At 47.5% G+C, this 244,461-nt stretch overlaps 2 protein-coding genes and 1 long non-coding RNA gene across 12 annotated transcripts; 2 read left to right on the top strand and 1 right to left on the bottom strand.

Annotated features, from left to right (window-relative positions):
* Positions 1-21,411: 21,411 nt before the first annotated feature.
* On the bottom strand, positions 21,412-181,620 carry WIZ (WIZ zinc finger). 10 transcript variants are annotated; one of them, XM_050925737.1, is made up of 13 exons: positions 181,547-181,620; positions 166,302-166,769; positions 88,045-88,105; positions 81,852-84,406; positions 81,168-81,533; positions 36,170-36,334; positions 33,553-34,059; positions 29,834-30,313; positions 27,454-27,990; positions 26,384-26,914; positions 24,660-25,103; positions 23,608-23,800; positions 21,412-23,002 (listed from the first exon to the last, which is right to left on the bottom strand). In XM_050925737.1, exons 2-13 carry the CDS (start codon positions 166,684-166,686, stop codon positions 22,846-22,848), a joined length of 6,381 nt encoding a protein of 2,126 aa, XP_050781694.1. In that variant the 5' UTR covers positions 166,687-166,769; positions 181,547-181,620; the 3' UTR covers positions 21,412-22,845. The 10 variants fall into 10 exon arrangements, with proteins under 10 accessions (XP_050781694.1, XP_050781693.1, XP_050781695.1 ...); XM_050925736.1 differs by having other exon boundaries at positions 81,849-84,406; XM_050925738.1 differs by lacking the exon at positions 181,547-181,620 and adding an exon at positions 135,526-135,703 and having other exon boundaries at positions 81,849-84,406; positions 166,302-166,386.
* On the top strand, positions 180,369-183,429 carry LOC127035569 (translation initiation factor IF-2-like). Its single transcript, XM_050925588.1, has 3 exons — positions 180,369-180,384; positions 181,416-182,193; positions 182,866-183,429. The coding sequence occupies exons 1-3, from the start codon at positions 180,369-180,371 to the stop codon at positions 182,960-182,962; spliced, it is 891 nt and encodes a 296-aa protein (XP_050781545.1). The 3' UTR covers positions 182,963-183,429.
* Positions 183,430-218,463: 35,034 nt separating this feature from the next.
* LOC127035765 (uncharacterized) lies at positions 218,464-220,620 on the top strand. The gene is made up of 2 exons (XR_007769932.1): positions 218,464-218,618; positions 220,302-220,620. It is a non-coding gene; the product is annotated as an uncharacterized LOC127035765 (long non-coding RNA).
* The last annotated feature ends 23,841 nt before the right edge of the window (positions 220,621-244,461 follow it).

A 244,461-nucleotide genomic window follows, 5' to 3' on the forward strand; every position in this document is an offset into this window, starting at 1 on the left:
CAGGCTGGTCTGCTGTCTCAGGCCCCGCCCCCGTTCTAAGCATGTTTACACAGGACAAGCCTGTTGGGCACCGTTCTCTCCTCAAGACCTCACTAGGGCCTTGCCTTTTGTGTGACAGCAGCATAGGTGGCTCTGGGATCAACTCCCGTGCCTGTGTACCATGCTATATCCCTCCACTCCTGAGGTGGTTCCTCTTGTCCGCCAACTGGTGTTTCCCTTGGAGTGTGTAACTAGCACATCCCTCCCCGACTACAAGCATTTTTCTAGCTGGCCATAAAGAAGCTCAACCAGCAAGACTCCTCCCCCTGTAGGTCAGGCTGAGGCCTATTGTTAGAGGCAAAGAATGGAAATGGCAGTTGTTTTGTTTCCCATGGGTTACATTTTCATGACATGGATTTCAGAGTCCAGCTGAATTGCTAGACCAGGCTAGGAGTTAATGGTTGGCAGACTTAAAGAAATTTAACTCTGATATGACCAGAGCATCACCTTGCAAATGTAAATCAGACACCATCAGTTGCACTTTGCTTGGGTGCCCCTGCCCTGGAGATGGACTGAACCAAAGCTTTTTCTACCCTTCTCTTTGGCCCAAGCAGTTCCCCAGTATTCAGTGCCTTGCAAAACTGTTTCTATGAGGAGAAGAAATGCTGCTCCAAGTTCTATATTTCTCTGTCTGTAAATAAACAGGATTGCAACTAAGACCTGTCTCCATAGATGCAGCAGGAACAAACAGAAACAGCCAATTTTCTTGCTCATGATTTCCTAGCTGGCCTCACCAGCCAGTCCTGTGCCTAAAGAGCTCTGGCTCTGCGTCCTCTCAGGGCAGCTCTCACCCCTGCTTCTCCCACTTTCCCAACCCTTTCCACCTTATGCACAGTTGCAACCAGTCACTGTCCAACCCCTGCATTTGCAACAAGTCCTCAGACCCACATGGCTGGCCAGTGCCTTGAGCGATGGCTTCCATTTCCAGCTATCACTACACAAAGGGGCATTTAATTGCTCCTTCATTTAGCCTGAATGAAAGGTGCTTAGTATATGCATCGGCTTAATGCAGCACTGTCACTGATGGCAGCCATTAATGCTTTCCAGTACTGCTATTCTTACAGAGAAAAGCTGGCAGATACTAGGCAGCACAGCTGTTCCTTCTCCAACGACAGTGACTTTCAAGGTAATTTTGCTCCAAGGGACTCAGTCATTTCTATTGCAGCACCAGTCTGGATCAAGGCTCTGTCATAAGCCTCACACCAGGGGTCCCCAACGCGCTGCCCACGGGTGCCATGGCACCCAATGGGGCACCTAAGTGTGTCTGTGTAGTGGCCAGCAGACGAGCATCCACCGAAATGCCGCCAACAAGCATCATCATCCAGAGGCGTCGCCACCAAAATGCCACTGATTTTCTGTGGCATTTTGGCGGCGACACCTTTGGATGACGCTGCATTTTGGAGGCAACACCTAGTGACATTGCTGCTTGTTGCCAGCATTTCAGTGGATGCTTGTCTGCCGCCATGGTCCTCTGTGGCTCATCGTCTGGCACCCGCCAGATGAAAAAGTTTGGGGACCACTGTCCTACACCATATATGACAGTCCCTGCCCTCAAGAGGAAGGAAGAATCCCATGCACTGCTACAGGCTGGGGACTGACTGACTAAGCAGCAGTTCTGCAGAAAAGGACCTGGGGATCACAGTTGACGAGAAGCTGGATGTGAGTCAACAGTGTGCCCTTGTTGCCAAGAAGGCCAATGGCATATTGGGCTGTATTAGTAGGAGCATTGCCAGCAGATAGAGGGAAGTGATTATTTCCCTCTGTTCAGGCATTGGTGAGGCCACACCTGGAGTCCTTTGTCCCGTTTTGATCCCCTCACTACAGAAGGGATGTGAACGAATTGGAGAGTCCAGCGGAGGGCAATGAAAATGATTAGAGGGCTGGGGCACATGACTTACAAGGAGATGCTGAGGGAACTGGGGTTATTTAGTCTGCAGAAGAGAAGAGTGACGGAGGAATTGATAGCAGCCTTCAACTGCTTGAAGTGGGGGTTGCAAAGAGGATGGAGCTCAGCTGTTCTCAGTGCTGGCAGATGACAGAACAAGCAGCAATGGTCTCAAGCTGCAGTGGGGGAGGTCTAGGTTGAATATTAGGAAACACTGTTTCATGAATCTGTGATGGCATGTTAGATGGGGTAGGATCTGAGTTACTACAAAGAATTCTTTCCTTGTTATCTGGCTGGTGAATCTTGCCCACATGCTCAGAGTTTAACTGATTGCTATATTTGGGGTCGGGAAGGAATTTTCCTCCAGGACAGATTTGCAGAGGCCCTGGGGGTTTATCGCCTTCCTCTACAGCATAGGGCACGGGTCACTTGCTGGAGGATTCTCTGCACCTTAAAGTCTTTAAACCATGATTTGAGGACTTCAGTCATTCAGACATAGGTTAGGGGTTTGTTACAGGAGTGGGTGGGTGGGATTCTGTGGCCTGCGTTGTGCAGGAGGTCAGACTAGATCATAATGGTCCCTTCTGACCTTAAAGTCTATAAAGTCTATGAGGAGGGTGGTGAAGCACTGGAATGGGTTACCTAGGGAGGTGGTGGAATCTCCATCCTTAGAGGTTTTTAAGGCCCAGCTTGACAAAGCCCTGGCAGGGATGATTTAGTTGGTGTTGGTCCTGCTTTGAGCAGGGAATTGGACTAGATGACCTCCTGAGGTCTCTTCCAGCCCTAATATTCTATAATTCTAAGAGTGCAGTTGCTGATAGCACTGTTAGGATATAGATATTCAGGCCTGTCTGCAAAGGCCTATACTTTAAGAATGTAGGTGTATTCTTATCACTTAGCTAGTTATAGAAATATAAAAGAAAGAATCAAAATCACTGTCTGTTTATGTAATGACCTTCTCTTACTGTGACAGGCTAAGGCCTTCAGCTAAGATGTAGTTAGGCAGCCATAAGCTGGGAAGTGTATGGTCACATCCTCACATCCCAAACTAGTCACATTGAAATAAGGTGCTATTGCGCTGTTAGGAATACAGTCCTGTCCTGATATTCCTATCACCTCCAGAGAAAGGGAAGAGCCTAGAAGATGTAAAAGGAAACTTAGTTTGATAGTATCCTGTCTGGCAAGAACTCACTTATCAACAGACAGCTGGAAAACCCTTATGTCTGTATAGATGCAGTTGTGAAATCCTCACTTCTGTATTGTTTCGTATGTTTATTTGCATGGTCTCTGTCTGGTTCTGTGATTGTTTCTGTCTGCCTTATAATTAATTTTGTTGGGTGTAAACCAACTAAGGTGGTGGGATATAATTGGTTAAATAACCATGTTACAATATGTTAGGATTGGTTAGTTAAATTTCAGTAAAATGATTGGTTAAGGTATAGCTAAGCCGAACTCAGCTTTTACTATATAGTCTGCAGTCAGTTAGGAAGGGGGCAGGGGGAGGGGGTTGGGAACAGGACTGGGGATGGGGAAATTGGGATCATGTTTTGCTAAAGGGGGAAGTGGGAACAGGGGATGGGAACAGAAACAGGGACACAGGCAAGGCTCTGTGGTGTCAGAGCTGGGAAGAGGGACACTAAGGAAGGAAACTGGAATCATGGTTGCTGGAAGTTCACCCCAATAAACATCAAATTGTTTGTGCCTTTGGACTTCAGGTATTGTTGCTGTCTGTTCATGCGAGAAGGACCAGGGAAGTGAGAGGGTGAAGGAAGAAGCCCCCTAACAAGCACCATGCCCACAGATGTTTGAGAGATTGGAACATAGAACACAAAGAGGTGGGGCAGGCGATCTCCTGGCATGCGGAACAGGCTGAGCCACTCCATGGCAGTGGAGTCTTCTACTGTTCCTCTCTCCACTATCTGCTGCCCCCAAAGAGAGTGGGGCCTGTGCTCAGATCCTTTCCTTCAACCCTTTGGAATACGTGCCTCTGTGTTCCCCCTCCCCACACAGAGTGAGTCCTCCTCTAGCATCGCGTCTCATTTGGGTCCATCTCAGGTTGTTATTACACTCTCTGTGGGTCCCCCAGTATTGTTCACCATTCCCAGGAGTGGGCAGGAGGGAATTGGCAGAGTTGAGGGGGCCCATGGTCAGTGGTAGATTCCACAACCTCCTTCCCCAGCCTTTGAGTCTCCCACACTCAAAACTTTGCCTCCCTTCTCTGTTTGCCCCAGTTCCTGAGAGAGCTCCTGGTGCAGCTCAAAAGGGGACTGATCTGGTCACCAGGGAATCCTGGCCCAGTAGCAGAGGGTGGGGAATTTCCCATTACTCACCTGCATACAAGACACTGCTGCACTCCTTCTGTTGAGACCCAGCTCTAGAGCAGGATAAACCCTCTGGTCCCATGGACACAACCTACTTAGTAGCAGTCAGTTGGGTTGAGGCTTTCATGATGAGCCATCTGCTACAGCCAAGGGGCCAAGAGCTTCTCCCCTTCTGTAGCATGAGGCCAAGCACTGGTTAGTAACATTCCCCAGGCAGCAGTGCACGGCTCCCCCCAGGTACCACAATGATGCTGACCCTTTGCTCTCCTAATAGCACAGGCCCCAGCTCCAAGCCCTGTATCATCACAATAGTATCAGGGAGATGGAGTGATTGAAGGTACTTAGCCCCATTACTGTAGAGTCACAATGCTCTGGGAGGCAGGGATGGTATCACAGAAAGACCTAATGACGGGCACAGGGTGTCTGGTAGACGGAATTGAACTCAGACCTCCCCACGCCCAGGCTACCATCTAACCCTCTGTCCTGGCCAGTGGAGTTGTCCCTCTCACTCCCTGGCATACCACCCTTCACGTCAGCAGAGTCCTGGACAGTCTTTGGTGGCTCTCTGCCAGCCTCACCATTCTGCAATGGTCAGTGGCTAGTGCTTGAGGCGCCAGGTACCAGCTTCCTTCCCAGCACAACCAGGGACATGAGGGACCCTCCAGACTGCAGCCAGTGCAAGTTGCCCATACTGGCTTCTGGGTAGTGGCGTCACCAGGTGGCAACTCGGAAGCTATCAATGCATTTGTTCACTAGTCCAGTGCCATGGCAGGGCAACTTCCACCCCATCTGCAGAAGATGTTGTTACTCCCTCCCTTTCTTGTTAAATAATGTGTAATACAAACACACTGCAGCCACTGACACGCCTGGCCCAGCAAAGACAGCCAGGAGTCAGCTCAAATGCATAAGGATTCCCTTTCTGTCACTGGAGACCTGCTGCCGGGATGGAGCTGCCTTCTGGAGCCTGCGTTTGCTGCACCTACTGCGCCAGTGACTTGGGAGAGGAGTGTTGTGCTGGCAGCAGCATTCTTGGTGTCCTCAAGAAGCAGGTCGCCAGGGTCTTCCCTGGGCCTGTTCCATATCGTCTCTACCTCCGGCAAGGCTGGCACACAGGGTGGTTGTGACATGCGACTTCAGGGCAGCTGGCAGAGAGCTGCTACTTTGATCAATTGCAGGACACTTACTTGGAGTCCAACATTCTTTTTCACTTGCAATGGAGGCAACTGTTTGTCATAGTTTCATAGAGTGTCAGGACCAAAGGAACCCTTAGAGCATCTAGTCTGACCTCCTGCCTAGCACAGGCCATTCATTTTCACCCATTTACCCTCTAGCTTGGGTTAGAATGAAGTGTTGCAGCCCTCAGGAGACTAAACTGCTGTATGCCCCCAGCAGGGACCAGGAGAGCCTGAGTGGCTTAGTTGATGCTACAAAGTTACGTTGACGTAAGTCACTGTGCATCGACTGATTTGTACTTGTGTCTACACTCACATTTGTCTTCAGCTAACATGAGTGTCCCATTACGGTGATGCAGTAAAACAGCTCCCCAAATGGCACCGAGCCATGGACAACCTATTGAGGTTGATGCAGCGCAAATGTAGACACTGCATGACGAATATCACCCTAACAGGCCTCCAGCTGCTGTTCCAAAATGTCCAGCAATGACTGTTCTGATTGTGAGCCCACTGCCCGGGGTCACAAAGAACAGAAGGACCCCTCCCCCTGCACTTTAAATACCCCATGTATTTTGGAAATACCCACCTCAGTGAGCACATCGAGCAGTTCTCCATTGTTGTGCACAGCTGCCCAATCAACCATGCTGGCTCCACACACTAGACATGTTCCTGCCTGGAGTAGACAGGAGGTATTGCAACAACTGGGCCAGTGGGGAGAAGAGACCATGCAAGCACAGCTACAGCCAGCCATAGAAACAGGGATATCTAAGAAAAAATTGCATGGGGGATGCTGGCAAAGGGGCATGACAAGGCTCAGTAACAGTGCCATGTGACAATGCAGGAACTGCAGCAGGCATACCACAAGGCCTGGAGGCCAACAGTTGATCTAGTGACTAGCCACAGACCTGCCACTTTTACAATGAGCTGCATGCCACATTTGCCTGAGACCAGTGTTCCCGCTAATTTTTCCCACCCATGTGTGGAATGAATTTTGTTATGTGCAGCAATATGGAGGTGATGTGTGACATATCACCTCCACACTGGTGCACATAACAAAATTCATGTGGTGAGAGCGGAGCCGAGGGATTCGGAGTGTGGGAGCAGGCACAGGGCTGGGGCAGAGGGCTGGGTGCAGGGGGTAAGGGCTCCAGTCAGGGAGGGCGGGGGGGGGGGGGTGAGGATGAGGAACTCAGGGTGCAGGAGGGGGTCAGGGCTCCTGGCCCCTCCTGCTGTCCCCAGGTGATTTAAAAGGGCCCGGGGGCCCCCAGCCACTGCCACCACCAGCAGTGCAGCAGGATTGCCCACGTTACAGTGCAGCTGCAGCCGTGTTGTGACATGAGCAGTGTAGTCACGCTTTATCGCTGGGGATGGGCTCTAGCAGCAAATGAGGGGTAGTAGCATGGGTCCCTGTTTTCAGTACTAAAACTTTTGTCCCTCAGGGGGGTGTTTTTTCACACCTCTGAACAACTGAAGTTTTAGCACTTAAAGTGGCAGTGTAGCCTCACCCTATAATGGCTTCCTGCCTGCCCGCTCTGCGCTGCTCCAGGAAGCAGCTGGAACTTCCCTGCAGCCCTTAACATTACACGTGCATCATGGGCCACATCCTTACCCTACCACTTCATACGAGGAGACAGCAAGGAAAGCCACAGCTTCACATACGCTGACCTGTGAGAACCACAGCTGGTGTATGCATAGCCAAATCAGACTATATTAATGCACTAAAGTGACCAGCAATGATTACTGCCTTTTCAGTTTCAAAGTTCTATTCATTTATGTTGAAAGTTAGTGTTGAACTGCCTTTTTCTTTTCACATTGTTTTTCTGCACTGTATTTGCCACTCAGTAAATTTCTATTTTTTAAAAATATCATTATCTTTATAAGTTCACAACACATATTGCAGAATGTATAGCAGGGGTTGGCAACCTTTCAGAAGTGGTGCACCGAGTCTTCATTTATTCACTCTAATTTAAGGTTTCGTCTGCCAGTAACACATTTAAATATTTTTAGAAGGTCTCTTTCTATGTCTATAATATATAACTAAACTATTGTTGTTTGTAAAGTAAATAAGGTTTTTAAAATGTTTGTCTGAAAATGGGGAGACAGAATCAGACTCTGGTTTAGCAAATTCCCCAGAGGGCTCTTTAAACGGCGTATCCATCAACGGCTCTTTAGATGGGTCCCGTTCTACTCCCAATGACCCTCATGGAGGCACTTCAGAGTCTGACTCTCAAATAGCATCTGATGTAGAAGATGCCGCTAATGATTCCATAGAGGAACCCCCAAGTAACCCCGAAAATGCATAGGTGTATATGGAGAGAGTGAGAGGTAGGCAATGTGAATTACTTAGATTTGGGGGGTCGCTGTATTGTGAGGAATTTCGTTTTGTCAATCTTGAGCAAATAAATTCAGCTCAGCAGGTTGTTGAAGCCATACACAGGGGAATACAGTTAGTGCTTGATGACGTTAATGGTAGGGTAGGCCCTGATGACTATGTTCAGGTGCATTTAGAGAGCCATAACTAACTAACCCTTTGTTTTTGGTCAGAAGAACTAGAGATGAGCTGTCTGCTGAAGATTTCTTAAATCAGACCTCAGAGCTGCTACAAAGCAACAGAGAGTTGCATGTCAATGGGACATTGCGCCTCATTGTGACAGTTATAAAAAACGGGTGGGGGTGCTTGCAGAGTTTTAAATTCTATCCTCAGTAGTCAAATTATTTATAAAAAGAGACAATGTTTAGTAGACCTGATTTAAAATGGTACCAATCTATGTTTTGAGGGTGGGCTCTTGGCCATCATGCCCGAACATAAACCTACGGACGCGGAATTGTTAGCAGAGGCGAGAAAGCTGCATGAGAAACTGGGGTGGTCAGATCAAAAAAAGGTTCCACTCAGTGACGTAGCAATATTTGAACAGCATTTAGGAGTTAACATACAGGTGGTGCTGTATACAGCGAAAGGTGGCTGGGGCTTTTTTAAAACGGGGGCGCCCAGTGTACTTCAAGACTTATTTCACCCTGTTGCAAGATGAGCATTACTGTGGGGTTCTGGTTGTGAAAAAGTTGTTTGGAGCAAAAAATTGTGAGTTTTGCCAGACGGTGTACAGTCAGGACCACTCTTGCAGGTATTGTTGCCGCCTCTGCTTGAGAGTAACATACTCAGAGGGCGTGGGCATGCAGCTGAGGTGTCCTAGCTGTAGACTATATTGTCAGTCCAAAGGGTGTTTGATGAACTCTTTTCAGACTACATAAAATTACACCTCCGCCAGAAACAAGAGGCTTCAGGGTATCCCAGCTGGTGCACCGACGAAGAAAAACAAAATAAGTACGTTAGCAATTTCTACCAGAAAGGCGGCATGCATTTGCACCAACATGAGATCAGATCAAACCCTGCTAAACGCTAAATCGCTAAACTGTTTTTAAATTCTCTCTGGGGTAAATTTGGCCAAAGAACCAACTACCCAACACCAGCATTGTGAGAGACCCTGACGAACTCTTGCAGTACCTGTTTTCCTCCAATTACGAGGTTATCAATGATGAAACAGCATGTGTGTCTTGGAAGCACGCAAAAGAATGGTACTCTGTCTCTGGTAATACCAATGTTTTCATAGCCTGTTTCTCCACCACTTATGCCCGCTTAGAACTGTACAACCTCCTAGACGGTTTGCAAGAGCGATGCCTGTACCATGACACTGACTCAGTGATATTTGTGAAAAGGGAGGGTGCCTGGAATCCCCCTCTAGGGGATTATTTAGGGGACCTCACAAGTCACATCCTGCCAGATCAACACATCAGCGAGTTTGTGTCAGCAGGCCCGAAAACATATGGGTATAAACTGTCGGGAGGAAAGGCCTGTATGAAAGTCAAAAGTATTACCCTAAACGTAGCAAACTGCGAAAAGATCAACTGTGACAGTCTGAAAGATCTAGTCCTGGACTATTGCATGGGCCTGTGAGAAAACACCTCAAAAAGATAAAGCTGCAGCAGCCCTCTATCATAAGAAACAAAAATCAGTGGCAAATAGACAAAAACCCTTTAAAAAACACACAAAGTTGGGCAGTGCTGCCAACAGAGATCTTTTGGAACGCCTCAAGGCCTCGACTGCCGATACCGGGGTGGATCGAGAAACTGTGACCCCTTTTTTGCCATCTAAAAAATGAAAATTGGCTAAAAGAGCCAAATGACTGAGTGTGTAATGTTTTTCACATTCTAAAATTTTTAAAACTGGTAATGTTTTATTTAAAGCAAAAAAAAACCATTTCTATGCTTTACTTTAAAAAAATAATCTGTGTACTTTTTCACAATTGGTCATTGGTGGTTTGTTTTGTTTTGTTTTTTTTTTAAATCAATTGTCTTTAAACCCCTCACCTGGGGTGCTTTATTGGGTAACATGGCTATGAAAATCATTGCAAGATACACATGTCTGGGATTGCTGAAACATGTTTTGAGCAAGGTTAGGCATGCCCAAGAATTTAAATTTATTTTTTCCAAAATTCATCACCATCCGGTCGTTTTGCACTAAGTCGTTAGAATACAATTTTAAAATCCTATCAAAAGATAAACCCTTGCCACGATGATGTAAGAAAAACATGCAGTGATAGCGGCAGGTGACGGAGCAGGGGTCTTGTAATTGTCTATTGTGAAACACCATGTCTGTGGCATTTTTGTTTAAAAAATTCATAATGCTTTTAGGAAACAACACACTGTTCGGGGGGGTGCCCATATGAGTCAAAAAACTCTCCACGGTTATGCTCCGCCAGATACAAGGGAGCCAGTGTTCACTCGGTTGGTTGTGTGGATGCGTGTTCACCACCAAACCTAGGGGTCTCTGAGACAGCTTGCCTCCAGGAAGCCAGTCACAAGGGAACACATCTAAGAAATTCTTTTTCATGTAAGGGTCCCTTGATAAGACATGTGAAAGCTGCATGGTGTCCATGTTCACATGTAGTCAAACAGAACGTTTCTCTTCAAATTTATCTCTGACGTTGTCAAGAACCGCATACATAATCATATTGACGGTGACCGTTAAAGCCTTCCCAAAACGTATTTCTGCTCTCAGGTTCCCAGTTTTAATCTGGGAATAGTGATCAGGAGACAGATCAAAGGCAAACAAAGTGTAACTTTGTGCAAACTCCTCAAGGTCGATTTAACAGAGCACGATCTTTCCTGTGTTTATCAGCCGTCTGTACCAAATTCATGTATTCTCTCATGCAGTGTCCTGCCTCGAAGTCTGGTTGCAGAGGCTCCGAAGAAGTGAGCTGTAGCTCACGAAAGCTCATGCTGAAATAAATTTGTTAGTCTCTAAGGTGCCACAAGTACTCCTGTTCTTTTCTTGGTTGGTATCTGTTCACCATCCACATACAAGGCCACAAAATTAATATCGTAATGTTTAAAATGAAAGGGATTTTTGCGTAACTTCCACTAAAGGCATCATTATCCACAAACCCTAGGACAAGCATTTTGGGTAACTGTTCCAAAAACAGGTTCTCCTGGTTATTGACCCTGCTGTCTACAGGGATGCTAAACACTTTCATTCCCCCACGGTCCACGGGGTATTTAGAATTAGCGGTAAGCAGGGCCTCCGCGTGCCCCAGACAGACACCCGGGGCCACCTGTACTTTCTTCACAAAAAGGGACGCTGATACAATGTGCAGTTTAATGGGCAGTGCGGCTGAAGGCTTTAAACAGAAAGCGTCTTTACTGTGCGTCAGTTTAATTTTCACATCCACTCCGTTCAACAAAGGTTTTTCTTGAAAAAACAGGTCGCTGTGTAGATGGCCCAGCAGCCTCACAAACCCCAGATTCCCGACATCCAATTCTGTTTTTTCATGTTGTCCAGCAGTGTCTTTGTAAAACAGGATGGCGGAAAATTGCATGGCGAGGGTGTCGTCACTGTAATTGAGCACCAAATCTATAAAGGCCCTGTAAGGGGAACAGTTGTTGCTTTGGCTTATGAGGCGGTCTCCCAGCGTGACATCCAACTGACTGAAAATAGAGGCCACAGGGTAATTCACCAGGCCCAATTCGGCGTCCACGGCAAGTTCAGTTCCGTCTCCTTTTACAATCTTGAAACACAGGTACAGCAGCGTGTTGTTTAAATCCATATAATCTATGCCATTCACTGCTATAAAAAAGTCAATGGGGGTAGACGCTGTAACGGCTGACAGAGGCGGCACCTCGATATAGATGCTTTTCTCAATGCTGGTCTGCATAGGGGCTATTTGAAACAAGTCTAGTTCGGATTTGGTGCACACTTCAGACCCGCAGTGAACAAAAGCCATGTTGATTAAAATATCTCTTTTACCAGGCAGAGCGCGTCTCCTGTTTCGCCCAGGCTTCCTCTTGGACTTTTGCTTATGGCCGGCCCTGCACATCAAAGCCCCTCATTTAAAGGGTTTTGGGGGACCTGTGCATTGTGGGTATGACGTATTTCTCTTTCTCTTCCTCCTTTTAATGTACATCAGCCCTGATCCTTCCTGAGAAGCTGTATTCCCCACCTTCTCCAGAATGGCGCGGGAGACATGACCTACCACGTCTTTAGCTATGTTTTGAGCGGTGGTGTTTACGTGGGGTTTAATAATCTCTAGCCCCCTCCTCAAAAGCGGTACAGCTTTTTGAAAGAGGCTATGAAATATTCCATCCACACCAGCCCTGTACATCACCGGGGGAGGGGGGCGGGCCATGATATCCGGGAAGGGTGTATCCAGCCTGGGCTTTGTAATAGTTCCTGTAGGTGGTGGAGTTGCCATAATTTTTTAGGATTGCTATAATAGTGTTTTGCTCTTTAGAAACCTCACTCTCTTCACGGCGCAGATGCAGCTTGACGATCATCTTGCCAAAGTGAAATGAGACGCTTCTGTTCTGATCTGTTTTTATTTCAATGGTGATGGTGTCGATTGTGGTGTTTACTGACAGGGACGTAATGAGGTTTATAGTAGGTGATGGTAACAAACTCGTTGTTCCTTCCTCGGACAGGGACGCAGCATAACTGAAAAGTCTCCCACAAACTGGTGTTCTACGATATCCGTGTACAGATACAAGGAGTTAAAACCCCCTGTGATGTCTGTCGAGAAGGGGAATTTTTGGACGTTGCGTTTGAGGCCCAAACCCAGAATGTTAGCTAGCTCCCTGCCAGTAGAAAACATATACATAAAATCGGTAGATTTAAGTCTAACTTTTCTACCCACACGTTCATAGTTCATGACCACCTCAGGTGGTCCGGGATGATAAGCCACAGTGCTGTTCATATGATCCAGTAATTCGGGTATGGTCAAGTAATAACCTTGTCGTAGGATGAAATTCCACGTCGTATCTCCAAAGATGATTTTGAAAGGGATGTCTTCATTGGTAGTATTCCAGCTGTGTGTATTGTATTTCCACTAATCCCACCTCCCAGGCACCCGGGAGATCCAAGGGCTTGCTTAGCCGTATTGTAAAGTTCAAGACGGTGTTTTGGGGAAAAACTGCAGGGCAAAGTAATGTAAAACCCGCCATTGCTTTTTTTCTTCTTCTCTCTCTCTCTTTGTAGGAGGAATTTTTTTGTTTGTTTGTGTCTAAATGTCAGAGTTGAGAAGCTTCCACCCAGCTGTTAAACTTATCGGGCCACCCCAACCATTTCACCAGTAGCTGCTTTTTTCTCCCTTTTCCTTTCTCCGCTAGAACTTTTTCAATCCTATAAATCCTGTCTCGTTTGGGGTTTACTTTTTGTAATTCTTCAGGGTAAAAAGATCCAGTAACTGCCTCACCCTCGTAATCTTTTAATTGGTATACAGGTCTCTGGCCCTTGGTTAATGCTTCATCCACTATGAATCTCTCATGGGTAAACGTCTGTTCATAATCTTTTTCAAAAGCACCTCTGGTTTTAGATAGTCTCACGTGGTCACCTTTGCTAAAAGGGGCAACAACTGGTTTTATTTTAAAACCATCTCCGTAAACCACTTTCCATACCTTCTGAGAATGTGAAGGGTTAACATCAGCGGGTCTGGTATGTATAGTTCTGTGAAAGCTCTGGTTGAAACTCTTTATAAAGTCCGGTAAGACATCAACATAGCGAAAGGTGTTATGGGCTGTAAAATATCTCCACATCCTAGTTTTTAAAGTTCTGTTAAATCACTCCACAACCTCTGCTTTGACTTCATTATTAGTAACAAAATGGTGAACCCCATGCCTCTTTAACAATCTGTTTAAAGGTTTGTTTAAAAATTCTTTCCCCCGATCAGTTTGTAATTTTTGAGGCACGCAACCTTTTCTGAAAATAGCTTTAAAGGCCTTGGATACCTCACCACTCATCTTGTCTTTTAAGCCTAAGACCCAGGCATATTTGGACAGAATGTCTATCACTGTTAAGATGGACTTAAAACCGCTGTTGTGTTTGGAGAACCAGTGCATATCCACCAAATCTGCCTGCCATTGCACATCCACATCTGAAACAATGGTCTTGTTTCTTTTAAAACGTATTCGAGCTGGTTTATGTAAAGTGTAAGCATCCTGGTCTGAAAGCCAAGCTGTTACCTGTCTTCTATTTAAAGTTTTATTATGCTTTCTGGCCACTTGAAAAAGAGGATTTCCCCCCCCGCCAAAGCTCCCAACTTTCCCGGGGGTGTAATATATTTTCTTTAACAGAGCCGTCTGTGTAGACATGACTCTTACTGGTAATGTCTTTTACTACCACAAGTATGAAAGGGGATACATTCATATTGACACATTTAAATAAGTTTTATTAATCGTCTGGTTTAACATGACCTTTTACAGCCGCCTGTAAAAATGGACGCCATAACCCCTACCATAAGGGAGTCTGAGCTGGTTCATTCTTCCATTTTGTCCTTTTCTTCTTGAGATCTGTGTCTCAGACATGAGCAAAAACAGCTGACACACAATATATTTACTCCCATAGGGCTACCGATGTGTAAGTTCTCAAAGGCCTCTAGAAAGGCATCGTCGAGCTGTTGAGAGATTTTCAGAAAAGAAACCGTGTAAGCACCCCACTGCTTGTTTTTAATTTACACAAGCCCCGGTTCCTAACCCATTACACCCTCTCCTCAGCTGTTGCTTCATTCATTTACCTGTGGAACATCTTTTCCGTTCTCCTTGTCTGCTGGTGACTCCCCTGAGCTGCAACTGCCTTGCACCTCTAAGGGGGCCATCATGCTCATCGGAGTGCATCATAAGGGTTTCAGGGTCAGGTTCCGGCGTATCCATCAATGGCTGGGTCAAAGGGTCCTCCTCGGAACTGTCGCTGATGTAGTGCTTTCTCCACCCAAGTCCAAAGGTGCTGAGGGGCTAAAACAAAGTCAGAAGTTCTCGCAGGGGAGGTGAAGGAGTCCATGTTTCCTCTCAGCAGCCTTTCCACGATTTCTAAAACACGTGTCCTTGGTAAGAGATGGCCTCCTCTGTCTGGCACTGGGACTTATAGGGTAATAGTGCTGCACTCTGATTGGCAGAAGGCCTTGGGAGGAGTTCTTAGAGGGGTCACACAACCCACTCCGGATGGGTCATCCTGCCCCGGAACTCACCCTGATTGGTCAATATCTCCTCTCAGGGTGGTCCTGTCGGGGCAAAACCCATCTTGATTGGTAGAGGGCTGTGGGGGGAGTTCTTAGAGGGATCACATGACACATCTTGCTTCTGGTCATGTGGCCATCTTGACCCTGGAAGTAATACCCCCATAGGGTGGGACTTCTGGTGACAGATGGAGAGCGATCAAGGGGCAGGGCTTAAGGGGTCAAGGGGCAAGGTTAGGGTTTGATTGATGGTGGGGCCCTTATACTACTATCATTGGATTTACAGTCACAACGGAAATTGGGAGTTTCTGAACTCCCTTCCTTTATTCCCATTTTTTAAAAATAAGACATGCTTATTGACACTTCGCCTCTGCACAACATAGGCTCCAGCCCCAGGGAGTATGGCCCATGAAGAGGGGGTGGGGGTGGGAAAGGAGAAAGGCACTAAGAGTTTTGATTGTATTAAACAATAACATTTTGGGTCCTGTTTCCATGGATATGAGCATAGGGCACTGGCACTGAATATCGGCACTATTGTCCACAGGTGGTGGTGATGTTAGCTGCTCTCTCACTCCTGAGGGTATCAAAGGCACAAGAAAGCAAGGCTGTTGCTGGCAACTTGAAGCTGCCCAGGCCCACATGCCACTAGCCTGTTAACTGCAATGGAGCCAGCTGAATTCATGTCTGAGTGGCATGGGATAGAATCCTACTATGGGGTAGGAAATAAGGCTGCCATCCCATGCAACCTTCAGGAGAAGACTGCAAGAGGATTGCAGAGTACCTCAATGGATGTTTCATTGAGCTCTCTCAGGAGGATGCAAAGAACATCCCTAAGTATATAAACAAACTGCTCCATCTCCCTGCCTAACCCTATAGAAGAATGAACTGCACACGCCAACTACTCCTCTGTCTGTTGCACTGCCACCGCTCTCGTATAAATAAAACAATGAAAAGTCGATACCTTTGTCTTCTTAATGTGGGGGCTGGACTGGGTGCCACCTTTACATTTAAACACTGCAAGAGAACATGCATACGCACACGTACCCAAGGTGGTTCTCCCCTCACGGGGCTTGTCCATGTCCAGTTGGAGGGACTGGCTAGACTGCAGTGGAGTCTTGAACAGGTTCTGGCTCATGGCATAGCTGGACCACCAGCTGCCATGTCTCCCCTGCTCACAGGAATGGTTTCTGTTTTGGTGTCCTTGGAGGTATCCACTATGGCCTGTCGGGTGCTGGAGAGATCTCTGCCAAGTACAGCATGCAGCTTGTAGTAAAACTGGCAGCTCTGGGGATCAGCGCCAGATTGATTGTTGGCCTCCCTAGCCATGGTATGCCTACTGCTGTTCTTCCACTTTCATGTGGCACTGCTGCTGATCCTTGTCATATGCTGTCACCTGCATCCTCTGTGCAATCTGGTCATAGATGGCCACATTTCTACAGCTATTCTGTAGTTCTACCCGCACAGCCTCTGCTCATCGGAAGGCCAGGTGATCCCGTCTCCTGCAGGCAGAAATGTGTCTAGTGCATGGAGCTGGCCTGGTCCATTGGAGAGTGGTGCCAGGCATGCACACCATGCTGGGCATCAAGGCATTTCAAAAACACGCAGGAGGCTTTAAAGTTGGGGGCAGGGTTGTCAGTCTCCATGACCCAGGTAGTGGAGTTTGCAATTGTGACCAAAGCAGTCACTGTCACTGGGAATGGGGCATTGTGGGCCAGCTGCTGGAGGACTGTTGGGGGTTGACATAGGCTAGGCAGTGTCTAGATTTGCAAAGCATCACATGTTGATCATGGCTCATGGTGGTTCAGGGAGGTGGTTTTACTGTGTGGCTGCAGACACATATACAAATAGGATGAACAAGGTGCTTACAATGACCTAACAGTGTAGTGTAGTCCACGCTTCAGACTGAGGGTAAAGACAAAGTACCCTATCTGCATGTGCCTGGGGCAGTGAATCAGGTACTACCTCTTCCCCAGGAGCTGGAGGAGCACTGTGCACTGGTCACCCCGCATTGCCCATAGTTGTTTGCTTGCCTGCTGTCTGGCCTCTGGCAGGCTGGCCATACTCCGAAGCCGAACACACATGTGGTCCGTGAGATGTAAATCCTGTGGACGAGGTGTTTAGTGCCTCCTGGAGGGACCAGCTGGAAAACCTTCCATGCAGATACAGCCAACAGGTCCAGAAACCAGGTTAGCAAGAAACCCCGGCCTGTGCGTGGACCAGGAGGAGATTAGGGAGCCAGGGGGCATGTGCAGTGCAGGTCTTATGGGGCCTCCAGTGGCAAAAAGGGCAGCAAGGACAGAAGCAAAAGGCACAGGTCTTAAGCCACACCTTGGCATTTAGCTGGGAGGAACAAGTGCCTCGTTGGCCACGTTCTAGTCCTAGCAATACCCCTGCCTGATAACAAATATGCTAAGGGTGGTAGAGGGGCAGCATATCACCTGGCCCTTGGCCACCCTGTGCATCAGCTGAAACCCATGGCTCCAAGTGGCCATCTCCGCAGTCGGCTGGGGAGCAGCTTCACTGCAAGAGAAGGAAGGACTGTGCTACCCAGCCAGAATGACACACACAGGAGATGCTGTATTCTTGAGTCCCCACAAAGCATCACGGTGGCTGCAGAGCCTGAAGGGTCCCAGCCCTTGGATACAGAGGTGGGGCTGTGGCCATATGACTTGGGGAGCAGGGGAAAGAATCACAACAAGGACAAGCCAATTCTGAACAATAAGATTGACTTGTCATCTCTATTAGTGCCCAGTGACTGGAATGGTTAGAGAACAGTGCATCGTGACTCATGGGGACTCATAGTGGATGGGTGGGGGTCACCCTCTCCCCCCAGATTTCTGCCAGGGTGAGAGCTGAGCTGAGCATGGCTGAGGGGGATGTGCCTGGGAAAGGCATCGGCCTCTAGTGCTCCCTCTGGGGCCTGCTAGGAGGTGCCTGAAGGCAAGAGTGATGGGGTGGCAGCACAGCTTGGCTAGAGGGAAGCCCTCTGATTCCCATCCCTTCCTCGCCCACAGCTGCTCAGGTGGTAGGTGTCTGGAACTCAACCCAGCCTGCGCTGTGCCTGCAACACGGAGGCAATGGGAGAGGTAAGTGTGGCAGGTGCTGAGATGATTGGGGGCAAGGTGGTGCCAGCTTGGAGAGTGTGTGGGGGGCATCGGAGGATTGGGAAAAGACCAGAGGCAACATGTAGGGTGTAATGTGCCATCCCCCAACCTTTAAATTGTGACACTCCCCATCAAGAGTTACAGGTCATCTCTGCTTCCACTATACATCCCCTGCCACAGCTGCTCCCTTCAGCCTTTGCACCCAACCCCCTTCCCAGATGGATGGTTGTCTTGGGCTTCTCCTACCAAACACCAGTGGATTTGCTGTGGCCCCGTTGGATCCCCTATGACCTTGCTGCAGCAATGCAGTAAGATTCAGTCTTCTCTGATTTTTTATCATCTCCACCCCTGCAGGAGCTGGAGTCTGTCACATATTCCAGCCAGCGTGTGCAGCTGAACAGTGGGCTGTGTTGTGCAAGAGGCCTGGATTTTAATTGCTGAAAGCAAGTGAAGGGTAATCAGAGCACAGCATGGTCTCTAACACTAAGCAGAAGCTGGCAATACAAAGCCTGCATCAGCTGGCTGTGTTTAAAGGTAAAACACTCCCCCCCACCACACCAGTTTGGGATTGCTAACACCTGTCCCCCCATGCCCAAGGCCACAGGTGGCACAATGGTGTGCTGAGCGATTCTATAAAGGTGATCTGGCTGGAATCCCTGGAGGAGTGTTTTGTTGGGTAGCTCTGAGGAGATGAGGCTATTGCCTCCTTCCTGGATTCCTTAGTGACTGGAGGTTGCAAACTGAAGAGCTCAACTCTACTGAAGAACAGGGAAGCGAGCGAGCAGTGCTATCAGGGTGCAGCTCTGCAACCCCAACCTATCTCTTCTGCTCCCAAAAGATGCCCTGATCTGCCTGGGCCAGCACAAGCAGCAGCTCTCCTCCTATCTGATTTGGTGGAGTCCTGCCCACCATAGACTCACAGACTTTAAGGACAGAAGGGACCATTATGATCATCTAGTCTGACCTCCTGCACAATGCAGGCCACAGAATCTCACCCACCTACTCCTGTAACAAACCCCTAACCTGTGTCTGAGTTACTGAAGTCCTCAAATTGTGGTTTAAAGACCTCAGGCTGCAGAGAATCCTCCAACTGACCCATGCCCCATGCTGCAGAGGAAGGCGAAAAACCTCCAGGGCCTCTGCCAATCTGCCCTGGAGGAAAATTCCTTCCTGACCCCAAATATGGCAATTAGTTAAACCCTGAGCATGTGGGCAAGACTCAACAGCCAGCACCCAGGAAAGGATTCTCTGTAGTAACTCAGATCCCAACCCATCTAACATCCCATCACAGACCACTGGGCATACTTACCTGATGATAATCAAAGATCAATTGCCAAATTAATTGCCAAAATTAGGCTAGCCCATCATACCATCCCCTCAATAAACTTATCAAGCTTAGTCTTAAAGCCAGATATGTCTTTTGCCCCCACTACTCCCCTTGGAAGGTTGTTCCAGAACTTCATTCCTCTAATGGTTAGAAGCCTTCGTCTAATTTCAAGTCTAAACCTCCTAGTGTCCAGTTTATATCCATTTGTTCTTGTGTCCACACTGGTACTAAGCTTAAATAATTCCTCTCCCTCCCTAATATTTATCCCTCTGATATATTTATAAAGACCAATCTAGTTCTGGTGGCCACACTCTCCCTGGCATGTCACTCTCGTCCTTTCCTTGTCACCTGAAGAGAGACTCAGCCATCACATCAACTCCACACTGAGCCTGCCTTTATCATAGCAGCATGGGATGTGGTGGTGCTTCAAAGAGCCCAATGCTGGTAACAGCTGGCCAGCTCTCAGGGGCACTACTAAAGTTGCTTACCACACTGGTAACCTCCCAGCAAGAAGAGATGCTGCCTTGTCCAGCCTTATGACTTTTCTTTGTGTTTTGTCAAAGGGAAAAGGAGATTTGGACAAGACCCCAAACTACAAGCAATGCCACGGAATCTTTCCCTTGGACAGCTACAGGGAATAAGAAAAGCTCAAAGCGCAGAGTTTCAGAGGCTTTCACTGTACTTCCTGGTGTGTGTTTAACAAAAGTCCGGGGGAGTTCTGAGAATGGGACTTAGCAGGGAGAATTATGCAACCCCCCCAAAACACAACTGACTGGTCAATGTAATAGTAACCAAAGAGTTTATTCAAATCCAAACTCCTGCTGGGCCCAAAGTCACCCCTCTCCAAAGAGAGCAGCTGGACCAGTCCTGTGGAACACCGGGAGCAGGGAGAGAGGTACGCTGCAATGCTTTCTGGGGTTATGTGCTCAAGGGTTCACTTTGACCAGCTGCTCCCAGGCAACACTCTACCTTTGCCCTGGCTCTGTGAGGATATTACACCTATTTTCCAAGCATACACATGGCTTGGAGGTGGGAAATGCCTTAGGAGGCTGGCTCAGTTCACTTCAACTCAGAGCTTCCGCAGGGGATCAGAGAAATCAGACCTGACTTTTTTCTGCCCCTCCCATTCCCACGGAGCAGGAGGCAGCAGCAGAGAAAACAGACATGGTTTCCTATAGTAGGTGAGATTAATCGACAATCCCAGCTCTCAGCAAAATACAAGCTCCAGCTCAACTACAAGATACAGGAGTCACTGGGTGAAATTCTCTGGCCTATTCCGTATGACTGGAGGGAGGCCTTGACCTTGATGAGATGTACAGAGGCTGAAGCTAGCATTCCTAGGGGCCCTTCTATAAGTTTCTGAGCTCCTTGCAACGTGGACAGGCCTTAGCTTTGTGTTGCATGAACCTGTGGAGAGCCTCCATGGATGGATCCTCATTGCTGGCTGCCTTCAGACACCTGCACTAGGCAGAGGCACTGCTACACCTTCCCTTCTGGGCAGCTCGGTTACCATGTGAGTGGAAAGATTCACTTTAAACTGGTGTTTAATGATTGATTTTTATGAGATTAGCTCTGTCTAGACAACCTGCTGTTATCTAGCTCCTACAAAAAATTCTAGTCTCTGGATACAGCTGGTCAGATCAGTCATAGCGATCACTTCTAGGATCAGAGTTTGTGAACTGAAATTGGTGCCCGTCACTGCAGTGAATAAATGTGAATTACAGTTACATGGTTTTGCTGACTCTGGTTTGAGTTGCCTTCTGCAGCCATTCTATTCTGAACCAGTAATGGGAGCGGTGGGGGAGATTTCCTGCTAGTGAAAAAATCTAAAGATACTTGGAAAAACATCTGCAGAAATTCCTAAAAGCGAATCTTCCCAAGCTGACTTTTGGTCAGTAAATAAAGAGGTAACAATTCATAGAAAACTCCCAACTGGGTTTATCTATCAAAGCATCACAAAAGGAATTTTGCCTCTTAAATTGTGATGGTCCCCTGTGCAAACAACATCCGATTCCCTCTCCTTTCTGTCTGGATAATATAAATTCACACACTGTAGGATGCTTGGCTTAGTTTCCAGAAGAGAAGTTTAATCTAATTTACATATTCCTAGGTACATTAATAACCAGAATATGCCCAATGAAAAAAGTTAAAAGGTAAATTCCCTCCAAGCTCTGCTCAGCTTGGGATTCCAAATAAAAATGAATGCTCGTTATTTCTACACAAAACTAGAGTTAAAAAAGTTGAGGTTCTATGCAGCTACACATAAAAAGCAACAGCGAGCAGGGCTGTGTGCAGAACGTCCAGGTTCTCCTGGAGAGAGCTGGCGACCGCCACTGTTGCTCTTTTGGAGTCTGAATTGGCAGGAAAAGTGTTAGTAGCACTCAGCACTTCCCCAAAGAACCCTGGAAGCCCATGCCTGCTGTCATGCCTCTTGGGATAGACTTAGCTGGTATTTACACACCTGAACTCAGTCAGGAGTTTACACACCCACCCTTCAGACAGGTGGGGCGAGAGGTCGCACTGCAGAGACCTTAAGACATTCTACAAATCGAAGGCTAAGAAAGGAAAGGAAGGCAGCGTGCAGCCTAAAGCTCCCCCCTCTGGTAGTGTTGGGTCACCGCCTCGGGAAGCTAACAGCAACAGAAACCCGTGGGGCACTGCACAATCTCAAGTGAAATGGTTAGGACGACAACTGGACAGCAAGAAGTTGTGGGGAGGGGAAGAATGAATGCAGACATTACGAGACAGGTGGAGGATCAGTAAATCCATGACTTGCCATTTAATGTGTGGGATGAAGTTGACCAATGATGTATTGTCTGGGGGAGGGGGATGGGTAACATGCAGCGCAACCCAGTAAGAATGGACTCTGACATCTACGTGAACTAAATTAATCATCGTCTAAGGAATCGAATATACATTAACTCTAGGGCCATATACATAATTAACAACATTCACCGTCACAGACAGAGTTGCTTTCTCCTCTCTCCCTATCTTGTTACAGATGGCCTGATGGACTGTCATGTTCGCAATTCTCATAGAAACCTGAATCGCAACAGAGCAAACACGCACTCCCCTCCCTGGACCAAAGTCTCTGGACTAATCTGCATTCATTAGCAGGAAAGAGGGATCCCCACATTCATCTCCTTTTGCAGGGAGCTCCTGTTCCCAGCTGGGAAAATGAGTCTCATTTCACACCCATCAGGATTCCGTGCAGCAGCCTCCTTGCCTGCTTCATGGGAGCCCCATGGGGTCCCATCTCCAGTCTGTAATGGTTGTCTCCCCCAGAAGAATGTCTTATGTCACGTAGTGCTCAATGCGGGCACTCCCATGCAATGTGAGTCAGCATAGGGGAAGTTGGGCTCTGGGAGGCTGCAGAGCCCAGCAGTAAGAATTTAGCTACCTCCCTTTGGTAACCGTCTGCAGCAGAGTCCTTCAGCGTGCTCCTTTGGAAACGTGCTCGTACAAGAGAGGGGCAGAGGGACGCTGGCCAGCGGGCTCCGTTACTGAGCCTCAGCTACGGCCTGCACCTCAGGGGCCTCTGGCTCGCTGTGCAGGGGGTCGGCTTTGGAGAAATTCATTTCCAGGATGTGTCGCTGGAGATGTCGCACCCACTCCTCCTGGATGGAGAGAGGGCCCTGGAACTCCACCTCGCAGAACCTGCACCCATGGGAGGGAAAGGGGGAACAATGTCAGACCCTGGACGAGATGCTCATTCAATATTTCTATTATGGCTCCAGTTGGGACCAACCCCATTGTTCTGGGCACTGCCGTCCAACTCTAAGGAGCAAACAAATGGGGGGAGAGGATGCAGACATGCGCAGTGCATTGGAGGAGGTTGTTTAATTAACTGTCAAGACTTTGCATTGACTGTCAGGCATCCAGAGAAGCCAGTCTCGGGGAAGCAGCTACCACTGATCTCAGCACCAGACAGACAGACATGGCCCTTTCTGGAAACCAAACGTTACCTTAAACTCCAAGCAGGCAAATACTGGGAAAGACCTTAAAGGAAGAGGGGTGTCATAGCTAGGACTGGCTAGCGTCACACAGTACGAAAGGGCTCTAAGACTAAAGGCACTGATGGCAGGCTGATGGACAGCTGCTGGCATTAGGAATCACTGTGAAAGGCTACACATAGGTGGGGGTCTCTCTGCACGTACTGCAGTCACTGCCAGGAGTCCATGCCTTCAAGGAGACAGTGCTGTGGACTGGGTGCCATCCAGCACTCCGGATGGGGGAGCAGGGAGCCCTCTCTGTAGACATACCTGCACTTCAGGGTGTAGATGTTACCCACAAATTTCACCAAGGATGTCTGTGGAGGCCTGGGGACCAGTGAGGGCACTGGTCTCATCCTGGGTGCTGGCTGGCGAGCTTCCTCCATTTTCTGCTGGAAGTCGCTGGCCTCCTCCTCTCGGGAGAGGGAGGCCTCTGGGGGTTTGGCTTGTCTTCGTTCAAACTCTAGGACAGAAGAGGCATCTTCAGAACACAGCACCATTGGCAGGCACGTCACCCAGGCTACAAGCTTGATGCTGAGCTGCAAGGGCCCACTATGCCCCCCTTCCCCTCACCCTGCTTCCCATCCCAGGGGACTGGCCGTATAATCCCACCATGGGCAGTGAGTAATGGTTGGGGGGTATGGGGGAGAGAAAAGGCAGTGGTGGATTATTGCACTCGCCCATGGGGCCTGTGCCCAGGGGCCTCTGGCAATTTGGAGTCCCTGGAAAAATCTCCCCCCACCACGGCCTCAGGGCGGAATGGCATGGGCCACGATGGACAGAACAGGGGAGGGTCTCCAAACTCAGAGCTCTGCCATTGTGCGGGGAGGAAGAGGCTACAGGCTTTGAATTCTCTTCATCATGGTCCCAGCTGACTGAGGTCTGGTCCTGCTTTGAGCAAGGGGCTGGTCCCTTCCAACCCTGATATTCTATGATTAGCTCTCAGGCCCCCCCCACCCAGGAGCCACAGGAGGGCTGAGAGCAGCAAGTGGAGGTGTGGCCTTGGCAGGAAGAGGCAGGGCAGGGGGCTAGCATGCCCAAGGGGAAGCTTCATTTGCTGCCCATGGATCCCACCACCTGTCACCAACAGGAACTGTGTCATCATGTGGTGCATTGGCTGGGAAGAGAGGACAGGAAACACAGGATGCTGACTGCCCACCTGTGGGCTCATCCTTCCCTCCCTCCGGGGGCAGTGCTCTGGACAAGGGTCTCCCAAGCTTTGCCAGCCCACAGCATCCCCAGAGACACCCCAGGGTAAAGGTGTTTGCATGCTCCTGCTTGGCAGTGAGTTCAGGAGCAATAAGAGGTGGTTCCCAACTCACTGTTGATGTTCTGGCGATGCTCCTCCACCTTCACCAGTGACAGGGGAGAGGTGACCATGGGCCGCTCACCGCCCCCACCACTGCCCCTATCCAGAAGTTTGCTGGGCTCACTGTGCCCCATCTCGCCCACCAGGCTCTTGCTCATGAGGGGCATGGTGCCTGGCTGCAGGCCCAGGGGCAGCCTCTTCCCTGTGCTGTCCTGCTCCCGTGAGTGGGACGAGTTGCGGAACTTCTTGGTGAAGGGTCGGCCCCCCTGGATGTAGCTGCGATAGGCCCCGGCCTTCTGGGGCCTGTGTTTGATCCACTCGCTCAGCGTCTCTATGGGTGAGCCATTCACGCACCACTCAGTCACACCAAACTGCCGCAGATGAGCCCGGGCATGGCTGGCCAGTGCCTTGCGGTTCTCGAAGTAGAGGCCACAGAGCTCACAGCAGGCTTCACTGGCTGGAGACAGAGAGAGCAGGGAGTGAAAGCTTGCAGAGGGCCTGGGAAGTAGCTGGCAGCCAGCAGGGAACCTCCCAGCAGCTGGAAAGCAAAGAAACACTGGGGTGCTAGGATTCTACAGGAAGGAGCTGCTTGCTCCCTGGCCCTCTCCCCAGTCCTCCTCCTCCACGGGGTCGGTCTGGGGTGGTGGGGGTGTGTGTGTGAGGGAGCAGCATTTCCATAGGCTGTGGAATCTGCCCCTTACTGTCTGTAACCTACAAAATGGCTGGAACTGTCTTGTGACCCAACTCCCCACAATCCTTTGCATCTGCAGGGGGCTGTGGGATGGAGTGGGCTGCATGATGATTGCTGGCCATTCTGTGGGTCACAGGCCACTAGCCCAGGCTACCCAGTAGCGAATTGCGCTACTTTGGCTATACGGTGTCCAGAGACCACTGGCAAAGGTCTTTGTAGTCCACTGAGTGCTGCAGGGGGCTTTCCAGGCCAAGCTCGGTAGGGAGGTGGTAAACTAAATCCTGCTGCCTGTGCCCTGAGGTCTTCTCACTGCTTGTTCAGCCAGCTCCCACGGGATGTTGGTCTGCTCTGCAGCTGGGAGGCTACTTCCCAGCATGGGTAGACAGACAGCTGCTAGCTCTGCTGAGGCTAGTTCTTACAGCAGCGTAGCCAGGAATAGCATAGGCGGGCAACTCTGACTAGCCACCTGGATGCATACCAGGTGGTCTGGGCAGGTTTGTATCCAGGTGCTAGTGCGAACCATCGCCCATGCTACCCCAGCTACACTGCTATTGTTAGCATGCTAGCTTCAGCAGAGCGAGTGCATCTACCTGTGCTGGGAAGCAGCCTCCCAGCTGTAGTATAGATGTACCTGGGCTAAGGGCTCAGAACATCCTCTGGTACCAGACAAGTTGCTCTTGTGACGTGGCAGGTTTGTGGCACCAGATCTGGGACCCAGAGCAGTGGACTCCCCCGTCCCTTTATGCTCTCTTGGTTTCTGGGGATGGGGCAGCAATAGAGGAGACAACAAAGCAGGGCGTCTCTCTGCTGGGAAGTGGGAAGGAAAGCGCTAACACCCCAGCAGAGTGCTACCTATCCCCTTCTCCTTGGGATACAGCAAAGCAGGGCTCTCCACCCACCCATCCCTCTCTATAGGATGGGGCCCTGGCATGGCACTCCACTGGACCCTCTGTGAAGGGACACAGTACCTGCAGGGCTCTTTGCCTGTCTCCCCCACCACAATGGAGCCCTGGCACAGCTCTCTGCCTGCCCCCGCCCCCACTTACATGTGTGTGCCGGCTTGTCATGAGCCGCCTTGGCTTTGAAGGGCAGCTCGGTCTGGATGTAGGTCTTCTGCTTCACTTCGCCATGGCCCCCAAGACGATCTTCCTGCAGTGGCCGCTTGGCGGAGAGTGGAGTCAGGAAGCCCCCGTGGGGTTTGTTGGTGAGTGGCGAGAGTGAGATCTCCCGGCTCATGCTGGAACCACTGGGGCTGGGCTTCCCCGTCCTTCCACCCAGTGGGGAGAGGGACATGGCCTGCAGCATTTTCCCAGGGGACTTGAGGGCTGCACCTTCCTCTGCCATCGGCTTGGGGGGCTCAATGCTGGAAGTATGGGGCTCCTTCTTGATCATACAGGGCTTAGACTTCTTCTTGAGGATCTCCCGCAGCGTGTCGATGGGTGAGCCATTGACAGACCACTCGGTCACCCCCATCTGGCGCAGGTGGGACCGGGCATGGCTGGACAGCCCCTTCCGGTTCTCGAAGTACTCCCCACAGAACTCACATCGGATATCCCTCACGGGGTCAGCACGGGAGGCTGCAGGGAGCAGAGACAGAGAAGGGAGTGCCTACAATCCGCAGGCAGCATCCAGCCCCACGCCACTGGAAGGCTCACCAGGCATTGCAGACTGGCGCACCCTCACCCCGTCAACCTGCACGCCACAGAAGATCTAACAGCAAAGGCTGGTGAGCCATACCTATGCTACTGCAGCCCTCTATCTCTGTAGCAAGGAGGCACCGGGACATCATGTTAAATATGATTAAACATAGCTGCTAATATTCTGCCGCATCTATAATGTGGCACCTAAGGATCTCAAACCACGCTACCAACATTGTCACCCGCCCTACGAGAGATAAGTGTGATCTCCAATTAACAGATCGGGAAACAACATGCCCGAAGTGGCCAGTGGCAGAGCTGGGAACAGAACCCAGGAGTCCTGACTCTCAGTCCCATGCTGTGGCCAAACACTGATTTGATCTCCCCATCCTCCCTAAACTCTTGCCTACTATGGCAGGTGATCACTAAAGTCAAAGTCACCCCTCCATGCTAGCAGGAGTGCCGCTGCTCACACTTACAGAGGTTCAGGGGGGACATCTCCTCCCGTGGAGACCAGGTCCTGTTGGATGGATGGGGCTCACCGTGGAGGCTCCCAGACATCATCTCTCGCTTGATCTCCATTCTCATTTGGTCTTGTTTCAGTTTCTTCTGAAAAGAGGAAGGGGCCATCCCTGGAAACATCTTCCTTGCTGTTGGGGGAGGGGAGGAGGTAGGAGAGTGTCCCATGGGACTTCCTGGCTGCTGGACCTTTTTGGGCATGGAGGGCACATGAATCTCTCCTGGGCTGTGAGGCTCCAGCGATCCCATGCTGCCGATGACGGTCTTGGTCATGGCTTTCTGCCCTGGGGTTGGTGGGTTTGTGGTGCCACCCCGGGGCTGAGCTCTGCGCTTGAGGATCTCCCGCAACGTGTCGATTGGGGAGCCATTGACATACCACTCGGTCACCCCCATCTGGCGCAGGTGGGACCTGGCATGGCTGGACAGCCCCTTCCGGTTCTCGAAGTATTCCCCACAGAACTCGCATCTGATATCCCTCACGGGCTCCGATCCAGAGGCTGAAACAAGGAGGGGAGACGTGCATTTACTGTAGCACGTGGCAGGCACAGCCCTATGCCACTGGGACACTAGGAATTTCATTCCCCCCAACCAGACAGCACAAAGCAAACACTCCACGTGCCAGAAGTCAAGACAATGGCAAAGCTGATCCAGGAACAAACTCAATGAAAGGAATCAAACCACTGAACGATCCCTGGGAAATGCGATAGGCAGGGGCAGTGCAGGGAGGACAGAGCAGGCTTTGATGGTAGGGAAGAGAGCAGGCCCTCTTGGTGAGCCTAGACACAGCAACCGCAATGGCTGGAGGCCTTGGTAGGAGCTGTGATCCAGGAGACCTGGGAGAATAGTCATTTCAGTGTCTTCCTTTGTGTGCATGTCCTGCTTGCCCAAGGCTTTAGAGGTGGGTGTCTATGTGTGTTGGGTGCTGAGTAAAGGAAGGGGACCTGCAGGCATGCTAGAGCCCAGATGAAGACATACATTCCACGTTTGTTTGAATCTCCTTCCCACAGACACTGGAATGATCTCACCAGGAAGCCCGGCAACCCAGGCTTGTATCACGCACTGGTTTGCTGTCCAACCAAGCAGCTAAACCAAATGTGGGCGTCCTTGTCATTTTTGGCTAATCAAAGTGCTGAGCACTCTTCCTTCAAATGCAATGTATCCTTAACCCCATCCCCTCTTGGTTTCTGTAGATCTGCCTGCCTGCAGCATGATCCAGGAAACCCTGATTTCTCAGTGTGTGCTTGGAAGGAGCAAGAGGAGTAACACGATGCAGTATAATTTTTTGCCACCATAAGCAAGCTGCAGTCTGAGCCATGCAATCTCCTGGAGGTAAATGCTTAGCGGTGAGTGGGTGCAACTTACACATCGTCTTACAGGCTGCTTGAAAGGGAGAAAGCTTAGCAGCCAGTCAGCATTAAATCACCAGTTTATGGAGAAGAGAACGCACAAACTAGCCACAGTCACTGATCACTCCTCCCCATCTGAAGGCGAAAGCAGAACCTGCCTCCTTCTCTGCACCAAGGTAAGGGGAGAATGGAAACAGACACCCCCCTCCCAGAATGGGGACCAGACTCAGGCCAAAGGCCTGATGAATGCTGGCCTGAAATGAAAGGACAAGAGAGGTTGATTCCCCCTCTGCCAAGGACAGACAGGGCAATTTCAACCCAAGATGAAAACACCCAGCATTGCGTTTTCTAGCAGGGTCCAGGCACTGAGTCACCATGACATAACTGTACAGGTTAGGCCACCGAGTACCCTAGAAAGTGCAGCAGTCCCTGTCTATCGAGCAGCAGAGAGAGAGCTCAGCCTGTACAAGGCGACAGGCTTTCTGCAACGTGAGAGCACCAAACAGCCTGGCCTCCCCTCCCTGATCTGGGTGGTCAAGCAGTCAGAACCCGTTTGACTCAAGGATTCATTCCTGAATGGATGGTGCCCAAGCAGGTGCCTGGTGTTACCTTGGAAGGGAAGGGGCTGGGCTCTTTATCTACTCAGAACTGAGGTAGAAACATGGTGTGTGTGCCTGGCTGAGGAAGGACACAGAAGCTGGCTCAGAAAGTGGTGAGAGAGAACACTTTATGGGGAAAAGGAAAAAGGTGTGCGACCAAGAGCCATTTATTCTCTGTCATTGCCCTGACACAGAACCCAGGAGTCCTGACTTCCAGTCCCCTGGGCCATACTCCATCCCAGCACTGGGAACAAAACCCAGGAGTTTTGATGCCCAGTTCCCTGCTTTAGCCAAACAATGGTGAAGGCTTGATAGGGAGTGGCATCAGGCCTTGCTTAATGTAAACAAGGGGGAGAGGAGGAGGGAAGAGGAGGCAGTGATGAGAGAGAACCTACAGAGGTTGAGTGGAGACATCCCAGCATCTGAAGCCCAGTACGCGCTGGAGGAAAGACCCTGTTTTCTTTGCAGACTGGCCTCAGCTGACAACCTGTGGGTTTGTGGCTTCAGTTTCTTGGATGGTGGAAGGGAGTGAGGTGAGAGGATCGCTGGCTGTTTGCCCAAAGGCCTTGGTGGAGGTGGTTGTTTCATGCCTGTTGCAGGTGCTGCTGCTGTGCTCTTTGGGCTGGGTCTGTCCGAGCTCCCAGCCTCCACTAATGATTTTCTCTCACTAGGGAGGAGAGAGGAAAGACGGCTTTTGAAGTCTTCACTTTGGATGAGGTCATTTAAAACATCAATTGGAGAGCCTTTAGCATCTGGATCATTCACTCCCAGGTGTCTCAGGTGGGCTCTAGCATGACTCGATAACCCCTTTCTGGTTTCAAACCAGGCACCACATAACTGGCAGTCAATTTCTTTGCCCGAGTCACTATCTACAGCTGCGGAAAGAAAACACATCGATCATAATACATACGGTCACTGAGGAGAATGTCTTTCAAGCACCAGTTACAACCCAAAAGGGACTTGGTTCAAGTGGCCTGGGTTGTCTCTCCAGTGAAGAGGTTATATGCTGCGTTCTCTAGAGGTTTTAAACAGGCAGCCCTAAAGGAAAGATAAATTACCACGCTGGCCCAGGCAGCATTGCTGCTGCTCCCTCATGGTTATGCTGGAATTCCATCAGAAACCTTGACTTTCAGGACTTCTCCATCATTTCTGGGTCTCCATTTACATGTGCCAAACAGCTTTAAAAAGTGGTAGCCAAAGGCTGTGCATAGTAATCAGGGATCAACATTTTATTTTGTGTTCGCTGGCCCAGGAGCAGCCTCTGGAGAATGTTACTGTTCCTGAAAACCTGTGTGTTGCTCCTCCGGCTAAGCAGTCCTTCCTACATTACTTCAATAGCCAATATCCCATGAATCGCTAAATTTAGAGATTAACGCTTTACACCATTTGAAAGCTGGAACGCCAAAGTGTCAGACGGCATAAGGCTCTAGTTTCAGCTTTGGCTGACCCCAGTGGTACCAGCTGCTACAGTCAGGTCAGATTTAACATTGGAAAAAGCAAGAAGATAAATCATAATGGAGTGATTTTAACGTCCAATATTTTGTGACAGGATGGGATGAAAACCAAAGCTTTGGTGTAAGTTCTAAATGCCTGGTGTTCCCTAGCCCCAGTTCTTTGCAATACCAACCCTTAAAACCATACTGGGCACGCAGGCTCCTCACGCTAGCTGTGCTCCTTTGACACTGGAACAGAACTGAATACAGTCAGCTCCAGAGCATTCTCTTTCCCCATCCCTGCTAAGTAGCAAGGAAAATCTCAGACCTAGTTTTAAGCATGATCTGATTTTCAAAGGGATTTCATTTTATGAAGTTGGTGACTTTCCCAAGGGCATGCATGGCAAGGCTATCCCACAGGTGGCACCAAGAGATTAACGAGGGCTGGGACTTTCTGAGGGAAAGAGCCCTCACTTGAACAACTAAGAGTGAAGACTGGAACATTGTTACTGAGCACATGCAGAACTGGTGCATTGATCATTACAAGCTCACAAAGTTCATGCACATTTCTGCAGAAAAACTGCCATATGTGCTTATAGCGGCTGTCTCTTCCATGCAAGTCTATGAATGTCAAGCAGGCACATAAGATGTCAAGGTAATGGCAAGCCTCTTGATTTGAAATCTGCACTCAGGTATATGGCTATTCCCCAAATTGCCCAGCCAGACCCCAGCAGCCTAGGTGAAGGTTAACACAAGGGCCCCAATATCAATGGGAGCACTGCCCACTGCTGTCTCAGTAGCTTGGATAACGGAAGTCTAGGTCTGGTTGTCATAACTGGGCTAAGGAAGATTGGGACATGAGGATGCCAGGGCATGAGACAGTCAAACATGTCAAGCGGACAGTCACTTTCCCAACTGTTCAGCAGAATCACCCACATCTAATCCACATCTGGATTCAGGGCTTTAGTGCTCAGGCAAACTAGGCTGTGGAAGAGTTAACAGTGATACATAAAGGTCAGTCACCCATTTGGAATGACAAACCTTGATGAATAATAGAAAGGGGGACTGGGGCATGGAACTGTTCGTCTGCAGGGGCCTGGGTAGGATGGCTGGTCTGTGAAAGTCCAGATCCAAATGGACAATAGACAAGACACATTAGCACAAGCAGGACTGATTGCCACCTTGCTGCAGAAGGTGAGGACTAGATGTGCCACAGAGGCCAAACTCCATTTAGTGCTAGAGAAGGTCGCTGCAGGTCATACCCGGGACCCTGGGGAAAGGGGAGTATGCAACAGTTTGTGCTGCTGTGGTCCACCTCCATAGAGAGAGAAGTTGAGTCTAATCCTGTCAGATCAAAACTAACGTTACTTGAAAAGTAACAGAAGTTAGCAGAGTATGGTTTGGAGCCTGAGCTTAGATATGGCAGCATTTACAGTGTGTAAAACCATGGGCTGCCCTGACGCAGGAGATCTAGCAAGGAGTGGAGTGCATGTGCTGGAGGAGAGTGGGTAATTCGTTGTGTGTATTTAGGACTATTTCCAGTTGCCAATTCCACAAGCAGTCAGCACCCGACACCTCACCTCTCGTTCAGGGTTACCAGACACTGAACTGCTACAGCCCAGTTTGGACAAGAGCTGCTGAGAAAAATCCACCTGTGCTTTCTATGCAGAACTGAAGAGTCTTCTCAGAACTCAACCACGCCGTGTTGGAACAGTTGCTGCACTGACTCAGTCTGGTTTATGGGGTGTCTCAGCTCAGATGTTGTAGAAAAGGAAAGCTAGTTGGTTGGCAAACTAGTTCAGACTAGGATTCCTCCCGACTGGCTGTTGTATCCCAGAATGCCCTTTGCTTCCCAACAGACACAGGGCACTGCAGGGAAGAGTTATACAGAGTCTAGGAACAAAGTTCGAAAGCAGCAAGTGGCATCTTACAGGAGGGTGCCTCTAGGAACTCCCCCAGGACTCCCCTCCAGGAATAAGTGGGGTCGGGTGCACAGCTGATAGACTTGCTTAGCCCCCAGAACAGGCCTGGGGAGATGGCTGCTGCACACATGGAGAGAAACAGCAAGATGGACGACCAATTTGGCTGCCCTGGTACAAATACACAGCAAAAGCAGCAGGGCCTCTGAGGAGGCAGCCTGCTCCACTTATCTGGCTGGAGAGAAATCTGGTAGGAGCTGGGGGAGCAGTGGAAAGCTGCACGTGTAGCAGGGGCACTTACTTTATCCAGATATGTTCGGGCGGGGGAGGAGAGAAGGAGCAAGGAAACCCTCACCAGCTAAATCAGAAACAGATGACAATCACCTCCCACAATGAGCTATGATTAGCACTCATCCTCCACAGACAGGAAAGGAGCTGCACGCTTGTCAGCGAGCCACACAGAATGCAGTCCAGGACGAAGCTGGGACTCACTGCCCTGTGGATGTTTGCAAGGCGTATCCAGATTAGACAGCAGCAGCCCCTATGGGACCTCGTTGGAAACCTGCGGACAGCTACAGAGTCCCACCCACGGCTGAAAGACAGGAAAGCCCCGCACCCATTCTCCCCACATGACAGCGAAGGGATGCCTTGTAGCAGGTTACCCAACAAGCCAGCAGCATCGAGTTTTGGTCAGCAAGTTCCCACACACTCAGCTCTCCTGCCACATATCTAGTGGGAAACACCAAAGGTAAAGAGACTCACTTAGATTTAAGGGCCCTTCCTCCTCAGGCTGCGGCCACTGTGCTTTTGGAGAACTCTGCAGAGGGCTCAGGGGCAACTTGGGGGTCTTGTCCTCCGGGTGTTTTGGAGGGGGAGATCCTGAGAGTGTGGGTGGCACTTTTTTGAGGAGGGGGGATCCTGGTTGCGAAAGGCTCTTTGAGGAGAAGCCTGGTGGGGACTTGATCGCTTTGTTCACAGGGGGATCTGGCAAGCGGTCGCTTGTCTTGCTGAGAGACAGCAGTGCTGGCCGTGGGGAGCTGCCTGTCCCTTCTTTGGGGGAGCTGGATTTTTTGCTGAGTGTTGGGGACATTGGGCTGCTGTCAGGTTTGCCCTTCTGCTTCATCAGTTCATAGAGCAAGTCGATGGGAGCTCCACTGCTCTCGGACTCTGCCACGCCCAGCTGCCGAAGGTGAGAGCGAGCGTGGCTGGACAAGCCTTTGCGGGTTTCAAAGCAGGCGCCACAGACCTCGCATGTTGTGAGGTTTTGAGCTGAAAAAGAAAAGCAGCTGTTAGCAAGTCACAGAGCTTCACAAGATGCAGTGCACAATCCCTGCATAGCTCATGTCGGGTGCCCTTGTCCTCAGCACCCGGAAGCAGCCCCCCCATCCCAAAGTGCAATTCTAAACTACTCTAACTCCCAAGACTACTTATGCAAATGTAGCTATCTTTCCTGTTGCCTTGTCACCTCCTATCAGAACCCTGCACTGTGAGCACTTGGGGACAGGGACTACCTTTGGTTCACTTGTCTGTAGAGTGCCTAGCACATTAAGGCCCTGACCAAGGCCTCTGGGTATCAATGCAACCACCAGCAATAAACTGGGAGAAGCTGGAGATGAGGGGGAAGCAGACAAGTCAGGCAGTGTGATACGGCAGAAAAAGGACAACAGATCTGGGCCATCCCATTACAGCTGTTAACTTTGCTGCTCACCTTGCCCTCCCGTCCCCCTTGCAGTGTGTTATTCTTTCATTGTATGGCTTCTAAGTTATACTATAAATCTCAGGCCAGGGACCATGGGTAATGTTTTCAGAAGCACCCATATTCCTTTTCAAAATGGTACCCAGGGGGACCTACAATAAGAGATATGGTGCAAACTGAGCTGGCACATTGTGTACATTTCTAGGCATCTCATTATCAGCAAACCCAGAAACTGGAAGAAACCAAGGAGAAGAAACTGGAAAGACTCAGTTATGAGGTCAGACTGAGATTGAGACTGTTTAAGTTGGCCCTAACAAGGACAGAAAAGGGACATACCTGCCTAAAGACATCTGAAAGGTGCCAACACCCAGGACAGAGAGGAATCATTTACACAGCTATTTGGGAGTGTAACTAAACCACTCTCTTCCAGTAAGGGCAGAATTCAGGACAGACACCAGGAAAAGCTTCCTTATCATGTAACCTTCTACTTATGCTGAATCATCTGCTATGGAAGGTACTGGACGAACCCACATTTGGGGTACTGAAGGTATCATGGGAACCATCTTGCGTGGCAGCAGAGTGGAGCAGATAGTCTAAGAGGCCATGCAATGCTCTGTCACAACGCGTGTTGTTTGGCAAATTGTCCATGACTGCTCTAATCACAATAAGGTGCTGTAGTCTGGGTCCTCTAGCCTCTAGAGCCACACTAGAGTACTAAGAACAGGGGTGCAGTAGTCCCCTCCAATTTATTCATATTAGAGGCAGCCCTTCAGCTCATGGCAAGTTGCCAACATGACTCCTCCACACAGCAACATGCGAGTATTGCCCTGCTCCAACAGGACCAACTTTCATTCTATCACCCCACGCACTGAATAGGCAGGCACAGAGACCTGGCCTGCCTGCCAGCTCCATTCCTTTCTCAGCGTTCCATTCCTTTCTCAGTTTTGAGTGAAGAGGGATTGCAATAGAAGAGCCCAATGGTGCTAATCCAAGAGAGATTACTTGAAAACTCCATCTGTTGCCCAAGGCAGACTAACACCACAGAATCTCTTTCTGCCAAGTTATAAGGATGGAAAAAGTTTGAACTGCAAGTACCTTCCTACATCAACGACAATTCTCCGTAATTCTGGGCAACAGGGAAACAGCCAAGAGCAAGGAGTTTTTATTTATTTTTAACATGACTTGCTGTCTATTAAATCACAAACAGGTAGAAATAAAAGCAGGCATGTGGGGTCTGGATAATCAGGAACAGAAGCCAATAAAGACCTTGTCTGGTTCTTAAACCTTGGAGCAGAGACCATCCTTCTTAAAGTTTTGGAAAGTGACTGGTGTGGATGTGATCACTAATAAATCATCATAATCGAGTTCTTCCTTTATAGATATCTTCCCATTTTGTCACACCCATTGACTTGCTATTGTACGGCCATTCTTGTGTGCTTGTTCATAACTGCAAGATGCCTTGTAAGTGATGGACTTGGGCAATAATTTGTTCATGTAGGGGGGAAAAAAAAAAAGCTTATTTTTTTCCCAGTGATAATTACACGCAACAAAGAACAACAAAACAAGGCTCCCAGGATTCCTCTGAAATAGCTGAGGAAAGTGCCACCCCATAAACAGGAGATGCCAACTGCTACAGAGCCAAATTACAGAATGAAGTTGAGCCCTAATCTGAAAAGTACTCACTTTTGGAATCCTGGGAGTCTGGCTTGTTTCCAGGAGGTTCAGGAGACAGTTTGGTCCCTATTCTGTTTGGAGTTTGATCCAATTGTCCGACCGGAGTACTCTTCTTTGGGATGGGTGGTGACCCGACTTCCATGACAACCATTTCTTCCTCCTCAGAGGCCATAACTGCCAGGGAGAGAAGGAAACATTCAGTCCGAGCTGTAAACAGTAAAGTATTAATGAAACTCACTCCAGGGGAGCAGTGAATAAAGGTTAAACCATTCCACATTTGATTAAAATGCCCTACAAGTTACTCATTAGCCTCATGTTATCAGCCAGGCACCAAGAATGGAAGTGAAAAAATATCGCAGTCAATACTATCTACTAATGGAAAAACAAGTTTTTAATAGGTAGGTTTACAGTAAACAGATGCTTTTGGACCTGGGTCATTAAGAGACTAGGGACTATAACTCACGGATGCAAATAAAGGGGGTTAAGTCATCACTGCACTGGAATATACAGAAATTCTCAGTGTAAGCTTCCCATGCTATCAGTAGTGACTCAGGGAACAAAGAGTGGTATGAAATGATGGTATTTGCCACACAGCGCAAAACACATTCCATATCTTCTTGTCTCTAGACTGATAGGACCAATGAGCCTCAGCCATGGATCAGGACACCACGAGCCTGGCATAGTACAACACAAAACAAAAAGAGGGTTCCTGACCATTTCTCTGTAGCTAGTGAGTTGTTAGTTTACACAGCATCATTGATGTCCATAGAGTTTTACAGTCAAGCCAACAGGTCCTGGCCCTGAGGATATTACAATCCTGCCAACACTTCCTACCGTGTGTAGCATTTACTATCAGGACATCAATAGGACTGTTCATAGCACAAGAACTATGCTTAGTAGTGTTTACATTACCAGGTTAGATGGCTAAAGGCACAAGAAGTGACAATAGACCAAAGGGAAGAGAAAACACAACAGGATTGGTACATTGCTTCTGGGAGAGCATTAATTACGGACAGTTGGACTGTTTATATTGTGTTTGTAATGTTTGTTTTATTTTCATTGAGAGCCAGGATAGGGGAAGCACTCAGTGGCACAACTGAGATTACTGATAGCAAGCTGAATTAAAAAAGTTTTGAAGGGGTATTTGAATGGAAGGGTGCCTGGAACCATGGGACAGAGGCACAGAGATCAGTGGAATCCCAAATTGGAGCAGACAGAAAATATTAAAGATGACATGAACAGACAGGGCAACAAGAAATCTCCAAAATAAAATGTGGGAAGTTTATAAAAATCACTTTTATTTTACCTACTTCTAGAAGTCATAAAACAAAACAAAAACTTAATGGTAGTTTAGAGAAAAACTGCACTGGAACACAAAAAGGAATTCTTAGCAATGTGTCCAGCTACAGGGGAGTAAGCCACTGCTCTTTAAAATGCCTTAAATATTAAATGTGTTGTTTGGAGTCTTGTAGCCCAGGATATCAGAGAGACATGGTGGGTGAGGTAATGTTTTTATTGGACCAATTTCTGTTGGTGAAAGAGACCAGCCTTTGAGCTTAAGAAACGCCCTGTGTGTGCTCAAAAGCTGGTCTCTTTCACCAACAAAAGTTGGTCCAATAAAAGTTATTCCCTTGTCTCTTAAATATTAAACAATAGTTAAAAAAATCAAACAGGAAGCTGTCAGTTTGGAAATGCAAGGTAGGGCTTTAGCTGCTTTATTACATAGCAGGAAAAGACTAATTGTTTCAGTTATGCTAAGGTAAACTGCTACATAAGCTTGGTTTTTATAGTTAGTTTTACAGATTGAAGTGACTCAAGCATTTTCTTTTGGTTAAATTTAACTATAGAGCTGTCTCTGTAACTCTGAAAGTTTCTGAGGGTGACACCAATTTCCCCTGTTCTGTTTCATATCGTCAAACTGGGACTAGTCACTTTCTGCAGAAATATCTCACCCTCATTCATTAGCTGGAGACACAACAGGACAAGAGTTTTAAAAAATGATTCAAAAACAGTGTCTTTTAACAGGCTCTTTTTGGTAAATATTCATGTTGCTCCCTGAGATTACTGCTTGGGCATCACAGTGATACATAATATCCAACAACATGAAAGAATCATATAATATCAGGGTTGGATAGGTCCTCAGGAGGTCATCTAGTCCAACCTCCTGCTCAAAGCAGGACTAATCACCAGACAGATTTTTGCCCCAGATCTCCAAATGGCCCCCTCAAGGATTGAATTCAGAACTCTGGATTTAGCAGGACAACACAGCCTCCTAGAAGTGAAAGAGGAGGCAGAGGTGGGGGCAATGAGCTTGGCCCATCAATGTGAAGGGGGGGCAGAACTGGGCACAGCCCTTGGGGAGTGAGCCCAGCATGTCGGGGGGAGGGGGGAAGCAGGCCAGAGCCCCCAGGATGAGGACAGGGAATGCACTGAGCCTGGTTTAATAGTGTGTGTGTGACGGGGCGGGGGTGTGCAAGCCTGGTCTATCAGTCCAGGGGGAGCAAACCCAGTCTGTCACTGTGTATGTTTGTGAACTAGGCACAGCTAGGGTGAGTGCCCCTAGTCTGTCAGTGCAGGTGGGGGGGACAAAAGCAAGCCCAGGCTGTCAGTCTGGGAGAGGGGCAACAGGCTGGGCAGAGCCCTGGGGAAAGGGGGGATAACGCAGAGCCCAGGCTGTCAGCGTAGGGGGTGAGCAGAGCCCCCCCGGATGGAGGCAGGGGAGCGTGCCGAGCCTGGGCTGTCAGTGCGGGTGGGGAGGCGGTGCGGGAGGGCGCGCTAAACCCGGGCTGTCTGTGCAGGCGGAAGCGGGGGATGCTCTACGGAGTCCCGGGGGGTGCGCTAAGCCCAGGCTGTCTGAGCAGATCCCCCCCCCCCCCCGATAGGCAGCCGGGGAACACTGAGCACGGGCTGTCGGGGGGAGGACGGGACGACGGACTACAGCGAAGCGTGTCTCCTTCCCCAGCGGGAGGGGCCGAGGAGCGAGCGCAGACACCCGGCGAGACCCAGACCCGAACCAGCCACCGCCCGGAGCGGGGGGAGTCCGGCCTGCTCCACTCCGGCTCCCCCTCCCCGCTGGGTGGGGCCGCGCCCGGGGGTGGAGTGGGGGGGTCCTCACCGGTCTCGGGCACCGCCTCCGGCTCCGGCTCCCCGTCCCGCTCCCGGGGCCGCGGCGGCGCCGCCGCTTTTGTCACTTTCAGCGGCGAAGAGGTGGAGGCCGCCATCTTGGGTCCGGCACATGCAGGGCGGCCACAAGGCGGGACAGCCGAGCGCCGAGCCAGGGGCCGCGCCAGGCCAGGCGGGGCAGCCGAGCGCCGAGCCAAGGCAGGCGGCCGCCGCCGCCGCACCAGAACCCACAAAGCCAGATAGGAACAGTCACCTGCCGAGCAATCGATACTCAGCCCTCTAGGCGGGAGCCGCAGAGACTTGCCACGCACGAAGGCAGGAGCAGAGGAGCGCCGAGCTCGCGTAGGGCCTACAGGCCCAGGCTGTGGAGGCCCCCAGGGGCTTGGCAGGAGCCTTAAAGCCATGTCTGGGTGGTGCTGCCTGGGGCAGTGCGAGGCAGGGTTGCCGCCCCCAGTGCCCCCCCGCCTTTGCTAGCAGGGCAGTACCCCAGCCTTCGGCCAACAGGCACGTTGGCCTTTCTCCTACAAGGGAGTGTCTCTGAGCCTCTGCCGCAGGTTCCTTCATCTCCACCCCCCCAGTTACTGAAATCCCAGTGCTCCCTCCTGCCCCTAGGTCCTCACACCCCCTCAGCTTTTCCCTGCCCGTGCCTGTCCCTTTCCCCTCAAGCAGGGTCTGAATGGAGGCAGACGGTCCTGCTCAGCCTGTAGCAAAGCCTGGCAGCAGGAGGTTGGTAGATGGCTAATCTATCTTCCCCTGTTTGTGCCTGCATTGTCAAGAAAGGCTCAAGGAGGGAAAGGGGGAGGACAGATCCCCTCACAGCAGCCCCAAAGGACAGGCCGTCAGAAATTATTTTAAATCCCATGCCAGTCTGCTAACGTAGCACAGCAGGGATAGCCAGCACAACCCCTACTTACTACAGCTCCCGGGAAGCACTGCAGCCTTAATTGCCCCATGACACGTCAAGAAGTGGCTCATTTTGGATATGCATAAAATACAAGGAAAATAAAGTGCCCCACCCCGCAATGCCCCCTTATTAAGAGCCATAGAATAGCCTGAACATAAGGGGTGCTTTACTGGATTCTGAACCACACGGCAGCTTAAGAGCCTTAACTCCAAATCACTCATTAACTTGTGCAATGTAAAGAGTAAATGATTTGCCTTCACCAGGAGAAGAAATACATGTGATTGTGACATAGTTCATAAAGAGGAAGTTACTCACCTTGTGCAGTAACAATGGTTCTTCAAGCTGTCTCTCCCTTTGGGTGTTCCACTGTAGCTGCGTTTGCATCCCTGTGCTGCTGCTCAGAGAACTTTGGTAGCAGTATCCCTTTGGCCCGCACCTGTGCTGTCCGCAGCTAACTAGTGCTGCGCAGGCAAACCCGCCTCAGTTTCTTCTCTACTAGAGTCCTTGACAAGAACTCCAAAGCAGAGGGGAGGAGGAGGAGGGAGGGTCATGGAGCACCCATACAGACATACATCTCGAAGAATCATCGTTACTGCACCAAATGAGTAACTTCCTCTTCTTCAAGTAGCATCCCTGTGGGTGCTCCACTGTAGTTCACTCCTGAGCAGTATCCCTAATGGGCGGCTGAGGCTTTGGAGTTGAGTCAGTTATGGATGACAATACTGCAGAACTGAAGCAGTCCTCAGTAATCGCATAGTGTTCTGTGAAGATATGTGCAGATGCCCAGGTTGCTGCTCTGCAGATTTCTGAGACAAGGACATTCTTGAGGAAGGTGACAGAGGAGGAAACTGACTTAGCGGAGTGTGAGCAGATTCTGGATGGAGGTATGGTGTTGTGACCTGATTGCTGTGTTTGATACAGTTTGAAACCCATTTGGAGAGTGTCTGGGACAATACTGCTGTGCCTTTAAGACCTGCCTTTGGACCTTTCTGCAGTGGAGAGGAAAAGTTTAGGAGATTTCCTAAAGGCCTTTGTCCTGTCCAGGTAAAAGGCCAGGGCTCTTCTAATATCTAGTGTGTGCAGAGTAATCTCTCTGTTATCACAGTGAGGCTTAGGGTAAAAGGTCTAGAAGTAAATCAGCTGGTTTATGTGAAAAGACAAGGTCACCTTGGGGATGAACTTTGGGTGTGGTTTGAGAGTAACCTTATCCCCAAGAAATAACGTATGAGGGGGATGTGCCATAAATGCTGCTATCTCCCTTATTCTCCTTGTCAAGGTGATTGCCACCAAGAATGCTGTCTTCATAGACAGGTTTTTGACCTAACAAGGGGCCATGAGTTCAAAGGATGGCTTACTCAGGCTCTTCAGTATTAAGTTTAGATTCTATGTTGGGGTGGGATGTCTGGATTGGGGAAAGGTTTACTATACCCTTGAGGAATCATTTTGTAGTTGGGTGTGAGCACTGAGTATTCCTCTATATTTGTTGATGGAAGGCTGTTATGGCCAGTACGTGAAATTTGAGTGAGCTAAGAGAAAGTCTTGATTTCTTGAGAGTCAGTATATAATCTAGGACCACTGGGAGAGTAGAAGTAGTCAGGGAAATTTGTCTTGAATTACACCAAGTCTGAAACCTGGTCCACTTTTGCAGGAAAGTATGACAGGTAGCTGATTTCCTACTGTGTAGTAACACTTCCTGTACCTCCTCAGAGCAGAATCTTTCTGTGTGCTGGAACCATGAAGGACCCAGCCTCGAGTCACAGTGTCCGTAGGTTGGGGTGGAGAGTGCGTCCCTCGTTCTGCAAGGGGAGGCATGGAGTGGGTTGAAGGGAGATAGGTGGAGACATTGCCAGTTGTGACAGCTAAGGGTACCATGTTTGTCTCAGGCAGGAGGGAGCAATCAATAAGACATTTGCTCTCTCTTTTTTTATTTTTAAACAGGTCTTTTGATAATAGAGGGAACCAGATAAAGGTGTATACAAGGTCCTTGACTCATAGAAGGAGAGCATCGCTTAAGGAATGCTGTCCAAGGCCTGTTCTGGAGCAGTAGCATGGACATTCTTGGTCAGGTAAGTGGCTAACAGGTCTATAGTTGCTTTCCATCAGTGTCAGAATATGTTGTGTAGTACAGTTGAGTTCATCTCACATTTGTGGTTGTGTGGGAACTTGTGGCTGCGACTGTCCGCTATCGTGGTCAGTACTTCTGGAAGGTATGCTGCTGCTATTGTGACACTGTGGGAAATGCACCAGTTCCATAGCTTTAGTGCTTCTATGCAATCTGACATCTCCCCGACAATTTATGTAGTACATACATGCTATATTGTCTGTCAAGACTCTTGGGTGTGTACCTCTGATAATCAGAAAGAAGTGGGTGCAGGCATTCCTGACTGCTATGAGTTCAAGGAGGTTGATGTGAAGAGAGATGTCTATGGATGACTACTTACCTTGTGTCATAAGATTGTTGAGATGTGCGCCCTACCCCATGCGGGATGCAGCGGTGGTGAGAAGTAGTGATAGAGAAGGTTGTGAGAAGGAGATCCCCATGCAGACATTTGCTGGGTCTTTCCACTAGTCCAGGAAGTGTTTAACTTTGGTGGGCAGTGACAGAGGTTTGTCTAGTCTGTCACTGTTCGTCCTGTAGACCGAGCTGAACCATGTTTGGACATGTGAAGTCTGGCATGAGATATTACAGACATGCCTGCAGCCGTATGCCTAAGGAGTTGGAGGTAGTGTCTAGCTGATATTTGAGAGCTGGTTTGTACTGTCTGGACAAGCTATGGAACTAGTGCTCTGGTAGGCGTGCCCTCGCCTGTAATGAGTCTAGATCAGCTCCTATGAACTCTAGGAGCTCTACGGGGGTGTCCAACAGAGGGATAGGAAGATGGGTTTTGGAATGGATATGTGCAACACATATTGCAACTAGGACACTCACCACATAAAAAATGGTTACTAACCTTCTGTAATCATAGTTCTTCAAGATGTGTTGCTTATGTCCATTCCAATGTAGGTGTGTGCTCATCCTAGGCACCGCCGCTGGAAAATTTCCCCCTCAGTGGTATCTGTCGGATCAGCTCTAGTGCTCCCTAGAGTCATGTTCTCATAGCACTGGTATTAAGGGCACTGCTGACCAGGGGCGGCTCCAGGCCCCAGCACGCCAAGCGCATGCTTGGGGTGGCAAGCCGTGGGGGGGCGCTCTGCCAGCGCCGTGAGGGCGGCAGGCTGGCTGCCTCCAGTGGTTTGCCTGTGGAGGGTCCGCTGTTCCCGCGGCTTCGGTGGACCTCCCGCAGGCATGCCTGTGGAGGGTCCGCTGGTCCCGCGGCTTCGGTGGACCTCCCACAGACAACCACCAGAGGCAGCCTGCGTGCTGTGCTTGGGGCGGCAAGATCCCTAGCGCCGCCCCTGCTGCTGACCCAGTACCCCCAGTTCTTTCTTGTTGGCTAACTCCAACAGAGGGATAGGAGGACGGGTTTTGGAATGGATATGAGCAACACATATTGAGGAACAGTTACGGAAGGGTTGGTAACAGTTTTTTCTTCTTTAAGTGCTTGCTCATGTCCATTCCAATATATGTGACTCCCAAGCAGGTGTAGGTGGTGGGTTTGGAGTTCACTGACAAGCAGCCTATAGCACCTCTCTGTCAAATCCAACATCATCTCTGGCCTGCTGACTGATGGCACAGTGAGATGCAAAAAGTGTGGACTGAAGACCACTTTGCTGCTCTACAGATGTCCTGGATAGGGCCTATACCATGAATGCAGCTGAAGATGCCTGTGCCCTAGTGAAATGTGCCGTCAGGGCCAGAACAAGGACCTTTGCCAGGTCATAATGTGTGAATACAAGAGGTTATCCATGGTGAAATTCTCTGGGCTGAGATTGGAGAGCCTTTCATCCTATCTGCAATCGCCACAAACAGTTGAGCAGTTTTCCGAAATGATTTAGTCCTTTCTATGGAGAAAGCCAGCGCACGTCTGACATCTAATGAGTGAAGTCTCTGCTCCTGGCTCTTGGTATGTGGTTTCAGATAGCAGACCAGAAGGAACATGTCCTGGTTATTATGGAAATGTGAAACTACCCTCGGGAGGAAGCATGGATAAGGACACAGCTGGACCTTGTCCTTGAAGAATACAGTGTATGAAGGTTCTGAGGTGAGGGCCCTAATCTCCAAGAGCCTCCTAGCTGAAGTAATGGACCCCCAGAACGTCACCTTCTAGCACAAGTAGGGAAGAGAACAAGTTGCCAAGGGCTCAAATGGAGGACCCATGAACCTTGACAACACCAGGTTAAATGGAACTGGTTATTGTACCTGGGGGTACAGTCTGTCCAGCCCCTTCAGAAAACAACTCCAAATCGAGTTTGCAAAGACAGACTGGCCATTCACTCATGGATGAAATGCTGAAATAGCAGCTAGGTGGACTCTAATTGATGACACTTATAGCCCTTGCTGCTTCAGAATGAATGCTACTGATGACCACGTGGGTAAGACACCTTTCTGTGTTGACCAGATGGAGAACCTTTTCCACTTTGCCAGATATGTAGGTCTAGTGGATGGCTTTTTGCCCCCCTAGAAGAACTTCTCAAACCAGACTGGAGCATGCTAGCTCTGAGGGGTTCAGTCATGGAGCTTCCAGGCCATGAGGTGAAGCGACTTGAGATTCGGGTGACGCAGGCAGCTGTGGTCCTGGGATATCAAATCTGGAACCTGAGGTAGCCAAATTGGCGTTTCCACTGACAGGTTCATGAGCATAGTGAACCAGTGCTGTCATGGCCAGGCTGGAGTTATTGGGATGACTTGCACTCTGTCCCATCTGATCCTTAGCAAAACCTCACGTATGAGAGGAATGGGTGGAAATGCATAGAACAGATGACCTGTCCAGGCAAGAGGAAGGCGTCTGTCAGATATCCTAGACTGTGGCCCAGGAGGGAGCAGAATTTGAGACACTTCTTGTTGTACTTGGTTGCAAATAGATTTATTTGGGGAGTTCCCCACTTCCACAAGATGACTTGTAGGACCTCTGGATGAATGGACCCATTCATAATGGTTGGAGAAGACCCTACTGAGGTGCTCTGCTAGCTCGTTCTGAGAGCCCAGCAGATAGGAGGCCTTGAGGTGAATCAAATGGGCTATGCAATTTCCCATAAACGAAGTGCCTCCTGGCACAGGTGAGAGGACTGCATTACACCCTGCCTGTTGATATGGTTCATGGCTGTTGTGTTGTCTACGAGGACTGACATGCACCTGCCTGACAGGCCAGGCGAACTGCCCTGAGCTCTCTGACATTGATGTGTAACAAGAGTTCTTCCAGAGACCAGAGGCCCTGAGTTCTGAGGGACCCCAAGTGAGCTCCCCATCCCATTGCGGATGCAACTGTGATGAGGGACACTGATGGTTTGGTCTCGAGAACGGGACTCCTGCGCAAACTGCTAGCTGGTGCAACCACTATAAGCCTTTTTAATGCTTGGAAATGTGCACTTGGGAGAGAACCCCTGGCCTGTACTGAGTCCAGAATTGCCCCCGAGGATAGAATTAATCGGACCAGGAGAAGGTGGATTTCTGTGCATTTATGAGCAGACTCAAATCCTGGAAGATTGACTGAATTACTCACATCTGCCTCTATCTGACGTCTGGACCGACCTTCTACCAGCCAGTTGTCAAGATAGACCTGGACCCTCTGCTTCTGGAGAAAGGCCGCGACTACTGCCAAGCATTTTGCGAACATGTGAGGGGCCACTGAGAGACCGAACAAGCACCATAAATTGGTAGTGCATCTGGCTGACAACAAATCTGAAAAATCTTCTGTGTTTCTGAAAGATGGCAATGTGGAAATAAGCATCATTTAAGTCGAGGGTGGCATACCAGTCCCACGGATCCAAGGAGGGAATGATGGAGGCCAAGGAGAGCATGCAGAACTTCAGCTTCTTCATGAATTTGTTGAAGTTTTGCAGATCCAGAATCGGTCTGAGACCACTGTTGGCTTTCTAGATTAGGAAATAGCGGGAATAGAACCCTCGGCCCCTTAGCTCTGGTGGAACCTCCTCCACTGCGCCTACCCTTAGGAGAGACTGCACCTCCTGGGCTAGAAACTGCTCATGAGAAAGGTCCCTGAAGAAGGATGGGGAGGGAGGAGAACAACAAAACTGAAGGGTGTATCCCAGTGCTATCGTGCATAGCACCCATTGATCTGAGGTGTTACAGACCCACACCCGATAGAAGTGGGAAAACTGGTCTACAAAAATTGGGGAACCTGGATCCAAGCACTGTCCTGGCATGTCATCTCTGAGTGTACCATCAAAATTCCTGCTTTAACCCTGCCAAGTTTCTGGGGTTGCATATGCAGATGAAGACTCTGTCGGAGGTCTCATCATGTAGCCCCTGCTCCTTCCCCTACTATAATCTTGTCAAACAGGTGGGGGAAGAAGCGAACCACCAGCTGTGGCCTATAATGCTTCCTCACTGGGGCTGGAGTGTGAAGGCCCAAGGATTTAAGTGTAGCTTGAGTCCTTCAAGCTGTGTAGTTTAGAATCTGTCTGCTCAGAAAAGAGTGATGTACCCTCAAAGGGGAGGTCCTGCAGAGTTTATTGGACCTCATGTGGCAAGCCCGAGGATTGAAGCCACGAGCTCCTGCACATAGTGACTGCTGAAGCCATAGAGCAGGCTGCTGAGTCCGACGCAAAGAGAGCTGCAAACTCTCTTCTTGCTTCCTGAGGTAGCAACTCCTTAAACTTTTTCATAGAGTTCCAGGATTTGAAATCGTATCTGCTCAGGAGTCCCTGATAGTTGGCAATCCTGAGCTGGTGACTCCCTGTTGAATAGACCTTCCTGGCCTTAGGTGTCGGTCCCTGTTGGCCCTGCCTTTCCCGCTCAGCTGACACCTCCAATGAACCCGGTGGTGTGTGTATGTACAGGAACTCAAACTCTTTTGCCAGGACAAAATATTTCCTCTCAGTCCTTTTTGCCGTTGGCTGAAGGGATGCCAGGGTCTGCCACAACACCTTGATAGGGTCCATGATGGCATCATTCAGGGCCTGCGCCACTCTCATGGGGCTCGTTGCTGCCAATATGTCCACAAGAGAGTAGGAGGATTCCCTAAATTTCCTCCACCTGGATCCCCAGGTTGAGCTACCCTCCTTAGGAGCTCTTGATGTGCCTTATAATCCCCCTGTGGGGGCACAACATCAGTTCCTATGACTGCTTCATCTGGGAAAGAGAAGGAGGATGCTTGGACTGGCACTGGGCCTTGCTCTTTGCCTTTGGCACCCACCAGGTCCCACGGTGCAGTTTCCTGATACATGACAGTGGCCTCGGTACCAAGGTCTGGATCACGTTCTGGTGGTGGAGGTGATCCGGGCTCTGAACCCACCAAATATGACCTCCTGGAATGGGACCCAGGTTGCGCTGGGAATGCCCAGGGCTTCCAGAAAGGCCATTGCATGGGGAACTGCCACTGCCCTGGTGGCCACACCGCTGGTCATACCCCTTGACTCAGGTCCATAGCTGGATCGTGTCTAGACTTGCGATGTCGGCTTCTTCATGAGACGTAAGACCCCACCTCTGAGTCCATCTCTGAGGATCCCCCTGGATACCAGTGTAGAGTGGTGCTGACCGGTGCCTCTGACTGGTGCCAAGAGGGGAAGGGGACTGGGACTGCACCATCATGGCTTGTTTTCCCTTTGAAACTATCTGTGGCCTCGAGCCTGCAGTGGTCTGTCCTTCAGTGCCTCCCTTGAAAGTTCCTATAAGGCTGGAGATGACAGTACTGGTAGCACCAGTAAGTCTCTCACTGCCATGAAGGCCTCCAGTGTCAATGGCACGTGTATGATTGTGGGGCTCTGGCGCCTCTCTCGCAGTGGTGAGTCTATCAGTGCGAGACTTAATGGCTCCCTTTCTGGGACTGGAGTCAATGCCACGGCATGGAATGCCAGTGCCACAGGGTGGCCCTAGCCAGGTTGCACTCTGGTAGTATCTCCATGTCTTGCCAATCTGTGTTGGTGATTGGCCTCTGTTTCTTCCTAGGCACCGAGGATGGTGAACCATGCCTAGTGTCTCTTGTCAGCGCATCTCTCTTCGTCCCTGGAGATGCAATCAGAGTGTCTCTCCTTGGTGCTGGAGACAGAGAATAGCACTGGGTGTCTTGAAGTAAGGCCAGGGCACTCCCTCACTGAGGTAGTCAGGCACAGGTCTGAGTGTGCTGGCTCTGATGGAGGTCAGAGCACTGCCTCCATGGAGGACAGGGCAAAGTCTAGCTTCCTAATCCTTAAATTCCTTACAAATCTTGCACCACTCTCACACGTGAGCTTCCCCCAGGCACATAAGGCAGCTGGAGTAGGGGTCACTCACAGATATAGGCTTGTGACAGGAATCACAAGGCTTAAAGCCTGGAGATTGAGGCATGTCCCAATGCCGGGGGAAAACGGGGGTTAATCCCAGTTAGCGAACCCCACTAAGTAACTAACAGCTAACAACTGAAACCCCTTCTAAACTGCAATAAACTATATAGAAACAAGAGTAGAGAGATTCCACTAGGGAATACTCGCAGAACCAAGAATGTAAAGCAGTTCCAGTAACCGTTATGAGCGGTAAGAAAGAACTGTGGTGTGTGTGTGGGGGGGGTGATGGGTTGGCAGGGACCCATATCAGCACTATGAGAGCACAACTCCAAGGGGGAACCGGGGGTGACCTGATGGATACCACTGAGTGAAAAACACTTTCCAGTGGCGGCGGTGCTTGGGGTAAGCACATCCCTATATTGGAATGGACATGAGCAAGCACAAAGAAGAGCCACAGCTGTAGAGATGAACCAAGCTGCTGTGTTGGCTGCATCAAATGCTGATTAAAGTGCTGTCTTGGCCACCAGTTGTCCTTCATTAACAATGGCACGAAACTGTTTGCAGTGTGACTCTGGGAGCTGATCAATAAATGCGTTCAGCTTGGCCTAATTGATGTAGTTGTATTTTGCTGTCAGAGCTTGATAGTTTGAAATTCTGAATTATAGTGTGGTGGATTAATAGGCCTTTCTCCCAAGTAGGCTGAGGTGCTTCAAATCCCTATCAAAGGGGGTGAAATTCACCTTGTGTTGGCAACCCCGGGAGTTTACTGCATATACAATAATTGAATTGGGGGAAAATGAGAAAAAATAAATATTTCTTATTGGCCCCTTTGCCATATCTGACTGATGCCGGGTTTGCCATACAAGCTTGGCTGGGTCCAGAAGGGTCTCGTTGACGGGGAGGGGTATTCTGCAGGAAGAGGAGGAGTGCAAAAATGTCCATGAGTTTATGATGGGTGTCTTTCACCTCAAGAGATATCTGCAATGTGTTTGCAAACTGTTTTGCTAGATCTTGAAATAGCTGGAAGTTGTCGGCTAGGGATGGCGGAGGGGGCATCACTGCCTCAGCTAGAGAGGAAAAAGATGTTAGTCTGTGGTGTGACCTCCTCCTCAAATCCAACCTCCTGTTCCTCCATGATCTCTTCTGGAGATTCAGTGGCTCTGCATACCATGGCTGAGGGAGAGCACCCCAAAGGCTCACGGTGGGCCATGCTAGATGTTTTGGAAGCATGGAGCCTGTATGCCACCCAGGGATCCCAGTAGGTCCACTGGGGTGGTGGAAGGGGTCTCAGTGGTTGAGCCCATGGTTGACCATACTATGGTGGTTGAGGAGCAGACGAAGGGTATGACTGAGGGGGCCCCCCAAGTTGATAATGAGCATTATAAGAATGTGGGAGGAATAATGGGAGACAACCTTCTCCTGTTTCTGTTTGCTATCAGATTCTCCACTGGAAAACAGAGGTGCATGACACACTACTGATGGAGATTCCCATGTCCAAAGTAAAAACTCTGTACTGGAGCCCAGTGGCAAGCAGCAAGGGAGACTCTGGTATCTCAGATATTGTGAGGTCCTTAGAATGTCTGAATTCTTGTGGTGCTGTCCGACTCGGTGCCCACAGCACTGAAGGGATTGGTGATCTGGGCTGTACAGAGCACTCAAAAGTTGGATGGCTTGCTGTTGACCATGCTGATGGTAATGCTCATACTGGCAGCATCTGCTTGGTGGTGGTGTGGTCTCTGTCCTTGCCTTTGTATGTCAGTACTGTTGCGTCAGTGCCTATGCCCATCAGGTCCTTAGGCACGTTGAGGGTACCTGCCACTTCAGACCCTCATGACCTATGAGTACCATGTTTGGACTGTGTCAGTGCCGATGGTACCAATAATACCAAATGTGCCTATGATTTTCTCTGGCTCTCTCACGTCTCACTCTGGGGACTTGCGGCTGTTTTCTTTGATCCATAGTCCTTAGATGTCGAGGGCTGTCGGGAAGCATTGCGCCATCTGGGTGACTCCTAGTGTGGGTCCTGGGATGGCTGAAGGGCTGCCTCCATGAGGAGTTTTAGTCTCAGTTCTCGGTCCTTCTGAGATCTGGACCTGAGCTGTTGGCAGAGACCATACTTTTGGGAAATATGGCTTTCTTCGAGGCAACAGATGCAATGGGAATGTTTGTCTGCTACAGGGATGTCCTCCTTGCATGAGAGGCACCTCTTAAAGCTCAGTGAACCGGATGGACCCCAAAAGGGGAAAATAAGTTTTTGTTTTAGTTTTTAAAAGAGAAAATTTAAGAAAACTCTAAAACTAAGAAAGGGATTAACTATTCAAGTTCTGAGAGAGAGAGAGAGAGAGAAAATGATCTGATGAGTGGACTGCTAATAGCTCTGTCTTTTGCTAAAGGCAGTTGAGAAGGAACTGAGGGGGGTTCGCCTGCACAGCACTGGTTAGCCTTGTGGCAGAGCGGGGGGGGAGGGGCGGGAACAGCACATGTGCAGGCTGAATAGAAACTGCTACCAAAAGTTCTCTGATCAGCAGCACAAGGACACAAGCGCACTTACAGTGGAGCACCCATAGGGATAGTACTCTAAGAAGAAGAGACTGCCGAGCATTTCATTCCAAAAGGAATACAATACACTAGTGGGTATGTGCTTTTCCCAAAGGATGCGGAAACCCAGAGAAAGCAAGAAAGCCTTTATAAAAACAGGCCTGTGTGAATGCACAGAGCACTGCAACCTTGCTGTCAGCAAAGAACAGCACAAAAGAGATTGTTGAGATTTTAAACAAGGCACTTTCACTGGTCAAGAGAGACTACACTGATAGAAATACAGGCCCACTCAGTGGCACCACCTCTCATGGATGTCCCCAGGCTGATGGTTTGTCAGCAGGTCTTCAGTGATGTAGTCCTTCGGCCAAGTCATACACACTGTCCCTCTTTTGGGTATACAGTGTCTAGTTCTTTCTCACAGCCTTGGTATGGGGCTGTAGCACCAAGGCTTCCTCCCCAGAGACACTGCCTTCTTTAACAACCCAACAAGGGCTCATCTCAGTACCCTCAACTGGTGTTCTTTCAGCAGCCTTCCCTGGGCTCAGTCCTGCCTGCAGTAGCTGTCCATGGTCCTCCCTCTTTGAGTTCCAGGCAGCAACTGCCTGCTCTGCCCCTGCTGCTTCCTTTTATATGGTCCTTCTGACCCATCATTGGTTGCTACAACAGCCCCTCTGATTGGCTGCTCCCCTGCAGCCACTCTATGCTGACTGGAGGACTTCTCTGCTCTTTTCTGGGGCGGGGTGAGGAAGGGCCACGAGGCCTTCAGCAGGAGACCTCCAGGGCTAGTCCAACCAATCATACGAATCATATGTATTTCTTGTGCAGCGGGTATATAGATACATGGAAGTAAGTGTTTTGTAGATTGAGGGCCAAAACAAATCTCATTCCTCCAGTAAAGGAATTATAATTGCTAGAGTCACCATTCTGCTTTTGAGGCTTTACAAACTTGTTCAATGGTCTTAAATCTCAGATCAGCCTCCACCCTCCATCCTTCTTTGGCCCCAGGAACTATTCTGAGTAGCACCCCTTGTCCCTGTGAAAGGAAGGGACTGGTTCTATAGCTCCTAATTACAGGAGAGTTTCTCTCACTCTTGCTTCAGTAGAAGCTTGTGAGAGGGTTCCCTAGAGAGGGACATGAAAGGTGGGGTGGAAAGGAGGGAGTGACATAAAATGAATAGTATAGGCCGTTGTTATGACCTCCAAGACCCATTGGTCTGTGGTAACCTTCTCCCAAGCCTGGGGGAAATGGACAAGGCAGCCCTCAGAAGGTGGAAAGGGGAGGTGGGCTAAAGGGCCCCACTGTAAATCCAGAGGAGTGGGAGAGTTTGAACCTTTGGCCAACCCATTAAGACTACTGTTTATTTGACACCTGGGTGGTTGTGGAGGGTGCTTGGGCAACCCTCTTCCTCTAAACTTCTCTCTCTGGGAGGGGTTCCATTGGTCTATGATATCCCGAGAATTGAGCAAGGTGTGACCTCTGGACAGTCTGCATAAAATGTTCCTCATTCATAGGTGTGTAAATGCCTAGGGAACGTAGGATAGTCCCGGAGTCCTTCAGCATGTGAAGGGAATTGTTCAAGGTCTCTGAGAAAAGCGTATGACCAAAGGGGAGGTCCTCTACTGTGTTCTGAACTTCTCTCGGAAACCCCCAAAGTTGGAACCATGGTGCCCTGTGTCTAACTACCACGGTAAAGATGGATCTGGCAGCAGGGTCCACAGCATCTAGGGACACTTGGAGAACTGTACAGGCAAATAGCTGATTTGCTGTGACTACGGAATTGAATTGCTCCCTGCAGTCACACGGCAGCTGTTCAGTACAAGTCGTGGGCTTGTTGTAATTAGTAAAATTGTATTTGGCCATGACCACCTGACAGTTTGTGATCTGGAAGTGGAGGATTGCAGATGGGTGTGATTTTTGTCCAGAGAGACCGGTCGCTTTTGGTCCTTGTCATAGGGGATAGATCTTGAAAAGTTCTGCTTATTGCTGCATCCATCATTAAGGAATTAGGTGGGTGATGGGAAAATAAAAAGACTCCTTAAGGGGCTCATAATATTTCTTATTTCCCACTTCTGCATGTTGGTGCAATAGTGGCAGGTGTTGGCCACACTATCTTAGCTGGGTCCAGGAGATCCTCAATAATAGGTAGCGTCACTGTGAATTGCAAGAGATCCAGCTTGTGCTGTGAATCCTTGACCTCCTCCAGAGGGATTTGCAGACTGTCTGCTACCCTTCTAATGAGGTCCTGAAACTGCCTGAAGCTGCTGGCGGCACAACCACCTCATCCAGAGACAATAATGAGATGGGAGTCTCAGGTGGTTTCTTTATCTAGTCTAACCTCCTGCTCCTCAAATGTCTCCTCCTGTGGGGGTGGTGGATGGGGATGGGGAGGATGTGAAACCCGGGTCCCCTGAGGGATGGTACTGGTGGTCTGGGTCTCAATATGGCTATTGCAGGAGTCCATAATGAAGCAGGAGTGGCACGCAATGCTGGTTCCACCATACTTAGTGATCTGCATGGTCCTCCCTGTGACTGGTCAAAAGCAGATTCCCAAAGGGGAATGTAGGTGAACTCCTCCCTGAAATCAAGGAGACCAGTTCGGAGTCTTCTTTTCTCCACATCCTCCTATGGTGAGGCAGCTATTGAAGATGGAGGAGAATCCTGTGCCACAGGATGGCGGCGTGGAGACTGATGGCTCAGTATCAAGAGATGCTTGGTACCAGTCAGCAACGGGGACTGGTTCATCTGACACGGAGAGGTCCCTCGAGTATTGGAATTCCTGTGGTACCAGAAAGGACTCTGTTATCAATGCTGTAGCTGAAGCTGATGGTGTTGACTATGATGAATGTACTGCTGGCATTGTAGATGTCTGGCACTGTGTCTTGATCAGTACTGAGGATACTGCTTGCACAGGCACCCACATGTGAACTGCCTGCATTGGTACTGATAGCTGGGTTAAGGTACACAGTGGCACCAAGAGCTGAGTGGGATGCCTTGGTGCTGATGGCAAGACTGAATTCAATGGCACCCTGTGCTTACTTTCCTTACCAGTGGAGGGTAGCAGTGCCCTATTGCAGTGGTTCGCAAACTTATTTGATCGCACCCCTCTTTTGTGTGTCTGTAGTAGTTTACACCCCCTCCCCTGGTGCCCGGCCAGCAGCCACTTCTCTCTGGCTGTCCAGCTCTGAAGTCAGAGCGGAGAGCACCCAGCTCTGAAGGAAGCGCCACGGTCAGCGGCAGTGCATAAGGATGGCAAAACCATACCATGCCTCCCTTCTCCGCTGCTGATGGCTGCCTTCAGAGCTGGGCACCCAGCCAGCATCTGCTGCTGCTCTGGCCGCTCAGCTCTGAATGTACACAGTAAGTTTTTTTCCCCCAAAGCTTCTCATGCCTCCCCAGAATACATTCCGTGCCCTGTGATTTGAGAACCTCTGCTCTATTGGAGCTGTGCTTCTTGTGCTTGGAGCTCAGGGGTTCACAGGCCTGCCAGAACTGGGGAAAGAGTCCTTGGCCTCAACAATATCCTTTGAGCTGGAGGACCTTGATGGGGACTTGGCCTATTTTGGAGTTGGCGCCTTAGAGTGAGAGAGTGCATTCTTCTTTCTGAGATTCTTCCCAGTGGGCTCCAAAGACTTCCTTTCCTCAGGAGAAGCACGCCCCGAGGTTGAGGCAGCCAGATCAGGAGACCCCTGCCCTATCCAGTTACAGTAACTCCTCGCTTAAGGTTTTAGTTATGTTCCTGAAAAATCCAACTTTAAGTGAAATGATGTTAAGTGAATCCAATTTCCCCATAAGAATTAATGTAAATTCGGGGAAGGGGGGGTTAGGTTCCAGGGGCTTTTTTTCACCAGACAAAAAGCTATATATTACATAGATATAAACACAGTATATGTTTTAAACAAACAATTTAATACTGTTCACAGCTCTGACGACTGTGAAGCTTGGTTGAGGTGGGGAAGTTAGAGGGTAGATGAGAGAGGGATATTTCCCAGGGAATGTCTTGCTGCTAAATTATGAACTGAGCCCTCAAGGGTTAAACACATTGTTGTTAATGTAGCCTCTCATACAAGGCAGCACGAACACAAGGGAGGGGAGGCAGCATAGCAGACAGACAGACACACACCTTGTGTGTGGGAGAGAGATGCACACTGCCCCTTTAAGTAAGCTGACCCACTCTTAAGTGCATTGTCTTTTTAAGTGGATCAGGAAGTTGAGACAGCAGCTGCTGCCCCAGGCGCTCTCCGTCTCTCTCCATCCATATCCCCTCTCTGCTCTATATGGAGAAGGGGTAAGTGTGGTGCAGGAGCAAGGGGGAGAGGGACACCCTGACATTAGCCCCCGCCCCCTTTCCCCTCTGCACAGCAAGCAGGAGTGTCTGGGAGCAGCTCCAAGGCAAAGGGCAGGAGCAGCACATGGCAGTAGGGGGAGGGACAGCTGAACTGCCTTGATAGCCTGCTGGGCGGCTGCAGCACAGGGAACTTAAGGGAGCAGGGAGCGGATAGGGGGAGCTGATAGGGAGGCTGCCGGTCCACCCTGGTTACAAGCCCCCATCTGCTAGCTGCAATGGGCTGCTCTTCCTGCAAGCAGTGGACAAAGCAGGCGGCTGCCAAACGATGTTAGAAGGGAGCATAGCACAACTTTAAATGAGCATATTCCCTAATTCATCAGCACTGTAACAATGAAACAACGTTAACCAGGATGACTAAGTGAGGAGTTACTTTTTATAATCTGTTGAGGTCATTTGTTGAATTCTGTCCTCCACAATGCCTGCAACCCCTCCCAGCTTCATGTCATCTGCAAATTTTATAAACACACTCTTCACTCTATTATTCAAGTCATTAAATCATTAATAAAAATATTGATTAGTACCAGACCCACAACTGACCTCTGTGGGACACTGGTACTATTCAATATTTCCAGAGTTTACAAAGCCACAGCCATCTCAGTGGATATCAACAGCTATAGTCTCAGAGGGTGCTATTCCAGCTACACAGGAATGACTGGACACTCAGGACAAATTGCTCCAGATGGCTTTCAGGTATGTCCAAATAAATAAAAAAATACACCTAGTGAGCAGCACATAGGTTCATAAGAGATCTGGAGGATCCTGATTTCAGACTTATGACTGACCAAGAGCCACTCATAACATTAAGAAATGGCCAAAACTTGGAGAAGGTATCGCTTAGATGCCAGAGACTACTTACATATTTGAGATATACATCAGAACAGGCACCAGCAAAGTCCCTACTGGTGGCCAATATCTTACAAGCCCCTAGAAGCCTGGAATGCTATAGAAGCGCACATTGGGGTCAGTCTGAATGGCCTGCCAGCCTCAGCCCAGAAATTGGAACTGATTAATGAAGCCACTAGTGCTACTCCACGGTTATAAACTATATTCAAGTTTACAAGACATGGCTGACCCCATTATTTATCAAGGTCCCACATCCAACTGTGATGTCTATGCAATGAGAAAGGAGCTCTCTGAACCTGAAGCATGACCTATGGCAGTCACACTGTTGTCCCATTATCCCCCCAGGAAAACACTGGGCCCAGGCATCAGCTTCCTCCAGGCCCTGGGGGGTGCTCAACCCCCTGCTTCTCCCCAGGTCCTGCCCCCACCCCTTCTCTGAAGCCCCCCACCTCATCTCTTCCTGTCCCACTCCTGCCCTGCCTCTTCCTGTCCAGTTCCACCCCCCTCCCCCGAGTGCTCCCTGTCCCCACTCCTCCTCCTAAACCCAATGCCTCCTGCATGCCATGGAACAACTGATTGTGGCAGGCAAGAGGTGCTAGGAGGAAGATGCGGGTGCTGGCTGCCCTAAGCACCCACTAATTTTTTCCCATGGGTGCTCTAGATCTAGAGCACTCACACAGTGAGTGCCTATGACACTGGGAAGGATATGTGAGTTATCACAAAGTGCTGGTTGTGAGCTGAATGTCTACATTGGCTCAGGATAGGGCAGGGTCTAAAACCCAAGGTGGCATCCTAGGATTTTTTCCAAAATTCCACACACATAACTCATGCACCTCACACAGCAGAGCATTACGGTATAGGCCTTGAAGGAGAACAAAATAGTGCTACCCCTGTGGTGAACAGAAGACACAGACCTATCTGGTAGCCAGTGACAATTTTTCTAGATTTGCAGAACTACTTCTCATTACACTCACAAGGTAAGACATCATCTCTCTCTCTCTCTCTCTCTCTCTCTCATATTTTGGCATTCAGAAGAAACAGTCCTTGACTGTGGAACACCCACTTCCCATCACAGATTGCTAAGCTTTTGGGATAAGCATATTGCTTTCAACCACCACCTCCCACCAAGGCCGGTGCAAGGAAGATTCGCGCCCTAGGCGAAACTTCCGCCTTGCGCGTCCCCATCCCTGCAGCAGCTCCCTGCTCCCCCGCTCCACCTTGAGGAGCCCCCCCCCCGCCACAGCAGCTCCCCACCCCCTGGCCCAGGGAGCTCTGCAGTACCTCCCCACCCTAGCTCACCTCTGCTCCGCGTCCTCTCCGAGAACGCTGTCCTGCTCTAATTCTCCTCCCAGGCTTGCGACACCAAACAGCTGATTGGCACTGCAAGCCTGGGAGGCGGGAAAAGCGAAGCAGCGACTGCGCGGTGGAACCCCGGGGCTGCCGGTGGCGGCGTGCTGACCCAGGGGAACCCCTGGGCTGCTGGCGGCAGCTCAGACTTGCTCTCCCTCCCAGGGCAGCGGTCGCTCAAACACTTAAAAAACAAATTTGGAGGCACCACTTTTTGGTGCCCCAGGCAACCGCCTAGTTCGCCTAAATGGTAGCACCAGCCCTGCCTCCCACAAGAGAATGGATTGGCAGAGAGATTTGCTGTAGAATTCACTTAGCAAAATTCTGCTGAGCTCTAGGGCAACCTAAATCTTAATCACTGCAGTAAGCCCAGCTCAGTCAACAGATCAGAACAGCGCTGCCAACCTTAGAGTTAACATCTTTGTCCTAAGTGGCCCTACTTAAAAGGATGTGAAACAGAGGGACACCAAATCTAAGAGATCTCAGGCTTTAATTTGTCTGAATACAGCCAGAAGCTCACTCACATTTAAGCCAAGAAACCCAGTCCTAACAAAATTAGGAGAGGAAAAATACTGGACATCAGCTAATGTAATTGGAAACAGCTGCAGCCCAAGATCCTGTGTATCAGAGTGATCAAGTTATTTGATACAGGAGATGCAGGTGGTACTTTCCACTGGTTCCAAACTCAGCTGAACTGTGCGTGATCCAAATGGAAACTACACCCTTATTGCCAGAACACTGTCCTGCTAAGAAGAGTTCTAAACAAAAAGGAATCTACTCCAGTAATGCAAACCCCTGTAGCATTCAAAAATCAGGAGTCAAACCTCAAAACCGCCCTCAAAATTGGCTTAAAAATTATGAGATTATTGTAACAATATTATTGTTTTTGTCTGCCGCCTTTTGTCGATTTTAGGGCCAGAAGGGACCATGAGATTCATCTAGTCTGACTTCCAGATAACCTCATCAGTGATTCCTACATCAGGCCCATAACTTCTGGTTGAGCTACAGCAGATCTTTTAGAAAGCCCTCTCATTCTGAGATAGAGTCTGCAAATGATGGAGAATCCACCATGGTCCTAGATAAGCTATTCCAATGGTTAATCACACTCACTGTTAATATATACCTTATTTGTAATCTGAAATTGTCTAGCTTCAGCATCCAACCATTAGAGTTCATTATGCATTTGTTTGCTAGATTAGAGTTGTCTGTTATTAAAAATCTTCTCCCTGTGTAAGTCTTTAGAGACTGAAAGTCAACCCTTAACCTTCCTTTGGATAAATTAAATACATTCTATTTAAGGTACTTCTCTGGCTCCATTATCACAATATTCCAGCACATCACAATCTTCAATGTATTTATCCTGTATAACATGCCAGGAAGACAGAGCAGGGCTGTTATCCCATTGTACAGAAGGGGGAACTGAAGCAAAGACTAAGTGGCTCTCCCAAAAGTCACACAAGGAGTTGTGTGCCAGAGCAGGGAATTGAAGCCAGGCCTCCTGAATCCCAGTGTACCACTGTAACCCTTGATACCCTCCCTTCCTCTCAAAGAGCATAAATGTAATAGAAGACATGGGAAGCCACCTGCCCACAAGTTTTGAGAGAGCGCGTTTCAGGTGTAAATTCACCCTAAAAGCATCCCAAAATGCATCCTTACTGCTGGCCTCTCAGAAGGGACTTCCCTCTGCTAGCTCCTGGGGTACAAGAGCTGCCCTCATTCCTCCCACATCCTCCCCTGGTATTCTTCTGTCATCTTCCCCATCCACCTAGCCTCTCTCCATCTCCCTGCTTCCCATTCACTAGCCCCCCAGTCTACCTTCTCTGCTCCCTCCCCCCGATTCCCCACCAGTTCCCAGTTTCATTTCTTAAATATAGAGTCCAGGTGGCAGCCATCTTCTGAGGTCAGCTAGTCTTCAGTCTCATTGAAAATAATGGGAGGAGGCAGCCATGTTGACTGGGGCAGCCTCACCTCCACCTAGAGTTACCACTCTTGAAATGCGAAAAAAACAGCACACCCCTCCCGCCCGACAAGGCAAGTCTACCACAACCCCAACCACAGTAAGTCTGCCGCAACCCCAACCACAAGGCAACTCCGCAATCCCCACTTCAACAGCCACTTATTGTATCTAGAGAGAGAACACAGAGATAAGATTGATAACATTGCATACCTTTTCACTCTCATGTGACTCAAACCCTCTCTCACACATACACCAAAAGGGCACTTGTGTGTTGGTGGGCAGACAGCAGCTATATTTTCAACAGTTCTGATCTGTTATTGCTTAAACTGTGGAAGTGGGAACACTGCAGTATCTTTAGCTGGACACAAACTTTTTACATTAGATATCCCATTACTGTGATGATAATGCAAATCTTTAGACCCACATAAAAAAACCTGGCAGCTAAAATTATTTTTCTGGCAACTAGCAAATCCATACAAAACCAGCCAAGCCGGTCAAATACTAGCCAGGAGGTAACCCTACCTCCTAGACCTGCAAAGGCTATATGTAAATGGCAACCAATTTCACAGCAGGGAGCCTGTAGCTTCGGTCCCATTGCAAGAAATGGCATGTTGGCTATTTTGAGCAAGGGCAAAAATTCAAAAGATTCCTGCCAGATACCAGGAGATCTGGAGAAAGCGTTAAAAATGCACAATATTGCAAGAGCTGGCCACTGTTATACCTTTGAGACTCGATAACACAAGGGAATCAGTTCAGGACTAGGAGATGAGGAAGCTGGTGACTCATCTGGCCTCTACAATTTGTTTATAAACATTCAAGTATCAGAGGGGTAGCCGTGTTAGTCTGGATCTGTAAAAGCAGCAAAGAATCCTGTGGCACCTTATAGACTAACAGACGTTTTGGAGCATGAGTGTTCGTGGGTGCTGCTTTATAAACATTAAATCTTTTAAAAGATGTTTTTATATAGGGAAAAAAAAGTGAGTGGCTATGAGAATATGTGCACTGTTTCTTTAAACAGATAGCAGTCAGCCAAGTAGGAAGGGTCCGGGGAAGGGTGAGATGTGGATGCTCTTGCATGGAGTGGGAGTGGGGTGTGTGTTTGTGGAAGAAGAAGAATTTTCTAAACATTATAGAAAACTTTCTAACAAAAAATGTATTGGAATATATCAAGTGAGAGTAATAACTGGGAATTGTCTTACAATACTTTATTAGATGCCCTCAAACCACAATTCTGCAATCATGATAGGCTTCTTTCACTACAATAAAAAAAAATTCTGTTTGAAAGGGGGAGATGAAAGAATAATTAAAATATAACATTTGATATATTTATATATAGTACACCTGGAGGAATTCTGCGCCACTGCATGTGTGCGTAATTCATGTGCTGTGCATATTTTTAATTTTTTATGCAGAAAATAGCTTCTGCCAGGAACCTCTGCCTTTTGCCCCCCAGAGTGTGCTGTGGCATTAGAACAGAGTAGCTGCTCCCGGCCAGCCCCAGATACCATAGGGCAGAGAAAGAACCTGCAGTGCATTCTTCACAGCACTTGTCGGGTCAGGTCAGGAGACAGGATATGGGATACTGACAGCGTGGGGCACATAGAGCTGCTAGAGGTAACACACAGCGCATCATACGGGATAGTGGGGGAGGACAGACTGAATGGGAGTGGAGGTGCAGGGCCACATGAGGGAAGGGGGCTGAGTGAGGGCACAGGCACATGGGGATAGGGGGAAGAGGGTGCAGGGCTACATGGGGGAAGGGGGACAGATGAGTGGGGAAACAGAGATACATGGGAATGGGGGAGAGGAGGTGCAGAAAATGTGGAAATGGCAGACTTAATGACTTCTTTGTTTCGGTTTTCACCAAGAAGGCTGGTGGCAATTGGACCTCTAACAGTGAGTGCCAGTGAAACTAGGTAGAATCAGTCTAAAATAGGGAAAGAACAAGTCAAAAATTACTAAGGGCTGGTCTACACTGGGGGGCAAAGGGGAAATCGATCTAAGATATGCAACTTCAGCTACGCTATTTGCATAGCTAAAGTTGACGTATCTTAGTTCGACTTACCTGGCCGTCCTCACGGCGGCGAGTCGACTGCCGCGGCCTCCTCCATTGACGCTGCTTACTCCTTCTGCTGAGGTGGAGTACGGGCGTTGATTTGCAGATCAATTTATTGCGTCTAGACGAGACGCAATAAATCGATCCCTGACAGATCGATTACTACCCACCAATCCAGTGGGTAGTATAGACGTACCTTTAGACAAGTTAGTTGTCTTCAAATCAGAAGGGCCTGATTAAATGCATCCTAGAATACTCAAGGAGCTGAATGAGGAGATATCTGAGCCATTAGCCATTATCTTTGAAAAGTCATGAAAGACAGGAGACATTCCAGAAGACTGGAAAAGGGCAAATATAGTGTCCATCTATAAAAAGGGAAATAAGGACACCCTGGGGAATTACAGACCAGTCAGTTTAACTTTTGTACCCGTAAAGATAATGGAGCAAATAATTAAGCAATCAATTTGCAAACACCTAAAGATAATGAGATAAGTAACAGTCAGCATGGGTTTGTCAAGAAAAAAAAATCATGTCAAACCAACCTGATAGCTTTCTTTGACAGGATAACAAGCCCTGTGGATGAGGAGGGAAGCGGTAGATGTGGTATATCTCGACTTTAGTAAGGCTTTTGATACTGTCTCACATGATCTTCTCAAAAAACAAACTAGGAAAATACAACCTAGATGAAAAAGCAGCAAAGAGTCCTGTGGCACCTTATAGACTAACAGACATATTGGAGCATGAGCTTTCGTGGGTGAATACCCACTTCGTCGGATAAGGTGAGTGTATAACTGGTTGGAAAATCGTTCCCAGAGAGCAGTTATCAGTGGTTTACAGTTATGCTGGAAGGGCATAATGAGTGGGATCCCACAGGGATCAGGTGTGGGTCCGGTTCTGTTCAATATCTTCATCAATGATTTAGACAATAGCATAGAGAGTACACTTATAAAGTTTGTGGATGATACCAAGCTGGGAGAGGATGCAAGTGCTTTAGAGGATGGGGGAGGGATAGCTCAGTGGTTTGAGCATTGGCCTGCTAAATCCAGGGTTGTAAGTTCAATCCTTGAGGGGGCCACTTAGGGATCTGGGGCAAAAATCAGTACTTGGTCCTGCTAGTGAAGGCAGGGGGCTGGACTTGATGACCTTTCAGGGTCCCTTCCAGTTCTGAGATAAGTAAATATATGGAGATATGCTTATTAAAATTCAAAATTAACTGGAGAAATGGTCTGAAGTAAACAGGATGAAATTCAATAAGGACACATGCAAAGTACTTCACTTAGGAAGGAACAAATCAGCCACAAACATACAAAATGGGAAATGACTACCTAGGAAGGAGTACTGTGGAAAGGAATCTAGGGGTTATAGTGTATCAAACTAAATATGAGTCAGTGTATCACTGTTGCAAAAAGAGTAAACATCATTCTAGGATGTATTAGCAGGAGTATTGTAAGCAAGACACAAGAAGTAATTCTTCTGCTCTACTCCATGCTGATTAGGCCTCAACTGGAGTACTGTATCCAGTTATGGGTGCCACATTTCAGGAAAAATGTGGACAAATTGAAGAAAGTCCAGAGAAGAGCAACAAAAATGACTAAAGGTCTAGAAAACATGGCCTATGAGGGAAGATTGAAAAATTGGGTTTGTTTAGTCTGGAGAAGACTGAGAGGGGATATGATAACAGTTTTCAAGTACATAAAAAGTTGTTACATGGAGGAGGGAGAAAAATTGTTGTTCTTAACCTCTGAGGATAGGACAAGAAGCAATGGGCTTAAATTGCAGCAAGGGCAGTTTAGGTTGGACATTAGGAAAAACTTCCCAACTGTTAGGGTGATTAAGCTCTGGAATAAATTACCTAGGGAGGTTGTAGAATCTCCATCATTGGAGATTTGAAAGAGCAGGTTAGACAAACACCTGTCAGGCCTGGTCTAGAGATAATACTTGAGTGCCTGCCTTGAGTGCAGGGGACTGGACTGGACTAGATAACCTCTCGAGGTTCCTTCCAGTTCTATTATTCTATGGGAACAAGGGGAGGAGATGCAGGGGGATGCTGAGTGGGGTCACAGAGACACATAGGGATGGGGGGAGGGGGTGCAAGGACACATTGGGACAGGTGCTGATGTGCCTGACTGAATGGGAGAGGCTAGGGGTCAGCCAGAGTCTGCATGGGCGAAGCTTCTTAACAATCTCCCCCCTCCACCCCCGAAACCCAACCAAAGCAAAAACAACAACTCCTTGTTCCATACTTTTTCCACCCATATCCAACAACCTTCCAAGTTCACAGCCAGACTCCTTCCCAGCAATTATTTCCCTCTGTCTCAGCTCCTCCGTTATCTGCCAAGCCTTTGCACTGCTTCTGAGGGGTGCGGGAAATACAGTTCTGTATTGTAGTTTAAGTGAATTATTACTCAGAGTTCTGTATTAATATGCCTAGTAAGGAATCTGTGAAAAAACATTTCTTGAATCTTTTTTGGTTTTCTATATTGTTAGCGACATACTTGTTGACAGGTATTTTGAAATAAATTACCGAAATAACTGAAATTGATGTGATTATATTGTGTTATTTTGAAAAATAAAATATGCAGAATTTTGCATAGTTTTAAAATGTTGTGCACAGAAATTTAATTTTTGGTGCATAATTCACCCAGGAGTAATACAGGAAGCTGAAAGCAATGAATGCAAATCAGCAGTTAGGCAATGCAGATAGTGGATAAGGGAAGCTAAAGGTATTTATGGCTAGTAGTGTTCTTCAAAATATATCAGGAATGAATGAAATCCTAGCAGTAATACAAGTATGATACTAGACAAGAAGGGTAAAATTACCAGCATGATGCAGAAAAGGCCAAAGAATGCAATAAACATTTCTATTCTGAATTCAGAAAGAAGCTGGATTATGTATCTGACAGTAATAATGAAATACTTTGTTCCATTAGTAACTAAGGAAGATGTTAAATAGAAACTTTTAAAGTAAAACATTTTTAAAGCTGCAGGAGTGGATAACTTGCACCCAAGAGTATTAAAAGAATTGGCTAAGGAGTGCTCTGAACCATTGATGTTCATTAACACGTCATGGAACATACCGGAAGTTCCAGAGGCCTGGAAAAAAAAACTAATGTGTAAAAAGGGTAAAAACTTGGATGGATATAGAAAACTTTAGGCTTGGCAGTCTGACATCAATCTTGGACAAAATCATGGTAAGGCAGATATGGGATTAAAATGCATGGTAAGGCAGCGAAGGATTAAAAGATGCTAGCATAAATAATGCCAGTCAGTCAACTTATTTTTTTTAAACAGAACAATCTTGATTTTTGTTGTATGAGATTATAATTTTGGTTGATAAAAGGTAATTGACACAATACACTTAGTCATCTGTAAGTATTTAGTCCCATATGATATTCTGGTAAAAATTAGCACTATATAAATATAAATCAATGCTACCTACATAAAAAGGATTAAAACTAGTGAAGTGATAGGTTGCAAAAAGGAATTCTAAATGGGAAATCAAAATTCAATAAACTCTAGTGGGAGCCTACAAGGATTGGTGATTGGCCCAGTGCTATTAGATGTTTTATATCAATGATGTAGAACATTACACAAAAAACAGTGGAGTGGTAAATAATGATGGGGACAGGCAGGGCCAGCTTTAGTGTTTTTGCCACCCCAAGCAGCAAAAATAAAAATAAACGTGATTGCGATCGGCAGCAACCTGGTGGTAGCTCTACCACCGCTTCTTCTATGGTGGCAATTCGGCAGCAGGTCTTTCGCTCCAAGAGGGAGTGACAGCCCCGCCGCCGAATTGCTGCCGAATGGCCGGACGGGTCGCCCCTCTCCATTGGCCGCCCCAGGCACCTGCTTGCTAGGCTAGTGCCTGGAGCCGGCCCTGGGGACAGGTCAGTTGTACAGATTGAGCTGGATAATTTGGTAAGATGGGTTCATTTGAGCAACATGCATTTAAAAACAGCCACATCTAGGAAAAAAGAACATAAATCATACTTGTAGGATGCTACTGTATTCTGGAAAGCAGTGACTCTGAAAGAGACTCTGAAGTCATGGTGGAAACCAACTGAACATGAGCTCCCAGTGTGATGCTGTAGCTCAAAGAATGAACACCATCCTCAGATGTATAAACAGGGAAATAAACAGGACTAGCGCTATACAACATTATAAGACCATTACTGAACCCTATGTACACATCTGGTGTCCAAACCTGAGGAGAATTTGAAAAACTGGAAAGAGAATTAAGAATGATTTGTGATGTATGAAAAAACCGCCTTTGAGCATTTTCAGTCTCTCGCTCTATCTATTTAGTTTATTGAATAGAACGTTAAGAGATGACTTGAACATGGTCTACAAGTACCTACACGGAGGGGAGATTTCTGATCAGCAGAGAGCTCTTTGATCTTGCAGAAAAAAAGCACAATGAGATCCAATGGCTGGAAGTTCAAGCTAGACAAATTCAAACTAGAAAAAAAGGTTCCAATTTTTAACAGTGCGGGGAATTAACCACTGGAATAAACTTAATAATTCTCCATCACTTGTAGTCTTGAAGTCAAGACTGAATGTCTTTCTAAAAGAACCATTCTAGCTCAACCAGAAGTTATGGACTGAATACAAAAAAATTAGGTGAAGCTCTCTGACCTATGCTATGCAGGAGATCAGACCAGATGATCATAATGGTCTTTTCTGGCCTTAACATCTATGAATCTATGAGGAGAAAAAAAAAGTTGCAGTTTAAGTCAGATCTTGGGACCAGAGTCTTCTCATGCCAGTGGTGCGCAAACTAAGTCAAACAACTGAGCTCCTTCGAGTTCTTGGGATATTTTTTAGTTCATTATGCACAATTAAAAACATATCCACTTTTGTTGAGGTTGCAGCCCATTCACTCCATGCTCCCCTCCCCCCTGCAAACAGACTGAGATGTTAATGGAATGCTACTAAGCTAAGGGCCTTCTACGTGGGGCTATAAGGAGTCAAGGCCTCGCCTCTGAGACATACAGCCAAAGCCGGAAGAGTGTACTTCACTGCAAGGTTAGGTGAAAAGACGGTTACTCACCTTTGTAACTGTTGTTCTTCGAGATGTGTTGCTCACATCCATTCCAGTTAGGTGTGCGCGCCGCGCGTGCACGTTCGTCGGAAACTTTTTTACCCTAGCAACTCCAGTGGGCCGGCAGGTCGCCCCCTGGAGTGGCGCCGCCATGGCGCCCAATATATATCCCTGCCGGCCCACCCGCTCCTCAGTTCCTTCTTGCCGGCGACTCCGACAGTGGGGAAGGAGGGCGGGTGTGGAATGGATGTGAGCAACACATCTCGAAGAACAACAGTTACAAAGGTGAGTAACCGTCTTTTCTTCTTCGAGTGATTGCTCACATCCATTCCAGTTAGGTGAATCCCAAGCCATACCTAGGCGGTGGGGTCGGAGCGAGAAGTCGCGGCATGGAGCACTGCAGATCCGAAGGCCGCATCCTCTCTAGACTGCTGGACCAGGGCGTAGTGGGAAGCAAAGGTGTGGACCGATGACCAGGTCGCTGCCCGACAGATTTCCTGGATGGGCACACGGGCGAGGAAAGCCAGCGACGACGCCTGCGCCCTGGTAGAATGCGCAGTCACACGGCCCGTAGGGACGTGGGCCAAGTCATAGCAGGTCCTGATGCAGGACGTTACCCAAGAGGATAACCTCTGGGAGGAGATAGGAAGCCCTTTCATGCGGTCCGCTACTGCCACGAAAAGCTGGGGGGATTTGCGGAAGGGCTTGGTCCTCTCCACGTAGAACGCGAGAGCCCTACGGACATCAAGCGAGTGGAGCTGCTGCTCCCTGCCTGAGGAGTGAGGTTTCGGGAAAAAAACCGGGAGGAATATCTCTTGGTTGACGTGGAAGGCTGAGACCACCTTGGGGAGAAAAGCAGGGTGTGGTCTCAGCTGCACCTTGTCCTTGTGGAAGACCGTGTATGGGGGGTCTACCACAAGAGCCCGGAGTTCCGACACCCGTCTAGCTGAGGTGATAGCTACTAGAAAGGCCGTCTTCCAAGAGAGGTAAAGCAGGGAGCAAGTAGCTAACGGCTCAAAGGGGGGCCCCATGAGTCGGGACAACACCAGGTTAAGATCCCAGGTTGGAGCAGGGGGACGGACGTTAGGGTATAAACGTTCCAGCCCCTTAAGGAATCTAGACACCGTCGGGTGGGAAAAAACAGAGTTACCATCCGCACCCGGGTGAAAGGTGGAGATAGCCGCTAGGTGGACTCGTAACGACGATATGGCCAGACCTTGCCCTTTGAGGGACCAAATGTAGTCTAAGATGTTGGCTACTGAAACTTCCATAGGGCGGAGATTTCTCTCCACGCACCAATAGGAGAATCGCTTCCATTTGGCCAAATATGTCGCTCTTGTGGACAGCTTTCTGCTGCCCAAGAGCACTTCCCTCACCGGCGTGGAACAGCGCAGCTCAGAGCCAGTCAGCCACGCAGGAGCCACGCCGCTAGGTGCAGCGACTGCAGGTCCGGGTGACAGAGGGTCCCGTGCTCCTGGGTAATCAGGTCCGGATGAAGGGGCAGGGGAACTGGGTCGGCTATGGCCAGGTCCAGCAGCATGGGGTACCAGTGCTGTCTGGGCCACGCCGGGGCTACCATGATCACATGAGCCCTGTCCCTGCGCACCTTCAGAAGGACCCTGTGGACCAACGGGAATGGGGGAAATGCATAGTACAGGTGGGTCGACCACTGGATGAGGAAGGCATCCGCTATCGACCCGGGTTCCCTGCCCTGAAAGGAGCAGAACGCTTGGCACTTCCTGTTCCCCTTGGCCGCGAAGAGGTCCACCCGGGGATAACCCCACCTCCGGAAGATGGAGAGGGCGACGTCCGGGCGAAGGGACCACTCGTGTGACAGGAAGGATCTGCTCAATCGATCCGCCAGCGTGTTCCGTACTCCGGGGAGGAAGGAAGCCATGAGGTGAATGGAGTGGGCTACACAAAAGTCCCAGAGTCGTATCGCCTCGTGGCACAGGGAGGAGGATCTGGTGCCGCCCTGCTTGTTGATATAATACATGGTCGTCGTGTTGTCGGTGAACACCGCGACACAACGACCCTGGAGCTGATGACAGAACGTTTGACAAGCAAGACGGACCGCTCTCAACTCCCGCATGTTGATGTGTAGCCGCACCTCCTCCTGGGACCACAGGCCCTGCGTCCTCAGGGTCCCTGCGTGGGCCCCCCAGCCGAGATCTGAGGCATCTGTTGTTAGGGACACCGAGGGCTGAGATGGGTGGAAGGGGAGACCCGCACACAACACTGACTGGTCCAGCCACCAGCCGAGAGAATCTAAGACCCTCTGGGGGATCGTGATTAACATATCTAGTGGCTGTCTTGTCGGCCTGTAATGACTGATGAGCCACAACTGGAGTGGCCTCATGCGGAGCCGAGCGTAATTGGTCACGAAAGTACAGGCCGCCATGTGGCCTAACAGGGTTAGACACGTCCTCACTGACGTCAGGGGGGCTGTCTGTAGTCGTTGCACGATTGCCGACAAGGCCTGGAACCGCTGCAATGGCAGCAAGGCCCTGCCCACAGTGGCGTCCAGGACGGCCCCGATGAATTCCACCCTTTGTGTGGGGGCCAGGGTGGACTTGTCTGTGTTCACCAAGAGGCCCAGAGTGGCGAACATGTCGGTGATCACACGGACATGGCTGCAGACTTGTTGTTCCGACGTGCCCCGAATCAACCAATCGTCCAGATACGGGAACACGTGGATACGACTGCGCCGAAGCTGCGCCACAACAACTGCCATGCATTTCGTAAACACTCTCGGGGCCGTGGACAAGCCAAATGGGAGGACTGCAAATTGGTAATGCAGAGACCCCACAACGAAGCGAAGGAAACGTCTGTGGGGTGGCCAGATAGCAATGTGGAAATACACGTCCTGCATGTCGAGGGCGGCGTACCAGTCTCCCGGATCCAGGGATGGGATAATGGTCCCCAAGGAAACCATGCGGAACTTCAACTTCACCAGGTACTTGTTGAGCTCTCGCAGGTCGAGGATGGGCCTGAGGCCTCCCTTGGCCTTGGGGATCAGAAAGTAGCGGGAATAAAACCCCTTGCCTTTCTCGTTCTCCGGCACCGCCTCTATAGCTCCTTTGCGGAGGAGCGTCTGCACCTCCTGCCGAAGGAATTGCTCGTGAGAGGGGTCCCTGAAGAGGGACGAGGAAGGGGGGCGGGGAGGAGGAAATGAAACAAACTGCAGGCGGTATCCCGACTGCACCGTGCGTAAGACCCAGCGGTCTGATGTTATTAGGGACCACGCCGGGAGGAAAAAAGAAAGGCGGTTGGAAAACGGGGGGAAAGGATCCAATGGGGAAACTGTTACTGCGCCCTCGGGCGCACCTTCAAAATGAAGGCTTGGGACCAGGCGGGGGCTTAGAGGAGCCTTGGTTTTGGCCCCCTTGGTTCCCCGAGTGCCTGCGCCTTCCGTTTCTGCCGCGGCGCCTGTTAAGGTCCTGCCGCTGGCGGAACTGGAGATACGGCCTGCGCTGTTGTTGCTGTTGCTGCGGCCGGAAGGGTCTGCGCTGCGTCACTGGAGTGTGCATCCCCAGTGACCTCATGATGACGCGGTTGTCTTTTAGATTCTTTAGTCTAGGGTCTGTCTTATCCGAAAACAGCCCTTGGCCTTCAAAAGGAAGGTCCTGTATTGTGTGCTGGAGCTCCGGCGGAAGGCCGGAAACCTGCAGCCAGGAGAGGCGACGCATTGTTACACCCGACGCGAGGGTACGGGCAGCCGAATCCGCAGCGTCCAGAGAGGCTTGCAAGGACGTGCGTGCGACCTTCTTGCCTTCCTCTAAGATGGCCGCAAACTCCTGACGAGCATCTTGTGGCAACAGCTCCTTGAATTTGTCTGCTGCCACCCAGGAGTTAAAGGCGTATCTACTTAACAGGGCCTGTTGGTTGGAGACCCTGAGTTGCAGCGCCCCCGCCGAGTACACCTTACGGCCGAGGAGGTCCATCCGCCTAGCCTCCCTGGATTTGGGGGCTGGAGCCTCCTGACCATGACGCTCCTTATCATTGACGGATTGGACCACCAGGGAACACGGAGTCGGGTGTACGTGGAGGTACTCGTAGCCCTTAGAAGGAGCCATGTACTTCCTCTCGACGCCCTTCGCAGTGGGAGGAATGGAGGCCGGAGACTGCCAGATGGTGGTGGCGTTGGCCTGGATGGTCCGTATGAACGGCAGGGCGACCCTGGTGGGAGCGTCCGCGGAGAGGATGGTGACAATAGGGTCCTCTACCTCCGAGACCTCCTCGGCTTGTAGACTCAGGTTTTGGGCTACTCGCCGGAGGAGGTCCTGGTGCGCCCTGAGGTCCAGCGGGGGGGGGCTGTTGGAGGAGGTCCCAGCCACCGCTTCATCAGGGGAAGAAGATGAGGAGACCCCCGGCAAGAAGGTGTCTCAAGGGGGGTCTCCCTCGGCCCTCGCCTCTGCCTCAGGAGCCAAAGTGGAGTCCTGTTGCTTGGATCCTTCCTCCCCATCCGGGGAGGGAGGGGGGCGAGACAACGAGGCCTCAGGTGCCCTGCGCTCTGCAGTCGCCGGCCTAGCAGGGAGCTGTTGGGGGCCCTGGGCCTGATGATACGCCCAGGGTGTCCAGAAACCCCATTGCTGTGGGGCTGCGTCCTGCTGTGGAGGCTCGCTGAACAGCGCCGCCTGCCGGTCGGTGCCCAGCGCGTACCCACTGTCCGCCAGCGAAGACACGGACGGCTGCCTCGAGGGCCATGGCGGAGCGGACCCTGGATGGTAATGGTCCGCGCGGGCCGGCACGGGCGATCGTCTCGGTGCCGGGGACCGGTGCCGGGAGTCGTAACGGTGCCGGGAGCGGGACCGAGTTCTGCCACGGTGCCGGGATCTGGATCGGTACCGGGCGCCGCTTCGGTGCCGGGATCGGGACCTGCCACCGGTTCGGTACCGGGAGGTCGACCGGGACCGGGACCTGCCACCAGCTCGGCGCCGGGAGGTCGACCGGTGCGGCGAACGTCTGGATCGGCTCCTGGACTCGCGGTGCCGGTAACGACGGCTGGACTCTGACCGCGACCGTCTCGGTGTCGACCGGCGCCGCGAGTGCGACCGGTACCGCTGAGGGGAGCGGTGCCGGGACTGCGAGCGGCGGCGGGATCTGGAGCGACCTTGACGTCGGGACCTGGAGCGAGAACGAGAGTCCCGGGACGGTGCCGACATCATAGGCTTGCCTCTGGACACAACCCGCACCGGAGGTACCGGGGGTGGTAGCTGAGTGGGCTCGGTCATGGCTATGAGGTCCCGTGCCGAGGCGAAGGTCTCTGGTGTAGATGGCACCACTATCTCGACCCCAGATGTCATGGGGGAGCTTGGCGGCACCGGACTCGACGGACCCGCCGGGCCCGGAGTCGACGGTGCCGGCGGCGCCGCGGCCGATGCTGAGGCCGGGCGCTCCACTCGGGTGTGCCTGGCCGGAGTAGTGGACTTCGACGGCCTAGGCTCTGTCCCCGGTGCCGGAGAAGGTCGGTGCCGGGGAGTCTTCTCGGTGTCGGTGCGATCCGGTGCCGGCGCCGACATCACGGCCTGCGAAGCCGCCGGGTCAAGTGCCGCCTCCAGGAGGAGAGTCCGGAGCCTTTGATCCCTCTCCTTCTTAGTCCTTGGCTTAAAAGCCTTGCAGATGCGGCACTTGTCGGATCTATGCGATTCCCCCAGGCACTTCAGGCACGCGTCGTGGGGGTCGCTCGTGGGCATAGGCTTCTTGCAGGCCGCACACTGCTTGAAGCCCGGCGAACCAGGCATGAGCCCGGTGCCGGGTGCCGGGTGCGGCTAAGCCCCCGGCGAAAAACTATTTACAACTACTTAACACTTAACTACTACTATCTAACTAACAGTCTAATTAACAACTACAATAGAGATAACGATAGAAAAACAAGGAGAGCTAGGGACGTGGAGGACAGCTATGCCGCGCTCCACAGTTCCAACGACCGACACGGCGGTAAGAAGGAACTGAGGAGCGGGTGGGCCGGCAGGGATATATATTGGGCGCCATGGCGGCGCCACTCCAGGGGGCGACCTGCCGGCCCACTGGAGTTGCTAGGGTAAAAAAGTTTCCGACGAACGTGCACGCGCGGCGCGCACACCTAACTGGAATGGATGTGAGCAATCACTCGAAGAAGAACTGGGAGATATGGAGCCAGGAAGAAATTCTATGACATCATCATACAATCACAGAATATTAGGGTTGGAGGGGACCTCAGGAGGTCATCTAGTCCAACCCCCTGCTCAAAGCAGGACCAATCCCCAACTAAATCACCCAGCCAGGGCTTTGTCAAGCCTGACCTTAATCTTAGATTAGATTTCTTAATTTTGTAGGAGCTTTGGAAGAAGTGAATTGTCTGGGATATACTGACCATAAATTAACAGGGTCCTCGTAGTCTGAGTCCAGTTCACAGAATTGTAGGCTATATTTGGTACTTATCTGGAAATCCAAATCAGTGGAAGGAGTAAATTCCTGAGGGAAGGAGCCCAGATCAGCAGAAGTGGCAGCTTCTCACAGTTGCCAACTTGGTTTTCATGTGCACACACTTGCCGCAAAAGGTCACTGCACACCCTGTTTAAACGAAACCTGGGCAGGCAAAGCAGCTCAGGTCACTCTCTGCTCTCATGAGTAACTTTCCATTCCTCACACTGAGCAGGAGACAGAGAGAGAAACAGCGGGAAGCTGCACTCCAGCCTCTGGCGTAATGGAAACCGTGGCGGAAGAGCATGAAGTACTAACAGAAATAGGTGTGCAAGAGTTAGCACTGGGTCAGTGCTAGGTCATGAGCTACCCTCCCATGGATGCATTGCAGATCTCGTGAATGACTGTGATTCAGTATGAGTGAAACAACTAAAAAGGATCCCTTCTGATCTCACAGTGTTAGGGACAGACTACACGGCTGGATGCCTAACAGAACAGGCTTTGTAATGCACAGTAACCAAGGACAGGCTTTCTATGGCTTTAGATTGCACAGCTGTGGCCTTCCCACACAGGTTAACAGAAGCAGCAGGATAGAAGAACTTAAAATTAAGCCTGCAGGTACAGCTTGAGAGGGTGGCAAGGCTTACAAAAAGGGAGAAAAAGACCTTCAGATAGACAAGCTAGGGCTGGGCCAAAGGGAGAGTCATGACTCAAGGTGGTGGAGTCTTCCTCGTTGAGGTAGTTCAGCACGAAGCCTGCAGGAGGAGTTTGGAGAAGGGAGGTGAAAGAGTCCTGTGCATGTGCACACAGACACACAAGTGCTGAGACTTTTTTTCCCCTCAGGGGGTACCTCATAGAATGCAGGTTTGACAGGAAGACATATCATCCTTGGAATATGTAGGCTCCAAACAGATATAGTGGTCTCAGGGACAGACAGACATGAATGTGACTTTCCCTTGTCACTACAAGCAGGTAGCCACCAACAAGCCACACCTAGAAGGCTCCAGTTAGAGCAGCTGGTTGCAAGAAAGGTGAGTACTCTGCACAAATTAAAACCACAGACCCAGTGATCCATGAAAACATCAAAGAAAACCTCTAGGAAAAGCACAGCACAACCGATATTCTTTCCAAAGGGATACACATGTAGGGGCTGGCTTTGTGTAAGTGGCATTCCACTTTCAACAGGTGATGCTAAATCACAGAGGACCACTGCTGTGCACAAGAATGGGAAGCCTGGGACCATGGTTAGCTCTAAGCACCAACTGATATTTGCATGCTCTCTTATTAACCATCCAATCAATCAATCTTCGAAAAGCTTTAGTCCATCAATGCTTGGGCTGCAAACAGACATTACAAAAACAACAGGGCTGCCCCCGAGTTTAGCTATAAAGAAGATCTCTCTGCTGCATAAGATCTTCAGGTTCACTCACATTAGCTAAGTAGTGATGGGTTTATTTCTCTCTGAGCAAAATGGGGGCAGCTCCCTGTTAAACACTGGTTTGGGTTATCTTTGAACAATCCAGCAGCCAGCTGAGATTAGTTCAGACCATCCATCCCTCTGAGCGGGGATAATCTCCCTGTTCTCCACCAGGCATCTCCTCCTTAACACCCACTTCTTCCAGTTGCTTTCCAGCCATAGAGGCAAATGTCCACCTTGTTGGCTCTGTGTTGAATGTCCACAGGGCAGCAGATTAACAAATGATACAAATGCACATTTGCTTCTGCAACACTACTGCAGTTCAGTGCTGTGCCTATGGGAAATGACACATGGGTCTGGGTAAGGCAGCATAACATCTGTTTTCTGTTTCTTCATGATTAGCATTCTGCTCTTTTAAATTAAGGTGCAGATCTGTCAAACAGGCAGACATCATTGCTACTGCATCAGCTATCCCAGAGCAGGAAGAGATGAAAAGGTATAAAAAGTCTCTAGATCTATACCTAATATGTTTCCTGCATTTGGCTGTTAGATATGAGAGCAGTTCCCAGGACAGAGAAAGGCAACAGCCTAAGGGAGGAGAGCTATAGTACGTACTTGGAAGGATATAGATCGTGAAGAACCCTGAACAAGTGGAGAGGATAAATCATGGGCAACCAAACATCATCCTAGCTAAGTTTACCTCTAGCAAGGAGGAGCTCACATTTGCCTAGCACCTTCCATAGCAGAAAAATCTCAAAGTGCTTTACAAGCAATCAGCAAACATCGCTTTGCCTGCCACTTAAGCACAGCCAGGTGATGCTGGCAGTTGTTTAACCGAGCACAATAGGTTAGGGCAGGAAGTGAAGAATACAATAACCACTTGACAGTGGAGTGGGGGAAATTCAGGGAGGCAGAATAATTCCCGGTTGGAATTTGACCAAGACACTCAGGTTATCATCCTTACTCAGAAAAGGCACTGTGGGGTTTTCAGTTACCACCAGAGCCAAGACCTCTTTACATTTCACACAAATGTGACAGCTCCAACAGCACAATTCTCCCTTTGGTTCAGTCCTGACTCAGAACGCACCATTTTTTTGCACCACCCTCTTTATACCTTGCATTTTCCTATCCAAACACATGTCCTGAGTTCTTATCTTCTATTGGATCCAACTTAAAACTCTTGCCATAGGTCTGAACATCAGATGTTTCCACTCCTCCCTCCCCCCACTTTTATTTTCATTTGTTCAGATGTTTTTACAAACAATCAATCAGATTTTAAGGTCAAGAGAGACAATTATGATCAGCTGGTTTGACCTCCTACATAACCCAGGCGAGAGAACACCACCCAGTAATTCCTGCATCCAGCCCATGGTTGAGCTAGAGCAGATCTTTCAGCAAGACAACCCTCTTCCACTGATACTTTCTGGTTAGTTTTTGTTTGTGTGTCATGCAAATGGGGAGGTTTACAGGAAGAAGACAGTAAGAGAGCCTCTGCCGCAGGAAGACTAAGGCCTGGTCTACATCTAAAACTTAGGTTTACCTAGCTATGCCGCTCTGCAGTTATGAAAAATTCACACCTCTGAGATGCAGTAACTATACCTAACACTGCTAAAATGGAAGAATTCTAGCTGCCACCTCTGGAGGGGTAGATTTACTACAGCAATAGGAATAGGCCTTTCATCACGCTAGCAAATGACTACACTACAGCGCTACTGTGGCATACCTGAGGTGCTGCTTTTTAGGGCTTTATCTGGCTAATTCCTGTAACACTGGATACCATGACAACTTCAGAAAATTGACACAACTTAGAAGACAATTAATAAAATGCTAAAAGAAATTAGTGTCTTTATCTTCTCCTGAAGCTGAGCTGCAGCTCCTGACAAAGTGTATCCTGACAACAAGGGCCTTGCCACCAGAAACGCATGGTTTAAATGTAGGGTCTAACAGCGAGCTATTCCCTGCCTGGAGAGAAGCTTCTCAAATAACCAGAGTCAAATACCAGTCAGCTTTTTCCATGATCCACACCTGGAAGGGGACAGGAAGGAAACAGGAACTCTGTTCTGAGAGCCGTGAGCATAGGTGTTATACATTCTCCACTCACAATAGTCCAGGGACAGGTTTAATGCATCTCAGCTAAGCCTTATGATTCCCACAGCAACTGTAACTCACAAGAGGCAGTGTGAGTTAGTAGTTAAAAGCAGAGGAGTGGCAGACAGGAAACCTGGGTTCTATTCCTGACCCTTTTAGTAACTTTTGCAAATCAGCTTGCCTCCATGTGCCCTTAACTACCCACCTGTAAAACGGAGATTGGATGTGGGGTTGGTGTATAATACTCACCTTCATAAGGGGCTTTGAGATGAAGACTGTTACTGTGCACAGTCATAGACTTTACAAGCATAAGTTCAACAGAAGACAAAGCAAAACATAAAATACTATCTATGCACAAAGGAGCAGCTGTATGAAACTCTTCATGTGCTGGCTTTTGGGATTATCAATTGCAAACTACAGTGTCCCATTAACTTTTTTTGCAGTTACAAAAATGTGTATATTATGGAATTAGCGTTAAAAAAAACAAACCCCAGAAGTCTCTCACAAGAGAGATTTGTTAGGTAATTCCTTCTCCTGATACTAAGTGCTAGAGGTCTTGAAGGAGCCATTTTAAAATTCAGCTGGACTCAAACTAATTAAAAGATTTACTCAGGGAGGGAGTGCTGTAAATTGGAGTGGATATGCTGTGTTCTCTATGCATAATTAAGAGGCTTTGTTCCCTATTCAAATGCAAAACTCAACTCAGTCTTAACTCTGGAGTTGTGACTAGCACTTACATAATGCTGGTGTGTGTTAGTTACACTTCAAGTTTTTGAAGCCCTAAACATGGCCTTTAGCTTTCCAGATTAATCCCTTCTTCTGAGATCCCACTGCCCCAGCACACTAGTAATGAGCCTATAAAACAGAATAAAGTAAGCAATATTTAAATCCAAGAGATAGCTTTTAAAGGATTTGCCATACTCTTGCCCTGGTTTCAGAGCAACAAGGCTTAACACTGGGTTTTCCCCACAGCCATAGCACTTAACACTCACTCTCTCCTAAACACATACACTTGGGCATAAACAAGCTGATCGGGGTTTAGATGAGAAATGGAAGCAAAGGAGACTCTGTTCCACTCAGGCTCCAGTACGGTACTAATCACTGTGGGACCTCAGTGCTTTCCGAGATGGCAAGACATTTCTTTATTGTTTTTTTGACCAAACCCAGGAATCCCATTTTCTTTCTGGACTTCATGGGACAGGTTTTTAGATAGTTTTTGACGCTGTAGCAGCATCAAATGGATGAGTCCAGATTGTAAGGAATCCGTGCAGTAGCTTCAGTGTTCACATGATTGTAGCAGTAGCTTTCCCTGAGCAAAGCTGAAATGTTATGCCCTAAGTGGAGTACACTTTGGAGGTCCCACAGCACGACACAGTCAGGTTGGCTTTGTATTGGGAAGTCAAGAGAATACTGTTTTTATGGAAAGATTCACATTGGATCACACGGCTAAACAGTTTGACTATCATGGCACAAAGTGACAGGTATATTGGGGTAGGTAATTTTTTCCTGGACTTTGATAAAAGGCAAACAGTTGGCAATGCTCTGAGGCTGACAGGGGTGTGACATGTGCATTGATCAAAATTTAGCAGGAAACATTTTCAATTTAGGTACTGGGTCTACATTACTTCCTAAAGGTGACTAATGGCATAACAATTGAGATAGGAATTAACACTAATATTAGCACTACTGGCCCTAATTAAAATGCCTGAACTTAGAACACTGGATCAATCACCCTCATTTCTTGTTTGCATTTACAGTACACTCCTGTTTATTGGAATGGCCTGGGGACATCTGAAAGTTTTGGATAACTGGGTGTTTGAATAAGCAGAAGTGCTATTAACTAACATCAGGCTACTTGAGGGACACTGTTTTGGATAACTAGGACTTTTGGATAAGAGGAATTTGTAGAACTAGAATTACACTGAAAATCCAAAATGAGGGTCAGGGTCTCCCATTTTTTAAACTCCCTCTTCATTGAGAATGATTTGCTACTGAAAGGCTTTTGAAGTGACTCAACTGACTGAGGTACCTTCCCTTTCCATTCATTTAATTTATTAACAAGAACACAGGCACATTCTGGGAGTAGGGCTAATTTTTAACAAGACCAACACAGTATTCTAAGTAAGTACACTGCACGTATTAGAAAAGCATCTCTGCAGTCTTTCATGGAACCTGTGGCCTGAAGCTACTGAAGTGCCAGCCAAAGACAGCAACATTTCTAAGACACCAAAACTGCTTACGAGCATATGCAAGAGGTGCATCAAGGCACTGTGTCTATGACAAGCCCATAGCTCACAGCCAGCCAACCACAGTCACAAAGCTATATGCATCTACTCTTATTTGACTTGCCAAGTAGAGCTGTGTTTTTCAGATAATTCGTTTATATTCATCTTCAAGAATCCTTTTAGATGCACATAGGGCAGGAGGAGCATGCCAGCACACCCTACATTGCATGTTCCTTATTTTAACTAGAGTCAGCTAAGATGACTGCTAAGTTTGGAATTCCAATGACCATCCTTTATTCATCTGTTTCAAGGGCTTTGAGAAAATTGCCAGGATATTATTGCTGTGGTAGGTGTCACCAGAGAGTGCTGTCATACACAGCCTTAGAGGTTCCTTTTATCGAGTTTTTAGTCTTTGAAGAAATGTTGTATTATTGGTCATTTTGTTATCCAGTCGTTCTTGGAGAGAAGCTGTGGCAGATAGGCGAATTTCTTTGTTTTATTCTCTGCATTTGGAGTGGATTCTTGGGACAGAGAAACTTCCTGGGAACTGGGGTGGGATTTCTGGAAGAAGGGATTGCCTTCATGCTGTCTGTGACTGCCTCTGCTCCAGAACTGGTGTGCATGGTACATAAAGCAAGGCACACTTAGGATAGCCCCAGACTCTGCATCAGTAGTTTCTCTTCCACTGGGAAGCAGACTTGCAAGGTCCAGAGTTCCGTCACCATTCAGCAGAAGGGCTACCCATTGAGGGCGGTTGGAAGACTCAGACTCAGAGACTTTAAGGCCAGAAAGGACCACCACAATCATCTACTCTAGTGGTTTTCAACCTTTTTTTCATTTGTGGACCCCTAAAAATTTTCAAATAGAGGTGCAGACCCCTTTGGAAATTTTTGATATATAGTCTGTGGAACCCCAGAGGTCCATGGACCACAGGTTGAAAACCACTGATCTAGTCTGACTTGCACATTGCAGGCCACAGCACTTCCTTCACCCATTCCTGTAACAGACCCACAACCTTTGGCTGAGTTACTGAACTCTAGTTCAAACCAGCAAGTAACTTGTGCCCTAGGCAGAGGAAGGCAAACCCCCCCCCCAGGACAACAGCATTGATATACTCGGCTTCTGTATCCAGGAACCCTACAGAAGTAGGCAGGCAGGCTACCCTGCTCACTGGTCTCTGTTTAAGGCACTGGGTGGAGATTTGGGAGGTTTTGGGTTCAATTCCAGGCTTTGCCATAGACTCCATGCAAGCCCTTGGAGGAGTTAGTGCTTCTGTACCTCAATTTCCCTAATTGTAAAACAGGCATACTAATCCTTGCTGATATGAAAGGTATGTCAAAAGGATAAATTAATGTTTGCAAGGTGCTCAGACACTGCTGCAGTGGGAGCCATTTCGCTACAGAGAGTCCACTTTTTGGACTGCATTTCTGAACATAAGATTACATGTATTGAGATTTGTAGGGCTGTCACTGGTTCCCTACAGCCAGAATTCTGGAATTAAGATTGGAATATACTGCCCTAGTGAATGCTCTGTAGCCGTTTCCTATGTTAATGGGAACTGCAGTTCTAGATTTATGCACCCATAGTTTCAGACAGACATGTTTAAAAACCAGGACATTGGGTTTCTGTCACTTGCATCCACCAATCTGGGTGAGTTTACCAGCAACAAATTTTGTTTGGGGTGGCTGATAGTTACTTTGAACACATACCTGTCCCTCAGAGTTATGTTAGGCTCAGGGAGAGTGCAGCAGATGGGGCAAATGCACAACTTCTCAGGCCATGGACTCTATTCACACTTGATTGTTAGTAGAATAAATAAATAACTGGAAGCCACTGAACTGGTCCTAGTGGCTTCAACTTTGCCATTTCTCCCTCCTACCAAAGTTCTGCTGAGTGAGGAAAAAACTGGGCCAACTCTCATTCCAGGTTTATAGGTTTTAGTGACAGAAACCCAATTCAATGCAGGAGAATGGTCCTTCTAATAAAAAAAAAAAATCCTTCTCTTTCAAATACAGGTGACTGCTCCTAAGTGGTAAGACGTGGGTCTCTCCACAGGAGCTTACAAGGATGTTGTGCTGTGTGTGAAGAGAAAGGCAGGTTCTTTTGCCTATTGCTCCACCACCGCAGATCTATTTGCCTGCTCAAAAGCAGGTGTCAGGTTTCATTGGCACAGCTCAAGCTTCAGTTTATCGCAAGACAAACGGATAACAAGGTACGGATGGAGATTAATAACAAGGGGCCCAATTCTGCCACCTTTATTCATGCAGAGAAGAACTCTGCTCTGCAAATCGTCCCCTCCATCGAATTCTACTCAGTGTAAAGATGGCAGGATCTGGCCTTAGATTAGCAGTAAATACACTTTTCGGCTTGCAAGGTAAGTTCAGGACTTGCTTACCGTCTCGGAAGGACTGCATGGACTCGTCTCCCCACGCAGGTGGGAACGGGGATAAAGGAGACCGTGGAATACTGCATTCGGACATGGGGGTCATGCTTTTTCGGTGTCCAAACCCGTGCACCTCCCTTTCTCGGTTTGGGGATGAAGGCTCCGTTCCTACTGCAGACTGCAGCATAGGGTGTTGGGATGAATTGGCCAGCAGCTCCTTTAAGATGTTAATTGGGGAGATGGTGAGCTCCCAGTTGGTGATACCGAAGTCCCTCAGGTGGGCTCTGGCATGGCTGGACAGACCGGCACGTGTATCAAAACCAGCCCCACAGAACTCACATCGCATTAAACTGAAAGTACTTGGGTCAAAGTTGGCAACTGCGAAAAGAAGGACAATTTGTCAGCATCATCCAGGAGCAGCTAACCAATATTAAAAGCACCTAACCAATATTTCCAGACATGGGAAGCCCAAGGGAGGACTTTACTGCACATAATATGGTAAAAGCCCCAGCCAGGTGGTAATGCCAAAAGAGAAAAGCCAGATGAAAAAGCCATGAATGGATGTTGTATTGTGACAAGAGACTCAGAGATTCAGGCCAGCTACCATAATATACATACCCAGCGTCAGTGGGAGGAATTTAAAAAAAAAAAAGTTTAAAAAAAAAAGTAAAAAATAATAAATTGAGTACATACTACCTTTTTTCTTCTTCTTTTGGAAGGAAAATTTTTGCTCAATAGCTTTCACTTCTTCTGCTGAGATGAAATGACGGACATTGTAGCTCACACCCACCCTGTTCAAGTGTCCCCGCACGTGGTTGGCTAGGCCAATCCCATTGTGAAACCTGTCAGGACAATACGGGCATTTCCTCTCTTCGTTCTTCAGCATGGGAGAGTCTGTATCCAAGAGGTCATCTAGCTCTAGGGAACCCTCTAGAGGGGAGTCCAGCAAGAGAATATCTAAGGGGAGGGATTCGTCCATCACGAATGCCCTGGAAGGAGCTGCTATTTTCTTCTTGTACAGCTTCCCCTTCGGCCACTTTGTCTTTTGGGGATGAAGGTTCATCTCCTCTAGAAGGACAACAGGGACCATCTTCTGTAACTGATGCTGCTGTTCTTCCGATGCTATAAAAGAGTCTGTTGCTTTCAAGGTGTCTCCGAAAGTCCTCTTGAGGGCCAAAGCAGATTGAGGAATAGCAAAGGGTTTGAAGCTTCTATTCTCAGTCAAATCTATTTCCGTGGTTAAAGAAATTTCCTCTTCCATGCTCCCAACATCATTTGCCAATGCCCATTTGTGCCTGAGCTCCTCCAGCCCCTCCGGCTGACTCCTGACATCGTCTCCATCACTCTCAAGGTGGTGTATTGTGCTTTTTTTTTTCATTTGCTGCAGGGCAAACTGAGAACAAACTTTTGCTGAGGTAAGGGTGGACAGCCCTACGTTTTTGTACAGGGCACCGTATGGGGCTGCTTTCCTGGTGTAAAACTCTGATGTCTGGAAGTCCTTTTTATTAGTCCCATTGCTTTTACTGAGTCTCTGGTGACCCATGGCAAAACCATGGACAGATTCATAATGGGATTTGCTTTCTCGGTGAGGCTGGGGAAAAAGTCTCTCGGCTTTGCCAAAATAATCCATCTCTGAAAATCGGCCTGGCCTAGCAGGGCTGTAGGCATCCCTGCTAGTTCCGGGCTGATTAGAGTCCTCTTCAAAAATCTCTGTGTCCCAGGGAAGATGGGAATGGGCATATTTCATGTGTTCCTTTAGGATATTTTCATTGGGGGCGGGGAAGCTGCAGAGCATGCAAGTGCTGAGTCCTTTACTGCTGCTGTGTGGCTGCACCTGCACAGGGGTGTGTTTGTTTGGTTTTAAGTGTTTGTAGATGTTGTGCACTGGGCTGTCATGCATTTCTCCACTGCCAGTGCCGCCAAAGAGATTCACATTCTTCATGCCTTGGTCCTTCCTCTCTTTGACGTGCATCTTGGCATGCTGGACGAAGATCTTAGAGGAGTTGGTTCCAAAGACACACTTGGGGCACTGCAGCCGGGCTTCTCGACCTTCGTCTGAAAACTCATTGAGCTTCTGGATTTCTTCAATGATTTTCTCTCTGGACTCCTGATGAAGCCTCTTGTGCTGCTCCAGAGAGCCAGGGTCCCCAAATGCCCATCCGCATTCGTTACAGGAGAACTGACACGGACCTCCAACTGCATCTCTGTCTTGGTCCTGCCCTGGTCCCTGGTTATGCTGAAGCATGTGATCCATCAAGTGTTCCTTTTTCTTAAAGTAAATGCTGCATTCAATGCACGTGTACACGGTGGGATACTCCTCCTGGCCAACCTCGTCTTTTCCCTGCTCCTCTAACAAGACACTGCACACATACGGCCTCATCTCAATGTCATAGGAGCTGCAGGGAGTCGGTTCTAGAGACATCAGTGGGATTCGCTCCACAGAGTCTTCAGCGTTTACCGTCCAGGACTGTTTGCTGACAGCAAGATCTGCATTTATCTGGAGGCTTGGCTTTTGCAATGTCCACTCTGCAGCATTAAGAGAACTCAAGTCACTCAAACTGGCCTCCATTGCCAGCCCTGTCCTGTGGGAGGATACACTCTCCAGAGTTTTCGACTTGCTCAAGACAGGGTTTAGCGTTTTTCTGAATACTGGCAGAGTCAACGGACGAGGCACCTCATGCACAGCCTGTCCCCTGGTGGATAAGTTAGTTGCTCCATCTGTTGGCTTGTTTATGTCTTTATAGTGAGGACTAGAACTCTCACTGTGCCCAGAAATCCAGTCAAACCTCTGAGTGCCCTTCTTTTTTTTAACTAAGTGCTCTTTGCTGAAGGCTTCAAGTTGCTTTGGTTTGTTTTTATGATATTTTTCCTCTCCACTCACAGACTGTACTCCAGCACAAGCAATGGAAGTTTCTGCTGTAGCCTTGTGAGTGTTCACGTCCTCAGAGTTGCTCTCCAGTTGATCAGTGTCCATCTGCACAGTATTTACAATCTTGGACTCCACTGTAAACGTGGACTCCATTGAGTGTGAAGGATTTACACACTGCACTTCTTTTGAGCCTGCTGAGTCCTTCAAACCAGAAAGTCTTTCTAAAGTGCTTTCTTCTCTCAAGTCACCTCCTCTTGTCTCTAGAGTGGAACAATCCCATGATGTGCTGCCAGACACAGTCATGCTTCTTAGCTCTGCTGAACCCCTGGAATCTGCTCTGTAAAACCCTTTCTTGAGTTCTACATGTTCTTCATTCCTGGTGCTGTAAATAATTTTTGACATTTATTAGCTAGTTAAAGGATATGAACAAACATTTCTGTTTACATAAAACACATCACTTCATTTTCATAGCTTTTAAGGTCAGAAGGGACTATTAGGTCATATACTCTGAGCTCCTACATAATAAATGTCAGAGAACATCACCAGGCTTCCCCTGTATGTAGCCCATTTAAAATTAACAAGGCTGATCTGTTAATCAAATATACTAAGGATGGAAAGGACCTATTAGGATGCCTATTCCACTTTTTCCTTCCCCCTCCCAATGCCACGTGCAAGATGCATTTCTTCTACATATCCTCAAGGACTTGGTCCAGTTTCATTTCAAAGATTCCAGCAGCGTTAGCAGCTTCCCTAAAGAAGCTGACCCACATATTAGAAGTGACCCTATTAGAAAGGGTTTCCTGAAGTCCAGCTGAACGTTTCCATCATCACTTCCTGGATTACTGGTTCAACCCACCTAAACAAAATTTTCCCTTTCCCTTCTCAAAAATCCACCTCACCCTCTGCAGAGACCTTTGGGACACAGGCTCTTAGACAGTTCTATCACTCTTTCTACCAAGCTGCCCATGGATATTTGCTGTTGTGGGAGCACAGATATTTTATTATGAGGCCGAACAGGAAGCAGTGAGGCTTTCATAGAGCTTAATGGACGGTGCAGGCATGGCCCCAAGCACCCTGCCTTTTGGATCCATAAATTCCACGGTTAGAATTATGATCATCTCGTCTGATAGCCTGTGTAACATAGGCCAGATAAATGCCCCACAATAATTCCTAGAGCAGAGCTTTTAGAAAAACATCCAATCTTGATTTCAAAATGGTCAGTGATGGAGAAACCACCAAGATCCTTGGTAAGTTGCTCCAGTCATTAATTACTCTCCCTGTTAAAAATTTACATCTTATTTCCAGTCTAAAGTAGTCTAGCTTCAACAGCTAGCCATTGGATCATGCTTCTACCTTTCTCTGCTAGATTGAAGGGCCCATTATTGTTATCTTTGTATGTACTTACAGACTAATCAAATCACCCTTTAACCTTCTCTGAGTCCAGACATAGGAGCCTTGCCAGTGGCTTATTCAGAGGAAAGCTCTATCAGCTGGCAGCTCTCTAGAGGAAGTGTGAAAAATTAGGAACCATTTTGCTCCTCTATTTTTTTTTTTGTTTCTCCAGCTTCAGCATTCTGTACAGGGGCCACAAGCCAATGGGGGCAGGAGCATCCCTTCACACCTTGGCAGGGGTTCAAAGTAGAGAGAATAAGCCCTAAAAAGGTTTCTTCCCGCACCTACTCTTTCTACAGTAGGGCACAGAACAGAACAGTGCGAACCGTCTGCCAGGATGATGGCTGCATCTCATCTGCATTAAGTGGAGCAAATAGACACGAGGTCACTGCTGCTAAGGCAATTGCAGTCTTGCGGGGAAGACATTACAATCTCCATCATTCACAGATGATCCCTATGGTGTTTGCACCAGTTTTGAAAGGGCTGAAGGCTTTTTACTGCCAACATGGCTGCTGGTAGGAAGGGGAAGGAGATGGGCAGATGCCCAAAGGGACTAGGGTTCGAGAAGCAACACCCATAGGTCAGCTATGGCTAAAATTTCAACCCCATTGGGAAAGAGGTACAGCAGAAATCTAAAAAGAGGTGCCTGTGAACACCACATGCCGGCAACTGTGGATCAGATTGGGCTCCTGTTCCCCTCTCTGCCACTGACCAGCTGCTCAACTGCTCTGAACCACTCCTACTCCCTCTGCAAATACAAGGACAAAGATCTACTCACCTTTACCTTGGAGATCTATGGATGAAAAAAAGCTAGGCAAGTGTCTTTATTAAAATAGAGGTGCAGATGGTGGAGACCACAGGTCCCAGTAGGTTTTGACTGAGAAAGAGCATTGCATGCTGAGAGCGATAGTCCAATGGCAGCTATCAGAGGTACTGCTTCAAAGACGATTGGGTGTAGCACACACGGTGCAAAAGGCAGCACAGTGACAGCCATACAGACTCCAGGCCTCTGTACAGTCAGAGAGCAAGGTAAGATTCCTCCACACACCAGCTCCTGCCAATATACCTTATTTCTGGATTACAAGGACTACACTTGAATCTCCATAGCCTACTCAGTCCTCAGCTTCTCTGTTGTCAGTGACACACGTGGCAGTGATTGTGTGATGTGGATGCGGATGCTTGTCAACTAACATCTGGGTTGAGACCCCCCTCTTGTTCAGTTCGCACCAGCCACCAAATACTCATAGCTTTGGCTCATTACAAACCTGTCTCAGTGGAAACCCCCTGAACGTCTTTTATTAATCAACTGAGTCATTCAATACACCACCTCTCTCTCATTCCAAGCCTTCCTCATAGAAAAACACTAAGAATTCCACTTGCTCCTTATGATGGGCACTGGGCCAGAGAACCTAACAGACAGGAGACTCAAATGCCTCCAATTGCAGAGGTGACCAGAGGCGATAAAAACCGCAACAGCCGCTCTGCATTATCTAACCGGTCAAGTTCTACTGAACTGAGAACAAAGCACCTTTGTTGGCTAAGATCGAACAAATGCCAGCCCACAAAATTCCCACACAGCACTGCCATTTTCTGTTTTAAGAAACCTCCTCTCCTCACAAATTCACATCTATTTTTCCAGCTTTTTTACCCAAGCAAAATAACTGCTGGTTGGAAGAGAGTTTCTCCATGGTCACCAAGGAAAGGTGAAAATCCCATGTGTATTATTAAGAATAACTCATTAAGGAAACTCCTAACTCAAGAAGGATCAGACCACTGAGTAACACTGGATACAAAAATAAACCCATTAAAATGTGCTGGGCACTAGTTATGTTGCGTAAGCAGGATAAACAAGGGGGATTCTGAGCAGGTCAGTGGTCCGTATTGCCCTACAGAATTATCAGTCAATGGCACAATGTGGGGGACAGAATATCTGACATGCTTTCTCCATCATATTCCACAGCTACTCCTTGAACATCCCTCCATCAACCTTCAATCTCTGTTACCACTGCCAGCCTACTCAGAGATAATGGCTGCAGGCAAGCCCCCATTAGCTATAATGGTGGCACTGGGAGAGGAATGGTGCACTACCTGGCCTCAGACACCCCTGCAGGAGGTGATGTGCATGCAGGCAGCTGGTGGATATGGGGGAAGAGAGAAACAAGAAAAAGCAAAAGACTGAATGGCAGGACATGCACCTCCATTCCCTCCCAAAAGCCATTTTGTAGCATGTCATGATGGGAAACATAGGACACTTGAGAGGTGTAATCAGGAGAGCTGTGTTTGATTCCTCACTCTAGTCTCTTTTACTTTAAGACTGAGAATGTTGCATGGGTTGGGCTCGGAGGCCCAATGATGTCATCAAGTAGGACACCTGGGTTGGACATGCATTCAGCCCTGCCTGACAAGCGTGAGTGAGAGTAAGATGCCCAATATTGCTCAACAGCAAGGAGCGACACTGGCTGGCTCCAAACGGGAGCTCCTCTTTGGCCAGGAAGGATAATGACGGCAGGGGGAGGGGCATCCTCAGGCTTTACTACCTAGAAGCTCTGTTAAAAGTGAAAGTTCTCGGGATCGGTTCAGTGGCAGTGACACAAATGTGTGATTTATTCCAGGAGCATCAGCACTTACCAGAGTTCCTTCCTGTGAGGCGTGATCGGGACAGCACCACAGAGGGCAGGATCGGGCTCATCTGCAACAGAGAGAAGGAAAGCTTCATCGATCAGGGCCGAATCTTGGCTTCTTTACTGCCATTTGGAATAATATTTTGTGTTAAAAAGCTTTCCTGGCAGATAACTGCCCCCTCCTCTGCTTCTGCTGCGCCTCCTCCCCTCCTGCAGCCGGGTTGAGATTACTGTAGCATTTCTAACCCACACTTAAGAGGGTTTAATCCTGTGCACCAACGATTTGATCTATAATCATTCTTCCAGTAGCAGTTTAAAATTAAAATGCACATGCTTCAATGCCTGGCTCCCATCCACCCTCTCTTGAGAAGGGCACCCAGTTCATTTGAAGTCAAGCAACTGGGAGGTGGTTGATTTTTTGTAAAGAACCCTTGCAAAGGGAACCTTGTGAAAATGATGGAACCTGTGCAGGTAACACAGTAACACAGTGATGTGCCCTCTACTGCCCTTGAGCTGGACTGACCTGCCCTCAGGCTAGAGGTATCCATTCAAAATGCTGATGCAATGGATCATTGTCCTAGCCCAGTAGTTCCCCACCTATTTATTTTATTGTGGGCTGCATCAAATACTACCTCTAAGGCCCTGAGGATGTCACATGGGCCGCATCTCTGTGCTGATTGGGCCGCAGGCTAAGAAGCACGGTTCTGGCCTATTGCTTTGACCATGTCATCCCTCTCTAAGCTGCTTGTCTTCACTTCCACGGCCCTTTGTGGCCTATCCTCACACCCTACTCATCTCAGCATCGAAAGTTCTACCCCTCGCCTCTGATCAACCCATGATCCCAGCCCTCATCCACCCACTTGTTAAATTTTCAAACAAGCACCTTTGTGCGTTTTCCCATGCTGCCCCACATGCTCCCCATTAACACCCCCAAAATGAACTCATTATACTCCTTCAAATCTCTCCTTTGCCATGACGCCTACAAAAAATATCACAACAGTTAGGCCGCTGTATGCCGAGAGCCCTGCCCATCGAGCTGATCACAGCTGTCTCACTGTTTCCTTATGCTTCTCCCATCTGTCTGTATCCACCTGTTATCTCTTCTCTTACAGTTGGACTGTAAACTTGTTAGGGCAGGGACCATATTTTTGTTCTGCGTTTGCACAGTACAGTAGGGTCCTGGATCGTGATAGGGGCTCCAACATGGTCCCCTAACACAAATGATAAGAACAATTTCTGTGTTCCATCGAAAGCCAGTTCATACCCTACACAGCCTTTGAGCTTGACTTCCAGACACAGCCCGTGGGATGAACATTTATCCCAAGAACACAAAAGCCAGCAACAGGGTGGAGCTGTTCAAACTGTATGATGGGTATCCACGTTAAGTCACAGGTGTCTCAGGCCAAGGAGGCTGCACTTGGAGATATGGACAATGTGAGCAACCATTAAGGCTGGAACTTCCAAAAGCCCAAGGGAATTAGGTGCTCAAATGTCTAATTTCAATGGGTGTTGGATACTGAACTCCCATAGGCTGCTTTGCCAATCTCATCTTACCATGGCCTGGAGTGTTATCAGCGCAGTGGTCTGCTATTGTACACTGCATGTCAACTCAATATATGGATCCCATTTTACCAAACATGCCTACTGCAAGCGGGGATCCAAGTGCTGTCAGTTCAAGAGAATTCCAAATGAGCAAAAGTAACTCAGGGAAAACAACAGTAAGAAAGGCCTCACAACATGCCCTATCAATCTTTGGTACTTATCTGCCTCTCTCCCCATTACCCTCATATCTGAATGTCTCACAGTCACCTCACAAACCCCTTAGGCAGCAGGGCAGCACTGCTATCCCTATTTCAAAGAGGGGAACTGAGCACAGAGAGTGTGAATGACCTGCCCCAGGACACAATGGACATCTGTGACACAGCAGAGAATTGAACCCGTCTCTCCCAAATCCCAGGCTAGTGCCCTAATCACTGGAAAATCCTTCCCTCCAGTCAAAAAGGCTAACAGAATGTTAGGAACTATTAGGAAAGGGATAGAAAACAAGAAAAAAAACACTCCTCCCCCCCAAAAACAAACAAAAACAGTGCCACAATACACGCCCACAACTTGAAAACTGTGCAGTTCTGGTCCACCCCCCATCTCAAACAGGATATCATGGAACTGGAAAAGGTTCAGAGAAGAGCAACAAAGATTTCTGAGGCTTTCATACCAGGAGAGACTACAAAGATTAGAGCTATTCAGCTTAGAAAAGAGACAACTAAAGGGTTGGGGGAGAATATGACAGAGGTCTATAAAATCATAAATGGTGTGGAGAAAGCAAGTAGAGAAGTTTTATTTATAATACACAAATCAAGGGTCAACCAATTAAGTTAATAGGCAGTAGGTTTAATACAAACAAGAGGAAGTACTTTTTCCACAATGCACGATTAACCTCTGGTACTCATTGCCATGGGACATTGTGAAGGCCAAAAGTATAACCGGGTTCAAAATGAACTAGATGAGTTCATGGAGGATAGATCCATCAATGGCTATTAGCCAAGATGGTCAGGGATGCAACTCATGCTTGGGACAACCCTAAACCTCTGACTGCTAGAAACCAGGAGGGGAAGACGGGGTGGATCACTCCACAACGGTCCTGTTCTGTGCACTCTCCCGAAGCTCTGGCACTGGCCAGAGACATGATACAAGGCTAGATGGCCCATTGGTCTGACCCAGTCTGGTACTCTTATGATCTTAACAATGGCAGCAGAAGTCTGTCCACATTAGGACACACAACGTGGACACTGGTGATAGCAGAGCCAGTATTGGCAACAGTGGGATGTTTTAAACAATTTCCCTAGAACAGACTGGGTCTTAGACAGTGCAGACCTACATTACTGTAGAGCTCTACAGATCCTGGCTAACAGCCAGTACATTCTATGGAGCACAGGTGTGATATGCTCCATTCCTGAATCACCTCTAAAGCAAATGAGAGCCACAGCTCCATTCAGCTGAAGCTTTCAGGAAGCACAGGCTGCATTACATATAGAATGCAATGCGGAATTCCAGGACCTGCTTCTCCATGGCCCTGCTGCCACTTACACCACCACAAAGGGGGTAAATTGCCACCATTCTGAGCTGACAGCATTTGACAGCCACTTTGCCTTGGGGTAAGGGACTATACAAAATGCAGGGCAAGGGAGATTCAAGGCACCAGTGTCCAGCTCACTCCAATCTCCGCTTTGCCAGAATAGGCCTGCCATGCGGATGGCTCAAGGAGTCAGAACAGTAGTCAGTTAAACCCACCTTGCTTCTTGTTTTGTTTTAGGATCCCAGCTGGGTACCCATGTTTGATTTCTGTCACCAAATGGAAAAGATTTTTATGTCTTTGTCATGATAAATCAACATCTCATGACCCTGCTTCGGTCATCATCATCTCGGGTCACACAGTTCTCCTAGTAGCTACAGTGCTGCCTTCCTCTCCATCCCAGTATTCTGTAGCTCCCTGGCTCTAACCCAGGAAGCCAGCTATGCCTTAGGATTACCCAGTTAAACGAAGAGATGCAGCCTGCAGAGACCACAGGTCCAGTCTGAAAGTGCTCCTGCACCCTGACAGATCGGGTGAAGGGGTAGTCAACACACAGGATTCTTACACAGTAACCAGAGAATTTACTGAGCATTTCACACTGCAAGCAGAGATGAGGGGATACCCAATTAACAGGTGCAGCAGCCACCAACACTGACCGTACAAGGGAGCTAGGCCATTACTAATGAGAGATCCTTTAATAGTTAGCCTTAAGACAAGTTATGGAGAGAGGAAATGGTAAGCTGCCAGCACTGACAGAGGCACGATGGGCTCTCAGGGAATGTGGCGCTGCAGGGGAGTCAGGCTTTCCTTAGAGTACTCTGCATATGCAGGCTCAGACCTCGGAGAGCTACTTTAGACCTTTAACAGGGTGCAGTCCATTTCTTTCTCTTCCATGGAAGAGAACAATTTGGATCTTTCCAATCCTGACCTTCTCATGGGTGCTGTCTCTGTGCTTTTTAGCATCTGGGGTTTGCTTTCCTCTGTTAGGAAGACAGCAAATTCTAAGGCAGCAACCTCGTAATTTTCAAGGATCTTGCATTTGTTTCATGAAGCGCCAGTTACGTTTACTGTGCAATAAAAATGACTGAATAATAGGACACCCCCAGCAAGTGCAGAGTCCAGAATGTTGTCATAGCTACGAAGGGAAGCGAGGAGCACAGACACAGTGATCATTCAAAGAAAAGAACTTTTACTTAAAGACTCAGGCTGAGACTTAAAATCATGGAGTAGACTTGTAAACCCCATTATTCCAGAGTCCCAAATCCTCTAGACTACTTTGAAAATCTCAGCCTTAAACATTCTGTGATTCAAAAATATCCCCCAGAGTGAGTGCTGAATTCTGATCTCATTTATACCAATCTAAAACCAGAGTGACTCCAGTGAAGTCTCTGGGATTACTCTGGATTTATACCATTCTGTGATCGCGTCTGGCCTGAAAATGCTGCAGCAAAAGGACAAATGTCTCTAGGATCCAGAAAGAATGTTTCAAACACTTTTCTTTTAAAGGGGAACAATAAAAGAGTCTGGTAACAAACTGCAGAATCATGTTAAATGGGCTGTGTTCAGGAAGCTGTCACACCAGTTTGGAAAGCCAGGGGGAGGGGACAGAAGCTGCAATCTTTAAAGTCTGACACACCAAAAAAATGACAGATTTTGAAGACTTCTAATGGAGACTTCCAATCTATATGGAGAATAGATGGCATCTGGCAGATGGGCATGTAGCTAGGTGTGGAGAGCTAGAGAGCGCATATATGGAGAGAAGGACAATGGCAGAGGTGGTTCCCAAGAGTTCTTTTGTTCTTCGTAGCTCCAGCATGGCTCCTATTTTTAGAAACTGTCTCCTTTAGAGGAAAACGTGCAGTGATTTATCTTCCTCTCGATGATCACGTAGCTGCACTCCCTGCAAACCCTGGTATCTTGGGAACAGTAAGAGACAAGGGAGTTGAATGTCTTGGACTTGGTGGATTCAATTTTACTCTCTATGGTAATCCAAGGAGAACTTATCCTCTAAGTCGCAAGAGTAGGGACGGTGTATTTTTCCAGGAGAGATAGAATGCAGAATTTCCATGCTGCTCTCAACAGCAGCAGTAGCTCTCAAGCTTATGCTCTTTCCACTAATTACAGGAACATTCAAGAGGTAAAATGCCATCATTACACAGACACAGGCCTTTGCTACTCTGCCATATTGCACTAGGGAAATTCAGTCCAACTGGCTGGGACACAAAGACATTTTCAAAAGCAAAAACATCGCATGAGAGCATAGGGAAGAGGAGGCCAAAATATGCAGCCAAACAAAAAAATAAGCTTTGCATTATGTGGTTTTTCAGAGGAGGCACCACATAGACTCAGACTTTAAGGTCAGAAGGGACCATTATGATCATCTAGTCTAACCTCCTGCACAACGCAGGCCACAGAATCTCACCCACCCACTCCTTAACAAACCTCTAACCTATGTCTGAGTTATTGAAGTCCTCAAATTGTGGTTTAAAAAGACCTCAAGGTGCAGAGAATCCTCCAGCAAGTGATACGTGCCCCACGCTGCAGAGGAAGGGAAAAAACCTCCAGGGCCTCTGCCAATCTGCCCTGGAGGAAAATTCCTTCCCAACCCCAAATATGGCCATCAGTTAAACCCTGAGCATGTGGGCAAGACTCACCAGGCCAGCACCCAGGAAAGAATTCTCTGTAGTAACTCAGATCCCACCCCAGACCACTGGGCATATTTATCTGCTAATAATCAAAGATAATTAATTGCCAAAATTAGGCTATCCCATCATAACATCCCCTTCATAAACTTATCAAGCTTAGTCTTGAAGCCAGATATGTCTTTTGCCCCCACTACTCCCCTTGGAAGACTGTTTCAGAATTTCACTCCTCTAATGGTTAGAAACCTTTGTCTAATTTCAAGTCTAAACTTCCTAGTGTCCAGTTTATATCCATTTGTTCTTGTGTCCACATTGGTACTAAGCTTAAATAATTCCTATCCCTCCCTGATATTTATCCCTCTGATATATTTATAAAGAGCAATCATATCTCCCCTCAGCCTTCTTTTGGTTAGGCTAAACAAGCCGACCTCTTTCAGTCTCCTTTCATAAGACAGGTTTTCCATTCCTCGAATCATCTCTGAACCTGTTCCAGTTTGAATTCATCCTTCTTAAACATGAGAGGCCAGAACTGCACACAATATTCCTGATGAGGTCTCATCAGTACCTTGTATAATGGTACTAACGCTTCCTTATCTTTACTGGAAATACCTTGCCTGATGCATCCCAAGACCACATTAGCTTTTTTCACGGCCATATCACATTGGTGGCTCATAGTCATCCTGTGATCAACCAATACTCCGAGGTCCTTCTCCTCCTCTGTTACTTCCAACTGATGTGACCCCAATTTATAACCAAAATTCTTGTTATTAATCCCTAAATGCATGACCTTGCAATTTTCACTATTAAATTTCATCCTATTACTATTATTCCAGTTTACAAGGTTATCCAGATCTTCCTATATGATATCCCAGTCCTTCTCTGTGTTAGAATACCTCCCAGCTTTCTGTCATCCGCAAGCTTTATTAGCACATTCCCACTTTTTGTGCCAAGGTCAGTAATAAGAAGATTAAATAAGATTGGTCCCAAAACCGATCCCTGGGGAACTCCACTAATCACCTCCTTCCAGCCTGACAGTTCACCTTTCAGTACGACACATTGTAGTCTCCCCTTTAACCAGTTCCTTATCCACCTTTCAATTTTCATATTGATTCCCATCTTTTCCAATTTAGCTAATAATTCTCCATGTGGAACCGTACCAAATGCCTTACTGAAACTGAGGTAAATTAGATCCACTATGTTTCCTTTGTCTAAAAAATCTGTTACCTTCTTAAAGAAGGTGATCAGGTTGGTTTGGCACGATCTACTCTTTATAGTACTATGTTGTATTTTGTCCCACTTACCATTGACCTCAATGTCCTTAACTACTTTCTCTTTCAAAAATATTTTCCAAGACCTTGCATATTACAGATGTCAACTAACAGTCCTATAGTTACTTGGATCACTTTTTTTCCCTTTCTTAAAAATAGGAACTATGTTAGCAATTCTCCAGTCGTACGGTACAACCCCTGAGTTTATGGATTCATTAAAAATTCTTGCTAATGGACTTGCAATTTCATGTGCCAGTTCCTTTAATATTCTTGGATCAAGATTATCTGGGTCCCCCGATTTAGTCCCTTAAGATGTTTGAGTTTGACTTCTACCTCAGATGTGGTAATATCTACCTCCATATCCTCATTCCCATTTGTCATCCTACCATTATCCCTAAGCTGCTCATTAGCCTCATTAAAGACCGAAGCAAAGTATTTGTTTAGATATTAGGCCTCAGTGTTTAGCGGTCCCACTTCTTCTTTGTTTTCTTCTTATTTATATGGCTATAGAACCTTTTACTATTGGTTTTAATTCCCTTTGCAAGGTCCAACTCTACATGGCTTTTGCTAGAGCAGGAGGTAAGAGTCCTTCTCAACACGATGGACTTAGTTCTAGATAAACTCTTTGCTGAGGGCTATTTACATGCCATGTTTTAAGTTTCAGGTAATTGAGAAATACCAACCTTTTGAGACCACCACTAAAAAAAATTGTGGCTCATTTAGAAAAACTACTGCAACTTGAACTATGGTAAACAGAGGTGAATTGCATATTGAAGAGGCATCCATTGCACATCAACAGTTTGAATATTTTGCTTAGTCACCAACCTATTATCAAAAGGAATACCCTTGCTCACATGGGATAGCAGATGTGGAATAACTCTGACATGCTTCGTGTAGGTGATAAAGCTTGTAAAGCACAGAACCATCTTTCACTGCACCCACTGAACTCCTAAGGAAAAGTGTTAATAAACACTCATACAATAATAGCCCCCAGTCTGGACTGGAAAGTGATGTACAACTCTATAGCTGTGGATGGGACATACCATCCACAGCAACAGAACTCCTCTGCAATATCTGAATGCAGAGAAAAGTTCTGCAAAATAACACCAGCCTCATCACAAATGAAGGTCCCAACAAGGACTATGCTAATTTTAGAGGCAGCTCTAGAGAGAGCAACAGGGAGCATGGCCTAGAACAGAGGTTCCCAAATTGTGGGAGGCAAAGAGGAATGTCGGGGGGGGGGGACTGCAGGGCCCAGGCTAGCCCCCATGGGAGGGGGAGGAGAGAGAACCACTTAGCCCCTCCCCACCCTCAGCCGTGTCCCTAGCTTCCATCCCCAGCCTTGGTGTGGCTCTGCTCTCAGCCCCGCCCCTAGTCTTGGCCACTGGCCACAGTTCTGTTCCACACTCAAGGTTGAGGCTGGGGTCAGGGCTGGGAGCAGAGATGCACCTAGTCCCAGGCCCAGCTACAGCTCTGCTTCCACTTCTGGCCCCAGCCATGGCCCACTCCTGGCCTCAGACCCACCCCCAGCTGCATCCTTGTGCATCTCTGTGACTCAGTTTCCCCATCTATAAATTGGGGGTAATGATACTGTCCTCCTTTGTAAAGTGCTTTGAGACCTGCTGATGGAAAGTGCTATACAGGGGCTGGGGATTATTATTAATAAAATGTTTCAGACAGATTTCTGGACAAAAAAGCATGGTGCCCACAAATATTAAATTAACTTGAAGACTGTTAGAGTGGGCTTTTCAAAGGCATTTAGCATTGGTCTGACTCCCACATCAAAGTCAATGTTAGTTTTACTTAATGGGAGCAGAATTAGGCCAAAGTGGAATGTGTTGAAAATCCCACTCTTAATATGTGATTTGTATAATGCACCAATGACTAAGGGAGGCAATATGCACCCAGGAATTGGTTAGAATGATCTAAGGCAGTATAACTAGGAGGAATGGGATAAAATACAGAGAAGGAAAATTTAAGATGGATGTTAGGAAAATACTTCCTTAGGGTACAGATCTATTCAGATGTGTACAGGTCTCTTCAAGGGATACAGTGAAAGAGCCATTACTTGAGACATTCAAAACTAGACAGGGCAAAGTCCTGGAGAACATTTTGTAGCATTCACTAGCCAAGGACAGACAAACAGGATTTTTCCATCTCTAGCATCTATGGTCTTATGGACACCATATACTCAGATGGTGTGATGGTGGAAAATGCACTCCTGTCGAGGAGTTTGCTGCTGTCTTGCAGCTACAGAAAAACGTCCAGTGACCAAACTACCACCTTAACAAAGTCTTTATTGACCTGAGCAATGCCTTGGATTACGCTCAGGTGTCAGTCTTCAGAGGTTTCTGAGATAAATTTCGGCACAGGCAAGACAAACACATTTCAGCATCTCCACAGTAGCATTGTTAGAGAAGTCTGTACAGACAGATAATGTTCAGCCATGGCATTAAGCAACGGGTGACAGTCACTGCCCAATCTTCACAGTAACGTAAGATGAAGCAAATCATGGTTTAGCTCTAGAAGACTAAATTCCACTTGAGCAGTTTCTTTGAATCTATGGTATTTCATTTATGAGCAAAGGTACTGAAACTGCTCTACTGGTGACCCTGCACTAGCAGGTAAGTGCATTATCACTGTCTTGTCCCTAGCTTGGAAAGCAGTGACTCTACAGTCAGCTGTTCTAAGGCAAAGCTCTGGCACAATAACCATCAGTGCCAAAAAATATAATACGTTAATTCAAACTGCAGGGTCTGTGCTAAGCAAAGGGTAATGTGCTGACTGAGATAACCATGGCCGTGTCTGCTCTGACTATGAGGAACACATCAAGTCAGGCACCAGAATACCAGCTACTGAGTTGGCCTTTTACATGGCTGCTTGTGGAAGCAACATAGTGTTTGCCTGTGCACAAAGTAAAAATCGTATAGTAAAGATTGCTGCCCAACTGAACAGCATACAGCTACTAACCTGTTACCAGTGCAGCAACAATGCAGCTCCCATACCAGATATGTTCGGCTGCTTTTGGTTACAAGAGAACCAAGATAAAATCATACTCTCTCCCTGGTATTTATCTGGCCCCCAGCACCTTAGTGTCTGGGCACCTCACAAACTTTAATGTATTTGCCCTTGTAAAACCCTGTGATACAGAGCACTGCCATTATCTCCATTGTACAGAAGGAGGACCTGAAGGACAGAGAGGCTAAGAGACACCCCAGATCATACAGGGAGTCTATGAAAGAGCAGGGACTTGAGTCCCCCCAAGTCCTAGGCTGCTTTTCAGTGGGGCTGAGCACTTATAGACTCTCAGATTTTAAGGTCAGAAGGGATCATTATGATCTAGTCTGACCTCCTGCACAATGCAGGCCACAGAATCTCACCCATCCACTCCTGTAACAAATCCCTAACCTATGTCTGAGTTACTGAAGTCCTCAACTTGTGGTTGGAAGACTTCAAGCTGCAGAGAATCCTCCAGCAAGAGACCTGTGACCCATGCTACAGAGGAAGGCGAAAAACCTCCAGGGCCTCTGCCAATCTGCCCTAGAGGAAAATTCCTTCCCAACCCCAAATATGGCAATCAGTTAAACCCTGAGCATGTGGGCAAGACTCACCAGCCAGCACCCAGGAAAGAATTCTTTGTAGTAATTCAGATCCCACCCCATCTAACATCCCATCACAGACCACTGGGCATGCTTATCTGCTGATAATCAAAGATCAATTGCCAAATTAATTGCCAAAATTAAGCTATCCCATCATACCATCCCCTCCAGAAACGTATCAAGCTTAGTCTTAAAACCAGATATGTCTTTTGCCCCCACTACTCCCCTTGGAAGGCTATTTCAGAATTTCACTCCTCTAATGGTTAGAAACCTTTGTCTAATTTCAAGTCTAAACTTCCTAGTGTCCAGTTTATATCCATTTGTTCTTGTGTCCACTTTGGTACTAAGCTTAAATAATTCTTCTTCCTCCCCAGTATTTATCCCTCTGATATATTTATAAAGAGCAATCATATTCCCCCTCAACCTTCTTTTGGTTGGGCTAAACAAGCCAAGCTCTTTCAGTCACCTTTCCTAAGTCAGGTTTTCCATTCCTCGGATCATACTAGTAGCCCTTCTTTGTACCTGTTCCAGTTTGAATTCATCCTTCTTAAAACATGGGAGATCAGAACTGCACACAGTATTCCAGATGAGGTCTCACCAGTGCCTTGTATAACGGTACCAACACCTCCTTATCTTTGCTGGAAATACCTCGCCTGATGCATCCTAAAACCGCATTAGCTTTTTTAACAGCCATATCACATTGGAGGTTCATAGTCATCCTGTGATCAACCAATACTCCAAGGTCCTTCTCCTCCTCTGTTACTTCCAACTGATGTGTCCCCAATTTATAACTAAAATTCTTGTTATTAATCCCTAAATGCATGACCTTGCACTTTTCACTATTAAATTTCATCCTATTACTATTACTCCAGTTTACATGGTCATCCAGATCTTCCATTGAGAACAAGTAGAATCAGCATTTCTGGAAAAAAATGCAGTCTGTAGGTCCCCTCCCAGCTTGGTATGTGCAAGCGGGGAAATTGAGTCATTTATGTTTGGCATTAAAGTTATGCAGAACTGGGTGCTGTCTGCATACTGTTGGGGCACCAGCCTCCACCGCCTCACTAGCTCTCCCAAAGGCACTGTATGATTACTGAATAGGATAATAGTAGTTTCAGTTTTGTGCAAGAGGAAAGTCCTGAGCCATTTCAGGACATTCCCATCTATCTCTGCTGGAGAGGTTCAGAGCAGGGCAAGACAGCTGGGTGATCAACATGAAATGTTGCACAGATGTTTGGCAGCAAGAGCATGGACATGCTTTCCCTTCAGCCTGGAGATGACCTCATATTTCTCCTTGCCACGGCAGACACACAGATTGAGCAATACATTCAGCAGGTGCGGGAAGATGGTGGAACATATGTTCAGGAGATTGAAAGCTAGATGGATGTGTCTGCTGAGCTGGAAGGACTGTTCAGCCACTAATGTATCTGCCGGCTGCACTTTGCATAACATATGTGAAAGCAAGTGAACAGCAGAGCGCTAAGGCAGCCAGACTGACAGCAACCCATGACAGCAACTCATGAATAGCCAGACAGACAAGCAGTTCCATCTGAGGTTGTCAGCATTATGCACAAATAAGGAATGATATGTCCACACACTAGAGAATTAGATCCTGATCAAGTGAAGTGAATATAACCTCTGTTTTAAAACCAGCCTCTCTTAATTAGACAATTCCATTTATTGGCCCAGCAAAGAAGTTCTTGAAGGAATGGATTACTGTGGGATCAGAGCTATATTCTGGATGAGGTTATGTCCTTACAGCAAGTGAGTTCATGGAGGTGTGAACTGCTATTGTACTGATGCTGAAGGGCAGTATTGCTGATGTGCAAAGTATGCAAAGAATAAACTTTGTTACACACAAACAAGCTGCACTCAGTTCTAACATACAAACCAGGGTAGGGCACTGGGGCTATTCTCTTGCAAGTGCCTCTCATTTGGCCACATTTTCCTTCCCACATTCTTGCAGAGAAGTAAGATGCCCGAGAAAAGGTTAGGAAGAAGTGGGGGCGTAGGAGGACAGTCTCATAACTGCTGTTGCCCTGAATTATTGCACTACCTGTCATTATGAGGGCATGAAGGATGCAGATGCTGGGTCAAAGCAGCAGACATTTTCATATTCCTTTAAATAACTCCTACTGGATCTGTCTGTTTTCCCTGCACATCTCCCTCTCATTCTTAACACATTCCTGCATCAGTGCCTTAGCCTCTCTTTTCATAGCAACTCTCATTTGCGCTTCTACAACTGGCACATCAATTCAGAGTCCCTATTTGTGTCTCTGTGCATTTCCAGGAACAGAACCTCTCTGCTCTTCCCCATCCCTGGACCTCAAGGTTCCATCTCTGCAGATCTAGGTCCACCTACCTCCCTGCTGGCTCTGGGTCACCTGTGCTGCAGGGGTGGACGCTACAATGTAAAGCAAATGGTACAGTTAATAGCAGTCTCCCAGCCATCTTTGCTTTCCTGGCATTCCTTGGTATTGCAGAGATTCCAAGTCAGGTTTGCATTCCAGTGCCTACTTGAAAGCCACTCTCTCATTGAGGTACAAAGGCTAAGGACACATTAGAACTTAGATACAAAACTTTAGAAGGTGGGGTAGAGGTTACAACGTGATATGGGAATCAAGATCTGCCCTTTTGGAACAGTTCTCAGTGAAGAGCTGCATACCTGCTGTAGAGAACCCCTCCTCCACCTCCAAACTGGCTCAGCTGCTACCTCTGCAGCTGTGCCAAGGTGCTAGGTCGGCTCAAGAAACCTTGAGATCCCAGCAATTTACCAGGCACCACCTGCACTGCTCCTCTTTGCTCTGGTTTGTGTAGTTCTCAGAGTCTGCTTAGCACCTCCTCTAATGACTAATTTGCAAGGTGCTCCTCTGCCAGGCTGGGTGGAGTCCCTAGGATTCAGAAGTGCACTTTGTAAACAGGCACATTTCCTTTCTGAGTAGGATGAACTGCTGCCATCCTGGGCCTCATTATACTGGACCTGCAGCCTCTTTATCTTCTCATGGCACTGCTTTTGGCAATGCCCCAGTTGCTCTGCCACCCGGTCATACGCTAGAGTATGCATGCAACAGTCAGCTAGCCATGATTTTTCCTCTCCCCAGATGGGAGACCTGAACCCAAAAGGCAGCTTTAGGCTAGCTGGAAGCAAGCTCGTAGGATGGTCTCCTCTGAGCCAGGCCAATGATAGTCTCAACTGCAAGAGTCTTTCAGTGCTGACACTGACACAGTGCCATACAATGACCAGAGACCATGGGAGGAACATGTTTATAAAACAAAACTAAATTTCAGAATGGTATAATTTCAGGCAGAGTGTTATTAAATGGTTAGAGCAGAGGTCTAGGGGTCAGGATTCCTGGGTTCTGTTCTACCTTCTGCCTTTCCATCTATTACATGGGCATAGTTCCCACCTCCCAAGAGTGCTAGGAGGCTAATTATGTGCAAAATGCATTGAGATCTTTGCATGAATGGCACCAGGAGTGTGTATTTGCATTACCATATAGAGAGTCTAGGAGCTCTAGTCATGGACCAGGAGTCTCAAAACACCACCAGCCTAACTGTTGTAAAGTTTGTTATAAAGCATCATTATTTGCCTCAAATTTATAAGGACTTTGGTCTGTTCAACAACCTCACTGTTATGACCACTGGACCATTCAGAATATTCCTTGTGCCATGAATGAGTTGTTCCACTAAATTACTGTACAACAAGGATTGTCTCATCAAACCTTCGACCTACTTCAGCCTCTAGATTGTTATTTAAAGGAAAGCTTAGTTACAGAAGAGTCAAGCTCACACCCATCTCACAACTGTTTACATTAGCATGATCTCATGTTTCAACCACTCTCTCAGCCATCTCGCCTCTCAGAAAATTGGTTCGTAGGTCACTTTGCTTAATCTACAAGCCATTACTAAAATACCAACATGCCCACAGGTATTGAGCTTGGCTCCTCTGCATCCAGGGCAGAGGAGAGCTGGCAACTGCTGTACAGTACAGTACAGACCAATATTACCGTGACTTTTACAAGCCACCATAGCCCGATGCACACAAATAAATGTTGAGAGTTTCCCTTCTCAAAGCCTGCTGCACACCATGCCTAGCTTGTAGGATTTCTGCAGCAAGTTGGAAGGGTAGCAAGACAGTAGACACCTCACTGCTAGCTCTGGAGCCTAGGTAACTAGTTCCATTTGGCCTGTGGAACATCACCTCCTCCTGCATCCAGGCTGGGTGAGTGCTTGGAGACAGTTTCTGGAGCAGTACGTCAAGGCAGAGAGGGAGGGAATTAAATTAAGGTCCTTCTCAATGTTCATAGCTCCCAGATGTGCTTCACGTTTAGATCTGAGAAATATCTTAAGCTCAGAAGCATGTCTAAAGAATCTCACCAGGGGAAGCTACTGAAGCAAGAGCTGAAGATTATGAAGTTGACCCTTGTGTGCTGGCAGTCAAAGTCTTTAAGATGCTGGCAGATGTGAAGCACGCTCAGTGTGACGTCAGGGCAAAGGCTGGTCAGTTCTCTCAGTCAGCAGAGCTTGTTTCACCAGTCCTCTCTAATTCCAGCAGCTGTCCTGCATACCTCCCTCTCCATCCGCTGGTCTCCCCAGCAATCACTTTGGGAAGGCAAGAGATTAGCTGTTGCTGTCTTCAGCTTCACAGTAGCTTCATAAATGGTTTAAAATCTGGTTATGATGGCAATCCTGATGGGCCAGGGATCATCTCTCGGGGTCTGTACAGCACCCAACACCAGGGGGCCCCAGTCCCTCCACAGTAGGGATTCTCTCTGTGGGTCTGTAACAGCACCCAGCAACATGGAGTCCCAATAGAGTAGCCAATCCTCCAGGATTAGCCTGGAGTCTCCCGGAATTGGCACTGATCTGCCAGTGATTGTTGAAAGCATTCTGGGATTTTAATAGGATATTTTGAGAAAATGACATTATGTCATGTTGGGGGGGAAAACAAACCTCGAAATAACTTCAGTCAGAGTTGGCAACTCTAGGCTCTACCTTGATCTGTTTAAAGTGATCACAGGTGAGCTAACTTTTGGCCCGAGGGCCACATCAGGGAACAGAAATTGTATGGTGGGCCATGAATGCTCACAAAATTGGGGTTGAGACGCGGGAGAGAGTGCAGGCGTTTGGAGCATCAGGGGTGAGGCAAGGGTGCGGGAAGGGGGCAGGTTCTGGCTGGGGGCGCGGGCTCTGGGGTGGAGCTGAGGATGAGAGGTTTGGGGTGCAGGAGGGTGCTCTGAGCTGGGACTAAGGGGTTTGGGGCATGGGGGGAGGCTCAGGGATGCAGGCTCCTGGCCGCGCTTACCTCAAGTGGCTCCCGGAAGCAGCAGCAGCGGCATTTCTCTTCTATGGCTCCTAAGCAGAGGCGTGGCCAGGTGGCTCTGCATGCTGCCCCATCCTCAGGCATCGCCCCTGCAGCTCCCATTGGAGCACCAGAGGGGGCCCGTGGAGCACGTAGGAGGCAGAGTAGGGCCATGCTGCACCTTCTGGGAGCCACGTGGTGCGGCCCCCAACCCAGCGCCCTGGCTGGAGTGCTGGAGCAGGGCCAAGTGGCGTGGTGCGACTCGCAGGCCAGCTTAAAATACCTCGCGGGTTGTAGTTTGCCCACGCCTGGTTTCATGTTGTAAGAAAGCAAACAAATTGATAAAGGACAATAACAAATGCACTATCCAAATCTAAAGGGTAATGGAGCCAAAGTCCTGCAGTGCTGTGAAAATGCCTAGCAACACGCCTTTCCCCAGGAGCACACACTAAGGTCTCACCAGGTTTAATTAAGCCTAGCGGTAACCCTTGACTTAACTGTTCAGCACTTTGGCTGCTGAATTCAGACTTCCTGATTGGCTCTTGCCAATGGCTTGAATGATATCAGAGAGTAGCTTGCCCTGTTCTCTGCTTCCCCTAGAAATCACAGGACTCCAGCCCACAGCTTTCCTCTCCATGCAGCACACAGTATTACTGTTCAGCCAGCTACACACACAGCCCATGGCAGGAGGAACCCTTCCCGGTGCAGTCCCCAAATTACTATTCCTCTCCTCTTAGGGTTCAAATATTAAGAGTAAGGAGGTGAGTGCATCTCCACCAGGAACTGTCATGCTGGAACAGACCATCAGCCTGGGGCCTATTTCCTGCCTTGCCGGGGAGACCAACAGCTCAGTATCCCATTTTCTACTATTCTGTAAATGATGCATGTGCCCATCTAACCCTGTATTTCACCTCAGCAACCCATCTGCTGTGGGATCCTGCCTCTGATAGAGGTCTGAACCATTCACATATTCCACACTTGCTCTCCTGTGAGACATCTGAGCAGTAACAGAGGTAGAGACTTCTCATAAAGTGGTTTCAGCAACAGACGGCAGGAAGAGAAGAATATCTATGCTGAAAGGAGAGAGGAGGTGGTGCTGGATGTGCTAACTTGGTAGCAAAATAAGCACTTACTTGTCCAAGCACCTGGAGGACTCCGGTGTTTGAATATAATTTTATTTCTAATCAGAGTTTGTATAACTCACACTGACAATAGGTGGATCTGTCCCTTTCTAGTGGCCACACTACATACTGAGGTTAATGAGTCTGTACTGCCTCTGGGGCTAACAGAGCTGGACCTTTAGCTCAAGCAGGAAAGGACTCCTGCTTTTCAAATATGAGGTGCTAGGTTCAAATACCTGCAGACAATGAACGCAGGGGAAGTTGTTTTAGTGGCTCATGATCATTTAGCTACCATATATACTACTCCTAGCATTCACAGCTTCTCCCAAGCACACACAAATCCATGCAGGTTAGCAGGACTGGCTGGTCTAGATCATTGTCTTCTATCACACATCTGGTGGAATACTCAGTTATAACTATCTAGGTAGCAGAGTAGTGTTAATACCCAGCAGACTCCAACAGCAGCCACAGCAAAAAGACAGTTACCTTTTCCGTAACTGGTGCTCTTCAAGATGTTTTACTCTTGTCCATTCAACTTAGGTGTGTGGGCTCGCCACATGCACCGGTGTCGGAAGTTTTTCCCTCAGCAGTATCCGTAGGGGATTGGCTCTGGCGCCCCCTGGAGTGGTATGCACATGCTGCAGTATATAGGGCACCACTGATTCCCCCCACCCTCAGTTCCTTCTTGCCGGAAACTCCGACAGAGGGGAAGGAGGGGAGGTTGTGGAATGGACATGAGCAACACATCTCGAAGAACACCAGTTATGGAAAAGGTTTCAGAGTAGCAGCCGTGTTAGTCTGTATCCACAAAAAGAATAGGAGTATTTGTGGCACCTTAGAGACTAACGAAATCTATGAAAATTGATTTGAGCAGGACCGGCTCTACCATTTTTGCTGCCCCAAGCACAAAAAAATAAAAAAACAACCCACCGGGACTGTGCTGCCCCAAGAATGGATGGAATGCTGCCCCAGGCACATGCTTCCTCCACTGGTGCCTGGAGCCGGCCCTGTATTTGAGCATAAGCTTTTGTGGGCTACAGCCCACTTCATCAGATGCATAGAATGGCACATATTGTAAGAAGACATATATACATACAGAGAACATGAAAAGGTGGAAGTTACCATACCAACTCTAAGCGGCTAATTAATTAATTAAGATGAACTATTATCAGCAGGAGAAAAAAAAAACTTTTGTAGTGATAACCAAGATAACCAGACAGTTGACAAGAAGGTGTGAGGATACTTTACACAAATTGAATCTATTTCCCCATGTTATGACCCCACCACTCCCAGTCTCTTTTCAAGCCCAAGTTAATGGTATCTAGTTTGCAAATTCATTCTAGTTCAGCAGTTTCTTGTTGGAGTCTGTTTTTGAAGGTTTTCTGTTGCAAAATTGCCAGCTTTAAGTCTGTTACTGAGTGACCAGAGAGGTTGACGTGTTCTCCTACTGGTTTTTGAATGTTATGATTCCTGATGTCAGATTTGTGTCCATTTATTCTTTTGTGTGCAGACTGTCCCGTTTGGCCAATGTACATGGCAGAGGAGCATTGCTGGCACATATCACATTAGTATATGTGCAGATGAACGAGCCCCTGATGGCATGGCTGATGTGATTAGGTCCCATGATGGTGTCACTTGGCTAGATATGTGGACAGAATTGGCATTGAGCTTTGTTGCAAGGACAGGTTCCTCGGTTAGTGTGTGTTTTTGTTGTGTGGTTGCTGATGAGTATTTGCTTCCGGTTGTGGGGCTACCTATAAGTGAGGACTAGTCTGTCTCCCAAGATCAAAAGGTAATTGTCTTTTCTTCGAGTGATTGCTCATGTCCATTCAACTTAGGTGACTCCCAAGCAGTACCCCTCGGAGATGGGTAGGAGTTCATGGACATGTAGATTGCAATGCAGCTATGCCAAACCCAGCATCCTCCTTGGCCTGCTCAGTGCTGGCATAATGGGCCGTGAACGTGTAAACTGAGGACCACGTCACGGCTCAACAGATGTCCTGGATCGGGAAGTGTGCCAGGAAGGCTGCCGAGGATGCCTGCGCTCTGACGATCGGCAGTGGCAGGACTCCCACTAACTCATAATGGGCCCAAATGCAAGAGGTGATCCAGTCAGAAATCCTTTGTGTGGACACTGGGAGGCCCTTCATCCTATTAGTGGTAGAGATGAAAAGCTGAGTTGACTTATGGAAAGGTTTTGTCCAATCTAGGTAGAAAGCTAGAGCCCTTCTTACGTCCAAACCATGAAGGCGCCTCTTTTCACTAGTCTCATGGGCCTTAGGGGAGAAGACTGGAAGGAAGATGTCCTAGCTCATGTGGAAAGCAGACACCACCTTGGAAAGGAAGGCCGGGTGGGGCCAGAGCTGGACCATGTCCTTATAGAAGACCGTGTACGGCAGTTCTGAGGTGAGGGCTCGCAGCTTGGAGACTCACCTTGCCGACATCACCGCCACCAGGAAAGCTACCTTCCACGATAGGTGAGATAGGAAGCATGAAGCCAAAAGCTTAAAAGGTGGGCGCCCGTGAGCCTGGACAAAACCCAGTTGAGATTCCACTGAGGGCCAGGGATTGGACTTGAGGAAAGAGCCTCTCAAGGCCTCTAAGGAACCTGACCATCATGTCATGGGAGAACACCTTCTGCCCCTGGACTGGCGGATGAAAGGCCAAAATGGTCACCAGATGCACCCTGATAGAGGATTGTGCAGGCCCTGGCTCCTTAAATGAAGCAGGTAGTCCAAGATTGACTGCACTGAAGAACGTGAAGGGGAGATACCCCATTCAGCCGCCCAGTGGGAGAACCCCATCCACTTTGCCGGGTAGGTCTGCCTAGTCAAGGACTTTCTACTCTCAAGGAGAACCTTCTGGACCCCTTCTGAAAAGGCCCATTCATCTGGATTCAACCATGAAACATCCACACTATGAGGTGGAGGAACACGAGGTTGGGGTGCAAGAGTCAGCCATGATCCTGTGAGAAGCAGGTCCGGCCAGTTCAGCAGGGTCCAGGGAGGGGTCACTGACAAGCCTGATAGCATCCCAAACCAGTGCTGGTGAGGACATGCTGCGGCAATCATGATAACCTGCACCTTATCCCTCTTGATTTTCGGTAGGCCCTTGCTGATGAGCGGAATTGGAGGGAATGCATACATCAGGCTTCCCACCCACGGCAGGAGGAAGGCATCTAAGAGGGAGCCCTTGTTCAGGCCCCATCTGGAACAAAACCTGTGGCACCTCCTGTTCTGCCTGGTGGTCAACAAATCCACTTGGGGAGTTCCCCACCTCTGGAAGATCATGCCAGCCACCTCTGGTTGAGTGCCTCTTGGCAGATGGCCAAAAATCGTGATCCATCTTGCCTGTTCATGTATAACACTGTGGCCATGTTATCTGTGAGGACTCTGACCACTCTGCCCAACAGGTGAGGTAGGAAGATCACTCATGCTCTGCACACTGCCCTGAGCTCTTTGACATTTATGTGTAGCATCATTCCTCTGGGAACCACATACCCTGAGTCTGCAGAGTGCCGAGGTGCACCCTACAGCCAAGGGCCGAGGCGTCCAAAACCAACTCCTATAGATTCATAGATTCTAAGGTCAGAAGGGACCAATGTGATCATCTAGTCCGACCCCCTGCACAAAGCAGGCCACAGAACCCTACCCATCCACTTCTATAACAAACCCCTAACCTATGCCTGAGTTACTGAAGTCTTCAAATTGTGGTTTGAAGACCTCAAGCTGCAGAGAATCCACCAGCAAGTGACCCATGCCCCACGCTGCAGGGGAAGGCGAAAAACCTCCAGGACCTCTGCCAATCTGCCCTGGAGGAAAATTCCCTCCCGACCCCAAATATGGCCATCAGCTAAACCCTGAGCATATGGGCAAGACTCACCAGCCAGCACTCAGAAAAGAATTCTCTGCAGTAACTCAGATCCCATCCCATCCAACATCCCATCACCAACCACTGGGCATACTTATCTGGCGATAATCAAAAGATCAATTGCCAAAATTAGGCTCTCCCATCATACCATCCCTTCCATAAACTTATGAAGCTTAATCTTAAAGCCAGATATGTCTTTTGCCTCCACTACTCCCTTTGGAAGGCTGTTCCAGAACTTCACTCCTCTAATGGTTAGAAACCTTCGTCTAATTTCAAGTCTAAACTTCCTAGTGTCCAGTTTATACCCATTCGTTCTTGTATCTACATTGGTACTAAGCTTAAATAATTCCTCTCCCTCCCTAATATTAATCCCTCTGATATATTTATAAAGAGCAAGCATATCCCCCCTCAGCCTTCTTTTGGCTAGATTAAACAAGCCAAGCTCTTTGAGTCTCCTTTCATATGACAGGTTTTCCATTCCTTGGATCATCCTAGTAGCCCGTCTCTGAACCTGTTCCAGTTTGAATTCATCCTTCTTAGACATGGGAGACCAGAACTGCACACAGTATTCCAGGTGGGGTCTCACCAGCGCCTTATATAAAGGTACTAACACCTCCTTATCTTTGCTGGAAATACCTCGCCTGATGCATCCTAAAACCGCATTAGCATTTTTAACGGCCATATCACATTGGCGGCTCATAGTCATCCTGTGATCTACCAATACCCCAAGGTCCTTCTTCTCCTCTGTTGCTTCCAACTGATGCATCCCCAATCTATATCTAAAGTTCTTATTATTAATCCCTAAGTGCATGACCTTGCACTTTTCACTATTAAATTTCATCCTATTACTATTACTCCAGTTTACAAGGTCGCCCAGATCTTCCTGTATGATATCCCGGTCCTTCTCCGTGTTAGCAATACCCCCTAGCTTTGTGTCATCTGCGAACTTTATTAGCACATTCCCGCTTTTTGTGCCAAGGTCGGTAATAAAAAGTTTAAATAAGATTGGTCCCAGAACCGATCCTTGAGGAACTCCACTAGTAACCTCCTTCCAGCCTGACAGTTCACCCTTCAGTACGACCCATTGTAGTCTCCCCTTTAACCAGTTCCTTATCCACCTTTCAATTCTCATATTGATCCCCGTCTTTTCCAATTTGACTAATAATTCCACATGTGGAACCGTGTAAAATGCCTTACTGAAATCGAGGTAAATTAGGTCTACCGCATTTCTTTTGTCTAAATAGTCTGTCACCTTCTCAAAGAAGGAGATCAGGTTGGTTTGGCACGATCTACCTTTAGTAAAACCATGTTGTACTTTGTCCCAATTACCATTGACCTCAATGTCCTTAACTACTTTCTCCTTCAAAATTTTTTCCAAGACCTTGCATACTACAGATGTCAAACTAACAGGCCTATAGTTACTCGGATCACTCTTTCTCCCTTTCTTAAAGATAAGAACTGTGTTAGCAATTCTCCAGTCGTACAGTACAACCCCTGAGTTTACCGATTCATTAAAAATTCTCGCTAACGGGCTTGCAATTTCATGCGCCAGTTCCTTTAATATTCTCGGATGAAGATTGTCTGGGCCCTCCGATTTTGTCCCATTAAGCTGTTCAAGTATGGCTTCTACCTCAGATGTGGTAATATCCACCTCCATATCCTCATTCCCGTTTGTTATCCTTCCATTACCCCTAAGCTCCCCATTAGCCTTATTAAAGACTGAGGCAAAGTACTTATTTAGATATTGGGCCATGCCTAGGTTATCCTTAACCTCCTTTCCATCCTCAGGGTGTAGCGGTCCCACTTCTTTCTTTGTTTTCTTCTTATTTATATGGCTATAGAACCTTTTACTATTGGTTTTAATTCCCTTAACTTCTACAATCTATGAATCTATGAGTAAGGAGTACAGATGAAGGGAACTCCTTCCAGGACTTTCCTGGAGTCGCAGTGAGGTAAGCACCGTTGCAGGGATGGTGATGACCTTCTCCAGATGGTCCTTCGACCGGAAGTAGACTGTCGCCAGCCACTGCTGCAGGGGTCACATCCAGAGCCTGGCACGGCACAACACATATGTACATGCTGCCATGTGACCTAGCAGGCACAGGCAAATCCTGGCCATGGTCAGGGGAAAGGCAGACACTTCCGCTATGAGGTCCATCAGTGCCCTGAATCTCTCCAATGGCAAGAATGCTCTGGCGCAGGTCAAGTTGAGCACCGCTCCAATGAACTCAAACCTCTGTACTGGAACTAGCGTGGACTTGTCGTTCACCAACAGACCAAGACGATGGCAGGTGGCTAACAAGCATTGCGACATTCCTTTGGACCTGGCTCTTCCCCTGACTAGGCAGTCATCGAGGTATGAGTAGATGTAGACACCACAACATCTGAAGTAGGCAGCCACCTACATGCACTTGGTAAATACCCATGGTACTGTCGCTAGGCCAAAACAAGAGGACCGCACACGGATAACAGTTGGGACCTACCGTAAACCGGAGGAAGTGTCTGTGACCCTCGAAGATGGTGATGTGAAAGTATGCATCTTTCAGATCGAGGGCAGCATACCAGTCTCCTGGATCCAGGGAGCGGGATGATAGAGGCCAGGGAGACTATGCGGAAGTTCAGATTTGCTAGAAAGCGGTTCAGGTCTTGCAGGTCTAGGACAGGTCATAGACTGCCCTTGGCCTTCAGGATTAAAAAGTATCAGGAATAGAACCCTTTGTTCCTAACGATTTCCACCACACCTAGCTGCAGTGACCCCTCTACCTTCTGCACAAGGAGACTCTCGTGAGACGGGTCCCTGAAGAGGGATTGGGAGGAGGGGTGGGAAGGAGGGGTAGGAAGCAACTGAAGGGCGTAACTCCGCGCCACCGTACTGAGGACCTATCGGTCCAATGTTATAGATGCCCATGCAGGGAAGAAAGGCAGTTGGCAAAAATAAGGGAGGACCTGGGCAGGAAGGTTTAAATAGTAGGACAACTACCTTGGTTCTCCAGGGTTTCTCACCCTCCCCAACAAGATTTTGATGATGCTGGGTGGTGGAAGAAAGCATAAAAAAGAGCTTTCTGAAAAGATGGCATTTTCACCAACCAAAGACACACGTCTGCAGACCAGATTGTGTTGCTTCATGGCTCCTCACTGAGCTAGAGTGTGTCTGTAAAAAGCTCACTCATCCCACCCCAAATGGCCAGAAACCCCATTTTATTCCTGTTGATGACAATCTGGTCTTAACTCTACCCTGTATCTTCTACCCTGTGCACACATGGCTCCCCAACCTCACCACATACAGATCCCCCCCCCGAGACCCACTTCTTCTGCAAAGCCTCCTCCCCCTTAATTCAGAAGTTATAGAAGACAGCTTCTTTCTCTTGCTCTCCCAGAACAACTTACTTCTCTAGTTCTGTCTTCTAGAGAGAGCATGGCCCTCTGGAGATGGGACTGGCTCATCTGTGTATTGAACAGCACCAAGCACATTGTTAGCACATTACACGGAAATGGAGCGCACCAAGTCTCACACTGTGGTTTTCAAAAGCAGACTCAGGGAGTTTAGTATTCAAAGCGCATTGAAATCCAGGACAAAAAGTTAGATGACTCATTCCCTTCAGCTCCTTTGAAACCAAATCCCTAGCCTTAGCTTACATCTTTTAATGAATCTGGATTGGTGCCACTTCCAAATATCAGGATATGCTGGCCAAAGCGAAATATGCTAATTTCAGGAGTTTTCTTGCTAGAGTCAACGTGCAATCCTACTGCGGATACTAGACAAACTTACATGCAGAATGATCGGTTACTCCTTCAGTAGCTCCTTCCACTGGCATCTGTAATGAGGTTTGCAGTAATGAGGGATAGCTCAGTGGTTTGAGCATTGGTCTGCTAAACCCAGGGTTGAGAGTTCAATCCCTGAAGAGGCCATTTAGGGATCTGGGGCAAAAATCTGTCTGGGAATTGGTCCTGCTTTGAGCAGGGGGTTGGACTAGATGATTGCTTGAGGTCCCTTCCAACACTGATATTCTATGATACTCCATGCACATACACAATCTTTATTTTAGAGTCCACAGCCACTGAGTCTTCCGCTTACGCTCTCTCCCATTGCAAATTTTTATTTTCCTTCACCATACATCACAGGTCCTCTGAATCCATTCTTTGGTATTGGTATCTGATAATATAATACAGAGTGCAGCAACATGTCATTTTGATCTTATACCTAGCTTGCTGTTTTCTAGCAACCACATTCTTGTCCAGTTTCATCTCTGAAGTTTTCACCAGTTTTCACAGCATGGTTGTTGCTCTGCTAGAGCTGTTGCTCTGATTCTGCTGGCGCTGAATGCAGCCAATTCAGACTCCTATTCCCTTCAATTTTCATCATCTCTCTTAGCAGCTTCATCAGGAACGGGATCCTGTCAGCACAAAAGGCCTGACTGCAAAGCCTGGTGTCTTGCCAATGACTGCAGTAGAAACAGGACTGGGCCCTTGGAGGTAGCATAAGGCTGCTGGCCACTGAATTGTTGATTCGTTCAAACACATCAACTGGTGACAGACTCCATGGTTCAGCTGAGATCTCATCACCCCCGCTTGATGTGGTGTGCCTGAGGGATCCCTCTCAGGTTCCTCTTCTGATATTGCTGGCTGCTGTCAGGGCTTATAAAGCTGTCCTCTCTGCCACTGAATAATCAAGCAGTGATATGTAACTGCTTGCAAGCCACCAAGAAGTGGAGTTTACATGCATGCCATGGCACACAAGTCAAACAAAACTGAGATCTCATTAGTTCCAAGTTTTTGCTGAGCAAGGATTCGACGCTACAGATTTCACTTGACTGAACCTGTGCACTAAATTCACAGGATTATTTCCTTGAGTCTACTCTGGCCTCTTTATACCACCCCAGCAGTGCAGAAGAGCCAGAAAGCTAGTGCAGCCTTCCAGCTGCAGAGTTAGCTGGCATGGGGGAATCCCTGAGTGACAGAGTTTGCACCACCAGGGTTTACTCATGGTGTGCCAGTGGTGTGCCCAGACAGTGTTACACTGGAGCAATCCCCCTGCTGTGTAATGGCCTGTTTGGGGCTGTTGCTAGCTAGCACAGTTTACAGCCGATCTGGGACTACTCCAGGGACAGAGACACTGTAGAACTAGTCCCAAGATTGCATTGCTGCAAATGGCTCCTTTGTGATGAGAATTCAGCCCCAAAGAGTCTGAAGCTGTTCCTCTGACATCACATTACCTTTTGAAATGGCGGCTCTGTTCCATTTCAAAACCATTTTCAAATATTGTAGGAAATACAGCTGGACCAAGCAACAAGAGTCAGTGCCACTGAAATGTGCTTTTGATGGTCTCAAAACTCAATTAATGAAACTCATTAACTGTTGGAGTACAATGTACCATTGGTGTTACTGGAGTTCTTAGGACCCTACAGCAGACTTTCACTTTTGAGCATTCTCACCAGATGGGGAAGAAGGAACCTGCATTTCCATAATCTCTCAAAATTTATCTAACTAATATTTGATTCCAGTGGAGATATTAAGAAGGTGCCAGTTATTGCTCCACAGTTAAGGTTGAGCTGAGTTTAAAAGCAGAGATTCAACCTCTTATTTTATGTATGAAAAATCAGAGAATCATAGAAGATTAGGGTTGGAAGACACCTCAGGAGGTCATCTACTCCAACCCCCTCCTCAAAGCAGGACCAACACCAACTAAATCATCCCAGCCAGGGCTTTGTCAAGCCGGGCCTTAAAAACCTCTAAGGATGGAGATTCCTCCACCTCCTTAGGTAACTGATTCCAGTGCTTGACCACCCTCCTAGTGAAACAGTGTTTCCTCATATCCAACCTAGACCTCCCCCACTGCAACTTGAGACCATTGCTCCTTGTTCTGTCATCTGCCACTGAGAACAGCCGAGCTCCAACCTCTTTGGAACCCCCTTTCAGGTAGTTGAAGGCTGCTATCAAATCCCCCCTCACTCTTCTCTTCTGCAGACTAAACAAGTCCAGTTCCCTCAGTCTCTCCTTGTAAGTCATGTGCCCCAGCCCCCTAATCATTTTCAATGCTCTCCGCTGCACTGTCTCCAATTTGTCCACATCCTTTCTGTAGCGGGGGGCTTTAAACTGGATGCAATACTCCAGATGTGGTCTCACCAGTGCCGAATAGAGGGGAATAATCACTTCCCTCGATCTGCTGGCAGTGCCCCTACTTATACAGCCCAATATGCTGGCAACAAGGGCACATTGCTGACTCATATCCAGCTTCTCATACACTGTAATCCCCAAGTCCTTTTCTGCAGAACTGCTGCTTAACCAGTTGGTCCCCAGCCTGTAGCGGTGCATGGGATTCTTCCGTTCTAAATACATGGTAATCTCCCAAAAATTACTGTGCTGCCTTTCTGAGCATAGAATTTATGCTCTAATGGATTCACTTGTGAATTCTCAATTAGTTTACTGATTCACAGATTCTAAGGCCAGAAGGGAGCACTGTGACGATCTAGTCTGACCTCCTGTATAACACAGGCTGGAGAATGTCACCACAATCATTCCTATAGCAGATCTCTTAGAAAATGATCCAGCCTTGATTTAAAAATGGTCAGTGATGGAGAATCTACCATGACCCTTGGTAAATTGTTCCAATGATTAATCACTCTCACCATTAAAATTGTATACCTTATTTCCTGTCTTGATTTGTCTAACTTCAACTTCCACCCATTGGATCATGTTATACCTTTCTCTGCTAGGTTGAAGACCCCACTATTAAATAGCTGTTTCACATGTAGGTATTTATAGACTGTAACAAAGTTACTCCTGAACCTCCTCTTTTGAGTCTATCACTGTAAGGCATATTTTCTAATCCTTTAACCATTCTTGTGGCTCTTCTCTGAATCTTCTCCAATTGGGACACCAGAACAGGAAAAATAATTGCAGCAGCAGTCACATCAGTGCCAAATACCGAGGTAAAATAACCTTTCTACTCCGACTAAACGTTCCCGTTTATGCATCCCAGGATCAGATTAGTTCTTTTGGTGACAGCATCATAGAGAGTGCTCACATTCAGCGGATTATCTACCACAACCCCCAAATCTTTTCAGAGTCACTGCTTCCCAGGATAGAGTCCCCCATCCTGTCAGCATGGCCTACATTCTTTGTTCCTAGATGTATACATTTATCTGTATTAAAACACATAGTTTGCTTGAACCCAATTTACCAAGCAATCCAAATTGTTCTGAATCAGTGACCTGTCCTCTTCATTAGTTACTACTTCTCCAATTTGTGTGTCATCTGCAAACTTTACCGATGATGATTTTACATTTTCTTCCAGGTCACTGATAAAAATGTTAAATAGTGAAGGGCCAAGAACTAATGACTGTGGGAAACCCTGGAAACACACCCAATCAATGATTATTCCCTGTTTACAATTACATTCTGATACCTACTCATCCATTAGCCAATTTTTAATCCACTTAAGGTATGCAGTGTTAAGTTTACATCATTCTAGTTTTTTAATCAAAATATTGTGTGGTGCCAAAGTCAACCACCTTACAGAAATTTAAGTTATTACCTCAACATTATCTCCATCAACAAAATATCTTTTTTGATGCAATTGCAAGTTAAGTTAGACAGGATCTATTTTCCATAAACCCATGTTGATTTCCATTAATTATATTACCCTCCTTTAACTCTTTATTTGAGTCCCACATAAGTTGCTCCATTATCATTGTAGACTGACAGGCCTACAATTACCCGGATGATCTGGTTTACTCTTAAAAAACTGGCTCAACATGAGCTTTTTTCCAGTCTTCTGGAACTTCCCCAGTGCTCTAAAACTTCTTGGGGGAAAAGCAAAACAAAATACCAACATTAACAGTCCAGTGAGCTTTTCTCAGACAACTCTTAAAACTCTCAGATACAAGTTATATGGACTTGCTGATTTAAAAATGTGTTACTTTAGTCACTTCTGTTTAATATCCTCCAGAGATAAAATCATAGAATATCAGGGTTGGAAGGGATGTCAGGAGGTCATCTAGCCCAACCCCCTGCTCAAAGCAGGACCAATTCCCAACTAAATCATCCCAGCCAGGGCTTTGTCAAGCATGACCTTAAAAACCTCTAAGGAAGGAGATTCCACCACCTCCCTAGGTAACCCATTCCAGTGCTTCACCACCCTCCTACTGAAGAAGTTTTTCCTAATATCCAACCTAAACGTCCCCCACAACTTGTGACCATTACTCCTTGTTCTGTTGTCTGGTACCGCTGAGAACAGTCTAGATCCATCTTCTTTGGAAATCCTTTCAGGTAGTTGAAGGCTGCTATCAAATCCCTCCTCATTCTTCTCTTCTGCAGCCTAAACAATCCCAGTTCCCTCAGCCTCTCCTCATAAGTCATGTGCTCCAGCCCCCTAATCATTTTTGTTGTCCTCTGCTGGACTCTTGGCAATTTTTTCACATCCTTCTTGTGGTGTGGAGACCAAAACTGGACACAGTACTCCAGACGAGGCCTCACCAATGTTGAATAGAGGGGAATGATCACATCCTTCAATCTGCTGGCAATGCTCCTACCGTAACTCCTCCCTTAATGTTGTAGTCATGTACTTGAAAAAATGCACTTTAAGCAATACGATGTTAAGCGAATCCAATTTCCCCATAAGAATTAATGTAAATAGGAGGGGTTAGGTTCCAAGGAAACACACACACAGTATAAGTTTTAAACAAACAATTTAATACTGTACACAGCAATGATTGTGAAGCTTCGTTGAGGTGGTGAAGTTAGAGGGTGGGATATTTCCTGGCAAATGGCTTACTGCTAAATGATGAACTAGCATTCGGCTGATCCCTCAGGGGTTAAACACATTGTTGTTAATCTAGCCTCACACTCTATGGGTATGTCTACACTACGAGATTATTCCGATTTTACATAAACCGGTTTTGTAAAATAGATTGTATAAAGTCGAGTGCACGCAGCCACACTAAGCATATTAATTCGGTGGTGTGCGTCCATGGTCCGAGGCTAGCGTCGATTTCTGGAGCGTTGCACTATGGGTAGCTATCCCATAGCTATTCCATAGTTCCTGCAGTCTCCCCCGCCCATTGGAATTCTGGGTTGAGATCCCAATGCATGATGGTGCAAAAACAGTGTCGTGGGTGATTCTGGGTAAATGTCATCACTCATTCCTTCCTCCGTGAAAGCAACGGCAGACAATCTTTCGCGTCCTTTTTCCCTGGATTGCCCTGGCAGACGCCATAGCATGGCAACAATGGAGCCCGTTTTGCCTTTTGTCACTGTCACCGTATGTGTACTGGATGCCGCTAACAGAGGCGGTAGTGCAGCGCTACACAGCAGCATTCATTTGTCTTTGCAAGATAGCAGAGATGGTTACCAGTTGTTCTGTTCTGTCTGCTGTGCTATTGTAAATTGGTGATGAGATGATGGTCATCAGTCGTTCTGTACCGTCTGCTGCTGTCATGGGTGCCCCTGGCTGAGGTCGGCCAGGGGCGCAAAGACAAAATGGGAATGACCCCCTGGGTCATTCCCTCCTTTATGTTGTATCTAAAAATAGAGTCAGTCTTGCCTAGAATATGGGGCAAGTGTGCTAGAGAACCAGTGTACCATAGAGCACAGCCGCTCCATGTCAGATCCTGCAGAAATGATGAGCTACATGCCATTCTAGGGGGTGCCCCTGCAACAACCCCACCCGTTGCTTCCCTGCTCCCCCAACCCTCCTGGTTTACCGTTGCAGTGTCCCCTCCATTTGTGTGATGAAGTAATAAAGAATGCAGGAATAAGAAACATTGACTTTTTAGTGAGATAAAATGAGGGGGAGGCAGCTGCCAGCTGCTATGATAGTCCAGGTAGGACATTAAACAGAGAGGAGCCCAGCATCCCGCTGCTATGATAGTCCAGGCAATACAGAATCTTTTCTTTAGACATGAAAAGGTAGGGGCTGATGCAGCTCAGCCCCCAGTTGCTATGATGACAGTTACCAGCCATTCTGTACCATCTACCGGGAATGACCGAGAGTCATTCTTATTTTTACCCAGGTGACCCCGGCCGACCTCACCTGAGGCCAGCCAGGAGCACTCCTGGGATGATGACAAGGACGGCTATCAGTCCTTTTGTATGGCACCGTCTGCCACCAGGGAAGGGAGGGGAGAGGATGCTGCTGTTCACTGCCGCTGCACTGTGTCTACCAGCAGCATGAGTAGACATAGGGTAACAGATAAAAAAGTCAAGAAATGATTTTTTTCCCTTTTCTTTCACGGGGGGGGGGGGAGGGGGGAAGAGGAGGGTAAATTGACGAGATATACCCTGAACCACCCCGGACAATGTGTTTGACCCTACAGGCATTGGGAGCTCAGCCAAGAATGCAAATGATTTTCAGAGACTGCAGGGACTGTGGGATAGCTGGAGTCCTCGGTACCCCCTCCCTCCCTCCTTGAGCCATCCATTTGATTCTTTGGCTTTTTGTTACACTTGTCACACAGCACTGTGCTGTGGACTCTGTATCATAGCCTGAAGATTTTTTTCAAATGCTTTGGTATTTTGTCTTCTGTAACGGAGCTCTGATAGAACAGATTTGTCTCCCCATACTGGATCTGATCGCTGTATCTCCCGTACGATCCATGCTAGAGCTCTTTTTGGATTTGGGACTGCATCGCCACCCGTGCTGAAAAGAGCTCCACGCTGGGCAAACAGGAAACGAAATTCAAAAGTTCGCGGGGCTTTTCCTGTCTACCTGGCCAGTGCATCCGAGTTCAGATTGCTGGCCAGAGCGGTCACAATGGTGCACTGTGGGATACTGCCCGGAGTCCAATACCATCGATTTGCGGCCACACTAACCCTAATCCGATATGGTAATACCAATTTCAGTGCTACTCCTCTCATCGGGGAGGAGTACAGAAACCGGTTTAAAGAGCCCTTTATATCGATATAAAGGGCATCATTGTGCGGACGGGTGCAGCGTTAAATCAGTTTAATGCTGCTAAAATCGGTTTAAATGTGTAGTGTAGACCAGGCCTACAAGGCAGCATGAGTGGAGGGAGGGGAGACAGCATGGCAGAGACAGAGACATACACTCTGTCTGTGGGGGAGAAAGAGAGATGTGCATTGCCCCTTTAAGTATGCTGAGCCCACTCTAAGTACATTGCTTCAAAAAAACATATCAGGAAGTTGAGACAGCAGTTGCAGACAGCAAGGTTTCTCCATCCTGAGCCCTGTTGTGTCCTCACCCTGCTCTATATGGAGAAGGGGGTAAGCGGGGAGCAGGAGTAGGGGGAGGGGGACACCCTGACATTAGCACCCCTCTTCCCCCCTCCCCTGCACAGCAAGAAGGAGGAACAGCTCCAAGGCAGAAGGCAGGAGAAGCATATGGCCGTGAGGGAGGGACAGCTGAACTGCCAGCAATTGGTAGCCTGCTGGGAGGCTGCTGCACAGGAAATTTAGGGGAGTGGGGAGTTTATAGGGGGGCTGCCGGTCCACCCTGGTTCCAAGCCCCCACCAGCTAGCTGTGATGGGCTGCTCTTCCTGCAAGCAGTGGACAAAGCAGGTGGCTGCCAAACAACATTATAAGGGAGTATTGCACAACTTTTAACGAGTAAGATCCCTAATTGATCAGCAACATAACAACGTTAACCGGGACAACTTTAAGTGAGGAGTTACTGTACTTATACAGTCCAAAATGCTGTAAGCCTTCTTGGCAACAAGGGCACACTGTCGACTCATATCCAGCTTCTCATCCACGGTAACCCCAGGTCCTTTTCTGCAGAACTGCTGCCTAGCCATTCGGTCGCTAGTCTGTAGCAGTGCATGGCATTCTTCTGTCTTAAGTGCAAGACTCTGCACCTGTCCTTGTTGAACCTCAGATTTATTTTGGCCCAATCCTCTAATTTGTCTAGGTCCCTCTGTATGCTATTCCTACCACCCAGCATATTTCCATGCCTCTCAGTTTAGTGTCATCTGCAAACTTGCTGAGGGTGCAATCCACACCATCCTCCAGATCATTAATGAAGACATTGAACAAAACCGGCCCCAGGACCGACCCTTGGGTCACTCCGCTTGAAACCGGCTGCCAAGTAGACTTGGAGCCATTGATCACTACCCGTTGAGCCCGACGATCTAGCCAGCTTTCTATCCACCTTATAGTCCATTAATCCAGCCCATACTACTTTAACTTCCTGGCAAGAATACTGTGGGAGACCGTATCAAGAGCTTTGCTGAAGTTAAGGAATAACACGTCCACTGCTTTCCCCTCCTCCACAGAGCCAGTTATCTCGTTACAGAAGACAATTAGGTTAGTCAGGAATGACTTGCCCTTTGTGAATCCATGTTGATTGTTCCTGATCACTTTCCTCTCCCTCTAAGTGCTTCAAAATAGATACTATTGGAATAGAAAGAGTGTTATCACCACCAAATTATGAGACTATATAATCATTTCCCCCCAAATATAGAACATTTATTGAACACTTCTGCCTTTTCTGCATTACTATTGAGAATTCTACCATTTCCATCTGGTAATGGACCAATACCATTGTCAGGATTCTTTTTGGTCCCAATATATTTAAAACACTCCTCATTATCGTCCTTAATTCTACTGGCCATAGATTTCTCCTTGTGTTCCTTTGCTCTCCTTATCAATTTTCTACAATTCCTAACTTCTGATTTATATTCATTACTTTTTATAATTATATAGCTGCCTTCACTTTCCCTTAACAGGTGATTTTTAAAATTTTTTTTGGACCTTCTTCCTCAGCTGTAGGATTGTGGCTTTTTTGGCATCTAGTAAGGTGTTCTTAAATGATTCTCATTATGAGTTAAAATTAACAGGTCTTTCAAGAAATGTAACACTCAGTCTGCCTTTCTGTCCCTTTTGGAAGGCAAATTTAGGCTGCTAGGTAAGAGACTGAAGTCCAGGACCTTCATGGTAGCATTCCCTGAAATGCTTCCAGTTTCACACACAGGACCAGTTAGACAGGCAGAAGTGCAGAGTTTCAATGCATGGAAGAGACAATGGTGTAAGGAGAAGGGGGTTAGATTTATTAGGAACAGGAAAAACTTTTGCGAGAGGGGGAGCCTAGACAGGAAGGATGAGCTCCACCTAAACCAAAATGAAACTGATTGCTGGCATATAAAATTAAAAAGGTCATAAAACAGTTTTTAAACTAAGGGCTAGGGGAAAGCTGACAGGTGCAGAGGAGCACAAGGTTTAGACAGAGACATCCCTTAGGGGAGGATCTATTAATGGAGATTCTCTATACCCTTGTAAGGTGGAAAGGCTGGAAGATGATAAAATACAGGTAGGATCTCATGAGAAACAGTCAAATGAAAAAAAGAGCCATTCAATTACATCACATAATGTCAGATAGCTAAAAAAGGTGACAATTTAAGTGCTTATATACAAATCCTAGATATCTAAATACTAAAATGGGTGAACTAGAGTGCCTCGTATTAAAAGAAGATATTGATATAACAGGCATCCCAGAAACTTGGTGGAATGAGGATAATCAATGGGACATGGTAATACCAGGGTACAAAATACATCAGAAGGACAGAATAGGTCATGCTGGTCGGGGAATGGCACTAGATGTGAAAAAAAGCGTAGAATCAAATGAAGTAAAAATCTTAAATGAACCAAACTGTACCATAGAATCTTTATGGATAATAATTCCATGCTTGAATAATAAGACTCTAGCAGTAAGGATATACTACTATCCACCTGACCAGGATGGTGTTAGTGACTGTGAAATGCTCAGGGAGATTAGAGAAGAAATACAAATAAAAAATCCAATAATAAAGTTGGATTTCAACTATTCCCATGTTGACTGGTCCATGTCACCTCAGGACAGGATGCAGAGATAAAGTTAGTCCTGGAACGCACAAGGGGAGAGGCAATTCTTTAATAGTCCTAAGTGAAGCACAGGATCTGGTCCAAGCAATGACTGTACACCCAAACAACTTGGTAATAGTGACCATAACATTTAACATCCCTGTGCAGGGGGAAACACCACAGCAGCCTATCATGGTAGCATTTAATTTCAGAAAGGTAAATGACACCAAAAAAAAAAAAAAAAAAAAAAAAAAGAAGTAGTTTGTTAAACAGGATTTTAAGAGGTACAGTGCCAAAAGTGAAATCCCTGCAAGTTGCATGGAAACTTCTTAAAGACACCATAACAGAAGCTCAATTTAAATGTATACCCCAAATTAAAAAACTAGGTTCACAGGCCTCAGAGGCATTTGTTCCCCTGGGTACATGGCATCGCCCTTCTCGGTTTCCAAAATCTTCCACCAGACCTGACAGAGAAAGACAGGTTTTTAGCTTTGGCTCTGCATGGGCAGCCCCAGCACCATAGCTCAGAGCTCCTTGGGACCCAGGGGATAGTATACACAGTGTGACTAGCAATTGAGGCACAACCTATACTGGAAACAAAGGTTATAGTATAAAGAAGGAGAATCTGAACAGCTATTATGCCTTCCGTGGTACTAATAAAAAAACCCAAACTCTTTATGCTGAAAAGCAAATAGAAAAAAAAATGGTCTATTACTTGAGGTGAAATGAGAGAGGTGGCAGAAATAGCATGGCATACATTGCACCTTGCTCTAGTTTGGATATGTTAGTTGCAATTAATAAATAATAATTTAACTTAATTGTTTAAAAGCAGCTCTTTTTCATCAGCTTCTACTTGTTTCACATAGGCTCCAGCTAACTTTGTCATGACAAGCTGCACAATAAAGTTATTTGAAGAACTTTTCCCAGAATGCAGCACTCCAGGATCTCAGGGAGGAATGCTGCAGCTGAATTTTATGGCCAAGAACAGCTTGCAAAGCTACAAATACAGGATTAATCTGGTCTTGTGCTTCAGTCATTAAGTCTTCACTGCTGGGGTCAGAAGGAAGTTACTCCATGTCCCCCACTACCACCCCCCCCAACCCTACACAGTCACTAGCCTTGGATTGGAGAATTGTTTGCCCTTCTGGGAAGCATCTCATGTGGGTAATTATCAGAGGCAAAAAATGAGCTTGTATAGGCCAATGGTCTGATCTAGCATGGGTAAGGCCACATTCTAGCCTCACACTTTATGCCCAGCTGTAAGTGACAGGCATAGCCCCTTTCTGACCCGCAAGCACTTCCCTGCAATGGCTTTCGGAGAGGAATGGAGCAATTGTGTAACATCACTGAGTAGCCTTGTAACATGGTGCCGCTGGGACAGAGAGCTGAGAACGTCCTAGTTTGAAAGGCTCTTGAGAGGGAAAGGCGGCAAGGGGATCCAGAGCCTCTGCCCGGAATGCCCCCAGCAGCTTATTTTTAAAATGCGTCTGGTTAGCTTGAGTGACAGCATGAGGCATGCACCGGCTCTTGGGTGCTGTGGTTAGGAGGCTATTTATAGAAGTTGAAAGACTGGCATGGCAAGTGTTTTACTGAGCTTGGACAATTGCTACCAATAGCAAGATTGAAACACTTTCCTCCACATCAGGGACCATCCTGGCTGCTAATCAACAGGGAGAGAAGAGTTTGGGAAGGGATCCCCCATGAGCAAGGTCAGCTGACAAACCCTGAGCACTCACCTCACTTCCAAAATTACTTTGCCAGAGACTAGCATTGCAAAATGAATAAGCATATCAACCGCTGTATGGTTCTGCTGGTGGCGTGTTCAAGGACCACGTTGCATGCCTCCTTCCCACCCGCCTCCACAGAGAGAGAGTTCACCTAGATATAGATTTGTTTTAATGAGGGGCAATCAGGGAGCTCTGGGTCAGTAATCAGTTCTACGGAACAGTCAGTTAAACTAGTAAAACACTTGGATGAGATTTAAAATTGAGGCTCCAATCAGTCCATTATTAGAGATCCTATGGCACTTTTTGCAACAGATATTAATTCCACCCTGCATCCTGGCCAAAGCTCTATTAGGCCATGTCTACATCTAAAATTTTGCAGCGCTGGTTGTTACAGCTGTATTAGTACAGCTGTATAGGGCCAGCGCTGCAGAGTGGCCACACTTACAGCAACCAGCGCTGCAAGTGGTGTTAGATGTGGCCACACTGCAGCGCTGTTGGGCGGCTTCAAGGGGGGTTCGGGGAACGCGAGAGCAAACCGGGGAAGGAGACCAGCTTCACCGCGGTTTGCTCTCGCGTTCCCCGAACCACCCTGCAAACCGCAGGGAAGACCTGCTTGCTCGGGGGTTCGGGGAACGCGAGAGCAAACCGGGGAAGGAGACCAGCTTCGCCGCGGTTTGCTCTCGCGTTCCCGGAACCACCCAGCAAACCTCAGGGAAGGAGACCTGCTTGCTCGGGGTTCGGGGAACGCGAGAGCAAACCGGGGAAGGAGACCAGCTTCGCCGCGGTTTGCTCTCGCGTTCCCCGAACCACCCTGCAAACCGCAGGGAAGGAGACCTGCTTGCTCGGGGTTCGGGGAACGCGAGAGCAAGCCGGGGAAGGAGACCAGCTTGATTACCAGAGGCTTCCTCAGGTATGCTGGGATACCTGCTTATTCCACGGAGGTCAAGAAAAGCGCTGGTAAGTGTCTATACTTGATTACCAGCGCTGGATCACCAGCGCTGGATCCTCTACACCCGAGACAAAACGGGAGTACGGCCAGCGCTGCAAACAGGGAGTTGCAGCGCTGGTGGTGCCCTGCAGATGTGTACACCTCCTAAGTTGCAGCGCTGTAACTCCCTCACCAGCGCTGCAACTTTCTGATGTAGACAAGCCCTTAGTGATTACCTCATACCTAAATCCTGCCCTCTTGGATTTTCTACTGGACACCGTATTCTTCACTTTTTATCCAAAATTGATTGTGTAAGTGTTGCCATTAAATCAGCAAAATTAAGTATGAAGCAAAATTATACACAGGTCTGTAAAATACTTTAGGATATTCCATATGAAAGGCCCTATCTAAATGTATTCTTACTGGACTACAGATTTAAAAAAAATAATAAATTACAATCTCATTGATATGAAAGCCAAAAATACCTTTGCTCAGACAAGATGGCTCAACATAAAAAGTTACACAAATTCCATGTTAGGATAAGAGAAACGTTAATGAATGTTTTATATTTACAAGATTACCTTATTATTCATAAGAAATTGTGAACTGCAGTGTTGCTATTAGAATTAAAATTAAAATCAAATCACTAAAAGTCAGCATATTAAAATACTACTGTAAAGTTAATAAAAATCAGTGTAGGTGAAACAAAGAATACAAATATATTGACAAAGCAACATTAATCAAATGTTTCCCAAAGCACTTGTCAGTCATGCAGCCATCTCTGGGGTGGCACATCGCTGCCATTCTGTTTTGTGGATTGTTTCTTCCTCCAAATAACTGTTACATGCAAAACCCTTCATTAATGCAACAGTGATCTGAACACAGAATCAGAACAACAAAGGGAAAGTGGTTACACTGCACACACAGGTGCAAACAGATGCAGCTCCATGGGTTTCAATGAAGCTATACTGATTTACACGAGCTGAAGACCTGGCCTAGGGTATATTAAATATATTCACAAACTAACACCAGAGAGGAGCTGTGTGATTGAGAACCTGGACTAGACAAACTTCATTGCACCGCAACCCCCTTCAGCCAACAAAAATTACTACACAACCCCAGGAGGGGGGACTGAAGCATGAGTCCACCTGAGCCTGACTGCCCAGGTGGGGGGACGACACTGATCCCAAGGGCTTCAGTCCTAGTTGAGGGCCTATAACATGAGCCCTGTCACCCAGGGCCAATGGCCTTTGTCTTCGGCTTTACACTCAGGTGGTGAGGCTCAGGCTTCAGCTTCGGCCCCGGGTTACAGCAAGTCTAACACCAGCCCTGGCGACCTCATTAACAGGGCCGGCTCCATGTACTAGCTGAGCAAGCTGCTGCTTGGGGCGGCAGATTCCGTGGGGCAGCATGCCACCCAAACCTAGGGCAGCATGGCCAGTTATTTTTTTTTTTGGTTCACTGCTCCAGCCGCCCTGTAGGGGGCAGCAGCGCGGAGGAGGGGAGTGCCCTGCAACAAACTCAGCATGGCAGCCCATTTAGTTCCCTCCTCGCCGACTGGAGTGGAGCAGAGCCCTCCCAGCAGGCAGCGCAGTGGTCGGGACCGCGTGCTGAGTGCCCCGCTGAAGTGCTGACCGCCCCTCTTCTTTCTCTCTCCCCTGCTCCCTCCTGTTCCCCCTCATTAGACCAGGGGCGCACTCTGCAGCATAGGGAGTCCCCTGGCTCCGGCCGCCCTGTAGGGTTTTTTGTTTTGTTTTTCCCCTGCTTTGCCGGCCACGCTGTTGTTTCTCCTGCTGCTCTGCCCCTGCTTTGCCGCTCCAGCCGTGCTATGTTCCCACCCCCCCACTTTGCGGCACCGTTTCCCTCCCCCTGCTTTGCTGCTCCGGTGGCTCCGCGGCCCCCCCCCTTTTTTTTTGCTTGGGGTGGCAAAAAAGCCAGAGCCGGCCCTGTCCATTAAAAATGGGATTGTGACCCACTGTGGGGTCCTGACCCACAGTTTGAGAACCGCTGGTCTAGTCTGACCACCTGTATATCACAGGACTTCCCTGAATATATTCCTGTTTGAACTGGAGCATGTCTTAAGAAAAAAAAAAGTTATCAGCTTTGATTTCAAGATTTCCAGGGACAAAATCCATCACAGCCCTTGGTAAGTTGTTCCAAAGCTTAATTACCCTCACTGTTGAAAATTTGCAAATTTAGACTAGAAAAAACTATGTCCAGCTTCACCTTCCAGCCACTGGATCATATTAGACCTCTCTCTGCTAGACTGAAGAGCATCTTATCAAATATGTGTTCCCCATGCAGGTACTTATAAACCATGATCAAGTCACCCCTTAACCTTATTCTTGTTAAGCTAAATGAGAAAGCTCTCAGTCTCATTGTAAGACATGTTTTCTAATCTTTTAATCATTCTTGTAGCTAGTCTCTGAATCTTCTCCAATTTATCAACATCCTTCTTCAATTGTGGGCACCAGAACTGGTCACAGGATTCCAGCAGCAGTCTCACCAGTGCCAAATACAGAGGTACCTAATACAACCTCTCTATTTCTACTTGGAATTTCCCAGTTTATGCATCTAAGGATCTCATTAGTTTCCACTAGAAGATGATTATCCGCCATGACCACCAAATCCTTTTCAGAGTCTCTGCTTCCCAGGATACAGTCCCCCCCCCCCCCCCGCCCCAATAAGTATGGTGTACATTCTTTGTTCCAAGTTGCAGATAGATATTTACATTTGGCCATTGTCACAACTATAAAAGGGAAGGGTAACAATCCTCCTGTATATAATTCTATAAAATCCCTCCTGGACAGAGGCACCAAAATCCTTTTACCTGTAAAGGGTTAAGAAGCTCAGGTAACCTGGCTGACACCTGACCCAAAGGACCAATAAGGGGAAAAGATACTTTCAAATCTTGGGGTGGGAGGAAGGCTTTTGTTTGGGCTCTTTGTTTTGGTGGTGTTCGCTCTTGGGACTAAGAGTGACTGGACATCAATCCATGTTCTCCAACTCTTTCTGCACAAGTCTCTCATATTTCAAACTTGTAAGTAACAGCCAGGCAAGGCCTGTTAGTTTTATCTTTGTTTTCTCAACTTGTAAATGTTCCTTTGCTAGAGGGAGGTTGTGACATTATTGATATAATCTGGGGCCATATAGAACACGGTTGCAACCAAGGTCCTGTAGTGGCACCAAATCTTATGTAAAAGGGGTCATATGAGGTGTCTAAGATCAGGTTCTGGGTTGCTGGTTATGATTATGCTGTCTGGATGCATGTGTCATTTTTTAGTTGAAGTTATGAATATTGGCTCTATACTGTCTATACTTCAAACTTGTGCTGTGCTTCTGGTGACATCCCAGACAAGTTTGTGTTAGCTCTGCCTAGCCTGCCTGATGGCCCATTAAGGACCATCAGCTATACAACTGACCCATTGAGAGAAGGCAGATACACTTTGTAACTCAGCAAAGTATGCAGGGACTTGCCCATGTGATTCCAGACTCCATTTTGCTGTAATTTTCCACAGTAAGAACAAGGAGGTGTTCTTACACCTGGAAAAGCCTATGAAAGGCTGATGCCTCATCTCCATCTTGTCTTCAATCCTGCTTCTTACCTCTGGTGGGACTTTGCTACAAATTGAAGCTCTAGACAAAGAACTGAATGATCCATCCCAGCAGGGGATGTACTCCAGAGACTTGATTTGAATCTGCAGTTTACACCATCACTGCTACAAGCCTGAACTAAGAACTTTGCCATTACGGTATGTAATTGATTCCATCTAACCAATTCTAGCTCTCATCTCTATCTTCTTCCTTTTATGAATAAACCTTTAGATTCTAAAGGACTGGCAACAGAGTGATTTGTGGGTAAGATCTGATTTGTATATTAACCTGGGTCTGGGGCTTGATTCTTTGGAATTGAGAGTACCTCTCTTACTGGGGTATTGGTTTTCATAACAATTCATCCCCATGATGAGTGGCACTGGTGGTGATACTGGGAAACTGGAGAGTCTAAGGAAATTGCTTGTGTGACTTGTGGTCTCACCCCACTGGCTAACCAAAGTCCTCTTTGTCTGGCTGGTTTGGTTTGCCTTAAAGGTGGAAAAACCCTAGCCTTGGGCTGAAACTGCCCTGTTTTAAGCAATCTGTCCTGAATTGACACTCTCAGTTGGGTCCCCCCAGAACCGCATCGTTACAGAGGTTTATCCCTGTTTTGCTGTAACTTTAAAACTAAGGCTAGAGGGGGTTCCTCTGGGCTCTTTAAATCTAATTACCCTGTAAAGTTATTTCCATCCTGATTTTACAGAGATAAACTTTACCTTTACTTTTAATAAAATCCTTCTTTTAAGAACCTGACTGATTTTTCATTGTTTTAAGATCCAAGGGTTTTGGATCTGTGTTCACCAGGACTAATTGGTGAGGGTATACTCTCAAGCCTACCCAGGAAAAGGGGTGTAAGGACTTGGGGTGGGGGGAGAATTAGTCTCAAATCTGCCCAGGAAAGGAGGGGTTAGGGACTTGCGAAATATTTGGGGGAAGGCAGAGTTCCAAGTGGCTCTCCCCTAAAATTTAAAACACGCTTGGTGGTGGCAGCTTACTATTAACCTAAGCTGGTAAATAAGCTTGGGGGTCTTTCATGTAGGTGCCCACATCTGTACCCTAAAGTTCAGAGTGGGGGAGGAACCCTGACATGGTGGTATCAGTGTGATCATTTTAAACTAAAAGCCAGTGAGACTTTTTTTCTCCTTTTTAGCTACTTAGAAAGCAGAGCTGAAGGGGAGACAGATATTCTCTCTCTTTGCCTAAAGGCAGAGGTGTTAGGGTTTTTTTTTTTTTAAACAAGGATCTTTGTGAAAAGAAGGGTTCAAGCTGTGAGCAAGCAGCTAGTAAAAGGAATTTACAAGCCGAATTTTTCGCCCCCCTTCTACCTCTCAGGTATAGCTAGCTTAAAAAGGCTGAACACTATATGCTGTGAAAGTCTCTGTTAACTAAGCAGCCCCTGAGCTGAGTGCATCCCAGTTTCAGTGAACTGCAGAGGGGGTGTAACCCAGCACAAGAACGCAGGAAAATGAGTACCAGTGACGCTGCTAATAAACTAAACTAGAGCTGGCCAGACTAGAAGCACAAGAGAATGAAAAGAATCACAAAAATCTGATCAAATTAAAATAACTCAAGAAGAAAAGCTGCTAAATGAGCAGAGAAAGCCAATGAGGCTGCCCACAAGAAAGCTATGGAGAAGAAAAGAAAAAAGAGATGGAGGGAAAAAAAAAAAAAAAAGAGAGAGAAAGCATAAACTGGAGTTAGAAAGGGTAAGGGCTAGGCAAAAATATACCAGCCAACCCTAGCAACCCCTCTCCAGGTACCACTTCCCATCCCAGAAAATTCCCCACCTACAAGGCAGGCAATGATACCGAGGCCTTCTCAGAAAATTTCAAAAGGGCCTGCCTTGGGTACAGCATCTCTACAGACTAGTACATGGTACAGCTGAGGCCACAGCTCAGTGGACCCTTAGTAGAGGTAGTGGCTGAAATGCCTAAGGAAAACATGAACAGTTATAAAAATTTTAAAAACAAGGCCAGAATCAGAATGGGGCAAACACCCGAGCATGCCCGTTGGCGGTTCCGAGCCCTAAAGTGGAAACCGGACATGGCATTTTCCCGACACACCTAGCACATTGACAAAAATTGAAATGCCTGGATATCAGAAGCGAGTGTTAAATCTCTGGAAGATCTGTCTTTCCTAATGCAAATAGAGCAGTTCCTAGAGGGTATTCCTAAGGAAATAAAAAGGTACATCCTAGATGGGAAGCCCAAAACTGTAATCGAGGTGGGGGAGATTGGAGCCAAATGGGCCGAGGTGACCAAAAAAAAAAGCAGTTGGAGCGAATATCAGAAGGGGCAACCCGAAACAAAATGAAGACACAACCGTAGTGAATCCAGTCCCAGTGCCAACAGTGAGTCAGCGCTTGCAACCCCATCTACAACTCCAATGACAGAGGGCACCAGCGAGCCTGAACTGGCGAGAAGCAGCAGACAAACCCTACCCAAGAGGCTCAGCCAGAGCCTGAAATACCACATAGTGCACCAGCGAGAGCTGTACACAGTCATCGGAAAACAACCCCATCACCTGTATCGCTTCCGGAGGGACCAAAACCCAAGTCCAGAATCCAGTGAGGAATTGATGTCTCCAGCATCAAGGGAACAGTTCCAGGCCGAACAGGAAGCAGATGGCAGCCTTCAAAAAGCTTGGGCGGTCGGCACGGGGCATCCCACCGCATCTCAGCTCTTCTAATGGACCCAGTTTGTTGTAAAAAAAGGACTTTTATACAAGGAAACTCTTCCTGGTGGTTACCCAGGAAGACTAGCATCCTCAAAAAATAGTTGGTCATTCCAACTAAGTTCTGGGTAAAGCTCTTGGCTTCCCAGAGGAAAGCAGTGCATACTGACTTTCATGGATTTTGCTACCTGATGGCCGGAAGCAGTAGCTTTAAGCAACACCAGGGCTAAATAGGTATGCCAGGCACTAACAGACATTTTTGCCACAGTAAGTTGGCCCTCCGACATCCTTATGGATTCGGGAACTAATTTCCTGGCAGGAACCATGAAAAACCTGTGGAAAGCTTATGGGGTGAACCACTTGGTGGCCATCCCTTACCACCATCATACGAATGGCCTGGTGGAGAAGTTTAATGGAACTTTGGAGGCCATAATACATAAACGAGCACTCCAATGATTGGGACCTAGTGTTCCAGCAAGTGCTCTTTGCCTACTGAGCTGTACCACATCCCAATTTAGGGTTTTCAGCATTTAAACTTGTGTATGGCCACGAGACTAAGGGGCCATTACAGCTGGTGAAGCAGCAACGGGAGGGTTCTACGCCTTCTCCAGAAACTAACATTTGGGACTTTTTAAGCAACCTACAGAAACACCCTCCAAGACTCTTTCACCCTTGCTAGAGAAAAGCAAAAGGAGGCTCAAAAAGAGCAAAAAGCCTGGTATGATAAACATGCCAGGGAGCGTTCCTTCAAAGTAGGGAACCAGGTTATGGTCTTAAAAGAGCTCCAGGCCCATAAGATGGAAGCATCATGAAAAGGGCCCTTCATGGTTCAAGAGTGCCTGGGAGCTGTTAATTATCTCTTAACATTCCCCACCTCAAATTTAAAGCCTAAAGTGTACCATGTTAATTCTCTAAAGCCCTTTTATTCCAGAAAATTAAAAGTTTGTCTGTTCACAGCCCAGGAAAGAGATGATGCTAAGTGGCCTGAAGGTGTCTACTACAAAGAAAAAAGTAGCAGTGGCGTGGAAAAGGTGAACCTCTCCCTAACCCTTGGACATATGCAGCGACAGCAGATCAAGGAGCTGTGCTCTAGCTTCGCGACGATGTTCTCAGCCACCCTAGGACGGACCGAATGGGCATACCACTCCATTGACATAGGTAATGCTCACCCAATTACAGGACAACCTTACTGGGTGTCTCCTTATGCTAAAACTGCTATAGAACAAAAAAAATCAAGAATATGCTACAAATAGATATAATCTGCCCCTCTCACAGTGCATGGGCATCTCCAGTGGTCCTAGTTCCCAAACCAGATGGGGAAATACGTTTTTGTGTGGACTACCGTAAGCTACATGCTTTAACTCACCCAGACAACCATCCAATGCCACGCACAGATAAACTATTGGAGAAACTGGGACGTATCCAGTTCATCTCTACCTTAAACTTAACCAAGGGGCACTGGCAGGTACTGCTAGATAAATCCGCCAAGAAAAGGTCAGCCTTCATCACCCATGTCAGGCTGCATGAATTTAATGTGCTCCCTTTCGGACTGTGAAATGCACCTGCCACCTTCCAAAAACTTGTAGATGTCACCTAGTGGGATTGGGAGAATCTGCCGTCGCCTACCTTGATGATGTGGCCATCTTTTCTGATTCATGGGCAAAGCACCTGGAACACCTTCAGAAAGTCTTCAAGCACATAAGGGAGGCAGGACTAACTGTTAAGGCTAAAAAGTGTCAAATAGGCCTAAACAAAGTGACTTACCTTAAACACCAAGTGGATCAAGAAACTATTAGCCCCCTACAGGCCAAAGTGAATGCTATCCAAAAGTGGCCTGTCCCAAAGTCAAAAAACAGATCCAATCCTTCTTAGGCTTGGCCAGATATTACCAGCAATTTGTACCACACTACAGCCAAATCGCTGCCCCAATGACAGACCTAACCAAAAAAACCGAGCCAAATGCAGTTCAGTGGACTGAAAAAAGTGTCAAAAGGCCTTTAATCAGCTTAAAGCAACACTCATGTCTGACTCTGCGCTAAGGACCCCAGATTTTAACAAACGGTTCCTAGTAACCACAAATGCGTCCAAGTGTGGTGTGGGAGCAGTTTTAATACAGGAAGGACCGGATCAAAAATTCCATCCTGTCGTGTTTCTCAGCAAGAAACTGTCTGAGAGAAAAAGCCACTGGTCAATCAGCAAAAAGGAATGCTACGCCATGGCGTACACACTGAAAAAGCTACGCTCATATGTTTGGGGATGATGTTTCCAACTGCAAACCGACCATGCTGCGCTAAAGTGGCTTCATAACGCCAAGGAAAATAACAAAAATCATCTTCAATGGAGTTTAGCTCTCCAAAATTTTAATTTTGAAATACAACACATTTCAGAAGCTTCTAACAAAGTGGATAATGCACTCTCCTGTAAAAGTTTCCCAAAATCAACTGGTTAAAAATTGTTCTTAAAATGTGGGACATATTGTTAGTTTTTATATAATCAGTAGTATGTCTAAAGGTGCGTGTGTCTTATTAACTCTATTTTCTCCTAGAGCTCTAGGAAGAAATCACAGCCAGTGTGGAACTAGCTGTCCAACACTATCTGTGATTTGGGGTGCGTGTCATAACTATAAAGGGAAGGGTAACAACTCTCCTGTCTACAATACTATAAAATCCCTCCTGGACAGAGGCACCAAAATCCTTTTACCTGTAAAGGGTTAAGAAGCTCAGGTAACCTGGCTGACACCTGACCCAAAGGACTGATAAGGGGATAAGATACTTTCAAATCTTGGGATGGGAGGAAGGCTTTTGTTTGGGCTCTTTGTTTTGGTGGTGTTCGCTCTTGGGACTAAGAGGAACCGGACATCAATCCATGTTCTCAATCTTTCTGCACAAGTCTCTTGTATTTCAAATTTGTAAGTAACAGCCAGGCAAGGCATGTTAGCTTTATCTTTGGTTTTCTCAACTTGCAAATGTTCCTTTGCTAGAGGGAGGTTTATCCCGGTTTTGCTGTAATTTTAAAACTAAGGCTAGAGGGGGTTCCTCTAATCCTTAGATTAGATCCTCTTTAAATCTAATTACCCTGTAAAGTTATTTCCATCCTGATTTTACAGAGATAAACTTTACCTTTTCTTTTAATAAAATCCTTCTTTTAAGAACCTGATTGATTTTTCATTGTTTTAAGATCCAAGGGTTTTGGATCTGTGTTCACCAGGACTAACTGGTGAGGGTATACTCTCAAGCCTACCCAGGAAAAGGGGTGTAAGGACTTGGGGGCAGAGGGGAGGAGGAGAATTAGTCTCAAATTTGCTCAGGAAAGGGGAGGGGGTTAGGGACTTGCAAAATATTTGGAGGAAGGCAGGGTTCCAAGTGGCTCTCCCCTAAAATTTAAAACCCGCTCGGTGATGGCAGCTTACTGTTAATCTAAATTGGTAAATAAGCTTGGGCATCTTTCATGCGGGTCCCCACATCTGTACCCTGAATTTCAGAGTGGGGGAGGAACCCTGGCAGCCATATTAAAATGTATATTGCTTGCTTGTGCCCTTCTTACCAAGTGATCTGTATCTCTATTATTTACCACTCCCATAGTCTTTACGTCATCTGTACACTTTATCAGGGATTATTTTATATGGTTTTCTTCCAGATCATTGATAAAAAGATTTTAAAAAGTTATAGCAAAAGGCCAAAAACTCCTCTTTACAGGACCCCACTAGAAATATACCCACTTGATGACAATTGCCAGTTTTCAGTTACACTCAGACTTGTCAGTTAGCCAGTTTTCAAACAATTTTAAATGTTTGCCATGTTGATTTTGTGTTGTCCTGGTTTCTTAATAAAATATCATGCAGCACCATGTCAAAGGCTTTCAGGAGTCTATTACATCAGTGCTATTACCGTTATCCGTCTAACCTGTAATCTCATCAAAAAGTGGTATCTTGGTCATTTAGCCAGTAGCAGTTGGTCGTTCAAGTTTACAGCCTTAGCACTGCTTTGTAGTAGTTCCTTCATTCAATCACCTTGATTTTCCTTTTTTACTTTCTCTGGATCTGATTCTTTATTACCCAGAACCCAATGTACTTATCTCCACCTGTGCAAAGAGCATAAAGATGGTACACAATCAGAGCAGTTAGTGGCATGCTCTGGTATAAGTGACCGTACAAGCTGCAGAGCAAGAGAGATTCAGGCACATTATTTTCTTTTGGTTTTATGACAAAATATGTAAATAAATTAAACACACAGCTGCAGTAAGATAAGGCAGAAACTGGTTTTTCACAAATCTCTGAACCAAGTTCTTGCTCCCTAGCTACATGGAGTCATCTCTATGTTCCAAGCAGCTACGAATTGGAGCCATCACCATGACAGATACACTAAAAACACTGGGGCTTGTCTACATACAGGGGTGGCATCGGTTTAACTAAAGGTGCAACGTTGCAGATGTTTCATTTGTAATAAGATATACATCAGGCAGGCAGAGCTGTGGGAAAGAGATCGTTATTATGCAAGTTGAGCTGCCAGTATTACTTGATGATGCTCTCGTGTTTGAGCACGAACAGACTGTGCGCCCTAACTTGCATTCTTGAGCCCTGATGCTACAAACTGGTTCCCCCCTGAAACTTGATCCTCTTTCTCCAGTTCCCCATATCACATTACAGCATCGAGTTAAACCAGTTCAACTTTGCATGTGGACACATTACACTGATTTAAATCCAGCTAACAGGGAACAAGTAAATCAATACAAGCCAGATTTAAATGATGAACGTGTGTCCACATTAGGGCTGCCAAGTCTCCCAGTTTGGCCAAGAGTCTCTTGGAATCGAGGTGACTGAAACCAATCCAGGAGATTTTAGGCTATTAAAAGTCCAGCAGGGCTAAGGCAGGTTCCCTACCTGCCCTGGCTCTGTGCTGCTCCCAGAAGAGGCCAGCATGTCCGTAGCGCCTAGGCGGAGGCGTGGCCAGGTGTTCTCTGTGCACTGCCCCCACTCTGAGCGCCAACTCCACAGCTCCCATTAGCCAGGAATGGGGAACCACAGGCAATGGGAGCTGCAGGAGTGGTGCCTGTGTAACCCACACACCTTCTGGTTGTGGTATTCTGTGCCATCTAGTGGCACCGAGACCACTTAGAGAGAAATCTAAAATGAGTCTGCTCTACAGCCTTTGCTAACAGCTGGTGCCATAGAGGCTCATGCGCTAAGCTCCAGAAGTCCCAGGTTCAATCCTGCTCGCCGACGACCGGAGTCTCTCAGTGTTACAAGTGGGGGGTGGGATGTTGCACTCTACATGATTTTATGAAAGTAGGCTGTTGAGTGTGTATATAATGTAACTAAAATACGCTTCATGCAAAAGGTCTCTTGTAAGGTATCATTACAAAGCTTAGAATTTACTGAGTGTGGTCATCCTAGTTGTATAAATGTATCACTCTTGTATCTGAAATAAGAAATATAACTCTGAGGTACTATTGTAGTTATGCAAAGGAACCTTAACAGCTCCCATTAACCATAACGAGTGACTGTATATGGCTCTGTTTTAATTGTAAGTCTTCCTGTATACGTGTATGCTGTCAAGTGTGGGTAATGAAGTCTTACAGTGACATGTGATCATGTCACCTGAACTGGAATCCATCTTTAACTTGGTGTCTTTCCATTGAGAAGGAGGGGGTGGGAACCCAGAGGGACAAAGGATTCCCGCCTTATGCAAAAGGTATCTAAGTGGGTGGAACAGAACAAAGGGAGTGGTCATCATGTGAAATCCCCAAGCTACCACCTGAGCTGGAACAAGGGCTTTACCAGGGAAAGGATTGTGCCCAGACTAGGAAGGCTCCAGTTTGTGAAAGAAACTTACTGAAACATCTGACAGTGATATTTTATCTGTATTCAGATTTCTTACCGTACTAGGCTTAGACTTGCATGTTTTATTTTATTTAATAATTCACGTTCTGTCTGTTACTACTTGGAACCACTTAAATCCTACTTTTCGTATTTAATAAAATCACTTTTTACTTATTAATTAACCCAGAAAATGTATTAATACCTTGGGGCAAGGGGGACAGCTGTGCATCTCTTTCTATCAGTGTTATAGAGGGCAAACAATTTTTGAGTGTACCCTGTATAAGCTCTATACAGGATAAAATGGATTTTATTTGGGGTTGGACCCCATTGGGAGTTGGGCATCTGAGTGTTAAAGACAGGAACACTTCTTAAGTTGCTTTCAATTAACTCTGCAGCTTTGGGGCTCATGGTTCAGACCTTGGTTCTGTGCTGGGGCAGACTGGTGTGTCTGGCTCAACAAGACAGGGTGCTGGAGTCCCAAGCTGGCAGAGAACGCAAAGACAGAAGTAGTCTTGGCACATTAGTTGGCAGCCCCAGGGGATTTCTGTGATCTAACCCATCATAAGAGGCTCATCTGGGATTTCAACTGAGAGGACTCTGAAACTCAGGAAACACTTCCTCAGCTAGGGGAAGTATGTAACCGACGCACCTTCTGGAGGTGGTGTTCTGTCCCATCTAGTGGCACTGAGACCACTTAGAGAAAGAGAAAATGAGTGTGCTGCACAGCCTTAGCTAAGAGCCAATTGGCTTTCAGCTCACACACTAAGCTCTAGAGATCCCAGGTTTGATTCTGCCCGCTGAAGACCAGGGTCTGCTGGCATTACACCTGCAAGCAGGGGTAGCATGCACATCTGCCTGGCTGCTGCTCCTGAGCCTAAGAGCCACTGCTGGACATGCCACCACTTCCAGGAGCCACCCAAAGTAAGCGCCGCTTGGCTGGAGCCTGCACCCCAACCCCCTGCCTCAGCCCCCTCCTGAACCCAAAGCTCCCTCCCAGAGCCCATACCCAGCATTCCCATACACCCCCAGCCACCTGCCCTAGTCCAGTGAAGGTGAGTGAGGGTGGGGGAGAGCAAGCGACAGAGGGAGGGGGGCTGGAGTGAAAGGGGGATGGGGCAAGAGTGTTTAGGTTTGTGCGATTATACAGTTGGCAACCCTAGTCGACATACAATGTTGTGACAATTTCACAAAAATCACTGCAGCACCACACCTTTACGTAAACTGGGCCATCTATGTCTGGGTGAGGCCTAGATGCACTCTATTATAGGTTTTTACAAATTCACAATGCCAAGGGCAATTATGAAACAAAAGCCGCAAGCAGTAATTGCTCATGCATAAAAGTGAATTTTTAAAATCATTGCAACATGCTATATAAGACCTAGGTATTAAAAGTAATACATTTTATAATAAACAACTGTTCAGGGAGGAAGAGAAGTTTGAAAACTGGCTCCATGTGATGGGCAGCTGTAGTTCTGTGCAGTGTTTTTTTATTTTTTTAAATTAATCTCAATCTCTCTCTCACCCCCCCCCCCCCCCCCCCAAAAACAAACAAACAAGCAAAACAACCCACCTTCTTTAAGGATTATGCTCAAACTTTCTATAGAGGAAAATAAATAAATTAAAAAAGGAAAAATCGCCACCAGGTCAAGACCAAGAACAAAAAGACAAAATTGTCACATTACCACCAAGGGATGATGAGGTTTATAATGGAAACAAAAGATGCAACCTTTAAAATAAAGTTGTCACCACTGCAAACATCATCCATTTTCTTCTGTCTCATTAGGGAACAAGAAAAGGCATGAAGAAGAACTCTGACACAAGGCAAACAAAAATATTTCCATGTTAAGAGACACCATACTATCCAATGAATGTCAGTCTTCTAACAGATCAGAGAATGAGAGACCTGATTAAAATGTTCCATTTGGTGAAAGGGAGGGAGGGAGGGAAAGATGCTTTTCTTAGAGAAGAAAGAAGTCACTAGTGGCCTGTGTCCAATATAAGAGAATTAGGCAGCTCAGTAAAATTATGCAGATGATCCATTTATGATTCTGCACGTAGAAGCAAATTCACCTGCTTCTGGTGCTCCAAAAAATAACAGGTTTTAAAGGCCACAAGGCTCCATTATGTTCTAGCCAGATCTCCTGCAATACACAGGCCATAGAATTCCACCTGAAGATTCTGGCACACAGGCCAATAACTTAAGATGAAACTAGAGCCAATTTGATCCATGTTTTAAATGATGGAGAATGTTTACCATCACGGTGCTCAGTAGAAGGGACAAGACTTCAGATGTATCTGTAACAGGGTCTTTCTCTGAAGCCAGAAAGCTGAGCAGTCCTTGAGTGTGTGTGTGTGTGGGGGGGACTTTAAGGGGAAATACTAAGGTTATTCACCTGTGACTGTAGTTCAGGCATGCTGCTTCGTGTATTTAGGCTTGTAGGATATAGGGCTTTACCAAAGTACAGACACACAACATGGCTTCAGACTTCCCTAAAGCAGAGGTCCTAGAAGCCAGATTCCTGGATCCACCTGTAGCACAGAGACCCTATTCTCCCTTTGCTGTTATGCTTTCTAATTAAGGGAAGCAGAAACCCAGTGTGCTGGGGCCTACAGTTGCCTACACACGCAGCATTACAAGGGACATACCAGAAGCAGGTCTCCTCCCTCCTCCACTGAGGGAATGCATGGTTCTGTCACTTGACCTTGTAGACATAGTCAAACACAGAGGAAAGCGGCCCTGGGCAGCTTCTTCATTCTCTAACGTATAGCTGCAGGCTCAAGTAAAGCTCTTGAGTTTTACTCCACTGGCAAAGGAAAACCAGGTTTATATATTCAAGAGACTGTGGGCAGGAATCTCCCTATCGGGTAAGTGATCTCTCCAGACAGGGCTGTCCCAAGTCATTTAGGTTAGTTGTGTGGGGGCTGTGTGGGGCCCCAAGCCTCTGCCAGAGGGTGAGGGGGAGCTGGCCCCAGGCCTCTGTGTGGGGGAACCAACCCCCCAGCCCCAGCCCACTTCACTCTGCTCCCAGCCTTGGGGGCAAGAGCGAACCACCCCCAGCACTCGCCAGCAGCACGGCTGGGAGCCAGGGGAGTGGAGCAGGCTGGGGCCAGGTTACTCCACTTACCATGTGGTGAGTGCAGGCCTGTCCCCTGCAGCAGTTCTCAAAGGAGTGGTGGTGGGTCTGGGGCAGAGCAGGGGCGGAGCAGGAAGAGGCGGGGCAGAGCAGACGCTGGATCATTACACAGCTGCGCAGGGCACCAGGAAATGTGGTTCCCTGAATTCCCTGGTGCCCTATGCAGCCGCATACTTTGCGTATGGGTAAGAACAGCCCTGTCTCCAGAGCCACAGGAGAAGGGATAAACCCTTCCTAGAGAGTGCTCTTAGCTACAAGGACAAACCCCAATGGAACTCAGGAGAGATGCCTGGATGAATCATGAGATCCTCTCCCACTACTGGCAGCTCCCCTTACAAATCAGGAGAGAGTGTCAGGGGACAAAAGGAGAGATAGAGAGGGAAAGATAGATGGAGAGTGAGGGGGAAAAAAAAGGAAGATAAAGATGTGGAATACAGGCCGAATCTAATCCCAGCTCCAAGCAGTGCACCCTGGGTATTGCCTGTGGAAGAGGGGCTATAAAAATTAGACTGGAGATGCAGGGACCTCCTATTTAAAGCAACTCGCTCACCCTTTGTGAATGGGAGCAGAGGAGTTTTATAACCAGCTTTGTTTTTTTTTATTTATATATGTTTCCAAATATTTAAGGTGGCTGACCCTCTGCTAGCTTGAATTTGTCTCATCTACAAAGACTGCTGGATTCCACTGGGGTAGCGATGAGGGATGGTTATTTTTTTATTAGGTGTATTATGGTAGTGCCTAGCAGCACCAGTCATAGAGCAGGGCCTCACTGTTCTAAGCACTGTACATTTGTTAGGTGCTCAGTAGCCACAGCCATGAGCTAGATGCTGTATAAACACAACAAAAAGATGGTCCCTGCTGCATAAAGAGCTTATGTGCATACAAGCTGCATGCTTGGCATCCAACATCCTATCAATTTAATATTCTAGGTTGGCTGCCAATAAGATGTGTCATGTTTTAGGAGAGCCAGTCACCCTGTTTTCTTGAATATTCTGCAGAAACTTTTATCCAATTCTGCTCTTCCCAAATGAGCCAGGTAATATGACCAGAGATCAGAGGCAGAAACTAAAGAAGTTTAAGAATTATTATTTTTTATTAATTAGTAGTAGTACTACTACTACTACAGTATCCCCTATGAGCCCCAGTAATGGACCAGGACAAACCCGGGACAAAAGGACAGTCTTTACCCCCAAAGAACTCACAATTTTAACAGGTACAAAAATAAGCAAAATATCTCATGTTCCCCAACAATTCCAGTCAAGACCCAACAGAACAGATCGTTCTTCAAAGTTTTAAGAAATCCAATGCCCTCAGGACAGATATGAATGATGGAATGTTCCAGCCCCCCCAAAATGGATGTTGGCTAAAGTTATAAACATCTGAAAAATAGACAGAATACATTTAATATACTCATCTGCTAGGACAATCACATTCACGTAGATAAGGGGTGTAATACTCAGCCTGTGGGAAGGGCCAGATTACACTAGCAACTACAGCTCAAGTTACACTGAGGGTCTCCCACCAATAGCAGCAAACACTTGCACAGAGGCTGAGGGCACAATACGGTAATAATTAAACCTTTAGTTATTGAAGTCACATCTGTATTAGGCACCATTCTAGACAAAAGTGACCCCAAGCACTTTAAGTCCAGTGCTATTTCTGCCCTTTGCTGATCTGGCCATTTGTCTATATAGTAACCCAATTAGTACATAGCACTGCTATAATGACACACAAATTGGTTGCAAAATTGTGTACCTATATTATACAAAAATCTGGCTGAGTGACATTAGGCTTAAGAGTTAACACCTTACTATGGCTATTGTTTGTCTTTCACAATCCCAGTGCCATGTTTCAATCTGTCAGACAACACAGGAAGAGAACTCTGAACACTTGATGTTTTATTCACAATCTTAAACAAGAAACTCAGTCTTGCCAATTACAACATGCATACAGAGCCCTACTGAAGTCAAATGGGGCTCCCTGCAGCCACAGCAGTTCATCTGTTTGATGTGAATCGCAGGATCAGGGCCTCACTTGCAGAATCTGAATCTCTCATGGTGTTAGATAAATCTCTCAAGTGAGTGAGGCACTGGACACAGAGTGTCAAGACAGAGTGAATACTGCAAGATGACTAAGGCTGGAGGAAAAAGCCTGTGGCTATCATACTGTAGTATTTGGGAAATTGTATACTATTCATGTAATTAAAGAGACTATCATAATGCATAGGCTAAAAAGGAGACAAGATTAAGGTTTTGCAGGCAACTTGAGTATTAGGAAACAAAGCACAATTCTTAGCTATGTAACTTTAATGCTTCTCTGTCAAGAGATTATTATTATTATTATTAAGGTTTTCCAATACTTCCCATTATAAGATCCTGTTTTCAGTTGCTTATAATTTTGCAGACTAACTCTTTGAGTTTAAGTTTTCCATACCCGTTGTCTACCTCAGGCTGAATTGTTTTGGAAAGTTTCAACCAAAATAGTTTAGTTGTTTCTGAGCCTAGGGAAAATACATTGTTTTGCCACGTTAAAAAAATTCTTACGATCATCTCATTGAGAATCTCTAGTGCCCAGATGCTTTGGAGCAGGAACTTGAAATTTGGCAGAGGTGGGCAATGAATAATCACTTCAATTATTAGGTGTAAGCAGGGAGCCTACAAGGAACAGAAGAAGGAACTGACTGCAAAGAAAACTACATCTTGGAGGTCAGAAAGTACAGAGAATTGCAAAAGTCAAGCTGAGTTAAATCTTGTAAAGGAAATTAAAAACAAAATAGGATGCAGTATTTTAGATGCAGTATATATATATATATAAATAAAAAGAGATCAAGAAAGAAAGAAAAAGTGGGGCTGCCATGGAGCAAGGACGGATAGAGATTAAAGATAAACTAGGTATGACCCAAAAACCAAATGAATACTTTGCTTCAGTTTTCAATAGGGATGATATTGTAGAACATGGGGGCAGAGGCAGAACGGCTGATGGGAATGAGTGTCCAGATCCAAGATGGAAGCAAAACTCAGAGTTTAACGTGCTCATAATGGGGGATGGGGGTGGGGACCAGAAAATGTCCATCTCAGAATACTGAGAGATCTGGCACATGAAAGTGCAAGTCAAGTAGCAGGGATTTTTAATGAATCTATGAAATTGGGGGTGGTGCTGTATCACTGGAAAATAGCAAAAGTCAGACCTATATTTAAGAAATGGAAAAAAGTGACCTTGGCAACTGTAGACCCATTAACCTGACCTCAGTTGTATGCAAGGCTTTAGAACAAATTTTGAAGGAAAGAACAAATAAAGCTCTGGCAAATGAGAAAAATGCAAGATGGGTTTACCAAAGGTAGACCATGTTAGACTAACATGATTTTTTTTGACAGTTGATTTGTTTGACAAGGGAAATGTGGTAGATCTAATCTACCTTGATTTCAATAAAGCATTTGATATCATACCACATGGGAAATTAGTTAAACTAGAGAAGATGGAGATCAATACAAGAATTGCATGGTGAGTAAAGAACTGGCTAAAGTAGTGAAGACAACAAGTTGTGTTGAAAGAGGAACTATTGGGCTGGAGGGAGGTTACTAATGGCATTCAAGGATTTGTCTTGGGACCGATCTTATTTCCATTAAGGAGCTTTGCATAATAAGAAGCTTGCTAACGAAATTTCCTGATGACAAAGTCAGGAGGCACTGGCAATACAAAGACATCTGGAATATTACATAGGAAGAACTGGGCAACCTTGATGACTAGAGCAATAAAAATAGGATGAAATTTTATAGTACAAAGGGCAAGGTCATGGACTTAGAACTAAGAACAAGAACTTCTGCTATGAGTTGGGGGTTCATCAGCTGGAAACGACAGAGGAGGAGAATGACCTGGATGTACTAGTTGATCATGGGACAACTATAAGCCACCAGTGTGATCCAGCCACGAAAAAGGCAAAAGTAATGCTATGATGCATCAGGTGAGGTATTTCTAGTAGAGACCAGGAACTAATAATGCCATTGGCCAAGGCACTGGTAAGACCTCATCTGGAATACTTTGTACAATTCTGGTCAGCCGTGTTCAGGAAAAATGAATGCAAACTGGGCAAGTGCAGAGAAGAGCTAAGAGCATGACCAGGGGAATGGAGGGCCCATCTTATGGGAGGAAGCTAAAAGGCCTTGTTTAGCCAGCAAAACAAAGGTCGAGAGGAGGGTCTCACTGCTCTCTCTAAATACATTGAGGGTTAAGTACGAGGGAGAAGAACAAAAGGACCCTGTTGTTAGAAAACAAAGGGGATAAACTGGCTAGGAGTACACTGAGGCTGGTAATGGGAAGCGGGTTTCTAACCATCAGAGGAGGGAGGTTTTGGGACAACCCCCCACTCCCATACGAAGCATGGGGGCAAGAAGCCTAAGTGGCTTTAAGATGAAGTTTGATAAGTTTATGATATGCTGGGGTCCAGTGGACTGCATTTGACGACCCAGAAGGTCTCCTTCATGTCCCATGTTCCTGTCTTGCCTTTTCCGCTACCCCCCAGCTCTCCATCCCAGTCCTATTCACCTCACCTAACCAGTCCCAGTCTTCACTCTTCACCCCAGTCCCAGTCTCTTTGCCTAGGCAGTTCTAGTCTCCCACTTTGGCTCCCTGTCCAAATCTCAGCTCTTTTCCCCAGTAGTTCCTAGCCTAGCCAATCCCTCTCTTTTGCATCTGCTCCCTGGCTTCATTTCTCTTCCTAACCTGTTTCTCCTCATCCAGTGGTTCCCAGTCCCAATATCAGTCTCCTCTCCACACCTCCTATGCCCACCCTGGCTCCTCTTTGCCCAGCCAGTCCAAGTTCTCATTGCAAATTCAAATGAGAGGGGATCCCAGGATCAAGCCTCAAGCAAATAGAGTCCTGTCACCCACTGAGAATTGGAAACAGCTGAACAAGAGCTTATACACAGAGGTGTGACATGACCATGGCACCAACCGCCCCAGTCTCCACCTGTTGATACAGGGAAGACACTCTACATGTTTGGGGTGATATGGAAGCATGGTATATAGGGAAGAGTTATCACGGCCTGTCAGAATGCAGCTGAGAGCAGTTTTGAGACAAACTTCTACAGATCCATATCTGACAGACTAATCACATAAAGCTGGGACTACCGCATCTGAACTGGTCTATGGTTCACTGTGCTAGTGATTCTATCTTGTATTCTTGAGAGAAATGGACCTAAAAATGAAGAAAAAGCAAGAGCTAATGGGGAGGGGGAGGGAGGGAAGAGAATGAGCAAGAGCCCAGTGGCACAGGGAGAAGAGGAGGAAGAGGTAAAGGGTTAAAATGTAGAACCCCCTCCACTTCCCCTATAATGTTATTAAAATAATCTCCATAATAGCAAAGCTACCTTCATCCATGGCAGGGAGGCTAGGTTGCTTGAACTATTTTCAATCTCTGGGTCCATCTCCGTAAGCCATTTTTAAGCTGTAGACCTCTCAAACTACTCTTTAGATGGGCCCCTCCAGCAGAAAGCAGACACAGGGTAGCCCTGGGTGGAGCACCGTGAATAACATCCCAAGAAGTGTAACATGCCACTAGTTAAACTGGAGACATTTTCAGGAATGTGGCAGGAGGTAAAATGAGTGAGCAGAAAAAACAAGGAGCTAAAAGATTAAATTAAAGCTGGTATCTAACCGGTCCTGGTTCCATACTCCAGGCCCTCTCTCTTGTTCCTAGTCCCTGATAGAGACCTGTGGATTCTCGTTTGTAGGACTGTTTGCAGCACACACCACTGTGCAAACCCAGGATCTTGTACAGACTACTTTTCAAGTAAAATATTGACACTGCAGCCACAAAGGGTCACCGATCACTTAGGAACTCCAAATATACCTGAGAGCAAGTACCATGCCATGTCTGGGTTCAGAGGGCCATGAATTTCCTCAGTGGCAGCCTGACAACCAACCTTGATTCCAGAATTCCCTGCTTGTGCTGCTCAGAGTCAGAGCCAAGCAGCAGCAACCTAACAGAGACCTGCATAGCACTCCTATGGCTACAAACTTATTCACAGGATCTGCACTGAGCCTCATACAGCAAAGAGCCAGATCACGGTTCATCAAGCATGTGCAGTCACCCACTGAATCATCCATTTGTTAGCACTCTCACAGGACAGCATGCAGCACAGTATTCTACAGCATTCTTCCATTCTCCACCCCCCACTGATTTAACTTTTCCTCCCTACAAGTGCCCCCCAACCACACCCACAAAAAAAAGTTCCAAGTTGCAGCCACAATTTTTCTTGCCAAGGACTTCAGGATGGAATTTGCCAATGCCATTCATATTGTCCAAAGAGGTTGCTGTGAGCAGTGGGCGGGGGGTGGGGAGGGGAAGGGAATAACCCAACTATCCACCCCCAGTGCTCCTGCCACACCTAAGACTGCGAACTTTGCATAAACAAGTTGACAGAGCAAGAACTTTTTCAACTTCTTCCAGCCCAGATCCACATCCCTGCCTCGTTCCTAGACCAGTTACTCAACATATGTCTACACTGTAAAACGAGACCTGTCGTAGCAAGTCTGAGAGCCCAGGTAAACTGACTTGAGCTTGCAGAGCTCACGCTAGGGGGCTAAACAGGGCAGTGTAGATGTTCAGGCTTGGGCCTGAGCCCCAGCTCTGAAACCCAGAAAGGGGGGATGGATCTCAGTCTGGGCTCCCATTTGAGCTCAACAACTGCACTGCTATTTTTAGCCCTGTGCATGAACCTCGTGAGCCTGGAGTCAGTTGACCCAGGCTCTAAAACTCACTGCCACAGGAGGTCTATTTTTGCAGCGTTGATGTATCCTCAGAGCGATCCATCTCACCTGGAGAAGAGAAAACTGCCCAGAAACCACAACTGTACCCTGCTCTCACCAGAGCAAAACATTTAATGGCCTGGCACCTTCAGCATGGATTGCCTATAACAAGCAGGCTCCTGAGGAGGCACTCTGCAGTAAGGCAGGGCAAGCCACTGGGAGAAGGCCTGACCTGTGCCTAGGCCTAACCTGGCACCTTCACTGAAGGTTTGTCCTTTCAAGCATGCTGAGTGGATCTATTGGAAGCCACAGGAGGCAGGATACATGTGATCAGATGGCATGGGACACCAAGCAAGAGGAGTGAATTTGCTCGGTCACTTCCCTCTTCTGTACTGCATAGTGGCCAGGAAGGGGAGAGATATTCCAGTCTATTGCCACACAATTCCTTTGCCAAGCCATGAATACCATAGCTCTGAACTGCTCTATGGAAAGCATAACACAACCTTTGGATTGCTGCAGGTGGGGGTTGTCATTCATTTCTGGCTGTTTGGACCTTTCACAGCAGTATTTGATACAGCTGACCATGACCTTCTGTTGACTTGTCCGCAGCACTGGCTGGAGCAGCATGCACTTGGTTTTGTGCTGATCTCTCCCAGGAATTTCTGAAATTGCCTATGGCAGAGAATTTACAAGTCTGTGCTTTCAAATCTGGTTTGGGTCCTTTAACGTATGTGCATTTGTATGGTAACCACTGGGATTTCCTTTTTCATAGATATGGGCTACATTACGCCCCACTAAAATGACTTATTACCACTTGACTCTACACACTCTAGTGCTAGCCAGTTGCCAGCATGCTGTTGAAGGGTAGCTACCAGGGAATTCTATTCAATTAAAATCATAACAGGCTGAAATGTTATTAACTGGACAAGAACGCTCATTAAATCTGGTTTCTTTAGCAAGCAGTTTTGATAACACGATTATACCACCAACCAATGTAAGAGGCCTGTATGTTACACGTTAGCCACTGATAAATCTTCTCTTGCTTTATGTGAAGATAGTTAAAAGACAGTTTTAGTAAGTGGCAGTTCATTGCACAGAGAATGGATATGGCAGAGATACTAAATAGTGGTTTATTATCCCTAAAGTTAACTATTACTGGACACAAAGTTACCTGGGTCCCAGAGACTAAGATTTAATTCCCAGGATTCAATGACCAAACATAGGCTGAATCCCAGTTTGTCACCAGGAAGAGGAAGAAGCTCAAGCACTCTGTCACTGGCTGGCTGGTTAACCCTGGGCAAATCACATCACTGCTCTGTGCCTCAGTTTCCCCTTCTGTAAAATGTAGGATTCCCAGCCTACATTGCTGTAAAAAGGACAGCATCTTATCACACTATGGTTGTTTCAAACATATGACAGATATGACCAGGCTTTTAACTAGACTCAGGTTATCAGCCCATATTACCCAAATGCTACCAGTACAGTTTCACACTGATCAGAAAGTCATCATCAACTTATACTTTAACACGGGTACCAAATACCTTGTAGAGTCTCTCTCTCTCAGACACTTATCTGATAGTATCTGAGCGCCTCACAATATTTACTGTGTTTATCCTCACCACCACTCACCTGTGAGCCAAACCAGGTCGATTATCCCCATTTCACAGATAGGGAAATGAAGCAGAGAGTGTGAAGGTCACACAGGAAGTCTGACAGAGCAGGGACTTGAACCCAGCTCTCTCAAGTTTTAAAGCAGCTCCCAAACCAATGCATCATCTTTCCTCACTAGAAAGAGCCACTTTCTTTATGTGACAGGCTGTGAAGGTATGTCTGGTCAACCTGTTAACTACATTTTTGTTCTGTGAGCACCATCTATGAAGATTCGGCTTTGCACATTCATTCTGGAGCAGAAGCCTGACACCTACTGCAGAGACTATGTCTGGGAAGTTGACACAGAGCAATCAACGGTCATCAATATTGCCTAGCTCTCCCCTGCTAGAATGGTGAGGTTGCTATGGCCAGGCCACTGACTTGAACAACTCTCTGCCCAGAAGCCAGTGCAGGGGTTAGAGAATGGAAATTCCCCAGCAGAAGAGCAGGGGCAGAACAAGTGTCAGAGTCTGCTTTAAAAGAGACATGCTCTCTAAGCAACTATGCAGTTTCATTGCCAGAAACAGAAGACACAGCTAGAGAGAGTGCAGCCAGGTAGAACTTTGCCTCCCCTTTGGCTCAGGCCAAAACCAGGATTCTCAAAGAGGGGCAAGATCAGACTGAGAGGGCTACATTCAGAATTTTTTTTTTTCATAGATTTGTAACTCCCCTGTGTTTTCTAAGAGTAAAGCATGTGAATGGGAAACCCTTTAGCATAGCCCGTTCATTGCTTTACTGCCACAGTGTCTCTGAAGGGCAAAACTAGGAAACCAGAACTTTCTCAGCCAGATAGACTCTGGGGGAGCATGTCTAAGTAACTGGGGCTTGGGAGGGCTGGTTCTGGGGTCCAGGCAGCCAGACCCCACCCCCCCAACCAAGAAGGGTGTCAGATCCAGGAGGGTGCAAGACAGAACCAGAGCTAAGATCAGACTAGTCACTGCCCAGACTTAGGGTGCTGAGCATGTGGGACACCATCACAACAAACTGATAACCATTCAGAAAGAGGGACTGGACCAGGTTGTGCCACAAATTTTATCCATCAGGGCTAGATCCTGCCAGTTGCCAAGCACCCTCAGTTCTCACACCTCCCCAGATCTGGCCCTTAGGTAATGGTGTGATGGGAGGTGGTGATTAGAAGCCAATAACTGAAATTAAACAAAATCCAGGCCTGAAAATCTTTTCAGTATTAGAGTGCCTTGACTATGGAAAATACAACTGCTGTATCTCCCAAAAATGGAGTCTGTGCAAGCATTTAAACACAGATGTGACACTGCATTTGATTGTATTTATTAAAAGGCACTCAGAAGAGTTCTGTGGCACCTTAAGAAGAGTTCAATACTACCCATTGCCTCTACAGAGCATTTTCCTTTCCCAGTACTCTACTAGTTAGGATATCCAGTTCCTTCTGGCCAGCTACAAGATGCGCCTTTGTGAACTGTTCCACCTCCTTTGGGCACTTCTCTGCTCCACCAAGGTCCGTTGTACCTAGTGAGGAACCCAGATGTGGACACTGGACCCTGACTGCAGCTTTACTAGTGAAGAGGGAATGTCGTGCATGTGCGTGTCCCAAGGCAGCACCCAGGAGGCCTACACAAAGGTTTTGTACCAGTATGCATCCGACAAGTGGGTATTCACCCACGAAAGCTCATGCTCCAATATGTCTGTTAGTCTATAAGGTGCCACAGGACTCTTTGCCACTTTTACAGATCCAGACTAACACGGCTACCCCTCTGATATTTGGTCAGAAGCGTGATCCTTCTTTTCTTATAAACCAATGGTGTTATACCAATACAAACCCTAATGTGAATATTTACACTAGTATAAGAGTGCCTTATACCACATAGCTTATTACCCTTCTCATATGGAAACAGTTATACCAATAAAACCTCTTGAGCTATACTGATCAGATCATCATTATTTGTATTACCATCATGCCTAGGAACGCTAGTTGTTGTCCAGGGTCCTATTGCGCTAGATGCTGTACAAATAAAAAAGGCAGTCCTTTTGCCTAGAATCTAACTTGTTAAAATGTACTGTACTATACCAGTTATGTGCACACAATGCCTTTAATTTGGGGCTTTTCCAAGAGATCACCACATACTCATCTGATTTCTCTACTCTCCATCTAGTTCCTGCTCTATGTTGCTCGTTAGAAAGCTGTATTCCCCCAGATTTGTTTCCAATCATTCCTTGTCCCCAGCACATAATCTGGATTTAACAACATTCCATTTCACGCTGACCCTTAAACACTTCTTTAAACTTCCCAAGTCCTTGTGCCATTTCATGCTCCTCCATCCCCTAAATTTGGAATAGGCAGTTGGGTTATTTTACAAGCTTCTCCAGATCCCTGGCCCAGAGAATCTCACCCCAACATGGCACAGCAGTACTCCTAGTTACTCTGAGCAGTTCATGAGACAGCTGTGTCCTGCTGCAAGGCAGATGTCTTTCCGATAACCAGCAGATACTTTTGTGGAACTGGTTCAAAGAAATATTTAGAAATATTATGCTCATTAAGTTTCCCATTGCTATTAAATGTGGGATTTTTCAAGTCAACATAGTTAAGAGAAGGGTTTCACTCCAACTGCAAACTCCAGTCTCAGCCCAGCTGACTTCACAGAACCCTTTGCTCTAACCAGAGTGTGACACAGCCCACTAACACATTGGGTGAAGAGAAATGGTCCATGCTTGTGTGTGTGCCACTGCACAAAGGGTACACAATGCTTTCCTTCTATCCTATCCACAGAGACTTAGGGCTTGGCTACATACAAATTTATCCTGGTTTAATTAAACAATGTAAACCAATGTGGTGTAAACACATGTGGATATGCTTATATCAGTCTAGACTGTCCATACCCACCTGACAGCAGTTTAACTAAACTGTTTAAAAAAAACCACACACAATCACATTACAGTTACCCAGGTTTAACTACTGTGTTTAGACCAGGTCCTGGTGACTTCTTTCCCAGTCCCCTTTAGAGCACCAGGCTACCAGCCCAGCATATTCCTTGTGGCTTTATCAAGGGATGTAATCAGGTTTGATTGGAATCATATAGCCCTGCATCCTCCAAGCTATCAAACTGTCATCATTTACATGTTTAAAGCTTCCTCATGATCACAGAAGCTCAGCTAATGCTTCCTTTGTTCCCCAATGGCTCCTCTTGAAGGCTCAGCTATCTGCTGTTCTCCATCCTTCTGGCAAGTCCCCTGGGTTAGTGATTTATTGCAAATTATTGCTAACAAGCCCACCATTTCTTCTTCTATGGCCTTCAAAAACTTTGCATGGAAATGGTCAGGGCCAGCCCATTGAAATATGTTTATCTTATCTGATCTATGTTGTGACCAGTCTCATCCGTCATGATCTGCAGTCACGCCACCTCATTACAGTCCTGTAGGCTCCCAAACACAGCAGGGCTGGGCATGGCCAATACTTGGATGGGAGACCCCCAAAGAACAAGGAACTAGCGTTGGTGGCTCAGCAGGATGCAGGGGCCTGACCACTTGTACTCATTAGAGATCCCATGGCCCTTTTTGTTAATGAAGGAATGTTACCCATGGTATCCCCAGGCAAAAATTTTATGAGGATTTTGCCTCATAAAATTGCCCTTACTTTATTTGGATATGGCATTTCCCTTCATTTCCTGTCCTAAACAGATGTGCAGTGCCGATGTGTACATTTAAGCCTTAGACTTTTACATTTCACTGGCAGTCAAAGACAATCTCAATACATAAAGTGGATGATTCCGCCACCCTTACTCATGTGAGTAATCTCATGGATTAGACCCCAAGTTTGTAAAGCACTTGGGGTAAGACATTACGTAAATGTAAATAATCATTCAGGCTTATGCCAGTAATTTGCCAATTCAGTTCCCTGAAGCGATAGTCTTGTGGAATCCAAAATACTGTCATCCACTTTGGCCTTTAACACATTAGGTGTTTAACACAGTAAAAGCTGCCTTGGAAGTTACTAGAGATGATGCATGAGTAATAAGAGACATTTCAAGGATGCTTTTCTTTATCCCTCTCACCCCTCTCCCCCAAACAGCTAACAGAATTTCAAGCATGGAAGTCATTGGGGGCTCAACAAATGCACCACACTCTCCCAAAGCTGCACAGTTGCAGATGCCAGCTCTTATTCATGTGGTGCACTGTCTGCTCCAACAGATAAGGTTCTAATGCAACAAGTGTTTGTTTTAACAGCATAACACCATCATGGTAAATAAGCTTTAACAGACTGCTTGAACTGAAGCTAGAGATTCAATAAATACTACAGCTTTTTAAACTGTGCACCAAGCTGCCTATTCACTGAGGTCGTTAATAATACAAATAACCTACCCTTGTTAGGCAGGAGAGTCCTGGTAGTCTACTTGGTCTTCACCATGAGTTCTGGCCACCAGGAGAAGATTAGTTTTAACAAACCCAGGGGTGGGGGAGCAGAAGAGTCCCAAACACACACACTCCCCACTCCTGAGGTTTCCAGCTCAACCAAACAAAAACAAAACAAACTGTCTAGGAAACAGGAACACTGGACTGATGCTGCAAAGTGCTGATCACCTGCAACTCCCACTGAAGGCAACAGGAGTTGGGGCTCAATCCCAAAAGGTTTTGATAGATTTCAAGGCCAGAAAAGACCAGTCTGACTTTCTGTACAACACAGGCCAGGGAAACTTCCTCCAAATAATTCCTAGAGCAGGTCCTTTAGAAAACCATCCAATCCTGATTTACAAATTGCCAATGAAGGAGAATCCACCATGACCGTTGGTAAATTGTTCCAGTAGTTAATTACTCTCACTGTTGAAAATTTATGCCTTATTTCCAGTCTGAATTTGTCCAGCTTCAACTTGTTGAGCTAGAAACATGGGGATGGAGTGTGTTTTCTCCCCCAGCCCTAGGTTTGCTAAAATAAGATCTGCTCCTATTGGACAGACTTCATGGTGAAAAATCAAGGAGACTACACCAGGACTCTCTTGCCATTGGATCAAGTTATACTTTTCTCTGCTAGACCAAACAGCCCATTATTAAATATTTGTTCGCCATGCAGATACTTTTAGACTGGAATCAAGTCACCCCTTCATCTCTTTGTTAAGCTAAACAGTTAGAATCCCTTGAGTCTCCCATTATAAGGCATATTTTCTAATTCTTGAACCATTTTCATGGTTCTTCTCTAAATCCTCTCCAAGACTGACACTAATAAATTGAATTGTGGATCCCAGAATTGGACACAGAGGTAAAATAACCTCTATACTCCTACTTGAGAGAGTCCCCTGTTTGTGTATCCTAAAATTGCATTAGCTCTTTTGGCCACAGCATCATATTTGTAGCTTACATTTAGCTGATTATCCACCACAACCCCCAAATCTTTTTCAGAGCCCCTGCTTCCCAGGATAGAGTCCTCTATCCTGTGAGTATGGCCTACAGTCTTTGTTCCTAGATGCAGACATTTACATTTAGCCATATTAAAATGCACACTGTTTGCTTTCACCCAGTTTACAAAGTGATCTAGATCACTTTGAATCATGACCTGTTCCCTACTTCTCCCCCAATTTTTGCCATCTGCAAACTTTACCAGTGATGATTTCATGTTTTCTTCCAGTGAACTGATAATAAAAAAAAAGTTAAATGATGCAGAGCCAATAACCGATCCCTGCTGGACACCACTAGAAATATCAATGATTATTCCCCATTTACAATTACATTTTGAGACCTATCAGGTGCTGAGAGCCTTCAGGTTTAATGCTATTTGTTCCAAGTGGGTGGCAGTTCTTGGGTTGCTTAGACACAGTCAGGGTCAGGAGGCCCCTAATCTGACACCTTGTACTTCCTCTCTCCTCCAGCACCAGGTTTGCAATAATAATACATTCCTTATATGTCACACATACCCTTCCCCAGATACACGGTTCATGCTTTTCTGAAATAAAAGCCAGTGCCAGCAGTTATAAGTAAGGCTAAGGCTATGTCATGGAGGTCACGGATTCCGTGAATTCCAGAGACCTTCATGATATTTTCCACTTCTGTCATAAACAGATAGCTAAGGGTTAATGTCTCTTTCACCTGAAGCACCTGACCAGAGGACCAATCAGGAAACCGGATTTTTTCAACTTTGGGTGGAGGGAATTTAGGATCTGAGTCTTTTGTTTTCTGCCTGCCTGCTTTCTCTGAGCTTTGGAGAAGTAGTTCTACTTTCTAGTCTTCTGTTTCTAAGTGTAAGGACAAAGAGATCAGATAGTAAGTTCTATGGTTTTCTTTTCTTTGGTATTTGCATGAATATAAGTGCTGAAGTGCTTTGATTTGTATTCTTTTTGAATAAGGCTGTTTATTCAATATTCTTTTAAGCAATCGACCCTGTATTGTATCATCTTAATACAGAGAGATTATTTGTACTTATTTTTCTTTCTTTTTATATAAAGCTTTCTTTTAAGACCTGTTGGAGTTTTTCTTTACTTCAGGGAAATTGAGTCTGTACTCACCAGGGAATTGGTGGGAGGAAGAAAAGGGGAGATCTGTGTGTTGGATTGCTAGCCTGACTTTGCATTCCCTCTGGGGGAATAGGAAAGTACTTTTTGTTTTCAGGATTGGGAACAGAGAGGGGGAGTCTCTCTGTGTAGTTTCACAGAGCTTGTGTCTGTGTATCTCTCCAGGAGCACCTGGAGGGGGGAAGGGAAAAAGGATTATTTCCCTTGGTTGTGAGACTCAAGGGATTTGGGTCTTGGGGTCCCCAGGAAAGGTTTTTCAGAGGGACCAGAGTGCCCCAAAACACTCTAATTTTTTGGGTGGTGGCAGCAGGTACCAGGTCCAGGCTGGTGGCTAAGCTTGGAGGTTTTCATGCTAACCCCCATATTTTGGACGCTAAGGTCCAAAACTGGGACTAAGGTTATTACATGGTGTAGCAGTGGTGGGATATAGACAGAATCCGGAAGCCAGTAGGAATATTATATTTTTCTTTTCTCTGCTAAGGGCTTTTTAGCAGAGAGAGAAGCAGTTGGTTTTAAAAGGGAACCAGAGAGAATTTTTTTTTTCTGCTCTCTCTCGCAGTTTGTGGCTTGCATGTTAAGGGTCTTTTGTCATGCAATAGCCCTCCCATTAGGAGGCAAGTACCAGCACTTATAGGCATGCAAATAAAGTGGTTTTTCTGGTTTCCCTTCATTGAACATTAGCTAGAGAGAGAAAGGGAAAAAAGCACTGTTGCTAGGCAGACTTCAGGAGGCAACAGAGAACCTGCAGTTCAGAAGATAAACACCGGAGGGCACCCCAACACAAGAAAACAGGAACCATGACTTCTAAGGCAAAAATTGACGCCGAAGAACAAATCAAAGAAGCTGAACACAGGCGACAGATGGAGATGAAAGAAAAGGAAGAAAGCATGAAACTGGCAGCCTTCCAAAGAGAACAGGCAGCCCAAGAGGCAGCACACAAAAGAAAACTAGAAGAAGAAGAGGTGGCCTACCAAAGGAAACAAGCAGAAGAAGAGTTGGCCCACCGCCGAGAAATGGAAAAACAACAAAAAGAAATGGAAAAACAACAAAAAGAGAATGAAGAGAAGGAAAAACAGAGAAAACATGAACTGGAGTTGGCAAAAGCTGGGCTGCCTGTGCCAGCCAACCCTAACAACCCGGTGCCAAATATTGCTCCACAGCACAGGAAATTTCCCACCTACAAGGCAGGTGATAACACCGAGGCCTTCTTGGAAAATTTTGAAAGAGCCTGTCTTGGGTACAGCATTCCCGAAGACCAGTACATGGTAGAATTGAGGTCACAGCTCAGTGAACCTTTAGCAGAGGTGGCAGCTAAAATGCCTAAGCACCAAATAAATGACTATAAACTTTTTCAAACCAAGGCCAGATACAGGATGGGGATAACCCCAGATCATGCCCGTCGGCGCTTCAAAACCCAAAAGTGGAAACCCGAGGTGTCATTTCCCAAACACGCCTACTACATTGCAAAAAACTATGAGGCCTGGATAACAGGAAACAACATTCAAACCTTGGAAGAACTAAACCTCCTCATACAAATGGAACAGTTCTTGGATGGTGTTCCTAAAGACATCACACGGTACATACAAGATGGAAATCCCAAAGATATCGCTGAGGCGGGGGAAATTAAAGCCAAATGGATGGAACTGGCAAAAAGCAAAAAAGCTACTGTCAAGGGGAACGATTACCCCAGGGGGCACACAGACCATAAACCCTACAACCGAGGACAGCCAAAGACCCCACATACCACCCAAGTAAAGCCACAGATACCCTACCCTTCAACCTCACCAGTCTCCAGTAACTCACCTCGGCCCAGTGACCCATCAGATGGAAGATGCTTTAAGTGTAATGAACTGGGACATATCAAGGCCAACTGTCCCAAGAACACCATGCGAGTGCAATTCATTACACCACCATCACACCAAAGATCCCCAGGCCCGGATGCCTCTCAAATACCCTTGGAGCGAAGGGAAAATTTGAGAGTGGGCGGAAAAAAGGTTACTGCGTGGAGAGACACGGGGGCACAAGTGTCAGCTATCCACCAATCCTTCGTTGACCCCAAATTCATCAACCCAAAGGCGAAAGTTACAATTTACCCCTTCATGTCACAAGCTGTAGACTTGCCTACAGCTCAACTGCCTGTCCAGTACAAAGGCTGGTCAGGAATGTGGACTTTTGCAGTCTATGACAATTATCCTATCCCCATGCTACTGGGGGAAGACTTGGCCAACCAGGTAAGGCGGGCCAAGAGAGTGGGAATGGTTACACGTAGCCAAACCAGGCAAGCTTCCAGACCCATTCCTGTTCCTGAGCCGTCCACAGAGGCCCCGTCTGTGTTACCAGAGACCCAGACAGAGGTAGTGGACCCGAATTCCATGCCAACCACTGAAACAGCCACAGCACCTCCAGTCCCAGGCCCGGAACTGGAACAGCAACCAGCACCAGCAAGTGCAACCCCATCTTCAAACTCAACGCCAGAGGGCGCCAGCGAGCCAAAACTGGCAGAAGCAACAGACAGCCATACCCAAAAGGCTCAGCCGGAGCCTGAAATACCCTCAGGTGCACCAGCGGAGAGCGGTTCACCAGCAACGGAAACAACCCCATCACCTACATCGCTTCCAGAGGGACCAAGCCCAAGTCCACAGTCTGAGGAAGAACTGGTGACCCCAGCCTCAAGAAAACAGTTCCAAACTGAGCAGGAAGCAGATGACAGCCTTCAGAAAGCATGGGCGGCGGCACGGAGCACCCCACCGCCTCTCAGCTCTTCTAATCGATCCCGGTTTGTTATAGACCAAGGACTTTTATACAAGGAAATTCTTTCTGGTGGACACCGGGAAGAATGGCAGCCGCAAAAACAGTTGGTGGTTCCAACTAAGTACCGGGGGAAGCTCTTAAGCTTAGCCCATGATCATCCCAGTGGCCATGCTGGGGTGAACAGAACCAAGGACCGGTTGGGGAAGTCCTTCCACTGGGAGGGGATGGGCAAGGATGTTGCCAAGTATGTCCGGTCTTGTGAGGTATGCCAAAGAGTGGGAAAGCCTCAAGACCAGGTCAAGGCCCCTCTCCAGCCACTCCCCATAATTAAGGTCCCATTTCAGCGAGTAGCTGTGGATATTCTGGGCCCTTTCCCAAAAAAGACGCCCAGAGGAAAGCAGTACGTACTGACTTTAGTGGACTTTGCTACCCGATGGCCGGAAGCAGTAGCTCTAGGCAACACCAGGGCTAACACTGTGTGCCTGGCCCTAACAGACATCTTTGCCAGGGTAGGTTGGCCCTCCGACATCCTTACAGATTCAGGGTCTAATTTCCTGGCAGGGACCATGGAAAAACTGTGGGAAACTCATGGGGTGAATCACTTGGTTGCCACCCCATACCACCATCAAACCAATGGCCTGGTGGAAAGGTTCAATGGAACTTTGGGGGCCATGATACGAAAATTCATCAACGAATTCTCCAATAATTGGGACCTAGTGTTGCAGCAGTTGCTGTTTGCCTACAGGGCTGTACCACATCCCAGTTTAGGGTTTTCACCATTTGAACTTGTGTATGGTCACGAGGTTAAGGGGCCATTACAGTTGGTGAAGCAGCAATGGGAGGGGTTTACGCCTTCTCCAGAAACAAACATTCTGGACTTTGTAAGCAACCTACAAAGCACCCTCCGACACTCTTTAGCCCTTGCTAGAGAGAACCTAAAGGATGCTCAAGAAGAGCAAAAGGCCTGGTATTACAGACATGCCAGAGATCGGTCCTTCAAGGTAGGAGACCAGGTTATGGTCTTGAAGGCGCAACAGGCCCATAAGATGGAAGCATCATGGGAAGGGCCATTCACGGTCCAAGAGCGCCTGGCAGCTGTAAACTACCTCATAGCATTTCCCAATTCCTCACTAAAGCCTAAAGTGTACCATGTTAATTCTCTCAAGCCTTTCTATTCCAGAGACTTACAGGTTTGTCAGTTTACAGTCCAGGCAGATGATGCTGAGTGGCCTGACGGTGTCTACTACGACGGGAAAAAAGACGGTGGCGTGGAAGAGGTGAACCTCTCAACCACCCTGGAACGTCTGCAGCGGCAACAAATCAAGGAGCTGTGCACTAGCTTCGCCCCATTGTTCTCAGCCACCCCAGGACGGACTGAACGGGCATACCACTCCATTGATACAGGTAATGCTCACCCAATCAGAACCCCACCCTACCGAGTGTCTCCTCATGCCCAAGCCGCTATAGAACGGGAGATCCAGAACATGCTACAGATGGCTATAATCCGCTCATCTACCAGTGCATGGGCATCTCCAGTGGTTCTGGTACCCAAACCAGATGGGGAAATACGCTTTTGCGTGGACTACCGTAAGCTAAATGCTGTAACTCGTCCGGACAACTATCCAATGCCACGTACCGATGAGCTATTGGAAAAGCTGGGACGTGCCCAGTTCATCTCTACAATAGACTTAACCAAGGGGTACTGGCAAGTACCGCTAGATAAACCTGCCAAGGACAGGTCAGCATTCGTCACCCATGCGGGGGTGTATGAATTCAATGTCCTTCCTTTCGGCCTTCGAAATGCACCCGCCACCTTCCAGAGGCTGGTAGATGGTCTACTAGCTGGAATGGGAGAATTTGCAGTTGCCTACCTCGATGATGTGGCCATTTTTTCAGACTCCTGGCCCGAACACCTACTACACCTGGAAAAGGTCTTTGAGCGCATCAGGCAGGCAGGACTAACTGTTAAGGCCAAAAAGTGTCAAATAGGCCAAAACAGAGTGACTTACCTGGGGCACCAGGTGGGTCGAGGAACCATAAACCCCCTACAGGCCAAGGTGGATGCTATCCAAAAGTGGCCTGTCCCACGGTCCAAGAAGCAGGTCCAATCCTTCTTAGGCTTGGCCGGATACTACAGGCGATTTGTACCCCACTACAGCCAAATCGCTGCCCCACTGACCGACCTGACCAAAAAGACCCAGCCAAATGCAGTTAAGTGGACTGATGAGTGTCAAAAGGCCTTTACTCAACTTAAGGCAACGCTCATGTCTGACCCTGTGCTCAGGGCCCCGGATTTTGACAAACCATTCCTAGTAACCACACATGCATCTGAGCGTGGTATAGGAGCAGTGCTCATGCAAGAAGCAACAGATCACAACTTCCATCCTGTCGTGTTTCTCAGCAAGAAACTGTCTGAGAGGGAAAGTCACTGGTCAGTCAGTGAAAAGGAATGCTATGCCATTGTGTACGCCCTGGAAAAGCTACGCCCATATGTTTGGGGGCGGCGGTTCCAACTACAAACTGACCATGCTGCACTAAAGTGGCTTCATACTGCCAAGGGGAACAACAAGAAACTTCTTCGTTGGAGTTTAGCTCTCCAAGATTTTGATTTTGAAATTCAACACATCACAGGAGCTTCTAACAAAGTAGCTGATGCACTCTCCCGTGAGAGTTTCCCAGAATTCAGTAGTTAAAAAGTGTTCTTAAAATGTACAAGTCTGTTAGTTATATACTTAGGAGTATATGTAAAGGTGTATGTGTTGTATTAATCTGTTTATTTTCAAGTTCTACAAGGAAATCGCCGCCAGTGAGCTTCCCCACCGTCTGCAATTTGGGGGGCGTGTCATAAACAGATAGCTAAGGGTTAATGTCTCTTTCACCTGAAGCACCTGACCAGAGGACCAATCAGGAAAACGGATTTTTTCAACTTTGGGTGGAGGGAATTTAGGATCTGAGTCTTTTGTCTGTCTGCCTGCTTTCTCTGAGCTTTGGAGAAGTAGTTCTACTTTCTAGTCTTCTGTTTCTAAGTGTAAGGACAAAGAGATCAGATAGTAAGTTCTATGGTTTTCTTTTCTTTGGTATTTGCATGAATATAAGTGCTGAAGTGCTTTGATTTGTATTCTTTTTGAATAAGGCTGTTTATTCAATATTCTTTTAAGCAATCGACCCTGTATTGTATCATCTTAATACAGAGAGATTATTTGTACTTATTTTTCTTTCTTTTTATATAAAGCTTTCTTTTAAGACCTGTTGGAGTTTTTCTTTACTTCAGGGAAATTGAGTCTGTACTCACCAGGGAATTGGTGGGAGGAAGAAAAGGGGAGATCTGTGTGTTGGATTGCTAGCCTGACTTTGCATTCCCTCTGGGGGAATAGGAAAGTACTTTTTGTTTTCAGGATTGGGAACAGAGAGGGGGAGTCTCTCTGTGTAGTTTCACAGAGCTTGTGTCTGTGTATCTCTCCAGGAGCACCTGGAGGGGGGAAGGGAAAAAGGATTATTTCCCTTGGTTGTGAGACTCAAGGGATTTGGGTCTTGGGGTCCCCAGGAAAAGTTTTTCAGAGGGACCAGAGTGCCCCAAAACACTCTAATTTTTTGGGTGGTGGCAGCAGGTACCAGGTCCAGGCTGGTGGCTAAGCTTGGAGGTTTTCATGCTAACCCCCATATTTTGGACGCTAAGGTCCAAAACTGGGACTAAGGTTATTACAACTTCAGCCCCAGGATGGTGGAGCTAGAGTTGTCAGCTGGTGGGAACCCCAGAGCTCCCAGCTGCTGCAGGTGGCAGGGAGAACCCTAGAGCTCTCAGCCGCCACAGGCAGGATCTTCCTCCCCTCCTGCAGCAGGGCTCGGGCACTCATCTCTCCATCACACCCATTTTGTAAAAAATATTCTTAGTAAAAGTCACAGACAGGTCACAGGCTTCTGTGAATTTTTGTTTATTGCCTGTGACCTGTGCTGACTTTTACTAAAAATAGCTGACAAAAATCTTAACCTTATTTATGAGCAACCCCACAACAAAGGGAAGTGTACATGTTTTACCTACCACGCCCCACAACCCATCAAGGATATAGGGAAGGATTGCACTGTCCAAGCCAATCAGAAGGTAGAGATGCTGAACAATGATTGACCCACAACTGTACAGTTTTCCAGCAAATTTTTACACCAGATTATGCAAATTCCTTCCCTTCAATGGGCTGTTGCTCTCACAACTCCCTGTCCCCAGCCAGTACACAACCACCACCTGATCAGCATCCTATACAGCAAACAGAAAAACATCAAAAAAGAGCTCTCCAAATCAGAGACTTTCATAAATAACCAACCTTCCACACAAATGGACTTTACTAAAATAAGATAGGAGATCTACGTTACACACTTCTCCTCTCTACAAAGGAGACAGGACCATAAGCTGTCTAAAAATCCTACCTGCCACATGGGGCCACAACAGCAGAACCCCTCATTCACCCAGCAATATTGTCAATTTATCCAGCTACACACTCAACCCAATAGAAGAGTCAGCCCTATCTCAGGGACTGTCTTTTTGCCCCACAACTCCCACAAACATGATACAGTTCTGTGGTGATCTGGTGATCTCCGACTCAGAGAATACTTTCAAGATAACACTGAACAGCACACTGATACACAGATCCCCCACACCAACAGCACAAGAAGAACTCCACATGGACTCCTGAGGGTCGAAATGACAGTCTGGACCTATACATAGAATGCTTCTGTCGACGTGCAGAGGCAGAAATGCTGGAAAAACAATGTCACTTGCCTCATAACCTAAATTGTGCAGAATGCAATGCCATTCACAGGAAGGAGACTCTGAAAAAAGAATTCCACCACTATTTCAACAGCTTCCACCCCACCATCAACCTCAGCCTGGACCAATCTACACAGGAGGTCCACTTCCTAGACACCACAGCACAAATAAGTGACAGTCACGTTAATACCATCCTATACCAAAAACCCACTGACCACTATGCCTACCTTCACGCCTCCAGCTTCCATCCCAGACACACCACATGATCCATCGTCTTCAGCCAAGCACTGAGGTATAACCGCATTTGCTCCAACCCCTCAGACAGAAACCAACACCTACAAGATCTTCACCAAGCATTCTCAAAACTACAGTACCCGCACGAGGAAATAAGGAAACAAATCAACAGAGCCAGATGTATACCCAGAAACCTCCTGCTGAGAGACAAGCCCAAGAAAGAAATCAACAGAACTCCACTGGCCATCACCTACAGTCCTCAGCTAAAACCTCTCCAACGCATCATCAGTGATCTACAACCCATCCTGGACAATGATCCGTTGCTTTCACAGGCCTTGGGAGGCAGGCCAGTCCTCGGCCACAGACAACCTGCCAACCTTAGGCATATTCTCACCAGCAACCACACCATAGTAACTCAGGAACCAATCCATGCAACAAACCTCGATGCCAACTCTGCCCACATATCTACACCAGCGACAGCCACAACATCACCGGTTCATTCACCTGCACGTCCACCAATGTAATATATGCCATCATGTGCCAGCAATGCCCCTCTGCTACGTACATCGTCAAACTGGACAATCCCTACGTAAAAGGATAAATGGACACAAGTCAGATATCAGGAATGGCAATATACAAAAACCTGTAGGAGAACATTTTAACCTCCCTGGACACACAATAGCAGGTTTAAAGGTAGCCATCCTGCAACAAAAAAAAAAATTCAGGACCAGACTCCAAAGAGAAACTGCTGAACTTCAGTTCATTTGCAAATTTGACACCATCAGTTCAGGATTAAACAAAGTCTGTGAATGGCTGGCCAACTACAAAAGCAGTTTCTCCTCCCTTGGTGTTCACACCTCAACTGCTAGAAGAAGGCCTAATCCTCCCTGATTAAACTAAACTCGTTACCTCTAGACTGATTCTTGGAGAGAATGAATTTAGGCATGAGCTTTCCAGGCCTCCCCTCAGACAGCACAGAGATTGCATTCATAAAATTATACAAAGCAATACAAGTCCATGCCCAACTAACACAGTCCTGCAAGCTCACACACCTATCTCACCTGGAGAGGCCACTGTTACTGGAGATAATATATCACAGCCTCATTCCCCCAAAACTATTTCCCAGCCAGGATTCCTGGGTGCAGTGGTTGGGGAATGAAGCTTAGATAACACACATCTGAGCCAGATTAGCTATGCACCTGTTCCCAGGTAGAGAACTTCTCTCCATAGTTCTCAGTATAGAAACATGCAATAGCGGGAGGGCATCACACAGAGCCCAAAAAGATAACTGGCAAGCCATAGGTTCCTGGGAGGTACAGCTTTTCACAGCGACAAGGAGACTGTAACCAATGGAATATTTTGTGCCTAGGAACTCCACTTAGCAAAGAAAAGAAATCACTCCAAGTTCTCCAGGGTTCCTATTTCCATCTGCTGGCAGAGGAGACTATCCCCACAGCTCTGGACTGGTGCAAAGAGAACAATTGGGAGGTAGTGCAATCCACAGATGTGCAAAGGGCCTAATTAGGTCTCCCAGTGCAGGATTCATGTGTCATTATATAATGCCTGCATCTGTAACTTTCACTCCATGCACCTGAAGCAGCTTACCCATGAAAGCTTATGCCTAAATAAATCTGTTAGTCTTTAAGGTGCCACCACACTCCTTGTTGTTTCAATGCAGAACTGTTCCTATGTGTTTTATAGATAGAAACACTGCGCTTTAAGATAGCACAGTAATCCTCTGGGTATGCTCTAAGCAAACAGTAACGTTTTTTACACAGTTCACATACACAAGTCACTAAATTACCAAGTACCACTGGCGTTTCAGCATCTGACTGGCACCATTTAATGGGTCTGACAAGTCTAAATGAATTGAGCAGTTAGTTTTGACTGTGGCAAGCAGAACTCCCAAGACCTATCACTTCATGACTGCCACTGAATTTTACATCCCTGTCTGTGGTGCTGAACTTGATCATTACCATATTGCTAAATTACCAATTAACGCATTACATTTGGATTCTCTTCTGGTTGCCCCAACAAATGTATAAGCTTAAACAAACTAGAACAGGAACTGTTCAGCATGGCTGTGTCATCATCACACTCTCTCCAGCTCCAAAAAACTCTCAACATCACAAGGGGAAAGATCTTGGAGCTATTCACCTAGGAAGGAAGCCCAGTGCTGCACTCATATCCACAGCCTAGCTGCGAATAGGAGATCTCCATGTGGAACACCACTAATTCCTGGATCTTTGAGAAAGTGAATCCAGGAGAGATGGGGGAGGAGGGGAAACAGCTGTGAAAGGCCCAATGCACAGGAGCTTTCATCAACTGAGTGCTACAAGGAGCTGCATGCCAAGGCAGAGGTTGCACGGCTGGCCACTGCAGGCGGGTTGATCACCAGGGAGAGTCCACTGCCAAGATGGCTCAAAAGACATCTGCTAGCCAGAGGCCAAAACAAAAGATGAGGGGGGGCCCTCCCCACAGCCCCAGCCTGGAACAGGTGAGACGCCCAGATACATACCCCCTCCCACTACCACTAGATGCTGGGAAAGGCTGCAGGTGAAGGGAAGGAAAAGGATGCTGTTCATGGGACTTTGCTTTTCTTTTTAGGTGCCTCTGGTGTGTAGATACCTAATAAATTTGAATGCCTCCCCCCGTCACTTCCAGCAACCAGAGGATGGGATGTCTCTTGACTTCACCCACAGCTTCCTGACAGACTCCTCCCTCATTTCCTGCGAACATCTCCAGTGTCTGCCTCTCTCACTGCTCAGAGCAGCAGGAAAGGAAAACTAGCAGGGATTCTAATCCATTTCACTGCAACCTGCAGGGTCCCGAATAGCAGCAGCTGCACTAAGCAGTGTGTCCTTAACTCACTCCGCAATGAGCAGAAGTGGGGTGCTGAAGCAGTCTGCAGACTCAGGAAGACTTGCTCCTCTGCTGTCCCATTTAGAAGGTTTCCAGCACCATCACAAATACCAGGTATATTTTAAAATGAAAATTAAACTCTGCAGCAATCTAGACTTTTGACCTCCCTTCTGTTCACCAGGAAAGAGGCTTTGACTTGCCATTAGCCAATGGTATTTGAGTGTCACCTATCGATTTAGGGTGTGGAACTTACCTGCCACGTTGTGTGCTTCCAAAGCAACGTCTGGCTCCTGGCGGACTAGAGGCAAGAAAAAAGTAGGATCCTTCTTACAGCTGCACATATCATCAGGACCTGAATTCCCTCTCTTATCTCTGTTCATGGCTGCCACGTTGTCGGAAACATAGAAGGCAGTCTCCTTGAGATCAGTCCCCCCTTCCACTGATGTCCCTGATAAAGCTGCACTCTCCAGAGGCATTTTTGCATCTTTAACAAAAGTAGCTATTCTCTGTTCACCTTGGGGGCACTCAAGGGCAGAAAAATCTTCTTTGTTTGGCTCCAGTGTCATTAACACAGTTTTGCCTCCATCACACCAATGCGCGCTTTGCTGCTCTGATGAAGAAGAGACAGTTTTCTCCATTCCTCGCAGATTCTGTTGTGTCACTTAGGAAAAAACAAACATCAGGACTTCATAGGATTCACAGGCAGCTGTAGCCAGAAAATCTAAAAAGGGAAAAGAAAGTGATGAGGATTTCTCAATTGTGGAAAGTGATGAACCTTCCCAGGTCACACCTGCTCTCTTTAGGCCCGATGGCATGACCTGAGGTAACAACAGATAGTAACAAAAGAATCTTATTGTGCCTTTCAGCCCAACACCTTTACAGTGTCACTACATGACTGGCTTCAAGTGGGGCAAAGCAGCAGTTGTTTCAGCTGTAAAGTGAAAATATCAAACCCAGTTGGTTAAATCCCAGTATGGGATGTAACCAGGACACCGGGATCCATGCCCTTAGTGCTATGGGATTTCAGGATGCAATTGGTCAGGACCTTCATTTTACATTTCCATATGTAAACATGGCACCTCTCACAGCACAGTGCTCTCTAGAGCCATGCTGGAGCGTTGAAGCTTTTACGCCAAGAGCTTGTTGAGCCTAGGAGCATTTCACGGTGAGGCAGGAGGAATGAGAAAGAACAATACAGTGCCCAAGGCACCACATGACACTTTAGGAGACTGACCTGCTTAGCAAGATTCTGCATCACTCCCTGGCCACAAGGTTAGCATGGAACAAGGATGAGAAAGGCTAACGAGGTTATACAGGTGAGAAGGGCAGTTCAGAGCAAGAGGGTGGACAAAGCCGCCAAATGGCCAATACAAAGACTGGGAAACTGTTGAATATCTGTGCTTTGGGAACAGTGTATCTTGCTGACACTTTGGTCCCCTCCTTGCTGGAGGAGTCAATGGGGAAAGATACAAGATGTCTGAAGTTACCCACTGACGATGTAGACCTTAGTGACATGCCAGCATATGTATGTGTACATAAACACTGGTCTTGAGTCTGTGTGTATCATGAGCTGTTCTGCAGAAGGGCAGGATTATTCCACTGGTCCCTACCATGCAGCATCTCTCCTCATTCACAGGCTAACACTGCACATTTCCATCACACATTGTTGCTCTTCATTTGCACTATGCTACAGAGCTCCCTGTTATCCTCTGAGCATTTGCTGTCTCCAAGTTTCATGTTTAGTGTTGACCTAACACAAACTCTCCTAAAAAGGAGAAACACACAACTTCCAATATCACCAGAGGCTACTAATAGCTGCAGTTACATTTTTTAAATGGCATTTCATGCTGGTGAAAGGCACCATGTTAACAGACTATTTCTCCCCAAGCAGGTACAGCAGCAGAAGTGCCAACATATCTCCCACTGCCTATCCCCAGGGATAAGAAGTTTGCTATATGGCAACCTGTTGAGGCCACCAACAAAGAGGCCAATCACACTGTAGTTCTGAAAAACTACCTAAGCAGGATCTGGATTGAAACTAGCCATTCACTTCACGTAAGCCAAAGAGAAACAAACAGATTTCAGTTACCACTGTCCTGGGATGCACTTGAACCAGCAAACTAGAGGCTAAAGACTTTGCACAGCCCCTTACCATCTCCCCAGGGATTTACCCTGCTACTCACACTGAGTGTGCTTCACAAGCCATAGTCACCCTACACACACATAAGTTTGGGTCTCTTCCCATCCCCACACCTCCACCCCTCTGCCTGTTGAGGGGTTTGGGGAGAGGGGGAGAAGGAAGAGAAATGCTCAGCTAGTTATTCTTCCTGGGAGGTGGGCTTTATTGTAGGGAAGCAAATGGAGACAAGATTTTGCCCTGAAGGCAATGAAATTTAGGACTGTTCTAGTCTCTCAAGGAAGGAAAGTTCCCCAGCTATGGGCCAGCAACTGAGAATGCTCATGTCCTCCAGTTCCCATGAGCAACACTCATCCTGTTGACAGTTCTACTGTTCCTGAGGGCCACAGCTTCATGGTAGGTCCTGACTGCAGAGACAATTCCAGCCCATTGAGGGCTTTGGGACTTTGAACTTGTTCTAGTATTAAGTAGACAGTCAGTGTAGTGTCTGGGGTACAGGACGATTGGCTCATGTCAACGTGTGTTACTTAGCAGGATAGGCATTATATGTCGACCCAGCAGGAGCTTCAAGATCTTTCCTTAAATTCATAGCTACCATGCATTGCATTAGCCATGCCTAGAGTTTGCTGCCGCTAGGTTTGCATCTGTCCCAGTGAGACTCACCATCCTAATTAGCCACAGGTGTAAGAAAGCAATTGTAGCATCACTTGCTACTGGGGCATGGACCCAATAAAGCAGTGGTTCTCAAATTTTTTTTACTGATGACCCTTTTCACATAGCAAGCCTCCAAGTTCGACCTCCCCCCCACTTAAATATATAAAAGTATTTTTAATTTATAACACCATTATGAATGCTAGAGGCAAAGTGGGGTTGGAGTGGAGGTTGACAGCTCGTGACCCCCCATGTAATAACCTCACAACCCGCTGAGGGGTCCCAACCCCAGTTTGAGAACCCCTGCAATAAAGGATCCTTGGGTGGTTTACCACCTTGATGATCAGAGTGCAGACACAGGAAACAAATGATAAGGACTACTTCAACATGGAAGTCAAGATGATTATTGATCCCAACCCATCCGGTCTCCCTGGGGATGAAGTTACTGTATAACCAACTTCAATCACTAGTGAAGTGAACAAAACATTTTTCATAGTGGGTCTGAACAGAGCTTGAGCTATACTCAGGGAAAAGCAGTGAACCATCTCTCGCAGAATCACAGCCACAATCTCTCATGGTGTGCTGCAAGGCAAAGTTATTATTGCACGTAGGAGGGGTAAATCACATACATGTGCTGGGGAGGAGATAAGGCTGCCCTACATAACCTCAATATGGCCACGTTTCAAATAAACATGAACGGCTCCAGACTCCATGATCCAGAAAGAACGCTAAAGAAAGCACAAGGGACAGCGAGCAAATGTTCCAGAGAGCTAGAGAATAAAGATGCATGAGTAGAGGAAGCAAGGGAGCTAAATTTATGTAGTTAAGGAAAGAGAAGGCCAGAGGAGAGAGATATCAGTCTATAAAATACCTTCAAGGTAACAATATAAATGAAGGGAGGGAATTATTTGCTGTCTCCTAAGAGGTTATTACCATACAAGGAGCAATAGCCTGTAGCCATTTACATAAAAAGTTCTTAACCATGAGAGCAAAGGAGCCCTAGAAGAGATGATAGGAGATGAAGTCTCCACCACTGCTGAGAGCCAGGAATGAGCAGAGACTAAGCATCTGTGGGAATGATGTAGAGAAGAGTCCTGTGAGCGCTGCACGTGGGGAGGTGAGGAAATCAAACTGAATACCCCACGTGATGGGCTTGACTCTATGATTCTCTGCCCCCCCTACCGCCCCCCCCCCACACTTGTGCTAGCTACTCTACAGGGGCTACAGAAGGGGAGGAGAAAAAACCCAAAACAACCACAGGCTAGCAGGTCAGTAACACAAAGAATTTGACCTTCACGCTTGTGTCTTTTAGAGCTTTCTGGAGAGGACTAGCACTGAGAAATACTTGGCTCTCCCCCCAGTGTTGGGGAGGAGGGGACACAGCCACCGCAAAACAAACAGAGATGCCTTATGCTTACTTAAGTCTCAACTCTTCCGCTCTCTGCAGCCTTGGCTCTCACACACATTGCCCACAGAACCATTAACCCACTCCCCCTGCCTAGTCCAACTGCACCCTCAGCAAGACACACACACACAAAAATTGCTTCAAATGCTCTTTTTCTAGCCAGCAGGGGTAGGACCTACCAGCTGGCTTTGATTGCTAAGAGCTTTCTTTAGCAACAAGCACCATTCCACCTGGAGCCAAGACACCTGGAGAGGGCTGACTGACTCGATCAGGAGCCCATGCGTGGCATGCCAGTGCAGCACTAAGTCCAAAACACTGATAGTGAGGATCTGCTGAAATCTTTTCTCTAGGTTTTTTAGGATTCCAGTGGGCTCTTGCTAGTCAAGCCTACAGCTGCACATTTTCAGTGCTTCAGACTCTGTACAAGTCCCTCAGGAACATATATAATCACTACACAAAAACCCCACACTGACCTCCCATTGGGATTCACACCATGTACCCAATACTTTAAAGACTGATACATGGCTTTCCTCAAGGGACCCTTTGTGCTCATTAAAGCCGTGAAGGGTCTCCTCACCCAGCTGTTAGGGCAGGGGTGGGCAAACTACGGCCCAGGAGCTGCATCCAGCCCTCCAGATGTTTTAATCCAGCCCTTGAACTCCCGCTGGGGAGCAGGGTCCAGGGCTTGCCCCACTCCGCATGGCTCCTGGAAGCAGCAGCATGTTTACACTTCGGAGCCAGAGGGAAGAGGCAGCCAGAGGGCTCTGCACACTACCCCGCCCCAAGCACCGCCCCCACAGCTCCCATTGGCTGGGAACTGCAGCCAATGGGAGCTGCAGGGCCAGTGCCTGCAGACAGGGCAGCATGCAAGGCCACTTGGCTGTGCTTCTGCCTAGGAGCCGTAGGAGGGACATGCTGCTGCTTCCGGGAGCTGCCTGAGGCAAGTGCTGCCCAGAGCCTGCACCCCTGACCCTATCCTGTGCCCCAACCTCCTGCCCCAGCCTTGATCCCCCCACCCTCCAAACCCTTCAGTCCCAGCCCAGAGCACACCCTGCACCCCCATCCCCACCCCAGAGCCTGCAACCCCAGCCAGAGGCCTCAGCCCCTGCCCCAGCCTAGAGCCCCCTCCTGCACCCTGAACTCCTTATTTCTGGCCTCACCCCAGAGCCCATACCCCCAGCTGGAGTCCTCATCCCCTCCTGCACCCCAACCCACAATTTCATGAGCATTCATGGCCCGCCATACAATTTCCATATCCAGATGTGGCCCTCGGGCCAAAAAGTTTGCCCACCCCTGCCTTAGGGTCTTATACTGCAGTGCCCATACTCTCCCCCAGAAGGGCTGGACAAGAACACTAAGGATTCTCTCTAATGGTGCGAAGATGTCTCTGCTGTGTAGCACAAAATCACCTGGTTCCTTGGCAGAAGGAGTAGGGTTTCTCCCTCTCTCGGGCTGGCACACTCAAAAGAGAGAAAACAGCCTTCAAATACTGTGTTGCCACATGAAGGCCAGAGTGCTAATTTCTTTGCTACCAGCACAGCACTTGTCACCTATTTTTAAAAGGCATGGTAGAGAAAGAAGGGTGACTCATATTTCTCAAGGGCCTTCTGCCCAAGGATCCCAGAGCACTTCAGACATTAGTTCCCTCAGTTTCACAAATAAGGAAACTGGAATTAAGACAAAATTCTTTGCTTAAATAAATACAGAATATCCACTAGTTTGGGGCATCTGACATGAGCCATTTAATACAGAACACCTGCCACTGACATCGATTTCATCTGGAGTGGAGGATGCTCAATGCCTCTGAAAAGAGTAGCAAAAGAAACCCCCTGTCTAGAGAGCTAACTGACCCATTGCGCCCACTCATGCCCCACATTAGGAAGCAATCCAGGCCTGCTGGCAGACACATGCTTCGCTTCATGTAGTGTACCTGATACCATAGACCCTAAACAAGAGGTAAGATTTTCAATTCTAATTTCTAGCACTCGTTTCAAACACGTCTCTTCAGAACGCTAGAGAGACAAGATGGGTGAGGTAATATCTTTTATTGGACCTACTTCTATTTATGCAAGAAATCCAGAACAACTATCAAAGAAAGAAGCTGGTCCAATAAAAGGTATTGCCTCACCCACCTTGTCTCTCTAATATCAAGGGACCAACATGGCTACAACAACACTGCATATATTCAGAACTCAAAGTTCTGAACACAGAGGTGGTTTTCTAGGTTGGAGGAGGTTATAAGAAGCATGTGAAAGTTTCATTACCCAGACTCCAGGTAACCCTAAAAATATTCTCCATAGTGACGTAACCCTAGAAAAGCACAATAAAACCAGCATTTCTAATCTTAAAAGCACTTTACAAACAACTAACTGCAATAGCATTGACTAAAAGGAGCAAGCATCAACTAAATATGTTGTCATGATGTGCACACACCCCATCAGAAAATAATGTGTGCTGGGGCAATTTTAATTTCAATTTACAACTAGAGTCTGTGGGAGTTCTCATGGGTTTCCCTCCTTCTTGGAAAGAGCTAGTTTGTTTCTGTGTGAGGAGTCACACAACCCTTTGTCAATGCCACACATTGCAGAGGGAAAGTGGCTGGGAGTGGGATCAGCAGGAAAGACACTGAGCAGCAGGAGAGGGCAAGTTTAAGAACCCAAGCAGTGCTATCTGGAGCATGGGAGAAAAGCAGGAGATGGGGCTCCAGATACCAAATTAATCTTGTACAACTGCATTTCCAGACCTGTCCAGCTCCAGAGACTGAGGGGAGAAGCAGAGACTAGAGTCTCTGGAGCTGCTACCAAGACATTGTGCGATCATGAATGGGCTTGTGGGAGATACATCCCCAGAACACTCTTGTTAAAGGATGACTAGGCTACAGAAAGCCTGTGAATTCCTGAGCTCACACAAATAGCATGCTGAGAAAGTGAAAAAACCTAGAACAAGGAAGTGGTTATACAAACAACGAATAGGCCAGCAAATCTAGGGAATTCACTCAGGACACCAGCTTTGTAGACAACTGAAGATTAAGCAGTAGCTTGAGCATAGTCTATAGAAACCCCCGGGCTAAATTTCTGCTAGCAGAGGGCTCTTTAATTTATCAGACAAAGACAGAAAAGCTGAAGTTATACTGAAAATAAGGCACTTAAAAAAACAACAATGGAGGGCAATTAACCCTTGGCATAACTGATCTAAGACCTGTGGTGCATTATCCATTGCTTGAAGTCTTTAAATCAAGACTAGATGTCTTTCTAAAACATACACTCTAAGTCAACAAGAAATTATGGGCTTGATGCAGAAATTATTAGGTGGGGTTCTCTGGCCTGTGTTATGCAAGAAGTCAGACTGGATAGTCACAGTGGTTCCTTCTGGCCTTAAAAATCTATTAATCAATTTCTGCTGCCCTGCTCTTTCTGGGGCTCAGGCCAACATAAGAATTTCTCTTTACTGGTACCCTCCTGCTCCTTTGTCTCTGAATCTTTATCTGAGCTCACCAAGAACTCTGACAGCCACAGTTCTAGGTTATGCAGTAGGATCACAGGCAGTGAACACTTTCCGCTGAACCTGCATACAATACCTGGCCACTTCAAGTGCATCCAGAGTCACCAGCTACCCTGACCCTAAGCAGTACAGCAGAGTAGCTGCCTGGTTTCTGCAGCAGCCCAGTGGTAGATTAGCTCCTGGAAGAACATTCAGGTCATGAGCACCAGTGTCATTAGCCTATAAAGCGAGCAGAGGATTTGGCATCCCTGTATTGGCCCTAATATAGTGTTTTTGAATTAGAAATCATGGATAGCACCAGAGCATAGGAACATGTACAAGGCTTTTCCAAGTGTCTTACAATGCAGTAGCCATAGCAGAACAGATTGTCTGACCTGGGTGGCAAATAGGCAGAACGAACAACATTATGAAAGAGAGGAGTCTTAAATTATATATCAGGAGTCAAGGTCATGAATCTGAGCAGGACAACAATGGCCCACAGACTCTCCCAATTTCATTGACAGCCACTCCCAATGTACATTGGATTCTTCCCAGGGTAAGCCACCGTGCAATGGAGCCTGACAGTGCTGCCATGCCTAGCACGTCCCACAGATCACTTTCTCTTTTTCAGCGTGCTGAAGGCAAAGACCTGCAGAAGTTCTGCAAACCCGAGGCATCGGAAGTAAGACAGTCTCCACTCCATGTAGGCATTAAGGGATAGAGATAAAAGCAGTGGCTTTCTGGGGTCTTGGAGATTAGTGTGCGCAATCTGGTGAAGATCGGAGAGGATTTTGACAAGCTAGGAGTCTGACATCCAACTCCCCAGCAGCTAGGAGGAAAGCTGGCTACTGGAAACCTGCTGTTGACCACTCAACACCATCTCAGACTTTGGGTAACTATATCTGGGGTTCTTTAGACTATTGTTATTTTAGATGTGTGCTTGAGACAATAAAAAACAAGGAATTTTGGGAGAAAGCACTCATGTGTACCAATTATTTATGAGAGGAGCTGTGTCCACATTGATTTATGCCCTGAAACTGCCTGAAAAACAGACTAGTTACCATAGTTTTGGGTTCAGAAAACCCCAGATATCAAGAAGACTCTCCAAAATTTCCAGCTGTGTATCCAATCAGCAGTGGGAAAGGAGACCTTCTTCTTCTCCTCCCAAACTGACAGCCCCTATTCCCTCAGAATCACAAACTGCCCCTATTCCCTCAGAATCACAAACTGCTTCCTGTGGGTACAGATACACACAGACAAGGATCTTTGCCACCTGTGACCCACCACTACTAAACTGTGCTTTATGTAGCTTTTTGGATACTTTACACAATTAATTCGTTTAACTTTTGTAATACAATCATGTTCTCTGGTAGCATTTTCCCAAAGGATAGAGGGACACACTTGTAAGTAGCTAATTCATTTTATTATACAGCAATGATTGACTGACATCACATCAGTCAGCTCAAGAGAATGCAAGTTAATAGAGGGCATGTGACATTGCCACATGGCAAAGTCCCTCTTGTTCCCCCTTCAAGTAACCAGATGAACCCAAAGCACCTTGACACAGCACAAGCACCAGCAGTGTAGCTCTCCTATCATTTTAGCTTAAGTCAATTAAAAGAGATTTAAGCTAACCCAATAGCATCCACACATACAGCAACTACACCTGTTTAAAGTCACACCTTTAGTTAAACTGCTGCAAATATGTGTTTTAGACTGAGCCTTCGGCTGGTGCTATCACTCCACATAAACTGGTAAATGTTCAAATCTATGCGGTGCAGTGCCATGGGACAAATTTAGCTGGGGTGCCACCACTGAGGTCCATTCTACACTCCCCACCTTGTCTTGTGTTTCAACCGCCTCAAGTGACATAAAAGCAAAGCCCCACCTCCACACCCAAAATTTAAAAAAAAATAAAAAAAGGCTTCCTGGGACAAAAGGAGAAAACCAAGGCCATGTGCACATTCAGGATTTTCCGTGAGCGTAGCTACTTGGAGGGAGCTGTACTGGTACAAACCCCCTGTGCAGACAAACTACACCAGTGCAACTTACCTTCAGGGTTTGCTCAATCAGTGCAAAAACCCTGTCTACTCTAGTACAGCTACTCTAGTATAGCTAGCATGTCTGCTCTAGTACAGCTACACCAGTGCAAAAAATCATGGACAAAGGCAAGCCATAAGCCACTCTAGTCCAGAGACTACATAAAAATCAATGGGCTTATCTTGGCAACGGACAGCAGAATTTGGGCCTGGGTTTCTAGATGGCCAAACTGGCTGGAATGGGAAGACTCATCACGCTCCCAATCTCGTATTCCTTTCTGGTGAACTCCTGCTACTGGAAAGGTTGCAAAACAATTTCAGATGTGACCTACTGATTTCATTCAACCATCACTTGGCACAAATTTGTGTTTGGCCTGAAGTTTTCCATACTTGGTCTCAGGAGAACATGGAAACTGGCTTCTAATTAGGAAAGACCAATTCTTATTTCATTAGCAAAATATATATTTTCCTCCCCAATCGGTCCTGTCAAAAATCTCTCCTCGTAAACCAGTTTCTATGGAGTGTCACCATTTTTCCTTTCTCAAACACCTGATCAGTTGTTTTTAAATTGCATGATGATGGGTAGTGAGGTGACATGGTGATCTCCACACCTCTCTTTAAAGTTCAGTATCTGACCAGGCTCCTCAGAAAATCTGCCTGAGAAAGATCATAAACACACAACACAATCCTCTGAGCTCACATTCACCTCACCAGGAATCTAGGGGTCTAATAAAAGTTGCAGATCCCTCAATTATGGTGCTACCCCTTAATTTTTGTAGCATTCTGAAAATTCAACAGTGTCACTTAAAAAAAAGTTTCTGTCTTTCCTCTTTGCCAAGATAGCGTCCTCCACCCATGTAAACAGATGCACATTTGTCCTGTTAACCCAGACTCGCAGCAAAGTGCCTCTTGCCAAATGGCATCATCATAAATTCTTTCCTGCTCCATTCACCTCCATGCTTCAAAGCAGAACCAGGGAATTTGAATGCTAAAGTGGTTAACTATGGACAATCACCTCCTTTCCTAAAAATCAAAAACAAACAAGGCTCATTCATGCCAGAGCTTTGCAAATGGAAAGTTGCAGATGTTTTTAGATGCGTAACTATGCGTTACTTCCCCCATGCTGCCCACACTGTATACTTTATGGCAGGGTCTGCTGGGCATGTGTCTCTGGTCCACAGAGAGCCAACAGGTTACATGGAACTAGCATAGGCGCCAACTTTTTCCGGTGCTAGTGGGTGCTCGAGTCTCCCACCGACCTCAGCTCCATCCATGCCCTGCCCCCTCCCAAAGTCCCCTCCCCAACTCCACCCCCTCCCTGCCCCATTGGACCCCTTTCCCATATCTCTGCCCCAGCCCGACCTCTTCCCCGAGTGTGCCGCATTCTCTCTCCTCCCCAATCCCTCCCAGTGCTTGCCACTGTGAAACAGCTGTTTTGCGGCGCAAGCACTTGGAGCCAGGGGGAAAGCGGAGATGCGGTGCGTTCAGGGGAGGAGGCGGAGCAGGGGCGAGCTAGGGCGGTGGAATGGGGCAGGGAGCTCTCCACATACCATTTTTTTTCTATGGGTGCTCCAGCCCTGGAACACCCACGGAGTCGGTGCCTATGGGAACTAGATTCTTCCCGGCTGCTTCTTCAGGCACCCAAGTTCTTCTCTAAGGGCCTAGGCACATAAGAACAGGGGATGCTGCGGCTACCTAAGGCCTGGTTTACTCTTAAAACTTATACTGGGATAGTTATGTTGGCTAGGAGTGTGAGGGGTGTGATTTCCCCCGCCACACACACACACACACACAACATAGCTATGCCAATAAAACCTGCTATGCTGCTGAAAGAATAGTGCTCTTGTTGGTGTAGCTAATATTATTTGAAGTAGTAGTGTTCCTGTACCAGCAGAAGGACTCCTATCAGATTATGCTGTGTCTACACTAGGGCTATGCAAGCATAGCTATGCTCACATGGGCTCTGTAGTGTAGACATGAGCTACAAGCAGGGTGAGGCCAAAGCCAACAGCAGGACTGAAGTGCCAGTCACCACCAAGAGCCATCAACAGATCCAAAGCCACCAGCTGGAAAGGAAAGTCTAGGGGAAAAAAAGGCAGAGAAGAGGCAGCAGCTGGGCAACAGGTCAGCTTGCATGGGGAAAAAGAACAGCAGGACAGAGGAAAGGGGAGCAGGAGACAGCGTGATGAACTTATTTTTAAATAGGACAAATAGACACAAACACTTTCCTGATGTCACTCTTCCATGATGGATTTGCTGTAGTTATAGAGATGCTGCACAATCAGCCAGGGGATCATGAATTTGTCTTAGACACACTTCTTCCCAAAGATGCTCTCCACCCTATGAACAAGTCTGAGAATCCCATTTCATGGTACAGACTTAACAGAACAAAACACAGCTTAAAACAGCCTTTAACAAGAGAGGTGCACACAAACCCACGCCAAGTTAAAGATGCCAATGAATCCTAACTTTTGCATCAGCTATTTAACCTGTGAAATTTAAGATTACATGCAAAACAACCATTGGTGAGTCAATGAAGATAGATGAAAATAAGAACAATTGTTCTAGAATCAAATCAAACGGGAATTCAGGGAACTTGGGAAGCTCCCAAAGCAATTCTGCGCCTCTCTCCCACTCCTTAATGGCAATGCCACATCAGGGGTGAAGTCATGTTAGACAGGATCCCATAAGATTTCCCTTCCTCAGAGAAACCTCAAAAGATCAGCAAGACATCTTCCAAGCACCTGAATGGCACAAATCTTTCTCTGAAGTCACACTAATGAGAGCATTTAGCAGAGGAAGAGGGGATTTTCTTCTCCCAGAGCTGGAACTGGAGAGGGATGTATCCCCAGAGATCTTCCTTCTCTTCTGCTTACACAGTCATAGTGCCAAGGCTAGGCAGGCTGGCAAATCTAGCATCAAGCATTTAGCTATACAGGGCTTTGTTGGTATTTGGATTATCTGAACCTGGTTGGTGCTAGGATCTTCAGGGAATTTGGCTCCAGGGGTCTTCCATGACAATGAACTCACGGAAGAATCTGACAGGGAGAGATTTCCTCTCCCAAGATTTCATGCTGCAGTAAGATAAGCAGAGATATAAGCAGTCAGGGACTTCAGCAACATTATCCGGGAAAGCTATCCCTGAGGCACCTCACCCCTCCCAGGATGCCAACACTACTTTCCCACTACCAGTAGGGTCCCATGGTCACGTGGCCTTGTACATTTCTGCACAACTGTAGGTGTTTTTTAGTTGCTATCTAATTAAACTTGGTTTTGTCCCCCACCCCCAATTTAAATAAATATTCCAGCCTGTTTCATTGCAAAAGAAGCCTTCAAAACATGTCCCATGTTTAAGCAATGCTCGAGTCTGCAGAAAGCCTGAAACAACTGCTCTGGAGAGGGACAGGGGAGATGAACTGGCCTATTCACCATATTGGGCTGTACTCTGCTATTTAAAGGCCTATATTGTTAGATTATTTCACTGTTGATCACCTTCTATGCCAAAACCTGCAACTGTCTCAGACCTGCTGCCAAAGCCTCCAGCTTCTCCCTCCCTGCCAGCTCCCTCCAAGAGGGTTGCTGGCTCTCAACACAGAAATCCAAGCCTTGAAGAAAAGTGACAGTTCAGAGGCTGCGCAAAATATACTACAACGAAGGTTCCTGTACTTGTGAGGGGGAGAGGCTACATAGGAGCACAATAATTCAGGTATGATAAACCTCAAGGGATGATGCCTTACCCATTAGCATGCCCATTGCCTCCCTGCCCCAGGAAACACCATGAAGGCTACCTCCCTCAACGGGCTACCACTAGCCTCACATCCTTAAAGTACAGCCAACTGCCCTGTTGCCTTCTTTGCCCAAGCCTGTCTGAATTCCCATCACCTCTCATGCCCAGATCACCAGGAGCCTTCAATCTTTGGGCATTACCAGCCTTCCTGTCACAACTCATCCCCTACATCATGTGCATCCCTACTCCATCAACTGCACATAACCAACTCAGGCACCATCAGCATCCCTGACAGCTCCTTTACAGAGGGCTGGATCAGCCACCCTGACATAATCCAAACACAGTCACTGGCTAGGAAGAAGTTTGCAACAGATGAGTTATGTCACTTTGTGGCCTTCTGGAAGATGATCAGACAGCACAGTGACAGGCATGAGAACCTTGAATAGAAAGGTTCCCTATCTCTCCTCCTGCCACTGGTGCAGTTACTTTATGAGGTTTTACAGTTAACTCCAAAAGACTTGGCACTGTGCCTTGTCTCTATAGTAGGATTTTATCACCTTTAAATTCTCACCCTTGCTACCAATAGTTGTGCTCCATCTTCAGGAGCAGTGCTAGGAGCACTAGTGGCCACATGATATAACCAGCCCCTAGCATTTTAAGCACCCTACTGTCTCACCCTGTTCAATACAGCTCTAGATTATACTGTGGTTAGAATGCCAACAGTTGCTGGCATAGTATCCATGCTAACACTTTCACTGATGTATCTGAACCAGCAGCAGCAACAGAAGAAAACTTTAGGGAGAAAAACCCAGCATGGGTCAGGCCTGTCAGTAGCAAGCCATCATGTCCCAGAGCCCTCCCCATGCCAAGCATTGTGCCTTATGCATCGGCTGCCTGGTAAGATGATCCTCATCGTTATTGGCATTATGTTAACACCTAGGAATCCCAATCAAGGAGCATGTACCCACTGTGCTGGGAGTCTTACGGACAAGTAACAAGGCAGACAGTCCCTGCCCCAGAGAGCTCACAACCTAAATGTCAGGCAGGTCATAAGAGGTGGATACCATGCCCACAGCCTCCTTTCCTCACGAAAAGACAACTTCGTTGCTGCCTCCCAAGGCCCTATCATCTTCCCTCTCATTTCCATTCCTGGAGTGGCATCAGCCCACTGCCCCCATCCTCCCTGCCCCAGCAGTCTGCCCTCCACCCCCAGCACCTGTCTTTCAGCATGGCAGCATCCCCCTGCACTCATCTCCAGGCACCAGCCTCCCTGCTCCTTTACTCCTTAGAGCACCATCAACTCCATGTCCTGACCCTCAGTTCTATCAGATCCTCTTCAAGACAGCTGGTTCCCAACCACCCCAACAAGCCCTAGCATCAGGCTCCCAGCACTAGATCATCCCGCCGACCCCTCCCCTGACACCAGCCTTCCATCCGCAGGCACCTGAGACTGAGCCCCATAGCAATCCCTCTGCTGTCCCTCCCAGACAGCTGGATTGCCCTTCTGCCCCTTACTCCCTTCCCCGAATAGCTATGTTGTGTCCCTTCCCCACCTCGGACACCTGGGGCCCCACCCCCAGAATTCCTCCCTTACTTCCCTCACCAGGGGCCCTGCCACACTGCTGCCCGCACAACCCAAACACCTAGGGGCCTGCCCCAGCATGTCCCCTCCCCACTCCAGACACCTGGTGCCCCACCCCCAGAGCTCCCCCCTTGCCAAACACCCGGACCCCCAACATTCCGCCTTGCTCCCCTCCCTGGACACCCAAGTCCCTGCCCCCAGCAACCATCGCTCTCCACCCCGGGCACCTGGACCCCCGGCACCCCCTCTGCTCCCTCCCGGACACCTGGATCCCTGCCCCCACCCCCAGGACCCCCCGCGCCTCGCCCGGACACCTGGGTCTCTGTCCCCGCCCCAAACTGTCCAGGTTTCAGCACCCCGGACGGGGCCGCTCCCCAGGCTCCGCGCCGCCTCCCCGCAGGGCCGGGCCGGGCGCCGAGTCCCCGGCGGCGGCTCCGCTTTGTCTCCCAGCCGGCCGGGCTCCCAGCGGACACTCACCCGGTCACGCGCCGTCCCCGCCTCCCGGGCGCCCAAGGGGGCCGGGCCCGCAGGGCTCCTCAGCGGCCCCGGTGCAGCCGCCGCCGCCTCCTACCCGGCTCCGGCCTCCGCAGCAGCAGCAGCGCCGGGGACATGGTCCCTTTAAACCCCCCCCCGCCTCGGGGGCCCAGCCAGTCCCGCTGCTGCCGCTGCCTGCGCCGCTTCGGCCGCTCCCCCGCCCCTCTTCCCGCGGCGGCGCCAGAGCGCGTCACTGAGCGCGCGACAGCGCAGCCGCCGCCATCTTGGAAGAGGCAGGGAGGGCAAGTCCCTGGGCCGAGGCCGGGCCTCTCGCGCCCCGCAGCCGCCATGTTAGGAGAGGCAAAGGAGTCATTCGCCAAAAGCATGGCTTCCCTCCGCGCGGCACTGCTGGATTACGTCACCCGCAGTATGACCGTCAGGGCCCCCACCATCTTGGGAGACACAAGCCAAACTGACCCGGGTAAGCCACGCCCCATTGTCGTGGCGCAAGCGATTTGCGTCACCGAGCAGCGACGCCTGTTCTCTACCGCCATCTTAGAAGAGGCAAGGGAGGCAAAGACAAGTCCCAGGATTTCGTTCATCCTCGCGGGGCGGGGTTTCTTCCCCCCTGAGGGGATAACAGGCTTGAGGTCAGCCTCTCCTCCCTCCCTCCCACAGGTGTCAGGCTCTCCCGCGGCAGGCTCTTCTCACTCACAATGGGTGACTGGCTCAGGCTTTGCCCCGCTCCCCCTCACAGGGTGGGAGCCTCTCTGCGGGCAGCAGGCGTGGAGCTGTGCTGCAGGTGGCTGTGTGTCCTTCAGGAGACTGGGTGTAAAAGTAACCCCTGGAGCAGCGGTTCTCAAACTTAATTGCACTGCGGCCCCCTTCTGACACAAACAATTACTACACAACCCCAGGAGTGGGGACCATCTCCCAAGCTCCGCCATCCTAGGCAGGGAGGTCAAGTGGCAGGCCTGGGGCTTGAAGTCCGGGGTTCAAGCCCTCCTGCTTTGGCCCTGGGGCACAGGCTTTGGCCCCAGCAAGTCTAACTCTAGCCCTGATGACCCCATTAAAATTGGGTTGTGACCCACTTTGGGGTCCTGACCCACAGTTTGAGAACTGCTGCCTTAGAGTGATATCAGTGAATATTAACCCCAGTCATGTGACACTGATATTTTCTGCCCATCACATGATCAGTCTCCAGTGACTCAAGAAACTGGAGCAAAAAAATCTAGGCTAAGACAATGCCAAGTACTGTCATTGGCTTTGGGAGAGCAGTAGATTCCGAAGAGCATGTGACTAGCAAGCTGCTTCTTTTGCAGGTACACCACAATCTGCGCCACTACCACCAACACCACTGAAGGTCAGCCTAAAAGGAGGGCAGATGACACCAAGGAGAATACTGCCATTTCTTGCTAAGACACAATTCTGCTGATAAAAGAAACACTCCTCCAGCCTGACAATGTGAAGTGTCAGAAACCCCAAACAGGAACCAGGTAATGGAGCTGTAGTGGTGGTCATGTGATCAAAAACCCACTGATGTTCAGATAGAATTATTATCAACAGGTGTGCAATACGATTCATAGACTCCCAGGCCAAATGGGACCATTATGATCAGCTTGTCAGACCTCCAGTAGAACATGGAAGTTCCCCAAAACAATTCCTACAGCATAGTTCTTTTAAAAGTGTTCAATTTTGATTTCAAAATTGTTAGCGATGACCCTTGGAAAATTGTCCTAGTGGACCCTCACTGTTAAAAATGTACACCTTATTTTCAGTCTGAATTGATCTAACTTTAACTTCTAGCCCTTGGATTGTGTTATTTCTTTCTCTGCTATATTGAAGAGCCCATTATTAAATAGTGATTCCTCCTATAGATACTTAAGTCATCCCTTAACCATCTCGTTGTTAAGCTAAATAAATTGAGCTCTTTAAGTCTATCACTCTAAGGCATATTTTCTAATCTTTTAAATCATTCTTGTGGCAAACAGCAGAGGTTAACAGAGGGAGTTTGCCTGGGGAGAGCCCACTGAGGGTTTCATTTTGCAGGCTTCTCTGAGTAATTACTGCAACAGCTGAGGAAGCTCTTAGAAGGAAGGTAATATGCAGAGGTGAAAGTAAGCCTGTCCGGTCCCCTCTGGCATACTGGCAAGAGCCAGTACACCGTGCTGGTCCACAGCGGCTTCCACGGCGGGGATTAAAAGGGCTCTGGACTGCCCTGTAACCTGAGCCAGGGAGGGGGGAGATGTGTCAGCACCTTTGCCCAGGAAGCCGGACAAAGGAAGAGGCCAGCTGGAGGAAGTTAGTTCAGTTTCGGTTTTGGGCTGAGTGGTTGGAATTCAGGGAATCCCAAACTGGGAACTAAGCTTCCTGAACCTCCAGAAGGACTTGATTGAGGGGTCCTGGTTGTGCCTCCAAGCTCTGCTGTAACCTGCATTCCTGTTGTCCAGTAAACCTTCTGGTAGCCGTCATTGTTATCCTGTGGGTGCTCCTGGCTGGCCTTGGTGAGGTCAGTCAGGGCGCCTGGGTAGACATGGGTGCGCCTGGCCAGCCTTGGTGAGGTTGGTCGGAGGCACCTGGACAAAAATGGGAATGACTTCAGGTCATTCTCTCTCTAAGTTTTGTGTAATGGAGATTCAGTCCTGCCTGGAATATCATGCCAGCTGGAGGCTTCTGCCTCAGGCTGCTCTCCCAGTCGGCAGGATCATGTGGTCGCACCTACCCCAGCCTACCTCTTGCTCCCATGGCTCATGAAGCCTGGACAGTAGTAAGGAGCAGTCCAACTATAGGCTGAGCAAGTGCAGAATGGTGGTTCACTCTACTTCCCTGTAAGTCAACTGTCCTCCCCTTTGATCTCTGCTTGCAGAGGCAATAAAGTCAGTGTTGTTTCAAATTCATGCATTTGTAAGCAAAGTCAGGCTGAGTTGTATCCTGACATCTGGTGGTGAATTGTGGCAAGTGTGGAAAAGAACTTCAGGGGCTCATCTTGTTTGCATAGGCATACCCACCCTGCCTAGCATGAGCCCACAGCAGCCCCAAATGGTCACTTTGGCAGCTGTGGGATCCCCAGTTTCTCTGTTATTGGGGCAGGAGGAATAAAGTATTGTTACCCTGATTATGTGAAACAAGGACAATGAAACTGTTTTCTGACAGAAAGTCTCATCATCAACTAAGGAGCACTCGCTATACAAGGGACATAGGTTCCAAAACCCAGTGAATAGAGAGAATATGGCGATAGGTATGTGTACTTGATGGTTTGGGCCCCTGTTGTGGGGCTAGAACACTAATTGCATGTCCTTCTCTTTCTCCTCTACTGTTAAATAGCAGAGCTAATTTTGATTCCATTAAGAGTCTAGTTACAGATGGCTGTGCTGAATTCACTTTGGGCCAATGGTACACTAGCACTAGGGCTCCCTTACTACAAGCTGAAATCACTAAAGAGCTAAAATTACTGAGCTGAGATCACTGAGTGCTGCATTAATTAGTGGAGGAGCCTGAAGATATATTGCTTAGCAGCTGGCAGAATGGAGCAGTTTGTGGGACAGATGAAGCAGCCCATGGAACAGTGAGCAGAGCTGAACAGTTTGTGGGGACAGCTGGAGCAGAGCAGCTGGCAGAGCAGAGAAGTTTGTGGGATGGTTGGAGTGGCCCACGGAACAAGGAGCAGAGCTGAGCAGTTTGCGGGAACGGCTGGTAGAGCGGAGTAGTTCATGGTGAAGGCTGCAGCAGAACCCCACAGAGAGGCGGGGCAGTTGGCCTCGGACCACATAAGGTACCCCGCATGCCCCCTCCCCCCCTCATTTCCACCCAGGCTGGTGCAGGGGTAAAACTCTGTAGATAAACTTTTGAACTCTGGGGCTGCACTGACCAGGGACAGAGACTTTTGGGTTGTTGGACTTTTGGATGATTTTTGGTTGCTGGACTCAAGAGACTTTTGGGACTTCAGGGTGATCGGATTTAAGACCCTGGGAAGAAAAGGATACTGCTAAACTTATTTGGGGATGGGTCTTTTGCTCATGGTTTGTGTTATGAATCCTGTTTGTGGTGTTTCCTCGACATAATACTGCATTATTTCCCTCCTTCATTAAAAGGATTTTGCTACAAACTCCATACTTGCGAGAGGGAAAGTATTGCCTCCTAGAGGTGCCCAGGGGGCGGTATGTAATTGTCCCAGGTCACTGGGTGGAGGCTCAAGCTGGTTTTGCATTATGTTATTGAAACGGAACCCCCAGATACTGAACCCAGCCCTTGTTGCTGCCAATTCCTTATTAATTCATCACACAAAGGGGGGGATAAAGGCCAAGGTAGCCCAGGAGGGGTGGGGTAGTTGTAGAGGCACCCTCTAGAATCACATGCAGCTCATCATTTCTGCGGGATGTCTGGGGCTCTGAGCTGGAGCAGCCATTTGCCTCTCTGGTTCTTTAGTAGGCTTGCCTGATATTCCAGGCAGGACTGAATCTCCATTAGACAGAACTTAAAGAAATAATTGACCTGGGGAGTCATTCCCATTTTTGTCCAGGCGCCCCTGACCGACTTCACCGAGGCTGGCCAGGAGCAACTAGGAGACAGCAACAGACGGTACAGTATGACTGGTAACTGTCTTTGCCAACTTGCAAAGGCAAGGAGCTGCTGCTGTGTAGCACTGCAGTACCGTGTCTGTCAGCAATACCCAGGAGATGTACAGTGACAGTGAGCTGAGCAGGCTCCATGCTTACCGTGGTATGTTATCTGCACGGGTAACCCAGGAAAAAAGGCGAGAAATGATTTTTTTGCTGTTGCTTTCGTGGAGGGAGGGGGGGCTGACGATATGTACCCAAAACCACCCGTGACAATGTTTTTGCCCCATGAGGCATTGGGAGTGCAACCCAGAATTCCAATGGGGGGTGGAGACTGCGGGAACTGTGAGATTGCACTGTGGTAGCTAAGCTCCGAAAGTCGATGCTAGCCTCGACACCGTGGATGCACACCACTGACTTAATATGTTTAGTGGGGACACACACAAAGGACAGTATCAATCGACTTCTTAAAAAAACCCTATTAAATTGAACTAATTTCATAGTGTAGACATACCCTAAGAGAGCAGTATGACTACTCAGAGCTCCGGTATGAAACTGCAGGAAAAACCCAAGTCTCTGGATTAAGTTTAGAATTGTGAGCAACAAGGGTGGTGTCGTGGTGGGAGTCTGCTATAGACCACCAGACCAGGGGGATGAGATAGATGAGGCTTTCTTCTAGGCAACTTCTGTTAGTTGCCAGATCGCAGGCCCTGGTTCTCATGGGAGACTTCAGTCACCCTAATATCTGCTGGAAGAGCAATACAGTGTTGCACAGACAATCCAGGAAGTTTTGGAAAGTGTAGGGGACAATTTCCTGGTGCAAGTGCTAGAGGAACCAACTAGGGGCAGAGCTCTTCTTGACCTGCTGCTTACAAACCAGGAAGAATTAGTAGGGGAAACAAACATGGATGGGAACTTGGCAGACAGTGACTATGAGATGGTCGAGTTCAGGATCCTGACACAAGGAAGAAAGGACAGCAGCAGAATACGGACCCTGGACTTCAGAAAAGCAGACTTTGACTACCTCAGGGAACTGATGGGTGGGATCCCCTGGGGGAAATAATGTGAGGGGCAAAGTAGTCCAGGAGAGCTGGCTGTATTTTAAAGATTCCTTATTGAGGTTGTAGGAACAAACCATCCCGCTGTGTAGAAAGAACAGTAAATTTGACAGGTGACCAACTTGGCTTAACAGTGAAATCCTTGCTGATCTTAAACACAGAAAAGAACCTTACAAGAAGTGGAAGCTTGGACAAATGACCAGGGAGGAGTCTAAAAATATTGCTCAGGAATGCAGGAGTGAAATCAGGCAGGCCAAATCACACTTGGAGTTGCAGCTAGCAAGAGATGTTAAGACTAACAAGAAGGATTTCTTTAGATATGTTAGCAACAGGAAGGTGGCCAAGGACAGTGTGGGCCCCTTACTAAATGAGGTAGGCAACCTAGTGACAGAGGATGCGGAAAAAGCTACTGTCTTCACGAACAAGGTCAGCTCCCAGACTATTGCACTGGGCATCACAGCATGGGGAGGAGGTGACAAGCCCTCTGTGGAGAAAGAAGTGGTTTGGGACTATTTAGAAAAGCTAGATGAGCACAAATCTGTGGGGCCGGATGTGCTGCATCTGAGCGTGCTAAAGGAGTTGGCAGATGTGATTGCAGCGCCATTGGCCATTATCTTTGAAAACTCCTAGACGACTTGAAAAAGGCTAATGTAGTGCCCATCTTTAAAAAAGGGAAGGAGGAGGATCTGGGGGAAGTACAGGCCAGTCAGCCTCACCTCAGTCCATGGAGCAGGTCCTCAAGGAATCAATTCTGAAGCACTTAGGAGAGGAAAGTGATCAGGAACAGTCAGAATGGATTCACCAAGAGCAAGTCATGCCTGACTAACCTAACTGCCTTCTATTAGGAGGTAACCGGCTCTGTGGCTGAGGGGAAAGCAGTGGATTACTTGACTTTAGCAAAGCTTTTGATACAGTCTCCCACAGTATGCTTGCTGGCAAGTTGAAGTATGGGCTGGATGAATGGACTATAAGGTGGATAGATTGTCAGGCTCAATGGGTAGTGATCAACGGTTCCATGTCGAGCTGGCAGCCGGTATCAAGCGGAGTGCTCCAAGGGTTGGTCCTGGGGCTGGTTTTGTTCAGTATCTTCATTAATGATCTGGAGGATGGCACGGACTGCACTCTCAGCAAGTTTGCAGGTGACACTAAACTGGGAGGAGTGGTAGATCGCGAGAGGGTAGGGTTAGGATACAGAGGAATCTAGACAAATTAGAGGATTGGGCCAAAATAAATCTGATGAGGTTCAACAGGACAAGTGCAGAGTCCTGCACTTAGGATGGAAGAACCTCATGCACTGCTACAGACTAGGGACCAAATGGCTAGGCAGCAGTTCTGCAGAAAAGGACCTAGAGGTTACAGTGAATGAGAAGCTGGTTATGAGTCAGTGTGCTCTTTTGCCAAGAAGGCTAATGGCATTTTGGCCTGTATTAGTAGGGGCATTGCCAGCAGATGGAGGGACGTGATCATTCCTCTCTCTTTGACATTGGTAAGGCCTCATCTGGAGTACTGTGTCCAGTTTTGGGCCCCACACTACAAGAAGGATGTAGAAAAATTGGAAAGAGTCCAGTGGAGGGCAACAAAAATGATTAGGGGGCTGGAACACATGATTTATGAGGAGAGGCTGAGGGAACTGGGATTGTTTAATCTGCAGAAGAGAGGAATGAGTGGGGGATTTGATAGCTGCTTTCAATTACCTGAAAAGGGGGTTCCAAAGAAGATGGGTCTAGATTGTTCTTAGTGGTAGCAGATGACAGAACAAAGAGTAATGGTCTCAAGTTGCAGTGGGGGAAGGTTTAGGTTGGATATTAGGAAAAACTTTCACTAGGAGGGTGGTGAAGCACTGGAATGGGTTACCTAGGGAGGTGGTGGAACCTCCTTCCTTAAAGGTTTTTAAGGTCAGGCTTGACAAAGCCCTGGCTGCAGTGATTTAGTTGGGAATTGCTCCTGCTTTGAGTAGGGGGTTGGACTAGACCTCCTGAGGTCCCGCCCAGCCCTGATATTCTATGATTCTGTTCTGAGCCCTCTCCAATTTATCAATATCCTTCTTGAATTTTAGGTATTCGAACTGGACACAGGATTCCAGCAATGGTTACACCAATACCAACTATAGAAGTAAAATAACCTCTCTATTCCTACTTGAGATTCTCCTGTTTACGTATCCCAAGATTTCATTAGCTCATTTGGGCACTGGGTTATATTGGGAGCTCGTGTTCAGCTGATTATCCACCACAACCCTCAAATCTTTTTCAGAGTCACTATTTCCTAAGATAGAGCCCCCCACCCCCCAATCTTCTAAGAAGGGCTTATGTTCTTTGTTCCTAGATTTGAGTTTACATTTAGCCATATTACATCACATATTGTTTGCTTGTGCCCAATTTATCAAGTGATCCAGATCACTTTGAATCAGTGACCTGTCTTTTTAATTATTTACCACTCCAAATTATGTCATTTGCAAACTTTCAGTGATTTTGTTTTCTTCCAGGTAATTGATAAAAGTGTTAAATAGCATAGGCCTAAGAACCAATCCCTGTATGACCCCCACCAATAACACACCCATCTCATTCTTAATTTACAATTACATTTGGAGACCTATCCATTAGTCAATTTAATGTGTGCCATTGTAATTTTATGTTGTTTTAGTTTAAATCAAAGTGTTAAGTGGCACCAAAAATTCTGTAAGGTATTTGACTAAGTATATTACATCAACACTATTACCTTTATCAACCAAACTTGTAATCTCATCAATAAAGATAAAAAGTTAGTTTGATAGGATCTATTTTCCATAAACCCATCTTGAGTTGTATTCCTTACGTTACACTCCTTTAATTCTTGATTAATCAAGTCTCATACTAGCTGCTCCATGATGTTAGTTCAGGATAGTGTCAGGCTATCCCATTTATGATTTTAAAAAAATTGGCACAATGTTAGCTTTCTTCCAATCTTCTGGATCTTCTCCAGTGTTAAGACACTGAAGATTCACATTAACTGGCCAGCAAGCCCCTCAGACAACTCTTAAATATCTTGGATGCAAGTTATCTGGACCTGCTGATTTAAAAATCTGACTTAAGGAGATCATGTTTAAATCCTCCAGCAATACTAGTGGAATGGAAAGAGTGTTATCACCAAATGATGGGGAAAAACAGATGACAAGTCTCCACTATAAAACAGAAATAGTTGTTGAACATTACTGCCTTTTCTGCATTATTACTGAGAGTTCTACCATTTTCACCTAGTAATGCACCAATATCGTTATCAGGATTCTTTTTGTTCCTAATATCTTTTTAAAACTCCTTTTTGTTCTTAACTCTGCTGGTGATAGATTTCTCCTTGTACCCTTTTGCTTCCCTTATCAGTTTTCTATAATTCCTAATTTAAGAAATTCCAGGGATGTTTTAGTACTGGCAGTGTAAGACCTCCAGGATATGTCACTCAGACTGAAGCCCCCCCCCCCCCCCATCTTCATTCAGCTTTTTTTCTCCCCCTACACATTACAGACAGGCCCATGAGATGGTTCCCTAGTATGATTTGGTGGTCTGTAGCTGACATCAACTAATACCCCATCTTGTCTTTATTGGTTAGGACATTGATCCATAAACATTCGAGAGGCAGAACAATCCTCTCACATCTTGGGGTCTTCAGGTCATGTGTCCTGACTTCCATCCTAGATATCTCCATTTCCATGTTCTATTAATCAGCTGTATTATTTTTTTAATTTTGATTGGTATTATTTATGTGCCTGTGATGTCATAGTACCCAGAGATATTGACTCCCTTCCTGTGACAGGGGTGTAAACAAGACAAGTCAGCTGTCTCTTACCAGCTCTCCTATGTGTCCCAAGTTTACTGTACACCTCTACCCCCATAACACTGTCCTTGGGAGCCAAAAAAAAAAAAATCTTACCACGTTATAGGTGAAACCGCATTACATTGAACTTGCTTTGATCCACTGGAGTGCACAGCCCCGCCCTCCTGGAGCACTGCTTTACCATGTTATATCTGAATTTGTGTTATATGGGGTTGTGTTACATCGGGGTAGAGGTGTACTAGGACCTGGCAACCACAAGTGGTTTGGGAGTCTGAAATCCATAGTTACTGAAGGGTACATGTGACAGTGAAACTAATATTTATTGTGTATCTTCCTAAAAGTGTTTCATATGCTGGAAGCTCTGTATAAGCAAACAAGAATGCTAAGAGGGTATTATCAGTCCAAAATCCATCACAACAGTCCCACATTTAAGCACCCACAAGTCAGGCAGTCCAAAATTTATGTTAATGAGAGCAGATCTAGGAAGTTCAGCCTAAAAAAAAGTAGAGTACTCAAATTTGAGCATAAGCTTTCGTGGGCTAAAACCCACTTCATCGGATGCATGCAGGGTAAGATACAGTAGGAAAATTATATATATATACACACACACACAATATGAAAAAAGGGTGTTGCCATACCAATTGTAACAAGGGTAATTATCAGTAGAAGAGAAAAATCTTTGTAGTGATAATCAGGATGGCCCCTTTCCAACTGACAAGAAGGGGTGAGTAACAGTGGGAAAAGTTAGCATGGGAAAACAGTTTTACTTTGTGTAGCGACCCATCCACTCCCAGTCTTTATTCAAGCCTAATTTAACAATGTCTAGATTGCAAATTCTGCAGTTTCTCATCGGAGTCTGTTTTTGAAGTTTTTTTGTTGGAGTATTGTGACTGAGATCTGTAATTGAGTGACCAGCGATGATGAAGTTCTCCGACTGGTTTTTGAATGTTATAATTCTTGACATCTGATTTGTGTCCATTTATTCTTCTGCATAGAGACTGTTGGGTTTGGCCAATGTACATGGCAGAGGGGCATTGCTGGCACATGGCATATATAGATGTGCAGATGAACGAGCCTCTGATAGTGTGGCTGATGTGATTAGGTCCTATGATGGTGTCCTCTGAATAGATGTGGGCAGAGTTGGCAACGGGCTTCATTGCAAGGATAGGTTCCTGGGTTAGTGTTTTTGTTGTGTGGTTGCTGGTGAGTATTTGTTTCAGGTTGGGAGACTGTCTGTAAGCGAGGACTGGCCTGTCTCTCAAGATCTGTGAGAGTGAGGGATCGTCCTTCAGGACAGGTTGTAGATCCTTGATGCGCTGGAGAGGTTTTAGTTGGGGGCTGAAGGTGACGGCTAGTGGCATTCTGTTACTTTCTTTGTTGGTCCTGTCCTGTAGTAGGTGACTTCTGGGTACTCTTCTGGCTCTGTCAATCTGTTTCTTCATTTCAGCAGGTGGGTATTGTAGTTGTAAGAATGCTTGATAGAGATCTTGTAGGTGTTTGTCTGAAGGGTTGGAGCAAATGTGGTTGTATCTTAGAGCTTGGCTGTAGACAGTGGTGTGGTCTGGATGAAAGCTGAAGGCATGTAGGCAAGTACAGCAGTCAGGTGGTTTCCGGTATAGGGTGGTGTTTATGTGACCATCGCTTATTAGCACTGTAGTGTCCAGGAAGTGAATCTCTTGTGTGGACTGGTCCAGGCTGAGGTTGATGGTGGGATGGAAATTGTTGAAATCATGGGGAATTCCTCAAGGGCTTCTTTTCCATGGGTTCAGATGAAGTTGTCATCAATGTAGTGCAAGTAGAGTAGAGGTGTTAGGCAATGGGAGCTATGTCAGCAGCACTGCTATGGATACCCGCATGGCCCCACAGTATGCCAACATTTTTATGGCTGACTTAGAATACCCCTGCTCTACTTATGCTACATTAGTAGTGTAGATGATGATGTCATCAAATTAGACTTGAATAAAGACTGGGAGTGGATGGGTCATTACACAAAGTAAAACTGTTTTCCCATGCTAATTTCTCCTCACTGTTACTCACACCTTCTTGTCAATGTTTGGAAATGGGCCATCCTGATTATCACTATAAAAATTTCTCTTCTTAGCTCACCTTAATTACCCTCATTACAGTTGGTATGGCAACACCCATTTTTTCATGTTCACTGTATATATACACACACACCTCTACCCCAATATAACACAACCCAGTATAACACGAGTTCAGCTATAACACAGTAAAGCAGCACTCCGGGGGCAGGGGGGCCCCCTGCATGCTCTGGATGATCAAAGCAAGTTCAATATAACACGGTTTCACCTATAACGAGGTAAGATTTTTTGGCTCCCAAGGGCAGTGTTATCTTGGGGTAGAGGTGTACATTTTCCTATTGTATCTTTCCCTGCATGCATCTAATGAAGCAGGTTTTAGCCCATGAAAGCCTATGCTCAAATAAATTTGTTAATCTAAGGTGCTACAAGTACTCCTCATTCTTTTGGCTGATACAGACTAACATGGCTACCACTCTGAAACCCATCAGCTTAAAAAGTTAGTCTGGGAAAGTTATTTCTGACTGAAAATAGGAAGTTGGAATGGGAACTGTTGGGGAACCTTAATTTTAGATATTGCTAGTGCTGCAGCTACAGTACACTACCACCATCACCCTCCACTGAAATGCAACCACATTTCGGGCAATGCAGCTGTTTAACACCACACATCAGATTAGTTCAGAAAGTAAGGAAGGGAATTTAGGGCATATCATTATCCAAGTTGGAATTGGGTCAGGATGCCAGGTTTAATCCTCTTAGTTTCCTAAAGGGGGTCTGGGATTTTTAGTAGCCAAAAGTAGTTTTCCATCCCCACCACAAGATGGCATCCCAACAACAGAGCCCCTCCTAATGCCATAATGGAGTAAGAGATAAAGGGAAGCACATCGTATACCTCTGCAGTAGCACGCTGTCACACAGCCCAAGATTGGGGGAACAGGCTCAGAAGTCATTCAAGAGGAAAAGCTCCTCTACTGAATCAGTAACATTTCCTGAAGCCTCCCCAGCAAGCAACACACTAGGGCACAGGTGTGAGTGCTGGCCCCTGCTATTTCCCCACATCGTTCACCATACAGATCTCTCTAATACCCCAATGAAGCATTCGGGGGCAGTGCTGACCCAGAGGCCCCCCAATGAATGACCCACACCATTCCCTCTAGCACCATGCTAGGATCTTGGGGTAAGCACTCATCCTGAGAGGAGAGCGCCCCCTACTGAATAATCCTCCCCTACTGCAGCACAGTGGTCCCCACAGCTCACTGTTGCCAACCTAAGCATTCAAAAGTCATGAATTGGACACCAAAATACATAAATAAATGAATCAATCACAAGCCTGGCTCCAAAGTGACTCTTTCCCCATCAGCTTTCTGATTTTAGCAATGCACCCCATTCATGAGCCAGACACCCAAAATCATGAGACAGATTTAAAAATTAATAAGGTGTGGAGAGGAAACCAGCTAGGTACTCCAGCCAGTTAGGGCAGAAGCAGCCAATGCAGGGACCTTCGGTCCTTTGGACATTCAGAAAACTTCCTATAGTTTTGACTGGACTTTCTCTGCCCTGTGCTAACTGGCTGTTTGCTCCAATCTTCCCCTCTTCCACATCGTTTCTCCACCTCAGCATTACACCATACCTACCTTTCCTTCCCTTATCTTTCCAGTTAGCTGATCCCCTCCTAACTAACCCCCTCCTCCCCTAAATCAGTCATGGAACTACCATGCCATCTGCTCACAGGCAGCTCCAGACACCAGCATGCCAAGCAATCACCCAGGCCCTCCCGTACAAGTCTAATTTCTCCACCATCTGTCTCTCAGTTCCTTAGTCTCACAATGTGGCACAATCTGCCTAGTCCTCACTCTTGCTCCTTGTATCAGGGCAGACAGCTCATGTCCACATTCTCCACCACATTGTGACAGTGTAGGGACTCACCATGTGGCACCTCCAGGAATTCTGTCCAGAGGAGCACCCCTTCCTGGTGGTGTCCCATCCATCTTTCCACCTTCCATTAGCATCTCTGGACCCACAGTGCTCACTGCCCTCCAGCAGTACCCCTTAGCCCATCCACACACCCTTCTGGGGGTGGGTGATTGGCAGTCCTACACCCCAGCCACCATGTCCAACCACACCCTCTGAGTCTAATCCCTCTTGTCAGGGATCTGGTGTAATATAATGGCCACCTCCTATGGCCAATGGCTGGGTGTACTGCAAGGGGGAGGGGTCCCAACCCAGGGACCCTCTAGAGCTCCCTAGCCTCCCTGAGCCTGGCCAGCACTGCACTGTCCACAGTGCTAGTCTCCCACCTTTGAAAACTTACCTGCCCCCTATCAAAGGCCTGGGACTGACTGACTGCTGCCTTCCTGGGCAGCCTTCTTATAGGGCTGAGCCTGACCCTGATTGGCTGTCTCCAAACTGGTCCCTGATTGGCTCTCAATAAGCCCTTCTTTGATTGGCTCCCTGTCTGCACAGGCAGCTTGTCATGCCGTAGCCCACTCTCACAGGGAGTGGGACAGTTTGCCCCACCACAACCGCAAAAGCACAACTGGCTATTCAGACGCGGTTCCTTCAGCCCCAGAGGGGGGGACCTGGTATCCCACCCCTTCCTGAGCACTAGCCTGCTTACCTGTACATCCACCCTGCCCCACTCTATCTCCCCACTTTCCCTGCCCACACTCCCATGTGCTCCCCATATTTCTCTCTTCTTATCCCCCACTTCATCCCCTCTTCATCCTCTCTGCCTTCTACAGGTCCCTGCACTCCTAGCACCCACACCCATCTGCATCTCTTCCCACCCAGCACCTTGCAGGGGGGAGGGCTGTCTGGAGAAGCTGGGGTGGGCAGCCCCTTTGCAGGAGTCCTCCCCAGCCCTGCAAGGCTGCACAGAGCTGGGGGTGCAGGCAGCTAGCTGGCACTGGGAGGAGAATAACGGCTGCCCAGAGCAGGAGGGAAAAGCATAATAGTCCCTGGTGGCTGGCGGAGCTGGATTTTGGTACAAAAGGAACCTCCTTTTTCTACCCAGCTCCCATCCTGCTAGTGTGCAACACCAGCAGGCAGAGTGTGCCGAAAGGCCCAGCTGTGGAAGACATGCATTCTTCTGCCTGATGTACAGTACTTGACACATTTATTAACTATCAAGCTGGCTTTAAAGGATGCTTCCTTGCAGCAGAAATCCAAAAAAGACATTAAAAAAACGCTGGAAAAGCAAATACTGTGGCATGCAACAGCAGGTTCCTAGCAGGATTTGAACCATAGCCTTTCAGGTCCCCAAAGTTGACTGCTATCATTTCAGCTACACAACACACTCTTTGGTGCACTGATAAACCAGCTATGAGTAGGAGACATCACAAACTCTTTGCCCATAGGTTACACAGCACTTGGTTAGGCTTTTTGTTTGGTAAGAACGATTGGCAGGTGGTTTGGCTGCTCGGGGAGGCATGAGAAGGGAGCTCGATTCCTTTCCCTGGGTGACCTTTGACAGGTCCCTCTCCTTCCCCGCCGTCCAATGGGACTAATAGCACTGCCTTGTGTCACCAGGATATTGAGCAGATAAATAAGTCAGATAGTGAGGTGCTCAAATACTATGATGTGAGGGCTTGTTAATAGATGAACTAGAGTATGATCTCTGGAAGGGGAGTGTTACCTAGTAGTTAGAGGTTGGGTTGACTTTCAGGATGCCTGGGTTCTATAGTTGGCTCTTGTTTTGGAGGCTAGAGATAGGCGAACCAAAATGTAGATTTGGCATTTTCATTCTGAAAGGCTAAAACATGTGCCTACCTTATTAAACAGCTGGGATCTATTCCCAGTGCTGCCTGAAATTTCCTGGTGTAACCTTGATTTTAGCTTATTTGTAGGATGCCTGGTGCTAATACACAACTGCCTTCTGAGGTTGGGGCATGAGGTTTAGTCAATAACGAAAACTATGAAGTGCAGCTAGCAGAAGCCAGGGCGGCACTTAGGGCCAGCTCCAGGCACCAGCTGAGCAAGCTCGTGCTTCGGGTGGCAGATTCTACAGGGCAGCATTCCGCCCAAACCTAGGGGGCAGGGCTGCTTTTTTGTTTGTTTGTTTTGTTTTATTTTGTCTGCTGCTCTGGCCGCCCTGTAGGGAGCAGCGGCACGGAGGAGGGGAGCGTCCTGCAGTAAACTCGGCAGGGCAGCCCGCGTCCTTCCCTCCCCGCCGACTGGAGCGGAGCGGTCGGGGCCGCGTGGTCAGCACCTCGATGAAGCGCTGGCTGCCCCCCTTCTCTCTCTCTCCCCCCCGCTCCCTCCCCTTCCCCCCCATTAGACAGGGGCGCACTCTGCAGCACAGGGAGTCCCCTGGCTCCGGCTGCCCTGTAGGCTTTTTTGTTTTGTTTTTCCCCTGCTTTGCTGGCCGCGCTGTTGTTTCTCCCTTCGCCCCTCCCTGCTTTGCTTCTCCATCCGCGCCGTTTTTGTGTTGTTCCCCCTCACTTTGCCGCTCCAGCTGTGCCGTGTTCTCCCCCGCCTCAGATGTAGCTTTCCTTGTGTAGGCAGAGTATTGCCTGCCCTGGCAGTGTTGCAAACATGCACCCAGAGTCCACACAAATATTCCATAAAGCTGGTATGCTGAGATGCCTGCAGCTGGGAGCTGCAGTTTGGGGGTGTGAGATGGGGAAGGGGTACCCCCTATCTGCAGGGCTGGGCACTGCCCCATGGTGTTGCACGCTGCAGTGGATCATACTGGCTGCTCCTTAGGTGTTTACATATCATGGCCAGAGGCAGGATTTTATAAAAACTCTGGACATTTTCAAGCACTGCAGCATGGCACAGCTCCTCTCCTGACATTGATATTAACACAGCCTGCAGCTCCAGTTACTCATTGCCTCCACTAGCTCCCTGGGGCATGTAGCCCAACCCCAAAACTCCTCATGTCCAGTACCTACAGCAGGCACTAGAAGGGGAGCCTGCTGGTATGCAATCAGCAGTGTGGCTATCTGAGTCATAGAATATCAGGTTGGAAGGGACCTCAGGAGGTCATCTGGTCCAACCCCCTGTTCAGAGCAGGACTAATCCCCAGACAGATTTTTGCCCCAGATCCCTAACTGGCCCCCTCAAGGATTGAGCTTACAACCCTGGGTTTAGCAGGCCAATGCTCAAACCGCCAAGTCATCAGGTTTTTCATAGATGTTAAGACCAGGAGGGAGCAGTCTCACCTCCTGCATAGCACAGCCCAGAGACCCTCACCTATTAACTCCTGTATCCAGACCAGAACTCATGATGGATAGGGTTGCCAGGTGTCCAGTTTTTGACTGGAAAGTCCAGTCAAAAAGGAGACCTGATAGTGCGTGTTCAGTACTACTGACCGGACATCAAAAGTCTGGTTACCTGAGTAACTCAATCGGCTTCCATTCTGTTGTTGAGAGGATGGGAACTTGGGAAAGCATCTGCTGCTGGAGCTGGAGGAGCACTCAGGAACTGCCTGGCTCTGGTAGAGAGAGGTGCTGGTGCCTGGGGGAAGGGATCCTGAAGCATGCAGCATTTGAGGAGTGGAGCTGGTGGCTGGACTTGCTGCCCAAGCTCCCCTCTCAGTCTCCTTTGTGCCCTGCCCCTGGGGTGCTGCCCCCACATCCTGCCCCAGTCACTCTATACCCCCTGGAGCATGGCTCTCCCTCCCACATCCTGTCCTAGTCACCCCTCCCCTGCTAGAGCCTTGCTCAACTGTCAGGGAGAGGAAGATGGAGAGAGCAGTAGGTGACGGGTTGGGGGGGGGAAGCTGAATGGGGGCAGGACCTTGGGGGGAAGAGGTGGTGCAGGGGGCAAGAGAGAGTCCAGTGCTCAGTGTTTGATTTTCACAAATTAGAAAGTTGGCCACTCTAGTGATGGAGCCAGAGTAGAGCTCTTTAGAAAGGCGTCCGTTTAAAGAACTCAGAAGATGGAGAATCCACCACAACCCTTGGTAAATTGTCCCAACGATTAATCGCCCTCTCTGTAAACAGAGAATCACCATTTTCGTTATTTTCACACTTCTGTGTCCTCCATCTTGGATGGGCTTCTTGTTGTCCCAATTTGGTGCCCTTTTTCCTTGTCCCTGATTAGACAGTCACAGCTTTGTTGGTGTTTGAAATCTTTTAGGAGGTTTGTGTAAGTAATGGATACTTCAAGCTGCCTAGATACTGCTAGAAAGTCTGCCCAATAACCAGAGAGAGTGGGAAAGGATATGTGATCGGTGTGAAAATCTATATAAGGACTTGACACACAGCGACTGGTTGCTGTCTGTCCTAGTGGCAACTTGTGTCCACATCTCATCGAGGGGGAAAGCAAGGGTTCCAGAAGCTTTGTTTGTACTATAGACTTGGGGAAAGCAAAGATTAGCTCTGCTAGTACTGGAGACGAAGAAAGGAGACGAGAAGAACTGTATGCTTACCATTGCTCCTGGTCCTGTCCTTGGTGGAGGTGTTCCTGACAGCAAGTTCCTAAGCAGCGGCTCCTGGATTCCAGAGGGCGGTTCCTGGTTGAAGACTTCAGGGTTCTTGGCCCGTTACCCTCATCCTGGTTTCCTGCGTGGAGACAGTATTATAGAGATTTTTTCTACACCTGTTGTCCACTCTTGTTTCAGGCTTCTTGCCACAGTTACGTTAAACCTACTGAGTGGTTTGTTAATAAAATCCTTTTTATTTAAGTATATCACTGTGATAGTTTTCACTATTGGGGAAGTTTGGTGCAGGTGGAGGGTGACAGTTGATAGATGCTGTTGGGGGCGTTCTTAAGTTGGGAGGGGTCCTGTTATTTTGGATTCCTAACTTCCCAGGCAGTTCAGGAGGAGTAAATTGTGTGAACTCTGACTGAACTGTGTGATAGTTCTGGCGATCGCGGCAGGACCCCTTATTGGTCATCCCTATGACATTGCTGTTTGACCCTTGTTGGTTGGCCTTGCAGCGTTGTTGTTCCCTCTTTCCTTTTGCGTTTATGATTTACTTAGTACGGTTTAACTAGATCCTCAGATTCTGAGGGGGAAATCACTGGACGTGTCCAATGGATTTCTAGTTGGAACCCAGATTTGTGCAGTGTGACTGCTGCTGTGTGAGTGGTAAAGGACCCTTGAGCTTGTAAGCTGCACAGCAGAGCTGCTGGCACTGAGTATTAGTGGGTGCTGCTTGAAGTAGTGGCTGAATTGACAGCAAAGGCACTGATGTAACTACTGGTGGGCGCTCCTGAACTCATGATCAGCTTGTTGGAAAGCAGCCGCTCCTGTGGTGAAAGCCTCAGTGAGCTCTGTTAGCACTAATACTTTGGGGGAACGCAGAAACATTTGGGCAAGCCCTGGTGAGCCCTGTTAGTACTGAATATTAAGTGGAAAGCAGATGCTCCTGTGGTGAGAGTCCCAGTGAGCTCTGCTAAGTCTACACAGGTTGTACAGAGTCTCTAGTGGTGAAAGTCTCTGAGTGCTGTGTGGTGCAGTACAGGCTCCAGTGGCGAAAATTCCTGAGCTCTACTAGCTGGTATCTGTGTCTGTGTAAGTCAGATACTTAACCAATTTACAGGATGAGTTCCAGGTGGTTTGGGTCAGATGGCTGATCCAAAGAGGTTAATAAAAATTCTCTTGACTATTATGTGAATTTTTATGGGAAATGCAAAAATCGTTGGGCCAAAAATGTTTTTAACTATGGTGATGCTTTTGAAAATCTGTGTAAATTGTGTGAAAGTTTTCTAGTGTCAAAGCTGGTACCAGGTAAAAAGCTTAAGAAGCGGGCAATGGTACAGGCTATGGATGGTAGCCATAGAACTAGACTGGCATATTAAATCTAAGGACCAGCTTATCTCTCAGTTAAGAGTCAGCTAGGACAACAGCAAGAAAGTAATGAGAAGTTGGCTGCTCAGAACAACATCCTGTCTTCACAACTGCTAAACTAGTCCCTGCAGATCGGCCAGCTTGAGAAGCAGGTACAAGAGATAAGTTTAGAGTTGACTAGGACAGAAAAGGAGATCTTCGTTTTGACAAAAAAGATTAGAGAGGTCTCAGGCAGCATCATGGTCAAGAGAACCCCAAAAAGTAGCTTGAGTCATGCCAGTTGTGAGGGCAAGGTAAGTGCCTTGAGGGAGTATCATGGAGTATGGGGGAGTCAGGCCCAGCACCCCTCTTCCTGGGACTTACAGTGACTCTCAGCCAGCCAGTAAAACAGAAGGTTTATTGGACAATGGGAACTCAGTCTACAGCAGAGCTTGTAGGCACAACCAGGACCCCTCAATCCAGTCCTTCTGGAGGTTCAGGGTGCTTGGATCCCAGCTTGGGATTCCCTGAATTCCCCCACGCAGCCCAAAACCGAAACTGACCAAACCCTCCCTAGCAGGCTGTCTCCCTTTTTCCAGCTTTCTGGGCCAAGGTGTTTTCTCCCTCCTCCCCCACGCCTGGCTCAGGTTACAGGCTCACGTCCTGTCCATCACCTAAAGTCACCCTCTGCTCTCCTATCCCCCACACTGACAGTTCCTACTCCATCACATCTCTCCCCCCTTCGAGATTGAACTGAGCGAAGTCACTTTGACCAGTGACCTGGGGAAGTTCAGGACCCCCTCTTCAGGACAACGCATCTGCTATCATATTGGCACTTCTCTTCACATGGACCACGTCCATGTCATAATCCTGCAGGAGCAGGCTTCACCTCAGGACTTGGCGTTGGCTCCTTTTATTTGGTGCAGCCAGGTTAGGGAGAGTGGTCAGTGTACATGATGAAGTGTCGCCCAAAGAGATATGGCTCTAGTTTCTTAAGGGCCCACACCATGATCAGGCATTCCTTTTTGATGGCCGCGTAGTTCTGCTCCCGGGGTATCAACTTCTTGCTCAGATACACGATGGGGTGTCTTTTCCCGTGTTCATCCTCCTGCATTAACACGCCCCCAGTCCTGTGTCTGAGGCATCAGTGAACACCGTAAAGGGCTTGGCAAAGTCTGAGTTTGCCAGAACTGGGCCACTAACCAGAGCCTCCTTCAGTTCCCGGAGAGCCTCCTGGCACTTCTCGGTCCAGACCACCTTGTCTGGCTTTCCCTTCTTGCTCAGCTCAGTGATGGGGGCAGCTATGGCGCTAAAGTGGGGCACAAACCTTTGATAGGACCCTGCCATCCCAATAAAGGCTTGGACCTGCTTTTTGGATTGGGGAGTGGGTCAGTCTTTGATCACCTCCAACTTGACTGGTTCCGGCTTTAGGCAGCCACTCCCCACCCAATGGCCCAGATAAGACACTTCAGCCATCCCCACCTTGCACTTCTTAGCCTTTACAGTTAACCCAGCCTCTTGGAGTCAGTCCAGCACTTGTTTAACCTGGGACACATGGTCCTCCCAGGTCTGGCTAAAGACACAGATGTCGTCAATATACGCCATGGCAAAACTCTCCATCCCCCTCAGTAGCTGATCCACCAGGCGCTGGAAGGTGGCCGGTGCTCCCTTGAGGCTGAAAGGCAGGATCAGAAACTCATAGAGCCCCAGAGGGGTGATAAAAGCCGATTTCAGCCTGGCATCTGCATCCAGCGGCACTTGCCAATAGCCCTTGGTAAGATCCATGGTGGTGAGGTACCGAGCGCCTCCGAGCTTGTCTAGGAGCTCGTCAGACCTGGGCATGGGGTAGGCATCAGATACCGTGATGGCATTGAGCTTTCGATAATCCACACAGAAGCAGATTGACCCATCCCTTTTGGGGACCAGCACCACTGGCGAGGCCCAAGGGCTGGAAGATGGCTGGATCACCCCCAAAGCCAGCATCTCCCTGACCTCTCTTTCCAGGTCCTGAGCAGTTTCCCTTGTGACTCGGAAAGGGGAGCATCTTATAGGAGGATGTGACCTGGTCTCCACCCAGTGGACAGTCAAATTAGTGCGTCCAGGCTGGTTGGAAAACGGTTGTTGGTACAGATGCAGCACCCCTCTTATCTTAGCGTGCTGGGCCAGGGTCAGCTGATCAGAGAGGGGAATTGCTTCCAGAGGAGAACCAGCTGTTGTCCCAGCGAACAGATCTACTAAAGGGTCATCTCCCTGCTCCTCCCAATATTCACACACGGCTAACACCACATTCCCCTGTCGTAATATGGCTTCATCATGTTCACATGGTACACCCGGCGGTGGTGCGCCCAGTTCGACAGCTCCACCACATAGTTTACCTCATTTAGTTGCTTGACAACCTTGAAGGGCCCTTCCCAGGCGGCCTGGAGTTTGTTCTTTCTCACGGGGATGAGAACCATCACCTGATCCCCGGTGGCAAAGGTGCGGGCCCGTGCCGTGCGGTCATACCAGACCTTCTGCTTCCTCTGGGCTCGGGCCAGATTCTCCCTGGCCAGGCCCATGAGCTCAGCAAGTCTTTCCCGGAAGGTCAGGACATAGTCCACCACCGACCCCCCATCGAGAGTGGCCTTCCCCTCCCATTTGTCTCTCATCAGGTCTAGGGGCCCCCTTACCCACCTCCCATATAACAGTTTGAAAGGTGAAAACCCAGTAGATTCCTAGGATACCTTCCTGTACGCAAACAGCAGGTGAGGTAAGTACTTGTCCCAGTCCTGTGGGTGCTGGTTCATAAATGTTTTTAGCATCATCTTTAGCATCCCGTTGAACCTTTCCACCAGCCCATTGGATTGGGGGTGATATGCTGAGGCCTAGTTGTGTCGGGCCCCGCATTTTTCCCACAAGCACCGGAGCAAAGCCGACATGAAGTTGGACCCCTGGTCTGTTAAGACTTCCTTGGAGAACCCCACTCGGCTGAAAATGGTCAGCAGCGCATCTGCCAGTGTCTGCTTCGATAGAGCTCAAGGCCACCGCCTCGGGGTAGTGAATGGTGAAATCTACCACCACCAGAATGTATTTCTTCCCCGACCAGGTCATCTTGCTGAGAGGTCCCACTATGTCCATGGCCACCTTCTGGAAAGGTTCTTCTATGATGAGTAAAGGCCTCAAAGCCGCTTTCCCTTTGTCCCGGGCCTTCCCCACCCTCTGGCAGGGGTCACAGGATTGGCAATACTGTCGGACATGGGTAAAGACCCCAGGCCAGTAAAAGTTCTGTAGAAGCCTCTGCCTGGTGCGCCAGATTCCCTGGTGCCCTGCAAGAGGGACGTCATGGGCCAGGTACAGCAGCTTGTGGCGAAACTTCTGGGGAACCACCAGCTGCCTCCTGATCCCCCATGCCTCTACTTCTCCTGGGGGAGCCCATCCTTGGTACAGGAACCCCTTCTCCCACAGGAACCTCTCCTTGCAACCTCTCCTCATGGTCTGTACTGCACTGAGGCCAGCCAGGACCCTTGGCCTCCGCAAGGAGGGATCTTTCTGCAATTCGGCCTGGAACTCGGCGGCTGGGAAGGGATGGGGACTTGCTCTCTCTCATCAGCTGGGTCAGGAGCCACAGCCCCCCTGAGCCTTGCCCTTGGGTGTTCCCTCCCCACCAGGGTAGGGTTCTGTGCCTCCGGGGTGACATCCTCCCCAAAGTCAGGGTGTAGGGTCCCTCGCCGGTTCTGGCTACAGGTCACGACTAAGGCGTTCTGGGTGTTGCTTGGCCAGTCCTCTAGATTCCGCCCCCATCAACACCTCAGTGGGCAAATGGTGGTGCACCCCCACCTCCTTGGGGCCCTCCTTGTCCCCCCATTTCAGATGCATCCTCGCCCCGGGCACCTTGAATGAGGTTTCGCCCACCCCTGTCAGGGTCAGGAAAGTGTTGAGTATCACCTTATCTGGGGCCACCACCTCCGGTCGGGCAAGCATCACGTCAGCGCCCATGTCCCAGTTTCCATAGACTTTCCTCCCATCCATCTCCAGAGGAACAAGGCACTCGCTTCGCAGGGACTGCCCTGCGCCCACCCTGTAAACCGAGAACCTTGAGTCTGGGGCCTCCAACCCCTCAGAGAAGATGGCCTGGGGACCTCCTCTTTTTTGAGCAGTTGATAAGCTGCCAGCCCCCCTTGCCTGGGAAGCCTGCCCCTCGTCCAGCTGGGCTTCTACCAAGTTAACCTGGTGTGGGGTCAGTCTGCTCAGTCTGTCCTTGAGCCTGGGGCACTGGGACCGTATGTGGTCCCTCTGACCATAGTGATAGGCGCTTGTATCCCGTTGCTCCCCTCGAACCGGTCGGTTGTCCCTGACGCTGGGCGTTCCCGTAGGGAGGGAGTTCTCCCTATTCCCCTATTTGGGAGGTCCCAGGATGAGACTCTCTCTGCATCACGGTAGACCTGTTTCTTTGGGACTCCTCCCTGCCACCCCTCGACCAGCTCTTCACAAACTCTTCGGCCAGCCACCCTGCATGTCGTGGGTTCTCTGGCTTTTGGTCCCTCAATCACAGCCTCAGGTTGGATGGGCACCGTTCATACAGTTGCTCCAGTACGAGAAGTTTAACCAGGTCCTCCTTTGTCTGGGCCCCACCGGCCCACTTGCTGGCGCATCCCTCCATGCGGATGGCTAGTTGCAGATACGAGACCTCAGGGATTTTATACTGACCCTGGAACCTTTCCTGGTACATCTCAGGAGTCAGCCCAAACTCACATAGCAGGGCCTGCTTGAATAGTTCGTAGTCCCCTTTCTCCGTCCCTTCCAGCTAGCGGTACAATGCCACGGCTTTGGGGTCCAGTAAGGGGGTGAGAACCTGGAGCCTGTCCGCAGGATCTACCTGGTGCAGCTTGCAGGCCGTCTCAAAGGCATCCAGGAAGTCATCCATGTCCTCCCCCTCCTTACGCTGGGCCACTTCTCGAAGCTCCGTGCAGTCCTGGGCCCCCCCTCACTCACCGCAGCCAGGGGACCGCTGCTCCTCAGCCTTGCCAGTTCCAGCTCATGATGACGCTGTCTCTCTTTCTCCTCCCGGTCATGTTCCGTCTGTCTCACTTCATGTTCCCTCTGTCGCTCTGTCTCGCTTCATGTTCTATTTGTCTCTCACAATCCTCCAGCTCTCTCAGTTTTAGCTCTCTCTCCCATTCCAGCCGCTTCTGCTCCACGGATGCCGAGCATCACCGGGACGATCCCCTGCTGGCTGGCAAGCTTTGCCAGGAGGATCCCCTGCTGGCTGGGGGTGTCACAGTGTCCTTGGTATTCGCTGGGCTCCTCCCTGCCCTTCCCCTAGGCATAGGAAGGGGGGTCTTGGGAAGCCTTCCGCAGCTGGCTGACCACTCCCAGCTGGGACAGACACTGGTGCCTGTGCTGCATCTGCCAGGCTGCTTCCCACAGAGACAGGGATCAGTTCATTCGAGTGATCTCCCTCCTCCAGCTGGGCAATCAACTGGTCTTTGTTGAGCCTCCTACTGCGCAGCCCCCTCTGCTTGCACAGTTCCACTAGGTCACACCTAAGCTGCTTGGCATACATCTTCCTGTTGGCCACACACAGGCCTGGGTGCTCACTGCTCCCCATGATTTACAGGGAGACCTCTAGTGTGCCAGCCCTTCTTGAAGTCACCACCTCTCTGCCACAGTTGAGCCGCAGACTCCTCCGCCCCTGGGACTGCTTGCTGCAAACCCCCGGGGGACCCTGTTACTGCAAAAGTCCTTCTCACTTGTCACACACTCCCAGGGGTTAATCACCCCTGAAATCGCCACTTTGTTTTACTGCTCCCTAGTCGCTTACTGCTAGAAGCGCCGTCCACAGGGTGCAGTAGATCCCACCGCTAACACCAGTTGTCACGGAATATGGGGGAGTCAGGCCCTGCACCCCTCTTCCTGGGACTTACAGTGATTCTCAGCCAGCCAGGAAAACAGAAGGTTTATTGGACAATAGGAACTCAGCCTACAGCAGAGCTTGTAGGCCTCAATCCAGTCCTTCTGGGGGTTCAGAGTGCTTGGATCCCAGCTTGGGATTCCCTGAATTTCCCCACCCAGCCCAAAACTGAAACTGACCAAACCCTCCCTAGCAGGCTCTCTCCCTTTTTCCAGCTTCCCGGGCCAAGGTGTTCCCTGCCCCCTCGCCTGGCTCAGGTTACAGGCTCAGGTCCTGTCCCTCACCTAAAGTCACCCCCTCCTCTCCCATCTCCCACACTGACAGTTCCTACTCCATCACAGGGAGGAATTGCAGAGCGCTAGTGGAATGTTCTCAGTGTTGAATGCAGATCCCTTGAGAGAATATGAATCAGAAGGGTCGGATTTGGATATTACCTTTAATTCAGATAGTGTAGTGAGTAGCGAGCAGGATGAATGGGATAGAAAAGTGGTAAGTTCTCATTGTCCTAGGTCCCCTGTGCATGTGTTTCAGGGAGCAGAGGAGGGGAATAGGCACCCGCCCATGGCACCTATCACTACCTCGGTAGTGAATTATGGACCAGTAGACCTGTTGAGACCAGGTGTGGGGTGAAGCATTATGGTCTAGAGAAGGCTAAGGCAGTAGGTAAGTTCTTAGGCCCTTTGAATAGTCAGTCTACTGTTGATTGGTTGTTCAAGCTATGTGGTATGCCTGCCATAAGCAAGGAGAATACCATAGCTTTATTAAGGGAATGTATACCTAGTGATGATTTCAGTGTGCTGCCAGGTGCAGTGCAACTAAAGAACACTGGGGAAATTAGTGAAATGCATGAGGCAGTATTTAAACTGTGCCACCCTCATGAAAACCTTATGGGGATAGGCAGAGGGTATGGGAGAGGCTGGATAGGTTTCTTGCTAGGAAAAGGTTACTGTATTGGTTGTCTGGGATGTTGCAGGTGGTGAATGGAGTAGCCACCTGTGACACTGGAGAGTTTAAAGATGTTTTTGTTCAAGGACTCCTCCCTACACTCAAGATTGCGTTAGGTCGAGTAAACACTGGTCTGAGGTCGCTGCGGGAGATCAAGAGAGGCTCTGAGAGACGTATGAGTTCCAGAAGAAAGTCTTCCCCCAGCTGTGGCAGAGGAGGAAGGTGTCGGCAATGAGGAGTGCCAAGATGAACCCCAGTGTCTCAAGAAGCAAGAGGTCCATCTACCCTGGGAGACGTCATGCTTGTAGGATGGAGAGGGGTGGTGAAGAAGCCTTATCTTCTAGGGAGGCTAGGAAAAATCATGATTTTGTTGGGTCTGACTACCAGAAAGGGTTCCATATAGTCCTTTGGAGATGTCTGCTGAGGTAGAAGAAAAAGGATCGGATGAACAGATTACTTGCAGAAGAGCTGCTGAGAAGGTTGGCTACACATGAGAGTAAGAGCCTTTCTGCAGGTGTTGACAGGCATGTGGAGATTCAAGAAAAAGTGAATGTCTTGTGACAGGAGAGATCCCTTCCTTCCTCTTTTGTGGTGGCACCCATTGAAAATGACCTCTGGGGAAGACCAGTGGTTTAAGCCAATCTGGAAGGAAGATTTGGACGGTTTGATCAGATAATACTAGTGAATACTGGTGCCACATGATTGTTGATCTGCTCCAAGAAGATACCTGAGATCAGAAGATGCCCTATCTTGAAAACTGAGGTCCTGGAAGGCTATAATGGGAAAGAAAGTGTAGTCCCATTTGTAGGCCCTCTCAAGTGTAGAACTGGAAAGTTAGTTACTTAGTCTAGCTTTGGCATCCAATCCTTGGATGGGCAAGGGATTTTGGGTGTGGACTTGTTAACCAGATGTGATTTGATCGTGGATTTGCCCAACTGAGTATTGGTTCAGGACAAGGCATCATCAGGAGGATTTGTTATCCCTGCTTGCCACTGAGTAGCAGCACTCAAGGCTCCAGAGGTGGTGATTCCTGTGTGGGAGCAAGAGGTCACAGAAGTATTGGTGAGGTACCCAAAATCTTTTGCTAATAACAAGCTACAGTGCGGTAAAATCAGTGCAGAAGTGGTGGTGCTGGGTTCTGACCTGAAGCCCCAGAAGCAATACTGATATGCTAAGAATGCTGAGGAAGGGATCAAAGAGACCATTGATGCCATTCTGGAACAAGAAGTATAGGTAGAAACAGTTAGTTCATGTAATTCACCAATATGGCCTGTGCTTAAAGCTGACAAGAAAACCTGGAGGCTCACAGTGGACTATCAAGAACTTAAGGTAGCTCGCTGGATGGTACCAGTGATGGGGAAGTTTCAAGAGGTAATATTGGCAATTTCAGCAGGTGCCAAGTGGAGTTCACTGTATTGGATTTATCCAGTGCATTCTTCTCCATACCACTCCATTACAGCTCCTGGTACAAGTTTGCCTTCACTTTCGATAACAGTCAAGTTACTTTCATCCGAGTTACACAAGGATATCGTAACACACTGTCCACATGTCATAAGTATGTTTTCAAGATCTGGGGTGACATAAAGAACAGGGACAGTGTCATAAGTTATGTGGATGTTATCCTGATTGCAACAGAGACCAGAGAAGAGCATCTGGAAATGCTAGAGACAGTATTGAGCAAGATACAAGAGACTGGCTTCATAGTTAAACCTGTGAAGACCCAGATGCTGCAATAGAGAGTCACCTGTCTGGGAATGGAGCTAGGTGAGTCTGGGTGAAGACCAGGTGCCCAGTGGATTGAGCTGATCTGCAAGATGCCTACTCAACAAGATTAATCCTTACGTTTGTTCCTTGGTTTAACAGGATTTTCAAGAGATTTCTTCAAGAACTATTCTGAAATTGCTCAGCCCCTATACAACTTACTGAAGAAAAATCAAGTTTGGATATGGAAAAAGCCTCAAGAGGAAGCCTTCTGCCAGTTGAAAATCTTTGTGTTGAAAGTGAGAGCACACCGAAAAACCTGAGATGAAGTAGCCAAATTGAACAATAGGGCAGACTTTCTGGCAAAGGAGGCAGCACTATTAGGTCCTGATACTCTCTGGATGAAGACAGGGGACCTAATCAGCAAAGTGCAACCTGATGACCCAACACTACAGCAATCACATCTTGTGGTACTCCAGAACCAAGATCCAGAGATTCAGGATTTGGTTAAACAGGGTGAGTCTAAGAACTTTAGGGTCATTAAAACTAAAGATGAGCTTGTTATGGCTGTCAGAAAAAGTAACAGTGAGGGAACTACAGTGGTAGTGATATGTGTGTCTAAGGAAAGAACTTGTTGCTTTGGCTCATGGCCAGCGGCATTTTGGCATAGAGAAGACAGTCAATAGGATCTTGACTGTCAGGAGGTGGCCTGCTTATGTGAGGTATGTAGAGCATCACATCGTCAACTGATTACCCTGTCCAGAGAACAATTCTGACAGCAAGGTAGTGAAGGGACCCTTGCTGCACCAGATCCATGGTCTAGGTTACTGTGATGTTATCTGATTAAAATATGACCATGCAAATCATTGTTGCTACCACTGTCATATAATTGCAACAAATCTTATACTACGTGTGACTCATGGCCAGAAAAGGGTTAACCATCCTGAAGGATAATTGACCCAGATTCAACCTTTAGAGACATGATAGAAAAGTATGTGAATAGTAATTAGGGCCATTCCATGGTAGATAGGCTAGAAATTTGAAATGCAAACCTATATTGTTAGAAATTAGAGATTATACCAATTGTATGCCTGTACTCATATCTTGTTAAATGTTAGCCATGTAAACAGACAGTTCCTGTCTGGCACCATAGCTGTTGATTTAAAGATCAAAAAGGAATATTAATATTTAAATGAATCTTGGGTGAAATAATATCATTGTCTATATTTTCTTTAAAGTTTGTGATAGACTGCCTAATGGATAAATTGCCTTATGTTAAGCTGTGTAGCTAATTATTGGTGAGGCTTAGGAAATAGGGCTACTTCAACATATCCATGATTGCCTATTGTTTGCCTAAGGACTCCAACCTGTCAAAGAAGGCTAGAAAACAGTATAAAAGAACCTTGAGTCCTGATCTTTTTTATCTCAGATTTGCTTAAGCTTTATCAGGGAAGCCTAAGTCACAAGGAGTGAGATCCCAGTTCTGACTGGACCGTCCTGAATATAAACATCGGACTATAAACTATTAACTAATTCTGAAAGAACTCTTTGCAACTACAAAGCTCACCATCTCTATTGTGAATCTGATTTCAGAAACTGTACTCATGTCTGTATGTATACTGATAGACTCCCAGACTTTAAGGTCAGAAGGGACCATTATGATCATCTAGTCTGACCCTTGCACAACGCGGACCACAGAATCTCACCCACCCACTCCTGTAACAAACCCCTAACTTATGTCTGAGTTACTGAAGTCCTCAAATCGTGGTTTAAAGACCTCAGGGTGCAGAGAATCCTCCAGCAAGTGACCCATGCCCCACGCTGCAGAGGAAGGTGAAAAATCTCCAGGGCCTCTGCCAATCTGCCCTGGAGGAAAATTCCTTCCCAACCCCAAATATGGCCATCAGCTAAACCCTGAGCATGTGGGCAAGACTCACCAGCCAGCACCTAGGAAAGAATTCTCTGTAGTAACTCAGACCCCACCCCATCTAACATCCCATCACAGATCATTGGGCATATTTATCTGTTAATAATCAAAGATCAATTAATTGCCAAAATTAGGCTATCCCATCATACCATCCCCTCCATAAACTTATCAAGCTTAGTCTTGAAGCCAGGTATGTCTTTTGCCCCCACTACTCTCCTTGGAAGGCTGTTCCAGAACTTGTATAATGGTACTAACACCTCCTTATCTTTACTGTAAATACCTCGCCTGATGCATCCCAAGACCACATTAGTGTTTCCTTTGTCTAAAAAATCTGTTACCTTCTCAAAGAAGGAGATCAGGTTGGTTTGGCACGATCTACCTTTTGTAAAACCATGTTGTATTTTGTCCCACTTACCACTGACCTCAATGTCCTTAACTACTTTCTCCTTCAAAAAATTTTCCAAGACCTTGCATACTACTGATGTCAAACTAACAGACCTACTCAGATCACGTTTTTTTTCCCTTTCTTAAAAATAGGAACTATGTTAGCAGTTCTCCGGTCGTATGGTACATCCCCTGAGTTTACTGATTCATTAAAAATTCTTGCTAATGGGCTTGCAATTTCATGTGCCAGTTCCTTTAATATTCTTGGATGAAGATTATCTGGGTCCCCTGATTTAGTCCCTTTAAGTGTTCAAGTTTGGCTTCTACCTTCGGATGTGGTAATATCTACCTCTATATCCTCATTCCCATTTGTCATCCTACCATTATCCCTAAGCTCCTCATTAGTCTCATTAAAGACTGCGGCAAAGTATTTGTTTGAGCCATGCCTAGATTATCCTTAATCTCCACTCCATCCTCAGTGTTTAGCGGTCCCACTTCTTCTTTCTTTTTTTTCTTCTTATTTATATGGCTAGAGAACTTTTTACTATTGGTTTTAATTCCCTTTGCAAGATGCAACTCTACATGGCTTTTGGCCTGTCTCACTTTATCCCTACATGTTCTGACCTCAATAAGGTAGCTTTCCTTGCTAATCCCTCCCATCTTCCACTCCTTGTAGGCTTTCTGCTTTTTCTTAATCACCTCTGTGATGCTTGCTCATCCAGTTTTGGTCTACAACTTCTGCCTATGAATTTTTTCCCCTTTCTTGGAATGCAGGCTTCTGATAGTTTCTGCAACTTTGACTTGAAGTAATTCCAGGCCTCCTCTGCCTTTAGATCCACAAGTTCTTCAGTCCGATCCACTTCCCTAATTAATTTCCTTAATTCTTTAAAGTTAGCCCTTTTGAAATAAAAAACCCTAGTCCCAGATCTATTTTTGTTTATCCTTCCATCTAGTTTGAACTGAATTAGCTCATGATCACTTGAACCAAGGTTGTCTCCTACAACCATTTCTTCTATGAAGTCCTCACTACTCACCAAAACCAAATCTAAACTGGCACCCCTCTTGCTGGTTCGTCAACTACTTGGTGAAGGAATCCATCAGCTATCACATCCAGGAAAATCTGAGCCCTGTTATTGTTACTAGCACTTGTCCTCCAGTCTATATCTGGGAAGTTAAAAGTCTCCTATGATCACACAATTCCCATTAGTGTTTACTTCATTAAAAACATTAAAGAGGTCTCTATCCATATCCAAATCAGATCCCGGCGGTCTGTTGCACACCCCAAACACTATCTCAGGGGAGGCTCTAGTAGCTTTCTTTCCCAGTGTGATTTTTGCCCAGACAGATTCTGTCTAATCTATTTCATCCCTTCTTATTTCTTTACAGTCTACCTCATCATTGATATACAATGCTACTCCACCACCTTTGCCTTTATTTCTGTCTTTCCTAAACAGCACATAGCCTTCAATACCTGTACTCCAGTCATGACTACTATTCCACCATATTTCTGTTATCTGTATAATATCCAGTTTCACTTCCTGCACCAGTAGCTCTAGTTCCTCCATTTTGTTACCTAGGCTCCTCGCATTAGTGTACAAACATCTTAATTTTTGCTGTTTGACTTCACTGACATTCTTTACCCAATTAGGCATAGACATTCTACTACCAGTATCACCTATTAGACTGGTATCTACACTACCTTTCCTCCTTATGTCCATTCCCCTACCCACGGCTGTATCTTTTCTTACTTTGTTTTCTTCCCTCTCAATGTTAAATTCTGGCGTGGAGATTACCTGGATATCTCCCAACCATCACCCCCAAATTCCTAGTTTAAAGCTCTCTTAATCAGTTTTGCCAACCTGCATCCTAGAAGTCTATTTCCCTCCTTACTCAGGTGAAGTCTGTCCTGAGAGAACAGTCCTCTGTCCATGAATGCCTCCCAGTGGCCGTACATCCCAAAGCCCTCCTTATAGCACCACTGCCTGAGCCATCTGTTGATCGCCATAATTTTGTCACACCTTTGTCGCCTTTCTCTAGGAACAGGCAGAATCCCACTGAAGATCATCTGAGCCTGGATTTCCTTAAGTGTCTTCCCCAGCCTGGCATAATCTCCCTTGATACGTTCCAGCAAGAATCTAGCTGTATCATTTGTTTCCACATGAAAGACAATCAGCGGATTCTTTCCCACTCCTGTTAGGATCCTTTGCAGCTTCAGGTCCACATCCCATATGTTAGCGGCCGGCAGACAGCACACCCTTCTGTTCTCCTCATCAGCTCTAGTTACAGGACTGTCTATTCTTCTCAGTAAGGAGTCCCCAATCACATAGACCTGCCTTTTCCTGGTGACAGTGTGATTCTCCGGTCTATCCCCTGCTCCCACTGGCCGCAAGTCCTCTCAATTCCTATTCGCCCTTGCAATCCTCCGCAACGCAGCCTGTATCCTCCTGGGGCTCATATTTGGTGGTGTTGTCTCCACTGACTCTCCCCCTCTTCCAATAGGACTAGTTGCTCTGCTCTTCTTCCTTGCCCTCTCACCTTCAGTGACCACCTGCTGTGCCCCTTCTTCATTTTCCAATTCCGCAAACCTGTTCCTGAGCTTTATTTCTCCTTCACTGGCCAGTCTTTTCCTCTGCCTGGTTCTCTTAGTCACATGCTTCCACCGTCCACTTTCCTCACCGAGCCGTCTCCCCTCAGAATTCTTTGGTCCTGCTTCCATCTGCAAGTCTGAGCTTTTCCCTTCAGCCTCCTCATGTCTTTGCTCCATCATCCGCTCGAACCCCCTTCTACACTCTACCAGAGTTTCCACCTGCATCTTTTCCTCAGATCTTTTCTTCCATCAGCTCTATAGGCAGCATTTCATGCAGACGAAACTCTTTTCTGGTACCGCCTCCAGGATCATGTACATGCCGCAGCTTCCACATCCAGTCATCCTCATTGTGTCTTCCACTGCTGCCTCTGTACAGGACCGGCTTTAGGAAGTGCGGGGCCCAATTCAAACAATTTTGACATGGCCCTTGCAGGGATGACTTAAAAAAAACCACATATGAAAAAACACGTAGGGCTTGTATTCACGGGGCGGTTTTCTGAGTCTTTGACGGCACTTCGGCGGTGAGTCCTTCACTCGCTCCAAGTCTTCAGCGGCACTGAAGGACCCTCTTCCCAAGTGTTGCCGAAGACCCAGAGTAAGCGAAGGACCCGCCGCTGAAATGCCGTCGAAGACCCAGAGAGAGTGAAGGACCCACCACTGAAGTGCCACTGAAGACCCAAAACGCCTCCAGGTGAGTAAAAATTTAAAAGGCGCCTCTAGCCAGGGAAGGGATTCTCACTGGGCGCGGTGCCCTCTTAGGCGCGGGGCCCGATTCGGGGGAATTGGTGGAATAGGCCTAAAGCCGGCCCTGCCTCTCTATCATAGATTCATAGATTCTAGGACTGGAAGGGACCCGAGAGGTCATCAAGTCCAGTCCCCTGCCCTCATGGCAGGACCAAATACTGTCTAGACCATCCCTGATAGACATTTATCTAACCTACTCTTAAATATCTCCAGAGATGGAGATTCCACAAACTCCCTAGGCAATTTATTCCTGTGTTTAACCACCCTGACAGTTAGGAACTTTTTCCTAATGTCCAACCTAAACCTCCCTTGCTGTAGTTTAAGCCCATTGCTTCTTGTTCTATCATTAGAGGCTAAGGTGAACAAGTTTTCTGCCTCCTCCTGATGACGCCCTTGTGGATACCTGAAAACTGCTATCATGTCCCCTCTCAGTCTCCTCTCTTCCAAACTAAACAAACCCAATTCTTTCAGCCTTCCTTCATAGGTCATGTTCTCAAGACCTTTAATCATTCTTGTTGCTCTTCTCTGGACCCTCTCCAGTTTCTCCACATCTTTCTTGAAATGTGGTGCCCAGAACTGGACACAATACTCCAGTTGAGGCCTAACCAGCGCAGAGTAGAGCGGAAGAATGACTTCTCGTGTCTTGCTCACAACACATGTGTTAATGCATCTCAGAATCACGTTTGCTTTTTTTGCAATAGCATCACATTGTTGACTCAGATTTAGCTTGTGGTCCACTGTAATCCCTAGATCCCTTTCTGCTGTACTCCTTCCTAGACAGTCTCTTCCCATTTTGTATGTGTGAAACTGATTTTTCCTTCCTAAGTGGAGCACTTTGCATTTGTCTTTGTTAAACTTCATCCCATTTCTCCAATTTGTCCAGATCATTTTGAATTATGACCCTGTTCTCCAAAGCAGTTGCAATCCCTCCCAGTTTGATATCACCTGCAAACTTAATAAGCGTACTTTCTATGCCAATATCTAAGTCATTGATGAAGATATTGAACAGAGCTGGTCCCAAAACAGACCCCCGTGGAACCCCACTTGTTATACCTTTCCAGAAGGATTGGGAACCATTAATAACTACTCTCTGAGTACAGTTATCCAGCCAGTTATGTACCCACCTTATAGTAGCCCCATCTAAATTGTATTTTGCCTAGTTTATTGATAAGAATATCATGCGAGACTGTGTCAAATGCCTTACTCAAGTCTAGGTATACCACATCCACCACTTCTCCCTTCTCCACAAGTCTCGTTATCCTATCAAAGAAAGCTATCAGATTGGTCTGACACAATTTGTTCTTTACAAATCCATGCTGGCTATTCCCTATCACCAGGGCCGTCTCCAGGCACCTGCTGAGCAAACTCCTGCTTTGAGCAGCAGATTCTGCGGGGCAGCATTCCACCCAAACCTAGGGCAGCATGGCCGCTTTTTTTTTTCCCCCGCTGCTATGGCCTCCCTGTAGGGGGTGGCAGCGTGGAGGAGGGGAGCGCCCTGCAGCAAACTCAGCAGGGCAGCCTATGTCCTTCTCTCCCCGCCGACCAGAGCGGAGCCCTCGCGGCAGGCGGCGCAGCGGTCGGGACCGCAAGGTGAGTGCCCCATTGAAGCGCTGGCCGCCCTCCTTCTCTCTTTCTCCCTGCTCCCTCCCCTTCTCCCCCATTAGACTGGGCATGCACTCTGCAGCACAGGGAGTCCCCTGGCTCTGGCTGCCCTGTAGGGTTTTTTGTTTTGTTTTTCCCCAGCTTTGCCAGCTGCGCCGTTGTTTCTCCCCCACCCTTCCTTGCTTTGCTGCTCTAGCTGCGCCGTTTTTGTGTTATCCCCCTCCCCCGCTTTGCTGCTCCAGCTGTGCCGTGTTCCCCCTCGCTTTGCCGCTCCAGCTGTGCCGTGTTCCCCCCCGTTTTGTCGCTCCAGCCGCGCCGTGTTCCCCCCTGCTTTGTCGCTCCAGCCGCACCATTTTTTGTTTTTTTTCCGCTGCTTTGCTGCTCCGGTGGCCTCGCTCCTTTTTTTTTTTTTTTTTTTTTGTTGGGGCAGCAAAAAAGCCAGAGCCGGCCCTGCCTATCACCTTACCACCTTCCAAGTGTTCGCAGATGATTTCCTTAATTACTTGCTCCATTATCTTCCCTGGCACAGAAGTTAAACTAACTGGTCTGTAGTTTCCTGGGTTGTTTTTATTTCCATTTTTATAGATGGGCACTATATTTGCCCTTTTCCAGTCTTCTGGAATCTCTCCCGTCTCCCATGACTTTCCAAAGATAATAGCTAAAGGTTCAGATACCTCCTCTATTATCTCCTTGAGTATTCTAGAATGCATTTCATCAGGCCCTGATGACTTGCAGGCATCTAACTTTTCTAAGTGATTTTTAACTTGTTCTTTTTTTATTTTATCTTCTAAACCTACCCTCTTCCTATTAGAATTCACTATGTTAGGCATTCCTTCAGACTTCTCAGTGAAGACTGAAACAAAGAAGTCGTTAAGCATCTCTGCCGTTTCCAAATTTCCTGTTACTGTTTCTCCTTCCTCACTGAGCAGTTGGCCTACCCTGTCCTTGGTCTTCCTTATGCTTCTAATGTATTGATAAAAAGTCTTCTTGTTTCCCTTTATTCCCATAGCTAGTTTGAGCTCATTTTGTGCCTTTGCCTTTCTAATCTTGCCCCTGCATTCCTGTGTTGTTTGCCTATATTCATCCTTTGTAATCTGTCCTAGTTTCCATTTTTATATGACTCCTTTTTATTTTTTAGATCATGCAAGATCTCGTGGTTAAGCCAAGGTGGTCTTTTGCCACATATTCTATCTTTCCTACCCAGAGGAATAGCTTGCTTTTGGGCCCTTAATAGTATCCCTTTGAAAAACTGCCAACTCTCCTCAGTTGTTTTTCCCTTCAGTCTTGAGTCCCATGGGACCTTACCTATCAGCTCTCTGAGCCTACCAAAATCTGCCTTCCTGAAATCCATTGTCTCTATTTTGCTGTACTCCCTTCTACCCTTCCTTAGAATGGCAAACTCTATGATTTCATGATCATTTTCACTCAAGCTGCCTTCTACTTTCAAATTCTCAATGAGTTCCTTCCTATTTGTTAAAATCAAATCTAGAACAGTTTCCCCCCAGTAGCTGTTTCAACCTTCTGAAATGCAATCCAAGAACTTATTGGATAGTCTGTGCCCCGCGGTGTCATTTTCCCAACATATACCTGGATAGTTGAAGTCCTCTATCACCACCAAATCTTGGGCTTTGGATGATTTTGGTAGTAGTTTAAAAAAAGCCTCATCCACCTCTTCCACTTGGTTAGGTGGCCTGTAGTAGACTCCTAGCACGACATCACCAGGGCCGGTGCTTCCATCTAGGTGGCCTAGGCAATCGCCTAGGGCGCCAGGATTATTAGTGGGCGGCACTTTGCCGGAGGGGGCGGCAGGCGGCTCTGGTGGAGTTACCACAGTCATGCCTGCGGAGGGTCCACTGGTCCGCGGCTCTGGTGGACCTCCTGCAGACACCACTGCGGCAGCCCCACTGGAGCTGCGGACCAGTGGACCCTCCGCAGGCACAACTGTGGTAGCTCCACCGGAGCCGCGGGACCAGGGCGTGGGGTGGCGAAATTGCCGTGCGCCTAGGGCGCTCAAACCCCTAGCGCCGGTCCTGGACATCACCCTTGTTTTTTACCCCTTTTAGCCTAACCCAGAGATGCTCAACACTTCCGTCTCCTATGTCCATCTCCACCTCAGTCCAAGTATGTACATTTTTAATATATAAGGCAACACGTCCTCCCTTTTATCCCTGTCTATCCTTCCTGAGCAAGCTGTACCCATCCACACCAACATGCTAGTCATGTGTATTATCCCACCAAGTTTCAGTGATGCCAACAATGTCATAGTTGTATTTATTAGCACTTCCAGTTCCTCCTGCTTATTACCTATACTTCTTGCATTTGTATATAGGCATCTACGATATTGGTTTGATCTTGCCTCCCAGTTTTGCCCTGACCCTCCTTTCTCTCTGCCATTATAGCCCATGCTCCCTCTTGTTTCCAACCCACCTTCCAGGTCTCCATGTATCGGTCATAGCCTTCCCACCTAAAACCTGTTAGTCCAGGAAACACAAACCAAAGCAAACTACCACCAGCTACAGCAAAACAAACCCCCAACGGGCACCAGAACACTGGCAGAACACCACCTACTCCCTTCACTAGCCTGTCTATTCTTCTGCCTAGCTCTCTTCGTCTCGCCCAGAAAAACTCCCACTGAAACTCCTCTATTTACAGCTCTTTGCTGGCTCCTGTGCTGCTGCAGCTGCCTATGCTGCTGCCTGACTGGCTGGCTCCCTTTATAGGACCCCCTAAGCAGATAAGCCTTTTCCCCTAATCAGGGCTCAACTTCTCTCCCAGCACACTGCCCCTACCAGCCTCCACACATATAACTACAAAATACAATACACAAAATACAAAAACCATCTTTTAACCAATACTGACTCTCTTTTCTTTTTTAATACATTTTAGTTTAGTTGATAAGAATTGGCTATAAGTGTGGTTTTGGGTAAGATCTGGAATATTCATTAACCTGGGAGGTACGGTGGCCAATCCTTTGGGATTTGTAGAACTTTCTTATGTGATTAATAAGATTTTCAGTAATCCTCATCATATTTGACTTGGGTGTCTGGTTGGAGGCCTCAGGCTGGGTTGCTTTAAGGGAACTGGGCGGTTAGCTTCTGGGTAACCAGTGAGGTATTATAAAAGCTGTTTTGTGCTGATGTGATGGAGCAGGGAGCAGGGCAGATTTGACCTGGGAATGTTGCAGGGAGGTTACATTGGGGATGAGAGGAAATCTACCTGTGCTGTAACCTGAGCCAGAAGGGGGGCTGGGAGAATTCAAACCGTCTGCCTAGGGAGACTGAACAAAGGGAGAAGGAGCGGAGGGAAGGGGGATGAGAGCTGCTGGAGGGATTTTTAGTTTCAGTTTGGGCTCCATGGTACAACGCAGGGAACCCTAAGCTCCCTGAACCCCCAGGAGGACTTGATTGAGGGGTCCTGGTTGTGCCTATGTGATGTTATTGATGTAATCTGGGACCATATAGAACATGGTTGCAACTAACGTCCTGTAGTGGCACCAAATCTTATGTAAAGGGGGTCATATAAGGTGTCTAAGACCAGGCTATGGGTTGCTGGTTATGATTATGGTGTCTATATGTATGTATCATTTTGTAGTTGAAGTTATAAATATCGGCTCTATACTGTCTGTATTTCAAATTTGTGCTGTGCCTCTGGGAAACATCCCAGACAAGTTGGTGTTAGCTCTGCCTAGTCTGCTTGATGGCCCATCAGCTATACAATTGACCCATTGAGAGAAGGCAAATACGCCTTGTATGCAGGGACTTGCCCATGTCACTCCAGACTCCACTTCGCTGTAATTTTCCACAGTAAGGACAAAGAAGTTCTGGCAGTTGGAAAAGCCTATATAAGGCTGATGCCTCATTTCCATCTTGTCTTCAGTCCTGCTTCTTACCTCGAGAGGAACTTTGCTACAAACTGAAGCTCTACACAAGGGACTAATGACCCATCCCAGCGGGGGATGTACTCCAGAGACTTGATTTGAACCTGCAGTTTACTCCATCACTGCTACAAGCCTGAACTAAGAACTTTGCCATTACTGTATGTAATTGATTCCATTTAACCAATTCTAGGCCTCATCTCTATCTTTTTTCTTTTATGAATAAATCTTTAGATTTTAGATTCTAAAGGATTGGCAACAGCGTGATTTGTGGGTAAGATCTGATTTGTATATTGACCTGGGTCTGGGGCTTGATTCTTTGGGATTGAGAGAACTGTTTTCTTTTACTGGGGTGTTGGTTTTCATAACCATTTATCCCCAGGACGAATGGCACTGGTGGTGATACTGGGAGACTGGAGTGTCTAAGGGAATTGCTTGTGTGACTTGTGGTTAGCCAGTGGGGTGAGACCAAAGTCCTCTTTGTCTGGCTGGTTTGGTTTGCCTTAGAGGTGGAGAAACCCCAGCCTTGGGCTGTAACTGCCCTGTTCAACCAATTGGTCCTGAATTGGCACACTCAGTTGGGTCCTGCCAGAACAGCATCGTCACAGCCTACAAGCTATGCTGTAGACTGAGTTCTTATTGTCCAATAAACCTTCTGTCTTACCAGCTGGCTGAGAGTCACTGTGAATCCCAGGAAGAGGGGTGCAGGGCCCTGACTCCCCGACACTCCGTAACAGCTGGTTTGGTAAACCTAAGTATTGGAATATCCACCGACTTTGGGGATTGTCTGACCCATTCTTTGCAGTTCACCCTAATTGAGTAACTCCAGTGTGGCTCCCTGAGACCCTAGTCACAGTTGCAAATTGATTTTATAGGCCCATTGCCTCAGTCTGGGCAAGGTAACAAGTACTGTCTGGTAGCAATAGATGCTTTCTCAAAGTGGGTGGAGGCACACACAATGAGAAACAACACATCCGATACTATGGCTAAGGTCTGCTGGAGCAGATCTTTTCCAGGTTCGGTCTACCTGATGTAATCTATTCTGACTAGGGCCCTCACTTTGTAGGTGATATGGTTAGGTGTATGTGTCAGGCATTTGGGATAAAGCAGAGGTTGCATATTGCAGGTCACCCTCAAAGTTCAGGTTTAGTAGAATGAACCAATAGAACCCTAAAGACTGCATTGAGAAAGATAGTGAAACAATCAGGTAAAGATTGGGATAGAAAGCTCCCACTGATTCTCATCGCACTAAGGTCAACAGTAGCTCCACATAGGCTTACACCTCACAGGGTCCTAACAAGTAGACTCATGAAGGTCCCAGAGCAATAGTGGCTGGGTGGAATGCCACCTGATGATTATCAGCCACGGGTTCTGACGGATAAGTTCATAAGTGAATTGTTAGATTCCATCAGTAAGATCCAGAGACAGGTTGTGGTCAACCTGAAGGCGAATAGAAAGCTAATGGACAAACGACTGGGGGATACTTCAAAGGTAACCAAGTGGAACATCAGGGGCCAGAATGCTGTACAGGTTTTATATGGAAAAGAGCCATGCATTGAGCCCCAGGTGGGTGGGCCCTATTGTTATTGTTAACAACAGAGATCTCCCATGCTGCAGTGCTTTCCTGCTTTTCTGGTCCCAGAGTTCAATGGGGTTCTTGCCTTGGAATCTCTCTCTGTTCTCCATTCTGTATGCTAATGGAGATGCCTTCCTGTTCCATCTTTGATGCAGATGAAGCTAAGGGAGTTGTCTTAATCCTGTCACCCTTGTCAGAAGGGGTTTAGGTGTGTCTCTTACCGCCTTTTTATTGCTTTCTGTGTCTTTCTTCTGATTAGTTTTGGTACAAGCAGAGGCTGGGGGTGTGTCCTTCATGAGTCAGACAGGCTGGATACTGCACCCTGGTTCCCCAAGAACACAGAGCTGACTGGTAGCAGACTGCATTCACAGTAAACAACAGAGTCTCAAATGTAACCCTAGAAGATGCTAATGGGGACACGTTTGCATCTGTGTACAGATTGGATGTTGGATGCATGTGGATAATTAGTGATACTTTTCTCACTGGCTGCACTCTGCAAGTGGCAGAAAACAATGGTTCCCTTTGTTCATATGTGGAAACAAAAAAGAATAGTTGGATGAAAGTTGAGGTAAACACTATTGATATTGTAATCAATGTTCAATATCAAGTAAGCGCTGTAGAAATTAATTTGTATACCCTTATTCAAATGTTTACTGGACACATGCACTGTATCAACGTCACAAATGTCAAACACTTTGGTTCACAGAAAAAGAACAAGTTTTGTGAGTATGGAAATGTTACATTCAGTGTTAGGTGCAAAGATAGCATTGATGTAGATGTAAATGTAAACTGTACAGGTAAATGGGTTTTCACTGGCCTGTATAGTCTCAGGAAGGTCAAGGAAGTTATTGTTGTTCGCAGACCATATAAAAGTTATATCGAGCCTGTGGTGGTGAAGAGGGATGTAAAAAAACTACTTCTGATCAACCGTTGTTACTTCCTGAAAAAAATTATAATGTCACTTCAGTTAGATATCTCTGTCTACAGTAGTGGGTCTCAAACTTTTTTACTGGTGACCCCTTTCACACAGCAAGCCTCTGAGTGCGACCCCCCTAATAAACACACTTTTTAATATATTTAACACCATTATAAATGCTGGAGGAAAAGTGGGGTTTGGGGTGGAGGCTGACAGCTCATGACCCTCCCATGTAATAACTTCATGACTCCTGAGGGGTTCCAACCCCTGAGGGGCCTTGACCCCCAGTTTGAGAACTTCTGGTGTACAGTATAGGTGTGCACCTTGTGCAATGCCACTCAGGGTGGGATGGTACTCCTGGCTGGAAAGTGTCATGATGAAGAACTCTAGATTGAGCAAAAGAGACACCCTAGCTACGATCCTAGGAGGGGTGGGCACTGGTCAAGGTGTCCTTAGCACTATAGATAAGGAAATCTTGGCTAACAAGATAGGGGCTATAAGTGCTTCCCTATCTCATCCACTGACAACATCCTTAAACCAATTGAGTGCAATGCAATGTAGAATTGCTAGTGTCCTCTCAGGGTGATTACAGCTCCAAAAACAGGATAATCTGAATATTATAAGTGCTTTAGATGTCCTGCAGACCAATGTGTCCCTGGCCCTGTCCTGTACTCAGTCTCAGGACTGGATATTCACTGTAGCAAAAGATCTAATCAGAGATGCGTTTAATGGAGTTCCGCCAATAGAGTTGAGGCGAGTCATCTGGAGAAAATTCACCAACTCCTTTGAACAAGATCACCAAGGATGGTGGAGGTTAGTTAATTTCTCTTACACAAATGAGAATAGTATAATTATTGCATTTGTCTTCACTATTGAGCAGGCCCAGAGGGAATGGATTTACTCTTTGGTTCCACTAGGACTTAATGTCAATCAGTCCTTTTTTATGCCAATAGAGTTGAATAGGTGGGTGTATGAGAAAGAGGGTACCTACAGGAGTGTTAACTTGAACTCCTGTGTAGAGGAGTATGGTATAGATTATACCTATGGCTCAGGGGTAATTGAGATGTCCCATATCTGTTTAGATCCTAAAGAAGGTGAATGTCACTACAGAGTAAGTGCCAGTGATTACAATAGATCTGTTATTGTATTTGTGGATACAAAAGGCATCTGCATTAAAAGTTGGTATCCAAAGTTTGTGGTAAATTATTTCTATGAGGTATTTCACAATCTGTAAGTTAACCCGTGCCTGTGCTTTGTACCATCTGTGTGATGGGATGTGGTATTGATTTTGTCAGTGCAAACCAACAGCATGCATTATGTGCTATATGACCGTGTAACGTAATATGGGTGCAAATCTTTCTCTGCCAGAGAGATTGTACGTCATACTGAGTTTAGGCAGTAGTTGAGGCAGCTGAAGAAAGATGGAGAGGAGGTGATGCTGACAGTCCATCACTCCTCTAGGCAAATAAAGACGATTTGGAAGTGGGTGGCTTCAGAGTTTAGGTTCAGCCACTGGTGGGAAGGATTATTCAGTGGGTCCACTAATCTGAATGAGATATGGAATATTTTATTGCACCTGATAGTAATCATATGGATCGTTCAGATTCTAATGATAATAGGAATGATGGTATTGGTTTCATGGGTCAGAAAAGAGTTAAAAGGGTACCAGTATTAACCAAAGGTTAATATCAGGGTAGTACTTTGAGATAATGGTTCCTTTCAATCATCAACAGCTGTGAAAGAAATTAACCAAGGGTTTAAATCTAGGTAACGTTTGGGGTTACTTGGACAATGGACAGTATACTTTATACAGGTATAGTAATGTGGAGGCTGGTTGAAGACTTCAGGGTTCTTGGTCTGTTACCTTCATTCTGGTTTCCTGTGTGGAGACAGTATTATAGAGGCCTTTTCTACACCTGTTGTCCACTCTTGTTTTGGATTTGGGTTCAGGCTTCATGCCACAGTTACGTTAAACCTACTGAGTGGTTTGTTAATAAAATCCTTTTTGTTTAAGTATATCACTGTGATAGTTTTCACTATTGGGGAAGGGTGGTGTAGGTGGGCGGGTGACAGTTGATAGATGCTGTTGGGGGCGTTCTTAAGGGATCCTGTTATTTTGGATTCCTAACTGCCCAGGCAGTTCAGGAGGAGTAAATTGTGTGCATCCGATGAAGTGGGTTTTAGCCCACGAAAGCTTGTGCCCAAATAAATTTGTTAGTCTCTAAGGTGCCACAAGGACTCCTTGTTCTTTTTGCTGATACAGACTGACGTGGCTACCACTCTGAAACCTTTCTCATTTAATTGTGTAACATCACTGTTAAAAATTTACCACTTATTTCTAGCGTGAATTTGTCTTGCTTTAGCTTCCAGCCATTGGATCCTGTTCTGCTTTTGTCTGCTAGATTGAATAGCCTCTCTCCTAGCAGAAATCTTCACAAAGCATGAGCTCATGTGGGGTTGGTTTCTCACATGCTAACTGTGAATCACACTCAGGGCCGCCCAGAGGATTCAGGGGGTCTGGGGCAAAGCAATTTTGGTGGCCTCTTCCATAAAAAAAAGTTGCAATACTATAGAATACTATATTCTCGTGGGGGCCCCTGTGGGGCCTGGGGCAAATTGTCCCACTTGCCCCCACCCCCAGCCCTGGGAGGCCCTGATCACACGCTAAACCAATAAACCAAACCTAGCTTAACAAACTGACTCAGAATGCAGCCGTTGTGCTTGTCCTGACTATGACAAGTGGTTGGACTTCGCCCACACGTGCCTTAGCTGTAGCTATCTGCCAGATTGGAGTTAAAGGCCCTGTCTCTACTCCTGAGCTAGGTCACCTGCTCAAGTTAGCTAAGCTCAAGCCACATTAGACCACTTGTCCTAGCACATGCTTCCTTATAGATCTTCCTCTGATGTCAGCAGGGCAAGGCCAGCTCCACAAAGTTTGTCCTTCTTTTGGACTTACACAGGGACCCAGGCCCAGATCCTCAAATGTATTTAGCTTCTAACTCTCATTGATTTAAATGGGATTTAGGCACCTACATGCTTTTGATGCTCTGGGCCCCAGTGTTTAGGAATGAAGAGAGAAGTGGACGATACCCCCTCTCGCTGCATCCTATCTGTAAGTGCTTAGAAGCAGGGGGCATGTCTGTGCAGCAGAGCACCTAACATACCTTGGGTGCTGTAAAATTAACAAAGAGTGATGGCCTTCATAACCTTCATGGAAATCCCACCGAGACATCCTTAACCTTGCTGCAAGCTGTCAAGTATTCTGGGATAATTCCCAAACTAGGTCACCCAGCCCAAGGTCTGCTGTGTGGAGTTCTCCCTGGTGGAGTGTTCAGCAAAGGTCCCCAGGCCTCACGTTTGCTGTCGGTTTCATTTTTCACTCATGACATTTCTCTCCTCCAGGGATGGGATTCCAAGAGTGTAGCTCCCCTCCCCAGAAGGATGGGGGGTGGGTATCGGAAAACAGACATGCCCAAACATGCCCTGTAAGGGAGATTAAATCTGCCATTTTCTGGATATGAACCCAAAGGGGTCATATGTGGCCTTAAAAGCTAAGAACTAGCTGACTGCCTGGGTTATTGCAAGATGTTTGCCTGCAAAATAATTCTAGAGTTATGTTCCATGTATGATATTGTGTTCCAAATCTGTTTGGAAGAAAATCACAGGCCTGCCCACTGAATATGAGAACAATGGACCTTCTTTGACTGAGCCAGTTTTTGTTTACTGGGTGGGGAAGAGGCAGCCTTGAGCATACTCAAAGAAAACAATTCCCAGGCGAGTTCTCAGAAGAGGAGCCTCCTGGGGTAAGAGACAACGATCTGTGTGTGTACAAAAATGAAGAATGGGCACAAGTGGGGACTCTGCTGGCAGGACCGGCGCTAGGGTTTCTCGTGCCCTAGGCACACGGCCATTTCGCCGCCCCCCGTGCTGATCCTGCGGCTCCGGTGGAGCTGCCGCAGTCATTCCTGCGGAGGGTCCGTTGGTCTGTGGCTCTGGTGGAGCTGCCGCAGTCATGCCTGCGGGAGGTCCACCGGATCTGCAGACCAACGGACCCTCCGCAGGCATGCCTGCAGCAGGTCAACCGAAGCCGCCTGCCGCCCCGCCTGGCAAAATGCCGCCCCCTGAATAATCCTGGTGCCCTAGGCGATTGCCTAGGCTGTCTAAACGGTAGCGCCGGCCCTGTCTGCTGGTGTGGGACTCTCATGAAACTTGGATCCCAGTTTTTGGAACTGGACAAGCACCGCAAGGAATGACTTTTGGGTGAGAAGGACCTTAATTAGATAGGAAAGGGATGTGTTAAGACGTGTAGGCTATAGATTGCATGTTATGGGTTTTCTTTTCTTTTTTTTAACCTGTAACCTTGTTTCCTAACCCTCACGCTTCCTTCTAATTGAATTGTTCTCTCAAGCCCTGGTAGATGCACTTCAGTTTGGTTTTATTATAATGTGTCTCAGTGCCTTGAGCATTGAACTGAGGTGAAGTCAGTGAATGGGGTGCACTGCTTTCTCAGAGGCAGCAGTGTGGCCCAAAGACCCCTTGACACCAACTGGCAGAGGACACAGAAGTACACATGGGTTACAGAGTGTGGGATCTATGTACCAGACCCAGTCTGCCAAAAAAATATAATGTAAGGTCACTAATGAAAGCCTGTGTCACACTAGTCATAATAATCATTGTGATACGTACAGACAGAAAATATGTGAAGAGTTACACTAAAAATTATGTTCTCTAGGTCTGTGCATTAAGACAGGTCACCAAAAGGTGAACCACAGACCTGTCAGGCAGAGGGGACGAGACACTTATCTCACTGAGGCTGGTTGTGTGCAAACTGAGATTGTCTGGTTCACAATGGTACCCAGGGACAGCCTGAGCAAAATGCTAATGGAAAGATTGAGGGGGCTACAGGAAAAAACAAAAACAGCTGGGATTCTCCTGCTTATGAGTAAGACAATAAACTTCTGAAACTAGATCTGGGCTGCAGATGAATCCCCAGGTATTCTTTCAATCTGTGGACAAGCAGCCAGCTGGCTTGAAATCTGCAACTAGAAATAAGGTGTAAATTTTTCACAGTGAGGGGAAATAACCATTGAAACTTAACTTACTAAGGGTAGTGATGGATTCTCCATCATTGGCAAGTTTTAAATCCAGGTTGGTTGTTTTCCTAACAAATCTGCTGTTATTCGAACAGGAATTATTTTTGGGAAAGTCTCTGGCCTGTTCTATGCAGGAGGTCAGACTAGCTGATCACAGTGGTCCCTTATAGCCTTGGACTCAATGAACACATCTGCAGTGCTGTGTCCAGTTTTGGGACCCACACTACAAGAAGGATGTGGAAAAGTTCGAAAGAGTCCAGCGGAAGGTAACAAAAATGATTAGGGGGCTGGAACACATGACTTAGGAGGAGAGTCTGAGGGAACTGGGATTGTTTAGTCTGCAAAATAGAAGAATGAGGGGGGATTTGATAGCTGCTTTCAACTATCTGAAAGGAGGTTCCAAAAAGGATGGATCTAGGCTGTTCTCAGTGGTACCAGATGACAGAACAAGGAGTAATGGTCTCAAGTTGCAGTGGGGGAGGTTTAGGTTGGATCGTAGGGAAAACTTTTTCACTAGGAGGGTGGTGAAGCACTAGAATGGGTTACCTAGGGAGGTGGTGGAATCCCCTTCCTCAGAGGTTTTTAAGGTCAGGCTTGACAAAGTCCTGGCTGCAATGATTTAGTTGGGGATTGGTCCTGCTTTGAGCAGGGGGTTGGACTAGATGACCTCTGAGGTCCCTTCCAACCCTGATATTCTGTGATTCTATGATCTTTGTCTGGGAGAGAGTTCTGGCTCTGGTGATACCATCTGTTATTGGTAACTGATTTTCAGCAGTCTCCCCAGTATGCAGACACAAAGGAAGGGATGGTCCTTGCCTTAAAGGGCTTACAGCCTCCAGTGTCTCATTTTCTATACCTGCCTGGCTGATTGTGGGGCATTTTTGCTCCTCCAGGAGCAGGCATTTTCACCCTGATGCACCAATGTTCCTGGCCCAGGTTTAGAAGAGTGGTGCTGAGGTCCTGGGAGTGGATAGTGCCTGGGCTTTCCTCCTCTCCTCGCATGGTTCCATTTGCTTCTAGAGCAGAGAGAAATCTTTGGAAGCACTTGCTAGGGCTGAATGAACAGAAGAGCCACATGCATGGATGTGTCACCTACTTTGTTGGTTTGGCTCCTCACTGTGCAAGAGAATGTGTCTCCTTCCTGTCATGTGCTGTTCCTGCTTTGCCCCATGAAGGAGTTTGGCCGCCTGCACTGTTGGGACTGTTGCTCTTTGCAAAAAAATAATTTTGCTGAATGTCCCCAAGATGCCAGGTCTGGCTGCACATTGTTGCACTGGGGGCTGGGCAATCACACCCTGCTGAAGATGTTGGGTGTGACAGCTGCCTTCCATCCAAGCTAAAGGAGGGAGCAATTAAATGCTTTTTTGCTTTATGATAGCTGAGACAATGGAAAACCACTGCCCAACAACCACATCCTATGCAAGCTTGGGCAGTGTCTGAATCTTGCAGTCTAAGACGTTTCCTGGGGGTGGGGACGTGATAAGAAAAGCAGGGGCAGGGGAGTTATTGGACTGAGGTTGTGCATCTGTACTGCAGCAGAAATGCCAGAGAAGCACATGGCGAAGGCAGCAAGGAAGCCAATATCTCCTCCCCAACCCCAAAAAAATATCTGTTTGACCCTGAGAAAAGCTAGGAGAGAGTGAGCTTTTGGGCTGAGTGCTGGCTGGAAAGTGGTTGTAGTGTACTGAAAACTGTGTTAAAATTGTCATCTATCATTTTAAATTCTCAGGGGGTTTCCTGGTCCTGCTTGCAGGCTGGGAGCTCTGTAGGGAAGTGTATGATGTGCATCAGTCTGGAAAAAGCCAGCCTGCAGCAAGAAATGGTGTGTTGTATTTCTCTGCCAGAGAGAAGAGCCTGCTTGGTCTCTATTTTGGATTCTTGTGTGTTATCTTTCTGAACTCTAAAAAAGAAACTACACTGGATTGGAAGCATAGGCCCCGACTTCTGCTGGCGCCACTGGGTGCTTGACACCCCCTCTGCCCCCCATCCCACCCTGACTCCATCCCTGCCCTGCCCCCTCCTGCCCCTGCCCCACCCCCATTCCAACCTCTTTCCCAAAGTCCCCGCCCCAACTCCACCCCTTCCCTGCCCTTATTCCAACGCCTTCCCCAAATCCCCGCCTCTTCCCTGCCTCCTCCCCTAGCGCGCCACGTTCCGCTCCTCTCCCCTCCCTCCCGGAACTTGTTACACCATGAAACAGCTGTTTTGTGGCAGCAAGCGCTGAGAGGTAGGTGGAGAAGCGGGGACGCGGTGTGCTCAGGGGAGAAGGAGGAGGAGATGAGGTGGGGCGGGGAGGGGAACTTGGCTGCCAGTGGGTGCAGAGCACCTACCAATTTTTCCCCATGGGTGCTCCAGTCCCGGAGCACCCACAGAGTCAGCACCAGTGATTGGAAGGGGTTAAGGAGCTGCTCTGGACCCAGGCTGCTCTGCACCACCACACCTGCAATGCATGCACAGGCAGCAGGAGGAGCTGAAAACAGGATCAGAGTAGCTCATTTGCTACCAGAAACCAGAAGGGAAATAAAGAGAACCCACATTTCATTTAAAAAAAGCCCTCATGATTTTTAAGCCAGTATCCTGATTTTGCAGGGTGTGACTCATGATTTTCCAATGGCAAGAGTTGGCAACACGGAGGTGGCTAGTGGCGGTGAGCAGACCTGCACTCTGACGCTCTGCAGAAGGAGCCCTGAGGGAGGCCCAGCAGCCAGGGGCCCTGACTGTTGGTGGTCTACTCAACCTGCTGAGGGAAAAGGCTTCTGGGATTTGGCGAGGTTGGAGAAATATTCTTTGTTTTGTTTTGTTTGCATGGCTTTGCTGTGCCCTCTTGCTTGGGGAGGCTGATAGGAAGTGACCCATGGAGGTAGCTGCACAATAGTGCAGGGTGCGGGAATCCTTTGGGTTCTGGATTGGAACCCGGTGGAGAAGATGGGCCTGGGCTTCCCTGCCTGTCCTGATGGAGCTGGAGGCACAAAGCCTATCCCTGATACTACCGACTCAGGACTAGGAAGACCTCAATATCCCAGAGAGTCTTGGCTTGAGACTCTGGCCAGATGAAACCTGAATCTCCTTTCTGGGCAGTGGAATTAGTCTCTGTTGGAGTCTTTACTTACCCTGGAAGGGGTGGACACAGTTTGTGACCCAGCTGGCTGAGTCACAGAAAGGGACAGGGCACTGCAGGGCTGGAGTGTTTATCAACATGGGGTGCCAAGACAGAAGATTGCCTGTTTTGCCCTTGCCTGACCATTAAGTGGCGCCTGTGGGGAGCAGACACATCTGTGTGGAGGGAGAGAAGATAATGAAAAAGAGGACGATTTGGCAAATCTGCACTCAGACTTGAGCAGCATTTTTATGCCAGTGCTGTAGCAGCTACTGAGACACCAAGGGCTCTGTTCCCGACATTGGCAGGAAAACCACATTTGCAGTGCTGAAAGACTTCTGTTTTCCACGAGAGCCTGGTGAGCTGGACATAACAAGGACATGAGCCTCTAAAGTCGCAATATGTGCCCCCCCTGCCCCAATTTTTTAAAAGAGCGAGATAAGTTTTATTGAAGAAACCAAAGAAAAGGGGAAATGATCTCTGAATTTTTGGCAAGCCTGAAAAAACTGTCTGCTCCATGTCGGTTTGGGTAATTTTCTGACAGGGTCTCAGAGATTAATTTCTTTTTGGTGTAAAAATCCTGAATTAAGAGGGAAGCTGTTGAATGTTGTGTATAACAAGAAACTGCCACTAGAAGGAGCCATGGAGATTGCACTCTTTGAATCCACAAAGAAAACTGCACCATTTGAAAATAGCTTGGCCCCATGGGGCTAGGAAGAAGGGCCTCCACAGGAGGTGAGGATGATAATGACACAGGCTTGGACATATCATCCCCATCTTTATCTTAATGCAAAGGGAAATGATGTGACATTGACCCTGGAACTAGATACAGGAAGGGCAATGTCCGAGGTCACTCAGTGGGTTACAAATCGCCCGGAGGACGATTGAGAGACATTGAGGTGCTTTTACAGAATTACAATAATTGGCAGACAGAAGTATTAAGCAGTCTTCCCATCATTGCAATATATAAAGGTAGCTGTTCCCCATTAGAGTTAATTGTAATGGAAAGAAATGGTCCCCCACTGATGGGCAGAAAGTGAGTATCCAATGTTTGACTAGCTTGGAGTGTGGTGCACCACATGCCAGACAAAGAGAGGGAACTGAAAGAAAACTGCATGTAGTACAGACATGGGATTGGTAGAAGGCACGGCAGCAAGGCTGGTTGCATCTGACAAGGCCATTTCTAAACTCCTGAAGGTTAGACTGTGACAAAGTGGGAATTTTCTGTAATATCTTTTATGAAGTGTATGTGTGCCTCAGTTTCCCCTATGAGCTTCAGAGTTACCCTAGGGGGTAAAAAGGTTTGTTTGCTCTCTGCAGAGGCTCAGAGACTCTGGTGTGAATGGCTTCTAGCTGCCTGAGGCTTGGGTCCCATATCAATGGAGTTCTCAAGAAGACAATGGCAAACCCAATCACTGATACTTTGATACCAATGACTGGAGTTCTCAAGAAGACAATGACAAACCCAGTCACTGAGACTTTGATACCAATGACCACAGATGGCCCACCACTCCGCAGGAAGCAAGTAGCGTTTGCCCAGATGGAGAACAAAGGACTGGGGAGGTGCCGGGGGGTGATTAAGTGTTGGCTCTTGAGGGCTTCTGGGCACACACCTGAACTAGGACAGAGCGATCAAAAGGACAGAACTTTGGGCTCTGTGCTGACCAAGACAGACTCTGCTGTAACTTCCTTTTCTCTGTGCTAATCAAGGACTTCCTTTGCTGTGGTCCAGCCAACTAATACACTCTTCTGTGTGACAGCGCTGGCTGGGTGTCCCTGCGGATGCTGGTGGAGGAGGAGTGTTAGGATATAGATATTGAGGCCTGTTTGCAAAGGCCTATACTTTAAGAATTTAGGTGTATTCTTGTCACTTAGCTAGTTATAGCGGTATAAAAGAAAGAATCAAAGATCACTGTCTGTGTAATGGCCTTCTCTTATTGTGACAGTCTGAGGCCTGGTAAGCAGCAAAGGCAGCCATAAACTGGGAAGTGTATGCTCACATCCTCACATTCCAAACTAGTCACAGTGACATAAGGTGCTATTGGGCTATTAGGAGTACAGTCCTGCCCTGATATTTCTATCTCTTCCAGAGAAAGGGAAGAGCCTAGAAGATAGTATCCTGTCTGGCAAGAACTCACTTGTCAATAGACACAGCTGGAAAACCCTTATGTCTGTATAGATGTAGTTGTACAATCCTCACTTCTGTATTGTTTTGTATGTGTATTTGCATGAGCTCTGTCTGGTTCTGTGATTGCTTCTGTCTGCTGTATAATTAATTTTGTTGGGTGTAAACCAATGAAGGTGGTGGAATAGAATTGGTTAAATAACCATGTTACAGTATGTTAGGATTGGTTAGTTAAATTTCAGTAAAATGATTGCTTAAGGAATAGCTAAGCTGAACTCAAGTTTTACTATATAGTCTGCAGTCAATCAGGAAGGGGCGGGGGGGATGAGAACAGGGACTGGGGATGGGGGAATTAAAATCATGTCTTGCTAAAGGGGGAAATGGGAACAGGGGATGGGAACCGGAACAGGAACACAGGCAAGGCTCTGTGGTGTCAGAGCTGGGAAGGGGGACACTAAGGAAGGAAACTGGAATCAGGCTTGCTGGAAGTTCACCCCAATAAACATCAAATTGTTTGTGCCTTTGGACTTCGGGTATAGTTGCTCTCTGTTCATGCGAGAAGGACCAGAGAAGTGAGAGGGTGAAGGAAGGAGCGCCCTAACAAGGAGCATTACTCCTTGTGATCGTACAAGTCTCCCTCAGAGATCTGACTCAGTTGGACTTGCTGAGCGGAGCACTCGGTGCGAAGCAGGATGCTGAAGGCCCAGAGGTCCAGCCTAAGGAGACAGTGAAGCCATGTGTTTTCCCTGGAGGAAGAGTGAGGCCACTAGGGGGTCTGGCTCACTGAAGGAGTTCTCCCAGAGACTGTTGCAAAGCTGGGCTCATAGCACTGGTCTTGTGGATTGGTGACGGAGACCTGTGCCGTATGCTCTGCGAGAGACAGAAGAAAACCAAATGGAGGAATCGCAAAAAGGTGTAAGTTCAAGTTCACTGAATGGGCTGCCCCAGTTGTGTGAACCCCAAAGAGTGATGGCAACGTAAGAATGTGTGGGGACTATAACATCACCATAAACCCCAGGCTGAAAGTGGACCGATATCCAATTGCTAAACAATAAGATTTATTTGCAGAACTGGCAGCAGGAGTGGTTTCCCAAAGTAGACTTGTCTCACAGCTACCAGCAGGGGGTGCTGGAACCAGATTAAAAAATATCTGACAGTGAAGCCACATAAGGGTCTATTGGGTGTGAATGATGCCCTTATGACCCCCTTGCGGGGGAGCTAGTGCACCCACTGTGTATCGAACAGTAATCGTCAGGCACTGCAGGAGATGAATGGTGATGTCTGTTATTTCGATGACCTATTAATAAAGGAAAGGAATTCAGAAGAACTTTTAGAAAGGCTAGAGGAGGTTCTACAGAGATTGTTAATTCTAACGCTATATTTTTGCAAAGATAAGTGTTACTCACTTGGAGCATTGTAGAGGTGGAGAAGGGTAAACTTGTTAAAAGAGAAGTCACTGAGAATGCACCAGTAGCACAGAATGTCTTGGAGCTTAGACTGTTTCTGGTCATGTTAAACTACTATGGAAGGCTACTTGCAAATGTAGCCACATTAAGCAGTACGATGTCTGTGCTGTTATGGAAAAATATGAAGTTGGACAGAAAATGAAAACAAGGCTTTTAGGCAGGGCCGGCTCCAGGCCACAGCGTGCCAAGCGCGTGCTTGGGGTGGCATGCCGTGGGGGGCGCTCTGCTGGTTGCTGGGAGGGCGGCAGGCGGCTTGGGTGGAGCTGCCGCAGGCGTGGCTGCGGATGGTCCGCTGGTCCCGCGGCTCAGGTGGACCTCCCGCAGACACGCCTGCGGCAGCTCCACCGGAACTGCGAGATCATCGGACCCTCCGCAGAAATGCCTGCGGCAGCTCCACCGGAGCCGCGGGACCGGCTGACCATCTGCAGAAACGCCTGCGGGAGCTCCGCCGGAGCCGTGGGACCAGCGAGCGGCAGAGTGCCCCCCGCGGCGTGCCGCCATGCTTGGGGCGGCGAAATTGCTAGAGCCGGCCCTGCTTTTAGGTCACAAAAAAGAATCAGAGTTGTTCCAGGCTCATAGAAAATTTAGTCCAGGATCCTCCTAACGCTAGTCTGTGAGTGAGGCCTCTCCTGTAGGCGGTGGGGCTGTCGCCGCACACACTAGTAAAGATGGGAGTGAAAACCCCAGAGCAAGCAGCGCGTGGAGCCCTGAGTCCACCCTCCCCCAGGGGCCGCAGGGACATGCTTCCAGCTACTTTCCGGAGTGGAGCAGGACCGGGGTCAGGGTTGGGGCCAGCAGCCTGCCCTGGCCCTGGTGTGCACCGCTGCCACCCCGGAGCCAGAAGCACCCAACCCCCTGCTGCACCTCAACTCCCTGCCCTGAGCCCCAGCACACCGCTCATGCACCCTCTGGGGGCAGGGAGGGGGCGGAGTTGAGGTGGGGACTTCAGGAAAGGGTTTGGAATGGGGGCAGAGAAGGGGTGGGAAGAGGCGGGGCCTCATGGAAGGGGTGGAGTGGGGGCAGGGCAGGAGTCAGTGAGGGTGTGTGTGTGTCAGTTCATCAGCCCTCAGGCCAATGAACTAGCCTGTGGCCCTTGTGGTCATTTGAGACCACTGCCCTAGGCCCAAAGGCAGGTGTTCCACTGCTAGAGGCAGCTAAGCTTCAGAGATGCGCTGTGATCTCAGCTGCCTACCAGCATGATGTTTATCATACACCATCAGATTCACTGTCCCATTTGCTTCTTTACACAGGGAAACAGAGAGAAAATCCTGTGTATTCAAGCATCAGAGGGGTAGCCGTGTTAGTCTGGATCTGTAAAAGCAGCAAAGAGTCCTGTGGCACCTTATAGACCAGGGGTCGGTAACCTTTCAGAAGTGCTGTGCCGTATCTTCATTTATTCACTCTAATTTAAGGTTTCGCGTGCCAGTAATACATTTTAACATTTTTAGAAGGCCTCTTTCTATGTCTATAATATATAATTAAACTATTGTTGTATGTAAAGTAAATAAGGTTTTTAAAATGTATAAGAAGCGTCATTTAAAATTAAATTAAAATGCAGAGCCCCCCGGACCGGTGGCCAGGACGCAGGCAGTGTGAGTGCCACTGAAAAGCAGCTTGTGTGCCGCCTTCGGCACCCGTGCCATAGGTTGCCTACCCCTGTTATAGACTAACAGACGTATTGGAGCATGAGCTTTTGTGGGTGAATACCCACTTCGTCAGATGCACGTGGTGGACTCTTTGCTGCCTGTGTACACAGTCTCTTACCTAAATCATCTCCCTATTGCAGCTAAGGAAGTTGCACTGGAAAGAAGCACAGACGCTGCTTTAGTTAAGGCCGATGCACTAAGCACTTTCAGGGTGGCCAAATCACACAAGCAAAGAGCAACTTGGCCCTTGCTATTTCAGGAAAGTGGAGTTATCCATGGAGAATGGTTGTTTGCCATGGGGCCTATCAGGGCCGGCTCTGGCTTTTTTGCCGCCCCAAGAAAAGGAAAAAAAAAGGGCGGGGCCACTGGAGCTGCAAAGCAGGGGAAAAAAAAAAAGAACAGGGCAGCTGGAGTGACAAAGCAGGGGGGGAACACGGCGCGGCTGGAGCGGCAAAGCTAGGGGGGAACACGGCACGGCTGGAGCGGCAAAGCTAGGGGGGAACACGGCACAGCTGGAGTGGCAAAGCGGGGGGGAACACGGCGCGGTTGGAGCGGCAAAGTGGGGCGGGGAACACGGCATGGCTGGAGTGGCAAAGCTGGGGGGGAACACAGCGCAACTGGAGCGGCAAAGCAGGGGGGAACACGGCACGGCTGGAGTAGCAAAGCAGGGGGGGAACACGGCGCGGCTGGAGCGGCAAAGTGGGGGCGGAACATGGAGCGGCTGGAGCGGTAAAGCGGGGGGGGAACATGGAGCGGCAAAGCGGGGGGGAACATGGCATGGCTGGAGCGGTAAAGCAGGGGGGGAACACGGTGCGGCCGGCAAAGCAGGGGAAAAATAAAACAAAAAACTCTACAGGGCCGCCAGAGCCAAGGGACTCCATGTGCTGCAGAGTGTGGCCCTGGTCTAATGGGAGGAAGGAGAGGGAGCAGAGGGAAGAGAAAAGGGGGGCGGCCAGCGCTTCAGTGGGGCGCTCGCCACGTGGCCCCGACTGCTGCGCTGCCTGCCGGGAAGGCTCCGCTCCGCTCCAGTTGGCGGGGAGGGAAGGACGCGGGCTGCCCTGCCGAGTTTGCTGCAGGGCGCTTCCCTCCTCCGCGCCGCAGCCCCCTACAGGGCGGCCGGAGCAGCGAACAAAAAAATGCCGCCCCGTAGAATCTGCTGCCCCAAGCATGAGCTTGCTCAGCTGGTGCCTGGAGCCGGCCCTGGTACCTATGAGTAATAATACCAGAAACCTTACAGAAAAGGCTGCTAGGGGAATTACACGAGCAGCACCAAGGGGTGGTAATAATGACAGAGGAGGTGTGACATAGAGACTCCTTGGCAAAGGGTCCCCTGTTCTTTGCAAACATCTCTCACCTCTGACCTGACAAACTCTCTACACCAACCAGCACTTGCAGGATATTGCTCCATAAACAGTAATCTGTAAGGTTTCTACAGAAAGCTCATAACTTGTCAAGATTCGTACTCATTACAGGACATACATATGTACAGGTAATATTTAAGGAATGATGTTTGTATATTGACAACATGCTTTATAAACTTGGAGTAAAAGTCAGTCACCGGCAATCTCAGTGATGGCCTGTTTAAGCAGGAGGGAGTTGTACCTGCTGTGGTTAGCTGGTGATGTAATGCAAGGCTCCATTGTCTGGCCTTGCTCCATCCCAAGACTATCCATGGAAAACCATCAGAGAGAACTGCAAACAACTGAAAATTATTTGAAATTAAAAAAAGGAACATTACAACAGACAGGTATTAACTCTTGGAAATTTAACTGTGGTTGGGCAGAGGCTGAAACATTATCAGATGTGGGCATGTACTTGTGGCGGGGGGTGTAGCGGGGTGACCACCTGCTCCAGCCTGGAAGGGGTTGGAAAAGCCCTGCAGAGGGCTGGGGCTGGGCAAGGTAAAACCCTGGCTGACTGGGGGACGTGGCTGCAGCTGGGTCCATGCCCCAAACTAAGCAACAGGAAAGGCCAGGGAAGCCAGAAGAAACTGTCTCTCTCGGCTTTTTGAGGGGAAGGGCCTGGCTGCAGGGAGCTAGACACAGGGTATCTGAGTGAAGCAGGACTGGGGAAAGGCAGAGAAGCTGGGGAGCTCCAGCCTGGCTACGTCCTAGTACAAGGACAACAGGTACTGGGGGTTGCAGAGGGCAGCCCAGGAGTAGACAAAGGCAGCAGGTCCAAACCCAACCTTGCCAGTGATGAGTAGGTTGATACTGCAGTCTGTCCCAGGGCACAGGGGCTAGACAATGATTGGCAGTAGCTATATACTGAGGTGAGGTGGGGATAGTGGGTGGGAGTTTCCCGGGGAGGGGAGACCCAAAGAGAGAGGGGGTACTGCTAGGGGGGCAGCACCCCAGATAAAGGGGCACTGGATCCTGGGAGGGACTCGAGGGCCAGTGACAGATGGATCACCCGCCTGCAGAGGGCACTCTGGGCTGGAAATCGAGCTAATTCCCAAGGATGACCAGGAGTCCGAATGGCTACAGGGTGGAACAGGAAAAAGGCTCATAAAAGATGATCATTTGGGACAACAGGTATTACCAAATGGTGGAACCCTCTTGTGGTGCTCTCCAGTTGCTTTTTCTTCTATCCGTGGTGTTATCAGTCTCCGTAAGGTTGCATGTCAGTCAATAGTCGGAGCTTGCTTTATTCTGTACCTCCCTATGGCTGTAAGTATGCACAATACATGGCTCAGACACTCGGTGCCCAACTTCTGTCCTTGTCATCACTGCTGACAAGCTGGCAGGGTTCAGGAAAGAGCCACCAGAATGAGTCTCTTCCTCAGCTATTACTGTCACTCTGGGGCTGCTCCCTTTGTTGTTCTAGGCCTGAGGCCTCCACTTCTTATGAGAGGGATCACCATGAGGGGGATCATCCCACAACTGAGAGATTGAGTGCTGGGCCTCGAGCCCGTCTGCTTCTCGCCAGGGCTCCCCAGTGAGTCCAGCTGAGTGTAGAGCCCTGTGAGAGACTCAACCCCTTTGGCAGCAATGCAGCCAATAGGAGTTGGCAGTGACACCACACAGCCTGTTCAGCCCATGCCCTCTTCCTTAGTCACCTGGATTCCAGGACTGAGGGGGGCAGGTTTGTCTGGGAAAGCCAAACTGAGCTCAGAGCCTGAGTTGGCAGCATCCCCTGCCCCGCTGCTCCCAAATCCCTGTGTTCCAGCTCTCTCTGCTGCACAGCCCACACACCCACTTGGTCCCTTTGTCTCAGGTGCCGTCCTGCTGAGCACACATGTTCTGCTTCCCTTGATAGTTCATTCAAACCAACCCAGACTTACCTGCTTGAGACCTACACCCCTTCTCTCACCCTGTCCCAGAGGAAATATTAACCCGTTTACACCTAGGCTGTGGCACTACACAGTGTCCACATTCTCCACAACAGGTGACTAAGGGAAGTCAAAGGAACCACTGAAATATCAATGGCCAGTAGGATTCAAGACAATAACATCAAGAAAATAAACACACCTTGTGCTGGTACAAGTCCTTTGCTAGATGTAGACAGTCACGTTGTAAATAGTGGTGCAGAAAAGGCAGAAATATTCAAGAACTATTTCTGTTCTGTCCTTGGAAAGAAGCACCCATCCCAGATGCTGTGGCTAAAATAGAAAGCTTATGATCTGTAACACTGGAGGATGTGAAACGACATCTCCCCAAATTAACGGGTGACTTGCACACAGTCTATATGTAGCTACATGAGGAACAAATATTTGATAGTAGGTTTTTAACTCTGACTGATAAAGGTTTAACAAGATCCAATGGCTGGAAATCGAAGCTAGACGAATTCAGACTAGAAAAAAGGCACACATTTTTAACAGTGAAGGGAACCTGCCGTTGGAACACCAAGGACTGTGGTGAATTCTCCATCACTGGCCATTTTTTAATCAAGCTTGGATGTTTTTCAAAGAAATCTGTTCTAGTTCAAACAAGAAATATTTTGGGGAAGTTCTATGAGGTGTGTTACACAAGAGATCAGATTAGACTAGTGGTTTTCAACTTTTTTTCATTTGCAGGCCCCTAAAAATTGTGATTGTATGTGCGGAACCCTTTGGAAATCTTAGACATACTCTGTAGACCCTCAGGGCTAGACGATCGCCATGGTTTCTTCTGCTCTTGGAATCTATGAATCTAACAAATCAAGCAACAAAGAATTAGAGGCTAAATATATTATTAATTCCAGTCAGCAGGGTTTCCCAGAGGGCAGGTCTTTTGAAACCAACCGATAGTCTTTTTTTGACAAGATTATGGCTCTGGTTGATACAGGTGTTGCTAGGCTATACTACTCAAGGCATTTGCCTTAGTACCCCATCACAGTTTGATTTAAAAACTCACAGTATATGGAATTAAAAGACCCCACATTCGATGGGTTAAAAACTGGTCACTGGCAGATCTTAAACTGTAGTAGTTAATGGGCAGTTATCAATGAGCAGGGCTATTTCTGGCAGGGTCCCTCAGATAGCTGTTCTTGGTTCACTGCTGGTTCACATTTTTGATAACACTTGATATGATGATATAAAAATCTTTGCTGGCAGAGTTTGCAGATGTTCCAAGGTACATGGGGTGGGGAGAAATAATTGCTCAGTGACTAAAAATGGAGGACAAAGTGCAGTTTACAGAGATCTCCTATTGGGCTTCCTTCTGCTTCAGCATGGAGTGCACAGCTCTCAGCATGCTATCTCCAGCCATGTAGCAAGGCACCGTATATGTATGTACAGTGCCCAGGCCAATGTGGCTCCCTTTTGGCGCTACCGCAATACAATGACAATATGAACAGCTCTGAGGCACAAGGCTGGGGTGTGTGTGTAAACCTCCCAAAGTAAGTGCTAGGGATCTTGGGGGTTTCAAATAATGGAAGATTTGGGCCCACTGGCCTTGGCACTGGTTTGTTGCTGTGCCAAGATGACATGATTTCGTGCTCCTGAACAGATCTGTTTGCATCACTAATTGGACCTCATGCAAAACACATGGAGCTCAGTGGAATGACGCCCATTGACTTCACTGGGCACTGGGATTAGGCTCACAGAGATTATCTGGAATACAGAAAACAGCGCAGCTCGGGGACTCATAGACTCATAGACTTTAAGGGACCACTATGATCATCTAGTCTGACCTCCGACACAATGCAGGCCATACAATCTCACCCATTCTCTTCTATAACAAACCCCTAACCTATGTCTGAGTTACTGAAGTCCTCAAATTGTGGTTTGAAGACCTCAAGCTGCAGAGAATCCTCCAGCATGTGACCCGTGCCCCATGCTGCAGAGAAAGGCGAAAAACCTCCAGGGCCTCTGCCAATCTGCCTTGGAGGAAAATTCCTTCCCGACCCCAAATATGGCCATCAGTTAAACCCTGAGTATCAGCCAGCATCCAGGGAAGAATTCTCTGTAGTAACTCAGATTCCATCCCCTCTAACATCCCATCCCAGACCACTGGGCATATTTACCTGCTGATAATTTGGCAACTGATCTTTGATTAATTGCCAAAATTAGGCTTTCTCATCATACCATCCCCTCCATAAACTTATTAAGCTTAGTCTTAAAGCCAGGTATGTCTTTTGCCCCCATTACTCCCCTTGGAAGGCTGTTCCAGAACTTCACTCCTCTAATGGTTAGAAACCTTTGTCTAATTTCAAGTCTAAACTTCCTAATGTCCAGTTTATACCCATTTGTTCTTGTGTCCACATTGGTACTAAGTTTAAAAAATTCCTCTCCCTCTCCAATATTAATCCCTCTGATATATTTATAAAGAGCCATCATATCCCCCTCAACCTTCTTTTGGTTAGGCTAAACAAGCCCAGCTCTTTGAGGCTCCTTTCATAAGACAGGTTTTCCATTCCTCAGATCATCCTAGTAGCCCGTCTCTGAACCTGTTCCAGTTTGAATTCATCCTTCTTAAACTTGGGAGACTAGAACTGCACACAGTATTCCAGATGAGGTCTCACCAGTGCCTTGTATAACGGTACTAACACCTCCTTATCTTTGCTGGAAATACCTCGTCTGATGCATCCTAAAACTGCATTAGCTTTTTTAACGGCCATATCACATTGGCGGCTCATAGTCATCCTGTGATCAACCAATACTCCAAGGTCCTTCTCCTCCTCTGTTACTTCCAACTGATGTGTCCCCAATTTATAACTAAAATTCTTGTTATTACTCCCTAAATGCATGATCTTGCACTTTTCACTATTAAATTTCATCCTGTTACTATTACTTCAGTTTACGAGGTTATCCAGATCTTCCTGTATGATATCCTGGTCCTTCTCTGTGTTAGCAATACCTCCCAGCTTTGTGTCATCCGCAAACTTTATTAGCACATTCCCACTTTTTGTGCCAAGGTCAGTAATAAAAAGATTTAATAAGATTGGCCCCAAAACTGATCCCTGAGGAACTCCATTAGTAACCTCCTTCCAGCCTGACAGTTCACCTTTCAGTATGACCCATTGTAGTTTCCTCTTTAACTAGTTCCTTATCCACCTTTCAGTTTTCATATTGATCCCCATCTTTTCCAATTTAACTAATAATTCCCCATGTGGAACCATATCAAATGCCTTACTGAAATCGAGGTAAGTTAGATCCACTGTGTTTCCTCTGTCTAAAAAATCTGTTACCTTCTCAAAGAAGGAGAGCAAGTTGGTTTGGCACGATCTACCTTTTGTAAAACCATGTTGTATTTTGTCCCAATTACCATTGACTTCAATGTCCTTAACTACTTTCTCCTTCAAAATTTTTTCGAAGACCTTACATACTACAGATGTCAAACTAACAGGCCTATAGTTACTCGGATCACTTTTTTTCCCTTTCTTAAAAAATAGGAACTATGTCAGCAATTCTCCAGTCGTACGGTACAACCCCTGAGTTTACTGATTCCTTAAAAATTCTTGCTAATGGGCTTGCAATTTCACGTGCCAGTTCCTTTAATATTCTTGGATGAAGATTATCTGGGCCCTCCTATTTAGTCCCATTAAGCTGTCGAGTTTGGCTTCTGCCTCAGATGTGGTAATATCTACCTCCATAGCCTCATTCCCATTTGTCATCCTACCAGTATCCCTAAGCTCCTCATTAGCCTCATTAAAGACTGAGGCAAAGTATTTATTTAGATATTGGGCCATGCCTAGATTATCCTTAACTTCCATTCCATCCTCAGTGTTTAGCGGTCCCACTTCTTCTTTCTTTGTTTTCTTCTTATTTATATGGCTATAGAACCTTTTACTATTGGTTTTAATTCCCTTTACAAGGTCTAACTCTACATGGCATTTAGCCTTTCTCACATGTTCTGACCTCAATAAGGTAGCTTTCCTTGCTAATCCCACCTATCTTCCACTCCTTGTAGGCTTTCTGCTTTTTCTTAATCACTTCTCTGAGATGCTTGCTCATCCAGCTTGGTCTATAACTCCTGCCTATGACTTTTTCTCCCTTTCTTGGGATGCAGGCTTCTGAAAGTTTCTGCAGCTTTGACTTGAAATAATTCCAAGCCTCCTCCGCCTGAAGTGGAATCTTAGATCGATTTACCTCTCGTCCTCACGGCGCGGAATTGACGTCTGCGGCTCCCCCTGTCGACTCCGCTACCGCCATTCACGCTGGTGGAGTTACGGAGTCGATGGGAGTGCTTTCGGGGATCGATATATCATGTCTAGATGAGACACGATATATCGATCCCTGAGAAATCGATCACTACCCGCCAATATGGCGGGTAGTCTAGACATACCCTAAGATACTAAGGGATTGGCTGTCAGTGTAGTATCTTGGGTAAAATCCAAATGGGTATTGATCGCGTAATGTGCTTGGCCTTTTGGGGTCAGAAGAACATTTTGTATAGTGAGCACAGTTTTAAATAACTTCTCACTTTACTGGACCTATTTGCTGATTGGGAGCCAGAGAACTAGAATGCAGCAAAGGGAACAGTGTGATTTCTTTTTTTTTCTTCAGTGTCTCGATAACCAGTGTGGGGGATCCAGAGCACGGTTTGTCACTGGTTGGTGAATCTAGCTGCCGTGTTAACCACCAGTTTGGGGAGAATCTGCTCTCCTTTTTACAGCCTGCCCTGACCTTGGCATTTTCAGTGTGGGCTACTCTAGGCATCTTGGGTCACACTGTGTAAATACATGTGGACGTGTGCACGTGCGAGCACATGTGTACACTGTGCACACATGTAGTATGGAGCAGGGACGAT

The sequence above is a fragment of the Gopherus flavomarginatus genome, chromosome 16 (genome assembly GCF_025201925.1).
Source record: "Gopherus flavomarginatus isolate rGopFla2 chromosome 16, rGopFla2.mat.asm, whole genome shotgun sequence".
In the NCBI taxonomy this organism is placed as follows: domain Eukaryota; kingdom Metazoa; phylum Chordata; order Testudines; family Testudinidae; genus Gopherus; species Gopherus flavomarginatus.

Excerpts from the sequence above, each read along its gene's own strand:
- WIZ (XM_050925736.1), bottom strand. The coding sequence starts at position 166,686 with ATGGAGAAAACTGTCTCTTCTTCATCAGAGCAGCAAAGCGCGCATTGG. Across the intron at positions 84,407-88,044 it reads CCTCACAGGAAGGAACTCTG|CACCAGGAATGAAGAACATG; the intron begins GTAAGTGCTGAT and ends AATTATTTACAG. Across the intron at positions 81,534-81,848 it reads AAAGAAGAAGAAAAAAGGTA|TTGCCAACTTTGACCCAAGT; the intron begins GTATGTACTCAA and ends TTCTTTTCGCAG.
- LOC127035569 (XM_050925588.1), top strand. Across the intron at positions 182,194-182,865 it reads GAGGGGATAACAGGCTTGAG|GTACACCACAATCTGCGCCA; the intron begins GTCAGCCTCTCC and ends CTTCTTTTGCAG.